The sequence below is a fragment of the Theropithecus gelada genome, chromosome 18 (assembly GCF_003255815.1).
Source record: "Theropithecus gelada isolate Dixy chromosome 18, Tgel_1.0, whole genome shotgun sequence".
Lineage (NCBI taxonomy): Eukaryota > Metazoa > Chordata > Mammalia > Primates > Cercopithecidae > Theropithecus > Theropithecus gelada.
In genome coordinates this window covers 682,110-928,533 of record NC_037686.1, presented here as the reverse complement: position 1 = coordinate 928,533, position 246,424 = coordinate 682,110, and the positions used below count along the sequence as shown (strand labels likewise).

At 43.3% G+C, this 246,424-nt stretch overlaps 3 protein-coding genes across 6 annotated transcripts; 2 read left to right on the top strand and 1 right to left on the bottom strand.

The window, feature by feature from the left end:
* The first annotated feature begins 52,822 nt into the window (after window positions 1-52,822).
* Window positions 52,823-91,952, top strand: SEH1L (SEH1 like nucleoporin). Of its 2 annotated transcripts, none has more exons than XM_025365486.1 (9): window positions 52,823-53,068; window positions 56,634-56,684; window positions 60,477-60,623; window positions 68,937-69,148; window positions 76,583-76,681; window positions 85,665-85,805; window positions 86,935-87,092; window positions 88,456-88,606; window positions 91,279-91,952. In XM_025365486.1, the coding sequence occupies exons 1-9, from the start codon at window positions 52,958-52,960 to the stop codon at window positions 91,472-91,474; spliced, it is 1,266 nt and encodes a 421-aa protein (XP_025221271.1). In that variant the 5' UTR covers window positions 52,823-52,957; the 3' UTR covers window positions 91,475-91,952. The 2 variants fall into 2 exon arrangements, with proteins under 2 accessions (XP_025221271.1, XP_025221272.1); XM_025365487.1 differs by having other exon boundaries at window positions 89,656-91,952.
* LOC112611550 (succinate dehydrogenase cytochrome b560 subunit, mitochondrial-like) lies at window positions 83,479-84,406 on the bottom strand. Of its 3 annotated transcripts, XM_025365491.1 has the most exons (3): window positions 84,330-84,406; window positions 83,854-83,913; window positions 83,479-83,689 (listed from the first exon to the last, which is right to left on the bottom strand). In XM_025365491.1, the coding sequence occupies exons 1-3, from the start codon at window positions 84,404-84,406 to the stop codon at window positions 83,479-83,481; spliced, it is 348 nt and encodes a 115-aa protein (XP_025221276.1). The 3 variants fall into 3 exon arrangements, with proteins under 3 accessions (XP_025221276.1, XP_025221274.1, XP_025221275.1); XM_025365489.1 differs by having other exon boundaries at window positions 83,559-83,913; XM_025365490.1 differs by having other exon boundaries at window positions 83,559-83,910.
* A 4,155-nt stretch (window positions 91,953-96,107) lies between the features above and the next one.
* CEP192 (centrosomal protein 192) lies at window positions 96,108-236,732 on the top strand. Its single transcript, XM_025365559.1, has 45 exons — window positions 96,108-96,209; window positions 101,564-101,731; window positions 103,522-103,647; window positions 111,011-111,186; window positions 116,443-116,495; window positions 118,836-118,956; window positions 120,679-120,827; window positions 121,962-122,097; window positions 129,057-129,181; window positions 141,057-141,396; window positions 141,858-142,001; window positions 148,257-148,321; window positions 149,386-149,595; window positions 152,229-152,355; window positions 153,601-153,731; window positions 159,421-160,246; window positions 160,330-160,456; window positions 163,839-164,007; window positions 166,692-167,610; window positions 168,503-168,651; window positions 170,093-170,323; window positions 179,204-179,329; window positions 179,467-179,610; window positions 179,733-179,796; window positions 180,234-180,373; window positions 180,471-180,563; window positions 181,126-181,244; window positions 182,708-182,881; window positions 184,468-184,558; window positions 184,717-184,893; window positions 200,080-200,340; window positions 200,596-200,711; window positions 202,517-202,626; window positions 206,041-206,191; window positions 209,350-209,528; window positions 210,030-210,153; window positions 211,692-211,797; window positions 212,858-213,065; window positions 216,070-216,149; window positions 217,549-217,644; window positions 225,121-225,240; window positions 225,672-225,793; window positions 227,913-228,039; window positions 228,817-228,875; window positions 236,316-236,732. Exons 2-45 carry the CDS (start codon window positions 101,568-101,570, stop codon window positions 236,452-236,454), a joined length of 7,614 nt encoding a protein of 2,537 aa, XP_025221344.1. The 5' UTR covers window positions 96,108-96,209; window positions 101,564-101,567; the 3' UTR covers window positions 236,455-236,732.
* The last annotated feature ends 9,692 nt before the right edge of the window (window positions 236,733-246,424 follow it).

Sequence of the window (246,424 nt, the reverse complement as noted above, 5' to 3'; positions counted from 1 at the left end):
AGTTGACTACGGAACTAGAAGAAATCGTAGTAACAAAACATTAAGCAGTCAGCAAGCTTTCTACTTACATAGTGTGATTTAGGAATACAGGAAAGCTTCTCCCGAAAGACCCCACAAAGTCTAATGGGCCTTGGTTTTGAAATTCTGTCGTTGAATCTGATTGTTTTGATTAAAGGCGTGGTATCTCACAGAATATCCTGTAACCGTTCGCATTAGTCTGCTCATCAGATTGCTTTCCAACCAAAGAATACTGTGTTCTACCCAGGGAGAGCAAGTCTCCCACCTAAAATCAAGGTTGGCAATGGTGGGGCTGTTTCCCTGAAAGGAGGGGCATCTTTGTCTCAAAGCAGCAGTTTGTATCGCCAAGTATTCAGCATCTCTTTGGAACTCACTTGTCAGCCTCTCTGGTTGGGGAGCTGTATTTGCCTATTTAGTTTGCTGAGTGCAGCAAAGAATCCAGAGCAGCGGTTCTCGCACCACCATCATTTGCATCTGCTGTGAGCTTCTTTGAAATGCAGATTTGAAGGCCTCACCCCAACCTACTGAGTCAGAATCTCTGGTGTTGGGGCCCGGGAGACTTGTTAAACAAGCTCTCCTGGGGATGCCTATCTCCCCGAAGTTTGAGAACGATTGCTCCAGAAGAATACCTATACAGGGCTGCATTGAAGCCCGGGGATAAAAAGAAAACAACAGAGACTAACTTGCTTTGAGATATCCTGCTGACAAGATATGACTTGGTCTCTCTGACATATGTGACCCCAGTCCAACGAGTTCCTAGCTTGCTGTTTCTGAAGGACCCCAAACCTAGACTTTTGCCCCCTTTGAAGTCAAGATCAGAGGTTCTCAGGATTTTAAAATGTCGAGCGTCCCTAGTGCCCCCAAATTGTTCAGATTCCTTTGATAGTAGGCATACTTTTATGTGCATACTCTTTATATGTTTGAGGAAATACATAATGAACAAAGTATGTTAATTTAAAAAATTACAAATTCATTTAAAAGAATTATGAAATTGGCCGGGCGCGGTGGCTCAAGCCTGTAATCCCAGCACTTTGGGAGGCCGAGATGGGCGGATCACGACGTCAGGAGATCGAGACCATCCTGGATAATCTGGTGAAACCCCGTCTCTACTAAAAAATACAAAAAAAAAAAAAATTATGAAATTAAGTAGTCGTGTATTTTTAAATAATAGTACATATATGTATGAGATACTCGTTTTACAGATAATGCTTGGTGGATTATATATTTGGATTCATAGCAATGTCTTCAGCTCACTCCTTGGCCCCTTCAATCCCTGTTTGGGAACCAGTGCTCTAGACCAGAGGAAATGAAGCATAGCAAGAGTTTGGAGTCCCTTCCTTCACTGGAACAAGGCCTGCCTTCTGCACTTTCGTATCCTGTTAAAGAGGCTCTCTCCCCTTGATGTATAATGTATACCCTTTCAGAGAAAACTCTACTTACTACCCACAGCCCCTCCTGTGGTTTGAATAATGGTGTCCCCTCCAAAATTCATGTTGAGACTTAATCCTCATGGTCGCAATAGTAAGAGGTGGGCATTTTGGGAAGAGATTAAGTTATGAGGGATCTGCTCTCATGAATTTGATTAGTGCCTCATAAAAGGACTGGAGGGAATTAGCTTAGGCCCTTTTTGCCCTTCTGTCCCACCGTGTGAAGACCCCTGGGTGGCACCATGAGGAATGGGCCTTCAGCAGACATCAAACCTGCTGGTGCCTTGACCTTGGATTTCCCAGCCTCCAGAACTGTGAAAAATAAATTTCTGTTGTTTGTAAATTACACAGTTGCAGAGATTTCATTATAGCAGCACAAACAGACTAGAACGGCCCTTATAGCTAGAACTTCAGAGGGACAAACATATCAAAATACAGCCCAAAAGCCTAGTGTCTACAAGAGCTGTACATTTATAGAGCTGGGCAGACATTTGTTATACAAATTCAGATTGTACAGATTGCAGTGAGAATGAACTTAGGTATATATAGTTTTTAATAAACTTTGAATTGAAATATACACAGAAATGCACACAAATCACAAGTGTATAGCTCAGCTATGTTTGCAGAGTGAACATAGCTATCCATCAATACTCAGGCCAAGAATAGGAAATTTATCTTGTCCTCCAGAAAGCCCCTGAAGCACCATCCTAAATCCTCCCCTCCCCCTTGAGTAACCAGCCCCATGCCCTCTAACACTGTAGATTAGTTTTGCCTTTTTTGAACTTTGTTTAATTATATAATATGTGCTTTTTAATGTCTGACTGCTTTTGCTCAACAAATTAGTGAGAGTCATCCATGTTGTAGGAATAGTTTGTTCATTCTTGCTGCTAAATAGCATGTGATTGTTTGAGTCTACTGCCATTTATTTGTTCTGAATTTGGTTGTTTCCAGTTTGGCGTTATGAAGAGAACCATTAAGGACATGTTTGTACTTGTCTTTTGGTAGACATACACTCATTTCTTGTGGGCATATATCTAGGAGTGGGATTGCTGGATTGCAGTGTATCTGTATGTTCAACATACACTGCTGAACAGTTTTCTGAGTGATTGCATCCCCTCTTGAGCTTGGACACAGGACAAGGATGGCCACTATCATCACTTCTGTTCTACACTGTATAGTCATAGCAACAAGTGAAGAAAATTAAGAAGTGGTATAATGATTGGAAAGGATGAAACAAAGTTGATGTTATAGCCAATATATTGTACACATAGAAAATCCAAAGTAATCTACAGGTAAACTATTAGATTAGTAAGTGAATGTAGGCTAGGTGCAGTGGCTCACACCTGTAATCCTAGCACTTTGGTAAGTCAAAGTGGGAGGATCACTTGACGCCAGTAGTTGGAAACCAGCCTGGGTAACACAGTGAGACTCCATCTCTAAAAATAAAAAAATAAAAAAATTAGAAAAAAAATTGAATTTAGCAATGTCTTTCAATACAAAGTCAATATAAGAAAAAGCAGTTGTGGCCGGGCGCGGTGGCTCAAGCCTGTAATCCCAGCACTTTGGGAGGCCGAGACGGGTGGATCACGAGGTCAGGAGATCAAGACCATCCTGGCGAACACGGTGAAACCCCGTCTCTACTAAAAAAAATACAAAAAAAAAACTAGCCGGGCGAGATGGCGGGCGCCTGTAGTCCCAGCTACTCGGGAGGCTGAGGCAGGAGAATGGCGTGAACCCGGGAGGCGGAGCTTGCAGTGAGCTGAGATCTGGCCACTGCACTCCAGCCTGGGCGGCAGAGCGAGACTCCCTCTCAAAAAAAAAAAAAAAAAAAAAAAAAAAGCAGTTGTATTTTATTTATTTATTTATTTATTTATTTATTTATTTATTTAGAGACGGACTCTTGCTGTGTCTCCCAGGCTGGGGTGCAGTGGAGCGATCTCGGCGCCACCACGCCCAGCTAATTTTTTATGGTTTTAGTAGAGACAGAGTTTCACCGTGTTAGCCAGGATGGTCTTGATCTCCTGACCTTGTGATCCACCCGCCTCAGCCTTCCGAAGTGCTTGGATTACAGGTGTGAGCCACCGCGTCTGGCAGAAAAAGCAGTTGTATTTCTACATAGCAGCACCAACTAGAAAATTTTTAAACATTGGAATATAAACTATTCAGAAAAGTTCTTAACAAAACATTAGCTAAACCTCTAGTCTGAAAACCACAATATATCACTCAGAGGAATGAAAGAAGAGCTAAATAAATGGAAGGATATATGATGTAATATATTGGAAACTTTAGTACTGTAAAGTTGCCAATACTTCTCAAAGTAATGTATGACTTCAGTGCAATCTCAATCAAAATCTCACCATATTTTTGTAGCGGAAATTGACAAACTGATGCTACCATTTACAAATAAAAATGCAAGGGGCCAAAAGTAGCCAAAATAATCTTAAGGAAGAAGAAAATGGAAGTTTTACCTCACCAGATAATAAGGTTTACTCTAAAGCTACAATAATTAAAACAGCGTGTTCTTAGTGTGAAGATAGACAAATAGAAGAATGGAACAGAACAGAGTCTAAAAATGAACTCAAGGGCCAGAAGTAGCCAAGAAGAACAGATCTGGAAGACATTATCCCTCCAGATATCAAGATCTCTTATAAAGATATGTGGTATTGATGCCACGAAAGGCAAGCTGACCAGTGGAACTAAACAAAGTCCAGAAACAGGTTCGTACATATTGCCATCTGGTGTGTCTTTGTGCCTGTGTATTTCACAAAGGCTAAAGTAATGTCTTTAATAAATGGTGCAGCATCCAAAAGAGCATAACTATATGTTTCCATTTTATATGAAGTTCAAAAATAGACAACAGAATAGTGTTACCTGGGGGATGCCTCTGGTAGGGTGGGGGTGTTGCCTGGGAAGGAGCATGAGAGAATCTTCAGGGGTCCTGGAAATATTCCATATCTTGATTTGGTTGGTGGTACACTGTTGTATATACTATACACATATTTGTATGTGTGTGTATAAAATGTCATTGAGCTCCACATTTAAGATATTTTGGGCCGGGCGCGGTGGCTCAAGCCTGTAATCCCAGCACTTTGGGAGGCCGAGGCGGGTGGATCACGAGGTCAGGAGATTGAGACCATCCTGGCTAACACGGTGAAACCCCGTCTCTACTAAAAATACAAAAAACTAGCCGGGCGTGGTGGCGGGCGCCTGTAGTCCCAGCTACTCGGAGGCTGAGGCAGGAGAATGGCGGGAACCCGGGAGGCGGAGCTTGCAGTGAGCCGAGATCGCGCCACTGCACTCCAGCCTGGGTGACACAGCGCGAGACTGCGTCTCAAAAAAAAAAAAAAAAAAAAAAAGATATTTTGGACTTTATTATATGTATACTAACCTCAATAAAACTAAAAAAATCCTCACTCAAGCTAAGAGTGAAAATTTTTTTAATTTAAATGAAAATAAATGGTGCTATTTCATTTAGAAACGGAAACCAGGCACATTATCTTACACAGTATTTCATAAACTACCATCACCTAGTGAATATAGCAAAAGACTGTATATGGCTTCAAAGCCACACAGTGCACCTAGATTCTCTAAAATTGCCAGCAATTACAAGGTGATAGATACGAGCCACATGGGATTAAGATGGGGATTCACTCATTCGATATTTTGGAGTCACAAAGTTGTATCTGCTGCCTAGGTTTGGACCAAATGCAATTAATGTATCTAACAAAAAATCCTAATATTTATTCAGCTTCATCCACAGCCTCCAAAAATGGTTTTAGTAAAAGACCAAATAAATTACTGTTAAAAAAAAAAAAATTTTGGGGGGCTGGTCGCGGTGGCTCACGCCTGTAATCCCAGCACTTTGGGAGGCCGAGGCGGGCGGATCACGAGGTCAGGAGATCGAGACCATCCTGGCGAACACGGTGAAACCCCGTCTCTACTAAAAATACAAAAAAAAAATTAGCCAGCCAATGTGGCGGCGCCTGTGGTCCCAGCTTCTGGGGAGGCTGAGGCAGGAGAACGGCGGGAACCCGGGGGGCGGAGCTTGCAGTGAGCCGAGATCGCGCCACTGGCTCCAGCCTGGGCCACAGAACGAGACTCCGTCTCAAAAAATAAAAATAAAAATAAAATAAATAAAATAAATAAACTTCCGGGCTGGGTGTGGTGGCTCACACCTATAATTGCAGAACTCAAGGTGAGTGAGTCAGCCTGGCCGACACCGTGAAACCCCGTCTCTACTAAAAATACAAAAAATTAGCCGGGCGAGGTGGCGGCGCCTGTGGTCCCAGCTACTCGGGAGGCTGCGGCAGGAGAATGGCGGGAACCCGGGGGCGGAGCTTGCAGGGAGCCAAGATGGCGCCGCTCACTCCAGCCTGGGCGACAGAGCGAGACTCCGTCTCAAAAAAAAAAAAGAATAAATAGCCGGGTGTGGTGGGTCATGCCCGTGATCTCAGCTACCCGGGAGGCTGAGGCAGGAGAATGGCTTGCACCCGGGAGGCGGAGGCTGCGGTGAACCCAGATGGCGCCGCTGCGCTCCAGCCTGAGTGACAGAGGGAGACTGTCTCCAAACAAAAACCTTCCAAAAAGAACTGCCTCACCCAGCCGCACAGATACGTGGCGGGCCTTCCAACGAACTCTCACAGTACTTAGTCAGTTATCAGTGTATTGACATTCAGCCCAAGGCTTCCTTTTTCACCCTCTCTCCGAGACTGGATCTGGGCCCTTTAGATAGTTTTCCTTTGCCAGCTGACACGTGTTAGGCTTCGTCTGCCCGGGAGTGGAGAGACGCTTAAGGAGAACGGGCCTCCCGGGAAGCGCACAGGGGAACAGATGCTGGGCTGACTCCAGTGACCAGCGGCGTCCCGCAGCACGTCTGTGGCAGAGAACCAGCCGTCAGACATCTCCCATACACCCAGAGGCAATAGAGTAGATTGAACGGCGGCCTCCCAAAAAATGTGTCTGCCTGGAACCCGTGAAAGTGACCTTCTATGAAAAAAGGGTATTTGCAGATTGAGCTACAGATCCTAAGATCAGATCATCCTGGATGATCAGGGTGAGCCCTGAATCCAATGACAACTGTCCTTCTAGGAGAAGGGCAGGGAGAGATTCGACACAGGAAAGGGCCACATGAAGAGGGAGGCAGAGGTTAGTCAGTCAGCCACGGGGACACCTGGAGCACCCAGCAGCTGGAAGAGGCAATGAAGGCTCGTCCCTGAACCCTTCCGAGGGAGCAGAGCCCTGCAGACACCTTGGTTTTGGACTTCGGGCCTCTAGAACTGACTGAGGATAAATGGTGTTTTAATCCACCAAGTCCATGGTCATTTGCTACGGCAGCCAGCTGTACAAGGTTTCCAGCTAGTTCCACAAATGCATCCCCACAGGGAGGTCTCCATGCAGTGGGCTAGAGGCATGCCTTCTCTAAGGAGGTCTAGGGCTCCTTAGAGCTTCATCCCTCAGCTTCTCAATGAAAAAAAATCCTTCGGCTTCTCAATGAAAAAACTTTTGAATTGAAGTACCTTAAAATTAAGGATTTCTGTTCAGCAAACGACAGCATTAACGGAAAGGGTGAACTGCGGAGTAGAAGTTTTGCAATGAATACATCCCAAAAAGACTCAGGCCCAAAACAAAGAATGCCTACAAGTCAGTATGAGAAAGATAGCTTAATAGGAAAATGGGCAAGATATTTTTGAGCAGGCATTTTGTGAAGAGGATATCTAAATGGCCAGTAAGCACGTGAACCCTACCCTCATTAGTCACTAGAGAATATGCCAGTTACACCTATAATGAGATATTACCTCACATCACCAGAGTGGCCGAAACGGGGAGCAGCTATAGGTCTTACACCCGCAGGGTGAATGAATGTTGACTGGAGGAGCGAGGAGTGTAACTGGGCCCTTTGAGATTTCAGCACCCTGCATTTTTAGTGGCTGAAACCATGAACATTCTGATCAGGCCCTTGCCTACTTGCACATGTTAACTGCCCGCTTTCTGCCAATATCTCTTGGTCCCTCAATATAATGATGAACTGCTGATGTGCTGTTTCTTCGTCAAGAGGAGGAGATAACTTCAAGGTCACAAAACATTTTTGCAGAGGGAATGGATGCCATTAAGGATGTCACAACCGGCTGCTGACGTCCAGAAGCACCAGTGTCTCAGTGTTTGGCCCCAGCTGTTCATGGGGTACACAGGTCTGAGTTTGGGGTTCTACAGTAGAAGTACAATCCTAGCAAATCAAGCCACACTAAACCATTCCAGAGGACAAAGGGTGGCATAAAAATCTGTTGGAAGGGAAGTTACCAGAGAGTGACAGATACACACTTTACCACATTGTTAAGATAAATATCACAATTTTGCCTTGATTAGTCTTGGAAGGAAGAATAAATAATGGATAAAGGAAGATGAAAACTAGGTGACTCTGCCATGCCAGACCCTAAAATGATTAGTTCTTGAGTACTTTGTTAGAACCATATTCCTTTGTGTGTGTTAGATGGTTCTCAAGTCTCCTTAGTTATTGAAATCTAGGGCTTTTTATTTATTTTGATAATTTTGAGTCTGCATCCGTCACTGTCCCAGAGGATGTACAGTTGTGAAACAGTTGGCACACTAAAAAAGGTAATTAGAGAGTTTAAGGACAGAACGATTCACAGAGTTGTGAACAACATTAGAATAAATCAGTAAAGCAGGACCAAACACTCAGGGTTAGCAACTGTCTGAAGGTGCAAGGGACAGCAGCAGTTACCAAAACCCAGAGAGAGGGCAGGAGAGGGCTGCCAGATGGGCACTGTGGCTTTCTTTGGAGGAGCACAGCCACAGCAGGCCCATGACTTCGGCAGGAACACACACTGTATTCCTTTCCTACTGCTGCTGTGACAAACGGCCACAAGGAGTCCAGGGGCCCTGGCTCATATTCAGCTAGTATGAGGGCTCAGAGAAGTGAAACAGTGTTGAAGCAATGAAAGCTTCTCCAGCTCAGCTTATCACATCTGAATTCAAGACCTTGTCTATAGGCCAGGCGCAGTGGCTCACGCCTGTAATCCCAGCACTTTGGGAGGCTGAGGCGAGTGGATAACCTGAGGTCAGGAATTTGAGACCAGCCTGGCCAACATGGTGAAATCCCATCCTACTAAAAATATAAAAATTAGTCGGGCTTGGTGACGCGCCCCTGTAATTCCAGCTACCCGGGAGGTTGAGGCAGGAGAATCGCATGAACCCGGGAGACGGAGGTCGCAGTGAGCCGAGATCATGCCACTGTACTCCAGCCTGGGCAACAAGAGCAAAACTCCATCTCAAAAAAAAAAAGACCTTTGTATAAAACTGTCTTCTTTCCCTGTTTTCCCTATCACAGCTAATGGCATCACTTATTCAACCAAGCTGCAAACCTGGAAGTCATCGTCAACGTCTCTCTATCCTTTATCTTCTGTATCTAATGGGTCGCTAGTTCTGTTGCGTCTTGCCTCCTAAATCTCTCAAATCAATGCTCTGCTCTCTGTCTCCCCCTGCTGCTGCCTTAGTAAAGATTTCCTCCTCTTCCTATCTCCTGCTGCATCCCGACGCGCGAACTTCCCTTGGGTACCACCGTTGGGTACCAGTGTGGTGCCTCAGTATGGTGCCTGATTATGATGATGGAAAGTCAATGTGATTGCAAGAATAACAGTGAATCTTTGTTGGACATTCTATTGTTTCCAAATTTCCTATTACATAAAAATATGTAATATCTTTTTCAGACATAACTCCTCCTTTCTTCTTTTTTTTTTTTTTAGATGGAGTTTCGCTCTTGTTGCCCAGGCTGGAGTGCAATGGTGCAATCTCGGCTCACTGCAACCCTCGTCTCCCGGGTTCAAGTGATTCTCCTGCTTCTGCCTCCTGAGTAGCTGGGGTTACAGGCACACGCCACCACGCCCGGCTAACTTTGTGTTTTTAGTAGAGACAGGGTTTCTCCATGTTGGTCAGCCTGGTCTCGAACTCCCGACCTCAGGTGATCCACCCGCCTCAGCCTCCCAAAGTGCTGGGACTACAGGTGTGAGCCACTGCGCCTGGCCCACCTCCCTTCTTTTTAAGAATTTTTCCTTTGGATAAACACCCAGAAGTGTAATTATTGGTCCAAAAGGTTATTATCTCCATTTGAGTTTGTCTAGAAGCAAACCCTGAGATGGAGATTTGAGCACGTGTCCTACATGGGAGGTGATGCCAGGAAACACTAGTAAGGGAGAGGGGAAGGGAAACAGGGAAAAGAAGAAAGCCAATGGCATGTTTATTAACAACCACTTAGCACTGTGGGCAACAGGAGGGCTTCCAGCATGCAGGGAAACTCTCGGGGGCAGTAAAGAACATATTGTCAAAGTTTCCAAACCAAAGGGCAAGGAAACTCAGTTTTAGCCACAAACTCCCCACCTGTCATGGTTTGAAGACTCTTTCTAGAGCTAATTAGCTCTCTGGCACTCCTACTTTGCCCTGTGTGTAAGCTGAGCTTGTTTCCATGGCCAGAAAAAAAATTAAAGCAGAAAATAGCCTCTGGGTATAGAAGTACGTGCTGAAGGTATGCGGGAAAGGTGCTTAAAGCACCCGCTGCTCTTTTTTTTTTTTTTTTTTTTGAGACAGGGTCTTGCTCTGTCACCTAGGCTGGAGTGCAGTGGTACAATCTCAACTCACTCTTGGGCTCAAGTAATCCTCCCACCTCAGCCCCCTGAGTAGCTGGAACCACAGGCGTGTGCCACCATGACCAGTTAATTTTTGTATTTTTTGTAGAGAGGGGGTCTTGCCATGTTGCCCAGGCTGTTCTTGAACTCCTGGACTCAAGTGATCCACCTGCCTTGACCTCCCACAGTGCTGGGACTACAGGTGTGAGCCACTGTGCCCAGCCAGATATTTTTATAGCTTTTGAAATCCACTGTTAAATTGCTGTATGAAAGAATAGAACCAACGTAATGCTATAGGCAGCAATTTAGAACTATATGTTTGCCCACATCCCTATTAACCCTGGTAGTTGCAATTTTCTTAACAGAATGTCAAATGTACTTCACTGTTTTTTTCTTTTGCTTTCTTTTTTAAAATAAAAAAAAGTAATAGAGTCCTACTATATTGCCCAGGCTGGTCTTGAATTCCTGGGCTCAAGCCACACTCCCACCTTGCCCTCCCCAAGTGCTGGCATTAAAGGCATGAGCCACTGCACTTGGCCTGGTTTCTTTTTATCCACAGCTACTTCCCACTTCTTACTATTTTATGCTTAAGTACATATCAGGCTGTTTCTAAAATGAAATACTATCGTGTTAATAAAAAACACAAAAGAATTGATGTTGTTGCAAAAACCTACTTTCTCCCGGGTGAAACAGAGTTCAGACAGTTTTAAGTAACATTTCTTTTTTTTTTTTTTTTTTTAAGTAACATTTCTTTGGCTAGAAAAATTTACATGAAGTATATTGTATATTCTTGTTATGAGGAGACACATTCAAATCCCTGAATCTTAATCAATTCACAGCCGTATGAATCATCATCTCTGAGCACCTTTCCCTTTCTGCTCTGGGGCTTCTCTGATGCTGTAACTTGCAACACCTAAACGAACACACCAGTCGTTCAAACATTCTTAACTCAGATGTGCACAGGAGTTAGCACCAGTGGTGTCTCACTCTTCACCGATGTGGATTTCCCCTTTCACACCCCAGGCAGGCAATTATTTGATGTTGTTCTGTTTTGCTTTTGTTTTGTTTTGTTTTGAAACAAGGTCTTGCTCTGTTGCCCAGGCTGGAGGGCAATGGTGTGATCATGGCTCACTGCAGCCTTGACCTTCCGGGCTCAAGTGATCCTCCCGCCTCAGCCTCCTGAGTAGCTGGGACTACAGGTGCATGCCAACATGTCCAGCTAATTTAATACAAGTTTTTTTGTAGAGATAAGGTCTCACTATGTTGCCCAGGCTGGTCTTGAAGTCATGAACTCAAGGGATCTTCCTGCCACGGCCTCCCAAAGTGCTGGGATTATAGATGTCAGCCACTGCACCGAGCCTCCAGGTGGCCGATTCTCAGCTGCATTTCTTAAGGCTCCTTAGAAAGTCCCAGTGGGGGCCGGGTGTGGTGACTCACGCCTGTAATCCCAGTACTTTGGGAGGTCAAGGCGGGTGGATCAGCTAAGGTCAGGAGTTAGAGGCCAGCTTGACCAACATGGTGAAATCCCGTCTCTACTAAAAATACAAAAATTAGCTGAGTGTGGTGGCAGGCACCTGTAATCCCAGCGACTTAGGAGGCTGAGGCAGGAGAATCGCTTGAACCCAGGAGGCGGAGGTTGCAGTGAGCCAAGATCGTGCCATTGCACTCTAGCCTGGGCAACAGATGAGACACTGTCTTAAAAAAAAAAGCAAAAAGAAAGAAAGTCCCGGTGTGAACAAGCATCATTTGTGCCTGGCAATGGACATGAGAAGGCTTTCTTATGTTTGCTTTTCCTCCTCACCTGTTCATCCCCCTTCCCTGCACTGCTGTGCTCTAGAAGCACTTTCCCAAATAAAGTCCTTGCATACAAGCCTTGCTCTCAGAGTCTGCTTTCAGGGAACTCAGGCTAAGGTAATTAGTCACAGACATGGGCCTAGGAAGCAGATTCTCAGGATGGGATTTTGGAGCTGGGAAACACAGAGCTAAGAAACACAAGACTGGAGTGAGTGGCATCTGGCAACATCACGATTGCTAAGGATCTCACCTTGGTGGCTTGGGATGAGGTGCAGGGGGAAGGTAAAGCATTGGGCTGTGTGGCAGCTCTGGCACCCAAGTGGTATTGGGGCGAGGGGAACTATAACGATTTTGGAGATTCCTGGTCTTTGTTAAATGCTCCAGAAGTCTTGAAGAAAAAAAAGTGAAACAGGTTTCCGCCCGCAACTGTCAGCTTGAGGCAGGTGTGGAAGCAAAGGGGCTCCATAACCACATTCAAGGAGACGCTCATCTTACTCATAGAGTGTGTGGATGAAAGTCAGGCACAGCACTGTGTTATTAGGAAAACAGAGATGAACGCACAGTCACAAGTGGTCTTGTCCTCAAATCATTGACTTGAGAAATACCTGGGTGGAATTAGACCAGCCTGAGAACCTTGCAACCCCAAGTTTTTTGGCTCCCCTGGGCCAGCGGATGCGCACCCCCATTCTTACTAGATTCACAGAAGCCCTCACATGAGAAAGCGTCTCAAACAATGCTGTGCTTCTCGAGAGCACCCCCTGCCACCACTTGTGACCTCTGTACTGAGAAGCAGGGTCTGATCCCGACACAGCTTGGGCAGGAAACACAGTCCAAACTCCAGGCAGAAATCCTATGTATCCAAAGAATTGTAAGACCTGGCTAATGTGGACCAACAGGAAGAAGAGGAAAATGGGCAATTATAAGGCTTAAGGTGTTGGGCCAAGAAAGAGGCAAATATAAGGATGAGTAGGGGAGGATTTATTGATATAGGAATATACTCCTTGCTTTGGGAGTCCCAGTGAGGGCATCTGAACCCACTTCTCATCCACTGCTCGGATAGTTTCCTGAAGCTTGGGCAGGATGATGCCCTACAATGAATGAGGTGAGGATGCTTTAGTTTCCTTGGCAGAATACTAGAAGGACTCAGGAAAATTAGACATTAGAATAGGCTGAGTGTGTGGGATCAGAGAACCCACTTCCTGGCTGTGCCCTTGGGGAAAAGTCAGAGGAGACTCCCTTCATGAAGTGCAAAGACCTACTGGAGAGGGAGGCCTGACCATCTTTGAGAAGCTTGGTAGGAAGTGTGCTTTGTAGGCCAGAGCCAGCCAGTGGAAGACGCTGCCAATGGATGCCAGGTATCAATGGGCATGATGGGATTCTGAAATCACAGAAGGGAGGCAACAGCAGAAGGGGAATGAAGTTACTGTCATGGGCAGCAAGGCCAGCATGGCAGTTAAGCTGCTGTGACCTGCTAGGATCTGTGGGCTCCGTTCCAGGGGCTGAGATGGGTGAACAACAATTAGGTTGTGACTTGACTTGGACAATTTGAAAAAAAAAAAAAAGAGGTGCTGGGAAGCTGAAGTTTGAAATTAGCCACTGCAATGGAAAATCACAATCCTTCGTTCAATTTCCAAAGCTAGATCTGTCCGTTCACAGATCTAATGCACACTGATTGAAGGGAAGCCTGCCAGTTCTCTGTAATGAAAGACTCTGCGCCACCACTAAAAGTACAGATGAAAAGTATTACCCTAGTCCTTCACCAATAGAACCTACAGCCGCCCAGCAGCCCAGTGGTGCCAAGGAAATGGACAGAAAATCCGAGTTGAAACTTCAGATACCATGGGACCTGAAATCCCATTTTGTTCCTCCAGTTATACTCAGGACTTTTGAAGGGCAGATGATACATGGAGTTCTGACCCAAGGATACCCTGCGGTGGGTTCACTGGGTCCAGGAACATAGCCTGTCATTATTTTCTCAGCTCCCACATGTATAATTAGGATAGATAGATACCTAGTAGTTGGCAGAAACCTTGCAATGATTTCTTGACATGTAGACATTGGGAGAAGACACAGGGGAGAAGTCCCTGAAAAATCAGAAGCAATGCTAGAAGGAATTGCAGAGATTAGCACCACCATAAGCAACTTCAAAGGTGGAGGGTGGCGGTCCCCTTCAATTTACCTAAGTGGTGCTTACAAAAATTACATGGATTGTGGCTGATACGGGTGGACTACTGTAACCCTAACTAAATGGAGCCCTGCTGGGCGCGGTGGCTCACACCTGTAATCCCAGCACTTTGGGAGGTTGAGGCGGGCAGATCATCTGAGGTCAGGAGTTTGAGACCAGCCTGGCCATCACGGTGAAACCCCGTCTCTACTAAAAATACAAAAATTAGCTGGGTGTGGTGGTGCGCACCTGTAGTCCCAGCTACTCTGAAGTTTGAGGTAGGAGAATTACTTGAACCTGGGAGACGGAGGTTGCAGTGAGCAGAGATCACGCCACTGCACTCCAGCCTGGGTGACAGACTGAGACTCTGTCTCAAAAATAAATAAATGAATGAATAAATAGGCTGGGCGCGGTGGCTCATGCCTGTAACCCCAGCACTTTGGGAGGCCGAGGCGGGTGGATCACGAGGTCAGGAGTTTGAGACCAGCCTGACCAACATAATGAAAACCCGTCTCTACTAAAAATACAAAAATTAGCCGGGCACGGTGGTGCACGCCTGTAGTCCCAGCTGCTCAGGAGGCTGAGGTAGGAGAATCACTTGAACCTGGGAGGCAGAGGTTGTGGTGAGCCGAGATCAAGCCACTGCACTCCAGCCTGGACAACAGAGCGAGACTCCATCTCAAAAAATATATAAATAAATAAATAAAGCCCCAATCATAGGTGGTATGGACTGTAGTATGGACTGAACATTGTGGTATGTGGTATGAACAATCAACATAGTTTCCAAAGCTTGTTGTGTTACGTGGCTACTGAACCATTAATATCATACTTCTCAATATCTGCCGATAAAGATCAAAATAGTTAGTTTTTACTTGGAATTAACAGCATTCATCACACTCACTGTCTTGCCCCAGAACCTCTACTTTCTGTCACAACATAGCCCACCCGGGTCTTGATCTTCTTGGAATCTGCAGAATGTCACATCAGCCCACTGTTTGAGGTTGTCATGTTAACTGGACCTGGTAAGCGGGAAGTCGCAAGTCCTCTGGTTGCCTTGGTAGGAAGTGTGCATCAGAGTGTAGGAGGTACACTGTAAATATTAAGACATCCAGGCCGGGCGCGGTGATTCACTCCTGTAATCCCAGTACTTTGGGAGGCCAAGGTGGGCAGATCACCTGAGGTCAGGAGTTCGCAACCAGCCTGACCAACATGGAGAAACCCCGTCTCTACTAAAATACAAAATTAGCCAGGCGTGGTGGTGCATGTGTATAATCTCAGCTACTTGGGAGGCTGAGGCAGGAGAATCGCTTGAACCCGGGAGGCGGAGGTTGCGGTGAGCTGAGATGGCGCCATTGCACTCTAGCCTGGGCAACAAAAGTGAAACTCTGTCTTAAAAAAGGAAAAGAAAAAGAAAAAAGAAATCCATCTAGTTGGGTGTTGTGGTGCACACATGTAATCTCAACTACTCAGGAGGTTGAAGCAGGAGGATCCCTTGAGCCTAGCAAATGGAGGCTGCAGTGTGCCATATTGTACCACTGCCCTCCATCCTGAATGACAGAGTGGGACCCTGTCTAAGAAAAGAAGAGAAGAGAGAAGAGAGAAGAGAGAAGAGAGAAAGAGAGAAAGAGAAAGAGAGAAAGAGAGAAGAGAGAAGAGAAGAGAAAAGAAAAGAAGGCCGGGCACAGTGGCTCAAGCCTGTAATCCCAGCACTTTGGGAGGCTGAGATGGGCGGATCACGAGGTCAGGAGATCGAGACCATCCTGGCTAACACGGTGAAACCCCATCTCTACTAAAAAGTACAAAAAACTAGCCGGGTGAGGTGGCGGATGCCTGTGGTCCCAGCTACTCGGGAGGCTGAGGCAGGAGAATGGCATAAATCTGGGAGGCGGAGCTTGTGGTGAGCTGAGATCTGGCCACTGCACTCCAGCCTGGGTGACAGAGTGAGACTCCGTCTCAAAAAAAAAAAAAAAAAAAAAAAATAGCCGGGCATGAGATTGTGCACCTATAGTCCCAGCCACTTGGGAGGCTGAGGCACGAGGGTTGCTTTAGCCCAGGAGGTTGAGTCTGCAGTGAGCCATGACCATGCCACTGTACACCAGCCTGGGCGACAAAGCGAGACTCTATATCTAAAAATTTAAATTTAAATTTAAAAGATGTTGTGATAAGCTAAGGTTAATTTATTATTGTTGTTGTTATTTTGAGACATGATCTCACTCTGGCACTTAGGCTGGAGTGCAGTGGCGCAATCACAGCTTACTGCAGCTTTGACCTCCCTGGTTTAAGATACCCTCCCTCCTCAACCTCCTGAGTGATTGAAGCTACAGGCATAGCTAATTTTTTAGGTTTTTTTTTTTTTTTTTTTTTTTTTTTTTTTGTAGAGACAGGGTCTCCCTATATCGCCCAGGCTGTGTTGAACTCTTGGCCTCAAGTAATCCTCTTGCCTCAGCCTCCCAAAGTGCTGGGATTATAGGTATAAGCCGCCACACATGGCCTAGGCTTGTGTTTTAGTAGTTTCATTTAAATGTCCTGCTGCAATGTATTTATTCAATCCCCTGTTGTTGGACATTTAGATTGTTTCCAACTTTTCACTATTAGAATAACAGTACAGGGCCAGGTGCTCACGCCTCTAATCCCAGCACTTTGAGAGGCCGAGGTGGGCAGATCACTTGAGACCAGGACTTGGAGACCAGCGTGGCCAAGATGGGGTAACTCTGTCTCTACTAAAAATATAAAAATCAGCCAGGTATGGTGGCATGGGCTTGTAATCCCAGCTACTGGGGAAGCTGGGGCTTGAGAATCGCTTGAACCCATGAGGTGGATGTTGCAGTGAGCTGAGATTGCACCACTGCACTCCAGCCTGAGCGACAGGCGAGACTCTGTCTCAAAAAATATACAAAACCACCCCCTCAAAAATAAATAAATAACAGTACAATTAAGAGCATTTGGATACCCGTTGTGCAGTTTCCTTACAGAGACACCGGACCCATCCCCTTCCAATCAGCAGTGTGCTCTGTGTGACTAGGGCAACCGAGTCTGGAAATACAAGTCAGCCTTGAACACCAGGGCTACTCCTGGTATGCAGCATCCTGGACAAATGCACACAGCTTGTTCTAATACAAATGTGTATACAACTTGTTTTTAAAATGTATTGCAATATTCATAGGCCCACATGATATATATAGATTTATTGATAAATTATGATGGATTCAGAATAATAGAGAGATAAGAGGGATTTCTGTATTTTACCATCCAGCCAATGCACATGAAGGTTCTCTGTAGTATCCAGGCACCATCGCTTCTTGCTCTTTTTTGTCAAGTGCCTCTCCCGGCTAAAGTCATATCTCCAGGAGGAAAAAGTAGCAAAGCTATCAGCACTGCCCATGCTGTGGCTCTCAGGAACTCGTCTGTGCTGAAGCAGTGTCGACCTGCCTGTCTCTGCAGCTGCCTGGGACTTATACCCCACTGGTGGTGTCGCCACTCATGAGGCTGCAGCATCGCTTGCTGCCGTGCATGCTGGCTTCTGCTGATGCTCTCAAAGCTGCTTCTGGGCTTCCTTGATGATCACCAATGCCAGTCCTACCGGTAGGATGCAGGAGAATACAAAGGCTGGTGCCTCTTCTGGTCATTGTAAATTCACTACTTGGGATTTCATAGCATGAAGGTAGAACAGAATCTTCCATCCATGTCTTTCCTTGAACTCTTTAGCATAATCACTGCAGTCTTAGAAGGTGATCTCTCTCCAGGTTGAGCCCAACCTGCTGTCCACACCCTGCCACCAGTGCAGTGGGGGGTAGCAAGGAGCCCACACCTTTCCAGCAAGCCAGAAACTCATCCTGAAGGACTTGAGCCTGACCAGGTAAAATGAGAGATGGTCACATTGACTGGAGGCAAGAGAGGACACCCGCAGGTCCCATTAGCAGTGCATAGCAAAGGTCACCATGTCCTCAGAGGACACAGCACGCGGCCTGCTGAGGGGCTGAAGGAACCCCTTTGGGTGCCAGAGGTGGGGCATAGGGTATAGGACACTGTGGCCCCCCCCGCTGCTCTCAGGTGCTGTGGCCCATTGGCAGCATCGCACCCAGATGAGCCACGCTGGTCCGCACACATGCCTGTCAGTAACTCAGTGCTCTGAGCTGGCCAGGAACCTGAGGCAATCAAGAGTCACCACAGCCAGTGTGTTGGCGACACTGTGGTGGCCCGGCCACTTGAGATTCAGGGGGAGAGGCAATGTGCCAGTAAGAGCTTGCATGGACTCACTGCCCTCTGGGAACAGGGAGTCTTCCCCAACCTCTTCCCACCCCTCCAGCCCTGGCCAGCACTTTGGGCTGTGGATCTACACTCAGGGTGGGAAGCAGAGGGTGAGAGTGTGCTCTGAAGGGAGAAATGGGTACAGAAACCCCGAGAGTCCTGGTCTGGGCCTGGGGTACCCACCCAGTCAGCCAGGCCCAGTGGGGGCTTGGAACATGTTACAAAGGTGGCACAAAGCAGGCTTCCGAGGCACAGCACCTGCGTCTAAAGGCTGAGTCCTACCTGCAGCAGTCGCTGAATGGTGACTTTTTCGGTCCATTCACCCCAGCGAGGCGTTGTTCTTATTACCACTGCTGGGGGAGGGAGCGAGTGTAGAAAGTCTTGTGCCTTCCAGCCAGGGGTGCCCCAGCACTCTGTTTAGCCAGACTGTTAGTAAATGTACAGTAGCTTATAGAATAAAGAAAGGGGAGTTCGGGAACACACCGTCCTCATCCACTAAAAATAACTTCGAATGCTTATTTTTTAGTAATACTCTTTTAGCTCTAGATTTGCTTCATAGGCTCTTGAATCCTTGACTCTCTCCGGCTAAGCTCTGAGACTAACTTTTAAAATGCTATTCTAAGGAAGGCTAATGTTTTTACAAGGTTTGCCAAAATAGATAGGGATGACTTTTTAAAATAACAGTTCCAGGAAATATGTAATGACTTTTTTTTTTTTTTTTTTTTTTTTGAGACGGAGTCTCGCTCTGTCACCCAGGCTGGAGTGCAGTGGCCGGATCTCAGCTCACTGCAAGCTCCGCCTCCCGGGTTCACGCCATTCTCCTGCCTCAGCCTCCCGAGTAGCTGGGACTACAGGCGCCCGCCGCCACGCCCGGCTAAGTTTTTGTATTTTTAGTAGAGACGGGGTTTCACCGTGTTAGCCAGGATGGTCTCGATCTCCTGACCTCGTGATCCGCCCGTCTCGGCCTCCCAAAGTGCTGGGATTACAGGCTTGAGCCACCGCGCCCGGCCCGTAATGACTTTTTTTAAACAAAGGATTCAGAATCTGGGTTGTGGAAAATGCTGTATTGATGCTTCCTACAACATTTTTGGGAATGTTTGAAAATGAAAGTAACGATTTAATTAACAAAAATATGTGGCTTAAGGGACTGCTTGCGAGCAGCTTGGGATTGTTTAAAGCTAATTTTTCGGCTGAGCGCGGTGGCTCACGCCTGTAATCCCAGCACTTTGGGAGGCCGAGACAGGCGGATCACCTGAGGTCAGGAGTTCGAGACCAGCCTGATCAATATGGTGAAACCCTGTCTCTACTAAAAATACAAATATTAGCCAGGCATGGCGGCAGGTGCTTGTAGTCCCAGATATTCAGGAGGCTGAGACTCGGAGGTGGAGGTTGCAGGGAGCTGAGATCGTGCCACTGTGCTCCAACCTGGGCGACAGAGCAAGATTCTGTCTCAAAAAATATAATAAAATAAATAAATAAACCTAATTTTTTAAATCTTTTACAAGTGGGAAAGAAATTTTCCATACATTATGAGAGTGAACAGTAATTGTTTCTTCGTTACATGGATTTTTAAAATCGCTCAAATTTTAAGTCTTTACCCATCCTGGGTTTTTAGACTCTAGGATCAGCTTTCAAATGAAAACTTTATGCAAGCAGGTTTGCCTTTCTAATGTTTTTCCAAGGAAGAAAAAAGAGGAGACAGGAAGGAAGGAAGGAAGGAAGGAAGGAAGGAAGGAAGGAAGGAAGGAAGGAAGGAAGGAAGGAAGGAGGGAGGGAGGGAGGGAGGGAAAGAGGGAGGAAAAGAGGGAGGGAGGGAAGTAAAGAAGGAGAGATGAAGGGAGAGAAAGAAAATATAAGCTTCTGGATTCATAATTACAGACCCCTAGCTAACCATATCCACTTTATGTCTGTGTTTAAAGGACAGGACAAACAGACAACGCTTTCAGCATGAATTCCCCGTGACACCGCCTTGCCAAGACGACTTGTATGTTACTCTCTGCTTTACATGGCTAGGTTGTTTGGGGGCAGGAGCTGGTGAGAACTAGTTTGGAAAACTGACTTCTCTCATTCAGACACAGCTTTTCTGGAGCAGAGTTTTCCAGAACATTTACTGGCAGCGTAACATAGATGATGTCACAGAAGTAATTCCCGCACTGCTGAGCTGCTTAATTCCCCTGTTAAACGCTGCCCTGATGTCAGCGGCCCACGCCAGGAAGACTGCCAGAGCTGTGCTGCATTCACAAAGACCCCTCACCACCCCCAGGAGCGCCACTTTTCAGTAACATTAATTTCAAATTATAAGTTATATTGTTCTAATCAAGACTTGATTTACTTGAGATTTGAAATTTTAACTAAAACTTTTAGAAGTTAATTCATTTCAAATGATAGAGCCTGATCTCATGACACCAATGTCATCTATAGTAGGGCTGGGAAAAGACATGCAGTTGTGGTTTTCATGTGTTTGTTTGCCACGTGCAACATATAAAAAGCAAGGTGGTACTGAAAAATACAGAAGAATCAAGAATGTTAGCATTTTTTTAGGAATGCATATTCCCTGCCCTCAGAAAGATGTTTTAAAAAGGTATGTAATTGGCCGGGCACGGTGGCTCAAGCCTGTAATCCCAGCACTTTGGGAGGCCGAGACGGGCGGATCACGAGGTCAGGAGATCAAGACCATCCTGGCTAACACGGTGAAACCCCGTCTCTACTGAAAAATACAAAAAACTAGCCGGGCGAGGTGGCGGGCGCCTGTAGTCCCAGCTACTCGGGAGGCTGAGGCAGGAGAATGGCATGAACCCAGGAGGCGGAGCTTGCAGTGAGCTGAGATGGCGCCACTGCACTCCAGCCTGGGTGACAGAGCGAGACTCTGTCTCAAAAAAAAAATAAATAAATAAATAAAATAAAATAAAATAAAAAGGTATGTAATTCCTTTTTATTTCTTTTTTGTTGTTGTTGTTTTGAGACAGAGTCTCACTCTGTCGCCCAGGCTGGAGTGCAGTGGCATGATCTTGGCTCACTGCAAGCCTCCCGGGTAGCTGGGACCACAGGGACCTGCCACCACGCCTGGCTAAATTATTGTATTTTTAGTAGAGACGGAGTTTCACTGTGTTAGCCAGGATGGTCTGGATCTCCTGACCTTGTGGTCCGTCCACCTAGGTCTCCTAAAGTGTTGGGATTACAGGCGTGAGCCACCATGCCCGGCTAATTCCTTTATATTTCTAGTCCTAATTTTCAACATGTTTTGGATATAAAACGGCATTTTGTTATACCTTAAAGGTCTTTTTATAGTTCTGTTATTCTAAGAATTCATTGCTTCATCAAAGGAGAGAATTGGACACAGGACTTTAGTGGCCAAGAAAGCCCTTCGCTATTAACACTCTTTTTTTTTTTTTTTTTTTTTTTTTTGAGACAGAGTCTCGCTTAGTCGCCCAGGCTGGAGTGCAGTGGCGCGATCTCGGCTCACTGCAAGCTCCGCCTCCCGGGTTCACGCCATTCTCCTGCCTCAGCCTCCCGAGTAGCTGGGACTACAGGCGCCCGCCGCTTCGCCCGGCTAATTTTTTGCATTTTTAGTAGAGACGGGGTTTCACCATGTTAGCCAGGATGGTCTCGATCTCCTGACCTCGTGATCCGCCCGCCTCGGCCTCCCAAAGTGCTGGGATTACAGGCGTGAGCCACCGCGCCCGGCCCCTAACACTCTTATTCACCTTACATTGCAGTACTGTGTGGGGATGAGTGAATATCTGGGCTTAGAAGGTACTCTGCTATTATAAGGATGAGGAGCACCAGTTCATTTTCAGTAAATCTACTGTCAGAAATCATTCTGTTCACATCTTTATCAAACATAAATCCAGCCAGGCGCGGTGGCTCACGCCTGTAATCCCAGCACTTTGGGATCCCGTCGCAGGTGGATCACAGGGTCAGGAGATCGAGACCATCCTGGCTAACACGGTGAAACCCCGTCTCTACTAAAAATACAAAAATTAGCCAGGCGTGGTGGCACGCCGCCTGTAGTTCCAGTTACTCAGGAGGCTGAGGCAGGAGAATAGCTTGCATCTGGGAGGCAGAAGTTGCAGTGAGCCATCTGGCCACTGCACTCCAGCAGCCTGGGCAACAGAGCAAGACTCCATGTCAAAAAAAAAAAAAGAAGAAGAAGAAGAAGAAAAGAAAAAGTCCCAGACACGAGTGCCTTCTGTTTTATGGGTTTTTTGTTTGTTTGTTTTTGTTTTGTTGAGACTCAGTCTCCCACTGTTACCCAGGCTGGGGTGCAGTGGTGCAATCTTGGCTCACTGAAACCTCTGCCTCCCGGATTCAAGCGATTCTCCTGCCTCAGCCTCCGAGTAACTGGGATTACAGGCGCCTGCCACCACGCCTGGCTAATTTTTGTATTTTTAGTAGAGATGGCTTTTGCCATGCTGGCCAGGTTGGTCTTGAACTCCTGACCTCAAGTGATTCACCTGCTTCAGCCTCCCAAAGTGCTGGGATTACAGGCGAGAGCCACCACACCCGGCCAATACTATTTTTAAATTCTAGCTAATATGTACAAATTTTATTGATCTAGATGTACTTTAGAATAAATTTTAAAAGTCCACCAAAATCTTGTTGGTCGAAACTCTTTTAAACATATAGATTAATTTGGGGGAAATTGCCTTTACAGTATTTAATCTTCCTTTCCATTTGTTCCAATCATCTGTGCAAAGTGCAGGGCTTATAGAACTCTCCTCACATGAATTCTATAGAATTTTTCTTAATAATAGCAGCCAATACGAATTCAACTCTTACTATGTCAGAAACTGTTTCAAGTACTTGAAGTGTATTAACATTTTAATCCACAACCCTATAGATAGTTGCATCGATTAATATTATTCCAGGGCCGGGCGCGGTGGCTCAAGCCTGTAATCCCAGCACTTTGGGAGGCCGAGACGGGCGGATCACGAGGTCAGGAGATCGAGACCATGGCTAGCACGGTGAAACCCCGTCTCTACTAAAAAATACAAAAAACTAGCCGGGCGAAGTGGCGGGCGCCTGTAGTCCCAGCTACTCGGGAGGCTGAGACAGGAGAATGGCGTAAACCTGGGAGGCGGAGCTTGCAGTGAGCTGAGATCCGGCCACTGCACTCCAGCCTGGGCGACAGAGCAAGACTCCGTCTCAAAAAAAAAAAAAAAAAAAAAAAAAAAAAAAAAAATTATTCCTACATAGGAGCCCGCTTCTTGGCAGACGGGGAGGCCCGGCGTCCCCAGGCGAACGGAGGCTGCAGGTTGGGGGAGGCCGGGTGCGGCCCCGCGAGTGGGCGGGGGCGGGAGCGGGCCCGCGCTGCCCTCCTGCCGGGTCTAGTCGCCTCCCAGGCTGCAGGCGCGGCGTGGCTCGCCCCCGGGGACTTGCCAGCCGCGAGTGGGGCCCGACTAGCTCTTCACCACGCTCCACTGCATCGGCACTGGCTGGTTCTGGGAGGGGCGCAAGGGCACCGACCCCCGCGCCAAGGAGGTGACGGCCGTTAGGGCAGTGGACCCGGAGGAGGCCGAGGACGCCCACAGGAGACCCCTGCGCTCAGCTGCGCTGCAGCCCCGAGTCCACGCTGCTCCTGCCGCCCGGTGTGGGTTTCCCGCCGAGGGCCAGAGCGGCGGCAGCGCGCAAGACTTGCAGAACTCGGTGCCCCCGGAGGAGACCTGCCCGCCACGGCCCTGGGGAGGTTCCGGGGGGCCTCTGTCGTCTGCGCTCCCAACGCAAGAAACTCCCGCGACGCGAAGCCGCCAGCGTGCTGCCTCAGAGCAGGGCGACGCGGAGCCGGCGGACCCCGGGGTGGCGGGGCAGCCCACAGACGCGCAGGCCGACTGGAGCAGCTCTCGGCAGCCCCTCCTGGAGCGCGTCGGAGGTCGCCGGCCGCGACCTGCGGCTACCAGGCAGGCTTCTGGCGCCTGGGGATCGCGGCCATCGGACTGGCCAAGGAGGAGCCCTCGCCCTCCGACCTGCCCGCGCGCGCGCCCCGTGCCTGATCTCCAACAACAGCCCGTCCGCGCCGGGGCACCGCGGCAAGCCCTTGGAGCAGCCGGCAGGCCTGGCCAGACGGGGACCCGCGTCCCGCCACCTATCGAGGAGCTCCGGGAGCGCAAGGCGACCGCGCGCTCCGCCGACACCCTTTCTTCCGGGGTTCACGGGCGCCGCCGGCGCTGGAAGTCCCAGGGGCACCGCGAGGAGCGCAGCTCCCAGGATCCCGACATCGCCAGTGCGCAGAGCACGCGGTCAGACCTCCCCTACCCCGGCGTCCCTCACAAACCGGCGGAGTCCACGCAGCAAGCTGCGCGGGAGGCCCCGTGTTCGTCCACGCCGGGCGGCTGGCCTTCCGGGAGCGCAGACAAAAGCGCAGGCAGAGCTACGGCCGCGAGGCCCGCCTCGGAGCTCCACGAGCCGGCGCTGCACACGGCGGAATCCCCGCGACGTGGGCCCGCGCGGCCGGGGACAGAGGGAGTCTGAGCTCCGGGACAGCGGTGCTGACCTGGAGGTGCCTCGTGCGCGTTGGGCCTGCAGGCCTCGTCTCCTCCCACCCCTGCACGCGGGGACGCGGGGCCCTGCGACCAGCTCCCCTCCCCTCCCGGCCCCGCTGCAGCCACACCAGGCAGCGGAGCCCGACCCGTCTGCGGACCCGCGCGGCCCGGTGACTGCTCAGACCAAGGAGCACAGCAACCATTGGGCAGCTCTGCCTCCTCCTTCCACGGGTCGTTGGGGAGGCGACAGGGCAGCCCCCAGAGGAGCGCCCTGGCCGGGCCTTCTTCCCCTGCCCCGGGCCGCGGTGCTCTCCGCCCGTGGTGGCCATAGATTTGCCTTGTGGTGTTGGCTCAGGAGCTGCGTCTGCTCATAAGTACTTGTGTCACCCAGAATGTTTTGTTTTTTAAGAAAATTGGTCTTTTCAGTTGGGTGCTGAATGGTTTTGCAAATCATGTCTCGGATTATAACAGAGAACATGGCGGCCCAGAGGGAAGAGACCCAGATGGTGTCATCTAGAGCAACTGGGATGAGATTGTTGATAACTTTGATGATATGAACGTAAAGGAGTCTCTTCTTCGGGGCATCTATGCTTATGGTTTTGAGAAGCCTTCAGCTATTCGACAGAGAGCTAGTATTTTCTGCATTAAAGATCCAAAAAGTAATTCCGGCACCGACTACATGGGAGCCTGCACTGTCTTGCTTGCACTGGTGGAACAAGTGTTCGAAATGAAAGGCAAAAACTGCAGGCTGAAGCATCACATACTGTTGTTGGTACACCAGGGAGAGGGTTTGCTTTGTTAAACAGAAGATATTTTCTCCAAAATGGATCAAAACCTGTGTTTTGGATGAAGCAGATGAAATGTTGAACCAAGGATTTAAGAATCAAATCAATGAGATTTTCCAAAAATTAAATACAAGTATTCAGGTTGTGTTGCTTTCTGCCACAGTGCCAACTGATATGGTGGACCTGACCAAAAAATTCATGAGAGATCCAATTTGAATTCTGGTGAAAAAGGAAGAATTGAACCTTGAAGGAATCCGTTTTATATTACTCTTGAGAGAGAGTAATGGAAGTTGGAGACACTCTGTGACTTGTACGAGACACTGACCATTACACGGGCTGTTATTTTTCTCAATACAAAGCACACTGTCAACCGGCTGACTGAGCAAATGCATGCCGCGGACTCACAGCTTCTGCTCTGCGCGGCGACATGGACGAGAAGGAGAGAGATGTCATCATGAAGGGATTCCAGTCAGGGTCAGACCATGTTCTGATCACTACTGATTTGTTGGCTTTTGGGATTGATGTGCAATAAGTGTCTTTGGTTATAAACTATGATCCATCTACCAACTGTGAAAACATTTGCAGAACTGGCAGAGGTGGTTGATTTAGGAAGAAAGGTGTGGCTATAAACTTTGTTACTGAAGAAGACAGGAGGATTCTTGGTGACACGGACACTTTCTATACAGTACTACAGTGGAGGAAATGCCCATGAATGTGGCTGGCCTTATTTAATTCCTGGCATGAGACAGTTTTGGATGCAGGGCTCAATGTTGTTGAATGGGCGATCACAACCTGCATTATGCCTCTTTCTCTGGGAATATTTGAATCTTGTCTCAATACTCATAATGGACCAGAAATACAGATTTTGATAGCAAAGTAGCATTAGTCATGAGGTCTTGTGAGGAAAGTCATTGGCTTTCTCCTCTTTAGATGGGTATAAAAGATGGGGTCTGTAAAATCTTTCTTCTTTAGAAATTTATTTCACAGTTCTGTAGAAATGGTTGTATTCAATGTTCTCTATCATTTAATAATATACTTGTGGACTAAAAGATACAAGTGCTGTATAAAATCAGCTAACTATGTTACATGACCATATCTGTCTTTACTGCGTTTGTCATTAGCCTGAGTAGAAAGGCCTTTCAAATTGTTTTTTAAGAAAGCATTTGAATGCATTTTGTTTGGTATTGTGTTTTTTGTTTTTTTGTTGTGAGACCGTGTCCCACTCTGTCACCCAGGCTGGAGTGCAGTGGTGCCATCTTGACTCACTGCGGCTTCGACCTCTTGGACTCAAGTGATCCTTCCACCTCAGCCTCCCCAGTAGCTGGGACTACAGGCACTGGCCACCACACATGGCTAAGTTTTGCATATATTGTAGATACAGGGTTTCACCATGTTTCCCAGGCTGGTCTTGAACTCCTGGACTCAAGGAGTCTGCCCACCTTGGCCTCCCAAAGTGCTGGGATTACAGGTGTGATTACTGGCACCCAGCCTTTGGTATTGTATTTATTCAATAAAGTATTTAATTAGTGCTAAAAGAAAAAAAAGACAATTGAATTTGTTTCCTTACATATTCTTAGGTTAAGATGTTTTCATAAAACATTGAGAGGCCTCTGCCAACTTCAATGAAGACTTGACTTGGAAAAAAAAAAATATACACACACACACACACACACACACATAATTCCTATATAATTTATATTTTTGTTGCCATGTTGAGTGGGATGATTCCCGTTTGCATTTTCTAGTTGAATAATGCTGATATAGGAAAGCTATTGATTTTTGAAAATATGTTTTGTAACCGGTGCGTATCTCTTTTTTGTTTTAACAAGTTGAAGAATCCTGGGCAACATGGCAAGATCCCACCTCTACAGGAAATTTAAAAAATTAGCCAGGCACAGTGGCATGGAGTGAAGTCCCAACTACTCCAGAGGCTCAGTGGGAAGATTGATTGAACCCAGGAGTTTGAGGTTGTACTGAGCTATGATAGCACCACTGCGCTCCAGCTTGGGTAATAGAGCAAGACCCTGTCTCAAGAAACAAACAAACAAAAAAACAACAAATAAGTTAAAGAAAGTACCAGCCTGTAATCCCAGCACTTTGGGAGGCCGAGGTGGGCGGATCACGAGATCAGGAGATCAAGACCATTATGGTTAACACAGTGAAACCCTGTCTCTACTAAAAATACAAAAAAATTAGCCGGGTGTGGTGGCAGGCGCCTGTAGTCCCAGCTACTCGGGAGGCTGAGGCAGGAGAACGGCGTGAACCCGGGAGGCGGAGCTTGCAGTGAGCTGAGATCCGGCCACTGCACTCCAGCCTGGGCGACAGAGCGAGACTCCGTCTCAAAAAAAAAATAAATAAATAAAATAAAAGACTGTAATTAGGCTTTGATAGTCTAAGATAAAGAGAAGTGAGGAAGACCCAACGTGGGTGAATTTCTGCAGTGCTGTGTTCTTAAAACCTGGGTTTTAGCATGCACGTCTTCCTCTCTATAATTTCACTATAGTTTGAGATAAGGAGGTGCGGTGTTGTTGTCTGAAGGTGGCTTCTGAGTCCATGAGTCTGTGAATTTCTTATCTGAGTCTCAAAAAGCTTTAAATTCTCAGTGTGTTGAGAAAAAAACTCAGAAAATTATATGGATCACTCCCCAGACTCAAAAGTATTAATATTTGCCTTTTCTTTTTCTTTTATTTTTGTCCCAGATGGAGTCTTGCTCTGCGCCCAGCCTGGAGGGCAGTGGCACAATCTTGGCTCACTGCAACTTCTGCCTCCTGGGTTCAAGCAATTCTCCTGCCTCAGCCTCCTGAGTAGCTGGGATTACAGGCGTGTGCCACCACGCCCAGCTAATTTTTGTATTTTTAGTAGAGACGGGGTATTTTTAGTAAAGACCATGTTGGCCAGGCTGGTCTCGAACTCCTGACCTCAGGTGACCCACCCACCTAGGCCTCCCAAAGTGCTGGGATTACAGGCGTGAGCCACTGTGCCCAGCCTGCCTTTTCTTTTAAAGTCTGTTTTAAGTTGTGCTAAGGCTTTATTTCAAGGTGTCTCATAAATGCTACCTTTCTCCTTAATATTTTCACTTTGTTTTTTGTTTGTTTGTTTGTTTTTTGAGACGGAGTCTCGCTCTGTCGCCCAGGCTAGAATGCAGTGGCCGGATCTCAGCTCACTGCAAGCTCCGCCTCCCAGGTTTACACCATTCTCCTGCCTCAGCCTCCTGAGTAGCTAGGAGTATAGGCGCCCGCCACCTCGCCCGGCTAGTTTTTGTATTTTTTAGTAGAGACGGGGTTTCACCGTGTTAGCCAGGATGGTCTCGATCTCCTGATCTCGTGATCCGCCCGTCTCAGCCTCCCAAAGTGCTGGGATTACAGGCTTGAGCCACCATGCCCGGCCAATATTTTCACTTTGTTAGCTACACTAGAATTAACTGAGACCTGTTAGCAATGAGACTATCATGTTCTTCCATTCTCCTGAAGTTGCCCATTCTCAGGCAGAGATTGTGACAGTGTTATGAGGTGGTGCCATTTCTGGTTTCATTTGTTTGTTTGTTTTGTTTTTTATGAGACAGAGTCTTGCTCTGTCACCCAGGCTGAAGTGCAGTGATGCGATCTTGGCTCACTGCAATCTCCACCTTCTAGGTTCAAGCGATTCTCTTGCCTCAGCCTCCCTAGTAACTGGGGATACAGGCATACACCACCACGCCCGGCTAATTTTTGTAATTTTAGTAGAGACGGGTTTCACCATATTGGCCAGGCTGGTCTTGAACTTCTGACCTTAAGTGATGCACCTGCCTCAGCCTCCCAAAGTGTTGGGATTACAGGCGTGAGCCACTGCACCCAGCCCATTTCTGGTACCTAAAGCTTTTGTGTTTCTTTCTCTCTCCTCCTAGTCTAACACTTTTAGAAATTTTATCATTTCTTTTTTCTTATAATGAAATACTGAACTCCAGCTTTTCATAACATGCCAGGCGTGTGACCAAAAAGGTGCTTTCTCCTTCTGCTCGGAAATTATAACCTTCCTTTCTTTAGGACAACTCTGTCTCACAGGCTTACGTTTACGATCTACAGATATAACCTTCCTTTCTTCAGGACAGCTCTGTCTCACAGGCTTATGTTTACGATCTACAAATCTTTATGGTAGTCTCAACTCAGAGTTGCCCTTAAAATAGGGTCTACCAGTCATGTAAGTTATTTGAGTTCACGTAGACACACAGGAAAGGTTGATTGTACTGAACTCAGGCAGGTCCATTTGTTGAACTGAAAGCCTGAATCTAGCCAGTGATATTTCCACCCCAATTCTGTTGAGAATTAGTTAATAACCTTCAGCTTGGTATACTGCTTGTAAAATTTATTAGATTTGAATAAATAAATTGGAGAGAACCCTGACTTGGAAATTCACACATACATATATGCTACTATGGGAGAGAAAGGTACAATGAACTGTGAGTTTGTAAAATGTCACATTAAAGAATCATTATTTTAAAACTTTAGTGACTTTAATAAAAGCTGCTAAAAATAAACTCAAGCTGGATCAAGGATTTAAATCTAAGACCTGAAACTATAAAACTTCTGGAAGATAACGTCAGAAAAACCCTTCTAGACATTGACTTAGGCAAAGATTTCATGACCAAGAACCCAAAAGCAAATGCAATAAAAGCAAAGATAAATTGCTGGGACTTAATTAAACTAAAGCGCTTTTGCACAGCAAAAGGAACAGTCAGCAGAGTAAACAGGCAATCCACAGAGTGGGAGAAAATCTTCACAAGCTATACATTTGCAAAGGACTATTATCCAGAATCTATAAAGAACTCAAACAAATTAGCAAGAAAAAAAAATCCCATCAAAAAGTGGGCTAAAGGACATGAATAGACAATTCTCAAAAGGAGATATACAAATGGCCAACAAACATGTGAAAAAATGCTTAACATCACTAATTATCAGGGAAATGCAAATCAAAACCACAATGCGATACCACAATCCTGCAAGAATGGCCATAACAATTGAAAAATAATAGATGTTGGTGTGGATGCGGTGAACGGGGAACATTTCTACACTGCTGGCAGGAATGTAAACTAGTACAGCCACTACAGAAAACAGTGTGGAGATTCCTTAAAGAACTAAAAGTGGAACTATCACCATTTGATCCAGCAATCCCACCACTGGGTATCTATCAGAGGAAAATAGTCATTATACAAAAAATGTATTTACACACACATGTTTATAGCAGTGCACAATTCACAATTGCAAAAATATGGAACCAAACCAAATGCCCATCAATCAACAAGTGGATAAAGAACTGTGATACACACACACACACAATGGAATACTACTCAGTCATAAAAAGGAAGGAATTAATGGCATTTGCAGCAACCTGGATGAGACTTGGAGGCTGTTATTCTAAGTGAAGTAACTCAGGAATGGAAAACCAAACATCATATGTTCTCACTCATAAGTGGGAGCTAAGCTATGAGGATGGAAAGGCGCAAGAATAATGCAATGGACTTTGGGGGCTCGGGGGAAAGGGTGGGAAGGGGATGAGGAATAAAACACTACAAATTAGACCAGGTGCGGTGGCTCATGCCTGTAATCCCAGCACTTTGGGAGGCTGAGGTGGGTGAATCACCTGAGATCAGGAGTTCAAGACTAGCCTGCCCAACATGGTGAAACCCCATCTCTACTAAAAATACAAAAATTAGCCAGGTGTGGTAGAAAGCACCTGTAATCCCAGCTACTTGGCAGGCTGAGGCAGGAGAATCGCTTGAACCTGGGAGACGGAGGTTGCAGTGAGCTGAGATAGTGCCACTGCACTCCAGCCTGGGTGACAGAGCCAGACTCAGTAAAAAATAAACAAACAAACCTACAAATTGGGTGCAGTGTATACTGCTCGGATGATAGGTGCACCCAAATCTCACAAATCACCCCTAAAGAACATATTCATGTAACCAGACACCACCTGTTTCCCAGTAACCTATGGAAATAAAAATTAAAAAATAAACAAATAAAAGCTGCTAAAACCACGCAGCCTCCTTCACAGTGAAAAAGGTGTTGTGTTTTCCACGCCCATTTGCAAACTTTGTGCCAAACTAAATGTTAACAAGAACTTTAAAGAAAAGTTTCACCTCCAAACCGCAGTGCTCTGAAAGTGCAAAAACAGCAAAAAGTCAAACACAAACAAGCCTAAAGCTTTGTGAGGTCAGAAGAAACCATAGGTCATAGAAAAATACACTTTCCCTTTCACACTCTCGGTGTCATACTTGGGGGCTGTCATGAGAGCGAGGGTGTCTGGGCTTAATACAGTCACCGTGCAGCACCTAAGCCATGATACCTCAGCCATCTGCGGGTAGCACAAGGAGGACGCTGAACAGGGACGGAGTGTGCACATCACTGAGAGCGTTTTTATGTTGACTTTCCTCTCTGCATCAGCACCAGAACGTCTTCCTGTTAGCTTCAGTGGTCTCTGTGTTGTCAAGGAAAATGACCCACAGTAACTGTCTACTCATCAGCTTTGCCTGAGTCACACTTATAAGGGTCTTGATGTGTAACAGGTTTATTAGTTTCCAAGCAGGCAGCATTGATTGGTAAAGGAGGAAATGACTCCATTTATACTATCAGGCAGCCTCTCTTACAGTAATCTTTTACGCATTTCAACAGCAAAGTAGGCAGGCGTTTACCAAAAAAGCTTTCATAAGCACATCAAAGTTCATGTTTTAGCTGCTTAAGAAAAAAAATTAACTATGGGACATTTCCATAAACAATAGAGCAGGCACGGTGGCTCATGCCTGTAATCCCAGCGCTTTGGGGGGCCGAGGCAGGTAGATCGTCTGAGGTCAGGAGTTCTAGGCCAGCCTGGCCAACATGGTGAAACTCTGTCTCTACCAAAAATACAAAACATTAGCTGGGCGTGGTGGTCCTCGCCTGTAATCCCAGCTACCTGGGAGCTGAGGCATGAGAATCACTTGAACTCGGGAGGTGGACGTTGCAGTGAGCTGAGATCACACCACTGCACTCCACCCTAGGCAACAAAGTGAGACTCCATCTCATAAATAAATAAGTAAATAAATAAATAAATATTTTGTCTTAATTACTAATTTGTAGAAGTCAATGTATCATTCAAGGCAATGAAGTTTAACATAATGCTCAAGAGCTCAAGATCATATACAAAGACCTGACCTCAAATTCCCCTCAAATGGAAAACAGTATGCCAGTAAGCTTGGTAAATAATTCATGGGAAAAAAAATACATTTCTAGAAAATGAAGTTTTTAAAAATTTTATTCATTAGATTGCACTGTTTATAATAGCAACAAATTGGATGCCAAGCAGTAGAAGACTGGTTAAAATACTGGCACATAGTAAATGCTCACTAAACACTTACTGAATGAATATATGGATGATAATAGTTTCCATTGCTTCCAAAGCTCCCTTGCTTCCCTCCTATTCTCTAGGTTCCTGCTGATTCTGTGAGCCCCAAAAACTCTCCAATAAATCTTGTCTCTGTTTATGATTGTAACCCAAAAAAGCTGATGGATATATAATATTAAATGCGGTAAAAAAAAATCACTTTATACCAATTCCATTCTACAAACAATATTACATTTCAGTTCAGTATAATTATAAAGGTATAGCTTTAGAATTAGTTTGGTTGTTTCCTGATATACCAAATCCCACTTCAACCCTTAAGAAGTTTAAAAATAAAGTGAGCTGTGATCACTTGACATATGTATCAGAATGGAACACTGGTAATTAGGAGGACTGCTCGGAGATCATAGGCTCCAATGGAGAGAAATGTCCCAGATAATCACAAGGTGAAAAAAGGCACACCAGTGACAATTAGGAAGACGCACAGGGTGGTGGTAGGCATACTGATTTAGTCGCAAGTAGAATCGGCCAAGTAGGACAGTGAAGAAGGATACTGAAGGATATTGAAAGGATACTGAAAAACAGGGCCAAGGAAAGCAGAAGGCACTCTTTACTGGAGGACTTAACACAAAATAGGTAGCAGGGAAATCCAAGATTATCCTAATTCAAAATACGGGACCTGAAGGAGAGAACTAGTAGGGGAAAGCAGTTCTACGCTGTAACTTTATACTCCACAAGTACTGCCATCCAAACGACCTGCATTTGGGCTGGGTTCTGTGACTCACACCTGTAGTCTCAGCGCTTTGGGAGGCCAAGCGGAAGAATCATTTGAAGCCAGGAGTTCGAGACCAGCTTGGGTAACAAAGTGAGAGCCGGTCTGTGCAAAATAAAAAGTTAGCTGGGGCCAGGCGCAGTGGCTCACACCTGTAATTCCAGCACTTTGGGAGACCGAGGTGGGTGGATCATCTGAGGTCAGGAGTTCGAGACCATCCTGGCCAACATGGTGAAACTCCATCTCTACTAAGAATATAAAAATTAGCCAGGCGTGGTGGTGGGGCCTGTAGTCCCAGCTACTCGGGAGGCCAAGACAGGAGAATCACTTGAAGCTTGAACCCGGGAGGCGGAGGCTGCAGCGAGCTGAGATTGTGCCATTGCACTCCAGCCTGGGTGACAGAGCGAGACTCCATCTCCAAAAAATAAAAAGGTAACTGGACGTGGGGGTGTGCCCCTGTAGGCCTAGCTACTTGGCGGGTTGAGGCAGGAGGATAGCTTGAGCCCAGGAGCTGGAGGCTGCCGTGAGCTGTGATCATACCATGCACTCTAGCCTGGGCAACAGAGTAAGACTCTGTGTCTAAAACAAACAAACAAACAAACTGTATTTAATCTTCAAAGTAACCTTATGAGGAAGGTATTATTATCCCCAATTTGAAAGTGGGAGACCCAGACCTTAAAGGTATGTATTTGTCTCAGCATGAGAGGCTCAGAGAGCAGAGACTGAGGCAAAGGCTCATGTGCTGTATGTTATCAAGGAGATGAAGCCCAGGGAGCAGGAGTAACAACCAAGGGAAATGAAAAAGGGAAGGAGGAGGAGTCCATTGGAGAGCATGGTGTGGGGGTCAGCCACCCTGGATCCCACTGCACAGAAGCTTACCCCACAGGGAGTTCATGCCCCACGTGCCTGGCCTGTGCATGCATGGGCGCTGAGAGGGCTACGACCATGCACCCCTGGCCTCATTGTCTACTGAGAACTCTGGGCAGAGGGCACTACGGGCAGGCAGGGTGGCGTGAGGTTACCTCTGTGTGAAGTCAGCTGGAGCCCTGCAGGGCTGATCACTGCAGAGGCAGCTGCATCTACAGAAGACCTAAGTGGTACCCAGGAGGTGCTAGACACCACGCTGTTCAGCAGGTCTGGGATTTGTTCTGAGTCTTCTAGTACATCTGGATACGGGATGAAGGGATAAAGGTAAAGGAAGTGGTGGTTGAGTTAAATTCCAGGCTGTAGACAGTCTGAGAGTCATGCAGTTTAGGAGAATCCCAAGAATGTTCTTAGTATGACACAGGACTTTCCACAGTCTTATGGTTTGTGCTTCACAGGTAGACACTATATAAACTGTTCACATACATGAGCACGATTTAAAACGTTAGGATAAAAGAATGTATGAGTTGGCTTTCATTCATTTATGATTTCAACAAATATATTTGCATTTGCCAAAATGTATTAGTCCCTTATTCTACCTTGAAAAAACCATGATCTGGGTACAATGAGGCATGAGAAACCTTGTTGGCAATTGCCTTCGTGCTGTCCAGAGGCAGAAACATCGTTTCTAGGTGGGAGCTCCTGATTCCAAACCTCTTACCTGGAAGCAACCTTGAGTGGATGATAAAATCTCCCTTCTCACCTCCATCTTTTACACTGGAAACACCCTTAATTTAAGTGAGAAATGGAATCAGTATAATGATGGATGAATCACACACGCACACACACACACGTGACCCTCTTGCTTCAGCCCCCCAAGTAGCTGGGATTACAGACGCCTGCCACCACACTTGTCCTGAAAATATAGACTAGGTTTGTTTTTTAATTTAATTTCATTAGCACTACAGATGACTCCATGAATGTTGAGTTATTATTAGCAAGTTCTATCAGTTGACTGGAAAACATCTATCATAAGGCAGGGCAGCCACTAATGGGCAGACACAGGCGCCGTGCACAAGAATCCATTACGTTGTCCTCCAGCGTCACTGAGAAAAATGACTGTCTGGTAATTCATTGTGAAGACCTGGACTCTGCAAGGACTTTATAAATACCAATGTCAGCATATCCATTAATCACATAGAGTGGCTAATATGTATTTTTCAGGCAACTTTCTAAGAATTAAAATGTATTCATATAGAAAAATATCTGTCATTTATTTTTGTTGGATTCTAATTTATAATCATGAAAATCAATAATCTAATTTGAATTTACTTGCTCTTCTTACCATCATCTAAATCATTATTAAATGAAGCCAAGTGATATGCTTCTCTTCATCTCTAAGTGGAAATGCACATCCAATTTATTTTAAAACATTTTGCAAAGCAACATCACTTTCGGAAAACACTTAATAATTGCCTGGCAAATTATTCTCTGTGGCCTGGTGCTATTCTTGTTGTATGCAAGAGCTCAGTGCAGGAAAACCTCAGGGGACTGAATAAGGAGCATCCTCCCGTTCTAAAGATGGGCCAAAGGGAAAGAAGCCCAGACTCCATAATCTTTCTCCCAAAACTTGGACGTTCAATTAGCTAAGTTTAGCTGTCCTGGCCCTTCTTGTGCTAATGGCTTGGTTTGTTCCCATCTCTGTGTTGCACTCAGAAGCTGAAGGTGCCCTTTTCCATGCAGCGCAGACAGAGCTGTGGAGGCACAGGGGAGACAGGGCACCCAGCTGCAGGAGAGTCCGAGGACTCAGTGTTTCCTCAAAGCCTGTGCTCAGCATGGCTCTTCCTCCTTCTGCACAGGAACTGCTTGCCCTCCTGTGTCCCCAGACCTAGAGGAGATATTCAAAATATGTAAGGGCCAGGACGGTGAGAGCACTGATGAATCAGAACAGATGCCCAACCAGTCACTGAACGGGGACTTCCCAGCTAATGGTCAGCCCTGTCCAGACCCCTAACCCCTAACCTGCCTCCTCAGCTCTCCATCCACTCAGCCCCTTCAGAGTGTTTCTAGATACCAAAGAGCAGCCAAATGTGTCAGGAAACACGGCCTAAGGCAAGACATGTGGGAGCAACATTCTGGTCTGGACCAATGACAAGGGAGGATGAGCCTCAAGGAGGACGGTAGGAGAGAGAGAAGTGCCAAAGAGAGTAGAATAAAAAAGAGACAGGCCGGGCGCGGTGGCTCACACCTGTAATCCCAGCACTTTGGCAGGCTGAGTGGGGGCGGATCACTTGAGGTCAGGAGTTCAAGACAAGCCTGATCAACATGCAGAAACCCCGTTTCTACTAAAAATACAAAAATTAGACGGTCCTGGTGGTGCACACCTATGATCCCAGCTACTTGGGAGACTAAGGTGGGAGAATTGCTTGAACCTGGGAGGCAGAGGCTCCAGTGAGCCAAGATCGTGCCACCGCACTCTAGCCTGGGCAACAGAGGGACACTCTGTCTTAAAAAGAAAAAAGAAAAGAAAAAGCAGCTAGACAGACAGACACACACCCCGCTGGTGGGATACACGCAGTTGGGCCAGGTCTGCAGGGACTCGGACGATCTGCTCTGGCGCTCGCCCAACAGCTTGGAGTGGTCCGACTCATCTGGCAGGCAGGGGGCAGTCAGAGGGTCTGCTGTTTTGCATGTTTGCACCTGGGGCATGGTCCTCAGAACAGGCAGGAGAGTAGAAGAGGGGGTAAAGCCCTTCAGGGTGCCGAAGGCTGTGTTCATATGCCTGACAGTATGTTCCTCTGCCAGGGAGACTGGCAGGTGCGCATGCCCGGGAGGATCTGGGGAACGCAGGGTCCTGCACGTCCAGCTGGAAATGCCATACTTCTTCCTCCTCTGTGTAGCCTTCTGTGTCTGCTGCCTTTAGAGAAACCTTGTGCCCTTTCACTGTGTGTGTTTTGTGACTCGCTGTCTATTGTGGCAGCAGCACACACATACATTTGCAGATAGATTCCAGAACAAGAGTGGTAATTGACTGTTCACAAAAGCACTCGGCTCCCAGGTTATAAGCCACATTTTCTATATTATTTCTCTTTCTTCCAGGACAGAACTCCTGTGAGGAAAAGTCTGGCTCACCACCATTTCTCCAATCACCTCCCTTGAAGAACATTAGGGTAGGAAGCTTCCTGGTGAAAGGACCTCTGTTCACCTGGATGCAGTCTTTGGCTCTGTCTCCCCTAGACATTCCTGGGAAAAGGGGAGCACATCTAAGGAAAACAAAGCCGCAGCTGGGCTCATCAGTGGGACTTACCCTTGGAAGGTGATATCTAGCTGAAAGGCAGCCTGGAAGTGGTTTTTGTCAGCAGTGTATAATGACAACTATTGAAGAACCAGGCATACGACTAGTTGATTGATAGAAATGGAGCATGGTGTAGTGCCTGGCCACTCACAATATGACCCATGGATCAGTATCAGCACTACCTGAAGCTTATCAGAAAAAGAAGCACTTGGCCCCATCCCAGAACTATCGTGTGAGAATCTGCATTTTAACAAGACCCCCAGGTGAGCTGTAGAAGTGAGCCACAGTTTGAGAAGCCCTGGTGTGGTGTGCAAAGGTGCTGGACTTGGAGTTGGAAGATCTGGCTCCTTGTGCCAGCTCTGAGCCTTACTAACCATGTGGCCTCGGAGCCTCAGCTTCTTTATCTGCAAAATTGAGATGATCCTAATAATCTCTTCCAATATTTCCTTACACAGTTGCTATAAATCAGCCTAAAATAAATACATGAAAGCATTCTATAAATGTACATCACTCTGATTAAAGCACTATGATAATAAGGTCACATATGTTTAGTGTGGATCGATTCCTGTGTTGATGTTACCTAAAGCTGTATGTTGTCGCTGGCTTAGACAGTTGCTTGCAGACATGAGCCTTGATTCTCAGAGAATCCAAGTAAGAGAGTGAACTGATTTAGGATTGCTGAATATGTGACATGTCTCGTGCCAATTTCAGCCTCGAAGGTTTGCATTTAGGATATCTGCAATGCCAGACTCCATGCTACTGCCAACCCTTGCTGCCTGCACTGTTTCTGTCCTCCATTCCTTTCTTTCACTTGAAGTACAAGGCATTAAAAAACAAATAAATACCCCATGGAGATATTATTTTGTACAATTTCCTCACGTATCTAAAGCGTTATAATAACCCCCACACTCCTAGTCTTTTATCTATGGCAAATATTGATGATCTGAAAATTTTGCCTAAAATAGAAGATATTCTCCGTTAACTATGAGAAATTTTAAGCTGAAACCTGATACTGTCCTGCAAATATCATAATCTGTGCATGTAGTGGCAGCAGGGACATCTGCTTACGATCACTTAATTATTAAAACAGTCTTTCTAGAGCCCGATTCTCAACTCCATCTTAGAGGTGAGAAAATGGAGGTAAGAAGTCATTTTAGGTCATTTTAAGTGACTTGCCCAGGGTCACGTGGTAGGCAAGTGTTGGAGCCAAGTTAAAGCCAGGCGATTTCATTCCCAAACTCCATACTGACCCCAGCTTTATCCTTCCAGGAAAAGGAGGAAAAAAGCACTAGGCCAATGGTCTCAACCTTGGCTACATGCTGGAGTCATCTGAGGAGCTTCGAAAACTACTAACGTCACATAGACTGGGAAAAAATATTCACAGCTCATTTATCTGACAAATGTCTTGTATATGGAATATATACAGAATTCCCACAAATGAACTAAAAAAAAGGGAAACAACACAGCGTTTAAAAATGGGCAAAAGACTTCAATACATGTTTCACAAAAGACAACACACGAATAGCCAATAAGCAAATGAAAAGATGCTCAACATCATTTGCAATCAAAGGACTGAAAATAAAATGACCATGAGACGTCCTTTCACACTCACTGGGAGGGTTAACATCGAAAAGATGATCACACCAATGCTGGCAAAGACGTGGGCAACGGAAGCTCTTGCACATGGCTGTGGGGAGTTTAAAATAGGACAGCCATGTGGGAGAACTAGAGCAAATCTTTATAACAACTTTAATCTTCACCCTAGAAATTCCTTCCTACATACATAATGGGGAGAGAAACGAATAGGTTCCCAAGAGACTCCTGCAAGAATGCTCATACAACATTGTTCCAGTTTATCCAGTGTGACTAGAAAAATCCCCCTACGTTGGTGAAATACAGCCAGCATTTTTCATGCCCATCAGTTCCGCCCGTGGTCAGGAACTGAGAAGGGGTATAGCAGAGCAGCTCGTCTGCCCCATGATTGCCAATGTCGGGCACAGCTTGTCCCCAATGGCTCTGCCACTCACGCGCCAGCACTGGGGCTGGGCGGCTGAATACTGGGCCAACCAGGACTCCCGTTTGGAGTGTCTGCAGTGGCCTCCCAGCATGGCGGGCTCAAGGCCCTAACGCCAGTGTTCCCAGAGAACTCCCAGCTCTGGGAAGCTGCCCAGCCTGTTTATTTGCATGGCCTTTTTAAACATAGCCTCAGAAGCAACATAGTGTCTGCAGTAGTCTACTCGGGCTGTCATAATAAAATGCCACACATGGTGGCTTAAACAACAGATATTTATTTTTTTCTCACAGTTTTGGAGGCCGGAAGTCCAAGATCAAGGTGCCAGCAGGGTCAGATCCTAGCTTGTGAACAGCCACTTTCTTGCTGTGTGCTCCCAGTTCCTTCCCTCTGCACCTGTGCAGGGAGGGAGAGAGACTGAGATCTGGTGTCTCCTCTTTTTCTTATGAGGACACGCCAGGCCTGTTGAATCAGGGCCCCACCCTTATAACCGCATTTAATTGTAATTGCCTCCCTAAAAGTTCTACCTGCAAATACAGCCACACTAGGGATTAGGACTCCGACATGTGAATTTTGAGGGACACAGTTCAATCTCTTACTAGTCTCTATTAGTTGAAGCAATTGCAAACCCGCCTGGCTCCAGTGGGAGGGGCTATAGAAACCATTTCTGATGAGAGTGTCAAGGACTGTGGCCCTGCTTCACAACCTCAGCCTCATTCATAATAGCCCAAAACTGTAAACAATTCAAAAATCAATCACCATCAAAATGGATAAGTACATCATCATATATTCATATAACCAAACGTTACTCAGCAATAAAAAGGAACATACAGCCACATGGGTGAATCTCAAAAACATTGTTTTGAGCAAAAGAAGCCAGACCTACCAAAAAAACAAGCCATGCGATTCCATTGAATAAGTCTAAGAAGAGATAAAACTCGTCTATTGTGATGGAAATCTGAAAGTGGTTGCCTCTCGGGGTTGGAGCTCATTGCAAGGGGCATTACAGACATAACTTTCAGTTGTGATGGGGATACTCTGTATGTCGTTTTGGATGGCGGTTACAGGGGTGTCTACAACTGTCAAGTGTCTTTGAAGTAAACATGTAATATATGTATATTTCCGTGTCATGTAGATCATTCTCTATTTACAAAAGGAATGATGATGACGATGCTGGGTCCTACTCCCAGAGATTCTCATTCAGTTAATCTGGGGCAGATCCTGGGCAAGAGGATCTTCAAAAGTTTTCCACGGGATTCCAAGGGAAAGTGAAGCTGAAGACCACCATGCCAGGCCAGCGCGGTTCTCAGCGGGAGGGGAGGCCGACAGAGCATCCTTCGTGAGAATCAATGCTTGCTGTGTAACAGATGGCCACACACTTCGCTTAAAACAACTCAAATTTGTTCTTACGGTTTTAAAGATCAGAAGTTTAACATTTGTCTTAAGGAGGCCCTGGAGAATATCCATTCTGCTTTAGTCTGTTTGGGCTACTATAACAAAATACCACAAATTGGGCGACTTCTAAGCAACAGGAATGTTTTGCTCGTAGTATGGAGGCTGGGAAGTGCAAGATCAAGATGGATTTGGTGTCTGGTGAGGGTTCATCTTCTCACTGGAAGGGGCACGCTAGCTCTCTCACAAGGATGCCAATTTCAATCGTGAGAGTCCACCATCGCGACCTAATCACCTCCTCAAGACCCCACCTCCCAATATCATCACTTGGGGATTAGAAGGAAACACATGAATTTGGGGAGACACAAACATTCAGACCATAGCGCCTGCCCTGCCCCTTCCAGCTTCCAGGGCTGTCTATTTGCTCTGGAAAGAGCTACCCTATCTTTCAAGCAACTGCGCTTTGTTGTAAGCAGTGAGAGCAAACTGCCTTTTGCTCTGGAGAAAGACACTGTTGTTTGTCTTCCACGGCTGTTCATTTCACCAACATTCTTGAAAAGGTAACCCAGAACAAAGGGAAGCCGGCGTCTCACCGCAAGACATGGCCGCATCACTCTAATCACAACACCTCCTCTGACACTGACCCTCCTGCGACCCCCTTACAAGGACTGTTCCGTCACATGGAGCCCACCCAAATAAGCCAGGACCATCTCCCCATCTCAAGGCTCTTAACTGGCTCACATCTTCAAAGGTCCTTTACCATGTAAAGTAACCTATTCACAGGTCCTGGGGAGTGGGACATGGGCATACTTGGGGGGCCATTATTCAGCCACCACACTGTGCCATTCAAAATGAACTTTGTTGAGATGTCGGAGCGAGGACTAAATCTCTACCTAGAATATTGGAACCCAAAGGGCTCAGAAAGTTTCCAGAGCCATCTCAAACTATTTCTTAAAAGTGACCTACAAAAAAATTTCCATGTCTCCCTAGACTATAGCATTACACAGCAGCTGTCCCAAATAAACAGGCCCTGGGGTAGTGGTCGCATTAACCGAAAACTCAATTTTCTTTCTCAGGTCCCAGGACAACAAGCCCCATTACAACATAAGAACTTGGGAACAGTAACTGCCCTTTGTGACAAGGGGAAGAGGACGTGCAAACGTTAGTTACAATAGCAGTGAGGAGTACTGGTGAAGGCATGCACTCCTATTTCTCTCTTTACAGAAAGATTGAAGTGGATCCCAGCTGATTCTTACAAGCATGTTGGTAGGACTGATCATGGAGCATTCTGTCTTCCTCCCTGTCTCTCTCCAAACATTTTTAAGAACTTACTGTATGCTGGGCAAAGAATGCTTGCGAAGACCCTGTGCTTCCTTCCCCACTCTCTCATTCTTCCAGTGTCTTCCAGAGGCAATTCCTGCAGTTCTTGCAGTGGTTGTCAGTTTCCCTGCTTATGGCCAATTGCTCTCCTCTGCTTACAGGATGAAGTCCAGAGCCTCCAGTCTGGCATCTGGGGTCCCGTCTTGTCTATGCAGTGTTCTCCCCCAGGACTCACAAAATGAATCTCACACCCCAACAAAGTCCATCTGAATAGGGACACCCAGCCATTTTTTATTGTGTTGCTTAAACACGAAATTCTTGACATAAAGCACCATAAAGTTTCCTTCCTGCAGTTTACAGTGGAGGACGCTGGAGCCGCTGGACACCACGGTGGTCGCCACGGTCACAACGGCCTGAGAACTTCTCTGGCCCTGCAGTTTACAGTGGAGGACGCTGGAGCCGCTGGACACCACGGTGGTCGCCACGGTCACAACGGCCTGAGAACTTCTCTGGCCCTGCAGTTTACAGTGGAGGACGCTGAAGCTGCTGGACACCACGGTGGTCGCCACGATCACAACGGCCTGAGAACTTCTCTGGCTCAAGGCCTGCTTCCTGATGCCAGCCACGTCTGACTCTGCCTGGCTACACTGACCTCTTCCTGCCCAAACTCCAGAGGCCCATCTGTTCTGCTACTTATCTGTCACCTAGGAACGGTCTGATCCCAGTCAACTGACAAACTTCTGGAAAGTCGAATGTGTCACACTAGAAGAAGGTTGGATCCCTGAAACCCATCCATGAAGGCCTGAGTAGTCCCAGGATCTCGGCTAAGAAACTACCGGACTAGGCCATCTCTGAGGTCCTTTCCTCCAGTGAAAGTCTGCAATTCTGTAATTTTACTCCAATTGTGTCCTTTCAATACATAATACAAATTATAGTGGGAAGAAAAGATCCCAGGGAAGTCATCAGGGAAGACCCGCCCTTCCCTAGTCCCAGCCACTGCAGGCGTCCCAGGCCTGCAACAGACACCCTTCTTGGCAAGGCAATCCAAAATGCTCTCTGACTCCTTCACAGGAAAGAGATTGAGCCCTTCATCCCTGCCCCAACTGTTGCTGCTTGTACACTAGGAGAGTGGCTAGAATAGCAAGGGTTTCCCTCAACAGAAAGACTGTTGACCTAAGGTAGAAAGGTGGCTCTCCTGAGCTCCTGCCACCTGGCTCTGCCCTTCTCAGCACTGCTACTGCCTCTGCAAGAGCCTCCTCTCGCCTCGGACCTCAATCAGAAAGGAAAACATGCACTCGGGGCTTCTTTTGGTTTAGAAAGTCTCTCCCCTCCAGAGCAGGCGTGAGGAGCAAAGGACGTCTGCATGACGTTGTCTGCAGTGCTTGCCAGGGGGAGACAAGAACACCACTGCCCAAAAGTTCCAGAGGGGAATATGCCACTCAAGGCCATGGGCCCAGGCAGCCCGTTACTGTGCAGATGGCAGCCTCCTGGTGCAGAGGACTGATGTGACTCCTCAGAAAGCCGAGAGGTGCCATTCTGCAGCCGCCTTCCCCATTCCAGCAGCACACTTTTCTCCCCCACCACACCTCCCAGGGGAAGAGGACCCTCCTTATCCTCTATACTCCGCTTGCCAGACGAGTCTCCCTGGGTGTTTCACATTTTTGCACGTCTTGCAGTCTTTGCATGTTTGCCTTCCCTTTGTTCTGAGTTACCTTTTCAACGATGTTGGCGAAATGAACAGCCTTGGAAGACAAACAATAGTGTCTTTCTCCAAAGCAATGGGCAGTTTGCTTGCACTGCTTACGGCAAAGGGAAGTTGCTTGGAAGATAGAAAAAGCGGCTCTTTCCAGAGCAAGTGGGTAGGCAGGCTTACTGCCCATTGTCAAACATTCAGGGCCCCCACGCTCAGAGATTGTCCTGAATTGCAAGCCACTGCCTGTGCAGGTGTCATCCGGCCCCACATGCTGGGACTCAGACAGGGCAAGGAAATGTGGGTACTATGGCTATAGTGATTGTTGCAAATAATAACACGGCTTCTAGCTGGGCACAGTGGTTCATGCCTGTAGTTCCAGAACTTTGGAGGTGCTGAGGCAGGAGGATCACTTAAGCCCAGGAATTTGAAGCTGCAGTGAGCAATGATTGCATCACTGTACTCCAGCTTGGACCACAGAGAGAGACCCTGTCTATAAAATAAAAATTAAAAAACAAAACACAGCTCCTGCCAGTATCCATATCCACGAGTCTGTGACAGCCCAGCGCATCAGCTGGCAAGGAAAGTCCCAGACCCTCCAGGGCGTTGACACTGCCTAGTGCTGGGCTCAGGGCTCATCAGCCCTCTCCTTTCTCCCGCCACAGTTTACTTCTGTGAAGGCCTTCCACGTCCTCAGCACTTCAATTTTATTTTATTATTATTTTATTATTATTATTATTGAGACAGAGTCTCACTCTGTCGCCTAGGCTGCAGTGCAGTGGCACGATCTTGGCTTACTGCAGCCATCACTTGCCGGGCTCAAGCAATTCTCCTGCCTCAGCCTCTGAATAGCTGGGATTACAGGCACCCACCACCACATCCAGCTAATTTTTGTATTTTTAGTAGAGATGGGGTCTCGCCATGTTGGCCAGGCTGGTCTCAAACTCCTGACCTCAAGTCATCTGCCTGCCTCGGCCTCCCAAAGTGCTGGGATTACAGGCGTGAGCCACCGCGCCTGGCCAAGTTTTATCGACTCAATTAACATCAAATTTAGAAATGTAAAGATGTTATTTCCAGTTTGACGATAAGCTGTCTGCCCTGTTACAGACCACTGAAAAATTCAGGAATCTGCAGTTACAGGACTTTTCCAAGTTCCATATGAGATGTCGTAGTGCCACCTGCTGGCTCCTGTCTCACAGGCACGCTACACATGCAGACGGTGGGTCTTACCCCACAGTGCACGCACAGTTCACGGATGAACCTGAGGAAAGTAGGGATGAAGCTCACAAATGTCGTGCAGAACAAAAGGAGATGGGTAGGAAAAGTGTAGATTGTGTAATTTCATGCACAGGTAATTTCATACAAAACAAGTGAAATGTCACAAAACAAGTGAAACTAACTGTACGAGTCAGGTTTTCACATATATTTTAAAGGAATTTATTTAAGGGAATTGGCTCATGTGATTGTGGGGCCTGGCTGGTCTATAATCTGTAGGGCAGGCCAGCAAAGCAGAAAGTCTGGCAGGATTTCTGTGTTACAGTCTTAAGGCAGAATTCCTTCTTCTTCCCTGGGAAACCTGTCTTTGCTCTCAAGTCCTTCAACTGAATGGGTGAGGCCTACTCTCATTATTGAGGGTAATCTCCTTAAAGTCAATGGATTATAGATATTAGTCACACTTACAAAATATCTTCACAGCAACTTCTAGACCTAGTGTTTGAGCAAACAACTGGGCACCATAGCTTAACCACAGTGGTGCATAAAAGTAACTGCTGCAGGCTGGGCGTGGAGGCTCATGCCTGTAATCCCAGCACTTTGGGAGGCTGAGGCAGGTGGATCATGAGGTCAAGAGATCAAGACCATCCTGGCTAACACAGTGAAACCCCGTCTCTACTAAAAATACAAAAATTAGTTGGGCGTGGTGGCGGGTGCCTGTAGTCCCAGCTACTCAGGAGGCTGAGGCAGGAGAATGGTGTGAACCTGGGAGGTGGAGCTTACAGTGAGCCAAGATCGTGCCACTGCACTCCAGCCTGGGCAACAGAGCAAGACTCCGTCTCAAAAAAAAAAAAAAAGATTCGGTTCTTCTAGAATCACTCTCAGTATAAAATCTGTATCAGTCAGGGTTCTCCAGAGAAACAAGACAATATTTACATCTTTCTGTCTTATTTCTAGGAATACAAAAGTGTTTTATTTTAAGCAATTGGCTCATGTGATTGTACAGGCTGTTAAGTCTAAAATTCTTAGGACAAATTGGTGGGCTGGATATGGGCTAGGAAATGATGTTGCAGTCTTGAGTCTCTAATCTGTAGGATAGATTAGGAACTCAGGAAGGATTTCTGTGTTACAGACTTGAGGCAGAATTCTTTTTTTCTTTAGGAAACCTGAGTCTTTTATCTTAAGGCCTTCAATTGGATAGATGAGGCCCAGCTACCTTATCAAGGTTAATCTCCTTTACTTAAAGGCAACTTGTAGGGACAAGAGTGACTTTTGTTTTTTTTGTTTTTTTTTTTCTGTTTTTTTTTTTTTTTTTGAGACGGAGTCTCGCTCTGTCGCCCAGGCTGGAGTGCAGTGGCCAGATCTCAGCTCACTGCAAGCTCCGCCTCCCAGGTTCACGCCATTCTCCTGCCTCAGCCTCCCGAGTAGCTGGGACTACAGGCGCCCGCCACCTCGCCCGGCTAGTTTTTTGTATTTTTTTAGTAGAGACGGGGTTTCACCGTGTCAGCCAGGATGGTCTCGATCTCCTGACCTTGTGATCCGCCCGTCTCGGCCTCCCAAAGTGCTGGGATTACAGGCTTGAGCCACCGCGCCCGGCCAAGAGTGACTTTTTCATTTTTTATTTTTTATTTTTTTTGAGATGGAGTCTTGCTCTGTCACCCAGACTGGAGTGCAGTGGTGTGATCTCAGCTCACTGCAATGTCCACCTCCCCAGTTCAAGTGATTCTTGTGGCTCAGCCTCCTGAGTAACTGAGATTACAGGCAGCCACCACCGCGCCCGCCTAATTTTTTTATTTTTAGTAGAGACAGGGTTCCACCCTGTTGGCCAGTCTGGTCTTTAACTCCTGACCTCAGGTGATCTGCCTGCCTCAGCCTCCCAAAGTGTTGAGATTATAGGCGTGAGTCACCACCCCTGGCCAATTTAAAATGCCAATCTACCATGTAAGTTCCCACTAACCCTGAGTTTGAGAACTCTTCCAAAATGTCTAGCTGATATATTACTCTTTGTGTAGGAACACCTATTTATTGTAAGTTGCCTCCAACACAAGCTTTGCTGTTGCAGAAATCACAGGCTGACACCACAGCCACCCGCCCATTCCTTCCAGAGCACATACACTTTTTTCCCAAGATGTAAGCTGTGTGTCTGGGGGGTTGTGGAGTGGAGATCTACCTGTCTTGCAGCCACCCAAGACTGCAAGACCCAAGACTTCTGTCTGTAAGTTCCCCTAGTAAGTCAATAAATACAATCCCCTAATAAATTCCCCAAAATAGAATGCTGTAATAAATCGCCCAAAACTGACAAACCGGATTTGTCTGCCTCTTTCTTTGGTTTCTCAGCTCCTTCAGCAGTTGGGGGTCGCTTCATATATATTAATATGACCCTTTCACGGAACACAACTGATTGCAGATATTAATCACATCTACAAAATACCTTTATAGCAACATCCAGACTAGCGTTTGAGCGAAGAACTGGGCTTCATAGCCTAACCATGGTGACACATAAAATTAATCATCACACCAACCTACGTCGTTAGGAAGGAAGTCGGTAGTTACTGCCTGGGGAGGGGTGTAAAGACCAGAAGGAACCACAGGAGAGCTTTAAGGGTGTGAGTCATGCTCCCTTTTTTGAGGTGGTGATGGCTGCATGAATGTGTTTAGTTTGCGAAAATCCAGTGAGCTGTACATTTATGATATGTGTACATTTTGGAATCTATATTATACTTCATTGAAAAGCAAAATGTTAAGAAAAAAGATAGTAAGACAAAAAGCAATGGAAACAAGAAAAAAAGCCTTACATCAGATACGGAGACTTTACAAATTGCAAGAAATTAACATATATAACTCTATATTAATAAGTTTAAATATTTTGGTGAAATGACTGATTATTTATTTATTTGAGACAGTGTCTCACTCTGTCGCCCAGGCTGGAGTGCAGTGGCACAATTTCAGCTCACTGCAACCTCTGCCTCCTGGGCTCAAGTGATCCTCTTCCTGCCTCAGCCTCTTGAGTAGCTGAAATACAGGCGTGCGCCACCACACCTGGCTAATTTTTTTTTTTGTAGAGATGAGGTCTCACTATGTTGCCCAGGCTGGTCTTGAACTCCTGAGCTCAAGCAATCCTTCTACTTCGGCCTCACAAAGTGCTGGGATTACAGGCATGAGCCACCATGCCCAGAACAAAATGGCCGATTTTTTAAAGGAAGATATAAATGATCAAAATTGTCTTGACAAAAGGTAAAAAATCCGAAGAGGCCATGAATAAAATAATTTTAAAAGGTAGTTAAAATTAACTATACTTATCATCACCAAAGGCATCAGGCTGATAAAATTTTGTGAATGTCATCTACAAAATTTTCATGGAATCTTCTACAAAATCTTCATAGGAATCTATTTAAAGTGGCCCAGAGCAGGAAAAAAATGTGAAAGCTTCTTAACTAATTGTAGGTTATTTATTTATTTATTTATTTATATTTTTGAGATGGAGTCTCACTCTGTTGCCCAGGCTGGAGGGCAGTGGCACAATCTCAGTTCACTGCAACCTCCACCTCCAGGGTTCCAGCGATTCTCCTGCCTCAGTCTCTCGAGTAGCTGAGATTACAGGCGCTCACCACCACACCCATCTAATTTTTGTATTTTTAGTAGAAACAGGGTTTCACCATCTTGGCCAGGCTGGTCTCAAACTCCTGACCTTAAGTGATCTGCCTGCCTCAGCCTCCCAAAATGTTGGGATTACAGGTGTGAACTGTCATGCCTAGCCTTCATTGTAGATCGCATTCTTTCCAGAGTACGAACTGGAAACCTCCAAATTTGCTTTCCCAGACTCTTATTAGCTCTCTATTTCTAGTTGGGTTCTGCCATTGAGAGACATAGGGGATTCAGATGTAGGAGGAAGAAGACCTTTTATCCAATTTGTGGAGGCAGCTCACACAGCTGAGTAGTGGTGGCAATGGGTGAGCCTGGCTTCCTGCTCAGAGGTGATTTGAACAGCAGCAGTAGCAGCAGCACTCAGCCCTAGCCCCAGCAGTAGTAGCAGAGGTTCCGGGAACCTCAGCTGTTCAGAGTTTGTGGGCTCCTATGGCTGCTGCTCTGTTGGATGCCTGCAGTGTAAGCTGGAGTACTGGCTCCTGGCTTTCTGCCTGTTGGTGGTAAAGGTGCCAAAGTCAGCAGCCTCAGAGAGTCAATCATGGTAGCTCTGGGTAAAACTATTTTCGCTTTCACACTTCCAGCCCAGAGTTTCCCGCAGTTACTAGTCCCTGGGTAATCTCACATGTTCCCTTTTTGCTCTTAATTAACCCCTCGGATATATTTGTAACCAGTTTCCCGTGTTAAATTCCTTTTTTTTTTTTTTTTGAGATAATGTCTCCCATTTTTTTTTTTTTTTTTGGAGATAATGTTGCCCAGGATGGAGTGCTGTGGCACAATCTCGGCTCCACCACCACTCCTGGAGCTATTTTTTTGTATTTTTATTTTGTATTTTTAGTAGAGACGGGGTCTCGCCACGTTGCCCAGGCTGGTCTTGAACTCCAGAGCTTAGATAATCTGTCCGCCTCGGCCTCCCAAAGTGCTGGATTATAGGGTAATTTAGCCACCAGGCCCAGCTGCACAACCACTGTGGAAGACAGTTTGTAAGTTTCTTATAAAACCAGGCCAGGCACAGTGGCTCATGCCTGTAATCCAAGCACTTTGGGAGGCCAAGGCAGGAGGATCGCTTGAGCCCAGGAGTTTGAGACCAGCCTGGTCGACATGGTGAAACCCCACCTTTACAAAAAATAGAAAAATTAGCTGGGTGCAGTGGCACTGTGCCTGCAGTCCCAGCTACTCGGGAGGCTGAGGTGGGAGGATCATCTGAACCCAGGGAATTTAAAGCTGCAGTGAGCCATGATTGTCTGCCATGACAGAGTGAGACCCTGTCTCAAAAAACACAACAAAACCCCCAAAAACAAAACTAAACTTACTCTTACTATATGATCCAGCAATCATGCTTCTTGGTATCCATCCAAAGGAGTTGCAAACATGTCCACACAAAAACCTGCACACAGATGTTTGTAGGAGCTTCACTGACAATTGCCTAAACACAGAAACCACCAGGATGCCCGTTAGTTGGTGAATGAATCAACATTGTTACAGCCTGACAATGGAATATTATTCAGCACTAAAAAGAAATGAACTATCAAGACAAGACATGGAGAAAGCTTAAATGCATGTTACTATAAAGAAAGAAGGCAATCTGAAAAGGCTGGTCACTTCCAGATTCCATTATATGCCATTCTGGAAAAGTCAAAACCATGCAGTCAGTGCACAGATCAGCGGTTGCCAGGTGTTGTCAGAAGAAAGGGATGAACAGGAGCACTAAGGATTTTCAGGGCAGTCAAACTATTCCGCATAATACTATAACGGTAGATCCACGTCATTATATCTTTGCCAAAACCCATAGAATAAAACACCAAGTGTTTTGAGATAATGTCTCCCTTTTTTTTTTTTTTTTTTTTTTTTTTGAGACAATGTTGACCAGGATGGAGTGCTGTGGCACAACCTCAGCTCCACCACCACTCCTGGGGATTTTTTTTTTTTTTTGTATTTTTATTTTGTATTTTTAGTAGAGACAGGGGTCTCGCCACGTTGCCCAGGCTGGTCTTGAACTCCAGAGCTCAGATAATCTGTCTGCCTCGGCCTCCCAAAGTGCTGGATTACAGGGTAATAGCCACTAGGCCTGAACTTTGGGTGATAATGACGTGTCAATGTAGGTTCACTGATCATAACAAAGGTACCACTTTGGTATGGGACGTTGACAGTGGAGGATGCTGTGCATGTGTGGCAGTACGGGTACATGCGGGAACTCTATTTTCTGCTCAATTTTGCTGTGAACCTGAAAGTATTCTAAAAACTAAAGTCTATTTTAAAAAATCCACTGTTTCACCTAATTCAACACTTCACTTCCACTCTGATAATGTCTGGCAACCACTGATCTGTTTACTGTCTTTATTTACATTGAATTAAAAGAATTTTTAAACTGTTTTGGTATTTTAATAATAATCAATATATTTTGATTGGACTTTTATAGTGAACACTTTCTTTGGATATGAGTGTCTTTGACCTTCAAAAAAGTTATAGTTGTTATCAGTTATCATAAGAGGTAGGGTCCACCTCTTAAAGTAGCAATACAATTTACGGTTGAAAAAGGTCATTTCGCCACTTCTCTTTGCAGGTTTCTGTGCAATCCGTCAGGGGACAGCTGGGACCAATCATTTAAAAACCTTTCCAGCCTGCTAATCTTACCATACCTCACATTCTTGTCATTCCTGGCCAAAATCCAAAGGGATTTCCTACAGCCTCATTTTTAGTTTTTTTTTCTTCTTCTTCTGTACTTTTGCTCCCCTGATGCAAGCTTCCACCGTCTCCATCCTAAAGTTTCCCACTACGCCCTCCAGAATGCCTTTTCCTATGAGCAAGCCCCGAGTCGCTGGCGTCTCGAAAGAGGCTCCTCCACTCTCCCGTTTTGGCGGAATCCGTGATCGGAGCCAGGCGTCCTCCCGGGGGTCTGGTCCTCTTCACCTCCTTTCCCCGAGGACTCCGGCTCCCGGCGAGCAGGCGGGCCACTTCCCCCAGCCGCTTCCTTCCCCCGGGATGACGTTTCTACCGGCGGGCTCTGGTAATTCCTACTGTTTCCCTATCCCGTGGTGGCTCCTGGAACCCCCGGGCCCGGTCTGCCGGTAAACGTTGACGCATTTAAACTACTACTTCCGATCCTCTCCTCCCCGTCCAGCCTGCGCTCTTCGGCGGCCGAGCCTGGACTGCCCGTCATGCCCTCAGGCGTCTCCCCGGCCCTCCCGGCTCCTCAGCGGTCCCTGCGGAGCGCGGCTCCTGACCACGCCACGGCTCGCCTCCTCCCCCCGCTCCGCGCGCCTCGCACGTGTCTGGGGGAAACACAGCCAAACGTCGACTTATGGATTCAGGGACGAGGACCGCGAGAGCAGTCTTCACCTTCTCATCCTTCTTCATTTCACTGTATACAAATGAGCTCTTACTGCTTCTCATCACCGGTAACTCGCCTTTTGCAGAGCAACCGCCGCCGCCGAACGCTCAGAGCCCGGAGGCACCCGCACCAGTCCCGCAGGACCCGCCGGGCCGAGGACAGGGCGGGGCTTGAGGGGGCGGGAGGGCGGGGCGAGGCATGACGGCCCGGGGAGTAGGCGGGGCTTGACGGGCCAGGGGGCGGGGCGAGGCTTGAGGGACCGAGGGGTGGGGCGAGTCATGATGAGCCAGGGCCTGGGCGGGGCTTGAGGGGCCAGGGGACGGTGTGGGGCTGGACGGGCCCGTGGGTGGGGCGGGGCTTGAGGGACCGGGGTGTGGGCGGGGCTTGATGGGCAGGGGCGGTGCGGGGGCGTGGGCAGCACGCGCCGTGCGCTCCCGGGGTGCGAGGTCGGGCGAGGCTGCGGGCCGCGCGCCGCCGCCGCTGCTGCCGCCACTGTCCTCTTCGGAGGCGCGGGCCCGACGGAAGCCATGTTTGTGGCTCGCAGCATCGCGGCGGACCACAAGGATCTCATCCACGATGTCTCTTTCGACTTCCACGGGCGGCGGATGGCGACCTGCTCCAGCGATCAGAGCGTGAAGGTGCGCGCGGCGCTTGCGGGCGGGGCCGAGCCCGGAAGGAGGGAGAGTGGGTGGGCGGTGCGGGGAACACGGCTGGGTCTGGGTTTCAGTGACGCCGCGGGAAGCTGTGGGGTGGCGGGCGAGCCCTGGCTGGACGGGGCGAAAGCGCTCCCCGCCCGCGTATTGTGGGGTCACGGCGGCCTCGCGGGCCGCGCTCCCGTGCGCCTGCGCAGCTGGTGCCGCGTGCGCGCTCCCGCCCGCAGGGGACGCCGGGCTTTCGCTCGGGCAGCGCTGCGGTGGCTGCGGGCGGGAACCCGGGGGCGGGAACCCGGGGGCGTCCCGCCGTCCGCCTGGGCGTGGCGTGTCTTGCCCGCACTGTTCACCCGAGGACCTGCAGTGGGACCTGGTGGGACACTCTGCCTGCCCGGCGCTGTGTCGAGTTCTCTGCCCCGCCGGTGTTCTCTTACTGGGGCACATGGTTTTCTCCCTGGGTTCAGAGCAGAAGCTCACTTTGTTACGCCAAGGAAGAAAAATACAAACCGTTTACATCCAATGACTTCTCTGCTTGCTGCGCGGGAATTGGAGGGTTTGTTTCTTTAAGTTCCTATAAAAGTCTGTGAACACTTCCGACAAGCAGAATTTCTTTCTTTCTTTCTTTTTTTTTTTGAGACAGAGTCACTGTCACCCAGGCTAGAGTGCAGGGGCACGATCTCGGCTCACTGCAACCTCCGCCTCCCGGGTTCAAGCGATTATCCTGCCTCAGCATCCCACGTAGCTGGGATTACAGGTGCGCGCACCACGCCCGGCTAATTTTTTGTTTGTATTTTTTAGCAGAGATGGTGTTTCACCATGTGGGCCAGGCTGGTCTTGAACTCCTGACCTCGTGATCCGCCTGCCTCGTCCTCCCAAAGTGCTGAGATTACAGGCGTGAGCCACCGGGCCCGGCCGACAAGCAGAATTTCTAATGTGGGGATGACATATGGGATTTAGGAACCTCCCAGATGTGTTGCAGGATGAATGAAAGCTGGAGTGCGGCTTATTTTGGTTCTCGACAACTCCAGAGTCACTGAAAATCTAAAGGACAGTTTTTCCTTTTTCACATTCGAGTTTGATACCAGTGATCTCTCAAAGATAAACTTTTTATAGGTAGTGTTGCAGTTCTTAAACGATGTAGTTTCTTTTTTTGAAACAAGTTTATTTTTGTTGTAATAAACTACGTTAACCGTTTTAAAGTGTAGAATTCAGTGACATTGAGCACAGCATTCACATTGCTGTGCAGCGTCACCACTGCTCATCTCCAGAACCTTTTCATCATCCTAAACTGAAACTCTGTACCCGAGAGCACCCTGTTGCCTCCAGCTCACCCTCTGGTAACCTCTTTTCTACGACTTTCTATTAATTTGCATATTCTAGGTACCTCAGATAAATAGAATCATAGAATATTCGCCCTTTTATATTTGGTTTATTTCACTTAATGTTTTTTTCTTTTTCCGTTTTTTTTTGAGACAAGGTCTGGCTCTGTCACCTAGACTGGAGTGCAGTGGTGCGATCTTGGCTTTTTGCAGCCTCAACATCCCAGGTTCAAGCGATCCTCCCACCTCAGCCTCCCCGGTAGCTGAGACTACAAATGCACGCCACCACGCCTGCCTACAAATTGTTTTTGTAGAGGCAGGGTCTTGCTGTGTTGTCCAGGCTAGTCTCGAACCCCTGGGCTCAAGTGATCCTCTCACCTCAGCCTCCCAGAGTGCTGGGATTACAGGTGCGAGTCACCTTGCCCAGCCCGCTTATGTCCATTTATTCCAGAGTACTTTTTTTTTTTAAGGGAGGAGCCATGTATTTATTTGTATATATTTTTAAATGAACAAGTAATATATTTTTCTTTTTAGAGAGTAAAAAAATTACAGGCTTATTGCTAATGTTTGTTAATATTTATTGATTTCCTCTGTTTTTCCTTTAACGTTTTAAATTGCCATGGTAGAGTGTGTGTATATATATACATGTCTTGTCAGAAATAGTGTTGTACTGAAAATTTTCATTAGTTTAGCATTTTATGTATTTTGAATGATTTTCTTAGGCTAATTCCAGAAGAGAAATTAGTGGATATTTTAAAAACTAGTGAAGAGAATTGGCAAATTGCTATTTTTCAGGTTATACCGTTTTTATACTGCCAGTGATAGTATTGATTTCATAGTGTTATTGCCCTCGTTACATTTTTAATAGGTGAAATTGGCACTTTCTTACTGTAATCTATATTTTTTCTGGGTAATAAGGTTCAATTTTTTTGTCTTGAGATGGAGTCTTGCCATGTTGCCCAGGCTGTAGTGCAGTGGCTATTCACGAGCGTGATCAAACTCCTGGGCTCAAGTAATCCCTCCTGCCTCAGCCTCTTGAGTAGCTTGGACTACAGGTGTGCACCACCATGCCTGGTTTCAATATTTTTGCTTTACCATTTGTTACATGTACAGTTGAGCCTATAGTTTGTAGATTCTGTATTTTTTTAATTTGTCTACTCTGAAATTTACTTGTATCCCAAAAGTCACACTGCTTTTGCAGTCATTTGTGCATGCGTGCGGAGTGGTGAAAAGTTTGAGTCTCAGGACAGACGTTTCCCATTGAGGTGAAACCAGGTGATACTCTATTTTGGCTCATACTGTAAGCAGGTGTTTTTTGTGATCTATTTAGTGCAATGATTTTTTCATTGTTTGTCCTTTCTATTGGTGATTTCGCTGTTTAAAATGGCCTGCAAGCCTAGTGCTGAAGTGCTGTCTGGTTCCTATACAGAAGGAGGCGATGTGCGTTAAAGCGATAGTACGTGCGTTAGAGAAGCTTCCTTCAGACATGAGTTATAGTGCTGTTGAGTGAGTTCAATATTGATGAATAAACAATATGTATTAAATAAGTTCTCTTTAAACAGAAACACACATTAAACGAGGTCATGTACTGACTGGTTGACAAAAATGTAGACCAGAGACTCACAGGAACCTAACCTAGTATTTCCCCTGGGAGCAATGTTTCTGTGGTGGAGGCGACACTGTAGAAAACAACTACTTTGAATAAGGAGATTTGACTGTAACTAATTATCTCTGTTATTTAGAGCTCAGCTTCCTGAATCCCTCAGTGCCTGGCCCAGTGCTTGACACATTCAAGGTTCTCTCTCTCTATATATATTTTTTGAGACAGGAGTCTCGCTCTGTTGCCCAGGCTGGAGTGCAGTATTGTGATCTCAGCTCACTGCAACCTCCGCCTCCGGGGTTCAAGCCTCAGTCTCTCTAGTAGCTGGGACAGGCATGGGGCTAATTTTTGTATTTTTAGTAGAGATGGGGTTTCACCACGTTGTCTAGGCTGGTCTTGGACTCCTGACTTCGTTTGCCTTGGCCTCCCAAAGTGGTGGGTTTACAGGCGTGAGCCATCGCACCCGGCCTCCCAATGAATATTTAATTGAATGAATGAATGTTTACTTGCTGGTTGTATTCTTTTGTGAATTATATGTTCATCCCTTTGCTTGTACACTGATTCAGTCTTACAGTTTTTCGTATCAATTTGTAGGAATTTTTGCATAAAATATCTGCCTTTTATTTTCTTGTAGGTCTGGGATAAAAGTGAAAGTGGTGATTGGCATTGTACTGCTAGCTGGAAGGTTAGTGTTTATTTTTACAGTTATTAAAAATACAGAAATATTTACTGTTCATTGCATAGTTATCAATGAATTGTTTTGAGAAAATGATAAAATTAATATAGTAGTTCTTTTCCTGGAGAGACATTTTACTGCTTTTCACTATTAAAGTAACAAGTGTGTTTCTCAGAATTTGAGAGTAAGAAAATCTGTAATTATGTAGAATTCTAACATAATTATCTTAGTAATTCAGAATATTCCTTTTTCCTTTACGTATTTTAATAGTTGTAATGTTACATACATAGTTTTCTCTTTAAAAAAAAAAAAAACCTTTACTCAAGTAGAAATTTTCTTCTTTTTTTTGGGGGGACAAAGTCTTACTCTGTTGCCCAGGTAGGAGTGCAGTGGTGTGATCTTGGCTCACTGCAACCTCTGCCTGTTGGGTTCAAGTGATTCTCCTGCCTCAGCCTCCTGAGTAGCTGGGACTATAGGCACGCACCACGATGCCCGGCTAATTTTTGTGTTTTCAGTAGAGATGGGGTTTTGCCATGTTGGCCAGGCTGGTCTCAAGCTCCTGACCTCAGGTGATCTGCCCTCAGCCTCCCACAGTGCTGAGATTACAGGCGTGAGCTACCGTGCCCGGCCAAGTAGAAATTTTCATACCTTAAAAGTCATCCATTTTGAATGTACAGTTCGGTGAGTTTTAGTCACACTGCGGTCCGGTTTTAGAACATTTCTCTCAAACTCAGACGTTTGCTTGTGGCCTCTTCCCACTCCAAGCCCCAGGCAACCACTGATCCATTTTCTGTCTCCATAGGTTCCTCTCCCCTACCCTCCTCTGCCCTTTTTTTTTTTTTTTTTTTGAGACGGAGTCTCGCTCTGTCACCCAGGCTGGAGTGCAGTGGCCGGATCTCAGCTCACTGCAAGCTCCGCCTCCCGGGTTCACGCCATTCTCCTGCCTCAGCCTCCCGAGTAGCTGGGACTACAGGCGCCCGCCACTCGCCCGGCTAGTTTTTTGTATTTTTTAGTAGAGACGGGGTTTCACCGTGTTCGCCAGGATGGTCTCGATCTCCTGACCTCGTGATCCGCCCGTCTCGGCCTCCCAAAGTGCTGGGATTACAGGCTTGAGCCACCGCGCCCGGCCTCCTCTGCCCTTTTCTTGAGCTGGAGTCTTGCTCTGTCGCCCAGGTCGAAGGGCAGTGACGTGATCTCGGCTCGCTGCAACCTCGGCCTCCTGGGTTCAAGCAATTCTCCTGCCTCAGCCTCCTGAATAGCTGGGAATACAGGCACCTGCCACCACGCTTGGCTAATTTTTGTGTTTTTAGTAGAGACAGGGTTTCACCATGTTGACCAGGCTGGTCTCAAATTCCTGACCTCAAGTGATCCGCCCGCCTTGGCCTCCCGAAGTGCTGGGATTACAGGCGTGAGCCACCGCGCCCGGCCTGGTTTATCCTTTCTAGAAATGTCATAGAAATGGAATTCTGAAATACATAGTCCTTTGTGTCTGGTCACTTTCCTTTTGCATGTTTTGAGGTTCATCCATATTGTGTCATGTGTCAGTTGGTTCCTTTGATACTGAGTAGTCAGTTGTATATATATTGCCACGTTTTGTTTGTCTGTTCACCAGTTGATGGACATTTGAGTTGTTTCTAGTTTTTGGCTATTACGAGTAATGCTAAGAACGTGCCATGTAAGTCTGTGGACATACATTTTCATTTCTTTTGGATAGATGCCGAGGAGTGGAATTGATGGGTTATGTATACTTAGCTTTCTAAGAAACTGCCAAACTCTTCCAAAGTGACTGTGCCCACCAGCCGTGTGTGAGGTTCCAGTTTCTCTGCAGCCTCACCTGCACTTGATGATACCTGTCTTTTTTATTATAGACGTTTTAGTTGTTGAGAAGTGACCACAAAATCATTGGATTTTATTTGTATTTCCTTAATACCTCATGTTGATTATTTTTTCATATGCTTATTTGCCATTCATGTATCTTCTTTTGTGAAAGTTCTATCCAAACTCCCCCCCTCCTTTGAGGTGAGATTTACATACCATAAAATTAATACTTTTAAAGTAAACAATTAATTGGCTTTTACTTAATTTACAGTGTTGTGCAGCTATCACCTCTTTCTAGTTCTAAAACATTTTTATCATTCCAAAAGGAAACCCCTATCTCTTGCTTTTAAGCCTAACATATTTCATATGTACTTTTCTATATCTTTAAAGGCTTTTTATTAACAGCCAATAAAAATACCATTTTACTTAACTAATGGATATTTAAGTTTCCATTTTATTGTTATGAGCATCTTTGTACAAACCTTATTCTTTAGTTAGATTGCATTTTACTGTAAATCTAATAAAACTTACCTGCCTTAGTGTGCATTTTTAACTTTATAGCCCTGTATAAGTAAGAATTAAAGATGGTACAGAAAACACTGGACAAAACAAGGTTAAAAAATAAGGGTGCAAAATGTACCTTTAGTTGGTGACATTACCATGTTGAAGTTATTGGTTAAACTATTTTTATGTTGTTGACTGTAAAAAATGTTAGCTATAGAGTGTGAAACACATTTTCTGCATGTTGTTTGTTATTATACAGTATTTTCCCTGAGAAGCACCTAGCAAATTCTTTTGATGGTGACATTCTTTAAGATCTTTATATCCCTTCTCCGATCCCCTCCACTCCCACCCCTTGGCCAACATGAGGGGTGTAAGGATTTGGGCTTCCCTGTATCTACTCTTCATACAGTAGTCTGTTATCAATAGACTATATTGTCAGTTAAAATCATTTAAGCATTTTATGGCTATAATCTCTATATATTATTAGACTTTTAAAGCAATTTTTTTTTTTTTTTGAGACAAGGTCTTGCTCTGTCACCCAGGCTGGAGTGCAGTGGCGCAATCTTGGCTCACTGCAGCCTCAACCTTCCAGGCTGAAGTGAGCCTCCCACCTCAGCCTCCCAAGCAGCTGGGACCACAAGTGCTGCACACCACCACGCCTGACTAATTTTTTGTAGAGATGGGGTTTTGCTGTATTGCCCAGACTGGTCTCGAACCCCTGAGATCAAGCAGTCTGCCCACCTCAACCCCTCAAAGTGCTGGGAATACAGGCGTGAGCCACTATGCCTGGTTGAAGCAAATTTTTTAAAAAACTATTTTTTTCATTGAGCTATAATTTACATATCATAATGTGCACCCATTTAAAGTGTACAATTTAGTGATTTTAAGTATATTCATTAAATTGGCGAACCACCACCACTTCTAATTTCAGAACATTGTTTGCCACCTCTAAAGGAAACCCAGCACTCATTTAGCCATCACTTCATGTTCACTCTGCTCCCATTCCCTGTGGATTCCATTCCGTCTCTGTGGATTTTGGAGCAAATAAATCTAATGTTATTTATTTTATTAGATGGGTATTTTCTGTAGAAAGAATTTACAAGTAAAATGGTGGACTTGTAGAATCTTTGTTTTAAAGGTTGGTTACGCTAAACTCTGAAGCAACTCTCCAACTATCAGCACTGGAAAGTAGTAAACTTTATCTGGCTAGATTTTTGTTTTATTAGTAAAATGTGAAAAGAACTGAATTCCAGAAGCGCTATAATCCTAAGTATAGAATGTCTTCTAAAGGTTAAAACATTCTGGATTTAACTTTTTATTTACATGTTATGTTGATCAGTTTTCTCCTCTTACAGAAGTAAAACTGTATTGTGTCCTTACATAAAACCAGTGTTTATGAAATATGAATAAACTAAGTTTTTAGGAAAAAAGGAGCCCTGGAATAACGAATATCTGTTCTTTTTCTTTTCGATTCCCCAGACACATAGTGGATCTGTATGGCGTGTGACATGGGCCCATCCTGAATTTGGACAGGTTTTGGCTTCCTGTTCTTTTGACCGAACAGCTGCTGTATGGGAAGAAATAGTAGGAGAATCAAATGATAAACTGCGAGGACAGAGCCACTGGGTGAGACATTTGTTGGTATTCTGGGGACTGGGAAGACATGAGCAGCCAAGGAGCACTAGTCCCAAGGCTACCTCAGATAATTGGTAAAATATCACCACTCCCCTCTATTTTTACCAGTTCTAAAGTTCTTCCTTCCATGTTTTTTTCTTTCTTGTTTATTTCATTTTAACGTGGGTCTGAAGCAATACTTAGGAGCATCATTGCATTGCTTATAACTTTTATGATGAATCCAGAATATTTGCATTGTATTTGATTTTACCTATTAATAGTCGTATATGATTTTTAAGTATTCTGGCTCACTGCAATCTCAAACTCCTGGCCCTACCTCAGTTTCCTGAGTTGCTGAGATTATAGACGTGAGCCACTGTGCCTAACTCTAAAATTCTTTTTGTTTTTTAACCTGAAACTCTTAAGGGTTAATACAATTTTTTTTTTTTTTTTTGAGACGCAGGCTCATTCTGTCGCCCAGGCTGGAGTGCAGTGGTGCGATCTTGGCTCATTGCCAGCTCTGGCTCCCGGGTTCACGCCATTCTCCTGCCTCAGCCTCCCGAGGAGCTGGGACTACAGGCGCCGCCACCGTGCCCGGCTAATTTTTTGTATTTTTAGTAGAGACGGGGTTTCACCGTGTTAGCCAGGATGGTCTTGATCAATCCTGACCTCATGATCTGCCCTCCTCGGCCTCCCAAAGTGCTGGGATTACAGGCATGAGCCACGGGTTATAGGCCAAGGGTTAATAAAATTATTTTAAAAATGTTTCTTCTGTTTTGTGGTTACTTTTGTTTTCTTAGAATATATACTCTCCTCGGCCGGGTGCAGTGGCTCACGCCTATAATCCCAGCACTTTTGGAGGTCGAGGTGGGCAGATCACCTGAGGTCAGGAGTTTGCGACCAGCCTGACCAACATGGAGAAACCCCGTCTCTACTAAAAATACAAAACTTAGCTGGGCATGGTGGCTCATGCCTGTAATTCCAGCTACTCAGGAGGCTGAGGCAGGAGAATCGCTTGAACCCAGTGGGCAGAGGTTGCCGTGAGCTGAGATCGTGCCATTGTACTCCAGCCTGGGTAATAAGAGTAAAACTCCGTCTCAAAAAAAAAAAAAAAAAAAAAAAAAGAAAATGTACTCTCCTTATGCCTGTAATCTCAGCACTTCGAGAGGCCAAGGCAAGTGGATCACCTGAGCTTGGGAGTTTGAGACCAGCCTGACCAACATGGTAAACCCTTTCTCTACTAAAAATATAAAAATTACAAAAATTAGCCAGGCATGGTAGCAGGTACCTGTAATCCCAGCTACTCTGGGGGCCGAGGCAGGAGAATCATTTGAACCCGGGAGGCAGAGGTTGCAGTGAGCCGAGATCGCTTCATTGCACTCCAGCCTGGGGGACAACAGCGAGACTTCATCTCAAAAAAAAAAAACCACACACTCTCCCTTATCTGCATCTGCTTTTATCGCTGTCTTTGCCTGACTGGATGTTTGAATTTGGGCAAGAACATAATATAATCTGTGTGCTGTTGAAGTTCCTCATCTATAAAGTGAAAACATTGAACTAGATTATATGTAAGACTCTTTCTAGCATTTTCATATGAAGGTATTATCATCTGCAGGCTTTTTTCCCCCCTTTTATGATTTGTTTTTTATAATACATAATCATGCACACGGTATAACTTTAAAAAAAAACAAAAGGAAGTATGTAGTGGGAGTGTCCTGCTATTACCCCTCACCTACCCTCCCTAATGCATGCTACTACATTAGAGCCAGTGGCAGCTCATTGCCGTCTCAACCTCCTGGGCCTAAGCGATCCTCCCACCTTCGCCCCCCAGGTAGCTGGGACCACAGGCGTGCACCACAGGCTAATTTTTTTATTTTGTAGAGATGGGGTTTCACCATGTTGCCCACGCTGGTCTTGAACTCCTGGACTCAAGCAGTCCTTCCTCCTAGGCCTCCCAAAGTGCTGTGATTATAGGCGTGAGCCACTATGCGGGCCATGATGCAGTTTTTTATTGTGGTAAAATATGTATAATGTGATATTCCTCATTTTAGCTGTTTGGTTTTTTTCCCCCCCCCCACACAGAGTGTTGCTCTGTTGCCCAGGCTGGAGTAAGGTGGTGGGATCCCGGCTCACTGCATCCCGCCTCTAGAGTTCAAGCGATTCTCCTACCTCAGTCTCCTGAGTAGCTGGGACTACAGGCATGTGCCACCATGCCCAGCTAATTTTTTTGTGTTTTTAGGAGAGACAGGGTTTCACCATGTTGGTCAGGCTGGTCACAAACTCCTGACCTCAAATGATCCGCCCGCCTTGGCCTCCCAAAGTGCTGGGATTACAGGCGTGAGCCATGGTGCCTGGTCCATTTTAACTATTTTTAAGTGGTATAATTCAGTAGAATTAATTACGTTCACAGTGCTGTGTACCCATCACTGTTATCTATACCCAAAACTGTTCATCATTGCCAGCGTAAACTCCGTATTGTTAAAGAATGCCTCCCCCTTCCTCCTCCCTCTACCCCCATTCAACTGTCTATCAATTTGACTAGGTACTGCATATAAGTGGAATCACAGTATTTGTCGATTTGTGACTGGCTTGTTTCACTAAGTAAAATGTTTTCAAGGTCTGTCCATATTGTAGCATATATTAACTTTATTCCTTTCTATGGGTGGGTAATATTCCATTGTGTGTGTATACCACATTTTGTTTATCCGTTCATTTGTAGACGGACCCTTGGGTTATTTCCGCTTCATGGCTGTCATGAATACTGTGAGCATTGTTGTACAGATAAACGTTTGAGACCGTGCTTTCCATTATTCTGGATATATACCTAGGAGTACAATTGCTGGCTCATATGGTAGTTCTATGTTTCACGTTTTTAGGAACTGTCCGACTTTTCCGTAGCAGCTACACCATTTTACATTCCTACCAGCAATGCTCAACGGTTCCAATTTTTCCAGATCTTCATTAGCACTTGTTATTGTGCTTTTTATTGTAGCCATCCTAGTGACTGTGTTGTGACGTGATATCTCCATTGTGGTTCTGATTTGCATTTCTCTAGGAATTACTGATGTTGACTATATTTTCATGTGCTCATTGACCAATTATATGTCTTCCTTGGGAAAATTTTTATCCATATCCTTTGCCCATTTTTTAAAATGGGTTTTTTGTTGTTGTAGGAGTTCTTTATATGTTCTAGATATTAATCCCTTATCTGGTATAGGTTGAGTATTCCTTATCCATAATGCTAGGATTCAGAAATGTTTTCCATTTCGGATTTTGGAATATTTGCATTTATACTTACCAGTTAAGCATTTGCCTACTTATTTATTCACTTAATAGAGTTGCCCAGGCTGGTCTTGAACTCCTGGGTTCAAGTGATCCTCCACCTTGGCCCCCCCCAGAGTGCTGGGATTACAGGTGTAAGCCACCATGCCCGACTCCAATTAAGCATTCTAAATCCAAAACTTTGAGATTCAGAATGCTTCAGTGAGCATTTTTTTTGAGCATCATGCCAGTGCTCAAAAAGTTTTGGGTTTTGGAGCATTTCAGATTTCAGATTTTTGGATTTCATATGCACAATCTGTAAATGATTTACAAATACTTTCTCCCATTCTGTGGGTTGCCTTTTTCACTCTTGATGATTTTCTTTGATGTACAAAATTTAAAAATTTTGAAGTCTAGTTTATCTATTTTTTTCTTTTGTTTCCCCTCCTTTTGGTGTTATATCCAGGAAAGCATTGCCAAATCCAGTGTCAAGAAGACTTTCCCCAGCGTTTTCTTCTAAGATTGTTATAGAATCCTCAATTCAGGCTTGTATCCCCAGTGCGGAGCTGAGATCAAATACTGAGTCATCGGTACTTGGAGATAGAGAAAGGTTTATTTGATTTGGCTAAAGCAAGAAGGTGGGAGGAAAAGATCTCTTAAATCCATCTAAACAAAAGGAAGCAGTGGGTAGTTTTTAATGTGACTAGAGAGTAAGGGATGGGGAGTTTCACAGAATCTAGTGGAAAAGTCTGTGTTTTTTTAGTCTCAGATAATGCCTTCAGCAACCAGACATCTGGTTGTTAGCAGCTGGTAACAGTGTCCCTAAAGCCATTCATTTCTTCTGGCAACAGTTTTCTTTACGTGACCCTGAAGTTATCTCTTTCTGCTTGACAAAGAAAAGCAGTACATCAACAGTTTATCATTATATTGTTTGCAACAAGGAATATTTAGCAAAAAGTGAGTGATTAACATGTGCAAGCAAGCAAGGGCCTGATAAAAATTATTTATTTCAGTCATTAAAAAATGCTAGGGTGCTGAAATCTAGTTTTCCCAGCACCATTTATTGAAAAGACCGTTCTTTCCCCTGTTGAATGGTCTTGACACCTTTGTTGAAAATTAATTGGCTATATATATGGAGGATTGCTTTCTGGGCTCTCTTGTGGACCACTGGTCTGTATGTCTCCTTGTCCTAATAGCGCACTGTTTTAATTCCGGTAACTTTGTAGCTTGAGTGGCTATTCAGACTGTTTTACAGCTCTTCTAGGGGGAGGAGTATGTCTGATTGCCTTTGCACTAGGGATTCCCTAAGCCAAACAGCTGCTTATGGGGAGGAGGGAATAGAAATTTATAGACTTATAAAGGATTTTTTGGCATTAAATCGGAGGTGTGTCAGTTCAGTATACTATAGGTTGGATTTGGGAGTGGTGGCATAAGAAGGACTTTTCTTCAAACTTCAAGATACTTATTTGTATTTAGTTTAGTCACCTTTCATTAATATATTAGCAGTGGCAAATCCATTTGTGTGTGCAGCAACCTTATTTCTTGCTTCCTCAGAAGAAAGAATTCCACCTAGGGGGGCATAAGGCAGAGTAAGAGACTAAGGTAAGTTTTAGAGCCAGAGTGGAAGTTTGTTAAAAAATTTTACAGCAGAAATGAAAGGAAGTAAAATACACTTGGAAGAGGACCAAGTGGGTGACTTGAGAGAGTCAAATGCATGGTTTGACCTGTTGTAACTGAGCGAGTTGTGGACAAACGCCACACTGTGAGACTAATTCAGGAGTCCTTTTATTGCCGGCCACCGAGAGACGGCTAGCGCTCAAAATTCTCTAGCCCCGAAGAAGGGGCTAGATTTCTGTTTATACCATGGTCTAAATAGGGGAGGGGGAGTTTAGCTGAAGCATTTTTTACAGAAGCAGAACAGGCAAAAAGTTAAAAAATCAATTGGTTACAGAAGCAGTTACAGAAAAATAAACAGTTCCAGGCGCGGGGACTCAGACTATCACAGAGAGATAAATGCAGGGGCTTTAGGTACCATCCAGCGAGCGCGTCCCCGGGAGCTGCTGATTGAACTTGCCTCAGTATCTTACCAGCAAGTGCGTTCCTGGAGTCAGCTTGCCCTCGCTACGCCTTTCACGGGGGGAGGTAAGGTGGGCTGCAAGTGAAGGCACTGAAATGGAGTCTGTCGGGCTCTCTCAGCTGAGAGAGGCAATCCGGTTAAAGCAGACCTTTGACTTGGGTGGTCAGACGTTGGCGTGCTTCCCGGGGTTGCGTCTCTTCTCCTCTGATTCCCCCCTGGGGTGGGCAGTCCGCGTGTGCGGTGGCCCGCTCGTGCTTGGGAGGGCTGCGTGTGCGGTGTGTCTACTGGAGTTGTGCATATGCTCGCTTGAGGCCTTCTTCCCTTACCAGAATGTTCCTAGAAGGTCGTACATCTGCTGGGTGCCGCCATTTTGCCTCTTAGTGCGCATGCGTGAGCCGCTTGTCCCCTCGTCCGCCTCCTGCGGTCTCCCCAGGCGCTGCCGGTCGCTGATGTCCGGGGTTTGTGTCTGTTCGCAGACTGCGTTCGCGGGCGTGGCTGCAGCCAGTGGTTGGTTCAGAGAGAGAGTTTAACCACGGCCTGCCCGTCACCGCATGGTTGCTTGGTGTTCCTGGTGGGGTGGGGTCCTCTGCTGCCCTGCTCCTGTCTGACGACCCACTGTAACACATGCGTTGATTTTCTCAGCATCTGTGTTTGTATTATTCAGTGGGGTCTGTAGACAAATGTTTGCTAAGGTGTTATCTTTGAAGTGTATGTAATATCATCCTTTTAATATTGAGACTCTTGTTTTTTGAGACGGAGTCTCGCTCTGTCGCCCCGGCTGGAGTGAGTGGCGCGATCTCAGCTCACTGCAAGCTCCACCCTCTGGGTTCCCGCCATTCTCCTGCCTCAGCCTCCCGAGGAGCTGGGACCACTGGAGCTCACCACCTCGCCTGGCTAATTTTTTTGTATTTTTTAGTAGAGACGGGGTTTCACAGTGTTGGCCAGGATGGTCTCGATCTTCTCACCTCATGATCAGCCCGCCTCAGCCTCCCAAAGTGCTGGGATTACAGGCGTGAGCCACCGCGCCTGGCCAATATTGAGACTCTTTAAGAGGCATTTTTGGCCGGGCGCGGTGGCTCAAGCCTGTAATCCCAGCACTTTGGGAGGCCGAGACGGGCGGATCATGAGGTCAGGAGATCGAGACCATCCTGGCTAACATGGTGAAACCCCGTCTCTACTAAAAATACAAAAACTTAGCCGGGCGCGGTGGCGGGCGCCTGTAGTCCCAGCTACTCGGGAGGCTGAGGCAGGAGAATGGCGTGAACCCGGGAGGCGGGGCTTGCAGTGAGCTGAGATCCGGCCACTGCACTCCAGCCTGGGCGACAGAGCGAGACTCCATCTCCAAAAAAAAAAAAAAAAGAGGCATTTTGGTAACCATAGACAGTAATCTGTTGATTTCTAAACTTTATTGACTTTTTTTTTTTGAGACAGAGTCTCGCTCTGTCACCCAGGCTGGTGAGTGACGTGATCTCAGCTCACTGCAGCCTCCGCCTACCACATTCAAGCTATTCTACTGCCTTAGCCTCCCTAGTAGCTGGGATTGCAGGCTCCTGCCATCACGTCTGGCTAATTTGTATATTTTTAGTAGAGGTGGGATTTCACCATGTTGGCCAGGCAGGTCTTGAGCTCCTGACCTCAAGTCATCACCCACCTTAGCCTCCCAAAGTGCTGGGATTATAGGCGTGAACCACCGCACCTGGGCTTATTGATGTTTTTAGTAAGGTTTTATCTTATTTGTGTGCCAGAAGGTAACTTTTAAATGTGATGTTGGAATTTTACAGTGATCACAGAGCTTGCTTTCTACCGTTCTTTTGGTCTCTGTTAAATGCCTTCACTTAAAAGTGCATGGTAGCTTCGTGCAGTGGCTCACACCTGTAATCCTAGCAACTCGGGATGCTGAGGTGGGAGGATCGTTTGAGGCCAGGAGTTGGAGACCCATCTGTGCAACATAGTGAGACCCCCATCTCTAAAAAAAAAAAAAGAAAAACTAGCTGGGCATGGTGGCAGGTGCCTGTCATCCCAGCTACTGGGAAAGCTGAGGCAAAAGGATCACTTGAGCCATGATCATGATACTGTATTCCAGCCTGGGTGACAGAGCAAGGCCCCGTCCCTAAGAAAAAAAAAAAGGAGAATAATAGTGGTCCAAATGGGATTAACAGAAAATTACTCTTGAGAGAAGAAATTGCATGCCTTCCTTAGTGTTTTTTTGTCTATTCTCCTCTGATTCCTCCCTTGGGGTGGGCAGTCCGCGTGTGCCCACTCGTTGTTGTTTTATTGGTTGGTTGGTTGGTTTGTTTTTTTGGGACAGGGTCTTGCTCTGTCACCCAGTCTGGAGTACAGTGGTGCGATCTTGGCTCATTGCACCTTCTGCCGCACTGGCTCAAGCAGTCCACCCACCTCAGCCTCCCGAATAGTTGGGGCCACAGGTGTGCACCACCACACCTGGCTTTTTTTTTTTTTTTTTTTTTTTTTAAATTTTTAGTAGAGATGGTGTCTTGCCATGTTGCCCAGGCTGGTCTTGAACTCCGGAGCTCAAGCAATCTGCCTGCCTCGGTTTCCCAAAGTTTTGGGATTACAGGTGTGAGCCATCATGCTCAACTAATTTACTGTTAAAGGATCTAATGCCTGCAGCATGCTTTGTATGTCAAAACTACTTGTCTAAAAATTCTAACATTTTCTGTTTTTTGTGACCAGTCTGCTTAAGAGAGATTACTTATATATAAAGGGAGGCTTTTGGAGGTAGACTTTTTTTTTTTATTAAAGGGAGTAATTAATTATAGCTAGCTAATTTGTTAGTGATTCCCAGCTATATATGTGGTATTTTGCCATGTACTTGTAGGAAATTGTGGCCCAGACACATATCCAAGCTCGTATACCTAGTGAATGACAGAGGAGTTTCTGTGTGATTCCAGAGTCTGTGTGTCTTTCCCATTCTACCATGCTTTCTTTTTGTATGGAATTTAAATTGTTAATTTTATTTTTTTTAGGTTAAAAGGACAACTCTGGTGGATAGCAGAACATCTGTTACTGATGTGAAGTTTGCTCCCAAGCACATGGGTCTTATGTTAGCAACCTGTTCGGCAGATGGTATAGTAAGAATATATGAGGCACCAGATGTTATGAATCTCAGCCAGTGGTCTTTGCAGCATGAGATCTCATGTAAGCTAAGCTGTAGTTGTATTTCTTGGAACCCTTCAAGGTAAGTTTACATGTTAAACCTCTGATAACATCCTAGTAAAATAAACTAGTAATTTTTTTTTTTTTTTTTTTTGTGAGACAGCTTCTCCCTCTGTCCCCCAGGCTGGAGTGCAGTGGCGCAGTCTCGGCTCACTGCAAGCTCCGCCTCCCGAGGTGTTGTCATTCTCCTACCTCAGCCTCCCGAGCAGCTGGGACTACAGGTGCTCGCCACCACACCCGGTTAATTTTTTGTATTTTTAGTAGAGAAGGGGTTTCACCCTGTTAGCCAGGATGATCTCTATCTCCTGACCTTGTGATCTGCCCGCCTCAGCCTCCCAAAGTGCTGTGATTACAGGCGTGAGCCACTGTGCCTGGCCCATAAACTAGTAATTTTTAAGGTAATAATTTGATAATTTATTCTCTCAAAACTGCTTTTTCTCAAGATATATAGATTATATGTTCTCCGTTTTTCACCCAGCATGTCACTTGTCCCCGTTTCCACTCAGCAGAGGGAACCAGCATTGTAAATATGTTCATGTGAACCTTTTGGTTGTTTTCTATGCATGTACAAATAACTGATGAAGTCATAAACAGACATATGCACACACGCCCAAATATTTACTAGCACAGGTAGACACAAAACACACAGATGTTGAAACCCATACATTTGATTGATTGATTGATTGGTTGGTTGAGACAGTGTTGCTCAGTTGCCCAGGCTGGAGTGCAGTGGCGCTGTCTTGGCTCACTGCAGCCTCCACCTCCTGAGTTCAAGCAATTCTCCTGCCTTAGCCTCCCAAGTAGCTAGAATTACAGGCATGCGCCACCACATCTGCCTAATTTTGCATTTTTAGTGGAGACCATGTTTCACCATGTTGGCCAGACTGATCACCTCAGATGATCTGCCTACCTCAGCCTCCAAGAGTGCTGGGATTACAGGCGTGAGCCACTGCACCCAGCCAGAAACCTTACATTTTCCTTCCTTGCAATTAGCTTTTTTCACTTAAAGATACATTGTGGGCATTTTTCCATATATTAATATATCTAGTTCTACCTCATTTCTTTTTAACTGCCATATAGAGCATGATTGCATGTATATTATCATAGTTGCTTTTTATTAAACTATTTTTAAACAATTACAAGAATCACTTGGTAAAGAAAAGAATTGAAATAATCTGTAAGAATACAGAAAGAAAGGTAAAGTTCTTTTACCCCCTAAAAACAAATGCTGTTATTAGTTCTGTTTTCAGACTTTAATTCTGGTAGTCACTAGTATATTTTTAAAGGATTTACTTATACCTCTGGTTCTTGCTATGTTATCTTTTTTTTTTTTTAATTTTTATTCTGCTATTTTTCCACATGTTCTTGCTATGTTATCATTAAACAATATCCAAACTGATAGGAAAGATGAATAGAGCACATTTATACAACTTTCCACATCCCAAGGTATGACTAGATAGATATCTTATTTGTGGTGATGTTGATAGTTGTTTGAGTTATGTTGGTAATTATTATAATTTCAAATAATATATATCTCTATACATATTAATCAGTTTTTAGACTATTTACTCCCCTCTCTTTTTTTTTCTTGAGATGGAGTCGTGCCTTGTTGCCCAGGCTGGAGTGCAGTGGCATGATCTCTGCTCACTGCAACCTCCACCTCCTGGGTTTAAGTGATTCTCCTGTGTCAGCCTCCCGAGTAGCTGGGATTACAGGCACCCGCCGCCACCACACCCGGCTAGTTTTTTTTGTATTTTTAGTAGAGACGAGGTTTCTCCATGTTAGTCAGGCGGGTCTTGAACTCCTGACCTCAGGTGATCTGCCCGCCTTGGCCTCCCAAAGTGCTGGGATTACAGGCGTGAGCCACTGTGCCTAGCTTCTGCGCTCTTAAGAAAGAGGAAATTAGTTTATTTTGCTTCCCCCTCATATTGCCTCTTCCATTTCCTCATTCTTTTTTTTTTTTTTTTTGAGGCAGAGTCTCGCTCTGTCACCCAGGCTGGAGTGCAATGGCGTGATCTCGGCTCACTGCAACCTCCGCCTCCCGGGTTCAAGTGATTCCCCTGCCTCAGCCTTCTGAGTAGCTGGGATTACAGGCACCTGCCGCCATGCACAGCTAACTTTTTGTATTTTTCGTAGAGAGCGGGTTTCACCGTATTAGCCAGGATGGTCTCGATCTCCTGACCTTGTGATCCGCCTGCCTGGGCCTCCCAAAGTGCTGGGATAACAGGCGTGAGCCACCCAGTCCATTTCCTAATTCTTGTATTGCTTGTATACTGGCAAGATTTATAATATTTACATTCTGTAAACATTTAACACATGTGTATTTTGTCTTTTGACTACAAATTGATTCTAAAAATCAAGCAGCAGCCAGCTTTACAATCTAGATTATGTAAGTATTCATTTGAGATGCCAGTATCTGTTTCATGAAAGCTTTGTTGTTCCTGTAGAATAAGCTGGTATTACCTTATGATGAGTGCTCTGTTTTCTTTCTTGATTTCTTTTACTTCTGGCTTATACTTAGCTGTCACAGATTTTCTGTCACATGTTGTCTTTAGATTTTTTTTTTTTTCATTCAAGCAGTCTTCTTGGCCTGGCCTCCCAAAGTGCTGAGATTACAGGCATGAGCCACTGCACTTGGCCAGTCCTACTCGACACTCAGTGGTCCCTTTAAAAATGAGTGTTCTTGTTTCAAATTGGGGATATCTTATGATCCTTTAATAATTTCTTTTTATTCTCTCGTCTCTATTCTGTCTTTCTGGCACTCCTATTTGATTATTCCAGGATTTACTCTCCATTTAAAAAAATTGTTTGGCGATTTAGTACTCCATCTCCCAGATCTCCACTTTGTTCTCCAGGTGTACTTTTTATCCCATCATTGAATTTTTGTGTGAATGGCAATCATTTTTAATTGTTCAGACTTTCTTTTTCTCTGATTATTTCTTTTTTATACCAGTCAGTTTTTGTTACATGCGTTACACTATTTCCCTGTGGTTCCTAGTTAAGAGTTTTTAAAATTTGCATTTGTTCGCTGAGCTATAATACTGGATACTAGCTCAATTATCATTTGCCCTGGCTATGTTCTATAAAGTTACCATGAACGCTGAATTAGCTAATACTGGATACTGAATTGCTCCTAGGGGAAATACAGGCTTTCCACAAGTCTCTCACTACATTTCTGTCAACTGATCAGTATATAACCTTTTTGTGTGTCTTTCTTTTTAAAGGTAACTTATATGTTGTTGATTCATTAACATCGAACTCACAGCCAACAACACAAACTACTCAGGCCTGAACAAGGCATTCTGAATACACAAATTTTCTCCGTAAAGCACATCCCGGCCTTCCTATGTTTAGGAACACTAGACAGCGCTTCAGCAGCATCCACGGGATTTTAAACTGTGAAATCACTTTTAAAAAGCACAAAAATGTGAAACACGTGAGGCGAACTGACTAGACTGTGAAAAGGACATTCGTTTACCAATGAGAGCCAAAGGAAGAAGGCATCTCTGCTGGGAAACTGTGCATCAGGCAACTGGATTTTTTTGTAGAGCTGCTTTGTACCTGCCAATCAATGACCATGAAAGCCTGGGCCGGGCACGGTGGCTCATGCCTGTAATCCCAGCACTTTGGGAGGCCGAGGTGGGCAGATCACTTCAAGTCAGGAGTTTGAGACCAGCCTGGCCAACATGGCAAAACACTTTCTACTAAAAATTCAAAAATTAGCTGGGCGTGGTGGTGTGTGCCGGTAATCCCAGCTACTCAGGAGGCTGAGGCAGGAGAATTGCTTGAACCCTGGAGGTGAAGGTTGCAATGAGATCATGCCACTGTACTCCAGCCTGGGCAACAGAGTGTGACTCTGTCTCAAAAAAGAGAAGAAAATAATAACAAAGAAAGCCTGAGAGAGTTGGGTTTTATGGTTACAAATAAATTTTAGGCCAGTTTTCAAATGCAGAATCTCTAAATACTGAGGATTGGCTATATGTGTTTTCTCAAAGATCAGTTCTTTTCATGTGCCTTGGTCTTTATCTTCTGCACTGCTTGTTTTTCTTTGGTGTCCGCTGGTCTTTGCTTATTTTTATTTGTGGGTGAGTGACTGTTACTGCTAGTAGAGAAAACTGGTATTGGCATTTTTTCTCCTGGGTGCTCTGTTGGGTTAACAACGTACTCTCTCCACTGGGGAGGCTGACTGCATTTTGTGGAGTGCGTGGAGTGGGTTGGCAGCATTTCCTAAGGATGTGTGAGCCAAGAGCAGGCTGGGGCACCCTCAGACTCACAAAGCAAGAAGGATTTTCAATTGAGCACGATGAACCATTTGAACGTATTTTCTTCCTCCCTGCCCCTTTCCCTGTTGGTTTTGGAGTACTCCTTTATTTCCAGCTCTTAACTTTTCTCTTTCAAGTTCTAATTGTCTCACTAAGACAGTGGTTTTTGACCAAATCACTCCATGATTGTCCATAACTAATTTCTATTCTTTGCAATTATTAATTGGAGGTTGGATCTTCTGGAATTTTCTTTTTTTTCTTCTCTTTTTTTTTTTTTTTGAGACGGAGTCTCGCACTGTCGCCCAGGCTGGAGTGCAGTGGTGCGATCTCAGCTCACTCCAAGCTCCGCCTCCTGGGTTCCCGCCATTCTCCTGCCTCAACCTCCCGAGTAGCTGGGACCACAGGTACCTGCCACCACGCCCAGCTAATTTTTTTGTATTTTTAGTAGAGATGGGGTTTCACCACGTTAACCAGGATGGTCTCGATCTCCTGACCTCATGATCCGCCCGCCTCGGCCTCCTAAAGTGCTGGGATTACAGGCGGGAGCCACCGCGCCCGGCCAACCTTCTGCAATTTTCTACTTACTGATGGTGATATGGGCTCTTTCTTCCTTTGTATTTTCTTTCTCACTCTGATCTGCTTCCTGACTTCCTGGAAACCCTCCAAGTTTCTTGATTTCGGATGGCACTCTTTCTAGATTTCTAGCCCAGTATGATGATATTATTTCATCATTTCAGTGGGGTTTGGGAGGGAGGCAGAGATCCAGGTGATCTGTCTACACTATTCAGTCAGAAAGCTGGATGGTTTTTCTCACTGTTTAGCTGTGAATCATACTTAGAAAGTGGTTTAAATGTGAATATCTTTTATCTGGTTGTACAGTTTAGGTAATCCTCAATTCAAGTTGCTGTCTGGACATTTCGTGACTGGATTTAAAAATATTTTTAAGGCCGGGCACAGTGGCTCACGCCTGTAATTCCAGCACTTTGGGAGGCTGAGGTGGGCAGATCACCTGAAGTTGGGAGTTGGAGACCAGTCTGTCCAACATGGAGAAAACCCCTCTTTACTAAAAATACAAAATTAGCTGGATTTGGTGGCACATACCTGTAATGCTAGCTACTCAGGAGGCTGAGGCAGGAGAATCATTGAACCTGGGAGGTGGAAGTTGCGAAATCGCAACATTGCACTCCAGCCTGGGCAACAAGAGCAAAACTCTGTACCCCCACCCCCTGCCCCCATGCCAAAAACAAACAAACAAATAATTTTTTAAATCTTATATTTTTTAACTGGGTGTGGTGGTGCACGCCTGTAGTCTCAGCTACTTGGGAGGAGGATTGCTTCAGCTCAGGAGTTCAAGTCCAGCCTGGGCAACATAGTGAGACTCCAATCTCAATTAAAAAAAAAATCTTGGCCGGGCGTGGTGGCTTACGCCTGTAATTCCAGCACTTTGGGAGGCCGAGGTGGGCAGATCACGAGGTCAGGAGATCGAGACCATCCTGGCCAGTGTGGTGAAACCCCATTTTTACTAAAAATACAAAAATTAGCTGGGTGTGGTGGCGCGTGCCTGTAATCCCAGCCACTTGGGAGGCCGAGGCACGAGAACCGCTTGAACCCAGGAGGCGGAGGAGGTTGCAGTGAACCGAGATCGCGCCACTGCACTCCAGCCTGGCTACAGAGTAAGACGCTGTCTCAAAAAAAAAAAAAAAAACCCACAAAACTGACGTTTTTAGTAATTTAGAATATGTTACTATAAGTGTACTTTTGGTCCTCATTCACACTATTAATGTTATAAAAACAAAACTAAATACTTGTAGAACACTGAAAAAGGAAGTTTGTGGCCGGGTGTGGTGGTTCATGCCTGTAATCCCAGCTACTCAGGAGGCTGAGGCAGGAGAATCACTTGAACCCAGGAGGTGGAGGTTGCAGTGATCAGAGATCTTGCCGCTGCACTCCAGCCTAGGTGACAGAGCGGTGCTCTGTCTCAAAAAAACAGGAAAAAAAAGCAAAAGGAAGTTTGTGAGATACAGAAATTTGCTGTGGAATTTACATCTATTTGAATAGCCAAAAATTACTATAAATAACTTATAATTTTATTTTATTACTGTAGCATTTTGTAGTTTGCCTGGTAATTTCCTTAATTAGATAATTTGATCTAATTACCTGAAGCTTTAGTAGTAAAGAACTAAAATTTTTTATCAGTTACCACATTTTGTTTTTAGCTGTAAGAGGTCAGTAGTTCACAATATTGAGGCTAAAGATTAAACAAGGGTGCCAGGTTCACAGAGATATTAATCTGGATGAGGGAGGCAAAGGAAATTATATTCATTAGGCATAGAAATTAAAAAGTCATTCAACTGTTAGTTCAGGAGAGCCATTCTTTCATTGCTTATCTTTTGCTCTTTCAAAATGAGGTTGACCACAAATGAGTCTGGGGGGGGAATGATGTGGGATCATGACTTCTGCAGGGGTAGGCTTTTCCGCTTTTCCTGTGTCCATCTGCTGTTTTTTTTTCTGAAAGAGGCTCTCGCTCTGTTGCCCAGGCTAGAGTGCAGTGACACGATCGTAGCTCACTGCAGCCTCCAACTCCCAGGCTCCAGCGATCCTCCTGCCTCAGCTCCTAAGTAGCTAAGACAAACGGCACACGCCACCACAACAGGCTAATTAAAAACTTTTTGTTTGTAGAGATAGGGTCTCATTATGTTGCCCAGGTTCTTCTTGAACTTCTGGCCTCAAATGATCCTCTCGTCGCAGCCTCTGAAATGCTGGGATCACCGGTGCAAGCCACCCTGCCTGCGTGTTTCTTCTTTTTGTCAAAGCACTTACAATCTTTTTGTCATGAAGTTAGTCACAGAAGGATTACTTTTTGTTTCATAGTTAATGACCGAAAATTTCAGGAGGAAAAATTACTAAGACCTCTTAAGTATTTTTTAGAAATATGTTGAATGCTTGAAAGCTTTCTTTCAGGCAGAGAGCTCCTTTCTATCTGAGCCGTAAGAACATGCTAAAACCAGTTCATAAGGATGGAATCCTCAGCTCCCATGTGTGGCATTCTCAGGTGCACACACTTGCAGTGTGGCCATGTCAGCAGTGTGGCAGAGACCTACATGTCACTAGTAGTGACAGGCTGACTGTAAGCTGGGTGTCTGCTTGCCTCCAGTGTGTTCATTCTCTGACGTGTGTATTTCTTTTGTTTCTAGCTCTCGAGCTCATTCCCCCATGATCGCTGTAGGAAGTGATGACAGTAGCCCCAACGCAATGGCCAAGGTTCAGATTTTTGAATATAATGAAAACACCAGGTCAGTCCTGCTTTGGTTTTAATAATTGTTCAGAATTGCATTTCAGTTTTTTAAAATGTTATTTCTTTATTCATTTATAGAATTATGTATCATTCATCATATGTTTGCTGATTTACTATAATATACCAAGTTCTGTGCTAGGCTGTGATGGTACAGGCATGAGTGATAAAGAGGAGAAGGTAGACCAGCCTGGCCAATATGGTGAAACCCCGTGTCTGCTAAAAATACAAAAAATTAGCCAGGTGTGGTGGCAGGTGCGTGTAATCCCAGCTACTCAGGAGACTGAGGCAGGAGAATCACTTGCACCTGGGAGGCGGAAGTTGCAGTGAGCTGAGATCGTGCTATTGCACTCCAGCCTGGGCAACAGGAGCAAAACTGCCTAAAAAAAAAAAAAAAAAAAAAGAGGGGAAGGTAATTGATCTCCCAGTACTTACCATCTTGCAGTGAAACAATCATAGTAAAAAACAGTGATGAATTTTATGAAGTGGGAGAATCAGGGTGCTAAAGAGCTTACACCTGGGGAACCTAATCTGGTTTAGGGACTAGGAAGGTTCACCTAGAAGATGACCTATAGGATGAGTAGAAGCTAGCCAGACAGAGGGCAGAAGCACTCCTGGTGGAGAAAATTGCATGTGGTAAGGGCCGTGAGCAACAGAGAGGGAGTATATTTATACTGTGATTGGAACATACTGGGCAAAAGTGAGTGTGGAGAGAAATAGGCAAGACTTGTATCTATAAGAAGTAGTGTCCAGTGTTTCAGTTTTATCTTACAGGTAATGTGAATAGGGAATAATGGGATCAGATGGATCTTCCATAGATGTGACAAGTGTGTTGGAGGGAAACATGGTGGGTTCAGGGCTTGGATGCTGTGAAGACAGTCCAGGTTGGGGAGTACGTGGCTTTGGGATAGTAGTAGCAGTGGCATGGAGGTAAGTGGACAACTTGAGAATAATTGAGAAGTGGAATCAATAGGATCTGGTGATTGACTAGATATGAGAATTGAAGGAGAAGGAAGCAAGTGTTAAAATGTTTATTTCTAAGGTTCTGGCCTAAGAGTTCAGTGTGTAATTTCATTGTGTGTAATTTCTTGAGATAAGGAACTCTGGGAACAAGGCAGATTTGGGTAGAGTGTAGCAGCATGTGAAGGTAAGTTAATTTTGGTCACACTGAGATACAAGTGTCTGCAAAGCTTCTGAGAGCCAAAAGCACTGTCTCAGAGGCACACTACTCAGTCTTACGGGAGAGGAGAGCACCTGTCACGTGATCAGATGGGTTTCACAGGTACTAGACAAAATTCTTGGGTCTAATAGTCAGATCTTAGGCAGGGCCAGCATTAGAGAAGGAACTAGTGTTACTCCCGTTGACTCTGCACTTCCAAATGTTACCATCTGAGTTGCCAATGAGATCTTATACCTTCTGCCTTCCTAGATTTTTGATGTCTGCAGAGAGGCTTGGTCTTCAACAGTGCTGTCCGGTAGAACATGCTGCTGTGATGGGAAATGGTCTTAGAGATTTTCATGGTTTTTTAAGCTGTGAAAGCTATGAGCCCTATTAATAGCACATTTTATAGAGGCTTCATGAAGTGTTGGGCTTGTTAAGTAAATTTCAACCTCAGCTGAGCAGAATGAATATGTAGACATAAGCCCGAAACTTAAAAGGTGTATCATTGGCCAGGGGAGGTGACTCATGCCTGCAGTCCCAGCACTTTGGGAGGCCGAGGTGGCTGGGTCGCTTGAGTCTAGGAATTGAAGACCAGCCTGGACAACATGGTGAAACCCTTTTGCTACAAAAAGTACAAAAACTAGCTGTGGGGATGGTGGCGTACGCCTGTAGTTCCAGCTACTTGGGAGGCTGAGGTGGGAGGATCACCTGAGCCTGGGAGGTCGAGGCTGCAGTAGGTCAAAATTGCACCACTTCACTCCAGCAGTGTCAAAAAAAAAAAATTCTAAAACATAGGAAAAGAAAATGTATTTCGTAAATAAGATTGGAGTAAAAAGATAAATAACTTGCAGTTAGTTCTGAAAGAAAATACAGGGAAATAGAAATTACCTAATTTTTTTTTTTTTTTTTTTTTTTTTTGAGGTAGAATCTCAGTCTGTCGCCCAGGCTGGAGTGCAGTGGCACAATCTTGGCTCACTGCAACCTCTGCCTCCTGGGTTCAAGTGATTCTCTGCCTCAGCCTCCCGAGTAGCTGGGACCACAGGCGCCCGCCACCACGCCCAGCTAATTTTTGTATTTTTAGTAGAGATGGGGTTTCACCATGTTGGCCAGGATGGTCTCGATCTCGTGACCTTGTGATCTGCCCACCTCAGCCTTCCAAAGTGCTGGGATTACAGGTGTGAGCCACCACGCCCGGCCTGTTTATCTTTTTCTGAGTAGTATCACCATTTAGTAGACAGGAGACATTTGCCAAATTAGCCAATGTTCGATATACTTATTTGTATTTGTGAGTGAAAATACTAAAACAGATCTAGCATTGATAGTGATAATAGAAGTGCCATGTGTTTTTATAGGTTACAGGGTATTTTTATATGTATTATGAAGTTTGAATCCTACCCACCACCTTGTAAGTAGGGGAGACAGATTTTCATTAACACTATTTTACAAATGAGGAAACCGAGACCAACAGAGTGAATGGCTAGTCTAAGGTCCAGAGTCAGGACCAGAAACAAAGTCTTTTTTGTTCATTCTTTCATATACACTCTCATTGAGGATCTTATTTGGCTCCTCCTGATAGGAGAAGCTTTAGATAACCTTAATTATTTTTATTTTTATTTTTTTTGAGGCGAAGTTTCGCTCTTGTTGCCCAGGCTGATCTTGGCTCACCGTAACCTCCGCCGCCCCAGTTCAAGCGATTCTCCTGCCTCAGCCTCCCGAGTAGTTGGGATCACAGGCGTGCGCCACCACACCCAGCTATTTTTGTATTTTTAGTAGAGACGCGGTTTCTCCGTGTTGGTCAGACTGGTCTTGAACTCCCGACCTCAGGTGATCCTCCTGCCTCTGTCTCCCAGAGTGTTGGGATTACAGGCATGAGCCGCTGTGCCCGGCCACCTTAATTAATTACAATATATAGCTTGCCTCAGGTAAGAAAAAAAAACTCACTTTTTCAACATTTCATAAGCAGCAGGCACTGTATTAAGAGCTGAAGGAGCTCACAGCAGCTAGGATATGGACGAGGATGGTGACCTGCTAGAGATGGCAGCACGTACCTGCCTGGCAGGGCAGGAAGTGTCAGGTGGGAGCTGGTGATGTTTGAGCATTAGTCGAGAGACAGAGCGTGTTCTGCAGGCAGAGAGGAGGCAGGAACAAAGACAAGGGCACGGGGTTGGGCCTGGTGAGGTGGTGGCGGGGGAGGCTAAGGCAGGGGAGAGGCAGGGGAGGGGCAGGGGAGGGGCGAGGAGGGGCAGGGGGAGAGGCAGGGGAGGGGCAAGGGAGGGGCGGGGAGGGGCAGGGGAGGGGCAGGCCAGCAGGGCAGGCAGATTTTGGAGAGTGCTGCTTGCCAATCTGGTCTCCATCATGGCAGCATTTGGACTTTCGCAGGGTCCAGTAGAGTTACCAGGTTGTATTTACCTTTTTTTTTTTTTTTTTTTTTTGAGACGGAGTCTCGCTCTGTCGCCCGGGCTGGAGTGCAGTGGCCGGATCTCAGCTCACTGCAAGCTCCGCCTCCAGGGTTCACGCCATTCTCCTGCCTCAGCCTCCCGAGTAGCTGGGACTACAGGCGGCGCCACCTCGCCCGGCTCATTTTTTGTATTTTTAGTAGAGACGGGGTTTCACCGTGTTAGCCAGGATGGTCTCCATCTCCTGACCTCGTGATCCACCCGTCTCGGCCTCCCAAAGTGCTGGGATTACAGGCTTGAGCCACCGCGCCCGGCCGTATTTACCTTTTAGGGAGATGACTTTGGCAGCTGTGTGGACGGGGAGCAGGGACTCGGTGGGGAGCAGGGACTCGGGGGAGCAGGGACTCAGGGGGAGCAGGGACTCAGGGGGAGCAGGGACTCAGGGGAGCCAGGGACTCAGGGAGGATCAGGGACTCAGCGGGGAGCAGGGACTCAGGGATGAACGCAGTAGCCCACGGTGGTGTGGAATGTGGACATGCACTGTCCGTGGGATGAAGAGGGACCAGGGAGACTTGTCTAGGAGGCACCAGCTGTAGGTCACGTGAGTCTTGGTTTCTGACCTGGCCGATGGTGGTACCACTCGTTGAGAAGGGGAGTGAATGTGGTCAGCACAGTTTATTTCAGACATACGTTTGAGGTGCTTTTGGAACATCCAGGTTGGAATGTGTAAAGGCGGATGGGTAGAATAGCTGAGATTAGTTGTCTGTTGCTGCACGACGGCATTATCACTCAGTGGCTGAAACAGTACAGATTCGGTATTTCAGTGTCTGTGGGTCGAGAGTCAGGCCAGACTGGGAAAGAGTCCACTTCGGCGCTCACCTGGTTGTTGGCAGCACTTGTATTCCTGCCACAGGACCCTCCCTGTGTCCTCACAGCGTGGCAGCGGCTTCTGCAAGGCCAGAAAGCGGGAGAGTCTTCTCATAAGGCAGGCGTCACAGGCTTGTGCCTTGCAGTCACACAAGTGTTGTCCCGCCACCTTGCCATGTTCCTTCCCCTGGGTAGAAAACAAACCGTGGGCCGCACTCACACTCATGGAGAGGAGCCTTTACAAGGGCGTGACCACCAGGAGGTGCAGGTCATGGGGACTCTTAGAATCTCTCTGCCACAGTACTGGTGTTACTCCCACTTTATGGAGAACTTCTTGCTGAAGGTCAAGTTACAGCCTGGATTCAAATACGTGTTGGCTGCAGCATGTGTGCTCTTAGCTCCCTCTGTCCTATTTCTGGCCTTTGGTAGAAGGTCCTGAATTGCAGGGGATAGATTTAGGAATTACTGGTTTATAGGTACTGAAACCATGAGTGTAGAAACTTCAGTGTCTGTGTGAATCATCTGGGGATCTTGTTAAAATGCATATTCTGGCCGGCCGCAGTGGCTCACGCCTGTAATCCCAGCACTTTGGGAGGCCGAGGCAGGTGGATCATGAGGTCAGGAGATCGAAACCTGGCTAACATGGTAAAACCCTGTCTCTACTAAAAAATACAAAAAAAAAAAAATTAGCCGGGTGTGGTTGCGGGCACCTGTAGTCCCAGATACTTGAGAGGCTGAGGCAGGAGAATAGCGTGGACCTGGGAGGTGGAGCTTGCAGTGAGCTGAGATCACACCACTGCACTCCAGCCTGGGCGACGGAGTGAGACTCCGTCTCAAAAAAGAAAAAAAAAATGCATGTTCTGCTTGTATAGGCCCCGGGAAGGGGCTGAGATTCTGGATTTCCCAGAAGTTTCCAGGCGATTGCAGACCACACAGTAGAAGCAAGGATGTGGATGAGATTGCTTAGGGTGATTGGATGGGTGAGAAAGGTCAAGAAGAGAACCTTGAGGTGTGTACCAGCTTGGTCGATATTTTAGGAAGAATGTTGGGGTGAGAAGAAGGTCAAGCACAAAACGCTGGAAGCACCACTATTTTAGAAGAAAGTAGTAGAAAGGTGGGATGGGGAGATCTTTCCACCCAGTCTCCTGCACTCAGGGTTTCGTGCTGCGGTTCTGTCTGGGATATTCAATCTTAGAAGAACCTAGTAGAAAACTCTGATCTACCACTGCCTTCATTATCTCTTATTCTGTGTTTATACGTAAAGAAATAGAATTGCAAAGATGAAATAGCCTTTGCATAGTTTCCTTTTATTATCACCTAACTCAATTCCTGCTGGGCGCAGTGGCTCACACCTGTAATCCCAGCACTTTGGGAGGCAGAGGCGGGTGGATCACCTGAGGTCAGGAGTTCGAGACCAGCCTGATCAACATGGTGAAACCCCGTCTCTACTAAAAATACAAAATTAGCCGGGCATAGTGGTGCACACGTGTAATCCCAGCTACTCAGGTGGCTGAGGCAGGAGAATCACTTGAACCCAGGAGGCGGAGGTTTCAGTGAGCCGAGATCGCACCATTGCACTCCAGCACAAGAGCGAAACTCTGTCTCAAAAAAAACGGAAAACCGAAAAAACCTCAATTCCTGTTACCAGCTTTACTTTTTTATTTACACTCAAATACTTAGGCAATGCGTTACTCTTTTCCTAAGAAAGGTGTCAGTGGCTAATAAATGAAGACCTTATTCCTTTTTTTTTTTAAATGAGTATTTTAATTCAGTTTCAAAAAATGGTACATGACTTTGATGAGAAAGTATAAAATTAAGAAGCTGTTCTGGAAATCCAAGAAAAAGAAATAACAATATGTTCAGTGATAATTTTCTGGATTTTCTTCTTGCGTCAAAAGCTATATATTTTCTCCTCACAAGCAGCTGCTCCAAGAACTAAGTAGCCCTCTTTATCTCCCTCTAGCTGGGACAGACTAATTCCCCTCCCACCACTTCTCTTCTTTCATTAACACTGCGTAGGTGTTAATGGCCTGGGCTCTCAGCAAAGAACAGAATTGTCCTTTAAGCCAGCAGCCCACAGGCAGTGGCACCCAAAGCCTCATCCCCCATCCCCAGGGCAGAAGCCACAGAGCTGGCATTGTTTCCACTGTTTCAGGAAGAAGGAGCCAAGAGCTGACCCTCAGCACAAATCAAAGCCCAGTATGGAGAGAGAATAACTGCTGCTAGGCCGAGAGTAGGCAAGCTGTGGGCAAAAAAGGGGAGTTTTTGCAGCTACCCCATTTTTAGAAACAAGGGGAAAACTAGACCCTTTTCCACGATTATAATCTACAAGGTAGTCTACTGCTCCGAGGGGATCTGAAAGTACAAAAGGATCTAAACAAATAAGGAGAACTTTTCCCAGGCTGGAGATAGGAATGACAAACAGAAAGATGGGTGAATGTAACGTGTAGGAAGATGATGCTGGGAACCTCCGTTCTTCACATGGCTGCCAGCCCCATAGAGGACAACACAGTAAGAACCAGGGCAGCCACTCCAGACTGGTATACGTGGGGAATCTTGAGGCCTTTTCCTAGGTCCCACATCAAGTGTCGGATCCCATTCCAGGTGTGATACGTGAGAGGGAAGACGAGTGCAGACTTAGCTGTGTGGATCAGTGCTGGCCCCAGACACAGGGACTTCACGAGTTCCAAATAAGACTCAAAGTTGCCGGGGAGTAACAGGGCCGACGTGCCAAAAAGAGAGACTCCTGCACTGAAAGCAATACCAGTGCCACGGCGGCCGATGGACATCACCACGGGAAGAGACCAGCTGTAGATAGTGATGTGGGGAGACACAGGATGGTTTGAACCTATATTCTTTTTTTTTTTTTTTTTTTGAGACAGAGTCTCGCTTAGTCGCCCAGGCTGGAGTGCAGTGGCGCGATCTCGGCTCACTGCAAGCTCCACCTCCCGGGTTCACGCCATTCTCCTGCCTCAGCCTCCCGAGTAGCTGGGACTACAGGCGCCCGCCGCCTCACCCGGCTAATTTTTTGCATTTTTAGTAGAGACGGGGTTTCACCATGTTAGCCAGGATGGTCTCGATCTCCTGACCTCGTGATCCGCCCGCCTCGGCCTCCCAAAGTGCTGGGATTACAGGCGTGAGCCACCGCGCCCGGCCTGAACCTATATTCTTATTCCAGAACCGCTCTTATCTCTTCTTTTGCCGTGGTTCCCAAGGGAACAGCATTTCTGATACAGAGCTGAGGGCCAAAGTGGGCTTGGAGGTAATGACAACGAACACGTCTCAGCAAGAGTGCAGCCATCTTGGGTTCCTTTTTTTTTTTGCAACAGAGCCTCACTCTGTTGCCCAGGCTGGAGTGCAGTGGTGTAATCTGTTGCCCAGGCTGGAGTGCGGTGGTGTAATCTCAGCTCACTGCAGTCTCTGCCTCCTGGGCTCAAGCCATCCTCCCACCTCAGCCTCCTAAGCAGCTGGGACTACAGGTGTGCACCACCACGCCCAGCTATTTTTGTGTTTTGTGTAGAGGTGGGGTCTTGCTGTGTTGCCCAGGCTGGTCTTGAACTACTGGGTTGAAGCATTTCTTCCACTTCAGCCTCCCAAAATGCTGGGATTACAGGCGTGAGCCACTGTGGCCAGCCAAGACCTTATTCTAGTTAAATTTTTATTAAACCATTTCAAGCTCAGTGTACATTATCAGAGGAGGAAACATGGGAGGTTGTATTAATTTCCTAGGGCTACCATAACAAATGACCACAAATCAGGTGTCTTCACACAGAATGTATTCCCTCAGTTCTGGAGGCCGGAAGTCTGAAATCGAGGTGTCGTCGGGGCTGTGCTTCCTCTGGAATCCTTCCTGGTCTAGTCCGGCTCCTGCTGGCTCCAGTTCTTTGCCTTGTGGCAGTATGACTCCAGTCTCTGCCTCTGTGTTCACATGGCTGCCTCCTCTGTGTCTCTATGTCTCTCCTCCTCTTTTTTTTGTTTTTTTTTTTTTTTTTTTTTTTTTTTTGAGACGGAGTCTCGCTCTGTCGCCCAGGCTGGAGTGCAGTGGCGCGATCTCGGCTCACTGCAAGCTCCGCCTCCCGGGCTTACGCCATTCTCCTGCCTCAGCCTCCCGAGTAGCTGGGACCACAGGCGCCCGCCACCTCGCCCGGCTAGTTTTTTGTATTTTTTAGTAGAGACGGGGTTTCACCGTGTTCGCCAGGATGGTCTCGATCTCCTGACCTCGTGATCCGCCCGTCTCGGCCTCCCAAAGTGCTGGGATTACAGGTTTGAGCCACCGCGCCCGGCCTCTCCTCCTCTTTTTTAAGGATACTTACTGCACATTGGATTTAGGACCCACCCTAAATCTAGGATGTCATTCTGAGGTCCTTAATTACATTTTCAAAGACCTTTTTTGAATAAGGTTACGTTCACAGGTTCTGGGGGTCAGGACCACTGTTGAGCCTACTACAGAGGTGAGCGCTACATGACTGTGAGCAGTATGAAAAAGGTGCGATGCAGTGATGTGTGCATCTTTGTACATTTTATTTCTAAAATGTTTAAATTGTTTGTTTTTCCATTAGGAAATATGCAAAAGCTGAAACTCTTATGACAGTCACTGATCCCGTTCATGATATTGCATTCGCTCCAAACTTGGGAAGATCTTTCCATATTCTAGCAATAGCAACCAAAGATGTGAGAATTTTTACATTAAAACCTGTGAGGTGAGTTTTCGAAGCATTTATGAATTTGAAAATACTCTTGCCTCCTGATTACCTTTGTTTGTGGAGGAGAGAGTAGAGGTAACTATGATTTGGTTTATATTTCTGCCCTGGAAGTTTTACTTAAAAATGTAAACTCTGAAATATTTTTTAAAAATGGTCTTTTACAATTACTTTTAAATTAATGTCATTTTTGAAGAATGGATTATTGAATGAACATTTTATATATAAATATATGTCTTTTTGGAAAGAGGAATTGAGTAAAGAGTAGATTTATATTCTCTTAATTGTGCTTTATTTAGGCTAATACTAACAATTCTCCGAATATAACTGATATTCTATAAATATTTAATGACAAGTGGCAGTCTAGGGAAAACTAAATTAGTATTGATATAGTCTTGTGAATAACATATTTAACTTTAATTTTGAATTGTGAATTCCAGTTCTTTTCTTTCTGTTCTTTCATTCTTTCCTACTTGCTGCCCTGCCTTTTTTTTTTTTTTTTTTTTTTGAGGCAAGGTCTCGCTTCATCGCCCAGGCTGGAGGGCAGTGACATGATCTTGGCTCACTGCAACCTCTACCTGCCAGGTTCAAGCAATTCTTATGCCTCAGCCTCCTGAGTAGCTGGGACTACAGGCGCCCGCCACCATGCCTGGCTAATTTTTTATTTTGTATTTTTAGTAGGGACGGGGTTTCGCCATCTTGGCCAGGCTGATCTTGAACTCCTGGCCTCAAGTGATCTGTCCATCTTGGCCTCCCAAAGTGCTGGGATTACAGGTGTGAGCCACTGCACTTGGCCTTGCCCTGCCTTTTTAAATTAATTATTGTCATCTGTTTTATTCCTCGGCCTTGTGTGGGAGAATAAAATCATTCTGTTTTGTTGTTTCTTTCTTCCATGAAACAGTCACTGAATATCATTTATGTGCTGGGATCACTCCAGGCCTTGGCGAGTTAAATGGAAATGACATTGGCCCAGCTCAAGGGCCAAGGGTGGGGTTTATGCAGATGAGTACATTATTATAAAGTGATGTGGTGGTGAGACCACTTGTACTAATTTAGAATTTTATATATGTGTGTGTGTGTATTTTAAAACTTTGCTTAGAATGCCTCAGAAAATGTTTTTTATTAACAGGAAAGAACTGACTTCCTCTGGTGGGCCAACAAAGTTTGAAATCCATATAGTGGCTCAGTTTGATAATCATAATTCTCAGGTCTGGCGAGTGAGTTGGAATATAACAGGAACAGTGCTAGCATCTTCAGGAGATGATGGCTGTGTAAGATTGTGGAAAGGTAAGATTTCAGTGGAGGGGTAATTGTTGGTTTATATTTCTGCTCTGGAGTTTTTACTTAAAAATGTAAACTCTGAAATATTTTTAAAAAATGGTCTTTTACGGTTACTTTTAATGTCATATTAATTTATGTTATTTTGAACATCAGTTTACCTAGTTCATAGCAGTTAATCACTGAATTGTTTTTCAAGTTATATGGAACAGAGCAACTTTTAAAACTAAAGTAATTACAACAGAATATGCAGTATCTCCAGTAAAAAGATACCAGTTGTCATATATGTACCTTACATGACTGCTCTACAGACTCAGGCTAGGACTATAGTCGCTCTTATTTTATCAAATAGATTACTTTAGACAATCAGTGCTTAATAGGAGAAAATCCAGTATCTTCCCTGCTTTGTGCAGCTTGCAAAAGTTAAGAGCCTTGGGGCCCTGATTGTAAGTTTTTTATAAGTGCCAGGCTGAGTGAGAAGGTCTGGACAGTTGACATTGACTGTGGTCTCTGTAGCGTGGTTCTGCACTGCTTTTTGGATGATTATCTGTTGGGCAGAGATTTCTGTGATTTGTGCACCACCATAATGAATGGTGTCCCATACTTAGCATTCAAAATTATAGCTGTCTTAGTTTATTTACTCTTTAGCAGTTACTGTTTCCCAACGTGCAGTTTGGGTAAGCTTGAGGGCCTCCCATGTTCGATTTTGGGCTTTGGCAAAACCAGCTCAGACCTTCCTTTCTTCAGTGTAATTTGATTTCAAGGGCTTTGCTGTCCTTTTCTGCCTCTGGGCTTTAGTCAGGACCACCTTGCCATGCTCCCCAGCAGGCTGCCTAACTTGATTTTCTTGGGCTCATTGTCTTCAGAGACCAATTTTGCATTCAAACTAATAAGGCCATTTTGGATAAGCCACTCAATCTCCAAAGGTTTTTTACCTACATCCATTTCAGAAGACATTAGGTACCCATATAACTTATACTTGCATAATTAAGAAAACAATTTCATTACCTTACATATATAAGTGAAATTCATTATAATGAAGACTTTAATATTATAATGGAGATTTTAATATTAATTTCATAATGTGATAATACGGTAGGTCAGAAAATTGTCTCTGCTATTATCTGTAACATGGGTGGTGAAAGCTTTATATTTCTAAAGTTATTGATACTTTGAAAACAACTAAAAATTTGTTAAAACTAAGACAATATGTCTTCCATTTAAAAAGTGTCTTTAATGTATATCCTGAAAGAAATGTAGCCCCTAGCCTCTCCCTCATTTCTTTAATTGTAGTTTAAGGACATGGGTACGGATTTGTGCCCTTAGGCATTGGTATTAATCACGTTAATGTATTTGATTATTTTCCTTTCAGCTAATTATATGGACAATTGGAAGTGTACTGGTATTTTGAAAGGTAATGGGAGCCCAGTCAATGGGAGTTCTCAGCAGGGAAACTCAAATCCTTCCCTAGGTTCAAATATTCCAAGTCTTCAGAATTCATTAAATGGATCTTCTGCTGGCAGGTAGGCTGTTCATGGGAAAACTGGAAATTCTCTTTGTTTTAAATCATTCTGGTAGCTCTACTTAAGGTGGATTATTTCCTGGATTATAAGATGGAGTGGAAATGTTCACATGTGATTATATTAGCATTTAAGAGTTCATTTCGTTACCTCTGTATTTGGCTTACTTGGTCATAACATTTGCAGGTAGGTTATGAGGTCATTACATTATATTCTGAAGCTTTAGTGGTCTATCGGTAGAAATGTTACAGGTTTAAGATTCAACTTCACTTCTGCAACAGTGAGAGGAAGGTTATCTGGTTTAATAGTGAGGGTTTTAGTCCAAATGAACATTAGTGTTTTTCACTGCTTGTAGTGTGGTCTTTGCATTAGGTCAAACTGCAATTTTAAATAAAATACATTTATTAAGGCTTTTTAGAAGAGAGTACATTAAATTATTTGGCTTTTGTGTTTAAAGTTTAATGGAAATAAGAGGAAATAATAAAACCTGAGATTGATTTTTAGAATAGTTAGCGTATGTTACATTCTTGTGTATCATAATAAGGAATATTTGATGTCATGTAAAGAGTCATCCTTTTGTTTTCATGTTCAAATTTTAAATATGTGAATTTGTAAGATAAAATTATTTTAATATGTCTTTGTGAATAATTTGGAATAGAATTCAAGAAACGTCAAAACACAGCCTAATGGACTGTCCTGTGGTTATCCTGTGGTTATCCTAAATAAAATAAGAAAATTGTATTTAAAATTTCAACTATTTTTATATTGTTATGTTTTTATAAAGAAGTCCTGCTTTTGATTTCGAGGTTTTAAGTATGTGCATCAAAACGATTTCAGGTTACCGTGGAAGATACCAGATTATAAAGATTATTTCATGAAACAAATAAGTAGAGTTGATTTTTTAAGGCTGGTTCTTGGTCACTGCCTGTACTGCGTATTTTCTTTTGTAAATAGCTTCTGTTTTTTGATCTGTATTCTTATTGTGCCGATAACCATCTGTGTTAGATCTGTGATGCATTTCCCTTTTCCATTTGTATTATGTCCTTTAACAGAAAGCACAGCTGAGTACAAGCTAACTGGAGTAACTTTGCTGTTTTGCTGCTTGTTGCATGCACACAGGAATGGAAAGCGAGCTCCTTTTCCCCTTCCCCAGCGCCGTTTGACCTCTCCCAAGATACACCAGCAGCCTGCTTACTACTAAACGCAATCCTAAAGGCCTTTAAAAATACAGTGTATATTTTTTTGTACTAGTCAGTTTATTGACACTATTTGAAACTTTTGAAATATAAATGGAGAGGCTTTCTGTTGAGACATTGTCACCAAAACAATTTTTTGAAATATTCCTGAAACTAATTTGGGTTTAAAGATTAAAAGGGTTGTTACCATTCTTATCTAAGTAGTTGGGAGGAGGGGAAATATCACTTTATTTCATTTGGAAAATATAGACATATTTCTTTTGCTTTCTTAAAACAGCTTAAAATGAACTTTTACAATTTTAATTTGAAGATTGAATAAATATTTTTTATAAAGATTGTTTTGAGTGATTTACTTTTTGTAGAATTGCTTTATACATGACATTCAGTACAACTCTGTCATTTCCTTGTAGTATTTAAAGAATATTAGTAAAGGAGTGAATTAGTAAAGTAGTAATAGTAAAATGAAGGAACTTGACTGTACAGTTGTAGCCAGGTTAAGCATTTGGTATTGTTTCATTTACAATTTGGAAGTAAGATGGAAACACTTTTTTATAAGTTTTTAATTCATAGTCACTAAAGAGATAAATGTTTCTTATATACATTTGTATATTTTTATGGTGTTATTTATTCCATGGGTTAGTTTCCTTCAAATCAAAATTTGGACACACACTATTAAGAGAAGCCATTAAAATTTTACTAAAATTGTGCATGTAAATTAATGTCAGCATTCCATGTCTCAAGATTTTCTTAATTTAGTTGGCTGTTTAAATTAGTTCATATCCTGTAAAGCTCTGACCTTGATAACAAAGCTATAAATATTTAAGCTTGCTAAAATGTGTAAGTGTTACGGGTAAGTTACAAAATGGAAGAAGAGTAACAGTAGGGCACGGTCATTCTGTGAGTCCTTTCACTTCTCAAAATTTGGTAGCTATCCTAAGGCTTTTGCAGAAAAATAAGTGTTCAGTGTTTGTAGTTGTTCAAACGCATGTTGCAGTAGCCAGCCATACTGTGTGTGTTCCCAGTATCCTGTATGCACTAAAAAAAACGTGTGCTTGCTGCTGTTGTGAGTGAGCCATTGCTTAAGAGAAAAAGCTTATTAGATTTGTAAATGTACAGAATAGCATCAGATGTTTCTGAGAGATTAGAAAGTGGTTTGAATTTATAAAATTAATGATTTTCTTTGTAACATTTATATTGATTTTTTTTGACATTTTAAGTTTAACAGATTGTATTCCTTTCAAGTTTCTATACTTGCTTAAGCAATCTTGATTTGAGTAAGGGTCTTGATTTGTGCTATTATGTTCTGTTAGTTTTGGCATGAATATACTAAAGCTTTTTTTTTTTTTTTTCTCTAGCATGTGTTTTCTCCTCTTTGGTTCTCTCTGTATTTACTACTTTTCTCTTTTTCTTGTGTTTTTTTTTTTTTTTTTCCCTGTTTTTGTTTTGTTTGGTGTTTTGTTCCTGTCTTCATTGTTTCAGGTATTTCTTTCCCCCTCTGGATTCCCCACGGGCTGGATCGAGATGGTCCAGTTATGCCCAGCTCCTTCCTCCTCCTCCTCCTCCTCTGGTAGAGCACTCTTGCGATGCTGACACTGCCAACCTCCAGTATCCTCACCCTCGCAGACGATATCTCTCTCGGCCTCTTAATCCCTTACCTGAGAATGAAGGGGTTTAAAACACTGATTTAACATTGAAAGGCCTTATTCAAGTGCTTGTAAATGCTTTCATTTCTGGCTGCTTTTTGTTTTTCTTCACTTTCTTTCAGAAGATTTTTCTAACTTAGGGTCTGTCTTGCATGTATTACAACTGGAATACGGTGTTTCGAACCTAAATCTGTTTGTGCGTCTCCATCAAAGGAACGTTGGCTTCACTGGGTGATAACCTTTGATGAAATGAGATATGTCCAAGTAACGTTAACTGTGAAGTTACACACAGTAGCTGACTTCAAAGTGCCTGTTTTGTAAATTTTATTTTGAACTGTTACCATAGTCTTAAGTTGTTTATGCTTTATCAGACTGGCTAATGTGAAAGCATATTCTTATGAAGCTGATTTTGTCTTTGAGACCTTAGAAAATGGATTTCATTTTACAGGCTAATGTTGCAACTGACTAGTATGTAAAATAAATCATTCCTGTGTATAAAGCAGCAAAACCCAATGTGGACTTTTTTTTTTTTTTTTTTTAAAAGGAAATTGCCTTTCACTACTTGGAATTACTCTTTAAATCTTTTGTAATTATTATCCAAGTAGGTTATGTAATAAAATATATTGTAAAATACACAAATCTCTTGCCTTATAAAAACAGAATGTATTTTATTTAAGATAGTTGCTAAGGCTTACTCTCCTTTCACTATCTCACAAAAAACCCAAACAAAAATTAGGAGATGTGAGCAAAAATATTACATTTATTTAAAAGGTAGAAAGTCAGTATGTAGACTAACATTTAGAATGCACAGATGTTGACTTTCAACCTAGTTAGTCAACATTAGAATATTTTCTAAAATATTTTAAGATGAGAATGTACTTGATAGAAATTGTGATAAAATGGTTAAAACTAGTAATATGCTTGTTGGTTCAGTTCTGTCAGGAATTGTCAAGGGTTTAACCTCTTATCAGGGCTAGAGAGACAGAGGTGCTCTGAACAGTATTTCATGTGTCTTATGAGGTAATCACATAGGTGACATAATTGTTATAACTATTCTAATTTTCAAAGACACCTTTCCTTGAATACTGTCATATCTCTAGTACTTCTTAATATGCAAAGGATTAAGAGCTATTCATTTTATTTATTTTTTTATTTTTATTTTTATTTATTTTTTTTTTTTTTGAGACGGAGTCTCGCTCTGTCACCCAGGCTGGAGTGCAGTGACCGGATCTCAGCTCACTGCAAGCTCCACCTCCCGGGTTTACGCCATTCTCCTGCCTCAGCCTCCCGAGTAGCCGGGACTACAGGCGCCTGCCACTTCGCCCGGCTAAGTTTTTGTATTTTTAGTAGAGACGGGGTTTCACTGTGTTAGCCAGGATGGTCTCGATCTCCTGACCTCGTGATCCGCCCGTCTCGGCCTCCCAAAGTGCTGGGATTACAGGCTTGAGCCACCGCGCCCGGCCTATTTTTTTATTTTTTAAGACAGGGTCTCACACTGTTGCCCAGGGTAGAGTGTAGTGGCATGATCATGGCTTACTGCAGCCTTGAACTCCCGGGCTCAGGCGATCCCCCGACCTCAGTCTCTTGAGTAGCTTGGACCGCAGGTGCACGCCACCATGGCCTGGCTATTTTTTTTTTTAATTTTTCGTAGTGAGGGGTCTCACTTTTTGCCCAGGCTGTCTCAAACTCCTAGGCTCAATCCGTCATCCCACCTTGGCCTCCCAAAGTGCTGGGATTATAGGCGTGAACCACCTCACCTAGCCTATTCATTTTAGTTTAAGGAACATTGGAGTTTTATTGTCTAATCATCAAAGTGTTTTGTCTCTAAGGTTAGCATTTCTATGTAAATATCTCTTTCAGATAATTCTCAAAGGTCTTCCTCTGGTTAATTGACTTGCTAGGCTTGTAGCCTTATGGAGGATCAAACAAGAAATCTTAATGCTGAATCTAACTCAGAATGAGAAGGCATGTCTTTGAGCTTTTAGTCATAGAGGTACCTGGGGTAAGAATGGGATAACGAAATTGAGACCATTCTCCAATTTAATGTAGTGAATCCTGAGCATCTACCATGTGCAAGATACTGTGCCAAACACTGGGGTATGTAAAAAAATAGAAAGGTAGTCTGCACACAAACTTACACTCGTGGGAGAAGGCATTTCTAGAATTTACCAAAGGTAATGGGTTCGGCTTTGTAATAATGGTAGAAATTGTATAGTAGGCATAAAAGAGAGAAGTTATTTGAGCTGGCAGAATTTGGAAGGGATGTCTGATTTCAATAGGTAAAAGAGGGTAGGGGTATGTTTACAGAACAGGATGTAAGTAACAGTCTGGTTCATTTAGGGAACTAGTGGGACGTTAATCTGGAATCATACCTTGTGGTTACATGGGAGAAGGTTTTGGGTATTGGTGGCTGAGGCATACCACTTTAAGCAGTTGGTAAAAGGGGAGCTGAGAGAGGTCAACTTAAAACTGGATAGGCCTCACTTCTAATTCCCTGGGAGGCACCCTGGTCATGGGGCCTCTGCAGGCTCTACTCAGCGTCTAAAGAGATTTGGAAATCACTGTGGGAGTTCTGTTCCTCCTCTCCAGTCAGCACTGAGGTGAGATCCTGAGGTATAAGATAATAGCTAATGTTTGCTGAGTGTTTCCATGAGCCAGTACTTCTCTAGATACCTTACAGGAGTAGCTTTAAATCCTCACAGTAAGCGTCTGAGGCAAACGCTTTATCCCCTTTTTACAGACAAGGATACCAGCAGGTTAAAGTTACTTGCCCAAGGCTGCACAGTTTGGAAGAGGGAGGGCCAGCCAGGATTCAGATCCAGGCAGCCTGGCGTCAGAGTCCAGGCTGTCTTGCTGCCGAGACTGAATCAGAGATCTCTGTCAATAGAGTCCTATCAGGTTGCTGAGTGTTGTGCGGAGTGCTTTGGTGACTTGAGGATATTTATGGAGGAAGGACATTTTTTAAGGATTTGGTGTGAGTGACAGTCTGGAACATGTAGACATATTTAAGCAGTTCACTTGCAATGTGTGACCGCTTTGTAGAAAGAGGTTAAGATACTCTGAGAAAGAAATGTGAAATGTGGCTGATTACACTCCAGTATACCCTTTCGGCTCTAGGGCTAACAAAGCATTTGGCTTACTTTTTTGGGATTCAGAAAATCTTGAGATTTTCTGCATTCATCTTTGCTCATTGAGTGTGGACAAAGGTAGAATAAAGTAATTACTCTTTGCAAATACCAAGGCTGCAGGGTTCCAAGAAGAGGTGTAAAGAACTGTGGAGATAATCACTGAGTTTGACAATTAGGAGTCTATTCCTGATAAATGTTAAAGTTTTCAGGACCCAGCTATAGACACCATGAAATGCGTCAAAATCAGGTGTAAAAAGTGGAAGCCTGGTTTCCTCTATGGAAAAAAAAGTGGAGACCACTAAGGGAAGGAGCCAAGAATGGTCATTAGGTGATGAAACAGAATCAAGGAAGGGGTGTGGTGTGTGGGTGATGTGTGTCTTGTGTGTGTGTGTGGGGGGGGGTGTACGTGGGTGTGTGTTGTGTATGGATGTGTGTATGCGTGTGTGGGGTTGTATGTGGGTGTGTGTGGCTGTGTGTGGTGTGTTTGATGTGAGTGGTGTGTGTGGCATGTGTGGTGAATGTGTTTGGATAGAGAGGTGCTGCATTTTTGTAGGCAGAGAGAAGGAAAACAATGGCGAGGATATACAAGAATGACAGCTGAGCCATGTTTGCAGGAGGTAGAAAGCGGTCAAGTAAACAGACGTCTTTCCCCACCGAGCTAACCTCAGGTCTAGGGACTTCTAAACTTTGCATTTTCCCTATTCTCTCCTCCAAAGTGCGCGGGGCATCTTTCAGTAACTTGAATGAAGTTAAGGGGTTAGCTTTGGAAAAGAGGGACTCTTTTCCTTCTGTGACTATATGGAATGAATTTTGAGATAAGGGACCTTACTGAAAAAGACTGAGATACATTTTGAGTGAAAGGCGTGGTCTCAGTGAAGCAGTGTAGTAGTTAAGGGCTTGTGCCGAGCAGATGGCGGGGATGGGATTTGTGGCCTAAGAAGGATGGACAAAAGTAGGAAGCTACTTAGGGACAAATTATGCCTCACCTCACTTTTTCCCAATCGAGACAAAGCCTACTGTGTGACAGAGAGGCGACTAGATGTGGCGAACTGTCATGAGACTTGGATCCCGAGGAATTAACTGAAGGTGAAACCCGACGCCTCTCAGGTCTACCAACAGGAAGGTCTGCATCTGCCCACGGAAGGACGAAACCTATCGGGGGGATTTGTTGGCGGGGAATACTTCTTTGCGCATAGAGTGACTGGCGGTGCCCTGGAGCCCCAAACTGAATAAAGTAAGCATTATTTTCAAATTCGCCAAGACCTTGAAGGCGGCGCCAACGGGAGCAGCCCCCGGGTCCCAGCCGGCGCAGAGCTCCAGCTCCTCCTCCGCCTCCTTCCCCGGACGCGCAGGGCGCGCGGCTTCCTCGCTTCAAATCCAGGAACGCGCGGTCCCCACCAATCACTGGGCTTCTCCCCGCCCCATTTCTTCCTGCTGTCCAATCAAAAGCCGGCTCAGTCTCCTCCCCTTGCCTGGTGCTGCGAACAGACGTAAACCAGAGGCGGGCGCGGTACGGCCGTTCGGGGCTGCAGCCGGGGCGGGGGCCGTGCGCACGCGCACTTGCAGCGCCCGGGACACCCCATCGCTGTGTGGACATTCCCGCTTCGCGCTGCCGTCCGCAGTCGGGGACGCGGGCTCGGTGAGAGGGACGCGGGCTCGGTGAGGAGGGCCGCCGGTGCTCGGTGAGGAGGGCCGCCGGTGCTCGGTGAGAGGGACGCGGGCTCGGTGAGGAGGGCCGCCGGTGCTCGGCCTGCGCCTGGGCGGGAGGCAGACGCATGCCCCTTTGGCCTGCGTTTCGGCTGCCGGACCGGCGGGACGGCGACGGTTGGGCCGGGCGGGGGCGCGGGCTGTGGGGCGGCGAGGCCGGCAGGGCGCGAGCGGGTTGACTGCAGCCCTGCCCGCGCCTCCACGCCTGGCCCGGCCTCCGGCCTCCGAGCCGAGCTCCGCCGGGTTGGGGTTAATTGCACGCCCGTGTGTCGCTGCGCTTTGGCCGGGCGTGATGAGAGGCTGTCAGGGGATCGCGTCTGTCTCTCCTCCCTCCTGTCTGGGGACTCCCACCTCTCGAGGGACCGGCCTTCTCCGTGCTTCCCTCTGAGCGTCTCGCCAGGTGCCTGTGCAGTGGCCGGGGGTGGTTGCTTTCTGTGCATGGTGATGGGCGGTTCTGTTTCTCTTTTTTGTTTAAAATTCTGACCCAGGAAGTAACTTTGTGAGCTTAATGCTGAATGCCCCTGTCTTCCGTGGACTCGCTTGCTTTGGTTTCTGCTAGGTTGCGTTCATTTCTTCCTAATAGTTTACCTGCATTCCTTGCCTATGATTTCATTATCAACAGAGCGTGGAAGGAGACGAATGTTAATACACTCTGCTTGTCCTTTGCTGTTCATTTCAGAGTTTGTTTAGTAAAACGTGAGGACCTCTTCAAGGCAGTCGTTTGGAGAACAGCTGTTCATATGACCGTATTCCCATTGGCTGTTAGTATTTTGAGGTCATTCGACTGGCGTTTTTACTGCTCCAAAATCAACTTTTTCTCCAAATTTCAGCTTTCTGGTCAAAACCGGTAAGCCTTGAACAACAATATACCAAATGCCTACCTAGTTTTAAAGTATATCTTAAAGTGCCAAGAGTAAATGATGAGTTTTGGGGAAGTTTGGCTCGGCTTTGGGTTCCACGGCACGTGCTTTTAAATGTGTTTAATCGTATACCTAGACCTATGATTACTGACTATAGTCATATGTACTATGGAATGTAATGTACCTAGGAATGTAATTAGTGAACCCAGATGTGAAATTTGAGGTCACTACTCTAAGGAAATAGCAAGAGAAATTGCAAATATAGCTACTCAGTTCAAATATAGAAGAAGAGATAACATATTGTCTTCACTTGAGATGATGGAGGAGGGGTGGGTAATGCAATAATGTGAGAAATTAAAGGAAATTTCCTTCAGGAATGTGTTACGTCCTTGAATGGTTTGCAAGTGTAATCTTTTCTGGAGAAGAGACTAGGTACTAGGTTACATCTTGAGGGATCTTCCCGTGGGTTTTGTTACCTTTGCACCCTTAGCAAAGGTCTGTTGAAGCACTTGCCACTATCGTCGTTGATAGGGATTGTCAGCTCCCTGAGGAGAGCTGCCTTACTTATTTTTGCATTCTTGGGGCCAAGTAGAGTGTTCTTCATGGTTTGTGTTTCGTAATGGTTGTTGCATGAATGATCTTCGCATAATTTCTGAGTTTTCTTTGGATTAGGCCCCTTCTAAATAGGAACAACTGTTGAAGTGTTTTGTATGCATTTTAATAGTTTACATGTCTGTATATGAATGAATAACTTAGTAATTACAAGGCTAGACTTGGGGAGGCTAGTTGGGAGACTTGTGTGATAGTTCAATATAAAAAGTGGTGGGCAGCCGGCATTAGGAATATAGAAGTGGGGCTCGGCTCCAGAGGTGTATTTGACGTTAGAAGCATTAGAGTTTGGTGAGAGAGCAGGAGGGATCAGAATGGTCCTCGGTGTCTGTCTTGTATTGCCAGTTAATAGGGATGGATTTGGGCGAAGACTGAAGATAACGGCAGGAAGGAATGGAGCAAAGGTAACAAGTTTGCTTTTGTATTTTGTATTGCACTGGGGGTAAGGTAGATGTCAGAGAGCCATTTGGAAGTGTGGTTGTTCCCTCAGGTTATCCATGGAATTGATTCCAGGACCTGCTCCTGCCCCAGGACACTGAAATCCTCTAGATGCTCAAGTTCCTTACATAGATCGGTGTAGTATTTGCATATAACTGATGCATATGCACCTGTATATTTATTTAAGACAGAGTCTCACTTTGTTGCCCAGGCTGGATTGCAGTGGCTATTCACATGCGTGATCATAGCTCGCTGCAGCCTCAAACTTTTGGGCTCAAGCTGCCTTCCATGGTGGCCTCCTGAGTAGCTGGGACTTCAGGCACCACCGGGAGGTGGAATTAGTGCAGAGGAAAGAATACCCTGCGGCCAGACTTGCCTGGGGGGAATCCTCTGGCCTCATTTGTGCTGTGTGGACTGGAAACATCTCAATTCTCTCAGCCTCATTTCCCTCAATAATAGGAATGATAGCTACCTTACAGATTTGACATGGGGATTAGAAAAATGTATGTGAAATAATTAGCACATGACTTGATAATAGACACTGAGTATCAGCAAACTAGGGGTTACAGATTCTTCCTTACAACTCGTTTTTTCAATTTGTATTTCCACTTCTCTGTCAGGTATTGGGAATATATGGATGAACAAGATAGACATTTCCCCAAGAAGCTGCTCTTCTAAATATATAGGGGTTAAAGTTAAAGTTGAGGTTACCCACTGCCTGAGAATGTTGTCATTCATTAGTTTCACAGATACTTACTGAGTACCTGCTGTGTGCTAAGCATTGTTCTAAGTGTTAAGGAAATAGTGATGGACAGATAGGCAAGGCCCCTGCTCTTAGGGAGAAATTATTTCACTGGAAGAAGACAGATAAATGCAAGAATAAATAGTGATAAAACTGGATGGTCAGTCATGATTCCTCTGGAAGCCTGTGATAAAGGGAGCATGGATAGGTGTGGTGGCAGTTCAGGGGATAATGAAGAGGAAGGCTTTTTTAAAAGGTGGGAGAAATAGCAGCATGCCCAGCATGGGAGGGCTTGCACAGACAGAAGACTCGATCACGTTAAGAAAGGGGGTCGGTTGGTAGAGTAGTTGTCAGTGGCGTGAGGGGTTGGGATCGAGTGCAGAGTGGAGAGGTGGGCTTCAGACAGGGGCATGGGCACTTCATAAACTGTTGTGGGATAATTTAGGAATCAGACTGAGGGATTGAGGAGGATTTATTATTTAGGTGCACCAGCCCAGTCAGATTAACATCCAAAAAGCCTGAGCCCTGGACAAGTCTGAGCGCTTCAAAGAGTTAAGCTACCTTTTAAGCATTTCGTGGGGTGGGCGGGGGGGATCTGTACAGGGAATAGCATACTACAGAAGCAAGAAACAAGAACAGTTATTCAATTAATTGAGACATGCGTTACATCATTTCTTACTCTCCAGGGAAAAACATGTTTTACGGCTTGAGTTTATCTGTCTAGTGACCTTGCAGCTGCACAGCCAGAGAAACAGGGGCTTCACAATGCCGTGGAAAGGAGGAGAGATAAGGCTCACTAGCCACAGAAAAACAGGCAGATAATTTTTGAAGGGCTCCAGCTGTTTCTCTTTCTTGGGGAAATTGGGTTTTCTTACATAGAACTGAGTTTCTGCTTACACATTCTTTAATTTGTTTTAATTCCTATTCCAAAACAAGTAAGTTCTTATTTTTGGTGGGAGATAGAGTCTCGCTCTGTCGCCCAGGCTGGAGTGCGGGGCTGCAATCTTGGCTCACTGCAACCTTTGCCTCGCAGATTCAGTTGATTCTCCTGCCTTAGCCTCCCAAGTAGCTGGGGTAACGGGTGCCCGCCATGACGCCCGGCTAGTTTTTGTATTTTTAGTAGAGATGAGGTTTCACCTCGTCTTTGGCCAGGCTGTTCTTGAACTCCTGACCTCAAGTGATTCGCCTGCCTCAGTCTCCCAAAATGCCGGGATTACAGACATGAGCCATCGCGCCTGCCCCATACTCTCTTCAGTGGTTGTGAAACCTTTTCTTTTTATATTTTGTAGAGTAGTTAGTCCATACTGTCTAAAATCTGTGCTTTAATCCAATTTGTCGTTGATCCTAGTACACTCCTGTGTTACTGAAGTAGCTCTTTGAATAGTCTTCCAGGTGTTTAAGTCCTCTCCCTTCCCATACTATAGATGGATTGTGCCAGTCCTTCGTTGGCTGCAGAATACAGTTCAAACTTTCCAATCCACCGTTTCAGACTTTGAGAATCTGGCTCCATTCTGGCATTCTAGCTTCGTTTACTGTGTTATTTTGTTCACCTGCTGCCAAAATACATTGGAGGATTTGCTGCTGCCAGCATAGACATAGCACTTAGGGTGGGTTTTCGAGTCAGACCTGGGTTTGAATCTTACGAATTACAACCTTGGGAAAATTGAGCTCATTTAGTCTCTCAGTTTGCTTCTTCATCTGTAAAATGGGGTAATACCTATATTGTAAGATTTTCTGTGGATTCAGTGAGTTAAGTTAGTAGATACGCAATAAAATTTAACTCTTTTCCTTTTTGGCTCATGTTTGTCATCCTAAATAAACTCTCTTATCCCATACTCTGCCTTTTAAAAGTTCTTCTCAGTCTTCAAGGCACATTGCCAATATCCTCTCTTTTTTTTAGCTTTTCCTGATTATTTATCTTTTAGTCCTCCTGTCATCATTTCCTTTACTGATTTCCATGCAGTGTGTATATGATAGGTACTCTGAAAAATTGTTGAGACTGGCTAACATCTTCAGAGTACCGTGGTCAAGTTCTCTAGTAATAGCGTCGGTTTTGTGCTGGTGTTTTCCAGATTTAGTCATTTGTGTGCCCCTGTTACCCCTTTTACCTTGTCCATGTGCCAACTATACTTTAACTGAAAATTTTTCTTTGAATGTGTTCACTTTTTAATTCGCTCTTAACGACACTCTGAGATCCAGGCTAGATTTTTGCTAGTTGTACTTTTTCTGTTCTGTATTAGAATGAGTACGTAACTACCAAACTTTTAAATATGCCCTAAAATCATTTGTATATACCATCAGTGTTCTGCCATCTTTGCTTTCTTTACTAGATAAGTTTGTAGTAATTCTTTTTCCTTGCTACATGAAGCAAAGAGCAAATTAAAATGTGTTGTATTGCGTTATTATGTTAATTATAAGAAGATAAGTTTAAGGTTTAAGGTTTCTATTCTCATCTATAAAGTAGCAGAGTATTCTGAGATTAATTTTACCTCAGACTATTTGCCTATTTCCCCCTTACTGATGCTACAAAAAGGATTTTTTTCCTAAGATTTATTAGTTTTCTAAGATGATGCTTTTAATCATTTAAAAACATCTTATAGTAACATGTGACCTATTGAAATACTTTTGTTATTGCAGTGAGATGGAAGATTTTCGAGGTATAGCAGAAGAATCATTTCCAAGCTTTCTCACCAATTCATTATTTGGTAACAGTGGGATTTTGGAAAATGTCACTCTTTCTTCAAATCTTGGCTTGCCGGTTGCTGTTTCCACACTTGCTAGGAATAGATCCAGCACTGATAACAGGTAAGATTTGTTTGAGCAGATTTTTTCCAGGTTCGTAAAGCCGACAGCATGCTGATACTTATGTTTCTCAGTCAGGCTTGAGCTTTTTGTTTTGTCTATGAGGGAGATGGCCAAATATGTGAAATGAATATGGAAAAGACATACTGCATTGCCTTTTCAGTGGGTAGGTTTGGGGTTTGAGCACCAATTACCTATTTTGGTCTTTTTTTTTTTTTTTTTTGTCTATAGTGTTTTGGATTTGTATTAGTTCAGTCATACTAATGGCTAGGAATGTAAAACAAGTTGTGTTAGCGAAGTTCAAAGGAAAATTAATCATAAGGTTATAGGAGTACCTCTTGTCGCAAGGGGAGGAGTGCAGAGCTTTGCTGCAAGAAGGGACAGCGATTGAGATTTGGGAAGCTATCAGGACTTGGGTTTTTGTCATCCCACCCTGTGTCTCTCTGTATAACTCATTCTCTTCTCTCTCTTTTTTTTTTTGCTAATTAAAAAAATTTTTTTGTAGAGATAGGGTCTTGCTGTGTTAGCTAAGCTGTTCTTGAACTCTTGGGCTCAAGTGATCCTCCTGCCTCAGCTTCCCAAAGCGTTGGGATTACTGGTGTGAGCTACCATACCCAGCCTCTTCTCTTTTTCAATACATTGGTTTTATTTGCTTTTCTGTTCATGTTACAGAATATGGCAACACAAATTCTCAAAAGACATCTATGAATTACATTTTTAGCTACACTGAACTGTCTCCTAATGTCTCATGAGTTTCTGGTCCATCTTAGGTTAGGTGTCTGTTCCAAATCCAGTCACCTGTGACTAGAGTTTTGGGTCATTGGATCTATTTAGAGGTCTGACAGAGTCTCACTTTTTAATTCATTTCAGCCAGGTTTACTCTTTACTGGATTTGTATGGCTGTCTTTCTCTTTCTCTTCCAGCTTTCAGTCTGTCCTAGGTTTGTGAAGTAACTCTTCAAGTAACTCTTGTCATTCTAGTAACTTTCATCTCCTGAAGTCAAGTTTCTCTTCCTTAGAAACTCAACCAGGCTGGGCGTCGTGGCTCATGCCTGTAGTCCCAGCACTTTGGGAGGCCAAGGCGGGCAGATTACTTGAGTTCAGGAGTTTGAGACCAGCCAGCGAAACCCTGTTTACTAAAAATACAAACATTAGCCAGGCGTGATGGCTCATGCCTCTAATCCCAGCTACTCAGGAGGCTGAGACAGGAGAATCGCTTGAACCCAGAAGGCGGAGGTTGCAGTGAGCTGAGATTGGGCCAGTGTACTCCAGCTGGACGACAGAGGGAGACTGTCTCAAAAAAACCCCCAAAACTCAACCAGCTTTTATTTTCTTTACTTTTAAAATTTCTGTTTTATTACCAGATTGATGTTTGGTTAAATACACCTTGTTTTGTATCTTCAACTGGCCTGTGTATAGTTTATACATCCATTACATGTAGGGTCTTGCGTAACGTATACAGTTTGCCTATGCTTAAACGTTCCCATCTTCTCTCAACCTAAACATTTAGTGAGGAGCATCATCTTGACTTTTGGGACGAAGGGGTTGTATTAACGCTGTCAGCTCTTATAGCTTTAAGATTTTTGTGACTGTATTGTTGAATACAGATAAACTCCCCATTGCTGAGCCACAGGTTTCCGTGCTTTGCACAGAGGATGATGGTTTGAAACACAGGGGCCCTGTTTGTTTTTGTCCCTGGTGGTTGGTTTTACTGTCATGCAGCCCTGTGTCATGATGACATTTAAATATGTGTAATTTAATTCTTAACAATTAAAACAAATTTTTTCTGTGTAGGTATCCTGACGTCCAGTCATCGTACTTAGTAGAAGAGAGATTTTCAGTTCCATCCGGGTCATCTCCCAGAAGCCAGAGTGATGCTGAACCAAGAGGGAGGTTACAGCTTAGCTTCCAGGATGGCGAGTAAGTTCATGCCTTCGTTTGCTTGTACTGTGTTAAAAGTAGGTCTTACGCAGTCGTGTGGAAAGTGACAATGTGATTGTGTCTCTAAGTAATTCTGATTAATTCTAAGAATCTTTAAGAGTTCTCTTTTCTTTTTTTTTGAGGCGGAGTTTCACTCATTCCATTGCCCAGGCTGTAGTGCAATGGTGTGATCTTGGCTCATTGTAACCTCTGCCTCCCAGGTTCAAGCAATTCTCCTGCCTCAGCCTCCTGAGTCGCTGGGATTACAGGCATGTGCCACCACACCCAGCTAATTGTTTTTGTATTTTTAGTAGAGATGGGGTTTCACCATGTTGGCCAGGCTAGTCTCAAACTCCTGACCTTGAGTGAACTGCCCGCCTTGGCCACCCAAAGTGCCGGGATTAGAATTACAGGTGTGAGCCACCGCACCCGGCCAAGAGTTTTCTTTGTGCTTTTTAATCACAGTTTTAGTCTTTCAAAACATTTTTTTTATTCTAAAATTAACGTGTGCTATTGAAAAAAACAGAGAATATAGAAAATTATTTGAAGACAGTAAAGGCCTATAATCCCACTAAATAGAGAACAGCCATTTAGTACATTTTTATTTATAGTCTTCCATACTACACATTTTTGTATGTGCATTTATGCCTTTAAATCTTCTTTTTACTCCTAATATGAAACTATAGAAAAAAAATGAAAATTTTTTTATTTTTTTAACAAAATAAGTTAAACTCTTATTCTGTTTATTACACAAAAAATTAAGATGCAGTATTATGTTCAGCTTTCAATTACTATTAATATGAATCTGTGTCATAATGTTAATGGACTGTATACTCAGATCTATGTTGGTCATTTAGATTATTCCAGTTTTGCTATTATAAATGTAATGAACTTCCCTATATGTACATTTATATATACATTTTTCACACCTAGGATATTATTAAGATTTCTAGGGTTTAAATTGCTGAGGTAAAAACAGTGTATTTTAAAGACCATGACAAATTGACACATTGCTCTTGAGAAAACTTGTGCCAGTTTCTTCTCCTAGTAGACGTATGATGAAAATGCCAGCTTCCCCCAGCCCTGCCCGACATTTGATGATGCTAGTTTTAATCTTTGATTTTTGGAGGGAAAAATAATTTATATAATACACATGTGTGTATGCATGGAAGAAAGTCTGGAAGTCTAAAAAACCAAAATGGTAATGGTGGTATTACAGACAATCTTGTTTTCTGTGTTTAAATTTGTATTTGAGTATTTATGGAATTGAACCTACTTTAATGTCTGTTCATTACTTATATTTATGTTGTGAATTGCCTCTTGATAGTCTTTATATATAAGTGCTTTCTTTGTATTAAAGATGTTAACCCTTGTGTATTCATTCCTTCGCTGCGCAGTTTTGACTGAGTACCTACTGTGTGCGCCACATACTTTTCCAGGTGGTTAGGAAATGCCAGTGATTACAACAGATGTTAAACAAGACACTAAAATATGCTAATTTTATAGTATATTAGAAGGGAAAAGTACTAGAAAAAAACAGAATATGATAAGGAGGGTTATTAGGAAGGCTGAAGGCAGTGTTCAGTATGGGTCTCATTGTGGACATAAGATATGAGCCAAGGGCACAATGGCTCATGCCTGTAATCCCAGCACTGTGGAAGGCTAAGGCAGGTAGATCACCTGAGGCCAGGAGTTTGAGACCAGCCTGGCCAACATGGTGAAATCCTATCTCTACCAAAAACACAAAAATTAGCCAAGTGTAATGGCATGTGGCTGTAATCCCAGCTACTTGGGAGGCCGAGGCAGGAGAATTGCTTGAACGTGGGAGGTGGAGGTTGCAGTGAGCCGAGATCACACCACTGCACTCCAGCCTGGGCAACAGAGTGAGACTCTCTGAAAAAAAAAGAAGAAAAAAGATTTGAGCCAAGACTTGAGGGAGGGAGTTAACTATGTGGACGCCCGGGGGAGCAGACTTCAGGCCAAAGGTGCAACCAGCCTGAAGGAACTAAGGCAGGAGCGTCGCCTGCGTGGTCCACAGAGCACAGGGAGGCTGGCGAGGTGGTGAGCAGGACCTTGACTCGTTGCCTGCGTGGTTCACAGAGCACAGGGAGGCTGGCGAGGTGGTGAGCAGGACCTTGACTCAGAGATACGGGAAGCCACTAAAGGGCTACATCTGAACTGTGTTTTAAAAGGCCCACTCTGAGGATCACTTGAGCCCAGGAGATCCAGGCTGCAGTGAGCCGTAATTGCACCACTGCACTCTAGCCTGGATAACAGAGTGAGACCCTGTCTCAAAAAAAGGCCCATTCTGGCTGTTATGTGGAAGAGACTGTAGGAGGCGAGAGGGAGCAGCATGGCACTGAGTCTTGACTGTCTGGAAGTGAGGCAGATGGAAGAGAGCAACCAGGCCTGGTCCTCAGGATGCTTCACGGTGAGAAGCTGGGGACAGGAGGAATCAACAGCGAGATTAAGAGTTAGTGATTAGAGGCAGGAGGAAAACAGAGCATCCTGGAAGCCATGTCAAGAGCATGTACAAAAGGAGAGTTACCCAACTATGTCAAATAAAATGAGGGCAAAGAATTGACCCTTGGAATTAGCATAGATTAGGTCATTCGGAACCCCAATAAGTAGTTTGGTGGAAGCAGGGACAGGCGCCGTGATGGCCTACTCAGAGTGGGTTTCAGAGAGAACGGGAGTTACTGTTAGAGGCAGTAGACAGCTTGTGGAGTTTTGCTGTGAAAGGGAGTAGAGAAACGAGGTTATGATAGCTGGATGGTTGTAGTGGGTGAAGAAAAGTTTCACTTTGTTTTTTCTTGTGGTGGGAGAAGTTGCTGCTTGTTTACGTGATAACAGGAGTAATCTCCTGGGAAGGGTAAAACTTGCTGATGTAGAAAGGGAAGAGAATTGCTGCAGTAACGTCTGTGTCAGTAAGAGAGGGTGGGCCACAATGTGCAGTGCGGGGAATGGCTTGAGCTGGGTAGGACTGCGGACAGTTCCTCTGCGGGAACAGGTGGGAGGCTGTCCTGGGTGGGTGCATGTAGTGGTAAGGATCTGTGGAAGTTACCTTTTCAGTGCTTCAGGCTAAAAGTAGGGTTAGTGAAGTAGGAAGTATAATCATCAAGTCAGAGTGAGGGTGGAGGAGGAGGAGTTTGGTGGTTTAAAAAAAAGATGTAAAATTATCACATGGGAGCATAGGAAAATGAATGGACAGGGTTGAAATGTTAGGATTCCTAGACGACATCAAGGGCCCAACTTGAGGGCCATGGGCATGACTGTTCAGGGTGATTGTGGTGTTTCTCCAGCCACATTGAGCTTAGGAGTGCCGGTGAAGAGGAGGCAGAGAATTGGATTTAACCAGGGTTGTAGTTTATAAAGGGAGTAAGGGACAAGGTTGCTGAGGATGTGATATTGGCCATGGGCTTTAGGTTAAGGAGGAGGAGAGGGTATGGACAGTGGGAGGGAGAGTGATGTGGTGGTACAGATGGGTTGCAGGTGCAGGTGGGGTCAGCATCATATAGTTGTGGTACTAGAGGCAAGAGGGGTAGTAGGTGATTCAGAGCTGTGAGGCTCTAGGGAGAGTGACCTGGAAGTGGCACTGAGGGCAAGAAGGGCGTATATATTCCATCTCCACACCGGGTGATGATGCCACGGCTGTGGGAGAGATGAGGGTCCCCTGTTGTCAGAGCTTGGGGGTAGTAATGTCCTCACAGGATATTCAGGCTTTCATTAAAGCAGTAAAAGGTGAAAGGAATGTTCAGAGAAGGGATTCAGGAATGGCAGATCTTGTCAACCCAGCTCTGTAAATTACAGAAGGCACAGTAGAAGGGTTTTGTTTGTTGGGGAGTAGAAGCGCTGGGCAGTCTTAAGGGGCTTGGCGTGCCAGCAGTGAGGCATCCTGGCTGGTTTTAGGAGCTGAAATTCGGTAGTTAAAGGGCCTTGGGAAGGTAGTCCCACTCACCTGTTGCTGTGAGGAAACCGCAAATGTCAGGGATGGGAGGGCATCTTGAGGGTATCCCCTTGACTCTTGCTGGAGGCAGGAGCTCTGGAAACTGGTCCTGTTGGTCCTTGTTGATGGAAGACGGGAGGCCTGGCGAGATGGAGTCTTAGACTCAGTGCCTGGGGAGAGGTAAGTGCTTGGAGCTAGCTCTTGAGGTTTGAACAGTCTGAAGCCCTGAGTTGTTGGTCTGAGTATAGGGCTTCCTTGGACGCTGTACTGGAGGGCCAGCAGCCGGGAGAGGCAAAGCCCCAGTCTCCTGGTGAGGGGTGACTTCTTTGACCCCTTCTTGGGGAGGAGGGAATTTGTGTTTCAAAATGTCTTTATTCTAATCTTGGAATAAATTAATATTTTAGCTGAGTACAGAATTTTAGGATGAAAATAAATTTTCACACAATTTTGAAGATATTGCTACATTGTACGTGAAGTCTGGTGTAATCGCAGTACTTGGTTTTTTATCTGAACTATGTTTTCTCTGGAAATTTTAGAATCCCGTCTGAGTCCCTTGTGGGTGGGGCTGTTTTCCCCCATTCACTAAATTCTTTTTTTTTTTTTTTTTTTTTTTGAGACGGAGTCTCGCTCTGTCGCCCAGGCTGGAGTGCAGTGGCCAGATCTCAGCTCACTGCAAGCTCCGCCTCCCGGGTTCACGCCATTCTTCTGCCTCAGCCTCCCGAGTAGCTGGGACTACAGGTGCCCGCCACCTTGCCCGGCTAGTTTTTTGTATTTGTTTTTTAGTGGAGACGGGGTTTCACCATGTTAGCCCATGTTGGGATGGTCTCGATCTCCTGACCTCGTGATCCGCCCGTCTTGGCCTCCCAAAGTGCTGGGATTACAGGCTTGAGCCACCGCGCCCGGCCCCATTCACTAAATTCTAATTGGCATCGATTTGGAGATCAGTTCTAGATAATTACGGCTTTTCTTCTAGTTTTTCCTTTTCTTTTTCCAGAGCTACTGTTTTGGATTGCCTGGGTTGTTCTATTTCTATTTTTTTCCCTTTTTTTCTGTTTTAGTGCAAAAAGACATTGTTCTAGGTAAGTTTCTTTTTTTCTCCCTGCTCATTAAATCATTTGGCAATCATAATTTTAATCATGAGAGCTCTTTTTTTGACCTTTTTTTAAAATGGGCCGTTTTTGTGGATGTACACTTGACCCTCCAACAACCCGAGTTTGAACTGTGTGGTTCCACTTACAAGCAGATTTCTTTCAACCAAACGTGGATGGAAAATACAGTATCTGTGGATGTGAAACCTGAATGTAGTCAGTGCTAACTGTGGGACTTGAATATTGCATATTTTGGTAGACCAGGGGTCCTGGAACCGGTCCCCCATGTATACCGAGGGTTGAGTGTAACAGCTACATGGATACTTCTGAAGATTCTAATTAGAAATTTTGAAAGTTCTGTAAACTGTTCCTTTTCCCCAGGGCTGCTTGTATAGTTTGTTCATTTTTATTTTTGTCTCTTGAACTGCTCCTGTTTTTCTTGTCTGATTTCTGGCTGGCTTCTAGGCTGCCTAGCGTGGGCATCGTTATCCGTTGTGTATGTAACTCTCGTTTCTCATTGACTTCCCCGCAAGAGGGACGTTGTTCCTGGCCGTTTACTGTAGAGCGCGCAGGCTGGAGTCTTAAATTTTATGCCAGATGTTTAATGCTTTCTTCTGGGCCATTGTTATTGCCGTGACTTCGTTCTCCACAGGCATTTTCTGTGCTTTGATTGCAGGCAAGCGCTTCCCTCCCCCTTGCCAGGTGTTCGCTGTCGTGTGTGCATGGCTGTTGTCTCTGGGGTGGGGCAGAAGGGTGGGCGCTCCTGCCACACTTCATGCCGGGCTTTCAGTCCCCCCTCTCCTGCCGTCCTGGCTCCCTCCTGCCCTCCTCCTGCCTGTAGCCACGGAACATTTTTGTGGTTCTTCCTGGCAGATTTGTTTCCTTCTCTGCTTCCGGGCCCTTCCGTTCTTGGATTGCGGCTTTCTTTCCGCTGCACACCCCGTCTTTCTTTCCCCTGCACACCCCGTCTTTCTTTCCCCTGCACACCCCGTCTTTCTTTCCCCTGCACACCCCGTCTGCTTTTCGGATTCCAGAATCTGGGGTAAGCATGGGTGAGGACTGGTAGTTCTTACCCAGATTGCCTCACTTTTATAGCTTTCCTTGCTGTCATTTTATTGAACACTTGGAAGTTGCTCTTTCCTGTTTAACTGGAAACTTGTGACTTAGTTTGAAAAGTTGTTTTGAGCTAGTAAAAATAGAGGATATCTGTAGTTTTGACGAAGTAGCTTTTTTAGAGGGATGGTGGTGAATGTGGAGTGCTCTGCTCTCCACTGACCCTGTCATTCTAAAGTTCTGGTGGTCATACTGCATGCTTTTCTCAGGGTGGGGCTTTAAAATATGGAATGGACCTAAATGTCCTGACTTGTTGTTTATTTATTTCCTGTCACCATCTTGCTCCCCCACCTCTTTTCCTTTCTGTCCTTGCTACCCCTTGACTTTGTAACTATGCGTAGTCTTTCCATCTATGCCTTTCCTTTCCTGTACTCAATGAAGTTTTCCTGTACCTACCCACGAGGGCACCTTTGGCTTAAGCTAGTGACTTTGTATGTACTACAGCTCCAGTAAAGAGATGGAGAAACTGGGAAGTAAATTGTAGTTAGGGTTGGAGTGTTGCCTCAGGCATGAAGGGTTGGGATTTGAGAAATACGGAAGGGCTTTTAAAAAAAAATTCATCCCGGCCAAATTTGAGTCTGGCTCTTGGTATCAGTATGTCATGTAATGAATTTGTTGCATTTAGAGGCTTTTTCCTGAAGTTCCATTCCCACTCCTCCTCTTTCTGTGGTGAGCTGCTCTAGACCCAAGAGTTTTTGGAGTAGGGTGGGAGGAAAATAGCCTGTAAGAAAAATACTTTCATCCACACAGAAAACAGCAGAGGCAGAAAGAAAGATAAGGACAAGAACCAGGACTAGGGATAAAAGTAAAAACAATTGAAACCTTTATTAATTCAGAGATTTGGCTATTTTGGCAAATATGCCAATATCCTTTAAGTCTGCAGATTTTAGAAAGCTGTATTATATAGCCTGGTTTCAAGGATACTTATTCTGGAAATAAAAAAACCACTTTTTGCTGCTTGAGAGAAAGAGCAGCTGTATGTCGTTCTCTTTGATTTTGGTAGACCGTATATCACTGGACCCAAAAGGTTGATTCGGTCCGCCGAATACCGTGCAGTGTTAGCAGTTGTACTTTTCTGGCTAGACTCAGATGTTTCTTTTTGTTGCTTCCATTTTTTCTTTTTAAGAGGTGAAACACATAACTGATTAATAGATATTTTGTAGATTTACCCAAGGTAACTAACATTTTATCATTCTTCTGTTTCCTAATAAAAAAGTTCTATCTCTAGGAAAAAGAGCTATGTGGAAAGTCAGCATTTGTCAAATGCTCTCAGCAAACAGTCAGCTTTCCAAATGGAGACAGCAGGACCAGAAGAGGAGCCAGCCGGAGCTACAGAATCCTTGCAGGACCAAGATCTTTTCAACAGGGCTTCACCACTGGAACGAGCACAAGGTACTGAACTATTGGAAATTATTTCTTAATGCATATGTTTTTATTTCCTTTTTCATTTCCCCAGCTTTGGAATTTTTTTTTTTTTTTTAAGGAAGAGTGTCACTCCTGTGGCCCAGGCTGGAGTGCAGTGGTGTGATCACAACTCACTGCAGCCTCAACTTCCTGGGCTGCTCAACCTCTCTTCCCACCTCAGCCTCCTTAGTAGCTGAATCTACAGGCACACACCACCATGCTGGGCTAACTTTTTGTGTTTTTAGTAGAGACAGGGTTTCGCCATGTTGCCCAGGCTGGGCTCGAACTCCTGGGCTCAAGAGATCTGCTGTGCCTTGGGCTGCCAAAATGCTGGGATTATGGGCATGAACCACTGTGCCTGGCCTTTTTTGTTTCCTTTTCCTTAATTTTGAGATGGATTCTAGCTGTGTTGCCCAGGCTGGTCATTAACTCCTGGGCTCAAGCAATACTCTCACCTCAGCCTCTCGAGCAGCTGGAACTGGATGCATGTATCGTCACTCCTGGCTTGGATGTATTCATTTTGTCGTATCATACCGTAAACTGAAAGTGCTTTGGTTTGCATTGTACCTGTTAATATCATGTTTACAGTACTTTTATAGGAAAAGGTCTCCTCTTAACCTTGTTGACTGATTTAAGCTGAAATTCTCTTTGCTTTGGAAACCATGCTGTCGGATGGCCACAGCATACTTTATATTCAAGATAAGCCTATTTTTAGTGCATCTTCCACTTTTCTTCCACTATTTAATTTATATTCTTATTGAGAGTCAATTTTGTTTCTAAGCTTATTTTTTTAAATAAAACTGGTGAATTATAAGTTCTAAAATAAATTATTGTTTCTAAGAAAACTAGGTTGAATGTATTGGAAATACTCAAGGGTAAGGCATTTGAAAAATTACCCTTGGGCCAGGCACGGTGGCTTACGCCTGTAACCTCAGCACTTTGGGAGGCCGAGGTGGGCAGATCACCTGAGGTCAGAAGTTCAAGACTAGCCTAGCCAACATGGCGAAACCCTGTCTCTCCTAAAAATACAAAAATTAGCCAGGCATGGTGGTGGCTCTCTGTAATCCCGGCTACTTGGGAGGCTGAGGCAGGAGAGTTGCGTGAACCCGGGAGGCGGAGGTTGCAGTGAGCCGAGGTTGTGCCACTGTACTCCAGCCTGGGTGACAGTGTGAGATTCTGTCTCAAAAAGAAAAATTGCTCTCCAATTAGATGTGGAGAAGAAACTACAAAAATATGGGGGTTCAGGCACAGTGGCTCACGCCTGTAATTCTAGCACTTTGGGAGATCGAGGTGGGTGAATGGCTTGAGCCCAGGAGTTCAAGATCAGCCTGGGCAACAAGGTGAAACTCTGTCTCTACAAAAAATACAAAAATTAGCAGGGCATAGTGCTGTGCGCCTTAAGTCCCAGCTACTTGGGAGGCTGAGTTGGGATTGCTTAAGCCCAGGAGGTCAAGGTGATCATGCCATTGCACTCTAGCCTGGGAGACAGACCCAGACCCTGTCTCAAAAATAAATAAATAAATAAAAATATAGGGAAAGTTGTTTTAAAAAATTATAGGTTTCTGCTGTCTGATTGCTCTTAAGTACTCTGCATTCACTTTCTTTCGTCAAAGAAATCAAAACTGGAAATTGAAAAGTTCATTTTATGTACTTACATAGCAGTGGTATTCTGTAACTCCAAAACTAGTTCAGTACTCAAAAGGACTTGCCTGATTGTATGTTGTAAGATTGATGAATGAGTGCACATTATATGTTAGAAAAATTTTAAGGGAGGTTTGTGTTTCTCTTGATGAAAAATGTTATATATGTGAAAGAAAAGAGGGATATTATAACTCAAATAAGCAATAAAAGAAAAAAATAGATGAATTGGACTTCAGAATTGAAAACTTTTGTGCTTCAAAAGACACTATCAAGAAAGGGAAAAGACTGGGCCAGGCGCAGTGGCTCACGTCTGGAATCCTAGGACTTTGGGAGGCCGAGGCGGGTGGATCACCTGAGGTCGGGAGATTGAGACCAGCCTGACCAACGTGGAGAAACCCCATCTCTACTAAAAATACAAAATTAGTTGGGCGTGGCGGCACATGCCTGTAATCCCAGCTACGTGGGAGGCTGAGGCAGGAGAACCGCTTGAACATGGTAGGCGGAGCTTGCGGTGAGCTGAGATCGCGCCATTGCACTCCAGCCTGGATAGTAAGAGTGAAACTCCGTCTCAAAAAAAAAGAAGTTGTACAAATGACCAGTAAACACATGAAAATATATGCAGTATCATTAGACATCCAGGAAATGCAATTCAGAACCACAGTGAGGCTGGACACAATGGTTCATGCCTGTAATCCCAGCACTTTGGGAGGCTGAGGTGAGTGGATCATTTGAGGTCAGGAGTTCAAGACCAGCTTGGCCAATATGGTGAAACTCCACCTCTACTAAAACTACAAAAATTAGCTGGGTGTAGTGGTGCACGCTTGTAGTCCCAGCTACTCGGGTGATTTTTCTGAGGCAGAGGGAGATTGCGCCACTGCATTCCAGCCTGGATGACAGAGAGAGACTGTCTCAAGAAAAAAAAACAAAAAAAAGTCCGGGCATGGTGGCTCAAGCCTGTAATCTCAGCACTTTGGGAGGCTGAGGCGGGTGGATCACAAGGTCAGGAGATCGAGACCATCCTGGCTAACATGGTGAAACCCCGTCTCTGCCGAAAATACAAAAATTACCCAGGTGTGGTGGCGGGTGCCTGTAGTCCCAGCTACTTGGGAGGTTGAGGCGGGAGAATAGCGTGAACCCAGGAGGCGGAGCTTGCAGTGAGCTGAGATTGCGCCACTGCACTCCAGCCTGGGCGACAGAGTGAGACTCCATCTCAAAAAAAAAAAAAAAAAAAAAAAAAAGAAACAGTAAAAACAAAACCACAGTGAGCTGCTGCTTCACACTTTATAGGCTAGGCTAACTATAATTTTAAAAAAAAATGGAAAATAACGTGTTTGTGAGGATGTGGAGAAACTGAAATCCTCCTACATTATTGGTAGAAATGTAAAGTGGCACAGCCACTTTGGAAAGCAGTTTGACAGTTCCTCAAAACGTTAACTGTTGTGTTACCATGTTACTTGGCATTTGCACTCCTAGGTATATACCCAAGAGAAAGGAAACCGTATGTCCACACAAAAACTTGTGGGTTTTTTTTGAGACAGAGTCTTGGTCTGTCCCCCAGGCTGAAGTGCGTGGTGTGATCTCGGCTCAGTGCAACCTTCGCCTCTTGAGATCTAGTGATTCTCCTGCCTCAGCCTCCCGAGTAGCTGGGATTGCAAGCGTGCACCACTACACCCAGCTAATTTCTGTAGTTTTAGTAGAGGCGGGGTTTCACCATATTGGCCAGGCTGGTCTCAAAGTCCTGACCTCAAGTAATCCACCCGCCTCAGCCTCCCAAAGTGCCGGGATTACAGGCGTGAGCCCCTGTGTCCGACCTCACACAAAACCTTGTATGTGAATATTCATAGCGCCATTACAACAGCCAAAAAGTGGAAGCAATTCAGGTGTTAATAAACTGATGAATGGACAAAGAAAATGTAGTATGGCCACATGAGTGGAGTATCACTCATCCACAAAAAGGAGCAAAGTACTGATACGTGCTTTAATACAGGTGAGCCTTGAAAACATGCCAAGTGAAAGAAGACAGACAGGAAGGCCACAAAGTGTATGACTCTGTTTATCCATAGGGAAATCTATAGATACAGAGTAGCAAATAACAGAAAGTAAATTCCTGGTTGTCAGAGGCTGGCAGGTAGCGGGAATGGGGAGTGACTGCTAATGCGTATAGTGTTTCATTTTGGAATAATGGAAATAGTGGTGATGGCTGCACAACCTAGTGAACGTACTAAAAGGCCCTGAATTGTATGCTTTAAAAGAATGAATTAATGATATGTGAATTGTATGTATCAATTAAAAAAACCTCCCATGTACTTATCCATTGGTATAGGATTTTGTCATACTTGCATCATCTCTCCTTTTTACTACTTTTTTCTGATATTTTATTTTATTTTATTTTATTTTTTTTTATTTTTTTTTTTTTTGAGACGGAGTCTTGCTCTGTAGCCCGGGCTGGAGTGCAGTGGCCGGATCTCAGCTCACTGCAAGCTCCGCCTCCCGGGTTTGCGCCATTCTCCTGCCTCAGCCTCCGGAGTAGCTCGGACTACAGGCGCCCGCCACCTCGCCCGGCTAGTTTTTTGTATTTTTAGTAGAGACGGGGTTTCACTGTGTTAGCCAGGATGGTCTCGATCTCCTGACCTCGTGATCCGCCCGTCTCGGCCTCCCAAAGTGCTGGGATTACAGGCTTGAGCCACCGCGCCCGGCCTATTTTATTTTTTTGAGACAGTCTCGCTCTGTCGCCCAGTCTGGAGTGCAGTGGCCGGATCTCAGCCCACTGCAAGCTCCGCCTCCCGGGTTTACGCCATTCTCCTGCCTCAGCCTCCCGAGTAGCTGGGACTACAGGCGCCTGCCACCTCGCCCGGCTAGTTTTTGTTTTGTATTTTTTAGTAGAGACAGGGTTTCACCGTGTTAGCCAGGATGGTCTCGATCTCCTGACCTCTTGATCCGCCCGTCTCAGCCTCCCAAAGTGCTGGGATTACAGGCTTGAGCCACCGCGCCCAACCTTTTTCTGATATTTTAAAATTTCTGTTGCCATTTGTGCATATTTCAGTATGCATCTCCTAAAGGGTGGATATTTTCTTATATAACCACAGTGCTATTAACACAGCTAACGAACTTAGTGCTTCTTTTTTTATCATCTGATAGAGTTGTTCGTATTGATTTGTGTGAATGGGGATCTGAGAGAGGTTTTGTTATGCTGCGCACCTTTGTTGCGTCTCATGTGTCAGTGCCTTGTTGAAATACTCTAGATCAGTCACAGTGCAGTTTGTCTCACTATTTGGGTTTGTCCCACTATTTGGGTTTGTCCCTTTGCTTAGTCATAAGGTGCCATTTCTCTTATTTCTCTCTGCACATCTCCTTCAAAGCAAACGTTAGCCGTAAAGTCTTGATTAGATACATATTCAAATTCTTTGGTACAGTTTTTTTTATGAATCCCCACCCTAACATTTAAAAACATTCAACCAACCTATGATGGACTCATATACATCATTTAAAAGTGCTTCTATTCTATTTCAAGAGAAAAATATTTCTTGTTATTTTTAGGTATCGTTGGGTATTTAGCTGATAAAATAACTTGGTCTCTCAGTTTGTTTTTGTTTTCTTATACAGACTCACCTATTGATTTTCATTTACAGTCATGGATGAATGATAAGGAACCCAAGGTAACTTTTTATGTATTTGTTATCATTTTCTGGAGGAGTATGGGGGAGTGAAAGTTCATATTTCACATATATAAGTGTTAATATGAGTTAGACGTCATCTACTTTTTTCTAGTAGAACTCTAACTTACCCAGCTTCAGTAAAAATGGGAGTTTCTCTCAAGTAATGAGAAGGTTCAGGGGTAGTGCTGGTGCCTGGGACTGTATTCTTGGGCTTGGTGATGTCGGAGCTGAGTCCATCTGTTTGCTCTGCTTCACTCTGTACTGGCCTCATCTAGAATGTTAGCTCCATGAGGGCAAGCATTTGTTTGTGTGTGTGTGTGTGTGTGTGTGTGTGTGTGTGTGTGTGTGTGCGCGCGCGCGCGCGTGCGCATTTCATTGTATCCTGAGTGCCTGAGTGTCTCGAATGGTTCTTGGCCCTTAGTTGTCACTTAATAATTTGTCAAATGATAAGCAATCTGTCTCATTTGTTGGCAACACAAGCCTATACTCTTAACACTTGTGTTCAGAAAAGAGGAAAAAGACAGATCTAACGAGCTCACTTGGCTCGTATGTCCTCCCCTCTGCATATCGCTGTGCCAAGGAGTGGGTTGGGATGAGCCTGGATCTAATGTCCAATTCTGTGCGTGTGCTTGTGTACGAGTGTGTATACGTGCACAGATAGAGGAATGCAAGTGACAGCCCTACTGGACCACGTGAAGTATAAAGGATGGTCTCTTCAGAAGAGAGATGCTGAGAAGATAAACAGTTTATGCCCAACATTACCACCAAACCTGAATTTCAGGCATGCAGTCATGAATTTATGAGACTTGCTTACAAAATATAAACTAAACACTGTTAAAACTGATAAAAAAGAGGTACACCTTTTGTTTTACTTTTGTAAGAGTTGTAAAGTTTATAGAATGATTGCAAAAGGGTCTAAAGTAAAAGTTATTTCCCTGTGCCAGTGATTGGCAAACCATAGTTTATGGCTTGCATCCAGTCTGCTGGCTGTTTTTGTGAAGTTTTATTGGAATACGGTTGTGCCCGTTTTGTATGTTTTGTTTATGGCTGTTATTTGTGCTACAATAGCAGAGTTGAGAAGTTGTGACAGAGATTGTACAGCTCATAAAGCCTGAAGTATTTATTATCTGGCCCTTACACAAAATGTTTGTTGGCCCTGCCCTATGTGCTCACCCTGTATGTGACCCCTAGTAAGTTTCAAGTGTGAGAGATGCTTTTTAAAGGAAGTGCAGGTGTAGTGAAGTTGAAATTAATGTTTGAAATTAATAATATAAGGGACAGTAAAACTGGAAAGCAACGGAAGTGTAGAAACATGAGATGCTTGATTAAAAAGAGGAAGAAATGAGAATAGGGGAAAATAAATGTGTTAGAAAGCAGACTGAAGGGAGCTGCTACCACATGTAGGTCTCGTCTCACCTGTGGAGCTGTGCCAATTTATCAGAATGGAGACATTTTCCAGGGACCAAGCCTGGCAGAGTACACGGCATTCTCAGTAGCCAGCGTGACCAAAAAGACAGGGACGTTTTACATATTGTTCTTTCCCATATAGGTTTTTTCCCCAATTTTTATATTATAAAAACTTTCGAAGCACAGAGCTTACATAAATTTGCCATATTCTAAGTGATCATCTATTTTAAATAACAGTTGATTATAGTAGTCTTTGATGCCCCTGGTGCTTAAATATTTGTGAGAATAGCTCAGCACTGTCCTCTCTAAATGTAAAACTGGATTAAGATTCCATGTTTCTGTCTTAAAAATTAGTATGCATTTTGCAATATAATTCCTATGCTGGTGTTATTTACATATATATATGTAGTATATATGACATATAATCACGTTATATTACATATAATTACATTTTCATTCTGGGCCTTGGGTATGCTTATTAAATGGCTGTGTGCCCTTTAGGGTTACATGTTCCCTGGTTGTGGAGCAGAGAAATTGATTATTCCAATGTAATGGTGCAGAGAGTTCCTTAGATACAGGCTGCCGGATCTAGCTTTGTTATCTTCACTTTCTTGGAAGCCTTGTGTTGCTGAAGTTCAGTTATGTATTTGTGTACTTACTATATTACAAGCCTCTCTGAGCATGTGCACAGTTTGAGAGAAGCCTTAAGTTTTAAGGATGCTCTATTGGGTAGGTCAGGTGAGGGAGGTAGCATGGGGGAAAGGAAAGTTATTAATACATGTACAATTGCTAGCCCTTTATTGCCTAAGCTGTGATTTACAGATAGTGAACACATTGGAAGTTGAGAACGTACTTGGTCCTTTTTGTAGCCTTGTACTGTGCTCTTCAGAGCCTTGAATGTGCTTCTCTTACTTACCATTTTGTTTCTTACAGATTGTTGTGCTTGATGCTGGAAAACATTTTGAAGACAAGACTCTAAACAGTGACCTAAGCCACACTAGCTTATTAGAAAATGAGAAACTTGTGTTACCAACAAGCTTGGAAGATTCTTCTGGTACTGCGAGTACCCTGTGTTTCCCTGCTCTTCACCTTGCCGCTGTACTTTATTCTGCTTTTTTGCAGTAGTTATGATGCCAACTTTTTGGGGTTTTTGTCCTTACTTTTTTTTCCTACCTGCCGGCACTCAAATGGCCACTTCTATTAAGTGATGGAATTCAAGAATTTATTTCTGTATATCTATCCTGATATGATTATACTCATCCTCAGTTTAACATTGTTAGGGTATAAAGTAGTCACCTGGAGGTGCCATTTGGTATATAGCACAGTGTTTAGAAATTGGGGGAACCATGAAATTGTTTTTTTTTTTGAGATGGAGTGTCGCTCTGTCACCCGGGCTGGAGTACAGTGGTATGATCTTGGCTCACCACAACCTCTGCCTCCCGGGTTCAAGTGATTCTCCTGCCTCAATCTCCTGAGTAGCTGGGATTACAGGTGCCCACCACCATGTCTGGCTAATTTTTGCATTTTTAGTAGAGACAGGTTTCACCATGTTGGCCAGGCTGGTCTGGAACTCCTGACTTAAAGTGATCTGCCTGCGTTGGCCTCCCAAAGTGCTGGAATTATAGGTGTGAGCCACTGCGCCCGGTCAGAACCATGAAATATTTGGCCTCTGCTCTCAGACACCTTAGGTGCAGAGAAGAGATGCAGAGCCAATTGTCAGATTGGGTTGCATAAACCCAACAGGCCCCAAATGTACCTGGGAATTATAGGGGGTGAGAAATTAACTCTGATTGAGGCAGGTACTGAAGCTTTCTAGAAAAAGGATGGAGCTTGTGCCAGGCCTTAGATATGGGAGGAGGAGGACATGTCAGGCAGCAGGAACAGCATCAGCAAAGGCCCTGCTGTAAGCACGCGGGTTGTGTTTTGGGGAACAGCCAGGGGTTTTGTGTGGCAAGTTTACAGCACCTGTAGAAGGCCACATTGGTAAATAAGCCCAGAAAAGTGTGAAATGGGGCCACATTATGCATGGCTTTGAAAGCCAGGCTGACGAGCTGAGTCCGCATCACGTCCGTGGAGAGCAGGTTTTGCCACCAAAGGAGTTTTCAGACGTTTTTGGATTTTGGAATAGTGGATAAATAATTACTGACTTGAATGTATCCACTCTTTGAGTGCTTTAGTGTGCTAGATTCTTGTAGACAGAATTGCTGAGACATAGGTGATGAGTGTTGTTGAGACTCTTAATGATTGCAAAATTGACCTCTAAAATGACATTGCCAACTTAGAAGACCAGGACTGATGGAGAGTTCATGTTTTATTTGGTGCTTGCTGAGCTGGGTGTTACAGCGTTGAAAACCCCTGCAGGGCCTTTCTCCTTCCCTCCCTCCTCCCTCTTTCCTCCCTTTTTTCCTTTTACTTCTCCTGTGATAGGCTCATCTATACTTTTTTGATAGAGGTAACCATTTGCCACACCATTTTCTGAAAAGTCTCCTCTCTTCTCATTGATTTGTGATGCCACATTTATTGTATCCTAACTTTTGATAACATGCCAGGGTCTGTTTCTGTCCTGTCTTCTCAAAGAAGTTAAATATTTATCTTGTATTAAAATGTTCATAATGATTTATAATTGACTAAAGTTACAATAGTTTTCTCATGTCAAAAAAACCCACCAAAATCTTAGTCCATTGACTCATTTATGTCTTATCAGCCTTTTTAATTACAAATTATTGCTTAGTCACCACTTTAAGCATATTCTATTTTTTCTCGATTTTATCAATAGATGATGATATTGATGATGAAATGTTTTATGATGATCATTTGGAGGCTTATTTTGAACAACTGGCAATTCCAGGAATGATATATGAAGACCTAGAAGGACCAGAACCTCCAGAAAAAGGTTTTAAGTTACCCACAAATGATCTCAGTCAGGTGTGTTCCAGTCTTTTTGATTTTTCAGAAATTTGACATTAGAAAATTACTGTTGGTCTCCTTGGATGTTCACATGAAATGTAAGCCTTTGGTTTTCTTTGGACTCTGTGTTTCCCAGGTATGAATTGATGAGATATGCCTACCCTTTCTTCCTTCTTGGTACCTTTCCCTCACTTTCAGAAAATTAAAGGAGTAACGCAGTGGACAGCTACACCATCTTCCTCCAGTTAACCAGTTGCTAAAGTTTGCCACTTTTGTGTTTTCTTTCTCTCTCCATAAATACTTTCTTCTCTGAATCATTTGAAAGTAAGTCACAGAGAGTATGACATTTCACTGGAATACTTCAGCATTTATCTTTTGTAGATAAGGACATTTTCCTGCATAACCACAATTCTGTTACCTAACTTTGATATAATAATTTAAATTACTGTACAGTCCATATTCACATTTACCCAATTGTTCCCAGAATGTCCTTTATTCTTACAATTTTTTGTCTACAATTTAATCAAAGATTAACCTTGGCTTTGGTTGTCCTGTCTCTTTATTCTCTTTTAATTTGGAGTAGTTCTTTCATGACGTGATCTATTTTGTAAAATCTAGGCCCTTTGTTTTGTAGAGTGAACCATAATCTAGTCAGGAGGGAAAAATAACCATAATCTGTTTTCCCTCCCGACTAGATTAGATTAAACATTTTGGCAAGAATACAGATTAAAAGTTTCTCATGAGTGGATTCATGGTAAACGAGGCAGTGTTGTGTACATTTCATTGCCCGACACCAGGAGACGTTTCTGTCTCCCACAATTGGCGATAACTGTTTTTGATAATTTTGGCTAAGCTGATGTCAGCTGTATGTCTCCTTGTGAAGGTAGCTTTTCCTGTTTGTTATTAATAAGTCATCTGTGGGATGAGATATCAGCCCTTTGATCATCTTATTCCCCGACAACCCTTCACTAGCTGGCTTCAGTGTCCTTGCTGACTCGTAGAAGTACTGATTGCTCTCGTGGTGACAATGGCAATTTTTCTAATTCCTTCTACATTTATTTTCTGGCATCCTTCAGTAAAGCCACATTTTCTCCCTCAAAATATTTCATTTTAATTTAAAAGATTAATACAGCTAAGATATTTTTTCAACAGGCAAATGAAAATGGTAGCTTAAACTGCAAGTTTCAATCAGAAAATAACAGCTCTCTGATTTCCCTTGACTCACACTCTTCTGAAACAACTCACAAAGAGTCTGAGGAAAGCCAACTTTTTTGTCTACCTGGGACTAGTAAGTATAGAAATATGATTCTTTTGTTCTTAAGTTCTAGTTTTGAATTTACCTTTTTTTTTTAATTTTTTTTTTTTAATTATACTTTAAGTTCAAGGGTACATGTGTATAACGTGCAGGTTTGTTACATATGTATACATGTGCCATGTTGGTGTGCTGCACCCATCAACTCGTCATTTACATTAGGTATATCTCCTAATGCTATCCCCCACCCAAGACAGGCCCCGGTGTTTGATGTTCCCCTTCCTGTGTCCAAGTGTTCTCATTGTTCAGTTCCCATCTATGAGTGAGAACATGCGGTGTTTGGTTTTTTGTCCCTGCGATAGTTTGCTGAGAATGATGGTTTCCAGCTTCATCCATGTTTCTACAAAGTACATGAACTCATCCTTTTTTGTGGCTGCATAGTTTTCCATGGTGTATATGTGCCACGTTTTCTTAATCCAGTCTATCATTGATGGACATTTGGGTTGGTTCCAAGTCTTTGCTATTGTGAATAGTGCCACAGTAAACATATGTGTGTATGTGTCTTTATAGCAGCATGATCTATAATCCTTTGGGTATATACCCGGTAATGGGATGACTGGGTCAAATGGTGTTTCTAGTTCTAGATCCTTGAGGAGTTGCCACACTGTCTTCCACAGTGGTTGAACCAGTTTATAGTCCCACCAACAGTGTAAAAATGTTCCTATTTCTCCACATCCTCTCCGGCACCTGTTGTTTCCTGACTTTTTAATGATCGCCATTCTAACTGGTGTGAGATGGTATCTCATTGTGGTTTTGATTTGCATTTCTCTGATGGCCAGTGATGATGAGCATTTTTTCATGTGTCTGTTGGCTGCATAAATGTCTTCTTTTGAGACGTGTCTGTTCATATCCTTCACACACTTTTTGATGGGGTTGTTTTTTTCTTGTAAATTTGTTTGAGTTCTTTGTAGATTCTGGATATTAGTCCTTTGTCAGATGAGTAGATTGCAAAATTTTTTTCCCATTCTGTAGGTTTTCTGTTCACTCTGATGGTAGTTTCTTTTGCTGTGCAGAAGCTCTTTAGTTTAATTAGATCCCATTTGTGAATTTTGACTTTTGTTGCCATTGCTTTTGGTGTTTTAGACATGAAGTCCTTGCCCATGCCTATGTCCTGATTGGTATTGCCTAGGTTTTTTTCTAGGGTTTTTATGATTTTAGGTCTAACATTTAAGTCTTTATTCCATCTTGAATTAATTTTTATGTAAGGTGTACGGAAGGGATCCAGTTTCAGCTTTCTATATATGGCTAGCTAGTTTTCCCAGCACCATTTATTAAATAGGGAATCCTTTTTTCAGGGATCTTTTGTCAGGTTTGTCAAAGATCAGATGACTGTAGATGTGTGGTGTTATTTCTGAGGGCTCTGTTCTGTTCCATTGGTCTATATCTCTGTTTTGGTACCAGTACCATGCTGTTTTGGTTACTGTAGCCTTGTGGTATAGTTTGAAGTCAGGTAGCGTGATGCCTCCAACTTTGTTCTTTTGGCTTAGGATTGTCTTGGCAATGCAGGCTCTTTTTTGGTTCCATATGAACTTTAAAGTAGTTTTTTCCATTCTGTGAAGAAAGTCATTGGTAGCTTGATGGGGATGGCATTGAATCTATAAATTACCTTGGGCAGTATGGCCATTTTCATGATATTGATTTTTCCTATCCATGAGCATGGAATGTTCTTCCATTTGTTTGTGTCCTCTTTTATTTTGTGGAGCAGTGGCTTATAGTTTTCCTTGAAGAGGTCCTTCATATCCCTTGTAAGTTGGATTCCTAGGTATTTTATTCTCTTTGAAGCAATTGTAAATGGGAGTTCACTCATGATTTGGCTCTCTGTCTGTTACTGGTGTATAGGAATGCTTGTGATTTTTGCACATTGATTTTGTATCCTGAGACTTTGCTGAAGTTGCTTATCAGCTTAAGGAGATTTTGGGCTGAGACAATGGGGTTTTCTAAACATACAATCATGTCACCTGCAAACAGGGACAATTTGACTTCCTCTTTTCGTAATCGAATACCCTTTATTTCTTTCTCCTGCCTGATTGCCCTGGCCAGAACTTCCAACACTATGTTGAATAGGAGTGGTGAGAGAGGGCATCCCTGTCTTGTGCCAGTTTTCAAAGGGAATGCTTCCCGTTTTTGCCCATTCAGTATGATATTGGCTGTGGGTTTGTCATAAATAGCTCTTACTGTTTTGAGATACGTCCCATCAATACCGAATTTATTGAGAGTTTTTAGCATGAAGGGCTGTTGAATTTTTTGTCGAAGGCCTTTTCTGTATCTATTGAGATAATCATATGGTTTTTGTCTTTGGTTCTGTTTATATGCTGGATTACATTTCTTGATTTGCGTATGTTGAACCGGCCTTGCATCCCAGGGATGAAGTCCACTTGATCATGGTGGATAAGCTTTTTGATGTGACGCTGGATTCAGTTTGCCAGTATTTTATTGAGGATTTTTGCATTGATGTTCATCAGGGATATTGATCTAAAATTCTCTTTTTTTGTTGTCTCTCTGCCAGGCTTTGGTATCAGGATGATGTTGGCCTCATAAAATGAGTTAGGGACAATTCCCTGTTTTTCTATGGATTGGAATAGTTTCAGAAGGAATGGTACCAGTTCTTCCTTATACCTCTGGTAGAATTCGACTGTGAATCCTTCTGGTCCTGGACTGTTTTTGGTTGGTAGGCTATTAATTATTGCCTCAATTTTAGAGCCTGTTATTGGTCTATTCAGGGATTCAACTTCTTCCTGGTTTAGTCTTGGGAGAGTGTATGTGTCCAGGAATTTATCCATTTCTTCTAGATTTTCTAGTTTATTTGTGTAGAGGTGTTTATAGTGTTCTCTGATGGTAGTTTGTATCTCTGTGGGTTGGATGGTGATATCCCCTTTATCATTTTTTATTGCATCTATTTGATTGTTCTCTCTTTTCTTCCTTATTAGTCTTGCCAGCGGTGTATCAATTTTGTTGATCTTTTCAAAAAACCAGTTCCTGGATTCATTGATTTTTTTTTTTTTTTTTTTGAGACAGAGTCTCGCTGTGTCTCCCAGACTGGAGTGCAGTGGCGCGATCTCGGCTCACTGCAAGCTCCACCTACCGGGTTCACGCCATTCTCCTGCCTCAGCCTCCCGAGTAGCTGGGACTACAGACGCCCGCCATCACGCCCGGTTAATTTTTTCTGTTTTTAGTAGAGACGGGGTTTCACCGTGTTCGCCAGAATGGTCTCCATCTCCTGACCTCGTGATCCGCCCGCCTCGGCCTCCCAAAGTGCTGGGATTACAGGCGTGAGCCACCACGTCCGGCTCATTGATTTTTTTTGAAGGGTTTTTTGCGTCTCTATCTCCTTCAGTTCTGCTCTGAACTTAGTTATTTCTTGCCTTCTGCTAGCTTTTGAATGTGTTTGCTCTTGCTTTTCTAGTTCTTTTAATTGTGATATTAGGGTGTCATTTTTAGATTTTTCCTGCTTTCTCTTGTGGGCATTTAGTGCTATAAATTTCCCTCTACACACTGCTTTAAATGTGTCCCAGAGATTCTGGTATGTTGTGTCCTTGTTCTCATTGGTTTCAAAGAACATCTTTATTTCTGCCTTCATTTCGTCATGTACCCAGTAGTCATTCAGGAGCAGGTTGTTCAGTTTCCATGTAGTTGAGCGGTTTTGAGTGAGTTTCTTATTCCCGAGTTCTAGTTTGATTGCACTGTGGTCTGAGAGATAGTTTGTTATAATTTCTGTTCTTTTACATTTGCTGAGGAGTGCTTTACTTCCGACTATGTGGTCAATTTTGGAATAAGTGCGATGTGATGCTGAGAAGAATGTATATTCTGTTGATTTGGGGTGGAGAGTTCTGTAGATGTCTATTGGGTCTGCTTGTTGCAGAGCTGAGTTCAGGTCCTGGATATCCTTGTTAACCTTCTGTCTCGTTGATCTGTCTAATATTGACAATGGGGTGTTAAAGTCTCCCATTATTATTGTGTGGGAGTCTAAGTCTCTTTGTAGGTCTCTAAGGACTTGCTTTATGAATCTGGGTGCTCCTATATTGGGTGCATATATATTTAGGATAGTTAGCTCTTCTTGTTGAATTGATCCCTTTACCATTATGTAATGGCCTTCTTTGTCTCTTTTGATCTTTGTTGGTTTAAAGTCTATTTTATCAGAGACTAGGATTGCAACCCCTGCCTTTTTTTGTTTACCATTTGCTTGGTAGATCTTCATCCATCCCTTTATTTTGAGCCTGTTTGTGTCTCTGCATGTGAGATGGGTCTCCGGAATACAGCAAACTGATGGGTCTTGACTCTATCCAATTTGCCAGTCTGTGTCTTTTAATTGGAGCATTTAGCCCATTTACATTTAAGGTTAATATTGTCATGTGTGTATTTGATCCTGTCATTTTGATGTTAGCTGGTTATTTTGCTCATTAGTTGATGCAGTTTCTTCCTAGCATCGATGGTCTTTACAATTTGGCATGTTTTTGCGTTAACTGGTACTGGTTGTTCCTTTCTATGTTTAGTGCTTCCTTCAGGAGCTCTTGTAGGGCAGGCCTGGCGGTGACAAAATGTCAGCATTTGCTTGTCTGAAAAGGATTTTATTTCTCATTCACTTATGAAGCTTAGTTTGGCTGGATATGAAATTCTGGGTTGAAAATTCTTTTCTTTAAGAATGTTGAATATTGGCCCCCATTCTCTTCTGGCTTGTAGAGTTTCTACTGGGAGATCCACTGTTAGTCTGATGGGCCTCCCTTTGTGGGTAACCCAAGCTTTCTCTCTGGCTGCCCTTAACATTTTTTCCTTCATTCCAACCTTGGTGAATCTGACAATTATGTGTCTTGGAGTTGCTCTTCTTGAGGAGTATCTTTGTGGCGCTCTCTGTATTTCCTGAATTTGAATGTTGGCCTGCCCTACTAGGTTGGGGAAGTTCTCCTGGATAATATCCTGTAGAGTGTTTTCCAACTTGGTTCCATTCTTCCCGTCACTTTCAGGTACACCAATCAGACGTAGATTTGGTCTTTTCACATAGTCCCATATTTCTTGGAGACTTTGTTCGTTTCTTTTTACTCTTTTTTCTCTAAACTTCTCTTCTTGCTCATTTCATTCATTTGATCTTCACTCACCAATACTCTTTCTTCCACTTGATCGAATCGGCTACTGAAGCTTGTGCGTGCGTCACGTAGTTCTCGTGCCATGGTTTTCAGCTCCGTCAGGTCATTTAAGGACTTCTCTACACTTGTTACTCTAGTTAGCCATTCGTCTAATCTTTTTTCAAGGTTTTTAGCTTCTTTGCGATGGGTTTGAACTTCCTCCTTTAGCTTGGAGAATTTTGATCATCTGAAGCCTTCTTGTCTCAACTCGTCAAAGTCATTCTCCATCTAGCATTGTTCCATTGCTGGCAAGGAGCTGTGTTCCTTTGGAGGGGGGAAAGGCGCTCTGATTTTTAGAATTTACAGCTTTTCTGCTCTGTTTTTTCCCCATCTTTGTGGTTTTATCTACCTCTGGTCTTTGATGATGGTGACATACAGATGGGGTTTTGGTGTGGATGTCCTTTCTGTTTGTTAGTTTTCCTTCTGACAGTCAGGACCCTCAGCTGCAGGTCCGTTGGAGTTTTCTGGATGTCCACTCCAGACCCTGTTTGCCGGGTATCCGCAGCGGAGGCTGCAGAACCGTGAATATTGCTGAACAGCAAAAGTTGCTGGAAGCTTCTCTGGAAGCTTCGTCTCAGAGGGAGACCCGTCCCTGTGAGGTGTCAGTCTGCCCCTACTCAGGGGGTGCCTCCCAGTTGGGCTGCTTGGGGGTCAGGGACCCACTTGAGGAGGCAGTCTGTCTGTTCTCAGTTCTCAAACTCCGTTCTGGGAGAACCACTACTCTCTTCAAAGCTGTCAGACAGGAACATTTAAGTCTGCAGAGGTTTCTGCTACCTTTTGTTCGGCTGTGTCCTCTTCCCAGAGGTAGTCTACAGAGACAGGCAGGTCTCCTTGAGCTGCAGTGGGCTCCACCCAGTTTGAGCTTCCCGGCCACTTTGTTTACCTACTCAAGCCTCAGCAATGGCGGGCCGCCCCTCCCTGAGCCTCAGTGCCGCCTTGCAGTTCGATCTCAGACTGCTGTGCTAGCAATGAGCAAGGCTCGGTGGGCGTGGGACCCTCTGAGCCAGGCGTGGGATATAATCTCCTGGTGTGCCATTTACTAAGACCCTTGGAAAAGCGCAGTATTAGGGTGGGAGTGACCTGATTTTCTAGGTGCCGTCTGTCACAGCTTCCTTTGTCTCGGAAAGGGAATTCCCTGACCCCTTGAGCTTCCCGGGTGAGGCGATGCCTCGCCCTGCTTCAGCTCACACTCGGTGGGCTGTACCCACTGTCCTGCACCCACTGTCTGACAAGCCCCAGTGAGATGAACCTGGTACCTCAGTTGGAAATGCAGAAATCACCCGTCTTCTGCATTGCTCACGCTGGGAGCTGTAGACTGGAGCTGTTCCTATTCAGCCATCTTGGACCCAACCGACTTTACCTTTTTCTGAAAAAAAAAAAATATATATATATGTGTGTATATATATATATATATATATATTTATTTCTCTGGTATGATTTAGCATATATTAACTCTTGTAGTCCCTCAGGTCTTTAGACAGTCTAAAACTTTTCAAAAGAACTTTTAATAATAGCTAAGTAAATTAATGTTACTAGAAGTACTGTAGTATATATTTCTTGGATTGAATATTACAAATAATTATATTCTATCCAGACATCATTAATTAAATATGAATTCTTTCTGTATAGTAGCAGTTTATCATGTTTATTATTGCCTCTTACTGTTGCTTATTTTCTCTCTATGAAAATGGCTAAATTTGTCATAGGAGTGCTAAGTATTAGGTTTACATAAAATAATTTGACTAGCAAGAAACAGTTATTATGTTAGATTACTCAGATTTGATGTGGCTCCGTTAACGTTTTTCTTTATTTTTTCAGGTAATTCTGTAGGTGCTGGAGGTAGTAGAAGGCACACAGGTGGTCTGTTACCATTTTCCTCTGGTACTTGGGGAATTGAGAAAGAAATAGAAAATGTGAAGGGTATCGTTCCAGATCTCAGCAGCGTAAGTTATGCATTTTTCTTACATTTCCTATGAAAAAAGGAACAAGATATCTTTTGTGTTTATATGATATGTTTTTTTTTAAAGTAACAGTTACTGTTGACTTCTGAAAAATACAGAAAAAGTAAAAAACTCACTACTGATAATTTGATATTGAAACATATGTTTGTAAGTATCTTTCATACAATTATACATTTTCTTGCATTTAAGTATTTAATGACTTGCATTTAGATTAGTCATTTGGAAAGTTCTTTAGCCCAGTGTCCAGTCATTAAATGAAAAAGCAAACGGATCTTTTACCTTGCTCAAACATACTTGTTTTTCATTGTTTCAGTTTTTTCTGTTTCTTAATAGTACCCCGTTTCTCCTGTGCCTGAAGCTTGGTAGTTATTTTGGACTCATATCTATTCATTATGCCCCTTTTTTAGTAATGTTATTACAGTTTTATAAACTGTGATTTGAATTTTGCATGTGAGTTAATATTTTCTGACTTAGACCCACTTGTCCAGTATTGATTAAAATAATGCTTGGTTTTTTGCTTTATTCTGTGCATCTCTGTTTTGTATGTTAAATATATTTTTAATTTAAATTTTAACTTGTAAAATACATATAACATAAAATTTACTATCTTAATCTTTTTTTTTTTTCTTTTTTTGAGACAGAGTGTCACTCTGTCGCTCAGGCTGGAGTGCAATGGTGCGATCTTAGCTCACTGCAACCTCTGCCTCCCAGGTTCAAGCAATTCTGTCTCAGCCTCCCGAGTAGCTGGGATTACAAGCGCACATCACCACCTGGTTAATTTTTGTATTTTTAGTAGAGATGGAGTTTCACCATGTTGGTCAGGCTGGTCTCAAACTCCTGGCCTCAAGTGATCTGCCTGCCTTGGCTTCCCAAAGTGCTGGGATTACAGGAGTGAGCCACCACACCTGGCCACTATCTTAATCATTTTTAAGTGTACAGTTCAATAATGTTAAAGTACATTTACATTGTACAGCCAATCTTCGGGACTCTTCATCTTGTAAAACTAAAACTTTGCCCATTAAACAACAAACCTCAATTCCCTCCTGCCTTCCAACTCATGGCAACTACTATTCTACTTTCTGTCTCTATGAATTTGCCCACTCTGGGTAAGCTCATATAAGTGGAATCATACAATATTTGGCCTTCTGTGTCTGTCTTATTTTATTAAGCATGAGGTTTTCAAGGTCTGTTCTTGTCATAGCATATATCAACATTTCATTCTTTCTTATGGCCGAATAATATTCTATTATATATACCACATTTTATTTATTCCCTCATCCTTCAGTGGACACTTGGGTGTTTCTGTCTTTTGGCTTTTGAGTGTAATGCTGCTGTGAACATCAGCGTACAAATACCTGTTCGAGTCCTAGCTTTCAGTTTGTTTGGGTATATATGTAGGAGTGAAATTGCTGGGTCGTATGGTAATTCTGTGTTTAATGTTTTGAGGAGTTGCCATAGTGTTTTTCATAGCAGCTGCACCAGTTTACATCCACCAGCAACACACTAGGATTCCGATTTTTCCACATCCTATTTAACACTCTTTACTTTTTTCCCTTTTTAAATTACAGTTATCCTATTGAGTATGAAGTAGTATCTCGTTGTGGTTTTGATTTGCATTGTCCTGAAGACAAGTGATACTGAACATCTTTTCATGTATGTCTTCCTTGGGGAAATGTTCGTTTAAGGCCTTTGCCCACTTTTTAATTGAGTTTTTTTGTTGTTGTTGAATTGTAGAGTTCTTTATGTCATCTGGATATTAATTCCTTACCAAATGTCTGAATTGTAAATTTTTCTCTCATTCTGTAGATTGTCTTTTACTTTCTTGATATTGTCCTTTAATGTGCAAAAATTTTAAATTATGATGTAATGTGATCTATTTTTATATTACTAGCTGTGCTTTTGTTTTTATGTCTGTGAAATTGTTGTCAAATTCAGTGTCATGAAGATTTTCCTGTTTTCTTCCAAGAGTTTTATAGAGTTAGCTCTTACATTTAGATTGTTGATCTGTGACTTTGTGAGAGAAAAAGAAAAAAGGGAAAAAGAGAAAACGATGGTTGAATTTTTTTATTTTTTATTTTTTATTTTTTTTTGGAGACAGAGTCTCTCTCTGTCGCTCAGGCTGGAGTGCAATGGCGCGATCTGGGTTCACTGCAAGCTCCACCTCCTGGGTTCATGCTGTTCTCCTGCCTCAGCCTCCCGAGTAACTGAGACTACAGGCGCCCGCCACTACACCCGGCTAATTTTTTTGTATTTTTAGTAGAGACGAGGTTTCACCGTGTTAGCCAGGATGGTCTCCATCTCCTGACCTCATGATCCACCCGTCTTGGCCTCCCAAAGTGCTAGGATTACAAGCGTGAGCCACCGCGCCCAGCCTGTTGATTTGTTTTGAGTTTATTTTTATATGTGATGTTAGGTAAGGGTCTGACTAACATCATTCTTTTGCATGTGGATATTAAATTTTCTCAGCACTATTTATTAAAAAGGCTGTTCTTTCTTCATTGAATGGTTTTGGCACTTTTATCAGAAATCAATTTATCATGTATGTGAGGGTTTATTTCTGGCTTCTCTGTTCTAGCCCATTGGTCTATTTGTCTGTCTTTTTGACAGCACCAGACTGCTTTAATCACTTGTCTTTGTAGGACGTTGGGAAGTGTTAGTCCTTCAGCTTAATTCTTCTCTTTCAAGATTTTTTTGTCTGAGGCCCTTGGCAATTCCATATGAATTTGAGGATCAGCTTTTCCATTTCTTTAGAAAAGGCTGTTGAAATTTTGAGAGGGATTTTGTTGAATCTGCAGGTCACTTTGGGTAGATTGATACCTTTGCAATGTTAAGTCTTCATATTCATGAAGACACAGGATGTCTGTCCATTCTTTTAGGTCTTTTGGTCTTCTTTCTTTCAACAGTGTTTTGTAGTTTTCAGTATGTCTTTCACTTCCTTGATTAGATTTATTCCCAAGTACTTTAGTCTTTTAGATGCTGTTGTGAATGGAATTGCTTTCTTAATTTACAGTTTGGATTGTTTATTGCTGGTGTTTAGAAACATCTGATTTTTTGTGTGCTGATCTTGTACCTTCTAGATTTTTCTCCAGTGTTATCTTCTAGGAGTTTTATAGCTTTGCATTTTACATTTAGGTCTGTGATCCATTTTCAGTTAATTTTTGTGAAAGGTATAATGTCTTTGTTGAGATTCATATTTTTGCATGTAAATATCCAATTGTTCCAGCACCATTTGTGAAAAGACTATCTTTGCTTCATCGTGATGCCATTGTTCCTTTGTCAAAGATTAGTTTGACTATATGTATGTGGGTCAGTTTTCCGAATCTCTGTTCTGCTGATCTGTTTGTCTGTTCTTTCACCAGTAATCACTGTCTTGGTGACTACTGCTTTATTAAGTAATGAAATTGGACAGTGCCTTCTCTCTTTATTCTTTTTTTTTTTTTGAGACGGAGTCTCGCTCTGCCGCCCAGGCTGGAGTGCAGTGGCCGGATCTCAGCTCATTGCAAGCTCCACCTCCCGGGTTCACGCCATTCTCCTGCCTCAGCCTCCCGAGTAGCTGGGACTACAGGCGCCCGCCACCTCGCCCGGCTAGTTTTCTGTATTTTTTAGTAGAGACGGGGTTTCACCGTGTCGGCAGGATGGTCTCGATCTCCTGACCTCGTGATCCGCCCGTCTCGGCCTCCCAAAGTGCTGGGATTACAGGCTTGAGCCACTGCGCCCGGCCTCTCTCTTTATTCTTATTTTTCAAGATTGAGTTGGTTGTTCTGGGTCTTTTGTCTCTTTGTGTAAACTTTATTTTTTTTTAAATTTATTATTATTTTTTTGTTTGAGACAGAGTCCCTCTCTGTCACCCAGGCTGGAGTGCAGTGGCATGATTTTGGCTCACTGCAACCCCTACCTCCCGGATTCAAGCGATTCTCTCTCCTCAGCCTCCAAGGTAGCTGGGATTACAAGTGTACGCCATTGTGCCCAGCTAATTTTTGTATTTTTAATAGAGATGAGGTTTCACCATGTTGGCCAGACTGGTCTGAAACGTCTAATTTCAAATGATCCACCTGCCTCTGCCTCCCAAAGTGCTGGGACTGCAGGCATGAGCCACCATGCCCAGCCTGTGTCATCTTTAAAATCAGTTTGTCAGTATCTAAATTAAGAACTTGGCTGGGATTTTGATTGGTATTAAATTGAATGTATAGGTGAAGTTGGGAAGAACTGACGTTTTGACAGTGTTGAGTCTTCCTATCCATGAACATTGAATATCTCTCTATTTATTTGATTTTCTTTTATTTCTTTCTCAGAGTTTTGTAGTTTTCTCGCATGTAGATGTTATATATATTTTGTTAGATTTATACCTAACTTATTTCATATATGGGGTGTTAATGTAGATAGTATTGTTTTAAATTTCAAATTCTACTAGTTCGTTGCTAATGTATAGGAAAGCAGTTAACATTTATGTAATAAATATGTATGCTGTCATCTTTTATTAGTTCCAGGAATTTTTTTGTCAGTTCTTTTGGATTTTCTGCATAGGTGATAATGTCATTCACAAACAAAAGACAGTTTTTATTTCCTCCCGATCTGTATACATTTTATTTCCTTTTCGTGTCTTAATTGCATTAGCTAGGACTCATAGTATGAAGTTGAAAAACAGTGGTGGGAGGAGACGTCCTTGCCTTATTCCTGGTCTTAGTGGAAAGGCTTCTGGCTTCTTACTATTAAGTATGATGTTAGCTAAGGTGTTTTTTAAGGTTTTTTTAACTTTTATTTTATTTTTATCAAGTTGAGAATGTTTCTCTCTAGTTTACTGGGAATTTTTATCATGAATGGGTGTTGGATTTTTGTGAGTTTTTTTTTTTTTGCATCTATTGATATGATCACTTTTTTTTTTTTTTTTTTGTAGTCTGTTGATGTAATAGATTACATTAATTGATTTTTGATTTTTTTTTTTTTTTTGAGACAGAGTCTCGCTCTGTCGCCCAGGCTGGAGTGCAGTGGCGCGATCTCGGCTCACTGCAAGTTCCGCCTCCCGGGTTCACGTCACTTTCCTGCCTCAGCCTCCCGAGTAGCTGGAACTATAGGTGCCCGCCACCTCACCCGGCTAATTTTTTTTGTGTGTTTTAGTAGAGACGGAGTTTCACTGTGTTAGCCAGGATGGTGTCGATCTCCTGACCTCGTGATCCGCCAGTCTCGGCCTCCCAAAGTGCTGGGATTACAGGTGTGAGCCACTGCGCCTGGCTGATTTTTGATTGTTGAACTAGGCTTGCATACCTGGGATCTCCTCAGTTATGATGTAGAATTCTTTTTATATATTATTTGATTTCCTAATGTTTTGTTGAGTTTTGAATCTGTGTTTATGGGAGAAATTTGTCACTCGTTTTATTTTTTTGTGATGTCTTTAGTTTGGGTATTAGGATGATGCTGACTTCATAGAATCGGTTAATAAGTATCCCCTCTGCTATTTTCTGAAAAAGGTTGTAGAGAGTTAGTATAATGTTTTCCTTAAATGTTTGGTGGAATTCACTGTTGAACCTATCTGGGCATGGTGTATTCTATTTTGGGAGGGTATTCATTATTGCCTTTATTTCTTTAACAGATAGGGGCCTACTCAAATTATGTTTCTATTGTGTGGGTTTTTTTCTGATAAGAAGAATGTGTATTCTGCTGTTTTTGCGTGAAGTATTCCGTAGACGTCTATTATATGTAGTTGATTGTTAGTGTGTTCAACTGTGTTCTTATTGAATTTCTTCTCGCTGGATCTGTTTCTGATAGAGGAGTGTTGAGGTCGTCAGTTATGATAGTTGGTTTATCTATTTCTCTTTGTAGTTCTGTTGGTTTTTACTACCTGTATGTTGATACTCTCTTGTAGGTGTATACACGTTAAGGATGGTTATGTCTTCCTAGAGAATTGATTCCTCTATATCATTATGTAGTACCCTGCCTCATCTCTGATAACTTTTCCTACTTTGAAGTCTGCTCTGTCTGAAAGCAATATAGCTATTCCTGCTTTCTTTTGATTAGTGTTTTAATGCCATATCTTTCTCCATCCATTTACTTTTAATCTACATATTGGTTTCTTGTAGACGTATATACTTAGGTCTTGTGTTTTGATTCTCCTCTGAGAATGTCTTCCAGTTGGTATGTTTGTTTGTTTATTTATTTATTTTTTTGAGGTGGAGTCTTGCTTTGTCGCCAGGCTGGAGTGCAGTGGCGTGATCTCGGCTCACTGCAACCTCCAACTCCCTGGTTCAAGTGTTTCTCTTGCCTCAGCCTCCCGAGTAGCTAGAATTACAGGCACGCACCACCACGCCCAGCTAATTTTTGTATCTTTAGTAGAGATGGGGATTTCACCATGTTGGCCAGGATGGTCTCGATCTCCTGACCTCGTGATCCACCCGCCTTGGCCTTGCAAAGTGCTGGGATTACAGGCGTGAGCCACCGTGCCCGGCCTGTTTATTTTTATTTGTTTATTTTTTTGAGACTGAGTCTCACTCTGTTGCCCAGGCTCTAGTACAGTGATGCGATCTCAGCTCTCTGCAACCTCCACCTCCTGAGTTCAAGCAAGTCTCCTGCCTCAGCCTCCCGAGTAGCTGGGATTACAAGTGTGTGCCGCCCCACCCAGCTATTTTTTTTGTATTTTTAGTAGAGATGGGGTTTCATCACGTTGGCCAGGATGGTCTCGAACTCCTGACCTCAAGTTATCCACCCGCCTTGACCTCCCAAAATGCCAGGATTACAGGGGTGACCCACTGCGCCCAGCCAGTTGGTGTATTTAGACTATTGACTTTGAAAGTGATTAATTGATGTAGTTGGATTAATGTCTATCATGTTGTTCTTGGTTTTTTTTTTTTCCTATTTTTTTCTTCCAGTCGTATTCTCTTTGTGGTTTTTTTTAAAAGAATATTATTATTATTATTATTTCTATTTTGAGACAGGGTCTCTATGTTGCTCAGACTGGAGTGCAGTGGTAGAATCATAGCTCACTACAGCCTCGAACTGCCAGGCTCAAGCGATCCTCCTGCCTCAGCCTTCTGAGTAGTTGGGACAACAGGCACATGTCACTACACCTGGCTAACTTTTAAATTTTTTGTAGAGCTAGGGTCTTACTATGTTGCCCAGTCTGGTCTTGAGCTTCTGGCCTCAAGGGATTCTCTCACCTTGGCCTCCTAAAGTATTGGGATTACAGAGGCCAGCCACTGTGCCTGGCCTCTTTGTGGTCTTAATTCAGCATTTTATATGATTGCATTTTCTCTTCATTAGCATATCAGATGTAATTCTTTTTCGTCCCACTGTTTTTAGTGGTTGCTCTAGAGTTTGCAATATATATTTACAATTAATCCATATTCACTTTCAGATAACATTATACTGCTTAACAGGCAGTTTGAGTATTGATAATAACAAAATATTCCTAATTCCTCCCTCCCATTCCTTGTATCATTGCTATCATTCATTTCACTTACATATAAGTATATATAAGCATATATGTGTGTCTATATATAGACACATATATATGCTTATACATACACGTAACCATACATAATTGAATATGTTATTGCCATTATTTTTCTGAACAATGTGTTATTAGACCAATTAAAAATTAGAAAAATAAAATTTTTGTTTTACCTTTACTTATTCTGTCTTTGATGCTCTTCCTTTCTTTGTAGATTCAAGATTCTGACCTGTGTATTTTTCTTCTCTCAAAATAACTTTTTAAAAAATTTCTTGCAAGGCAGGTCTACTGGCAATAAATACCTTCCATTTTTGCTTGTCTGAGAAAGTATTTCCCTTTCGTGTTTGAAGGATAATTTCTCAGGGTACAGAATTAGAGAATGATGGTTTCTTTCTTTCAACTCTTTAAAGTGGTTCACTTCACTGCCTTCTTGCTTGGTGGTTTCTGAGGAGACGCCACATGTCACTCTTTGTTTCTCTGTGCGTAAGGCGATTGTTTTCCTCTCTGGTTTTTCTTCAGGATTTTTTTCTTTATCTTTGATTTTCTGTAGTTTGAAAGTGATATGCTTAGGTGAAGTATTGGTTTTGGCTTTTATCTATTTTTTTCCAAGCACAGCCCCATTGCGGCAGGCCTTTATCTTACCTGGTGTTCTGTGAGCTTCCCGGATTTCTGGCTTGTCGTCTGAATTGATTTGGAGAAATTCTCATTCATTAGTGTTGCAGATATTCTGTTGCTTTCTGTTTGTCTTCTCTTTTCGATGTCTCTGTTATGCAGATGTTATACATTCTGTAGTTGTCCTGCAGTTTTTTGAGATCGTTTTTTCTTTTTTTTTTTTTTTTTTTGAGACGGAGTCTCGCTCTGTCCCCCAGGCTGGAGTGCAGTGGCGCGATCTCGGCTCACTGCAAGCTCCGCCCCCCGGGTTCACGCCATTCTCCCGCCTCAGCCTCCCGAGTAGCTGGGACTACAGGCGCCCGCTACCACGCCCGGCTAGGTTTTGGTATTTTTAGTAGAGACGGGGTTTCACCATGTTAGCCAGGATAGTCTCGATCTCCTGACCTTGTGATCCACCCGCCTCGGCCTCCCAAAGTGCTGGGATTACAGGCTTGAGCCACCGCGCCCGGCCGAGATCGTTTTTTCATTCTTTGTTGTCTTTGCATTCAGTTTTAGAAGTCCATCGGCATATCCTGGAGCTCAGAGTCTCTTTCCTGTGCTGTGTCCAGTCTACTAATGAGCCCAGCGTAGACATTCCTCACGTGTTACAGTTTTTGATCTCTGGCGTTTCTTTCTGATTCTTTCTCATAAGTTCCATTTCTCTGTTTACATTGCCACTCTGTTCTTGCATGGTGTCTGCTGTATCCATTAGAGCTCTTAGCATATTCATCATAATTGTTTTTGATTTCTGGCCTGAGTATGCCAACATCCCTGCCATATCTGGTTCTGTTGGTTCTGATGCTTGCCTTGTCTCTTCAAACTGTGTTTTTTTGCCGTTTAGTGTGCCTTTTAATTTTTTCTTGTTAGCTGGACGTGATGTACCAAGTAAAAGAACTGCTGTAAATAGGCCTTTCATTATGTTGTGGTAAGATGTTGGGGAGGGAAAGTATTCCGTAATTCTGTGGTTCGGTCTCAGTCTTTCAGTGAGCCTGTGCCTTTAGACTGTGCACTCCACAAGTGTTTCTCAGGTTTTTCCTCCCGTTAGGATGGACAGCGAGGCTAGAGGGAGCTGGAGTTGGGTATTTCCCTTTCCCCAGTCTACTTAGGCACTGATGAAACCCCAGCAGGGTTAGGTTTTCTTGAGGGCGGATCTAAGAACAAAGTGCCCTGTTGTATTTCAGAATGACCCCTTTCTCCTCCCCGTACTGGAAGCCCAAGGGGATTTTTCTCCATTATTTGCTGTGAGAACTTGGTGGTGCTGCAGGTAAAACTCACAAAAGCATGGGACCCACCTGTGACTGGATCCCCTGGAGTTTTTAACTCAGACTTTTCCACACTGAGCCCGCGGCAGCTCCTCAGTTATATGTTAGGTGTTCCTTTTCCCGCGGCAGCTCCTCAGTTACATGTTAGGTGTTCCTTCTCCCGCGGCAGCTCCTCAGTCACATGTTAGGTGTTCCTTCTCCCGCGGCAGCTCCTCAGTCACACGTTAGGTGTTCCTTCTCCCGCGGCAGCTCCTCAGTTACATGTTAGGTGTTCCTTTTCCTGCGGCAGCTCGTCAGTTACACGTTAGGTGTTCAGTCTCTGCTGCTTGCTGTGGAGGTTTCTGCTTGGGAGTGTATCCCCAGTAGATCAGGATTCTCTGTGTTTGCCTGTCTCTCCCGTGTTAGAGGCAGCAGTTTATCCTGTTACCTTCTCTTACGGATCTACGAAGAGTTGTTGATTTGTCAGTTAGTTCATCTTTTTACTTGTGGTCAGGATGGAGTGGCGACTTCCAAGCCCTTTACACGCAGAACTGGAAGCTAGAAGTTGTAACTGCCTTCTTTATTCAAGATTAAGTTGCTTTACGGATGAGACAGCCAGTTTTCCACATTATGTTTCTTTTTAATCTTTGGAAGTGTTGTATATGAAAAGCAGTTATCTCGCTTTAAGTGGCATTTGTCATTTTTTTTTCCTATTGGGGTATTTGTATTTTAACTTAATTTTATAAGGTTTTTATGTTATGGAAATATATTGATCTTTATATATGTTTTAGGCTTTAATGTGTGTATGAGCTTCCTAGGTTGCCAGAGCCAATTACCACAGGCATGCCTAAAACAACAGAAATTTATTTCCTCACAGTTACGGAGGCCAAAAGTCTGAAGTCAGGGTGTTAGCAGGATGGTTCTCCCTCCTAAGTCTCTTAGAGGATAATCCTTCCTGGTTCTCCCAGCTTCTGCCGGCTCCTGGTGTTCCGTGGCTTGTAGCAGCAGCACCACCCACATCTCTCTGTGTGTGTTCATGCGGCCTTGTCCTCTGTGTCTGTGTCTGAAATTTTCTTCTCTTGTCTCTGATGCAAACATTGGTCATTGTGACCAATCCAGTATGGTCTTGTCTCAAGATCTTTAAGTTAATTACATCTGTAAAGACTTTGTTTTAGAATAATATCACAATTTATAGTTACCAGGCTTAAGGGTTGGATATATCTTTTTGAGGGGACACAATTCAGGACATTAGAGTGTTATACTTAGAAGATGTTATTCACTGAAGAATAAAAGACAATCCATCTGTATTTTTTCCTAGTATTTTTATATCTAAGTCTTTAAGTCATCTGAAATTTGTTTTGATGTTTGTTTATTTATTTTATTTATTTATTTTTTGAGACAAAGTCTTGCTCTTGTCCCCCAGGCTGGAGTGCAGTGGCAGAATCTTGGCTCTCTGCAACCTCCGCCTCCCGTGTTCAAGTGATTCTCTTGCCTCAGCCTCCAGAGTAGCTGGGATTACAGGCGCCCGCCACCACGCCTGGCTAATTTTCGTATTTTTAGTAGAGACGGGGTTTCACCATGTTGGCCAGGCCGGTCTTGAACCCCTGATCTCAGGTGATCTGCCTGCCTTGGCCTCCCAAAGTGCTGGGATTACAGGTGTGAGCCACCACGCCTGGCCTTGATGTTTATTTTTATATAATAAGTTGGCAAAGCACCCAGTTAATAAATGGTGGCACTAGGATTTGAACCTATGTCTTTCTTATTCGAAAGTCATCATTTATTTAGAATGACCTCCTTTTAGTGTTGTAGCTTTCAGAAACTGTGCCTTATCAGGTTGTTCTTATTGCTTGTCTTATTATAGCAGAAAGGACTGCTGTTAATAAGTTTCACTGGCATGTGATACCATGGTGGCAGCCAAACGTCCACAAACAGTATTGAAGACACTTGAGCCCCTTTTCAGCAGTTGTTATTGTCGGAAAGAATAAGAAGTGCCGCTTGGAAAAATGTTTTGGAGAGCATAGTTTGAAGGCACTGGATAAATTTGCTCTGATACAAATTGTATTGGACTGGCCAGGGACATTTGTAGTATAAATTGCTTTACTTCTATTAAAAGATATTAATATCAGGGGCTGTTTATCCATATTAATTTTATGAGGTTAGTCACACTAATATAGGCTTACCATGTTTGTAGAGACTTTTATTGGTAATGACAAAAGTTGAGCTGACAACGTTTCTATCATCCTGTAATGTAATGCACACATAGAGCCCACTTTTGGTATGTAAATCTCTTGATGTGTTTCCGATGACCACATCACAAAGTCTGGTTTTGGTAAGTTTCTTATCAGTGGTTCATATATTCACATACAGTCTAGAATACAGTGAATACTGTGTGTTCTGTTCCTTCATATAATAAACATTTTGTATCAACTGTATAATTTTTCTCATAAATTTTAAAATAAGTTATAAAAAGCAAGACTTACTGTTGTTCTGTGAAGAAATCTGATTTTTTTTTTTTTTTTTAAAGGAAAGTACAAGTAAAGATGTTCTGGTGAAGACCCTCAGGGCTACTGACCTGAAACTTAACTCTGATAATTTTCATGATGCAAATGCCAGTAGAGGTGGTTTTGACCCGACTGACCCTGTAAAACAGGGGGTGGAGTGTCCTCATCAAAATAAGACAGTTTTGCACATGGATGGATGTTTAGACACTGAGACTCCTACAGTGTCCATTCAAGAAGATGTGGATGTAGCCTCTTTGAAGCCTATTAGTGACAGTGGAATTAATTTCAGTGATGCCCTTTGGTCACCAACTTGTGAAAGGCGAACATGTGAATGTCACGAGTCCATTGAAAAGAATAAAGACGGTAAGTGGACTTTTAAAAAAATAGAGTGAAAGAAATAAATGTTCGTACATCTTAATAGGATATATTTTCATGTGAAATGTGCCAGTCTTTCCTATTGAAATATTTTATTGTTTTATAGTTTAAACAAAATTTTAAGTCTACTAGTACAGGGAGGATTGCTCAGAAGCGGTATCTTTTCTCAGAGATCTGGTGAAAACATACCTTTCTAGCTAAGTCTCACATTCTTTTCCTTTATTCCTCATTCTCCATTATAGATTTTTTGTGAGTAAGGCTGGCTTGCCTTCCGTCAAAGAGATACTTTTCTTTTGGGGAAGTGGTTTTTCCTTTTTCTAACTAGCTTTGGCAGACTTCAGTACTGTTGGTAACTAAGGTAGTCATCTAAATTAAAAAAAAATTGAGAATGTTTTATCATTTTAGTTGTTACATGTGTCATTTGATATTTTGGGAATTTTATTTTTTAGAAACAGATCTCCCACAGAGTGTGGTCTATCAAAATGAAGAGGGTAGGTGGGTCACAGACCTTGCCTATTACACATCTTTTAATAGCAAACAAAATTTAAATATGTCTCTAAGTGATGAGATGAATGAAGACTTCAGATCTGGTTGTAAGTATATGGATAAACGTGTATTATAACATTTTCACTGTTTCTGATCTTTCTAAGATCACTCTCTGTATGTTGGTCAGTCACATCAGATCCCTTCTGGACTATCACTGTATTCTGGAAGCGCTTCACTTGTTTTTATAGGACCTCAGGTTTTAGCCAGTCTTAATCATTGTAGGATGAGCCGAGCCATTTCCTTAAGCAAAGCCAATGAGTGAGAATAGCATTTGTATACTGCTGTGTAGACACCTTAGTATTGCAGGGCTGGAAGGGACTTCAGGTTTTGCCTGTCCCTTTAAAATTTCTGACCCGAGCAAAGGAAATGTCCTGATAAATCAGCAGTTACAAAAACCAGTCCATGAAAGGTAGAAAGTGTGGTAGAAATGATGGAAGAAAAGTAACCAAAAAGATAATGAAATCTCAAGGGATAAAAGCGTTAACAGAAGCAGTTAGGTTGTTGATCAGCATCATCCCTGACAGTGAATATAGAAAGTGGTTTAGGTCTGCACGAGGCCAGGTCACGGGATTTGGAGCCGCAGCCTGTGAAGATATTGTGCCGCAGCCCTCAGGGCTGAGCTCTGCTGTAACTGGAAGGAGCCGCACTGCTCATGGGCCTGTCAAGCCTGGCCTTATTGTTCATAGGCTTGCGCCAGAGGAAGAAATTTTCCCACTTACTGCTTGTACTAAGCTTCTTTCAAAAAGTCTCCTGATGTGGAATTACAGCAATAAATGAGGTAGTATGCCAGTCCTTAACTGCTTATCAGCCCAGAATGATGAGACAGCAATGCAGTACACAGTCATCGGCATCGTGAGAAACTCAAACCAAAAGCAATGGAATTCAGAGAAGAAACAAACGTTGCGTGAGTAGGTAGCAAAAGAATAGGAAGCCACTTTTGAGGTAGAGTTTTCACAGGTAATCCTTTGGGGGCATGAGAAATTTCAAATGGAGAGAAAGCCCAGTTTGGAAGGGAATGAGTTGGTGAAGTGTGGGCATGTTTGAGAAGGTGCATGGTCCAGTGTGGCCAGCCTGTATGGCAGGATAAAGGGAGGGTGGCCAGAGGCTAGGAGGTGAAGCTGGAGAGGTCAGTGGGCCAGGAGTGGATTGAGTTTTGACGACCATGCCCAGGATTGAGGCTTCTCTGGAAAGCATCAGGACTCGTTGCTTGTGGAACTTGCTAGGTGAGTCTTCTTTTGGCAGTCAGGGTCATTTGGGGGAGTTCTTAGGATGTTGTCGAAATCTAGGTGTCCCAGTGAAAATGAAAAGAGTAGCTAATGAAAGACGCAGAAGTAAAATGGTTAGGATTTGATGGCTGGATCTCAGGGGATGGTAGAGAGGCAGGAAGAGAGGAGGGTCTGTGGTCTGAGTTAGCTGGGGCAATGGCGATACCGTTACCTGAGGCGGGGAGTCAGAAGAATGTGTAGATTTTGGGTGATTGTGGTTTGAGGCAGAAGTAGTCATTAGTGGAAATAGGGGTCAGAAGTGTGAAGCTGAGTTGCAGTTAGGACTTAATGATATCTTGATCTAAAAATGATGATGCAGACTGAATGGTGGATATTTATCACTTAAAAGATCGTGGAATTCTCATGTGTTGCTGGTGGGAGTGTAAATTGGTACAGCCATTTTGGAAACCTGTTTGGCAGTGTCTTGTAAAGGTGAACTTGATGAACTTCATACTTTATGACCTGATAATTCTATACCTGAGTACATACACAGCAGAATAGGGTGTACATATTCACCAAAAGACATACTAGAATGTTTATAGCAGCACTATTTGTATCAGCCCCTAATTCTCAAATTCGCATTAGCAGTGGAAGTTTCCAAGTCGCTGCGGAACCACCCTCCCCTCCCCCAGCCGTAGAATGGATTATGTTTATTCATACCCTGGAATATTAGGTTGCAGTGGGAATGAGATGTGAAGCTACATGCAACAGCATTGGATGAATTTCAGTAACGTGGAATGACGTGAAGCTGACTGAGAACGCAGACTCTGTAGTTCTATTTGTGTACAGCTCGGCACTGCAGTCCTACAGAGCCAGCTGCAGGGCAGTGGTTACGTGTGGATGGGGAGGTAGCATGGGAAGCTGGCTTGGGTGATTTGAGCACTGACAGTGTTATGCTTCTTAATCTGTGCTGTTGGCTATGCAGATGTGTTCAGATTGTGAAAATTCCTTGAGCTGTACACTTCACCTCTCTATCGTAAAAAGTTTTTAAAAATTAGCAAATTGAGAATAAAAAATTTGTAATTCATATTATAGGTTTAGAGCCCATTCTCCTAATATATAAACAGTTCTAATAAACAATAAGAAAAAGACCAACTACCTCAAAATTGGAAACAATTTATAGAAAAAGAAAAATGGTTGTTAAATGTACAACAAAAAATGTTCATTTTTACTCATGGAAAGAAATGCAGTGTAAATCCACCCAGTCATAGTATTTTTCAGTTACTTCCTTGGTAGTGATCCAAAAGTTTGGTAATAAAACTGTCTTAGCAAAGATGTGAGCGACACAGGTGTGCTAGTCCATTCTTGGCACAGCCTCTGGGTATGATGACATTGCAGCATCTAGCAAAGTTACACGTGTACCATCCTGTAACCGAGTAGTTCTGCTTCTGGGAATTTATTCTTCAGATACACTTGTACAAATGGTACATGATGTATGTGCAAGCTCATTACTTGCAGCATTGTCTGTAATAATAAGGTTGGAAGCAGTGTAAATGGACAAAATAGGGTATAAATTAAGGTGCAGCCATACAAGGAAGCACCCTGTGGCCATACAGAATGGTAAAGGAGCTCTTTGCTTACTGAAATGGAATGATCACCAAAATAAATTATGTAAAATCCACCTCCAAGCACATAAAGTATTGTAACATTTGTGTAGAAAGGTAGGAGAGGGGAGGATGTACATACAGACATTTGTGAAGACATACAATGGAAAGATAAAGCAAGATACTGACTACAGGAATCTCTAGCTACTTGAACTCAAAAATCAAAAATTCAGATAGACATTTCAGAAATATTTTAGCTATTGGTTGCATCTAAGGGCGTGGGAAACGAGGGTCAGGGATGGGGAGATAGTTTTCAGTGTATACCCTTGTAAGTCTTTGGTTAACTTTGAAAAGCTCTTTATTGTGGTATCATACATACACCTTTTAAATTTGAATTATTAGATGTATTACTATTAAAAAATAAAAAATGGTATTGGAAAGATTGAATGAAACCAACCTTGTGCTTAGGGAATGAGTGCTAGTCTGGTTGGAAAGGATGACTAGCGTGGGTGGGGAGGAAAGGGAGACAGGGAGATGGAAAGTTATTAAAAAGGTTGGTGGACAGAAAAAGCTGATGGGTGCTGGGAGGGATGGACTAGATCCAGGGAAATAGGGGTGGAGGTAGCATTAATGAAATGGGAGCCTTTGTACTGAAAAGGAGAAAGGAACTTTAACAATGTAATAGAAGGAGATACTCAGAAGAGGAAGGTTGGAAAAAGGTGTAATCTTATAATGTCCAAGTCATTTTAAATGAAAATTTGCCTACTTACAAACTTGATCCTGCCTCGGCTGGGCGCAGTGGCTCATGCCTGTAATCCCAGCACTTTGGGAGGCTTAGGTGGGTGGATCATGAGGTCAGGAGATCAAGACCATCCTGACTAACCCACGGTGAAACCCCGTCTCTACTAAAAAAAAAAAAAAATACAAAACATTAGCCTGGCGTGGTGGCGGGCGCCTGTAGTCCCAGCTACTCGGGGGTCGGTGGGGGGGCAGCGGTGGGCTGAGGCAGAATGGCATGAACCCGGGAGGCGGAGCTTGCGGTGAGCCGAGATCGCACCGCTGCACTCCAGCCTGGGTGACAGAGCAAAACTCCGTCTCAAAAAAAAAAAAGAGAGCCTACCGCCTCTTCTTCCCCGTGCCTGCCTTCCTCCTTGCTGATAGCTCAGCTCCGTCCATTCCAGGTGCTCCGTTGCTGCTGCTTGTGACCTGAGAGTTCAGCAGTGGGGGACACAAATGGGCTGCTTCCACGTTTGGTGTCGGAAGCATTCAGCACAAGAGGCTTGTTGTTTTAGGTGTGCCAAAGAATTGGCATAGATTCTCGTAAAATACGAAGTTCTGCTTTCTTACTGGCTGTGACTGATTTCTGATGAGTAGACAACATAGTGTTAATATAGATGTTTCTTCGAAGAATCCCTTACAGTTCAGGGATTAGAATAAATACTGTTTTGAGCTGCTCGGTTAATTATTTAAAAACCAGGTGATACTTAACTCCTCAAAGTACATTAAGTTTCTTTTGGGTTTTACCTTCCGTATTAGTTCGTTTTTATGCTGCTGATACAGACATAGCCGAACCTGGGAACAAAAAGAGGTTGACTTGGACTTGTAGTTCCACGTGGCTCAGAATCATGGTGGGAGGCAAAAGGCACTTCTTATGTGTCGGTGGCAAGAGAAAAAATGAGGAAGAAGCAAAAGTGGAAACCCCTGATAAACCCATCAGATCTCGTGAGACTTATTCACTATCATGAGAATAGCATGGGAAAGACCGGCCCCCGTGTTTCAGTTACCTCTGCCTGGGTCCCTCCCACAACATGTGAGAATTCTGGGAGATCAATTCAGGTTGAGATTTGGGTGGAGACACAGCCAAACCATATTACCCTCTTCGGGGCTGAGTTTCCTAATTCCCTTCTCTTGGCTGTCAGATTTGGTTGGTTGGTCCTTTCATCTTTTAGGGCAGTGGTTTTTAACTTAGCTTGCGTCATAGATTCCACAGTGAATCTTCATAGAAATATATTTTATGGAATGTATGATTTTGCATGTATTTTGAGGGCCTCATGGTTCTCCTGATGCTCATTCCTAGGTTCTATGCTGTAGGTTAAGAATGTGTTGTTTTTAGGCTGGGCATTTTGGCTTATGCCTGTAATCCTAGCCCTTTGAGAAGCCAAGGTGGGTGAATTGCTTGAGCCCAGGAGTTTGAGACCAGGCAGGGAAACATGGCAAAACCCCATCTCTACCAAAAAATACAAAAATTAGCTGAGGGTGGTGGCACATGCTTATAGGCCCAGCTATTGGGGAAGCTGAGGTGGGAGGATCGCTTGAGCTCAGGAGGTAGAGGTTGCAGTGAGCCAAGATTGTGCCACTGCACCCCAGCCTGTGAAACAGAGCCAGACCTTGACTCAAAAAAAAAAAAAAAAAAAAAAAGTTTTTTTTGTGTGTGTGTGATAAGAAATGGTCACTTAACAAGGTGAAGAACTAGCACTGTTCTGACAGGCAGGAAGCCTCAGCAGTCTTTGGTGCTTTTCCTGAACGGAAATATCCTGTGTCTGCTTTTCTTTTGTCTTAGTTTGTGAATGTGGGATACAGTCTAGGTTCCCAAAGGAGCAGTGTGGATCTGATTGGTCCCTCATGGACACATGATAGTGGGGAGCCTCCATCATGTTTGGGCCATGAGTGGACTGTGCCCTCTGGGTCACCATTCACTTTTCTCCTTTCTGCTCCAACCCTGCATTGCCAGGCAGAGGCCCAGAGTGCTGCAGCCAGGCAGTCTAGCATCTGGCTGGCAGACATTTCACCAACACATTTCAAGTTCTTGGCAATTCTGATGCCTCAAGCAGGGTCTTGGGCCTCCTAGTTTGCTACGAATCCACCACTCCCAGTTGTGTTTCTGGCCCTGGCCCTCTTTGCCCATTTGTCCCATCCCTCTGAGGCATTTCAGTGATGGTCTTCGGCCTGGGGTTGAGTGTGCTTAGGCTGGTGTTCCTTTCCCAGGGGGAACTGAGGTACTCGGCAGGAACCTTGAGGGCAGACATTAGGGGACTCCTAGTCTTTGTCCAGACCGGGGTTTCCTGGGATGGGTGGCAGGCGGGTCCTGGGGCACCCTTGCAGCCATCTTCATGACGAGCTTATAGAGGGCTTATCAGTCTGATGACTCCCGATGAAATTCCACCAGCATTCATGGACGAGTGCCTCAATGCAAGAGTGCCTAACTCTCCAAAGCAAAAATTAATTTTAGAAAGAAAAAGCTTTCATTGTAAAGCCCGTGAGTAAATTGGGGTAAGTTAGTGACACAATCAACTGCAGCAAGGTGTTCTTTAGCAAAAGTTTGACAACCGTAGACTTCAGCATTTAATACAGATGCATCAATCATGAGTGCAAGCTTTTACATACTTGTTACAACTTTATTTCCTTAGTATTTCATTTTCCTAACTTGTGTCTGTATGCTAGTGTTTGTTTAGGTATTAGTGTAATTTATTTATATAAACGTATTCTTTTTAAGCTGAAGCATTTGATTTGATTGCACAAGATGAAGAAGAATTTAATAAAGAGCATCAATTTATACAGGTTTGTAATTATTTGTTTTATCCAAAATTTAAAATTTTTCCTGTATTAATGTAAGTGTAGGCAAAATGTTCATTTCTTTCTGAATATACAGTTAGTATAGAATTTCATATTTTTCTTAGGGCTAGACAACTTCTGCTTTTTCCCTCATACTCTAAATTATTAATTGAAGATCATTGACATGCTGAAATATATCTTTAATTCACTTAAAATTGCTTTAATGGCATTAATGGATATTTCCATAGTTTATGTTTATTTTTTGAGACAAAGGCTTGCTGTGTCACCCAGGCTGGAGTGCAGTGGTGATCACAGTTCACTGCAGCCTCAAGCTTTTGGGCTCAAGTGATCCTCCTGCATCAGCCTCCTGTGTAGCTGGGATTGCAGGCATGTACTACCACACCTAGCTGTTTTTTTATTTTTTATTTTTCGTAGCAATGGAGTCTTGCTACGTTGCCTAGACGGGTCTCGAACTCCTGGGTTCAAGCAATCCTTCCATCTTGGCCTCCCAAAGTGCTAGGATTACAGGTGTGAGCCACTGTGCCGGGCTGTATTTCTATAGTTTTAAAAATACGTTTTAAAGTGAGGCAGTCCTACATCCTGTTTGTTTTTTATGAAGATTCTTATTTATGACAATCCTACTTCAGTCTTATTTTGAAGATTCAAAATTTATGACAGTGTTTGATGAAGCAATAGATGAAGATAACATTCTTATTATTTTTCAGATGGGGTCTCGTCATGTTGCTCAGGCTGGTCTTGAACTCCTGGGCTCACACCAGTCTCCCATCTTGGCCTCCCAGGTAGCTGGGATTACAGGAAAGTGCTGTCATGAGCAACTCAAGATCGTGTGTATTATAACTCAAGTGTTCAGAAATACTCATTTTCCTCTACTGGACTTCATTAGCTGTGGTAGCTGATTATGCTTCAGTTTGTCCAATTTTTTTTTTGTCTAGTTTTTAAAAAATTACTTTTTAAATTTTCTTGGTAAGCCTTTTTTAGTTTTTGTATATTAGGACAACAGAAAAGTGACTTGCTGGGGGAAAGAAACGAAACAATAACTTTCTCCCTAGGAAGAAAACATAGATGCTCGTAATGCTTCGGTCGCACTGGGCGATATGTCCTGGGGAGCTACAATTAATCACAGTCTGTTGAGGAAATCACATAGCACATCAGATTTGGATAAAGATGATGCCAGTTATTTACGTCTATCTTTAGGAGAGTTCTTTGCTCAAAGATCTGAAGCGCTTGGTTGCCTTGGTGGTGGTAACAATGTGAAAAGAGTAAGTATGGAATCTGCTGGGAGTACTCACAGTCACCAGATTTCAGATTTTGAGTATTATGATGGCAGAGTGACTTTAAAATGGAGATAGAACAGGATGGGACAGAAGAGTGGGAAAAAACTTAGGTTTCATCGTCAGTCAGCCCTTTACTGCAGTTCTAGCTCTGTCTTTTAGCTAGTTGTAGGACATTGAACAGTTTAACTCCTCTGTGCCTTAATTTCCCATTTCTTAATAGCACAGTTTTATCGGGCTTTGTAAGATTTAAATGTGATGGTTCATGTAAAGCATTTAGCGCTAAGCCAATGTGTGGTAAGTATTTAATAGTTGTTCATTGCTATTGTTATTGTTGGTTGGTGTGAAGAATTCTAAAATTGATTTTTAAAAACTATTGTCTAAAGAGATGTTTTGAAATATAGAAGTGTTTTGATGTAATTAAATGTAATGCATGTACAATTAAAAAGACACAAGTTATTCAGGTAGTGATAAGTCCTATAAAGCATGAGTGAGGAGAGGGAGTTACTTTAGCTGTGCTGGTCAGGTTGACGTTTGGGGGAGGACATTGAGTTGGCATCTTAGTGATGAAAAGGAGGCAGCAGGCCGGGTACACTGGCTCACGACTGTAATCCCAGCACTTTGGGAAGCTGAGGTGGGTGGATCACTTGAGGTCAGGAGTTTAAGACCAACCTGGCCAACATGGTGAAACCCGTCTCTACCAAAAATATAAAAAATTAGCCGGATGTGGTGGTGCGTGGCTGTAATCCCAGCTACTCGGGAGGCTGAGGTAGGAGAATCGCTTGAACCCGGGAGGTGGAGAGTTGCAGTGAGTCGAGATCACACCACTGCACTCCAGCCTGGGCAACAGAGTGAGACTCCATCTTAAAAAAAAAGTGTTTTTTTTGTAAGAAGAATTAAGACTTCTCCCTCCATTAGTGACCTGGCCTTTGTCTTTGTGCAGGCCTGGAGGCAGGAACCAGGGTGGCATATTGGAGGAATGGAAAGCAGGCAGGCAGAGCTGCTCTGAGGAGCAGGGTGGGAGGGTATGAAGGGAGAATGGCAGATGATTCCAAGGGCCAGATCATGAGGGCTCCTAGTAGGAGGGGGTTTTATCTCAGATGAACTAGGGGGAAGTGCTTAGAGGCCCAGGACAACTTCGTTGTGGTGCTGGCCCATCTCCAAGTGCAGCAGGCTGCCGCCATATGTCAGGTGCCCAGGTAGTGAGAGTCAGCAAAAGACAGAAGAGGGAAAGAAGCAGGCAAATGCTTAGGAAATGGGAGAGACGTGATGAAGGCTGGGGACAAGGATGACCTAGTAGAAGCAGAGAAAAGGGCAATAATTCAAGATTTATTCTGTAGAGTCAAAGAATTTGTTGATAAATTCCACAGAGGGAATTAGGGTTATTGGAGGGAGTGTTTATCAAAACTGGATTTCATTAAGAGTATGATTTTGAAATAATAGACGTAGTGTTAGAAGTCACAGCTGATTCATAGAACTTTGAAATTGAACTGTGGTCTTGCTCAGTGCAGTGAATTGAAAAATGAAAATAAATACTTTAGAAAGGTAGATTTTTCTGCTTGGATTGATTGTGACTTTGAGATTATGACAGAAGTTGAAGAGTAACTGAATTCCTTATTAATGGAATTATAGTAAGGAAAGGTAAGACGGACAGAGCACTGGATCATGAAAAACAGTTGGTCTGTTATTTGGAATTTTTGTTTTGGTATAAGTAATGAAGTTTTATTTGCATTCAAGTTACTGAATCAAGGGAAGAAATTCCCAAGTGGAGACCAGTAAAAAATTGAGTGCATTTACTGAGGTCACATTTTAGTTCTGTCGGGTGACTGCTGTATAAAAAGGTCGAGTGGAAACTGCCTGCTCTTCAGCAAGCTCCTTGAATGCAAACCTTCCAGAAACTTTCATGCAAGTTGGTAGGAGCGTCCCTAATCCTAACACACATTTTTCAAGGGTGTGTTTATTCTATAAAAGAAAGTACATTTGTTGTAATTTCCAGGAAGCAGGAGTTTTTATCTTTTTTCCATTAATGTGTCACTGATGATTAAACAGTGCCTAACACATAATAGGTGTTCAGTAATAATTATCGGAGGAATAAAGTATCATTTCTGTGTTGTTTTTTTGAGACAGAGTCTACTCTGTTGCCCAGGCTAGAGTGCAGTGGCTTGATCTCAGCTCACCACAACCTCTGGTGCCTCCGCCCCCTGAGTACCTGGGACTACAGGCGCGCACCACCATCCCTGGCCAGTCTTTATAGTTTTAATAGAGATCAAGTTTTGCCAAGTTGGCCAGGCTGGTCTTGAACTCCTGGCCTCCCAAAGTGCTAGGATTACAGGTGTGAGCCACTGTGCTCGGCCTCATTTCTGTGTTGTTTTAATTTGAATTTCTTAGTAAGGGCAATTTATTTGACAATATGAGTTCTAATGATTAAAAGGTAGCTAGTATTAAGGAAATGAAAGGTTCTACCTGGACCTTTGAAGGTCATCTCTAGTAATTTGAGGTTAAGTGGGAAGAACAGTTTTTTGATGTCATTTAGCTGTGTTACCACTATTAGATAAAGTAGTCTGGAATTTCTCAAAGCTGTTGAAAATCAAAGAAATAATTTACATTTAATTATTTTGTAGCCGTCATTTGGCTATTTTATTAGATCACCAGAGAAGACAGAACCTATTGCCTTAATAAGAAAATCCGATGTCTCGAGAGGTGATTTGGAAAAAGAAATGGCTCATCTTAACCATGATCTATATTCAGGTAAAGGATTCAAAGAAGGGGCTTTTAGGAATCTTTTTTTTCCTTAAATGTGTAACTTAGGGGTTAAATGTGTGACCATGTTCTTTATGAGTGAAAATGTATATAACACTTTGTAGTTTCTCAGTGTTAGTTATAGATTTGATTCATATGTAACCTCATATATCCTTTTAAATCTAAAGTGGAAACAAGTCAGCCAAAATCTACCTAAATTTGTAAAAACCACAGTAAATAAAATAATTTCAAATGGGCTAATGTTGGCTGTTGAATTATTGAGTTAGTTAATTGTAGATATATTTATTATTTAGGTTGACTTTTAAAGAGATGTTTTGAGATTTAGACTGTGATAATCTATGATAAATTTTTATGATGAATATCTATAATGTTTTTAATCAGATGTTCTTGGTCAACTTAGAATTATCAAGCAGCTACTTTTTGTTAGTACAATGTCTTGTGCTACATATCACATAAACTTGAATAAGATAAGCTCCATTCCTTAAAGAGCCTGTATTCCAGTAGGGAAGTTGGGATGCGGGGTCCGTGTATACAAAGTCAGCTCATTTTCCATTTCTCTAAAGATGCACTCACTTCTTTCTTTCTTTCTTTTCTTCTCTTTTTTTTTGAGACAGTCTGTCTTCTTTTTTTGGAGACAGAGTCTTTCTCTGTCACGCAGTGGTGTGATCTTGGCTCACTGCAATCTCCACCTCCTGGGTCAAGCGATTCTCCCACCTCAGCCTCCCGAGTAGCTGGGATCACAGGCTCACGCCACCACGCCCAGATAATTTTTTGTATTCTTGGTAGAGACAGGGTTTCACCATGGTGGCCAGGCTGGTCTCAAACTCCTCAAGTGATCTGCCCACCTCAGACTCCCAAAGTGCCGGGATCACAGGCTTGAGCAATTGCACCCGACCAAGTAGTGCTCAGTTTTAAATTCAACTTATTGTATGTTCGTGAAATGTTTAAAGCTGAAAAATATTAAATGAGTTTATATGTGCATTTGCAAGGGAAATATTAAAATCAACAATCCTCCTTCAAAGTTTGGACTCTGCAGCATTGAGCCAAATTAACTGTGGTGTTGTTCTCTGTCCAAGTGACTATACATTTAAACCGTTTTAGTGAAGGCAGCTGACATTTGGGGTACAAAGACATCTTCCTTGGTAATTAGTCATTTTGCCTGATCCTTATTCCACAGACTGTGTTTGCCAAATAGTGTATACTTGTAAGTTGAATATTATATATTTCCTGCAGGAGATTTAAATGAACAGTCCCAGGCACAGCTAAGTGAAGGATCAATTACACTTCAGGTTGAAGCAGTGGAGAGTACTTCACAAGTGGATGAAAATGATGTGACGTTAATGGCTGATAAAGGCAAAACAGAGGTAGCTTAAGCCTTTCGTAAGGAAATCTAAGATTGTCTTGTTGTAGTTCTTATATAGGATCAAGACGAGATCACCTGTGAAAAATATATGCAGTTTAGCATGTTTTCTTTCCTGGCTTCAAATTTCTTGCAAGTGTCCTTTAAATTTTTATTTTGAAGTTTTTGTTGTGATATACACACAGATGAGTTTATAAAACAGATTTGTAGTCAGTGAATGAATGATCACAAGGCATACACTTGTGTACACGTCAGATCAAGAAAGAACATTGCCAACAGCCCAGAAACAAGTTTTTTTGCCGCCTCCAGTTACCTGACCTTTAACCCTGTATTAATTTTATCTGATTCTGAACTTCACATAAAAGAAACCATGTGGCATGTGTTCCTTTTCTTTGACTTTTTTCACCTCACCTTACATTTGTTTAGATGAGTATAATAGAAACTTATTTTTATTACTGTATGGTATTCTGTTATATGAATATTCTGTTGCTTTTATATCCATTTGTGAACATTTGGGATATTTCCACTGCTGGACAATTATAAAACAATGCTCCATGAACAGCCTAGTACCTGGGAAGTGTGCACACATTCATGTGAGTTGTATGTGTATGTTGTAGGGTTTGCGTAACTTCACTTCAGTGGTTTTGACAGTTTTCCAGAGTGGTTGTACCATATAGATTTGTTCAAGAGTGTGTGCTTCCTGTCACTGCACATCCTCGCCAGCACCTGGCTTTACTCGTTATTCTGGTGGGTGCACAGTGGGGCCTTCTTGTCTTCATGTGCATTTCTCTGATTACTAAGAAAGCTGGTTCTTGCTCATGTTTGCTGGTCATTTGGAGGCTTATTTTGTGAAGTTCCTGTCCAAGTGTGTTGCCCATTTTTCCAATGGACAGTTTATTTGATTTATAGGTGTTCTTTACATTGGATAGGAGCCTTTTGTCAGTTATGAGTGTTCCATGTGTCTTCTCCCAGTCTGTGGCTTCCCTTTTCACGTTTTTAGTGGTATTTTTATTTGTTGATTAGTTCATGCTTTCATTATTTCTCTTACGTGTTAACTTTGTCATAAATCAAATTCTATGACATTGTCGGTATATTTCTAGAGTCTCTGTTGTGCTTCTTTGGTCTGTTTGTCTTGTGTCAAGATGACACTTGAATATTGTAACTTTATTATAATAAGTCTTGATATCTGGAAGGGTAAATACTCTCCTATTTTTCTTTAAAAGTATCTTGGCTATTCTTGGCCCTTTACATTTCCATGTGTGCTTTACAGTCACGTGGTCAGCTTCTACACACCAACCACTAACGACCAACAACCGTGTTGGACTTTTTTGGGGATTAAATTTAATTTATGGAACAGTAAAATTGACATCTTTATAATAATGAGTTTTCTAATCCATGAAACTTACATATTACTTCATTTATATGTTTTAATTTCCCTTTGTATTTTGTGAGTTTTGTGCAGATTTTTTCACGTCATCTTGTTAGATTTTTTCCCAAGTTGTTGAAACTTTTACTTTTAATTTTTGTAGGTACATAGTAGATGTATATATTTATGGGGCACACGAGATGTTTTGGTACAGGCATGCAATGCATAATAATCACATCGTGGTAAGTGGGTTATCCATCCCCTCGAGCATTTATCCTCTGTGTTATGAGCAATACAATTATATACTCTCAGTTATTTTTAAATGTACAATTATTTTGACCCTGTTGTGCTATCAAATGAAATATTATTTTAGTATTATGTTTCTTAACTTTATTTTCTGTTTGTTTTGGCTAAACAAATACACAATTGTATTTGTTTTTTAAATATACTCACCTTATATCCAGCACATTTACTTATTAACTCTAATTATCAACTCCTTGGATTTCCTACATACATAGTTTTTCATCTGAGAATAGAAGTTTTATTTCTTCATTTTTAATTTTTATACCTTTGTTTCTTTGTCTTGCCTTGCTTGGCTGGATGGACCTCAGAACAGTGTTGATGTCGTGATGTTGGGTGTCCCTGATTCAGTGGGAACTCTTTTTTTGGTATTTCATCTTTAAATTTGATGCATGCTGTAAGGTTTTTGTTTTGTTTTGTTTTAAATTACTGGATCAACAAAGTGGTCTTCTAATCTTTGTTCACTAGTTTTTTGTTCTGTTTTGGTGTCAGATGCTTTTCTGGATCTGTTAAGAAGAACTTGAGCTTGCTCTGTTTTGTTGATGTGATAAATTTTATCGAATGGTTTTTGAATATTAAACTATTCTTTTATACTTGGAATAAACCTCACTAGGGTTGTAATGTGTTATCTTTTGATATATCATTGGATTGGGTGTGCTAATAGTTTGCTTAGAATTTTGCATTTTTGTGAGTGAGATGAATGACTTTTCATATAATGTTCTTGTCTGGTTTTGGTATCAAGGTTTTACTGGTCTCATTTTTTCTGTTTTCAGGAAGAGTTTTTGTAAGGTTGGTGCTTTTTAAAAGATTTTGGTAGAATACATTAGTGAAATCACTTGAGTCTGGTATATTCTTTTTTATGTATTTTTATCTTTTTTTTTTTATTTTTTGAGATGGAGTCTTGCTGTGTCGCCCAGGCTGGAGTGCAGTGGTGCGATCTCGACTCACTGCAAGCTCCGCCTCCCAGGTTCATGCCATTCTCCTGCCTCAGCCTCCTGAGTAGCTGGGACTACGGGCACCCACCACCACGCCCGGCTAATTTTTTGTATTTTTAGTAGGACGGAGTTTCACCGTGTTAGCCAGGATTGTCTCCATCTGCTGAACTCGTGATCCACCCACCTTGGCCTCCCAAAGTGCTGGGATTACAGGCGTGAGCCACCATGCCCAGCCGAGTCTGGTATATTCTTTATCTAATGCCTTTAATTGCAGATTCAATTTTCTTTAATAGTTGTAGTACTATTCTGATGTTTTAATTTTTTTATGTCAGTTTTAGTAAATTGTAGTTTTCTAGAGATTATAATCTTCCTCTACACTTGAAAATTTATTTTACTATCATGCTGACCATAATATCCTCTTGTGATTAATATTTTAGGTTGTTAAACTATGTCTCTTTTGTTATTTCTATAATTGACTGTTTTGCCTCTCTTTTTCTTAGTCTTACCAGATACTTTCAGTTTTGTTAATTTGTCAATTTTATTTATTCTCAATTTTGTTTGTCTTTCTATTTCATATTTTCTGGTCTGCATTTATTTCCTTCTGCTTTCTATGGATTTAATGTGTTGTTGTTCTAACTTTTTGAGATGGATGCCTAGTGTGCTTATTTTTTTGCCTTCCTGCTTTTTCAGTGGTGTAAGTGCATCGGATGTGTGTAGATTTTCTAATTTTTGAAATAATTGATTTTAGGCCAAATGTACTGTAGTCAGAGAATGTTTAGTTTTAGACCTTTGAAATTTGTTTAAGTTTGATATACAGCTCAGCATTTGTTCAATTTTTGGAAGTATTTTCTGTATGCTTGTAGGGAATGTCTGTTATGTGACTTAATGTCTGTCTCACTTAGGTGAGATTGATTTAAATCGGGATGCTCAAGCTGCCTGCATTCTTAAAATTACTGTGCTATTCTTTTAAAATCTCCCACCATGATTGTGGGTTTGTTTATTAATCATTAGAGGTATATCAACATTTGCTTTAAACATTTGAAACTGTATTTTTAGGTGCATACAAATTGCGCATAAAATTTGTTGCATTAAATTCTTCATAAAATTGTTTTGGTGCATAAAAATTGTTGTTGCTGACAAATCAAATCCTTTATTGAGCATGTCTCCCTCAGTGTGTAGTAATGCTTGTTTCCTAAATCTAGTCTGAGATTAACAATGTCAATACCAGCTTTCTTTGGTTAGTGTTAGCATGTTATATTTTTTGCCATTATTTTACTTTTAATCTTTCTGTGTCCTTGTATTTCAGATGTTATAGGGACATACTGTTGGATTTTGTTTTTCAACCAGTCTGGCAGTCTGTATTAGGCTGTTACTTGCATTGCTATCAAGAAATACCTGAGACTGGGTAATTTATAAAGAAAAGAGATTTAACTGGCCCATCGTTCTGTGGGCTGTATAGGAAGTGTGGTGTGGGCATCTGCTTGGCTTCTGAGAACCTTATGAGAACCAGTCAGATGCTGATTTACCTTTACAGCTGGAGTGCATCTCTTTGTCGTCTCATCCCAAAGCATGGATGTTTTACTGTGGTATCTTTCTCTCTCAAACATATACACACATGCACCTTCTAATCCCCCAGTGGGGGGACTGGCAGACTCAGTTTTTTATACCTGCATTCCCACAAGAACAACTTTGCTTAGCCTTTCCTTGAAGCAGCAGATACGCTTAGGGAACAGCACCCCAGTGTGGGGCTTGCCTCTCTGGGTTGCTTTCTTCTCTTAGAGTTTGGCCCCATAAATTTACATGGCTTTTTAAGTTTGCTAGTCCTTTCAAAGATAAGTTTTTGCATATGCTATTCAGTTCTAATTGTTCCTAGCAGGAGGTTGGTTTGCTTTACTTAGTGTGCTATTACTGGAGGCAGAGGTCTTAACAATTATTTTTGTTGTTGTTGTTGTTAAATAGTTTATGTTTCTTAACTGTTGGGCCCATTTCAGTTTTTTTACTCAGGGTTCCTATTTATGTCTTGCTTATCAATAATTCTAACAGTTGAATGAAATTACCAAGAATTATACTTGTCGTCACAATGACTCAGTGGCTTTTCAATCTCAATATCTTAAGTTTTTGGTTTTAAATTATTATCTGATTCAATTTTACCATGTCTTTCATTCCTGATGATTTTTTAAAAACAAAGGTAATCAATTTGATAAATAACCTGGTACTATATAATTAAAGTTGATGGCAGCTGTCTTTTTCATTAGGATATTTAACTGGTATGCCCTTAATTTTTTTGTTGCCATTAAATCCTACATCGTGGTTATAAAGATCAAATTAGTACAGTAGCCCCCTCTTTTCCACAGTTTTGCCTTCTGCAGTTTTGGTTACCCGTGGTCAACTGTGGTGCAGAAATATTCAGTGGAAAAGTCCAGAAATAGTTCGTGAGTTTTGAATTATATGTCGTTCTTAGTAGCATGATGAGATCTTCCCACCAGCTTGCTCCATCCCGCTGGGATGTGAGTCTTTCTTTGGTCCAGCTTCTCCACCTGTATTCACTTGTTGCCTGTTAGTCACTTAGTAGTGTTTGGTGATCGGATCAACTCTAGTGATACTGCAGTGCTTGTGTTAAAGTCACTCTTATTTCATATGGCCCCAAAGTGCAAGAGTAGTGTTGCCTGCAATTTGGAAACACCAAAGAGAAGCTATCAGGTGCTTCCTTCAAGTGAAAAGGTGAAGGTTCTCGACTTAATAAGGAAAGAAAAAAAAATGCTGAAGTTGCTGAGACCTATGGTAAGAATGATCTTCTTTATGTGAAATTACAAAGAAGGATAGAGAAATTCATGCTTTGCACTCCAGACTTCAGACGTTCCAACCACAGTGAGTGATAAGTGCTTAGTTAAGATGGAAAAGGCATTACATTTGTGGGTGGAAGGTAGGAACAGAAACATGCTCTGATTTACGGCAGTTGGATCTGGTACTATCTGAGGTTTCAGGTATCCACTTGGAGGTCTTGAAATGGGTCTCCCAACGATAATGGGGGACTAATGAATGTTCATGAAACTGGGGTAAATTGATCTGATGTTTAATTTTCTCACTTCTAGGACACTTTCTTTATGAGCAACACACCCCAAAGATACAAAGACAAGCTACCAGACAGTGGCGATTCTGTGCTTAGGATCAGCACCATTGCGTCAGCCATTGCAGAGGCATCAGTTAATACTGATCCTTCCCAACTTGCTGCTATGATCAAGGCACTTTCAAATAAAACCAGAGACAAGACTTTTCAGGAAGATGAGAAACAGAAGGACTGTTCTCACGTGTGTCATTTCTTACCTTATGATTTAGAAAAAAGTAATGGATCCAATGTGTTTGATATGGAGAAGTACCTTAAAAAAACTGAAGTTAGTAGATATGAAAGTGCATTGGAAAACTTTTCAAGGACTGGTATGTCTGATACTTGGGATTTATCTTTGCCCAAAGAACAAATTACTCAAGACATTCATACAGTGGACTTAAGTGCTACTAGTGTAAGTGTGAGGGAACCAGAAGAAAACACAGCAGCTATTGTTTATGTTGAAAATGGAGGGAGTGAGAGTCAAGAGTCATCTAGAACCGTAAACTCTTCAAATTCAGTTACAAATGTGAGAGAGAATAGCAGTGCAGTAGTTGACGTGAAGACACGTTCCATTGACAACAAATTACAAGGGGTTGGTAACAATGAAAAAACTACCTCAGTTTCCACTCCATCTGATAGTTATTCATCAGTGAGGAACTCCAGAATAACATCCCTTTGTCTGTTAAAAGAGTGTGAAGAAATACGAGATAGTAGAGAAAATCAGAGGCAAAATGAGTGTGTCAGTGAAATAAGCAACAGTGAGAAGCATGTGACTTTTAAAAACCATTGCATAGTCTCACCTAAAAATAGTGGTAAGTGTCTGAGTTGTTGGTCACATTCATAAAATTACAAAGTTTATTTTCTCTTCTCACTGGAAAATACCCCTTTCTGATAGATTTGAAAAATCTCTCTCCTGAGCATGGTGGACGTGGCTCAGAGGATGAGCAGGAGAGCTTCAGACCTTCCACATCACCACTGAGTCATTCTTCTCCCAGCGAAATTTCTGGAACAAGTTCATCAGGGTGAGTGTGTACCTTCTTTTTAAAAAAATAAAAATAAAAATTTGTGCTGAGTACAGGAAATTGGGGAAAAAATGTGTAAAGAAGAAAAATTACTCATCTATGCATTCATCTCTCAAAGGTAACTCTTGTAAGCTGTGAATTTCTTTCTGGCTGTTTTTCTATGCAAATTTTTGTATACTGCTTTTTCTTTTACTCATTATAACAATCATTCTCTGAATTTAAAAGAAAACTAGTAATGTTACAGACTACCTAATGGATCTGTCGTGGTTCATTTGATGCTTCTGGTGAATACTTTATATCTTAACTTTTGCTGTCTAAATGATATTGCTATCTAAATGAATAACTTTGTTTATAAAATTTTAATTTTATGAACGTCTTTTGTGGCTTTATAAAAGATCTTTTATGTGTTTATTGAAAGAGTGTAATAAATGGAAAAATTTGCCTAACCAGCAAAATTATCAAATATGTTAAATATAGTTTTGATTTGTTTCAAAATATCGGATTTCAAAGATACCTATTAGCTGTTTCCCAAGGTGCCGTTAAAGTTTTTCATGTTCATCTGAAGCGACATGGTATGGTCCAGCTGGTGCTAAATGTCAGTGGAAAGCTGAGTTCTTTCTGTGACTCCTTATGGATGCCTCAGTTTGAAACACTTTCATATACACAGTCACTTCTTATTTAATAGTTGATTGCCTTTTTTTTTTTTTTTGAGATGGAGCCTCACTCTGTGGGCCAGGCTGGAGTACATTGGTACAATCTTGGCTCACTACAACCCCTGCCTCCCGGGTTCAAGCAATTCTCCTGCCTCGGTCTCCCGAGTAGCTGGAACCACAGGCACATGCCGCCTTGCCTGGCTAATTTTTATATTTTTAATAAGAGATGGGGTTTCACCATGTTGGCCAGGCTGATCTTGAACTCCTGACCTCAGGTAATCCACCTGCCTCAGCCTCCCAAAGTGCTGGGATTACAGGCATGAGCAACTGTGCTCGACCTGCATATTTTAACAGATGTATTACTAGTCATCCAGCCCAAAGCAAATTTGAAGATGATCTGGCTGTGATACGGTGTAGTATGTTTACAATCTTTGGCTTACACGTTCTTCCCTTATGTTTCTTACCGGTATTGCTTTACTCTCCCTATGGAAGACTAGAGGGATATCTGAGACTAGCCTGATTCTTTTTGGCTTTGAATTGACTTGATGTTTTTGCAAGTTTTTGCCAAAATTCTTTATTTTTCAAGTCTAATAATTGTATTAGGCTATATGTCTGTGTTGATTCTTCATTGTTACTTTGCTCTGTCATCATACAGTATACCCTTTCAGTATGTCTCCCCTTTTATTTTGCATGTGTTCTTGCAGTTCACTTTTCATTATTTTAGGTAATTTCACCTAAATGCATTTGTTCTTGTTAACCAAAGGAGTCAAATGAATACAACACATCATCCAGTGACTCAGAACATTTTCCGTGCTATATCATGCTGTGTGTATGTGTTTGTGTGTGTGTGCGTGCGTTTGTGCGGGTGTGCATGTGGATACAGAAACCCATGTAGGTGCATGTCATGGGGGAGCTAGAGAAGGCCTGAAGCAGTTTAGTAGGTAATACTTTGTTGCCATTGGTTAGAAACTTACTAACTGGTATTTTGACAATACCGTCTTGATTTGGGACTTTTTACTTTTATTTTTATTTTTATTTTTATTTTTATTTTTATGAGACAGAGTCTTGCTCTGTGCCCAGACTGGAGTGCAGTGGTGCAATCTTGGCTCACTGCCAGCTCTGCCTCCTGGTTCACGCCATTCTCCTGCCTCATCCTCCTGAGTAGCTGGGACTACAGGCGCCTGCCACCACGCCCGGGTAGTTACTTATTTATTTATTGTTATTATTTTTTTTGAGACAGAGTCTCACAGTCTCGCCCAGGCTGGAGTGCAGTAACGCGATCTCGGCTCACTGCAAGCTCCACCTCCTGGGTTCATACCGTTCTCCTGCCTCAGCCTCCCGAGAAGCTGGGATTACAGGCGCCCGCCACCAAGCCCAGCTAATTTTTTTGTATTTTTAGTAGAGATGGGTTTCACCATGTTAGCCAGGATAGTCTCAATCTCCTGACCTCGTGATCTGCTTGCCTTGGCCTCCCAAAGTGCTGGGATTACAGGCGTGAGCCACTGCGCCCAGCCCACACCTGGCTAATTTTTTGTATTTTTAGTACAGATGGGGTTTAACCATGTTAGATAGGACGGTCTCGATCTCCTGACCTCGTGATCCACCTGCCTCCGCCTCTCAAAGTGCTGGGATTACAGACATGAGCCATGATACCTGGCCAATTTGGAATTTTTTAAAAGTTCAGAATTCAAATTTGAATTTTCCATGTGCGTCCATTGCCTAGCTGAGTATTCTGAACTTTGTACAAAGAAGAAAGATGGTGGAATCCAGTCAAGTGAAGGGCTGAATTCAAGGTAACCAGCAGAGCATAGGTGTGGAGACTGTTTCCAAAGGTGGCTTGACGCTTATTTCCTATCCCCTGTGCTCTTTTGCACTGTGACTGTGCCGCTTTCCCTCAAGAGGTGCAGTCCGTTTCCCGCTCCTTGCGTCTCGGCTGGCAGCCCTGTGAAAGATGCTAATGGACAGAATAATGAGGAAGTGACCCTGGTGTGTTTGCAGATAGATGTGAGACTCTCTGTTGGTCGCTTTCTGATCTTTTCATTTCACGTTGTATAGCAGGGACATCTTTCTGAACCAAGGCTGGAACAGCTTTTGAATGGCTGCATAGTGTTGTATTGCATGTTTGTGCTCTAATTTCTGTAGCTCACTTCCTCCTGGGGAATCGGATCTAAGATTTCCCACTTATTGTCCACAGTGATGTGATGACATGTCCTTTTTGTGAAGTCTTTATATTTATCATTAATTTTTTTTCTCAGGATAAATTCCTAGATGTAGAATATCTTGAGTCAAGAGGCCTTTGATATATACTGCTTAATTGCTCAACTGAAAGTTGTACCACTTGATAGTCCCACAGTGGTGTGTGACTGTTCCCATTTCTTTGCATTTATCTGTGTGATTTTTTTTTTCCTCTTTGCTCGTTGAGGGTTGGAATTCTTCTGTCCATTTCTCTGTATGAGATACTTAGTAAATTTTTATAGAATGAATAGCTAACGTTGCTGTGTGTCTTTATATGGTATTTATTAATGAAAATGCCACAATACATTTTACAGTTGCTTAACAGAGGCTTCATTCAATGGGAATATTTTTTATAGTTTTAGATAATTAAGTGTAAACCTTGAATTCGAGGTAGAGTTATTTGCAAGATTAAAGGCTCATAGGAATGGTTTTTTGCTTATGTAGATAGTTGAAGGACTGGAGAACTGCAGGTGTGAGCTCCTCTTCTCTTTCAGGTGTGCGTTAGAGTCCTTTGGTTCAGCAGCTCAGCAGCAGCCTCCCTGTAAGCAGGAGTTGTCTCCCTTGGCCTGCTCGCCTGCTGGGGTGAGCAGGCTGACGTATGTGTCTGAACCAGAGAGCTCCTGTCCTGCCACAACCACAGATGATGCCCTGGAGGACCGCAAGGTGGGCAGCCACTTGGATTATTTGTTACTAAGGCTTTCAACTCTTAAAAGTGTTACAGATGTTTGATTCAGACAACAGTTCAAGCCTATATAACTTCTGTGTTGCTCTTTTACCTCTAAAATGATTTTTGTATTCGTGTGCACATATTAAATCCCTACTCATGCTAGTAGGCACAGAGGTACAAACATTTTAGGATCTGCCCTGGAAGAGCTCTGTCTGGTGAGGCACACTGTGTAATGAAGTGCGTCATGCTGCGCGTGTACTATGGGGACTCAGAAGGTGGTGGTTGGAAGTCTCACTGCCTTTGCTTCAGCAAAGGTTTCTGCAGGGATAAATACACTGAAGCCACACTTTGCCTGACTGCTAGGGGTTAGGCAACAGGGAAGCAGAGTTAACACATGGGGAGGTGGAGAGTTGTAAGATGCAGACTGATCTGAGGCACTCCGGGAAGTTTAGAACAGCCACAGGGAATCATGTCAATGGGGACAAGTGGATGAGGCTGGAAGAGGGGGGACCAGACTGGGAAGGGTGCTGGGTTTAAAACATGGGAGTTTGAAGGCTTTTAAGCAGGTCACTGTCATGATCTGGTTTGATTTCATTTTGTTTGTGTATTTTTTAGAGATGATCTCGCTCTGTCACCCAGGCTGGAGTATGGTGGCACGATCACAGCTCACTACAGCCTAGGGCTCCTGGTCTCAAGTGATCCTCCTGCCTCAGCCTCCCAAGTAGCTGGGACTACAGGTGTGCACTGCCACACCTGGCTAATTTTTCATTTTTTTTGTAGAGACAGTGTCTTGCCATGTTGCTCAGGCTGGTCTTGTACTCCTGGGCTCAGGTGTTCCTTCTGCCTTGACCTCTCAAGTAGCTGGGACTACAGGTGCCTACCACCACACCTGGCTAATTAAAAAAAATTTTTTTAGAGGTGGGGTCTTGCTGTGTTGCCAGAGCTGGTCTTGAACTCCTGGCCTCAAGCGGTCTTCCTGACTTGGCCTCCCAAAGTGGTGGGATTACAGGCATGAGCCACCAAGCCCAGGCTGGTTTGATGTTTTAAAAGCTCACTCCAACAGCCGTGAGGAAGGAGGGACCAGTAGGAGCAAAATTAAAATCGGAGATTTGACATGAGACCACTGTAGTGGTTTAGGCAAGAGACAGTGGATGCTTGGGCCAAGACAGTAACAGTGGGGATAGAATAGAAGAAGATCAGAGAGAGTTATGTGGGAGAAGCTAGTGTTACCTGTTTTTGTGTGTGGAAGTTGTGGATGTGACATTGTTCAGTTTTTTAATGAGCTGACTGACTGCTGTGGGTATGCTGCGTAGTCTTCCTCCACCAAGCTGCTGGAGAGTTACTGAATGCACAGCACAGTGTTAGGGCGTTACACCCCTTCCTTTGAAAGCTGTCTTTTTCATGTCGTTGTTAGATACTGAGTCTGCGTGTTCTTAGCGTAGTGGTTGAGAGCTGGGTTATGGTGTCAGATAACTTATCTTCTGCTGCCTCCTCAGACAGATTACTAAACCTCCCTCAACCTGTTTCTTCATCTGTAAGGAGGAATAGTATGTGAGGGCAGTGCTTGTCATCTAGTAAGTCACCACGGGATACGTATTATTTGTTACTATTACTTGGCAAATAATATAGTCTTTGTTTCTTAGTGTCTTTATTTCTGAAGCTTTGGCCAGGAGAAATTTATAAACCAAGTACCAGAGCAATCAGTGAAGGTTACGTCTGTCTAGTCTGTAAATTTCAGCTGGTCTATCCTGCAGAGCTGCAGATGTCACTCCTCAGATTATGCATTATGTACAAAGAAATGAGTGTGGACGTTTACCAGGACTGTTAACTTCATGCTTCATAGAGCCACACAAGTTTAGAAATGGGAGAGGACTTAGAACACATAAAAGTTAACATCTTTGGCCGGTCGTGGCGGCTCATACCTGTAATCCCAGCACTTTGGGAGGCTGAGGCAGGCAGATCACCTGAGGTCAGGAGTTCAAAACCAGCCTGGCCAACATGGTGAAACCCTGCCTCTACTAAAAATACAAAGAAATAGCTGGGTGTGGTGGCGGGCCCCTGTAATCCCAGCTACTTGGGAGGCTGAGGCAGGAAAATGGCTTGAACCCGGGAGGTGAAGGTTGCAGTGAGCTGAGATTGCGCCATTGTACTCCAACCTGGGCAACAAGAGGGAGACTCTGTCTCAAAAAAAAAAAAAAAAAAGTTAACATCTTTGAGTGTTCAAGCCCAGGCAGTAGCATGGACAGATGGTGGAGTGGGGCCCTGCCAGCCTCCTGAGCCGCCGCCTGACCTCAAAGTCATTATCATTTCAAGCTTGCTCGGCCCCCACTCCTTCGCTACGAATTTATTTAGATTTTTATTGTAAAGTTTATAGAAATCCCTTAAATCCTCAGAAAGTTACTAGACTCTAGTCCTTTATCTGTGCAAAATTTTCAGATATTCTTAGTGTATACCTATTTTCCTCATAGTATAATTCCTTTTACAAAACAACAAACACACATTTTCTAATGTAAGTCTGCATTTCACAACTGCAAGACTACTATTTTTGTGTAAAACAAATTTTTTTCAAAGAGAAACCTCATGCACATCTCTTTGTTACTTGAGCTTTTACCAGCATGGTTTCAATTTGTTGTATTAAGTTTATCTGTGGATTATTAAAAACAAATTTTCTTGCACTCAGAGTGATATCACCAGCGAGTTGAGTACCACAATTATTCAAGGCAGTCCAGCCGCATTGGAGGAACGGGCTATGGAAAAATTGAGAGAAAAAGTTCCATTTCAGAATAGAGGAAAAGGAACATTATCATCTATTATCCAGAATAACTCTGATACAAGAAAAGCAACTGAAACCACTTCTCTGAGTAGCAAGGCTGAATCTTTAAAACCTGACTTTAAATGGAGTAAAGATCCCTCCTCCAAAAGTGGAAATCTGTTGGAAACCAATGAGGTAGGTTTGACATCAAACCCTGAAGAAGTGGACCTGATCAGGCTGGCTCTCCTGGGCAAGTCAGGTCTGAGCTGTCAGGTGGGGTCAGCCACATCACGTCCTGTGTCCTGCCAGGAGCCTGTAGATGAAGATCAAAGAATAATTTCTAAAGATAAGTCAACTGCTGGCCGTGAGTTCGGGGGCCAGGTTTCTCATCAGACCACCTCTGAAAACCAGTGCACTCCTGTTGCCAGCAGCACAGTTCGCGGCTCTGTGGCTGACATGCAGAACGTGCCTGCTGCTGTGCACGCACTCTTGGCGCAGCCCTCTCTCAGCACAGCTCCCTTTGCTCAGCGGTATTTGGGAACGCTCCCTTCGGCTGGAAGCACCACCTTGCCTCAGTGTCATGCTGGCAGCGCCACAGTCTGTGGCTTCTCAGGAGGCCTCCCCTACCCAGCCGTCGCAGGAGAGCCTATGCAGAGCTCGCTGGCTGTGGGGATTTGTCTGGGGTCAAATATCGGCTCTGGATGGACGGGCTCCTCTTCCCTCTGTAACCCGTATTCTAATACCTTAAATCAGAACCTGCTAAGCACAACAAAACCTTTTCCTGTGCCGTCTGTTGGTACCAACTGTGGAATTGAACCATGGGATTCAGGAATGACATCAGGATTGGGTAAGATGCTCTTTCTCTGTTTTGTTGCTTGGTATTATTTTCTCAAATGACACCACAAAGCTGGTTTGTTCCAAGGAGTTACTGGTTAGCATTAATTCCTTGTAAGTTTTGTGCTTCTTCCTAAACTGAGAACACCATATATTTCTGTGCAAACGTCCCTGAAGTTGGCTTAGAAAAATGCTACACTTATGCAGGTGACAGGCTGCCTATGGCTCTGCCTTCCTCGTCTCTTTTTTGCTCTGCCGTTGCAGTTTTGTGATTATTTCACCTAGGAAATGTCCAGTTTAGAGTTGAATCCCAGAATGAGCGAGTGCCTCCACCTTGTGAGTTCTCTGGGTGGCTGTTGTGGGGAGAGGCAGCACTCTCAGGTGCATGTGTGGGGCAACTTCTCTCTGGGAGCTGTGCTTTTACTGACACGGTACACACGGCCACTGGGCTACTGTCTTCTCTGCCCTCCAGAACAACTGCATGAGGACGTTGGAAGATAGGTGGCAGCAGTAAAATCTGATCAGTGTCTACGTCTGGAAAGTTAGAGCCTCTGGAGTTCTTTGTTTTTGTTTTTTGTTTTGTTTTGTTTTAAGATAAGCAGTGACTTATAATTTATGAGAGGAAAGGAGATTACTTACAGGCAGTAACCTCAAAGAATTGATTAGCCGTAATTGTGAGTTGGATCCAGTTTTAATTTTCTTTTCCTGGGCTGGATGGAAGCAGGAAAAACTTGTAGGCAGGTGTCTGAGGCTCACGCAACATCAGGGACTCCCTCATCAGGAGCACTGTGACTCTAGCTCTTAAGTGTAAACGGCCGTCATGTAAACTCATTGCTGTTTAACAGGTTTGGCTTATAATTTGGGGTTTGCTGTAACGTGCATTTTTGTGCCTTCTTCTCACCCAGGGAGTGTCCGAGTGCCGGAGGAGTTGAAGCTTCCTCACGCTTGCTGTGTCGGGATCGCTTCCCAGACCCTCCTCAGTGTGCTCAATCCAACCGACCGCTGGCTGCAAGTCAGCATCGGGGTCCTCAGCATTAGTGTGAATGGTGAAAAGGTAGCTTTTTACGTCTTTCTCATTTAACTTAACAGTTGCATTGTGATTAGGTGCTTGGTTTCCCCCATCTGTAGTGCTAGGTTCTCCCTTCACCCCTTTATTAATGCACACAGTCATTGCCATGCTCTCTTTCTCTCAGACCCCTTTTGTTGTAGTGCTTGTAGAGTGTAAAGTGAAAGAGTGTTTTGCATTTTCCATCATTTATTGTTTATATTTTATTGTTATTTATTTGTAAAATCCTATAAATTTGCTTTTAGTGCTGCTATTTAAATCATCCAAAGCTCGGAGTTTCTCGTTGCTACTTGTCAGTTTTGTTAAAGGTGATTGAATATAAGTAACCATGACTTATCAAAAAAAAAAAAAAAAAAGAAAGCAGCTACTCTTGGAGCTTATGCTTTCATTGGCAAGGGAAGTCTTTTTGACTAATTTATCTGATGATTTTCTTACATGAGCTTTTGAAATACTTGGAAACGCAGTTTTAATATGAACTCCTAAGACAAGTGTCCCTTACATGATCAATTATAGTTCCTATAATTCTAGACTCTAAATCTCTCCTGGTTACAGTGACCATTTGAACGTCGGTGAGTGGGGAGCGGGGTGTATGGTCAGCAGCTGTTTTGAAATGTCCCAGTTTTATGACTGTTACTTGTGAGTCAGCACTGGTGCATGGGTTTCCTCTTCCCTCCTGCCTCTTAGTGGCCATTGTTTGCCTGGTAAAATAAGATCGCCTCCCCCCACGCCTTCTCGGCTTCTCCCCTCTACTTCCAGTCCTCAGGTTAAATGAAAAGCAGGTGGTTGAAGGAGAGGGTTGAGAGTGGAAGGTGGGCTGTGAAGACTTTTTAGGGGCATCCTGGAGTCTGTGAATGAAGCAGTGTTGTCTGTGGAAGTGGAGAGTGGAAAAGAAGATCCCATTGACAGTGAGGAGGGAGGGTGGCTGGAGTCTGTGAATGAAGCAGTGTTGTCTGTGGAAGTGGAGAGTGGAAAAGAAGATCCCCATTGACAGTGAGGAGGGAGGGTGGCTGGAGTTGTCACTGCGGTTGAAGCAGAGTCAGGGCTGTGGGACCTCAGTGGTTAGCCTGACTCTTCTTCCCCCAGCCCCCGCCCACCACTGTGTTGTGTGTCCTAGAGAGACTTACAGGGCTGTGAAAGAGTGACCCTTCTCAGTGTCCTTTTTAAGACAAGTGAGTGTACAGGTCAATGTGCTTGCTTGGAGATGGACTGGGGAGACAGCCCTGGTGCAGCAAGAACATTCAACTCATGAAGGATTTGACTCGTTGTACTTTAGAGACCATGAATGACAAGGCTTTGACATTTTTGAAGGATAATAAATGTCTTAATTTGGCAGTTTGAGTGATTGGGAAAAGGAATCTTAAACTAGGTGATTCTACTTGATTTTCATTGTGAAGTCATTAATAACGAACTTTGTGGCTCTTTTTTGAAGGTGGATCTTTCAACATATCGTTGTTTAGTTTTCAAGAATAAAGCCATCATAAGGCCTCATACCACAGAAGAGATAAAAGTGCTTTTTATCCCATCCAGTCCTGGGGTTTTCAGATGCACATTCAGTGTTGCTTCTTGGCCGTGTTCGACAGATGCTGAGACCATCGTACAGGCGGAAGCTTTGGCCAGCACCGTCACTCTCACTGCCATTGCCGAGAGTCCTGTTATCGAGGTACCCGTTTGTAAATGAATCTTTGTCATACCTGGTGTTTTAAAGAAGACTGTTTAACGTTAGAAGTAAAATTTGGGAAGAAGAAATTTGTGGACAAAGGAGCCACAAAATTAGTTTCAAGCTGAACTTTAGTTCTTAGTATCTTTTTATTTCAAAATTTGAAATTATTTTTAATTTTACAGAAACACAAGTATACAGAAACACAAGCTAAGATATCTATAAAGCAGAGTATAAGGTTAAGCAGTATTTTCCAACTGATTTCTATTGTATAATTCGATGTCCACTTAACAACGTGCCAGTGGTTCATATTCTTTTTATATTTCTGCACCTGGAGATTATTTGCCAGCTAGAAAAGTTTCCCTTCTCTAGTCACCTATTTTCTGGGAGCCAAAGAAATTAAGTCTGGCCAAGTTAGGATAATAAGTGGTTATTAGATTATGTGCTCATTTAGGATGATGACTCTCAACCGTGGCTGCACACTGGAATAACACTGGTGTCTCTTAAATGTACCCCAATACCTGAGTCCCACTTTGACTGAATCAGAATGAGGGAGGGTGTGGCTGCCTCTCGGTAATTTTTAAATCTTCCCAGATGATTATAATTCATAGCCTTAGTTAACAACCACTGCTTTATAGAGCTATCTCCTCTTAGTTATAGTGAAATCAGAACTAACATATTGAAAAAAATTAAGGAATGTGAGAGGGAGGGATGGGAGGGTGCAGAGCAGAGGAAAAGCAGAACAGGCCTTGATACAGTAATGAGTCGCTTAACAATAGGGGTATGCCCTGAGAAATGTGTCCTTAGGCAGTTTTGTCATTGTGTGAATATCGCAGAGTGTACTCAGACAAACCTAGACGGCACAGCCTTCTGCGCACGTAGGCCTTATGGGACAGTCCATTGTTCCTAGGCTAGCACCATTGTTCCCATACAGCTTGTTACTGTACTTAATACTGTAGGGCAGTTGTAACACCATGGTAAGTGTTTCTATAGCTAAACGTAGAAAAGGTACAGAAAAAATACATGATAAAAGATTAAAAAATGGTACGTTTTATAGGGCACTTACCAGAGGACTCAAAGTTGCTCTCTGTGAATCAGTGGTAAAGGCCTAGGATATTACTGTACACTCTTGTAGACGTTATAAACACTGCACATTTAGGCTATACCAAATTCATTTAAAAAAAGTTATACTATGATGTTATGATAGCTCTGACATCACAAGGTGTTAGGAATTTTCCATCTCCATTATAATCTTATGGGATCACTGGCCTGTATACAGTCCATCATTGACTAAAACATCATTATGTAGCATGTGACTTTAATTAAAAATTAGTTGATTTCAGCTGGGCACTGGCACACACCTGTAATCCCAGCACTTTGAGAGGTCAAGGTGGGTGGATTGCTTGAGCCCAGGAGTTCGAGACCAGCCTGGACAACGTAGTGAGACCCCCGTCTCTACACAAAATTTTAAAAATCAGCTGGCTCTGGTGGTGCATGCTTATGATCCCAACTACTCCAGAAGCTGAGGTGAGAGGTCACTTGAGCTCAGGAATTTGAGGCTACAGTGAGCTAATGATCACATCACTGTACTCCAGCCTGGGCAACAGAGCGAGACCCAGTCTCAAAAGAAAAAAAAAATTAATTTCCTAATATGTGAATTGAACTTAACATATTTAGCTAACCACACTTAACAGGTGTTACTGATATCCTCCTAAAGTTAATTAGTTGTTTCAGGCCAGGCGCGTGGCTCGTGCCTGTAATCCCAGCACTTTTGGAGGCCAAGGCGGGCGGATCACCTGAGGTCAGGAGTTTGAGACCAGACTGGCCAACATGGCGAAACCCTGTCTCTAGTAAAAATACAAAAATTAGCCAGATGTGGTGACGGGCGCCTGTAGTCCCAGCTACTCAGGAGGCTAAGGCAGGAGAATCGCTTGAACTCGAGAGGTGGAGGTTAGAGTGAGCTGAGATCACGCTATTGCACTCCAGCCTGGACGACAGAGCAAGACTCTGCCTCAAAAAAAAAAAAAAAAAAAGATAAAGTTAGTTTTTTCATTCTGCAAAGCTGTAATTGTGACTTGCAGTTTAGAAGTGGGTGTTGGGGATGAGACACAGGGTAGCCACTCTGGGAGACGGGTGAGAATCACCAGCGTTTTCCCCACAGTACACGTTCTTCAGGGGATGCTTAGTAACCTAGCTCAACAACTTTATTTTCTAGGGCATGGAGGAGGAAGTCGATTGGAAATGTTCTCATAGTTTTTTTTTCATGTTTTCATGTTCCTGTGTCCTTACGTTGATATCTGCACATACTATAAACTTTTAGTGATCTTTTTTCTTTTTGGCTAAGTGCCGTTTTATATACTTCTCAGTCAGCTCTGCTCTGCTTGCCTTTCTCTAGGTCAAGGTTTTTCAGCATTAACACTAGTGCCATTTTGGGCTAGAAGATTCTTTGAGGGTAGCGAGGGCTGTCTTGTGCAGTGTAGGATGTTTAGCAGTGGCCCTGGCCTCTACCCACTGGATGTCAGTAATACCTCTTTCCCCACTGTGGTAACCAGTAACGTCTCCAAACCTGGTCAAGCCACCCCCGATAGGAACCACTGAGAACCGGTGTTATTAACCTCCTGCATTTCAGTACATGTCACTAAACCAGCTGTTGAGCCTGCCTCTAAGCAGCTTACCTTTCTGTAGCAGACATGATAAATCACATTTATGCAATATTTGGCATTGCCGTGTCCCGAGCGGCTCACATATATCAGTGGTGTTTGGTAGTAGAAGGCAGTGATTCCCTACTGGTGTGCTCATTGGAACCACCTGATGAACTTCAAAAACTGCTGATGTCTGTGTCCGAGCTTTGAATCCAACAAACAGACAAGTTTGGGAACCACTGGTATAGGGAATGGTTCAGTATTAATCAAGCTAGTTGAAGCTGCCTTCTTGGAGGAGTGGAACCAGAGGAATTAGGCCCTGATGGCTCAGCAGGGTTTGCCTGGGGAACCACATTCCCTGTGAGAGAGCGTTCGGGAATTTTATACAGAGACCACATGCATAGAACTGTTAGATTACTTTCTCAGCGTGATAAAGGGTCTCCCAGGTACATAATGCAAATGTTACAGTGTAAAGTATGTGCACCTTTATTTTGGCTAGATATTGCCAATTTGCTGTCTAACTTACGTTCCCAGGAGAAATGTATGCAGGTTCCTGTTACTGCTAACCTTTGGTATTGTTAGATTTTATTTTATTTTTTTAATCATTCTGGAGTGGTATGGATTTTTTTTTAATTTTAAATTTTTCTTTTATTTAAAAATTTTTTTGTGGGTATCTAAATAGGTGTATGTATTTATGGGCTACATGAGATGTTTTGTTACAGACATGCAATGTGAAATAAGCACGTCATGGAGAATAGGTTATCCCCTCAAGCATTTATCCTTTGAGTTACAAATAATCCAGTTACATACTTTAAGTTATTTTAAAATACACAATTGTTGGCCAGGGACGGTGGCTCACACCTGTAATCCCAGCACTTTGGGAGGCTGAGGCGGGCGGATCCCGAGGTCAGGATATCGAGACCATCCTGGCTAACATGGTGAAACCTCGTCTTTACTAAAAATACAAAAAATCAGCCGGGCGTGGTGGCGGGCGCCTGTAGTCCCAGCTGCTCGGGAGCCTGAGGCAGGAGAATGGCGTGAACTCGGGAGGCGGAGCTTGCAGTGAGCCGAGATCACGCCACTGCACTTCAGCCTGGGCTACAGAGCGAGACTCCGTCTCAAAAAAAAAAATACACAACTATTATTGGCTATAGGCATCCTATTGTGCTGTCAAATAGTAGGTCTTAATTCATTCTTTCTATTTGTTTAGTACCCATTAACCATCCCCACCTCACCCCCAACCCCTACCCTTCTGAGCCTTTCATAACCATCTTTCTATTCTCTATGTTTGTAAGTTCAATTGATTTGGTTTTTAGAACCCACAAATAAGTGAGAACATGTGATGTTTGTCTTTCTGTGCCTGGTGTATTTCACTTAACATAATGGTCTCCAGTTCCATCCATGTTATTGCAAATGACTGGATCTCATTCTTCCTATGGCTGAATCGTACTCCATTGTGTGTATGTACCACATTGTCTTGATCCACTTATCCGTTGATGAGCACTTAGGTTGCTTCCAAATCTTAGTTATTGTAAACAGTGCTGCAACAAACATGTTTCTTTAATATACTGATTTCCTTTCTTTTGGGTATATACCCCGCAGTCGAATAGCTGGATCACATGGTAGCTCAATTTTTAGTTTTTTGAGGAATCTCCAAACTGTTCTTCATAGTGGTTGTACTAATTCACATTCTCACCAACAGTGTGTGCGAGGGTTCCCTTTTCCCTGCATCCTCACCAGCATTTGTTATTGCCCGTCTTTTAAATATAAGCCATTTTAACTGGGGTAAGATGATATTTCATTGTAGTTTGGATTTGCATTTCTCTGATGATCAGTGATGTCGAGCACCTTTTCATATGCCCGTTTGGCATTTGTGTGTCTTCCTTTGAGAAATGTCTATTCAAATATTTTGCCCAGTTTTTGATTGGGTTATTAGATTTTTTCCTGTAGAGTTGTTTGAGCCCCTTATATATTCTGGTTATTAATCCCTTGTCAGATGGGTAATTTGCAAATATTTTGTCTCATTCTGTGGGTTGTCTTTTCACTTTGTTGCTTGCATCCTTTGCTGTGTAGAAGCTTTTTAATTTAATCCCATTTGTCCATGTTTGTTTTGGTGCCTTTGCTTGTGGGGTATTGCTCAAAAGAAGTCTTTGCCCGGTCCAATGTCCTGGAGATTTTCCTGAAATTTTTATTTATTTATTTATTCATTCATTCTTTCATTCATTTAGAGATGGAGTCTCGCTTTGTCGCCCAGGCTGGATTGCAGTGGCACAATCTCGGCACACTGCAACCTCCACCTCCCGAGTTCAAGCTGTTCTCCTGCCTCAGCCTCTCTGGCAGCTGGGATTACAGGCACGCACCACCATGCCTGGCTAATTTTTGTATTTTTAGAAGAGATGAGGTTTCACCATATTGGCCAGGCTGGTCTTGATCTCCTGACCTTGTGATCTGCCCTCCTCAGCCTCCCAAAGTGCTGGGATTACAGGTGTGAGCCACTGTGCCTGGACCCAATGTTTTCTTGTAGTAGTTTCATAGTTGGAGCTCTTAGGTTTAAGTTTTTAATCCATTTTGATTTGATTTTTGTATATGGCAAGAGACACGGTCTAGTTTCACTCTTCTGCATATGGATATCCAATTTTCCCGGCACCATTTATTGAAGAGACAGTCTTTTCCCCAGTGTATGTTCTTGGCACCTTTGTCAAAAATGAGTTCACTGTAGGTGTGCGGATTTGTGTTTGGGTCCTCTATTCTGTTCCTTTAGTCTGTGTATCTGTTTTTATGCCAGTACCATGCTGTTTTGGTTACTGTGGCTCTGTAGTATAATTTGAAGTCAGGTAATGTGATTCCTCCAGTTTTATTCTTTTTGGTTGGGATAGCTTGTCTATTCCAGGTCTTTTGTGGTTCCATGTAAATTTTAGGATTTTGTTTTTCTATTTCTGTGAAGTAGTATGGACATTTTAACAATGTTGATTCTTCCAGTCTGTAAACACGGAATGTTTTTCTATTTTTTGGTGTCCTCTTCAATTTCCTTAATCAGTGTTTTATAGTTTTCATTATAGAGGTCTTTTACTTCTTTGACTAAGTTAATTCCTAGGTATTTAATTTTATGTGTGGCTATTGTAAATGGGATTACTTTTTAAATTTCTTTTTCACATAGTTCAGTGTTGGCGTATAGAAATGCTACTGACTTTTATATGTTAATTTTGTATCCTGTAACTTTACTGAAAGTTTTTAAATCAGTTCTAATAGTTTTTTTTTTTTTAAACATGGTCACTTACTTTAATAACAATACATATACCGTGTTATCACCATGGGATATAAATTCAGGTTAGACAAGATAATTTCCCAAGTGTAATAGCATTCTGTAGTATATAAAAGTTTGTGTATGCTCTCTGGCCAAACCAGCTTGCTCAGAAGACCTTCATCAGTTTCATTATAGGTAATTTGTTTAGTTTAATGTTTACAGTTCTTACGGAGAACATAACACACATTTAAAAAGCGTTCATTTTTTCCATGAGTGCTTAAAATACATATTTCTATTTCAAGGTGACATTTAAAAATTATTCTAATATAACAGCAGCAAAAATATAGTCTGTAGTTACAAAAGAAGTAAGCTAGAATCCGTAAGTTGTGCTCATGTTTACAATTGTGATTCTTTAATAAATACTATCACTATGCAGCTCTATTGTAAGCTTTCAAGATTTGGTTTAAACACACCCACATACATACTGCCAGTTGTGGGAGGCTTTACAAGTTATATTCCCTGCACTCTTTGGACAGAGTTCTAAAAGAGCCAGCCAGTCCACAAGACAGGCATTAACTGGGGCAAATAGGACTCTTGTATAACATCTAAAACATGAGATTCTGCAACAAACTGGGGGCACTACAGGGTTGGCCTGGTATCTTCTTTAGAACTAATTTCATCACACAGTTTAAGAAGGTGGACATTTCAACACCATCAAGTGCATTTAGGTGACATGTTTCTTTTACGTTAACTTGACTTCCTTGAATGGCCTAGTTTGTAAACTAGTCACTAGTAATTCGGTCACCAGGCAAATCAAGAAAGGAAGTCAGTATTCAAAATGCCATGTTACCATCTGAACTCACTCAAATAGTTCACTTTCAACGTTAATATGTAACTTCAATAATGAGATGTCTAACTAAAGCAAACTCCTCCAACAAGACGAAGACAGCATCTCATTTAAATGCTCATCTTTTCCTTCCGTATTACCTTTGACTAATGTTTTAGTTCTAAACAGTTTTTACAGTCCCAACATTAACATTGTAAACAGATTTATCAAGCTATTTATACATCTTTTTGCTCACCATTGCTTCATGAATCTCTTGCTTTTCCCTCTGTTACGGACTCTGTTATCTAAGTTTTTAAAATTTTTTTTTTGAGACAGAGTCTCGCTCTGTCACCCAGGCTGGAGTGCCGTGGCGCAATCTCAGCTCACTGCAAGCTCCGCCTCCCGGGCTCACGCCATTCTCCTGCTTTGGCCTCCCAATTAGCTGGGACCACCGGCACCCGCCACCACGCCCAGCTAATCTTTCTTTTTTTTGTGTGTGTGTGTTTTAGTAGAGATGGGGTTTCACCATGTTAGCCAGGATGGTCTCGATCTCCTGACCTTGTGATCCACCCGCCTCGGCCTCCCAAAGTGCTGAGATTACAGGCGTGAGCCACCACGCCCAGCCCTGTTATCTACATTTAAAGTGAATTTACTTCATAGTTTATTTCATGTTTCTAGTTCTTGGGTTACTAATGCTTCTACTAGTTACTTTTGCTGAGTCTTTCTGATTTTCTTCCAGTGGCTTCTAATTTTTTGATATTTAAAAAATTTTAATGTGAGCTCACATTCATTGAGGCTGCTTTTTGCTTTAGGAATCCCATGACGTGTCTTAGTCTTTGGAAGTGTCTCTAGAGAGTACTTTTGCAGAAATGTTGGAGGTGTTAAAAGCCTTTGTGATTTTTTTCAACTTGGGGATCCCCTGTCCCATGTGGCCTAGGCCTAGGCTTTCATGTTCTTGCAAATAATATTCTATGCCACCCATCTCTGGACAGGTTCCTTGCTGACTCCATAGACATGTGAACAGTTTTTGCAGTTCCCTTTTCATTTCATTCCTTTGAATTTCTGGGCTTTATGTGCAGATTTCAAATTCCATTCTAGCCTCGCCCTGCTCATAACAAGCTTGAAGTCACATCTTCTGTTCTCTGGAACGTATTAAAGCTCTACCACCTTGAGGGCAAGTCTGGAACCCAGACCTTCCTGGGCCACCATGGAAATCAGCTCCCACTTAGTGGTCTGCCTTTGATCTCCACTTATTTTGTGTTTGGGTAGCGCAAAACAAAATGGGTGCACGTGTGTGTGTGTGTGTGTACGTGTGTGTGTGTGTGTGTGTGTAAAATACAGTCTGTCCTCTGAATCTGTGGGTTTTGCATTCTTGTGTTTTACCAACCTTGGATCAGAAATACTCAGAATAAAAAAAGGGGTAGTTGCTTCTGTATTGCACATGTATAGACATTTTTTTCTTGTCATTATTTCATTATTCTCTAACAATAAAGTATAACAACTATTTACATAGCATTTACATTATATTAGGTACTGTCAGTAATCTAGAGATGGTTTGAAGTATACAGGAGGATGTGCCTAGGCTATATGCAAATACTGTGACATTTCCTGTCAGGGACATTCATGAATTTTGATATCCAGTGAGGGTTCCTGTAGTGTCAAACGTTTCCACATATGGGTGTGTGAGGGTCTGAGTTTGATTGGTTCCCGCATTTAGGGAAGTGAGTCTGTCATGATCATAGGCACTTGTTTTAAACTTTTGATATGTCTGTTTTGATACCATTTTAACATTTGCAGATTACATCTGAAAATGCCAAGATATTCATAGTATTTTTGAAAGGAATTGAGAAGTCATTATTCTAATAATAGAACTCATTGAAAAGGGGTCTATAATTTTATAAAATTATCAGTTCATCTTAAGATACAGTCTTTTCAAAGTAACAGCAGCTGAATTCTATAGTATATTTGGGTACATCGACTACCTCAAAAGAATAAATTAACATTTATTTTTGTAGAAAATAAGCAGTTGTTAAATAGCTTGGGAAAATGTAGTAAGTTTTACTTAATGCTAACTCATAATTTGTGGCTAGAAATGGCAGTCATATGAACATACATGTTGTGCTATTTATTAATATATTACTTTTCAATCATTCCCTTTTTTTGGTAATTAGGTAGAAACAGAAAAGAAAGATGTTCTTGATTTTGGTGACTTGACTTATGGAGGCTGGAAAGCTCTCCCACTAAAATTGATAAACCGAACGCATGCCACTGTGCCAATTAGACTGATTATTAATGCTGTAAGTACGAACATACAGTAAGAAACTGTTTACAGAATGCACTGATCTTATGAAAGTACATTTTTTTAAGGATTTTGTTAACAAGCTCAGCGTTACACTGTTGGCTTTACTGAACTGATTCTTGTATTTCTAAACAGAACGCCGTAGCCTGGCGCTGTTTCATGTTTTCCAAGGAACCCGTCCGAGCTCCTGTGGAAGCTGCTCCTTGCACCGATGTGGTCACCCGGCTAGCAGGCCCTTCTGTGGTCAACCACATGATGCCTGCTAGTTATGATGGACAGGTAGGAGAGAACTGGCTTAGAATTAAAGAGGAGATTAAGCTGCTAAACTGCTTTTCCTTCATTAAGATTTTAATCTTAATACCAGTTTACATTAAGTCAAATTTTTCTTTTAATTTTAATAGGATCCAGAATTTCTGATGATTTGGGTTCTTTTCCATAGTCCAAAGAAACAGATCAGCTCTTCAGGTATCATGTTTACATTGTGTGGGAACTGCTTTAATCTGTAGCTAAATAAACTACAAATTTGAGATGTATTTCCTTTGTCAGTAAGTGTCAGTACCTCGAAATTTGTCAAGTATTTTATGTTTTTTTGAAATTGAGGCAGATGGCGTGCTGTTTTGCGTCAATCCTGTGTAAGTGTGGGTAACTCCTGCAGGTAGCACTGAAAACCTTTTCAAATGTTTTCTATTAATTGATCTTATCACGTTTACCAGTTGAATGTTTTCTTTCTTTTTCCACCTTTCTCTTCACTCTTTCTATTCTTTTAACTCTTAAAAATCTTCTTGCCTAAATGTTCTTATTGCCCCTAAGGGCACTGTGTGGGACTGCTGATGGCATTTAGAATTAAATAACTCTCTGGTCTCTGAGCTAAAAGAATGTATTTTTTTTTTTTTTTTTTTTAGAGGTTCTGGATTCAGCAGAAGAATTCTTCGCAAAAGTTGATATAGAAGTAGACAGCCCAAACCCTACGCCAGTTCTTAGAAGTGTGAGTCTCCGAGCAAGAGCGGGAATAGCTAGGATCCACGCTCCCAGGGACTTGCAGGTAGCCTCCGTCCTCCTTTCTGCCATTACTGCTTTCATTCATGCTGATTTCACTTTGTGACAGTTCGTTGAAATGTCTATCTTGCCCCATCCTCCAGACGATGCATTTCTTGGCCAAAGTGGCTTCCTCAACAAAGCAGCACTTACCTTTGAAAAATGCTGGGAACATTGAAGTTTATTTGGATATCAAGGTATGCACTTCCATCAGAGTGCCATACGAGAGGCTTTCCTCAGACTGCGAGAGCTCCTTGTTTTCTGCAGGGCTCTTGTGCCCTTCCTGGCCCAACAGAGTGCCCTGAGCCTCAGATGAAAGAATCACTGAGAGTTTTTAAAAACTGGGTGTTATATAACGTCAAATGTCTGCTGTGGCGCTTTTAAGTTTGAAGTCCGGTGTCTTGAATATGAGAACCAAGTTCTTAGATTAGTTCCTGAAAAACATGCATGTCACCCTTTGGTTGGAGTTGGTGGAGAGAGATCCACACACATTGACATCATTTCTGAGATCTGAGGGTGAGTGAGAGGGGGTTAGTGATCCAAAACTGGGGGTGAGGTGGAAGATAAGGTTTGCTGTAGAAGAGAAAGAAATATCCTTTCCAAGAGAACAGGGCAAGTTGAGACCATGACAGATGAGAAGAGGACAGACAACCTGTCCTAGTAAGTGAGAAGGGCACGTACGGCAGGAGCCACTGAGCACTGAGTGAAAGCTGAGGTTTGTACGTTGGCATTCAGTTATGATTATGTAACTATATTTAGGTCCCAGAACAAGGAAGTCACTTTTCAGTGGATCCAAAGAATCTATTCCTTAAACCTGGAGAAGAACATGAGGTTATTGTTTCATTTACTCCAAAGGATCCTGAAGCCTGTGAGGAAAGGTAACACAAAAATGTTATAATGCGCCGGGCACAGTGGCTCACGCCTGTAATCCCAGCACTTTGGGAGGCCGAGGCGGGTGGATCACCTGAGGTCAGGACCAGCTTGGGCAACATGGCCAAACCCTGTCTCTACTAAAAATGCAAAAATTAGCAGGATGTGGTGGTGTGCACCTGTAGTTTCAGCTACTCGGGAGGCTGAGGCGGGAGAATCGCTTGAACCCAGGAGGCGGAGGTTGCAGTGAGCCGAGATCACACCTCTGTACTCTAGGCTGGGCGACAGAGCGAGAGTCCGTCTGAAAAAAAAAAGTTTTAATGACAGTTTTACTCGTCTCTCAAAACAGCCACTCACATGTGCTTCAAAATTTCACAGCCTGAATGACAAAGTCCATATATTTCTTACCTAACAGATGGTATGACTGTTTAATCTCCTTTCATTTAGCTTCAGATTGTCTTGTCTTTTTTTAACTAAAAATCTTCTTTTAAACCACCTGAATAGAAATGAAGAAATTATTATTTTCAAGTATATTCTGACAAAAGTAAGTAATAAAAGATCAATTTGTTGTTTCTCACTTTTTTTTTTTTTTGAGATGAAGTCTCGCTCTGTCGCCCAGTCTGGAGTGCAGTGGCCAGATCTCAGCTCATTGCAAGCTCCGCCTCCCAGGTTCCCGCCATTCTCCTGCCTCAGCCTCCCAAGTAGCTGGGACTACAGGCACCCGCCACCTCGCCTGGCTAGTTTTTTGTATTTTTTTAGTAGAGACGGGGTTTCACTGTGTTAGCCAGGCTGGTCTCGATCTCCTGACCTCGTGATCCGCCCGCCTCGGCCTCCCAAAGTGCTGGGATTACAGGCGTGAGCCACCGTGCCTGGCCTGATGTTTCTCACTTTTTCTCCTGAAAGTATTAGTTGACCGTGTCAGCTGTTAAGATCTTTCTCCATTTCTTCTCTAAGCCCATGACTTCTTGGCACCCAAATCATGAGTGAGTGTCCACTTAGAGTCAGAGCCCCACTGGCATGAGTACTGAGCTAGCTTGTGTTACCCTCTCCTCTGACACACACATGGCTTATCCCCCGCCTGGTTATAGAACACTTCACCGTGTGCTCAGGCTGTTCTTGTGACCTTACAGAAGAGAGAAGTCTGGTCTGCACCAGCGTGAATGCCTCTGCCTGGAATGCTTGCTCTCAACCTCCCTGGGCTGGCGCCTTCTGGGAGACTTTCCTCCACTGTTCCCAAATGTCTCATAAATAGCATTCCCAAAGCACGATGGCTTCTCACACCCCCCACGTGCAGGTGCCATTGTGATCGTCTCTCTCCTTGTCTGTATTCTTCTGTGCAGCACAAACTCTAAGGGTGGGAATAGCATCATATCCCCAGCACCTAGCTCAGTCTTTTGAACAATGGAAACATGTAGGAAATAGTTGGGAAAAGAATCAAATACAGGACCTTCAACTCAGAATTCTTTCTTAGGATGTTGAAAATACTTGTGCAGCCATTTGGACCTCAGTATGAAGTCATGTTAAAAGGTGAAGTCATTTCTTCAGGAAGTAAACCTCTGTCACCTGGACCTTGCTTAGATATTCCATCGATTTTGTCCAACAAACAATTTCTGGCTTGGGGAGGCGTCCCTCTTGGTAGAACACAGTAAGTGTCAAAGACTGACAAATAGTCCACTATTTATACATATTTTGGAGCAGACCACAAATTAATGTTTGCAGGAAAATTTTGTCATAATAGACACTCTTCAGGCTCAATTGTGCAGAACTGGAAAAACCTCCTAGATGGGCGCGTGTCCTGATTCAGCTTTTCTTTCACGTATATTCCAGTCCTGCAAAGAGCACCTGACACATGACCAACAGTACAGCTGCTGCTGAGGAGGGAGTATCCCCTTAAACTCACTGCCACTCTGTAGTTGTCAAAAGCCAGCTAAGAGACAGATTTATGGAGAGCTGCACAGAGAATATGCAGTATATCCATTCTGAATGATCTAAATTTCTCAGTCAGCAACCGCGTGGTTTTAGCAAAACCCATAGAAGTGTTTTTAATGCACCAGACTTGGGTGTCAAACTTCCCGACCACACTGAATGGAGCATGTAGGGGAGAGGGGTACCTTCGGAAATGGGAGGTAGTATTTACTGTAAAATTGTTTGGTGGGGGTTTTTTTTTTTTTGAGACTCCCTGTATTGTACAGGTTTATCTTTAAAAGGATCTCTGGAAGAAACGTCTCTGAGAAGCCTGTGGCAGAAACAATTACACGTCACTCGAGCAGTAACTGGCTTGTTCTTGACTTTCGAGTGCGTTTCACTGATGATGTGACTCTATGGAGACCTAACCTCTCCCATCCCGCCTGACAGCTCTATGGAGACCTAGCCTCTCCCATCCCGCCTGATAGCTCTGTACTTGAAAATGATAACCACAGACAGGGCTTTACAAGTTATAAAATAAATACATGAGAATGAAAACTTTACAAAATAATGTTTCTTTCAGGTAATTCTTCCCCAGTCATTGTCCCTGTGGAAGGCTTTTCCTGGAGGTGTCAATAGGCAAAGTTGTCTGCGTTTCTCTTAACACAAGGTAGATGAGACGTAGACCTCAGCTGCTGGTTTATTAGCTGCTGATCTTCTCCAACTTTGAGTAAAACAGAGATTTACTCATGTATTCTCTGTTCTCCAGTGAAGACAGGATTCACATAGTTTCCACAATTGAAGTGTTTTTATCAGTCAGGTGCTATTATATGTCCATTCTTTTGCATTGTAGCTTCTTTAAAAGTAGAGTTAATTCAATATACTGTTTAAAAGACTACTTTGTGCAAATGAGCCTCTTAGCCTAGGACCCCTTGTTTCCCTGAAAGCTCGCTTGGATGAGCTAGGTATTCCAGCTAAGGGGTGATACTGACTTAATGACTTGATGAATTTCTTCACCTGGATTTTCATTGATTGATGTTTTATATGACAGATAATACCTATACACGTAGTATAAATAATAAGGTCAGCTGCAGAGCTATATCTGGAGAGAGATTAAGCCAAAAAGCCTCTATAGGGTGAGTCTTGAGGCTACATTTTCAGAAACATAGAGTCTAGGACTGTGGGGAGACAATTGCAGGCTGCTGAAGTGGCTCGTGTAGGCAGTTCTTCTCTAGACATTGTGGTTGGTTTTAATTGGCTTTGTTCTTATAACGATAGCAATATCCGTGGAGAAAAACTATATTTAAAATGTGTAATTGTTTTTAGGCTTCAGAAACTAGCTTTGAGAAATAATTCTGCATCCACAACGCAACATTTACGACTGCTAGTTAGAGGACAAGATCAGGACTGCTTTCAGGTTCGTAGAGTACGCGGGTTCTTGTGCCTTCTGTCTGGGTCTGCAACACTTACCTATGCAGACCCTTTTGTGTTGTTACCTTTTAAGAATTGGTGTTAATGGTATGTTTTGTTTGTGCTACTGCTTTGTTTTATGCAGTTACTGTTTTTAAATTGTAGCTTCAGAACACTTTTGGTTCAGAACAGCGATTGACCAGTAACTGTGAGATCAGAATTCACCCAAAGGAAGACATTATCATCTCTGTATTATTTGCACCTACTCGATTATCTTGCATGTTGGCTAGACTAGAAATCAAACAACTTGGAAACCGATCACAACCAGGCGTAAAGTTCACAGTAAGATCATTTTATTGCTTTTCCCTTCCCCTGGAGTTTATGGCGTGTTATAACTATTGATTTAACGTTGTAAATTATATACTCTGCCTTTTATAAGTGAAAATATGTAATTATCTAGACTTACAAGCAAGTTAAGGAGTAATTTATATGCTTTGTAGAATTGGCAAGTTATAATAGCAGGCAACATAGTATTCTTACAGGTATTAGTCTTTCCAATGCTTTTAAGTTTCATTTTATTTTGTTGTATTTTTTTTTTATCCTGTATCTCCAGTGCTTCTGAGCATAATAATCAGTTTTACCCTATCGTCATCTTCTAAATTTCACTTGGTACCTCTTAAAGTAGGCCTTATTCTCAACAACTTTAACAAACCCCATCCTGTGGAACAGAGACTCGACAGAGACCTGCAGGCCCAGCAGCGCTCCTGGGTGTTTATTTATTTATTTATTTATTTTTTATTATACTTTAGGTTCTAGAGTACATGTACACAACAGCAGGTTTGTTACATATGTATACATGTGCCATGTTGGTGTGCTGCATCCATTAACTCGTTATTTACATTAGGTATATCTTAAGTTTCATTTTAATTTGGACATTTAAAAATATACCCAGAGTTTTAGGAACACATCTTTGGGTAAATCCACGTGGAGCTGTTTAAAATACTAACTTTCACGTTAAGTTTTATTTTATCAATTATCAGCACAAATACTGTCTTAGTCTGTTGAGTGGGCTATAGCTAAATACCACTGAGTAATTTATAATAAACAACAGAAATGTATTGCTCACAGTTCTGGAGGTTGGGAAGCCCAAGATCAAAGCACCAGCAGATGCGGCGTCTGGGGAGGGTTGCCCTCTGCCTTTTTGTGCCCACACACGGTGAGAAGGATGAGAGTGCTGCCTCCAGCCTCTTTTATAAGAGCACCAAGCCCATGCATGGGGCCGGAGCCCTCCTGGCTTAATCACTTCCCCAAAGGCCCCCCTCTTAGTACTGTCACGTTGGAGACTAGGTTTCAACATGTGAATTTGCTGGGGGACATCCCCATTTAGACCATACTAAATACCCATTGACTGAATTTGCTAGCCCCAAGACAAGAGTTTGTATGCTTTTTAATTGCCAGCATAATATGTAAAAAGGATTTGAAGCCATTTGTGTAGACACATTCAGAGCAATTAGAGATAAAAGTGATAAATCGTAGAGGAAAGAAGCAACGGCAAGGCAGTCGGAAGAAACTCCAGCTACATGGTTGTGCATGCCTTATAACTGCACAGGTGTTCGGCAGTGGGGCTGGAGCTCACATTTTGGTTGTATATCCTAGTGTTAAAGAGGGGATGTGATAAATTACAAGATTAACAATATCTAAAAGTTTTTAGAATTAGATATGTATGACAAATACAGCTTTATTTGACACTGGAGCTTGACCTCTGTTTTCTGTGGAGTCACTTGACTGGCCCCATGAGCTGCGGTGGACAAAGCTGTTTAAAGATGTTAGTGGTCATTTTTACAACTGTCGTCCTTCCACGTGCACCCAAGAGACACTCAGAGCCTTCAAGGTCTCTGACGATCTGATTTTGTGTAAGGATAAAACTTGGTTTGTGGAGAGGACTAAACGGACTGTATTTTTCAGGCTTCTTGAATATATTCTGATTTGTTTAGGTTTACTAGCCATGATTTTGAGGTTGTTCTCAAGGAAGAGTCTCTGATAAGTCTCTAGTGATTTAGGGCAGAACCATTTGATTTAATAATCAACCAAGCAGGGGTTTGGCATCCTTTGAAGACAACCCAGGGTCCTGGTGGGATTCCTACCTGCAAAGATGGCTGCCCTGACCTCTCACAGAGGTGGACTGCATGGGGTTTGCCTGTGGGATGAGTATGGCTATTATTTCACAAGAAGACTCAGAATTAACATTGCTGTGCCTTTGTAAAGATAAGGTAGCCTGGCAGAGTGGCGGAAGAGCTGTTAACATGGCAGGAGAATCCAGGGAGCCAGCCCTGTCTCTGTTACTTACACTGACCTTGGCATTTCGTCACTCGTCTCATCAGAAGCTGCTTGCTGTCCCAACTTGCCAGTTTGATTGTGACGAACAAATGAAATGATCTGTGTTTTGAATACCGTAAACATGATAGGACTGCAATAAAAATGTATTGATTGTTTCATATTGATTGTATTCCGGGCACTACCCTCAGTCACTGTGTGGATGCTGTAATCTGAATGTGTCTCCCAAATTTCTGTATTGGAAACTTACTCTGCAGTACCACAGTGTTGGGAGATGGATCCCTTTGGGAGGTGTTTAGCTCCTGAGGCTCTGCCCTCGGGAATGGATTAATGCTGTTACAAAAAGGCCTGAGAGAGGGAGTTGGGCCTTTTTGCCCTTCTGTCTTCTGCCATGCGAGGACACAGCATTTCTTCCCTCTGAAACATGCAGGATTCAAGGTGAGATCTTAGAAGCAGAGAGCAGCCCGGTCGGCTGCAATGGCTCACGCCTATAATCCCAGCACTTTGGGAGGTCAAGGTAGGTGGATCACAAGGTCAAGAGATAAGACTATCCTGACCAACATGGTGAAACCCCGTCTCTACTAAAAATACAAAAATCAGCTGGGCGTGGTGGTGGGCGCCTGTAGTCCCACCTACTCGGGAGGCTGAGGCAGTAAAATCGCTTGAACCCAGGAGGCAGAGGTTGCAGTGAGCTGAGATTGCGCCACTGCACTCCAGCCTGGCAACAGAGCGAGACTTTGTCTCAAACAAAAAGAAGCAGAGAGCAGCCCTCACCAGAAACCAGCACCTTGATCTTGGACTTCCAACCTCCAGAACTGTGAAGAGTAAATTTCTGTTCTTTATAAATTACCCGATCTATAGTATTCTGTGACAGCAACACAGACTAAGATGGTGGATTCTTATCCGATCTGTAGTATTCTGTGACAGCAACACAAACAGACTGAGATGGTGGGTTGTCACGTTTTTTTTTTTTTTGAGACGGAGTCTCGCTCTGTTGCCCAGGCTGGAGTGCAGTGGCCGGATCTCAGCTCACTGCAAGCTCCGCCTCCCGGGTTCACGCCGTTCTCCTGTCTCAGCCTCCCGAGTAGCTGGGACTACAGGCGCCCGCCACCTTGCCCGGCTAGTTTTTTGTATTTTTTAATAGAGACGGGGTTTCACCGGGTTAGCCAGGATGGTCTCGATCTCCTGACCTCGTGATCCGCGCATCTCGGACTCCCAAAGTGCTGGGATTACAGGCTTGAGCCACCGCGCCCAGCCGGGTTGTCACATTTTTATCTTCAAAACAACCATCCGAGATACGACCACTCTTGCCATTTTGCACTTGTGTAAACTGAGGCTGCGAGAGATGCGTGGCTGTGGTTTTGCATCTTGCTTGCTGGTCAGTGGTAGACACAAGGTTCAAATTCAATCTGGCTGAATGCAGAGCGCACGTTTATGTACCGTGCAGTCTCTAGGGTGCTAATAACAGCTTGGTGTATTGTCATCTGGAGCAGTGGTTCTTTTCCAGAGCTTGTGTTACCCGCAGGGGACATTGGCAGAGTCTGGAGTTACTCTGGTTTGTCGTAACTGGGGGCAGGACAGGAGTGCTACTGGCACCAGCTGGGTGAGGCCAGGGAGGCTGCCGAACATCTGAGGAAGCCCAGGATAGCTCCACCACAAAGAATCACACAGCTCAGCATTTCGGTAGTACTGAGGTTAGGAGCAATAGTGTTTCCTGTTTAGTCTGTGGATTTACGGTGTGAGTCAGATTTGTTTCATTTAATCATTCTTTTTTTGAGACGGAGTCTTGCTCCATCACCAGACTGGAGTGCAGTGGCATGATCTCAGCTCACTGCAACCTCTGCCTCCCAGGTTCAAGCAATTCTCTTGCCTCAGCCTCCCGAGTAACTGGGACCACAGGCGCGTGCCACCACGCCCAGCTGATTTTTGTATTTTTAGTAGAGATGGGGTTTCACCATGTTGGCCAGGATGGTCTTGATCTCATGATGTGCCTACCTCAGCCTCCCAAAGTGCTGGGATTACAGGTGTGAGCCACCGCAGCCAGCCAATCATTCTTTTTTCTTAACCTTGTTACTCAGTAGTAATTTGTGATTTCTTAGGCTTTGAAAATACAGGCAGAATACTTAAATAATGAGTATTTTCAAAGGTACCTTTTCCCTTGTTTTTTACTATTTAGTTTCATTGATAAAATTTACTTGTACATTTCTATGGATAAAGAAAAATTAGAAACATTTTTGCTATTGAAACTACCAGAGGTCACTGAGTGAGGGAGGATTTGTAGGGGCTTCCAATCTGAAACCCTTTTAAATGTTGTTTGTTTGTTTATTATGTAATTATTTATTTATTTTGAGACATCATCTCGCTCTGTCGCCCAGCCTGGAGTGCAGTGGCGTGATCTTGGCTCACTGCAACTTACACCTCCCATGTTCAAGCAATTCTCCTGTCTCAGCATCTCGAGTAGCTGGGATTACAGGCGCCCGTCACCACGCCTGGCTAATTTTTGTATTTTTAGTAGAGATGGGGTTTTGCCATGTTGGCCACGCGTGTCTCGAACTCCTGACCTCAAGTGATCCGCCTGCCTTGGCCTCCCAAAGTGCTGAAATTACAGGCGTGAACCACTGTGCCAAGCCTGAAATGCTGTTTATTTGCACTAAAAGTCAAGACAGTACAAACTGATGAAAAAAATTACTTTTTCAAAATGTTATTTTGGTTTAGTACATACCGACTCAGAATAAGTTATGATGGTTTCAAGTTTGCAAGGAAGTATTTGCAACCTGTTTTAGTACAACTTGAGTATCCCTCATCTGAAAATTCAAAATCCACAAGGCTCCAAAATCAGAAACTTTTATTTTTTTATTTTTTATTTTTTATTTTTTTTGGAAACGGAGTCTCGCTCTGTTGCCCAGGCTGGAGTGCAGTGGTGCATTCTTGGCTCACTGCAAGCTCCGCCTCGCGGATTCACGCCATTCTCCTGCCTCAGCCTCCTGAGTAGCTGGAACTACAGGTGCCCACCACCTCGCCTGGCTAATTTTTTTGTATTTTTAGTAGAGATGGGGTTTCACTGTGTTAGCCAGGCTGGTCTTGATCTCCTGACCTTGTGATCCGCCTGCCTCGGCCTCCCAAAGTGCTGGGATTACACGTGTGAGCCACCGCACCCGGCCCAAAATCAGAAACTTTGTGTGCCGACACGATGCTCAAAGGAAATGCTCTTTGGAGCATTTTGGATTTGGGTTTTTGAATTAGGGATGTTCAGCCAGTATAAAGCAGACATTCCCACATCTGGAACACCTCTGGTCCCAAGCACTTTGAATAAGGGATACTCAACCTGTAATTAGGAATGAAAGATAATTTTTGAAGGTGTGCATTTCAAAGAGTATGGAAAGTTTCCAGCAGGGTGAATGTTTTCCTTACATTCGAATTTATGGGATGTATTCTGTGAAGCCTTGCTCCCTGCAAGGATTGAGCCCTGTGGAAGCAGCAGCAGATGGATCCGCAAGCCTGACTCTAGTGTGCTGCTTCCCCCGTTGACAGTGTGTCTGTCTTTGAAAAGTTGTTTGAGTTCTTTAGCTTAGTCCCTTTTGCATGCTTTTCTCTGACACTGGCTAGACTGCACACTAAGAGGATTATAAATACAGTTTTCCCCAAAAACATTTTATTATGAAAAGGTTCAGAATTACTGAAAAGTTGAAAGGATTATACAGTAAACAGTCACATACTCTATCACTTAGATTCTATAGTTAACATTTTGCTGTATTTCTTCTCCCACATATCCATCCATCAGCTCATCTTTTTAAAATTTATTTGTTTATTTACTTATTTTTATTGTACTTCAAGTTCTGGGATACATGGGCAGAATGTGTAGGTTTGCTACACAGGTGTACACGTGCAGTGGTGGTTTGCTGCACACATCAACCTGTCATCTACATTAGGTATTTCTCCTAATGCTATTCCTTACCTAGTCTCTCACCCCCTGACAGGCCCCGGTGTGTGATGTTCCCCTCCCTGTGTCCATGTGTTCTCATTGTTCATCTCCCACTTATGAGTGAGAACATGCGGTGTTTGGTTTTCTGTTCCTGTGTTAGTTTGCTCAGAATGATTTCTAGCTTCTTCCATGTCCCTGCAAAGGACATGAACTCATCCTTTTTTTATGGCTGCATAGTATTCCATGGTGTATCTGTGCCACGTTTTCTTTATCCAGTCTATCATTGATGGGCATTTGGATTGGATCCAAGTCTTTGCTATTGTGAACAGTGCTGCAATAAACATGTGTGCATGTGTCTTTATAACAGAAGGGTTTATAATCCTTTGGGTATATACCAAGTGATGGGATTGCTGGGTCAAATGGTATTTCTACTTCTAGAATCTTGAGGAATTGCCACACTGTCTTCCACAATGGTTGAACTAATTTACATTCCCACCAACAGTGTAAAAGTGTTCCTGTTTCTCCACATCCTCTCCAGCACCTGTTGTTTCCTGACGTTTTAATGATCACCATTCTTTTTGTTGTTGTTGTTAGTTGTACTTTAAGTTCTAGGGTACATGTGCACAACGTGCAGGTTTGTTACATAGGTATACATGTGCCTTGTTGGTTTGCTGCACCCATTAACTCGTCATTTACATTAGGTATTTCTCCTAATGCTATCCCTCCCCCTACCCCCGACCCCACAACAGGCCCCCAAGTGTGATGTTTCTCATTGTTCAGTTCCCACCTATGAGTGAGAACATGCAGTGTTTGGTTTTCTGTCCTTGTGATAGTTTGCTCAGAATGATGGTTTCCAGCTTCATCCCTGTTCCTGCAAAGGACATGAACTCATCCTTTATTATGGCTGCATAGTATTCCATGGTGTATATGTGCCACATTTTCTTTCTTTCTTTCTTTTTTTTTTTTTTTGAGACGGAGTCTGGCTCTGTCGCCCAGGCTGGAGTGCAGTGGCTGGATCTCGGCTCACTGCAAGTTCCGCCTCCCAGGTTTACGCCATTCTCCTGCCTCAGCCTCCCGAGTAGCTGGGACTATAGGCGCCCGCCACCTCGCCTGGCTAGTTTTTTGTATTTTTTAGTAGAGACGGGGTTTCACCGTGTTAGCCAGGATGGTCTCGATCTCCTGACCTAGTGATCCACCCGTCTCGGCCTCCGAAAGTGCTGGGATTAACAGGCTTGAGCCACTGCGCCTGGCCGCCACATTTTCTTAATCCAGTCTATCATTCATGGACGTTTGGGTTGGTTCCAAGTTTTTGCTATTTTGAATAGTGCCACAGTAAACATATGTGTGCATGTGTCTTTATACTAGCATGAATTATAATCCTTTGGGTATATACCCAGTAATGGGATGGCTGGGCCAAATGGTATTTCTAGTTCTAGATCCTTGAGGAATCACCACACTGTCTTCCACAATGGTTGAACTAGTTTACAGTCCCACCAACAGTGTAAAAGTGTTCTTCTTTCTCCACATCGTCTCCAGCACCTGTTGTTTCCTGACTTTTTAATGATTGTCATTCTAACTGGTGTGAGATGGTATCTCATTGTGGTTTTGATTTGCATGTCTCTGATGGCCAGTGATGATGAGATTTTTTCATGTGTCTGTTGGCTGCATAAATTTCTTCTTTTGAGAAGTGTCTGTTCATATCCTTTGCCCACTTTTTGATGGGGTTTTTTTTTCTTGTAAATTTGTTTAAGTTCTTTGCAGATTCTGGATATTAGCCCTTTGTCAGATGGGTAGATTCAAAAATTTTCTCCCATTTTGTAGGTTACCTGTTATTCTGATGGTAGTTTCGTTTGCTGTGCAGAAGCTCTTTAGTTTAATTAGATCCCATTTGTGAATTTTGACTTTTGTTGCCGTTGCTTTTGGTGTTTTATTCATGAAGTCCTTGCCCATGTCTATGTGCTGAATGGTATTGCCTAGGTTTTCTTCTAGGGTTTTTATGATTTTAGGTCTAACATTTAAGTCTTTAAACATCTTGAATTAATTTTTGTATAAGTTGTAAGGAAGGGATCCAGTTTCAGCTTTCTACATATGGCTAGCTAGTTTTCCCAGCACCATTTATTAAATAGGGAATCCTTTCCCCATTTCTTGTTTTTGTTAGGTTTGTCAAAGATCAGATGGCTGTAGATGTGTGATGTTATTTCTGAGGCCTGTGTTCTGTTCCATTGACTATATCTCTGTTTTGGCACCAGTACCATGCTGTTTCAGTTACTGTAGCCTTGTAGTATAGTTTGAAGTCAGGTAGCATGATGCCTCCAACTTTGTTCTTTTGCCTTAGGATTGTCTTGCCAATGCGGGCTCTTTTTTGGTTCCATATGAAGTAGTTTTTTCCAATTCTGTGAAGAAAGTCATTGGTAGCTTCATGGGGATGACATTGAATCTATAAATTACCTTGGGCAGTATGGCCATTTTCACAATATTGTTTCTTCCAATTCATGAGCATGGAATGTTCTTCCATTTGTTTGTGTCCTCTTTTATTTTGTGGAGCAGTGGTTTGTAGTTCTCCTTGAAGGGGTCCTTTACATCCCTTGTAAGTTGGATTCCTAGGTATTTTATTCTCTTTGAAGCAATTGCGAATGGGAGTTCACTCATGGTTTGGCTGTCTTGTTTGTCTGTTATTGGTGTATAGGAATGCTTGTGATTTTTGCACATTGATTTTGTATCCTGAGACTTTGCTGAAGTTGCTTATCAACTTAAGGAGATTTTGGGCTGAGACAATGGGGTTTTCTAAATATACAATCATGTCATCTGCAAACAGGGACAATTTGACTTCCTCTTTTCCTAATTGAATACCCTTTATTTCTTTCTCCTGCCTGATTGCCCTGGCCAGAACTTCCAACACTATGTTGAATAGGAGTGGTGAGAGAGGGCATCCCTGTCTTGTGCCAGTTTTCAAAGGGAATGCTTCCAGTTTTTGCCCATTCAGTATGATATTGGCTGTGGGTTTGTCATAAATAACTCTTATTATTTTGAGATATGTTCCATCAGTACCTAGTTTATTGAGAGTTTTTAGCATGAAGGGCTGTTGAATTTTTTGTCGAAGGCCTTTTCTGCATTTATTGAGATAATTATGTGATTTTTGTCATTGGTTCTGTTTATGTGATGGATTACGTTTATTGATTTGTGTATGTTGAACCGGCCTTGCATCCCGGGGATGAAGCCCACTTGATCATGGTGGATAAGCTTTTTGATGTGTTGCTGGATTCAGTTTGCCAGTATTTTATTGAAGATTTTCCCATCGATGTTCATCAGGGATATTGGATTAAAATTCTGTTTTTTTGTTGTATCTCTGCCAGGCTTTGGTATCAGGATGATGCTGGCCTCATAAAATGAGTTAGGGAGGACTGCCTTTTTTTCTATTGATTGGAGTAGTTTCAGAAGGAATGGTACCAGCTCCTCTTTGTACCTCTGGTAGAATTCGGCTGTGAATCCATCTGATCCTGGACTTTTTTTGGTTACTGCCTCAATTTTAGAGCCTGTTATTGGTCTATTCAGAGATTCAACTTCTTCCTGGTTTAGTCTACAGAGGGTGTAGGTGTCCAGGAATTTATCCATTTCTTCTAGATTTTCTAGTTTATTCGCATAGAGGTGTTTATAGTATTCTCTGATGGTAGTTTGTGTTTCTGTGGGATCGGTGGTGATATCCCCTTTATCATTTTTTATTGCATCCATTTGATTCTTCTCTCTTTTCTTCCCTATTAGTCTTGCTAGCAGTCTATCAATTTTGTTGATCTTTTCAAAAAACCAGAATTCATTCATTTTTTTGAAGGGTTTTTTTGTGTCTTTGTCTCATTCTGCTCTGCTCTGATCTTAGTTATTTCTTGCCTTCTGCTAGTTTTTGAATGTGTTTGCTCTTGTTTCTCTAATTCTTTTAATTGTGATGTTAGGGTGTTGATTTTAGATCTTTCCTGCTTTCTCTTATGGGCATTTAGTGCTATAAATTTCCCTCTACACACTGCTTTAAATGTGTCCCAGAGATTCTGATATGTTGTGTCCTTGTTCTCATTGGTTTCAAAGAATATCTTTATTTCTGCCTTCATTCTGTTACTTATCCAGTAGTCATTCAGGAGCAGGTTGTTCAGTTTCCATGTAGTTGTGCGGTTTTGAGTGAGTCTTAATCCCGAGTTCTAATTTGATTGCACTGTGATCTGAGAGACAGTTTGTTGTGATTTCTGTTCTTGTACATTTGCTGAGGAGTGTTTTACTTCCAACTATGTGGTCAATTTTGGAATAAGTGCGATGTGGTGCTGAGAAGAATGTATGTTCTGTTGATTTGGGCTGGAGAGTTCTGTAGATGTCTATTAGGTCCACTTGGTGCAGAGCTGAGTTCAACTCCTGGATATCCTTGTTAACCTTCTGTCTCGTTGATCTGTCTAATGTTGACAGTGGGGTGTTAAAGTCTCCCATTATTATTGTGTGGGAGTCTAAGTCTCTTTGTAGGTCTCTAAGGACTTGCTTTATGAATCTGGGTGCTCCTGTATTAGGTGCATATATATTTAAGATAGTTAGCTCTTCTTGTTGAATTAATCTGTTTATCATTATGTAGTGGCTTTGTCTCTTTTGATCTTTGTTGGTTTAAAGTCTGTTTTATCAGAGACTAGGATTGCAACCCCTGCTTTTTTTGTTTTCCATTTGCTTGGTAGATCTTCCTCCATCCCTTTATTTTGAGCTTCTGTATGTCTCTGCATGTGAGATGGGTCTCCGGAATACAGCAAACTGATGGTTCTTGACTCTTTGTCCAATTTGCCAGTCTGTGTCTTTTAATTAGGGCATTTTGCCCATTTACATTTAAGGTTAATATTGTTATGTGTTAATTTGATCCTGTCATTATGATGTTAGCTGGTTATTTTGCTCATTAGTTGGTATAGTTTCTTCCTAGCATCGATGGTCTTTACAATTTGGCATGTTTTTGCAGTGGCTGGTACCAGTAGTTCCTTTCCATGTTTAATGCTTCCTTCAGGAGCTGTTGGAAGGCAGACCTGATGGTGACAAAATCTCTCAGCGTTTGCTTTTCTGTAAAGGATTTTATTTCTCCTTCACTTATGAAGCTTAGTTTGGCTGGATATGAAATTCTGGGTTGAAAATTCTTTTCTTTAAGAATGTTGAATATTGGCCCCCATTCTCTTCTGGCTTGTAGAGTTTCTACTGGGAGATCCACTGTTAGTCTGATGGGCCTCCCTTTGTGGGTAACCCAACCTTTCTCTCTGGCTGCCCTTAACATTTTTTCCTTCATTCCAACCTTGGTGAATCTGACAATTATGTGTCTTGGAGTTGCTCTTCTCAAGGAGTATCTTTTTGGCGTTCTCTATATTTCCTGAATTTGAATGTTGGCCTGCCTTGCTAGGTTGGGGAAGTTCTCCTGGATAATATCCTGAAGAGTGTTTTCCAACTTGGTTCCAATTCTCCCTGTCACTTTCAGGTTCACCAGTCAATGTAGATTTGGTCTTTTCACATAGTCCCATATTTCCTGGAGACTTTGTTCGTTTCTTTTTACTTTTTTCTCTAAACTTCTCATCTCACTTTATTTCATTAATTTGATCTTCAGTCACTGATACCCTCTCTTCCACTTGATCGAATCGGCTATTGAAGCTTGTGCATGTGTCACGTAGTTCATGTGCCATGGTTTTCAGCTCCATGAGGTCATTTAAGGTCTTCTGTACGTTGTTTATTCTAGTTAGCCATTCGTCTGATCTTTTTTCAAGGTTTTTAGCTTCCTTGCAATGGGTTCGAACATCCTCCTTTAGCTTGGAGAAGTTATTACCAAACTTCTGAAGCCTAATTCTGTCAGCTCATCAAAGTCATTCTCTGTCCAGCTTTGTTCCGTTGCTAGCGAGGAGCTGCGATCCTTTGGAGGAGAAGAGGTGCTCTAGTTTTTAGAATTTTCAGCTTTTCTGCTCTGGTTTCTCCCCATCTTTGTGGTTTTATCTACCTCTCGTCTTTGATGCTGATGACCTACAGATGGAGTTTTTGTGTGGATGTCCTTTTTGTTGTTGATGATGCTATTCCTTTCTGTTTGTTAGTTTTCCTTCTAAGAGTCAGGTCCCTCAGCTGCAGGTCTGTTGGAGTTTGCTGGAAGTCCACTGCAGACCCTGTTTTCCTGGGTATCACCAGCGGAGGCTGCAGAACAGCAAGTATTGCAGAACAGCAAATATTGCTGCCTGATCCTTCCTCTGGAAGCTTCATCCCAGGGGGACACCAGCCTGTATGAGGTGTCATGTGGCCCCTACTGGGAGGTGTCTCCCAGTTAGGCTGCACAGGGGTCAGGGACCCACTTGAGGAGGCAGTCTGTCCGTTCTCAGAGCTCAAACACGGTGCTGGGAGAACCACTACTCTTTTCAGAGCTGTCAGACAGGGACATTTAAGTCAGAAGAAATTTCTGCTGCCTTTTGTTCAGCTATGCCCTGCCCCCAGAGGTGGGCTCTATAGAGGCTATAGGCCTTGCAGTGGGCTCCACCCAGTTCAAGCTTCCCTGGCTGCTTTGTTTACCTTCCCAAGCCTCAGCAATGGCGGACGCCCCTCCCCGTGTCAGGCTGCTGCATTGCAGGTCAATCTCAGACTGCTGCGCTAGCAGTGAGCAAAGCTCTGTGGGCATGGGACCCGTGAAGCCATGTGTGGGATATAATCTCCTGGTGTGCCATTTGCTAAGAGCGTTGGAAAAGCTCAGTAGTTGGGCGAGATTTTCCCGATTTTCCAGGTGCAGTCTGTCACGGCTTCCCTTGGCTAGGAAGGGGAAATCCCCTGACCCCTTGTACTTCCCGGGTGAGGCAATGCCCCGCCCTGCTTTGACTCATCCTCCGTGGGCTGCACCCACTGTCCAACCAGTCCCAATGAGATGAACCAGGTACCTCCGTTGGAAATGCAGAAATCCCCATCTTCTGTGTCATTCATGCTGGGAGTTGCAGATCAGAGCTGTTCCTGTTCGGCCATCTTGGAACAGAATCTCTAATGATCGCCATTCTAACATGTGAGATGGTATCTCATTGTGGTTTTTATTTTATTTTTTATTTTTTATTTTTTTTGAGACAGAGACTTGCTCTGTTGCCCAGGCTGGAGTGGTGCAGTGGCATGATCTTGGCTCACTGCAATCTCCGTCTCCCAGGTTCAAGCGATTCTCCTGCCTCCGAGACTCCCAAGTAGCTGAGACTACAGGTGCATGCCACCACGCCCGACTAATTGTTTGTATTTTTTTCTTTTTAATAGTAAAGGGGTTTCACCTGTTAGCCAGGATGGTCTCGATCTCCTGATCTCACGATCTGCCCACTTCGCCCTCCCAGAGTGCTGGCATTACAGGTGTGAGCCACCATGCCTGGCTGATTTGCATTTCTCTAGTAACTAGTAACGATGAGCTTTTCTTTCACATGTTTGTTGGCTGCATAAATGTCTTCTTTTCAGAAGTGTCTGTTCATATCCTTTGCCCACTTTTTGATGGGGTTGTTTGTTTTTTTCTTATAAATTTGTTCAAGTTCTTCGTAGATTCTGGATATCAGCCCTCTGTCAGAAGGATAGATTGCAAAAATTTTCCCCCATTCTGTAGGTTGCCTGTTCACTCTGATGATAGTTTCTCTTGCTGTGCAGAAGCTCTTTAGTTTAATTAGATCCCATTTATGAATTTTGGCTTTTGTTGCCATTGCTTTTGGTGTTTTAGTGATGAAGTCTTTGTCCATGCCTATGTCCTGAATGGTAGTGCCTAGGTTTTCTTATAGGGTTTTTATGGTTTTATGTCTTACATTTAAGTCTTTAATCCATCTCGAGTTAATTTTTGTATAAGTTGTAAGGAAGGGATTCAGTTTCAGTTTTCTGCATATGGCTAGCCAGTTTTCCCAACACCATTTTAAAAATATGGAATCCTTTCCCCGTTTCTTGTTTTTGTCAGGTTTATCAAAGATCAGATGGTTGTAGATGTGTGGTGTTATTTCTGAGGCCTCTGTTCTGTTCCATTTGTCTGTCTTTCTGTTTTTGTAGCAGTACCATGCTGTTTTGGTTACTATAACCTTGTAGTATAGTTGGAAGTCAGGTTGTGTGATGCCTCCAGCTTTGTTCGTTTTGCATAGGATTGTCTTGCAATTATCTCTATGGGCTCTTTTTTGGTTCCATATGAACTTTAAAGTAGTTTTTTTTCTAATTCTATAAAGAAAGTCAATGGTAGCTTGATGGGAAGAGCATTGAATCTGTAACTTACTTTGGGCAGTATGGCCATTTTCACCATATTGATTCCTCCTATCCGTGACCATGGAATGTTCTTCCATTTCTTTGTGCCTTCTCTTATCCTTTGAGCAGTGGTTTGTAGTTCTCCTTGAAGAGGTCCTTCACATCCCTTGTAAGTTGTATTCCTAGGTATTTCATTCTCTTTGTAGCAATTGTGAATGGGAGTTCACTCATGATTTGACCCTGTTTGTCTATTATTGGTGTATAGGAATGCTTCTGATTTTCGCACATTGACTTTGTATCCTGAGACTTTGCTTATCAGATTAAGGAGATTTTGGACTGAGATGATGGGGTTTTCTAAATATACAATCGTGTCATTTGCAGACAGAGACAATTTGACTTCCTGTCTTCCTATGTGAATACCCTTTATTTCTTTGTCTTGTCTGATTGCCCTGGCCAAAACTTCCAATACTATATTGAATAGGAGTGGTGAGAGAGGGCATCCAACCCCTTGCGATTCCCAGGTAAGGCGACGCCCCACCCTGCTTCGGCTCACCCTCCATGGGCTGTACCCACTCTCTAACCAGTCCCAATGAGATGAGTCAGGTACCTCAGTTGGAAATGCAGAAATAACCCGCTTTCAGTGTTGATCTCACTAGGAGCTACAGATGGGAGCTGTTCCTTTTCGGCTACCTTGGCAGCCCCCAGTTCATCTTTTTAATGCATTTCAAAGTAAATTAAAAATATTAGTATATTTTACCCTATAAACTTCTTAAGCATATCTGTACTAATCTTTGTATTATTCCTCTGTCATCTAAGCTTGGCTTTTGAAATAGTTAATTCTTAGCATTTCAGAAGCCAGGTAATTTTGCTGCTCTTTTGTTTGTTTTTTCCTTAAAACAAAGTCTTTAATATACCGCTGAACTGGAAATGAGGAACTACTACTCAAAGTACACAAACATTAAAATTTTTAATTGTATTAAATCTTTCTGAATTTTCTTCTGACTGTAATTCAGTGTTTTGCTTTCTGCTTAACATTAAAATAATTTTGGATATGTATATTCTTTTAGATACCTTTGTCTGGATATGGAGGAACAAGCAATCTTATTTTGGAAGGCGTTAAAAAATTATCTGACAGTTACATGGTAACAGTGAATGGCTTAGTACCTGGCAAAGAAAGTAAAATTGTTTTTTCTGTCCGCAACACTGGCTCCCGAGCAGCTTTTGTTAAAGCAGTAGGTTTTAAGGATTCTCAGAAAAAAATTTTGCTGGATCCTAAAGTATTGAGGATTTTTCCGGATAAATTTGTACTCAAGGAAAGAACACAAGAAGTAAGTATAAAAGTTTCTGTGCTAACAACATCAACTCATTTTAAAATTAAGTTAATAATTATGTATTTTAAAGCCAAAAGCTAAAATAATATTTGAAAATAATGTAGGAGTGGACATACTTATGTGATGTTGGAAATGCCATGCACATGCACTTGTGTCTATGTCAGATATTTAGACTCATAAGATTGTTGAATCAGAATGAAATTACTTAAAAATACTTAATATTTACTCCTGATTTTTTTTTCTTGGCATCAGGATGTTACTTTAATATATAATCCATCAGACAGAGGAATCAATAATAAAACTGCAACAGAACTATCAACTGTATACTTATTTGGTGGAGATGAAATTTCAAGACAGCAGTATCGCAGGTAGATGACTTATCTTACACAATGCTGGGAACCATTCAGTAGAAATCATGAAGGCTTCTGTGGCTTGGGATGTGGAATTTTTAGAACATTTCACTATTAGTGAATTGGTAGATGAAAAATCATGGTAGAATTTATGCGGGTGATGAGCTACCACAATGTGAGGAAAAAATACCCGTAGGAAACTCATCTCCTATATTTCCTCAGAATGTGCCTTCTTTTCTAGATGAATGTATTGTGCCACTCTTCCCTTACTCATTAGCTGCATCATACTTCATAATAGGACCATTTTTATAATGTACTCTTGACGACATGTCAAGTGACCGTGTCAGTTTTATAAAAGATTAGAAACTACTGAATGATTATATTGTATAAACAGATGACTAGTTAGTAATATTTCTGGGAATGCTGTGAATTATTTGAAAGGATCAAGTCGAATTTTTGAAATGTATAAGATGTTTAACTTGCAGCTATTTAAAAAGTACAAACTACTGTAAAATCTGATCTATCTAATGTAAATATAGGGCAGGCTACGTGGCTCATGCCCAGCACTTTGGGAGGCTGAAGTGGGAGGATTGCTTGAGGCCAGGAATTCAAGACCAGCCTGGGCAACATAATGAGACCCTGTCTCTAGAAAAGAAATAGAAAATTCAGTTGGGTGTGGTGGTGTGCCCCTGTAGTCCTCACTGCTTTGGAGGCTGAGGTGGGAAAATCACAGTCCCAGGAGTTCAAGGCTGCAGTGAGCTATGATTGCACTCCAGCCTTGGCGACAGAGCCAGACCTCTTAAATAAATAAATAAATAGATAGATAATTTAAACATAGTTTGATATGCTGAACTGTTGGAAAATTTAGGATGTTGATTTAGGTTTAGGTGTGATTCAAAGATATGAATTCTCTCATTGTAAAGTGTAGTGTCCTAGACTAAAGGACCTAAACACAGGATGAGTGCAGCTCATGGTGTGTCACCTGCTAATAAAAAATCGTTAGAAAGGGGGTGTGGAGGAATATGCCTGTCTCATTCCAACCCTTTGTGCTTGGCTGTGTTTTATTCTGATACAGAATTTGGGAAATTGTTTTGTTTTTAATTTGTTGAGGGTCATTGGAATGTTTTACAAGAGGGAATTTAATGGCGGCTTGCTACATGATGTTAGAACAGACCAAATAAAAAGCTTGCCTTTGGACCTGATTTTGTTTCTTTTTTAAGTATTTTGGAAATAGAAACTGACATTTGGAGAAATCATATTATGAGGTATTCTGATGTTTTTCTTTTTCTCAATTGGGATATAGAAGTCAGCGTATTGTTTTCAAACTCCTCTTTGACATAAAATTATAGTAGTGAGATTTTCTTTGTGGACATCTGAGTATTATAGAGAAATTTACATTTCAGTTTTCTCACCTCAGATTCTCTGGAAGGAGCCAGATAAACATGGTTATATGGTAATTGAGATATTCCCCTTCAAATCTTCCCATTTTTTAGCATGTTCTTTTGTGATCTGAGACAAATTTCTAGCTATGACCACATTATCACAAATAATGAAAATGTAGGACCTGAAAAGAATCTAGTTTTACTCTTCTTTTAGGGAATTCTTGTTTGATGTTAATATTTAACTGAAACTGATAATTTTACTACCATGTGTAAATTTCGAGGGAACTTCCAAAACAGATTTTTCTTTTAGGTGTAAGGTCTGTGTACTGATATTTCAGTATTAGTGGGATTTGCCAAATGCATTAGTGAAAATCTAATTAAAGTTATTTTATATATAATGGAACTTTTAAATAATAATAATAAAAAAATCTCTCATGCCAGGGCCCTGTTACATAAACCAGAGATGATAAAAGAGATACTTCCAGAACACAGTGTGTTTCAAAACATTAATTTTGTTGAAGCATTTCAAGATGAGCTATTAGTAACTGAAGGTAAGAATTTCGGCGTGTCTTGATGTATTAAATCTTTTGGGTCGTTTATAGTATTATCTAGGTCCAATAATGTGATATAAGAAGGAAGTGTTAGTTTAGATACAGTGTCCGGCAAAGTTTGAGCCACAGCCCTGCTGTATGAGTTTGAACAAATTACATTATTGAATATCAGTTTCCTTATCTTGTAAATGGGAAGAGGAGCGACATCTAGTTTTTCATCCATACAAAGTTGTTAACAAGGATTCAGTGAAAGAGCTTTGCTGCTGTATAAATGTTACATGTTACTAATACCTTCTGCGGTTATTCTCTAGGCAACCTTGTAAACAGGAAGAAGAAAATGGTCATTATTAAATCAAATTAATTGCTACTTAGATTTGATTGTAAACTCGCACTCATTTTGAGGTTACTGTTCTATTGTGCCTATTGTAAGATTTATGGAAGATGTAGTGGTGGCAAAAAATCTTCAAAATAGGTAGTAATAAGGTGACACTAACCTAGATGGTTAGCCCTGTTTACACTAAACATTTCAAATATTTAACGCTATTTATTCCTACAAAATATAAATATATTGAGACATACAGACTGTGTAAAAATGTATATACGGATTTTCACCATAGTGTTGTTTATAATAGCAAGAAGCTAGACGTAACCTTAATGCCCAAGAATAGGGAGTCATTTAATTATGCAGTAGAATGGTTTTTTTTTTTTGAGATGGAGTCTTGCTCTGTCCCCCAGGCTGGAGCGCAGTGGCGCGATCTCTGCTCACTGCAAGCTCTGCCTCCCGGTTTCACGCCATTCTCCTGCCTCAGCCTCCCGAGTAGGTGGGACTACAGGCCACCAACACACCCAGCTAATTATTTTGTATTTTTTAGTAGAGACGGGGTTTCACCATGTTAGCCAGGATGGTCTCGATCTCCTGACTTCTTGATCCCCTCGCCTCTGCCTCCCAAAGTGCTGGGATTACAGGCGTGAGCCACCGCGCCCGGCCACAGTAGAGTATTTTGAAGCCATTAGAACAATAATGTGAATCTGTTCTGAATGACATGGAAAGCTCTTCATTTATCACAAAACCTTTCTGAAGTTTGCATAGTAAGATCTCATTTTGCTAAAAATTATTACATATATTTACATAAGTAAAATTACAGACATATACACACCAAAAGAATAAGTGGCTAGTTTTGGTGGTAAATTTCTGGTGGTAGCTTTTCCCTGTTTTTATTTTCTACTTTTTTAGTGATGGATTATATTTTGCTTCTGAAATATGAAGTGATGAAAGGACATTTATGCCTTGGTAGGGGTGATGTTGAATAGTCTGTGAACTTTTCAATAAGTGGGTGTCTAGATCATCTGCTCAAAGGGAAGGCAAGGATGAGTTAGTTAAAAATGACAAAAAGACTTGAAATGGACTTGTTAGGAGTGTGCTAGGGGACCAGAGCAAAGGAAAAAAGCCTTGGATTTGAAGTGGAAACTGAAGACCCATCCGTCCCACTGCAGCCCCAGCTCTTCCTCAGAGGAAGGATCCAAATACGAGATAAGCTGAACTGTGCTGTGGAGATGGAACACTAACACTTAGTAACATGGTGCAACTGTGGTGAAGACTGTAGGGAGCCAGAGTTTGCAGTGGTTCAGAAGGTGGCATAGCCCCACCATACAACGACAGTCCTCTCGTTGAATGGTGGATGCATCCTGAGAAGACAGAGTGCCAGTAGGTCTGTGGACACTGGATGCAGAGGTACTGGATGCAGTCCTTGTCCATGAGGGGCTTACAGACTCAGGGGAAGACAGATGACTCAGGTGTGATGTGAAAAGTGCTGTGATAGAGAGAGCTGTGTTTATAAATCTGGGAGGGCACCTCACTTAGAATGAGATGATTCTTGAGGTATACTTGAAGAAAAAGGAGGAGGTGGTAAGGCGAAGATGAGACCTGAATAAGGGCAAATGCTCCAGGTAGAGCTGCATGTCCAAAAATTAAGTACACATAATGTATTAAGAGTTGTGTTGACACAGCCAACCAAGAGCTCAAGTAGCTGTCAAGATCACCCATCTAGATGGGGTTGAGCTGGGACTCAGGCCAGGTCTTTGGGACACCAGAATTTCACCTCAAGGAATACTGTATTCCTTGTGATTATATATTTATTGTCCAGATGAACGGAGAAAACAGTTTCACTTTATTTGTTGGTTTGTACCATAGATCACCTGTGAGTACACTGCAGCTGAAGCTTTTATGTGATGAATTTCAGTAACATTTCTTTGAGCATGTTACTGTTCCAAAGATTTGTAACAATCTTGCTTTTACAAAATGTGTAATTTATGGCACATATTTTTGTAGTTGATTTAAACTTTTTCAGTCAAGAGTCTTGGTTAAGTTATAAATGTAAATTTATAGTTACTGTGTTCTTTTAAAATTTCCACGTCAAAATATATGATACTCAAAGACCATCTAATTTAACATTTCTTGTATATACAAATTTGGGTGGCCTAATCTAGAGATGTTAATCTTTTTTTTTTTTTTTTTTTTGAGATGGAGTCTGGCTCTGTAGCCCAGGCTGGAGTGCAGTGGCCGGATCTCAGCTCACTGCAAGCTCCACCTCCCGGGTTTATGCCATTCTCCTGCCTCAGCCTCCCGAGTAGCTGGGACTACAGGCGCCCGCCACCTCGCCCGGCTAGTTTTTTTGTATTTTTTAGTAGAGATGGGGTTTCACCGTGTTCGCCAGGATGGTCTCGATCTCCTGACCTCGTGATCCGCCCGTCTCGGCCTCCCAAAGTGCTGGGATTACAGGCTTGAGCCACCGCGCCCGGCCGAGATGTTAATCTTGAATACTATTTCACTAATCTAATTATATTAGTAGTGCTGGTTTCTAGATTTACTTTAAATTGAATGTCTGTGAGACTGCTACTTAAAAATCATGGACTCTTAACTTCTGTGCTTCAGATTCTTCCTCTTTGCAGTAGGGGTAACAGTACCTATCTCAAAGAATTGTTTTGAAAATTAACTAAATTAATATATATATAAAGGGATTAGAACAATGTCTACATTAAGCTTCATATAAATGTTTGTTGCCGAATATATCTGCAAAAGCATTCTTATTTTAATGCTCACAACCCCTGATACAGATCGTTACTCTGTGTTGTAGTTGAGGAAACTAAGTTCAGAGAGGTTAAGTAACTTGCCAAAAGTCACAAAGTAAATGAGTGGCAAAGGTAGTTCAAATTCAGGTTCCAAGTCTGAGCTGTCAGCCACTGGTGCTGAATTCACTGTAATTTTGTGCCAGGAGGTATACTACTAATCCTAATGTCACCTCCCCCAACCCAGGAAACTAATATTCTATAGCCGTAAATATACAAATGTATCTGTTACTTTGTGGTGTGCTTGTGTGAACATTAATGTATTTCAAACATTATTTTCTATTTCAGTATATGATCTTCCCCAACGGCCTAATGATGTTCAGCTCTTTTATGGAAGCATGTGTAAAATTATACTTTCAGTAATTGGAGAATTCAGAGATTGCATTTCTAGCAGAGAATTCCTTCAGCCTTCTTCCAAAGCTAGCTTGGAATGTACAAGGTAAAATAAATGACCTGATTTCAGGATGATTCGATTCATAGCAAAGCTGATCTTTTTTCCTGTACTTTACTATTATTATTATTTGGTCTCAAAATTTTTATTTCACCTTTATTTTAAAATTTAAGTTGAAATAATTTCAAACTTTCAGGAAAGTTTAGAAATAGTGCAGAGAACTCCCATATATGCTGCACTCAGACTCACGTTGTTTTACCACCTTTACCTTGTCATCCTCTATTTATATGGAGCATTTTTCTGAACCATCTAAGAGTAAGTTTCAGGCATGATAACCAATTAGCCCTAAATGTCCTAAAAACACTCTGCTATGGCCAGGCTTGGTGGCTCCCGCCTGTAATCCCAGCACTCTGGGAGGCCGAGGCCGGGCTTGGTGGCTCCTGCCTGTAATCCCAGCACTCTGGGAGGCCGAGGCCGGGCTTGGTGGCTCCTGCCTGTAATCCCAGCACTCTGGGAGGCCGAGGCCGGGCTTGGTGGCTCACGCCTGTAATCCCAGCACTCTGGGAGGCCGAGGCCGGGCTCGGTGGCTCACGCCTGTAATCCCAGCACTTTGGGAGGCCAACGCAGGCGGATCACAAGGTCAGATCGAGATCATCCTGGCTAACACGGTGAAACCCCGTCTCTACTGAAAAAGAAATACAAAAAGCTAGCCGGGCGAGGTGGCGGGCGCCTGTAGTCCCAGCTACAGGGGAGGCTGAGGCAGGAGAATGGTGTGAACCTGGGAGGCGGAGCTTGCAGTGAACCGAGATGAGGCCACTGCACTCCAGCCTGGCCGACAGAGCGAGACTCTGTCTCAAAAACAAAACGAAAAAAACAATCTCCTACATAGCCCTGGAAAACTCATCCAAATTAGGACTTTTAATAGCAATACACTACAATCATTTAGTCCACAGGTTCCATCCACACGTTATTGTTTGTTCCAATAATGTCCTTTATATTATAGTTAAATGACAAAACAACAACAAAAAATAACCTTCATCTTTGCCGCTTCCTCTCTGGTCCAGAATGTAATCTAACATCACGTGCTGCGTTTAGTTATGCTGTCTGCTTACTGTCTTTCAGAATAGAGTTCCTTAGCCTTTCCTTATCTTTCCTGACTGAGATAAATACAGAAGGTTCGATTATTGTATCAGATCCACGAAATCAAAGACTTCACCCAGAATTAAGCTTACTAGTAATTTTAGGTGAAGCCTGGAGAAGTCTGGGACTGGCGGTGGCACTTCCTAGGTCCTTTCGGCCGCATTAATACTTGAGCTCTTGTTCAGTTTTGACACCAGGTCTCTAAATTGTGCGTGTGCTACATGGCTTACCCGAAAGGAGGAGCTGTATTGAGCATGAAAGTTCTATTTTGCACTTTGATAAATTACATGACTTATGTGGTAATTTTTCAAATAATTGTATCCCATAAAATCAGAAGCTTCAGGTTTCTTTACCACAAATAATTCTAGACAGAGCAGATACATCTTGCAAAAAGCATTCCATAGATAAGGACATCAGTGTGTTTGCTAGGAGATCTGTCACTAGCAAGATCACTAGCAGATTTCACCAAATCACCTTTCTTTTTTATTGAGCATTCCTTGGTAAAAAGGAGAAAATAGATTGCAGGCCAACTGCTAACCCTTTCTTACCAATGACCTTGATGTTTTTTTGGAGTCCAGGCCAGTTACTTTGTAAAACATCCCACAATTTCAGTTTGCAGATTCAATTTTCACACTTTTGGCAGGAATGATGCTGTTTGTTTTCTCGGTGCATCTTCTCAGGCAGTGTACAATGCTAATTTGTGCTATCACTTAGTTAAAAATGGTGCCTGCCAGATTTCTCCACTGTAAAGCTGATGAATATCTTAGAGGGAGTTCCTCAAAGATCATGATTATCTGTTCCTTATCAAACTGTGAGCATCCATTGATGCTTGTTGCCTGAATTATTTTCATCATGGTTACCAAAGGGTGATTTCTAATTCCATCTTTCTACATGTATTAATTGGCTTTTTCCTATGAGGAAGAGATTTGCTTTTGGCCTTTTTGTGTAATGAGTCACTGATACTGGAGTGGGCTCGTGGGTGCAGGGTGCAGTGTGGTCCTTCACTGTCGTTATTTGGTCCTACATTGCATTCTGGCTTCCGGTCCTTTTGATGGGTCCCCCGTCCTTCTTTGAGCACTTTCTTACTCATTGGCACAGCAGGATGTTTAGGCTCATCCTATACTTTCCCTGCGCTCCCCACCCCGCCCCCCAGAATAACCATTTCTCTCAGAAGCTGAGAGTAGAGAATGAATGGTGTTAGAAACCAGGGTGCAGGCACTAGGTGTACTCATGCTGTTGAGATACCCTTGCTTCTAGGCTCTCCCTGTGGACAAACCCAGGAAATGTGGACTAATACACAAATCCACACACTTCTGTATTCACTTGTGTTTATAAATATGTTAGATGAGCTTCCTCTGAAGCCTCCAATTCTAGTCTAACACCACAGTGCCTTTCCACATTTATACCCTTTTCTCCAGTACTGAGAACCCTGGCCCCATTATCCTCAACATATTTATGTTTTTACTTAATCCTCCAATTTTTTAACTAATCTTTCCATTGCACGGCTGTCTCCCTGAGCTCAATGCCGCTGACCCAGACTGGCTAACTGTTCCCTGCAAGTCCCAGTGCAACCACCCACCCCTGTCACCCCTATACTTCATGTATTTTTTTAAAGACAGGGTTTTGCTGTGTAGCCCAGGTTGGACTCCTGGCCTCAAGTAATTCTTCTGCCTCGGCCTTCCTGGTAGCTGGTACTACAGACACCTGCCACCACTCCCAGCTAATTTTTCTTTTATCTTTTTGTAGAGGTGGTGTCTTGCTATGTTGCCTAGGCTGTTCTCAAACTCCTAGCCTCAAGCGATCCTCCCGCCTCGGCCTCCCAAAGTGCTGGGATTATAGGCATGAGCCACCACACCCAGCCTGTACACACTGTAAACTATATACAATATGAATAATTTTTATTCGCTAAAAAATACCTGATATATAATGCACTTTTAACTTTTAATGTTTTTAGATTTATGAAGAATTAGTATAAAAGTATGTGATACAATCTGGCCTTTTATCATTTTTAACTTCTGTCTCTGTCTCTTATTGTCTAACTTTTTCATTTTTAAATAATTTTTTAGCGACTTGGGAGCTTCTGGGAGACATGGTGGCAACATCTCTTTGGATGTTTTACCAGTCAAAGGTCCTCAAGGTTCTCCTCTTCTCTCACAGGCGGCTCGCCCGCCTCCGGATCAGCTGGCCTCCGAAGAGCCGTGGACTGTCCTGCCCGAGCACTTGATTCTAGTAGCTCCTTCTCCTTGTGAGTATGTCAGCTGTGACACCTCAGAGGTCTGTTCTGGCGTCTGGGCCTGTACTTCCTTTGTACCCATGGCCCATCCAAGACACACATGGGCTCTTGCACATTGAGCTGTGCCTTGCCCAGGTCCTGCTTCCACTGTTGGAGACCCCACTCAGACTTGCCTAGAGCAGAGTCCTTGTCCCAGGGCCACACTCCTCAACGAGGCTCCCAGTTCCCCAGTGGCAGAGCCACACCCCTGCCCACAGGGATACAGCATTGGTGCAGAGTAGAGTGAATCTGCTACGCAGGTGTGTGCTCAGGTTAAGACCAAGCAGTGACAATTTCCAGGTTTCCTTTTTCCTTTTGTTTACTACCAAGGATTGGAAATTTCTGTAATTGCGCAGTTGAGAAAGCAGTAGCATACTCATGTATCTATTTAGGGTTCTGGTTTATTAGTTGTTAACATTTGTCTTTTTCACTGTTGTTAAATGTAAGTAACATTTTATTTATCTGACAAAATAGGTGACATGGCAAAAACTGGATGTTTTCAGATTGTGAATAAGTCTGTGAGGTTATTGAGATTTGAGCTGTGCTGGCCAGCGCATTGCCTCACAGTCACACCGCAGCATGGATGTGTCGCCCCAGAGTAAGTCTGACTTCTGTGTTCTCTGCGTGTTACTTAGATGCTGGCTTGGTGACTTTCTAAAGGTCAAATAATATGTCATTGTAGTTTATCCAGTTAAATTTTGCACCGTGCTGACTCTGCACAAAGCGCGTGCATGGTTCTGCAGGTCAGCTGTGGGCTCAAGTGGCAGGCGGACTAGTGGAGCAGAGATCTGCACACGGCTGGTTATGTTGTCACCCAGGAGGGTAAAGGGACACACACATTTGAGGTGGAACAGAGTCCCTGGTGTGAAGACTTCAGAGCGTTTCCTTCTTAGGACTCTGCCCACAAAATGACAAAGCAAGGAATGCAGCTGGACATGGGATGAGGGGTCGCGATGTGTCCCGAGCCCAAACACTTCTGCCGCTTCTTATCTTGGTTTGGGTTGTGTGTTCTGTTTTTCTGACTGTTTTTCAGACAAAGCTTCCTCGCTTTTAGTATGTATGAGCCATAACCTTGCTGACCGTTTTCTACGTAGAGTATTCTAGGACAGAAGGACGTCTCTTGGGGCCAGCCATTTACACACGGCCACAGCCTGTCCACAGCCTGGTTGTTGATAGGTGGGAAAGCCACAGCTCTGCGGCGTTTCGGGACCTCACCTGGCCAGCGCGTGGCGCCCATGGCTGTGTGTTCCCTTCTATCTGGGATTAGCAGCTTTGCAGAGAGACCACATGAAGTTTATTTAGTTTTTGCAAAATGATATGCTGAAATTTTAGGAGAGTTTACTTGACTGAGACTTTGAGCTGAGGCATGGTTAGGGATACTCCAGAGAGACGGTGTGGGAACCAGAGCAGTCAATTCGGCATGCAGCAAGTGTTTCTCATGTGCCACACACCCTTTCAGCTAACGGTAGAGCAGGTTCCTCACAGGCCGCTTTTTCTGTAGCCTCGTGTGTTCGTCAGGGGAAGACAGTCTTGCCCTGTCAGTTTTGACATGTTGACGGAAATAGCTTTTCAGTCTGGTGATTTCTTTAAGAATCACAAGTCTGATCCCATTGTCCACTTTTAAACTCTTCTCTGGCATCCCCTGGCTCTTGAAGAGAATATTGAGCCCAGAAAATATAAGCAGCCGGGTCATATAGAAACACATTTTTTTCTTCATTTCTTCTCCGTCTCCCCCACCCTTTTTTCCAGTTTCCTCTGCAGCTGCTTCATTCTCTCCGTGCTGCACCTACATTCTTCTTTATTGTCACGTGGCTCAGAGCTTTTGTAGTCTTGGTCTTTTGCTCTAGAAATTTTTACCATGAGTTGCTTTTAAAATGATATTCCTAAGTCATGGTTTGTTTTCACATGAGTTTTGCCCTTGTGTCATGGGTTCGCACTGGCGAGTTCCTTGTTAGCCGTTGAGTCGGGTGGAGGTGGGCTGAGCACGTGGGAGCCGCGTGGAGTGAGCTCTGTTCTCTGCTCTGCCTGAGCAGTGAGGAAATGGCCATTGGCTGGTAGACAGTATTTATAACTCCTGTGATTACTGCTGTTAAAATGCAGGCTCTTTCTAATTTTCTTACTAATTTTTTTTTAAAGGAGTAAACTACAAATTCTTGTGAGTCCTAATTCCTCCTTATCCACAAAACAGTCAATGTTCCCGTGGAGTGGTTTGATCTATATACACTGTGATGCTGGACAGAAGGTACTTTTAAAAGTGGTTTGGTTTTTCTTTGAGTGACAGTTGTGTTAGTTTGTAGCTTCAGTTTCATAATCCTTATTAGCACTTAATTTCAGAAATCAAATGGAAGTATACTTGGCGCTTCATATTTGTGGGTTCCACATCCAAGGATTGAAATTATTCAACCACAGACTGAAATTATTTGGGGGAAAAATAATACAAATAAATACAGTATAACAAATGTTTGCATAGCATTTGCACTGTATTAGGTATTATAAGTACCCTAGAGGTGAACTAAAGTGTATGGGAGGATGTATGTGGGTTATGTGCAAATACTGTGTCACTTTATATACAGGACTTGAGCATTGAGGATTTTAGCATCCTCAGGGGATCCTGGAACTGATCTGCCGTGGATACCGAGGCATGATTATTTGTATTCTGAGGCCAACTAGTTAGAGCATTGGTATAGAATTTTTCCATAGTGGGCCGGGCGCGGTGGCTCAAGCCTGTAATCCTAGCACTTTGGGAGGCCGAGACGGGCGGATCACGAGGTCACAAGATCAAGACCATCCTGGCTAACACGGTGAAACCCCGTCTCTACTAAAAAAAAAATACAAAAACCTAGCCGGGCGAGGTGGCGGGCGCCTGTAGTCCCAGCTACTCGGGAGGCTGAGGCAGGAGAATGGTGTGAACCCAGGAGGCGGAGCTTGCAGTGAGCTGAGATCCGGCCACTGCACTCCAGCCTGGGCGACAGACTGAGACTCTGTCTCAAAAAAAAAAAAAAAAAAAAAAAATTTTTCCATAGTGATCAGAACAGTTATCTTGGGGAATGGGTGTAGAGAGTGGAGCCTAGAACTGATTACTAATTTTCGAAATTTGCTTTAAAAACAAAGGTAGTGGGAGAGAGGAGATAGAGTCACAGATTTACCTTGAGATCTAAATAAATAAACTTTAATTCCTAAATTTATTGATGTTTCATTTGTTTGGCATTTCTTTTCTCTACCATGATTTTAAAATGGAATTGTTTCGTTTAAAATGATAGGTACGTTTTTTGTAGCTTATCCCTGTCTTTGGCTCATTTCAGAAAATTGTGAAAGTTCAGATTCGAGAAGATTTAACTCAGGTGGAACTTTTAACTCGTTTGACCTCCAAACCATTTGGAATTCTTTCCCCAATATCTGAGCCTGCAGTCAGTCATTTGGTGAAACCAATGACAAAACCGCCTTCCACAAAAGTTGAAATAAGAAAGAAGAGTATTACTTTTTCTACAACAGAACCTGGTGAAACTTCAGGTATTGTATCACAAAATTATGTAATTCAAATGTCTGCTGATATATTGAGTCTATGCTTAATTCTTAGCCATAATAAGTTGGTGATAAATACAGATTTCCTCCTCCTTCAGGGGGAAAGTGGTCACTAGCAATCATTTCCATGATGGGCTGGATTTGGGATCTAAACAATCTTGAAATGTGAAATCTTGGCATTTACTAACTGTGTGTATTCCAGGAATCCTAGGTTTTATTTGATGGTCAGAATCTTTCCTGTGCAACTCTCACAAGATCCTTGACCACAGTTGTTAATAAGTTAGCAGATGAAGAAGGCAGGCCAGTGGTGGAGCCCGGCTTCATCACTGACTCACGTGACCTTGAGGCTCCAGACAGGTCCAGTAGACTTGCTCAGTTTCCCCGTTTGTAAAATGGCCTTTGGAATTAACTCCTTCCAGAGAAGGCTTCGAGGATAAATTCAGTAATTCCTATATGGGCAGACCCTGACTTACGGTGGCTCGATTTACCATTTTTTGACCTAGTGGTGGTGTGAAAGCCATGTGCATTCAATGAAAATTGCACTTTGATTTTTGACCTTGCCCTGGGTAGCGACACATGGTGCTGCACCCTCTTGTGATTCTGAGCGGCGGCAACCCTGAGCCAAAGCTTCTAGTCAGCCGCGATCACAAGGGTGAACAGCGGATACTGTATTCTGTAGTGCACTGTCTTCAGTAAGTGACATGAGATAGTCCACCCCGTGTTATCAAACGAACTTTGTGTTAGAGGATTTGCCCATCTGTGGGCTCAGGTAAGTGTTCTCAGCACGTTTCAGGCAGGCTCGGCTAAGCTATGATGTTGGGTAGGTTAGGGGGATTAAATGCGTTTTTCACTTAGGTTCATTGCAACTTAGGATGGGTTTATTGGGACGTGAGGAGCATTTGTGTTCAGTGGTACATGTACAGCAGTTAGCATGCTGTTTGTTGTCCGTCAGGCACTCTGTATTGCTGACATTCCTCAAGAGTCCTGAGATCATTTCTTTTTGTCCCTGTCTGTCTCTCTCACTGCTAGCTCAGGCTAAATGAGCAGTGTTGTCGGGGGACCTGTTAGAAATGATATGGGTGCATCTCTTGCCTGGCCCTCTAACTCCTTGCCTCTCCATTGATGTTGTCTACCCCCAGCCTCAGCCTCCTGCTTCCATGGTCTTCTTCCCATACCTTGTTGTTCAACTCTGGAGCTCCCCACTCTGAGCCTGGCACTTGCTGACTGTCACCCATCTCTTCAGCTCACTCACCCAGGGCTCACAGCAGTTCTCTGTCCTCCCTGAGACCCCCCCTGCCTGAGGGCCCTGCCTGTTTTGTGCTCTCTCCCAGCCTGCCCATGCCCCTCTCCTCTTGTCACTCCCTGGACTCCTGAGTCTGTCCTTATAGTTGCTGTTTCCCAGGCTTCCGTGACTGTGGGGTGCTCCTCTCCCTCTCTGTTCCTGCCTGGCAAGATCCCAACCCTGGCTTGTCCCAGGAGCCTGGCTCCTCCTGCCTCCACCCTTGCAGTGAAACCACGCTGGAGGGAGCTGCTCCGCCTTGCTGGGGGTTCCTGGTGCCCCTCCACCTGAGGCTTTGCTGCCTCTGCTCCTCTGTGTGTGTCCTGCAGCTCCCGCCACCCCCGCAACTGGGGGCCCTTCTCTCCTCTGGGAGCTTCTGCCCGCTCCCCTGCTCCTGCTGTCACTCTTCCTAACCCTTGACTTTGCCTCACACATGAAAAATAGAGAGGCCCTGAGACTCAGTGAACGGCTTCTGTTTCCGTCACAGATGAACCCTCTGCCTGGAACCGGGCCTGTCCCTTCTCACCTTTCGGGGGCTTCCTGTGGTCCCCTCTCTCTCCAGAGCCATCAGCTTCTCCCTCCTTGTTGATGCGTCTCCACCAGCACCCAGTATACTCCACCATTACCGGGTTAAGAAGCATCTTCCTTGGCCCCCACACCCTTTCCTTGTGGCTTCCCCCGTCTCAGCAGCCCCCTGCCCTCACTTCCTTAGGCTTTGGCTGCCGTCACCTCATGCCCAGAACCCCATCCTGTGGAGGTCACTTAAGAGCTCCATGTGCCAAATCCAGGGTCTGTTTTGTGTCTTGGTTGACTTGACCTCCCAGCACTGTCGACTGCTCCTCCACGTTGGAGGACTCCTCCGTGCAGCTGCTATGCCCTGGGGCTCAAGTTTTCCTGCCTCACCTGCTCCTGCTCTGATCCCTTGTTGACTCCTCTCCCCGATTTCTGAAGACTGGCAGGGTCCCGGCCCGGCCTCCCTGTGCGTTTCTCTCTCTGTGTTCCCCTGTGTGATGATGGCCTGTGGCCTGTGGCCTGTGGCTCTCATGACTTCCCATGTGCTGGGGCCCAGGCATCACACCCCGGTGCCTGCTTGGCTCCCACGTGTGGGCGTCTCATGGGCACATCAGGTGTGGTATGCCCAAGAGAAGCCCTACACCTCCTCCAGGCTCAACCATGGCAGTAGGTGGCACCACTGTCTGTTCATCGGTTGTTATTTCTGAGTTCTCTTCTTCCTCCCTCTTCCCACTCAGTCCATCAGCAAGTCCTGTGAAGCCTGTCTTCCAAGTAAAGGCCACACATGCCCATGTCTGTTTCTCCCCTTTGCCACTGTCCAAGCTGGAGGCAGTCACCCTGTGCGTCATCTCACAGCCAAACTGCTGCAGCCATGACTTACCTGGGCTTCCTTGTCCACTTCAATGCCTTGCAGTATCTTTTCTGCAGAGCAGTCTGTAACGCTTTAAAAATGTAAATCATCTCATTGCTCCTCTGCATAAGCCCCTTGGTATCTTTGCATTATACTTGTAATAAAACCTAAAACAGACTATCTAACATACCTGATTTTTTAAGAAAATACTGTGGTTCTTGTTGAACTCCTTTAGGGATCTAGTGATTGGGTTCTTTTAACCCCAGTATGAGGTAGTAAGGCCTGTCACAGTCATCTGCTTGTTCTCCAGTCTCTCTGGGTTTGGGTTATGATATATGTGTTCCTTTTAGAGAGCTGTCTGGAACTCGAGAATCACGGCACCACAGACGTGAAATGGCATCTGTCATCTTTAGCTCCACCTTATGTCAAGGTCAGTCATGACTGCCTCAGATATAATCGTTTTAATGTTTAAACTTTTTCCAGGACGTTCTAAAAACTGACTATGAGCATAGGTTGATATTATTGGTTATTTGCTTGTTTGTTTTCTGAGACAAAAGTCTTGCTCTGTCGCCCAGGCTGGAGTGCAGTGGTGTGAACACTGCTCACTGTAGCCTCAACCTCCCAGGCTCAAGTGATCCTCCAGCCTCAGCTTCCCGTGTGGCTGGGACCACAGGTGTGTACCACCACGTCCAGCTAACTTTTTGTTTTTTTGTAGAGATGGAGCCTCACTTCACTGCCCAGTCTGGTCTCGAACTCCTGACCTCAAGCGATCTTCCCACCTCAGCCTCCCAAAGTGTTGGGATTACAGGTGTGAGCTGCTGCACCTGGCCTTGCTGGTTATTTGTTCCACCAATTCATTTAGTTGGTTTTCTCTTTAGATGAGGATGAGATATGCCCAGTCTTTTTCACAAGATGGTTTTGAGAGTCAAATTAGAGAATATGTGTGGAAATACATGTTTGCTCCATTTAATGCTGTCTCCTAGCCCTAATTTTATCTGAAATAACTTTATTTTGAGAAATACATAAAAACCGTATTTCTGAGCATTGTATGTACACATGCATGGCTTTCCCCTCATGTTCTGAGTGCTGTCGTATGTTCCCAGCCAGTGGTGCAGGAAAGGGAGCTGAGCACTCTTTGCCAGTGAGTGGCAGCCTACTGTCTGTGGCAGTAGTCTCCACCAGGGCACCGCCTGAATTCAGTGGGTTTGTCATTGGTGGTGTTTAGAACAGGGCTGTGGTCTCTGCCATATATTTTGTGTGATAGTAACAGTTTTGAGCCATAATACTAACCAAATGTGTACAAAAAACAGTTTCTGGACCTACTGTGAAAAAATTAAAAACTACTTGGGAGGCTGAGGTGGGAGGATCGCTTGAGCCCAGGCTGTCGAGGCTGCAGTGAGCCATGATTGCGCCACTGCACGCCAGCCTAGGCAGCAGAGCAGGTATTACCCTGTCTTAAAAAAATAAGTAAATACAAATTAAAAACTGGTATTGCATAAGTTATTAAAATGCACTTTCAACAGGGTCTTCAGAGTCTTTGAGCAAAAGATAGTTGTTTGACATTGTGAGCCTCACCATAAAGATCACTATAGCCAGGGAACTGATAAAAGTCGCCTTGTGTGACCTCTCCTTTGGTGATGTGAGTCAGCATGATGGCCTTCTGCAGAGCTCAGTCAGGTAGCACTTCCATTTTGGGAATACCTTGCGTTCTCCTTTTCCACTGCTAAGTGTGGTGGTGTGTTCTCAGCAGCCGTAGAGGTAATAGTGTCTCTGTGGGATTGATCCGTTGGCTTTATGCTTTTTAATTTGTTTAAATGATTGCTTTGCAGGGAGTTGATGAAAGTGGAGACGTTTTTAGAGCCACCTATGCAGCATTCAGATGTTCTCCTATTTCTGGTCTACTGGAAAGCCATGGGATCCAAAAAGTAGGTTTCGATGTTTTTTCCATAGGCAGAAAGTTAGTAAGAACATCATGTAAATTGTCCAGGAAGTGCCTCATTTGATTCCACCCATGTAGCTTGTTTCACCCAGAGCAGTGTGCACCCAAGAGAAGAGCCTGCCTCGCTCACAGTGTGCTGTAGCAGGCAGTCTCAGTGTGAAGAGCAGTCCGCTAAACAAAGTGGCGCACTTAGCAGTAAAGACCACAGACTGCCGTGCTTACAGTCGTACTACACTGATGGAGATGAGAGTTTTGTCTATCAGCCGTAGCCAGAAAAACCTGCCATTACCCAAAAACAGTTCAGTGTTTGTGGCATAGTCAGCAGTGTATCTTCATGGGTGACAGATCCCTCCAGCTACTATGACCCTCTTAAATGTTAATTCATTTCTATACCTGACATATTCCCTTCAAATATCTCCTAATAACACTAATCCCCCACCTGGCCTCAGCAATATACTTTTTCATTCTAATTGCTGAAGCTCACTGGCTCATTTATTAGACATTCAGACTGAAAGTAAGTTATAGAATGTAGCTGTGACCTCAGAAATGACCGTAAAAGAATCTTGAAGCAGCTGTAGCAGTTGTTGCAAACTACACACTTTACTGGGTCTGTATAACAGCCTTTCAGAGGGTTTCTCACTTTTTTTGGAAAGACACACAGTTCTACACGTGTAGTTTAGTTCGTTTCCCAAACCACAACCGAAGCAAAGCAGAACGGGATAAACACACCACTCGAATAGAGTTCAGCGTACGAGGCGGGATAAACACACCGCTCGAATAGAGTTCAGCGTACGAGGCGGGATAAACACTGCTCGAATAGAGTTCAGCGTACGAGGCGGGATAAACACACCGCTCGAATAGAGTTCAGCATATGAGGAGGTATCACAAAAAGAAACCCAACAAGAAAGACATCCCGTGTCAGTCGATCAGAAGACTTAACCTTGTTAAGGCAGCAGCACTCCCTAAATTGGTCTACATGTTCAACACAGTCCCAGTCAAAACCCAAGCTGGGCCCAAAGCAGTCTACAGTTAATGCTGTTCCTATCAAACTACCAATGTCATTTTTCACAAAACTGGAAACAACTATGCTAAAATTCATACAAAGCCAAAAAAACAACCTGAATAACAAAAGCAGTCCTAAGCAAGAAGAACAAATCTGGAGGCATCGTGCTACCTGACTTAAAACTATACTATAAGGCTACAGTAACCGTAACAGCATGTTAGCAAAACAAAAACAGACATATAAACCAGTGGAACAGAATAGAGAACCCAGAAATAAAGCCACACACCTACACCTACAACCATCTGATCTTCAACAACTCAGCAAAAATAAGCAGTGGGGAAAGGACTCCCTATTCGATAAACAGTGCTGGAATAGCTGGCTCACCATATGGAGAGGAATGAAATTGGACCCCTGCCTTTCACCACGTACAAAGATTAACTCAAGGTGGATTAAATATTTGAACATAAGACCTCAAACTGTAAGAATCCTAGAAGAAAACTTAGGAAACACCATTCTGGACTTTGTTCTTGGGAAAGAATTTTTGACTAAATTCTCAAAAGCAACTGTAATAAAAAAAAAAAAAAATTGACAAATGGGACCTAATTAAAGAGCTTCTGCACAGCAAAAGAAACTATCAACAGAGTAAACAGACAACCTACAGAAGAGGAGAAAACATTCACAAACTGTACATCTGACAAAAGTCTAATACCCGGGATCTATAAGGAACTTAAAACAATTGAACAAGCCCAAAACAATTCACCCCATTAAAAATGAGCAGACGACATGAACAGACACTTCTCAGAAGAAGACATACAAGCAGCCAACAAACATGAAACAATGCTCCAATCACTTATCAACAAGAAATGCAAATCAAAACTACAATGAGATACCATCTCACAGCCGTCAGTATGGCCGTTATTAAAAAGTCAGCAGCCTGGGCAACATGGCGAAACTCTGTCTCTGCAAAAAATACAGAAATTAGCTGGGCATGGTGCCACGCACCTGTAGTCCTACCTGCTTGGGAGGCTGAGGTGGGAGGATTGCTTGAACCCAGGAGGCAGAGGTTGTAGTGAACCGAGATTGTACCACTGCACTCCAGCCTGTGTGACAGGGTGAGACTCTGTCTTCAAAAAAATAAAATAAAAAGTCAAAAAACAATAGATGCTAGCAAGTCTGCATCTTACATTCACTTAGTGTGAATGTAAATTAGTTCAGCCACCGTGGAGACCAGTTTGGAGATTTCTCAAATAACTTAGAACTGCCATTCAACCCAGCAATCCCACTACTGGATATATACCCAAAAGAAAGCAAATTGTTCTACTAAAAAGATACATGCACTTGCACCTTCATCACAGCACTATTCACAGTATCAGAGGCATGGATCAATCCACTGTTGATCACCCGTGGATTGGATAAAGAAATGGTAGATTGGTACATGTATATCATGGAATACTGTGCAGCCGTAGAATCAAATCACGTCCTTTGTAGCAACATGGATACAGCTGAAGGTGATTATCCTAAATGAATTAACACAGGAATAGAAAACCAAATGCCACATTTTCTCACTTACAAGTTGGAGCTAAATATTGGGTACTCATAGACATAAAGATGACAGCAATAGAAACTGGGGACTACTGGAAGGGGGAAAAGGGCTGAAAAATTAACGATTGGGTACCTGGGTGATGGGATCATTCATTCCTCACACCCGAGCATCGTGCAGTATACCCAGGTAACAGACCTGCACATGTACTCCCTGAATCTAAAGTAAAAGTTGGAAAAGAAAAAAGGAACAACAATGGGCCCATAGTGGTAAAGATATAGGTGTCATGCATCTATTTTAAAAAGAAAAAAAATTGAAATTAATGAGCTAAGCAGTGAGTTGAAGAATGGTGAAAATAATAAATCCAAAGAAAGAAAAAAAGTTCTAAAGCAAAACATAGTGAAATTAAAAACAAAGAAATGAGAGAAGATTAACATCTCCAAAGCTGCTTTTTTGGAAAAAATAATAATAATAGACAAACCTTTGGCAAAATTGACCACAGCAGGAAAGAGACAATTTTACATAAAAAGCATTTGTCACATGAGAATCTAGCAGAATGAGATTAATCAAAAATTCAAAAAAATTTTTAAAGAATTAAAGGTAAATAAATGTGTTAGAAAAAGAATGACTTAAATATCAAAGATTTTTTAAATGCCTCTTTCACAAACCCCTCAAATATGTTTTCCAAAATGGTCTTTACGGGTTGTCCTGTGAATTTATACACCTTATACCATTGTATAACTTTGTCCCCTGCCCTGCAAAAAAATTGCACCAAAATCTAAGCCCACTTTATTCTTTGTTCATTCTAAGATTGGAGCCCTCATGCATTGCTGGAGGGAATGTGAAATGGTAGTTGTAATTAATCTAAATTTAGTTAAATAAAACACAGAAAAACTAATTTAAAAATAAATTCATCTGACTTTTGTTTTAAAATTGAAAGACTGATTCTGAAATCTATATAGATATACAAGAGACCTAGAATAATCGGACAATCTTGAAATAGAACAAAGTTGGAGGATTTTACACTCCGTGTTTTCAAAACTTACTACAAAGCCACATTATACAAAACAGTGTGGTTTTGACGGTACCATAGAACTATGGAATAGGATTGAGAGTCCCAAAATAAACCCTAATATTTATAGTTAATTGATTTTTTTTTTTTTTTTTTTTTTTTAATAAGGGCACCAAGACAGTTCAATGGGGAAACAATATTTTTCAACAAATAGTGCCTGGGAGAACTGGATAGCCACATGCAAAAGAATTCGAGTAAACTGGCCGGCCCGGTGGCTCACGCCTGTAATCCCTGCACTTTGGGAGGCCGAGGCGGGTGGATCACAAGGTCAGGAGATTGAGACCATCCTGGTTAACCCAGTGAAACCCCGTCTCTACTAAAAAATACAAATAATTAGCCAGGCGTGGTGGCGGGCACCTGTAGTCCCAGCTACTCGGGAGGCTGAGGCAGGAGAATGGTGTGAACCCGGGAGGCGGAGCTTGCAGTGAGCCGAGATGGTGCCATCGCACTTCAGCCTGGGCGACAGAGAGAGACTCTGTCTCAAAAAAAAAAAAAAAAAGAATTAGGGTAGACTCTTACTGTATTAGGGTTCTCCAGAGGGACAGAACTAATAGGATATATGTATATACGAAAGGGAGGTTATTGGCCGGGCGCGGTGGCTCACGCCTGTAATCCCAGCACTTTGGGAGGCCAAGGCGGGCGGATCACGAGGTCAGGAGATCGAGACTATCCTGGCTAACACAGTGAAACCCCGTCTCTACTAAAAATACAAAAACTTAGCCGGTTGTGGTGGCGGCACCTGTGGTCCCAGCAACTTGGGAGGCTGAGGCAGGAGAATGGCGTGAACCTGGGAGGCGGAGCTTGCAGTGAGCCGAGATCGCGCCACTGCACTCCAGCCTGGACGACAGAGCTAGACTGTGTCTCAAAAAAAGAAAAAGAAAAGGAGGTTATTAGGGAGAACTGACTCACACGATCACAAGGCGAAGTCACACGATAGGCCATCTGCAAGCTGGGGAAGAGAGAAGCCCAGTAGCAGCTCAGTCTGAGTCTAAAAGCCTCAAGAGAGGGAAGCCAACAGTGCAGCCTTCAGTCTGTGGCCAAACTGTCAGAGGGCCCCTGGCCAAACACCAAGCACAAAGGCTGAAGAACTTGGAGTCTGATTTCCAAGGGCAGGAGGAACAGAAGGAAGCATCCAGCACGGGATAAAAACGAAAGCCAGGAGACTCAGCAAGCAAGGTTATCTCACGTTCTTCCGCCCGCCTCCTCCTAGCCTGCTGGCAGCTGATTGGATGCGCTCACCCACATTAGGGTGGGCGTTCCTCTCTCAATTCGCAGACTCAAGTGTCAGTCTCCTCTGGCAGCGCCCTCACAGACACACCCAGAAACAATACTTTAGCAGCCATCTAGGCCTGCTTCTATCCAATTGAGTTGACACCTAGTATTTGTGGGGTTTTGTTGTTGTTGTTGTTTTGAGATGGAGTCTCGCGCTGTTGCCCAGGCTGGAGTGCAGTGGTTCAATCTTGGCTCACTGCAACCTCTGCCTCCCGGGTTCAAGTGATTCTCCTGTCTCAGCCTCCAAGTAGCTGGGACTACAGGCGCCCACCACCACGCTCGGCTAATTTTTTGTATTTTTAGTAGAGACGGGGTTTCACCATGTTCGCCAGGATGGTCTCGATCTCCTGACCATGTGATCCGCCTGCCTTGGCCTCCCAAAGTGCAGGGATTACAGACATGAGCCGCCGCGCCCGGCCTGAGTTGACACCTAATATTAATCATCACACTTACCTAGTACCATGTACAGAGATTCACTGAAAATCGACCATAGACCATAAACATTAGACCTAAAGCTATAAAACCTCTAAAAAACAACATAGGAATAAATCTTCATGACCTTAGGTTAAGCACTGGTTTCTTAGATTTGACACCAGTAAAGCACAAGCCACAAAAGAGAAAATAGGTGAATTATCAAAACCAAAAACATTTGTGCTTCAAACAAAACCATCAAGAGAATGAAAGACACAGAATAGGGACAAAAATTTGCAAATGATATTTTTGACAAAGGACTTGTATCCAGAATACGTGAAGAACTCTTACAACCCAGTAAAAAGACAAATGGCCCAATTTTTTAAATGAGCAGAGGATTTGAATAGACATTTTCCCAAAGAAAACATACAAGTGATCAATAAACATGTGAGAAGATGCTTAGAATTCCTAGTCATTAGCAAAATGCAATCAAAACAAGAAATAAAGTATCACTTAACACCTACTAAGATGGCTGTGAGTTTTAGAAAAACAGAAAATAACAAGTGTTGGTGAGGATGTGGGGAAATTGGAGCCCTCATGCATTGCTGGAGGGAATGTGAAATGGTACAGCCGCTGTGGAAAATAATTGGGCAGTTTCTCAGTAAGCCAAACGTAGAATTACTGTATGACCCAGCAGTTCCACCTTTGGATATACACTAGAAAAGTTGAAGCAGATTTTCAAACAAAAACGTGTTCACAGCAGTGTTACTCATAGTAGACAAAAAAGTGGGAACCACCCAAATGTCTGATGGATTGATAAACAAAATCTGGTATATCTGTAAAATGAAACATTATTTGGCAGTGAAAAGGAATGGAGTTACTGGTACATGCTATATCCAGATGGATGAACCTTGAAAACATTGTGCTAAGTGAGAGAAGCCAGTCACAGAAGCCTACAGATGTGTGATTCTGTTTATGTGAAATGTCTAGGATATGCAGATCTACAGAGAGAAAGTGGAGTGTGCTTGCTAAGGGATTAGCTGAGATACTGAGTGTTAAGAGTTCCCAGTATGTGCCTAGGGTGTAACATGCAGTAATACTGGTTTTCCCCTCCTCTGTTCTCTTGTGTTTTTGGTATTTGAAGGGGTATAGTTAGGATTTTGTAGTCCCGTAGTGCCCAGTGGTGGTTTTTACCCTTTCCTTTGGTTTTACCCTTTCCTTCCTTCATCTTCTCAGAGTCCAGGTCCATAGTGGTGTAATTCTCTAGTCAGATACTCTCTTCTCCCTGACCAGTCCTACTTTTGCCTCCAGGCTCTCAAAAGCCTTGAGCTCAGGCTGACTGGGTTATTACGTTTAAGGTTCTGCGTGGGCAGAAATTAGGCCACTTACGTGTTTTAATGTTTAAGTCCAGACTCAGAAATACTGATTCATGGTTAACCTGATTCATTGTTAACTGATTGATTGTTAAGTGATCAGTATTATCAACACTAAATTATTTGATAAAGCTAAGGCTCTTAATATTGGTAACTGTTATAAAATGCTGTTTTTAAACATTACAATTGTCCCATGATTGAGCTTTTTACAGATTGTACACATGCAGGGTGTGTTTATCACTGAGCTATGTGCCCAGGGTCACTGGCTGTGACTGACATTTGGAAGCTAATCATAATGCGAGCTGCCACTGTGGAGTGTCTGATACTTGTCTTGTTCTGCCTCCTGTAGCCGCCGCCCCCCTCCCTGTTGTCCATCTTCCACAGCTCCTGGCCGCTGTGAGGCCTTTGTCCTGGTACTGCTTGGCCAGCAGAGGGTTCCATAAGCATTCGAGGGAAGACAATTGCGAGTCTGTGGTTGGACCTTCCTCGTGTAGGTGTTGTACTTGACAGCTTTAGTGCTTTCTGATAACATGTCCCCCCCACAGTAAAGCATTTATTGTACATTTTAAGGAATATGTCATATAAAGCCTTAAGCAAAAAGTGTTTTGGATCTGGTATAGTAACCTGTTAGAAATGAAATTGTCCAAATTCTTTCAATTAGTGGGAAAACTAGCCAGTGCAAAAGCATTTGTTCGTTTAATTTTTACATACCAAGTCTTCGAACTGGTAATCTAGCTGCCACTGTGTTGAATGATCAGTGTCTCAGTTTCTCTCCTGTGTGTATTTTGTAGGTCTCCATCACATTTTTGCCCAGAGGTAGAGGGGATTATGCCCAGTTTTGGGATGTTGAATGTCACCCTCTTAAGGAGCCTCACATGAAACACACTTTGAGATTCCAGCTCTCTGGACAGGTGAGTAGTACACTGAATTTAAGTAAATCATTGTGTGTATTTTAAAAACAGAAAGGAAATTAACAAGAAAAATTGGCCTGAAAATGCAGAATATAATCCCATAATCCTAATTTTCTTGTTTGTCTGTATTAATTGGCATGTTTGATGTCTGGGTTTGGCTGTATTGTTCATACAGCCCATGAAACCCATGTTTGACTTAATCATGTAAGAAACTCTGTGTGCGTGTGCATCATGCATGCATGTGGGCACATGAAAGAGAGAGAGAGGAACCAGGCAGTACAGAGTACAGAGCTTGCAATATAGGGGATTTAAAAATCTTAAATCTCCTTTTAAAAATTTTTAAAGGAAATGGTAGAGTTCAAATAAGTAAATGTCCATATAGTTTCTTAGTTTTTATTTCTTCTTCCTTATCCTGTGATTTTTCTGTACAGAGCATCGAAGCAGAAAATGAGCCTGAAAACGCACCCCTTTCCACGGATTCCCTCATTAAAATCAATCATTTAGTGAAGCCCCGAAGACAAGCTGTGTCAGAGGCTTCTGCTCGCATACCTGAGTATGTTGTTTTTGTCATTCTTACGAGTTTTTTTTTTACCAGTACTTTATTGAGGAGTAGAGTCAGTAAAATGCTTGATGACTTTACCTGAGTTCATATGCGTATTATCAGCACCCCAACCACGATACAGAATATTCCTCTCGCCCAAAAATTTCTTACCTGTCCCTTTGCAGTCAAGATTTGTCCTGTTCTGATTTCTGTCATCATAGATTCGTTTTGCTTGAACTTCACATATATACATATGTATGTATATATTCTTTGTGTCTGGCTTCTTTTTCTCCACATACTATTTTTAAGAATTCATTCATGTTATTGAATGTACCTATAGTTCATTTCTTTTTATTGTTTGGTATTCCATTAAATGAACATGTCACAATTTATTCATTTTCCTGTTGACTTTTGGATGTCTTATAATTTGGAACTCTTATGAATTAAGGTGCTTTGAACATTACTCTATGTGCATTTCTGAAGATGACATACATTTTCATTTCTTTTGAGTAAAAATACCTAATTTTACCCAAAATTGCCGGGTCACATGATAACCATGTGTTAAACTTTAAAATAAACTGCCAAATAGTTTTCCCTAAATAGTTGTACCATTTTATGTTCCCATAAACAGCATATGAAAGTAGATTCTTAAAAAGCTTTAAAATGTAAAACTTATACCAGCTGCATATATAGCTTTAATGAGAATATTATTTAGTATTATACCTAATGAAAATATTTCTTATAATCCTTAATTAGTAATTAGGTCTAATTAAGTTCTGGAGGAAGATGCCTGGAAAGACAATATGTGTAAAATATCTGCTGAATTTAATATAAATTTAGTCATTTATTTTTTGGGAGCCAATAATGCATTTGGAAGAAATTAGAGCCCTTTAAAGAATGCGTGTTCTTGGCACACTCCCTCTGGGCTGTTACGCCTCACTTCTCTCTCGCTCTCTGAGCCCCATGCCTCCACGTCTCCCTTCTGGAGACACAGCCTCGCCAACCCACAGCTCACACCGGCTGGGGGGGAAACAAACAAGAAACGGGGAGAAGTTACAGAGGCAACTTGGTCTGTGAAACCTGGGAAGGACTTGCCTGAAAGGGGACATTTAAGTTGAGGAGGATGAGTGGAAATGGCCTAGGTGAGGAGGGTGGGAGAAGTTCCCAGGAGAAGTTCAGTGTGAGAGGGGAGTCGGGGGGCAAAGCCAGAGCTGGGCCTAGGAGGTGGTTGCTCTTCTGGAGAGCTGGGAAGCCGGGAGTGACATGATCAGGTGTGCGTGTATAGGACAGTCCCCTGGCTGTGGTGTGACTGATAGGATGGAGGTAAGGAGGGGCTATTTTAAAGGAGTCCAGGAGTAAAATAGTGTCAAGGAATAGGAAGAGAACGGGCAGACTGGAGATAGGAGGGCCTCTGCGATGGACTGGATGAAGGGTGATGGCTGTGAGAAGGTCGGCTTCCGGATACCATTCAGCAAACACAAGTGGAGGATCAGGTTTGAGGACAAAAATCACAAGTTCATTTTTGTATTTGTGGAGACTGAAGGTGTTTGAGCTATCCTGAGGGACCATTGTGTATTGACTGAATAGATAGGGCTGCTGGGGGGTGCCCCTGTGAGGGGAAGGTCAGATGCACAGAGAGTTGGGGGTGGAGGGGAGCCTGCGGAGACCTGGGAGTGGCCGGAGAAAGGGGAGGCAGATGTGCAGGGTTCAGGAAGCCCAGGCAAGAGCCAGTGGCACCGCCAGCAAACATTGCCTGGAGGCCATACCTGCATCAGGCGCTTGGAGCAGCCTGTGTCCCGGTGATAGTGAAGTACAGTCGGTACTGCAGCGTGAGGGGCCAGGTGAAGTGAACTGAGGTAAAGGGCCACCTTCATACAAACTGGGCTTCTGGCCGGTAGAGACCCAGGCTGTGAGGAGAGGGAGGCCTACCCCGCACACTTCGTGAGAGGATTCCTGCTGTCATCTTCTTCACGTAAATTAGATAAGTTGTCATTACAAAACCTATATTTGAAAATAAATCGCCAGGAAAAACACAAATTAATGGCAATACTACATAATTTTAATATATAAAAATAGTTTTAAGTTACTGTAGATTTCAAATTCTTAACTTTTACATCAATTCCCAAAGCAGGCAGCTTGATGTGACTGCTCGTGGAGTTTATGCCCCAGAAGATGTGTACAGGTTCCTGCCGACTAGTGTAGGGGAATCACGGACACTCAAAGTCAATCTGCGAAATAATTCTTTTATTACACACTCGGTAAGTTGGAAATATTACTATGGGTTTTGGAAAAGTAAATGCATTCAACTCAGATAACAAACATTTTCCTGATGATTCTACAGACTATATTTAAGTTGTAGTAATGAGGTAATTTTTTAAAATGCAATATAAGGCCAGGTGCAGTGACTGACACCTGTAATTCAGGACTTTGGGAGGCCAAGGCAGGGGGATTGTTTGAGCCTGGGAGTTTGAGACCAACCTGGGCAATATAGTAAGACTCCATCTCTACCAAAAAAAAAAAAAAATTAGCAGGGCATGGTGGCACGTACCTGTAGTCCCAGCTACTTGGGTGGGGGCTGAGATGAGAGGATCGCTTTAGCCTGGGAGGGTGAGGCTGCAGTGAGCCATGATTGTGCCACTGCACTTCAGCCAGGGTGACAGAGCAAGACCCTGCTCCCATCCCCCCCAGAATTCCTTAATGTTGTATTTGAAAATAAACTCACTGGAAGTTTATAACCCTTTACTTGAAAATCAAAAATTTGTTTTTATATTTTAAATTTTAACTTTTTCTTTTTCTTCTGTACTGTTATACACACATATTTCTGGACAGCCTTTACTTTAGTTAAAACTAGATTAAATTCATGTTAAAATTTTCTAAATATGTTTTCATTGCATTAGCATTTGTTGTCCTACGTAATTTTGTGGCAATACCTAATTTTACGAAATGTATCTGTAATAAATAAATGCATGGTATGCTTATATATGCTAAAAGATCTAATTTTCATAACTTTATAAGTGTTTTCCATTAAATTCCAGCTGAAGTTTTTGAGTCCCAGAGAGCCATTCTATGTCAAACATTCCAAGTACTCTCTGAGGTAAGTATATCGCAGATCACAGGGTTCTCATCAGCGATGCAGGACTTTTGTTTCTTGGGAGTTGGGGCTTGTGAGGTCTCCTCTGCTGCAGGTCCTCCAGATTCCTCACCAGCACCGAACAGCGTTAATCAAATGAGTGTTCGCAAGTAGAAGCAGAGAAAAGGAGCCTGCAGGGGACAGCTCCGACCGTCCGTGGTGCACTTAGCAGTGCCGCAGGGCGCAGCATTTGGGCTGGTGTGACTCCTCCCACCCAGGATTTGCAGCCACGTAAATCTTAGAGCTGTAATCATCATAAGTTTGACTTTTAGAGTAATTCCTGTTTCAAATGTTATTTCACTGGTACGCTGAGAGTCAAGGACTTAGATTTTCATTAATTGGGACAAAAACCTTTCCAGGTTAATTGGGAAAACTTTTATTGTGTTTTTCAGTTGCCATTCTTCAGACACCGCTTACTATTCTTAATCAGGGCCTCATTTTCTTATCATCCTTGCTAATTTTCTTTTCTATATGATGCACGTTTAGGTTGAACTCTCGAACTGGGTTGTCATTGTTATTTAGAACTTAATAGTAGGGTTCTGTTGGACTTAATGCTGAAGAATTTTAATTTCATCTTTGAATCTTTTAAGTCATTTAATTATTGTAAAGTCTCTCATTTTAGCATTAGGAGACTATTCCAGAAACATGTTCTATTCTATGAAAATTTGGACCACTCTGCAAACATTCTAGGCCTGCCATTTATTCACTTACTAAGACCAGTGGTGCTCTACAATTGAAGCTCACTCACAGCCCTGGATACTGGAAAGATGGCTTGATTGAAGACTGTTCCTTCTACCTTACTCTTTCTTTTTATTCTTTTATCTCTCACACCACCTCTTTCTTCTATGGACTATAAAATATTTTAATATGCTTGAGGGCTAAACCCTTCCTTTCGCTCCCAGGAGACTGAAGGCACAAACTATAGATTTTAGTTCTGAAAATTCAACAATGAATACATCTAAAAATTATAAACTTGATAAACTCTTTGGCCTCAATTTCCTTATTTGTAAAATGGGGATGCCAATGCTAGCTACTGACAGCATAGAATTGTGAGGAATATAAGAGATGTGGTAATAATGCCCAGACATAGCAAGTGTCAGTGTCAATATCTTCATCATCATCATCATCATCATCATCATCATCAAATCTCCCCTGTAGGTGACCTTGGCTGGCAGGATGCATCAGCGCTCACTCTACAGATTTTGATAGAACCTCATTTTATTATCAGTGTGTCTTCATTTAATCCCTGTGACAACTACATAGAAGAGAAAGGCCCAAGTTTAAAAATCAGCCAAATTCAAGTTTTCCAACTTCTGTTCTCCAAGTTCTCCTCTCATAGTAGTCTGTGGATCTCTCCAGTTATTGTAGGCTGCCCCAATTGATTTGAGACTAGTGAGTGATGCTCTAGTGTGTGTAATAATAGGTTGGAACTACTAACATACATGGTAGCACGACTGCAGAGGCAATTAGTTTATTCAGAAAAAGATCATTTAAATTTCTAATTGTTGTAACTATTTTTAGTAACTGAGTACAAATAGATACTGAATAAATTATCCTGAACACTGTTATTATCTAAACTCAAATTTTATCATAACTGCATTATTCATTCTGCTTCCTCAGATTGGGTCACATCCCACATCTTCACCAGCAAAATGTTTTGCAGGGTATATTTTTGAACATGCAGTGGATCAATGGAATACTTCTGTAAAAACTGGCATACATCTGTCACAAATTGGAAGGACTTTAGATTTTTATTTCAAGGAGCTCTTCTTACCTTAAAAAATATTTTTTTAGGCCGGGTGCGGTTGCTCACACCTGTAATCCCAGCACTTTGGGAGGCCGAGGCAGGCGGGTCACGTGAGGTCAGGAGTTTGGACCAGCCTGGCCAACATAATGAAACCGCATCTCCACTAAAACTACAAAAATTAGCCACACATGGTGGCAGGCGCCTGTAATCCCAGCTACTTGGGAGGCTGAGGCGGGAGAATCGCTTGAACCTGGGAGGCGGTTGTTGTAGTGAGCTGAGATCACACCACTGTACTCCAGCCTGGGCAACAAGAGTGAAACTCTGTCTCAAAAATAAATAAATAAATAAATAAAATATTTTTCAAAGCTTCTAAACAAAGTTTCATTAAAAAAATTATCTTGAATAGTACCAACTTTAAAAAAAGAATATTTACATATACCCCATCCTCATCTGTAGTTTTGATAAAGCATCATTATTTAAAATAACTTGTTAAATTGCAGCTTTATGTCACTGTTCTCCATTTTATGGCTAGGTATGAGGCAGTCAAAACTTCCCGGCAGTCAAACATTCATTTTCCAACTTCCATTATTGAATACGTCGTCATTTCAGATTCTTTTTTGATGTTATATTCTTTGCTTAATTTGCCTTCACAGATTTTTTTTAAAGAATTGCTTTTCTGCCAAAATTTGTGGGCCAATTCAGATTTGACTCTTTGCAGAGAAAGAACCTAAACCTATTTCATCACAATAGTGCTACAGATGGCGGAGTCTATTTCTGACATGGAGTGTAGGGACAAGACCAGCCGAGTGGGAATCAGACAAGGGGATTTTTGAAAGATGCCTAGAACATTTTTAATGAGAAGCTCAAATTTATAAATGAGATGACATTTTGCTTAGCTTCAACTTGTTTTCTATAAACCACTTTTGAGAGATGAAATGTGTTTCTTGCTGGTCATGTAAAAGTAGACATTTTTGTGGACGTGAACTTGTAGACTTGCCGTTCCAGTGCTTGAAATTAAGAGTCACAGATTACAGCACTGCCTTCCTGTGCAGCCTGTGTCATGTTAATGGCATCAGAAGGAACTTAGAAACATGAGAAACTATTTTTAAATTAAGCAAAATTTGGACAGTTCAATTAAGTTAGCATTTAAAATAGTATCGCAAGGTGCATAGTTTGTACTCTGAACATATTTAAATCTTTTTAAACTTTGATGCTTTGAAGATAAATTTGAATGAAATAATTTTATACTTTATTAGTGGCAGACACTTAAGTTATTCCGATTATGGTGAGTTTCCAGAAAATCTTCACCGATACCATCAGTATGGGGCTAGAGGGTAAATGCATGATAGTATCGATTTCAGCAATAGCTTTAATAGCAGCAGCTCATTGTAAATTTGGTAAAGTATGAGTAAGAAAATTGTGTGTATGAAGTACTAATTCTGTGATCTGTTTAACCAAATGAACTAAACTCTGGGTTACAGGAAACTTTTTAAGTAAATTTTAGGCAAAGAAAGGTGGAAACACCGGCTCCTTTATAACAGAGAATGGCCTGTGTTGATCTTGGAGAAGCAGCAGGACAGTAGAGGCAGATGCCACAGGAACCCCAGTGACAGTTCTTACCACAGAACTGAAGTCATAGGCACTTACGGCATTGTGTGCTGTTGTATTTGTCCCAAACACGAGACACTGTGACTTTAGACAAAGGCTTACAAAACATAATTGCCAGATGAGAGCAACAGTTAGCTTGCCTTGGCAGTGGAACAAAATCTGTGTTCTTAAAGCCCTGAGAAGCAATTCCCAGCCTTTCGTTAATCACAGTTTTCATTTGTTAGATCACCCTGTGCTCTATGACACCATTAACTACACATTTCCAAAGTAATAATAGGAATATAGTCATCTGTAGGGTACAGGAGATACTTACTTACAAAGAAGCACTTTTTCCAAGGCCCCGGGAGCCGTGGGGCTGCTCTCTGTAAGCCCCGGCACTAGCCCGGGAAAGTGGCTGTTCCTCGTAGGCTGTCAACTGGTTCCAGCTGAAGGAGGCAGAAGAGTGCCCCCAGGAAGGCACAGGGGTTTTGCCCAGTGCGGAGGTCGGTAAGCACGAATGTATGATAGATTGTAAGTAAGGTGATAGGGAAAAGGAAACATTGCTAACAGGTTTTTTTGTAAGGGTTCTTTTTTGAGGGTTCTAAGTGATCTCTTTCTTATCTTTTTTGAAAGAATTTTTTTATGTTTCTACTTAGTCCCAAAAAGCATCTTTCTCTTAACCTATTTTTTCATGCACATCTAATCCCAGCTGAGGTGTGGTAGCTAATAGGTTTCACCTCAACTGTGCCCTCATGTCCTTGCACAGTGCAGGGTGCACAATCCTGGCAGACCTTGCCTGTCATTTGAGAGAGAAGGACAGTTCCTAGAAAAGTGACAAGCCAAGGAACAGAGTTATCATTGAGCTGCAGTGACTTCTCACCTATGTGTGGGAACAAATTTTATTACCTTTTTCAGTTTCTTTGATAATGGTGTTACCTTGCATGTGCTAATGTACTGGCTTTTTTTTTCTGTAGAAAGTGTTCCTTTAAAAAAATGTTTCGGGCCGGGCATGGTGGCTCACGCGTGTGATCCCAACATTTTCGGGGAGGCCAAGACGGGCGGCTCATCTGAGGTCAGGAGTTCAAGATCAGCTTGGCCAACATGTGAAACCCTGCCTCTACTAAAAATACAAAAAGTAGGCCAGATGCGGTGGCTCACGCCTGTAATCCCAGCACTTTGGGAGGTCAGGGAGGGCAGATCATGAGGTCAAGAGATCAAGACCATTCTGGCCAACATGGTGAAACCCTGTCTCTACTAAAAATACAAAAATTGGCTGGGCATGGCGGCAGGCGCCTGTAGTCCCAGCTACTCAGGAAGCTGAGGTAGAAGAATTGCTTGAACCCAGGAGGCAGAGGTTGCAGTGAGCCGAGATTGTGCCACTGCACTCCAGCCTGGCAACAGAGCGAGACTCCGTCTCAAAAAAAAAAAAAAAAAAGTAACCAGATCTGGTGACGTATGCCTGTAGTCCCAGCTACTCAGGAGGTTGAGTCAGGAGATTGGCTTGAACCAGGGAAACAGGTTGCAGTGAGCTGAGATTGCGCCACTGCACTCCAGCTTGGGCGACAGAGCAAGAATCCATCTGAAAAAAAAAATGTTTTGAAAGAAAAGAAAGAAGTGTAGTTGCTAGAATTTGTAGGTTCCACGTAGATGGGGCCTGCAGGGAGCTGGGGGCTGGGTGTGCACAGCCTGATGGCCTCTCTGCTCCCTAGATGTGTTTCTGTTCTGTGTGCCTTTGCAGGTAAATCCATCATAGCTAGAGAGAGGATCTGAACTAGACCTCCCCACTGGGTTCAGAGGACTTTCCCACTGCCTTTTCCCGTGTGTGTGTGTGTGTGTGTGTGTGTGTGTGTGTGTGTGTGTGTGTGGAGATTAAATTAGTTCTTAATAATAGTACTACAAAGTACTTTTTAAAGTATATCCATCTTGCTGGAAGTGTTCTATAGCTGTATTAAATGTTGTAGTTCTTTCTAAATTGCATTCCAGTTTATTCCGTGTATCTGTAACTCTAAAGCAGATGATATATTTTAATCCCAGTAGACTTAAATTTTCAGTTTAATATGGAACAGTTCTATATTCTGTGATGAAATTTGTTAATAATGAGTTCTTCCAGAGATTTGTTTTGGGATATTTTATTATTTTTAGTAATTCATACGTTATAATGCCTCTTAAATAGGCAAATGGTACTATATATATCCAAGTATTGACCGCCAACATGAAACAGAAAATTGTAGCTAATGCCATGGGCCAGATTAGATTTTTTTTAAAAAGTACGTTATCTTTGACATGGTAAAACAAGTGTAATGCATTTGGGAAAAATAACCCAGCCTTTAAATAAAAATATAGAGAGATATACATACACACCTTTGCGCTATATAGATATATTTAAGAACATACGTTATCTGTATTATCAGTTATATCCAGGAAAAGGCTTTGAAATACTGAAGCTGTTTTCTAAACCTCGTGCCCGGTGTACTCTTGTGCACCCAAGAGCCGACACTGCTGGGTTTTTCAGGACAGATGCTGGAAACCGAAACGTACATCACTTCTGGTTGCCAGGCTTTAAAACATACAGCTCTGAGATAAGACTAAGGGGTGAAGTTCCTTCCCCTGAGCTCAGAATGTCCACTTAAAAACGGCTAAGCTTTGAGGTTGATGACATCACATGGGCTGTGTGTCATACGTGTGTAGCCTCATTCACACTGTGAATAACTTGTTAAATTGCATATTTTGAGGTGTATTTTGAGACTCTTAGGACATAGTTTTAGGGACAAAAACAAACCTCCCAGAGTACTATTTTTAACCATAGGACACTGCCTCTATATACTGTATATATATACTGTATCTATATACTGTATATATATACTATATACTGTATATATATACAGTATCTATATACTGTATATATATAGTATATACTGTATATAGATACTGTATATATATACTGTATATATATACACTGCCTCTATATACTGTAATCTGAAAGTAAAGTTTCTAGAGTATTTTTGATGAAAGTTTCGAGCCTAGTGTGGTGGCTCACGCCTGTAATCCTAGCACTTTGGGAGACCAAGGCGGGCGGATCACTTTAGGCCAGGAGTTTGAGATCAGCCTGGCCGACATGGTGAAACCCCGCCTCTACTAAAAACACAAACGTTAGCTGGGCGCGGTGGCAGGCGCCTGTAATCCCAGCTACTCAGGAGGCTGAGGCAGGAGAATTGCTTGAACCCGGGAGGCCGAAGTGGGGTGCCATTGCACCCCAGCCTGGGCGTCAGGAGTGAAACTACGTCTCAAAAAAAAGTTTCATATGAATTTTAGAGCAAAACCTGCACAGCCCATTAATGATAGGGTTGGGACAAGTTGTTTTATTTATTTATTTTTTTTTTGAGACGGAGTCTCGCTCTGTCACCCAGGCTGGAGTGCAGTGGCCGGATCTCAGCTCACTGCAAGCTCCGCCTCCCGGGTTTACGCCATTCTCCTGCCTCAGCCTCCCGAGTAGCTGGGACTACAGGCGCCTGCCACCTCGCCCGGCTAAGTTTTTGTATTTTTAGTAGAGACGGGGTTTCACTGTGTTAGCCAGAATGGTCTCGATCTCCTGACCTCGTGATCCGCCCGTCTCGGCCTCCCAAAGTGCTGGGATTACAGGCTTGAGCCACCGCGCCCGGCCGGGACAAGTTGTTTTAATCTTTCCAGTACAATATGCTATCTGGACTGAGTAAAACGGGCAGTTAGGGTGTTCCCGAACCCTTTCTTAGGTAGATAGCTTTTGCAGGCAGAATATAAAACTGTATATATGATAGTTTAGACATCTTATTTTCCTTTTTGTATATTAATAGTTGCTGGATAGCCAGGAATATATATGTATGTAATACTGTTTTAATCCAATTTTAGATTTTTCTCTCCTTTGTGTCATTTTCTCGTTAAATAATAGCATCAAAGAAATTATAAATACATTTAAGCTGAATGTGGCTTGACCGAGCTCTTTCGTCAACACCTGAGCCAGGCGCTGTGCTGCCTGGGACAGGGTTGCAGGTACTGTCACGACATGCCGCTGTCATGTGCCTCTCTCTTTCCAGAGCCCAGCATTACATCAACATGCCCGTGCAGTTCAAACCGAAGTCCGCAGGCAAATTTGAAGCTTTGCTTGTCATTCAAACAGATGAAGGCAAGAGTATTGCTATTCGACTAATTGGTGAAGCTCTTGGAAAAAATTAACTAGAATACATTTTTGTGTAAAGTAAATTACATAAGTTGTATTTTGTTAACTTTATCTTTCTACACTACAATTATGCTTTTGTATATATATTTTGTATGATAAATTGGATATCTATAACTGTAGATTTTTTTTTACAAGCTAATACTGAAGACTTGACTGAAATATCATGTATCTAGCCTACAGTATTGTACTTAACTTTTACAGGTGAGAAGAGAGTTCTCTGTTTGCACTGATTATGATATTCTGAATAAATATGGAATATAATGTATATCCAGAAGTTTTTCAATAAGCTTGTCTTTTTCTATAATGTCATACAGAAATTAAATATCACTTTATTCTGTTAATTATTTTCAAGCTTCTGTGTGTGTTCTATGATTTTTATCCTCAATCGCACAGTTTCCTTTCTCCTAAGAAATTCCTTCTCTGTTCCACTTTTAGCCAGTTGCCCAAAGTAGAAAGGACAATTTGCTTTTCAAGCAACTGGTTATTTTACCGAGAGGGGAAGCCTTCGTAGTCTGTGCAAACACAGTGAAGAGGTTCCCATGTTAGTATCTTGAGTCTTTACATCTCCTCTGACCTCATATACTGTATGTAAAGCTAAACAGGACAACTGCTGCAGAAGCTGGTACAGATGGGGTAGGTTCCAGTGGGACGCAGGGAGGGAAACAGCAGGCCCCAAGAGCTGTCTATGGTAGGCTTGAGGTCGAGGCGGTGACACGGGTTTTTGTTTTTTGTTTTTTGAGACAGAGTCACGCTTTGTCCCCCAGGCTGGAGTGCAGTGACGCGATCTCAGCTCACTGCAAGCTCTGCCTCCCGGGTTCACGCCATTCTCCTGCCTTAGCCTCTGGAGTAGCTGAGACTACAGGTGCCCACCACCACGCCCGGCTAGTTTCTTGTATTTTTAGTAGAGACGGGGTTTCACCACGTTAGCCAGGATGGTCTCGATCTCCTGACCTCGGGATCCGCCCGTCCCGGCCTCCCAAAGTGCTGGGATTCCAGGCGTGAGCCGCCGCGCCCGGCCAGTGACACGGTTTTACCCAGGAGGGACGTAGTTATTAATTGCTCTTCTCACCGTTATTCGAGAGTCTCCTGATGAGGCTTTCTGAGCCCCAGCTCACTGCCTTTGACTGAAGCAACAAAATCCCGGATTTGTGTAGTTGCTCGGGGATGATCACAGTTGGATATTCTGTGGAGCAGAAAGACCTCGGGGCTTGTGGAACGCTGGCCGGAAGACTTAAACCAATTACAGTTTAAGAGCAATGACTGAGCTCGAGGAAAAAACAGATCCCTTTTTCCTTTTTCCACTTCACTTTACTTTTGCTGAGTAATTTTTGCTTAGAAATCAAATTTGCAAAAACATTTTTTTCACAAGTTAAACAGGTGGTACTTTTACTGATACTGCTTGACTTCTAGATTTTGTGCATCAAATATGGGATGACCTCATGCTTGAATTTGTGCTTATTGGACAACATTCAGCCTTAAAAGTTTGAAAACCGTGCTATTGCTTTTTAAGACTGTTTGCCATGGTCTTTTAAGTGTTTGCCAAGGTCAGTTCATAGCAGTCATAATAGTTTCAATTCTGTGCAACTGTTACTTTGCCTTTCAATTTATACTCAGAAGGTCAAAAAACAGGGTTAAACGACAAAACTATAAAGGTGACTCTTATTTATTTGTTTTAAGACAGAGTTTAGCTCTGTCGCCCAGGCTGAAGTGCAGTGGCACAATCTCGGCTCACTACGACCTCCATCTGGAGTTCAAATGATTCTCCTGTCTCAGCCTCCCGAGTAGCTGGGATTACAGGCGCCCACCACTATGCCAGCTAATTTTTGTGTTTTCAGTAGAGACAGGGTTTCACCATGTTGGCCAGGCTGGCCTCAAACTCCTGACCTCAGGTGATCTGCCCGCCTCTGCCTCCCAAAGTGCTGGGATTACAGGCGTGAGCCACTGTGCCTGGCCAAACGTGACTCTTCTTTAAAAGTGTCTTTTAGGGATCTGCAGTTTGTCCTATGCCTCCGTGATTTGGAAACATGATGCTTGGCGTTTGAAGAGCAGGTGGGTATGAACAAATGATTTGTGCAACCAGTCACCACTCCTAAAGCAAATGCAGACTACGCTGTCTTCAAGACAGCTGCCAGCGTGAGAACAGTGCCCGGGCAAGGTTGTTGCAGAAGCTTTAGCAATCTCCGTTCTTCCCCGTCCCTTCCCACACTGATGTCTTCAGTCTCCACCTCTCCTCAGCTCCGGACTCGTGGGTCCAGCCAGATGCTTCCATTTGGTTGTCACGTAGGCAGCTCAGACTTGTGATTCTCTCCCTGCCTCACGGGCTTCGCCTTGCTTTCCTCATTCTACCAACCCATTTCCTTACCCTCAAGCCCTCACATCGCTCCCTCTAAATGGTGCCTCTAACAAATCCTCATCCATCCATCTCAGCACTGGCCACAGCAGCCTCAGCTCAGTCATCTCTGAGGCCACTGCAGTCCTCTCCTCACCAGACCACCTGCTTGCTCTTAGCTCCAGATCCTTCTCTCCAGGGAAGACAGGGTTATCTTTTGAAAGAGGTAAACCAGAGCCTAGGTTCCCTGCTTATATGTGAGGCTAGTCACCTGCACATGGCATAAAGCCCAGATTCGTCCCTGTGGTCTGGAGGTCCTCACCCCCAGCCACTGCCATCCCCCCTGAGCTGCAGCTGAGTGGCCTCCCTGCTCTTCCAGCCAGCTCCGTGCTCATGTCTCAGGTTCTTCCCCAGGCTTTGGCCTGGCCAGCTCCGCTTCTCAGAGAGGCTCTCCTGCCCCATCCAAGGCAAGCTCCTCCTCCGCGCATCACACCGTCCGTTGTGGTGTGGCCTTCATGTCCGCCGCATGTGTTCCTACTTGTTTGCTCTCCCTCCTGTGGAATGTAAGGTCTGCATGACAGGACACCTGGCCGACCCTGCGCGCCTGCATCCTCAGCACCTGGACAGCCTCGCGTGGCCTGCAGGAGTGTGACCGCCGAGTGGCTCTGGTGCGTTTGCCACACTCTCCTGTTCTGGAAGGCTGTCTGCCCACCATCTGCCCTGCTGCAGATGCCCAGCTGTTTCTCCCCACTCCCAGTAAACACTCTTCTCGAGAGAGCCTCCACCTTTGCCCCAAGATTTCTTAGCGGTTTCTTATGTGTCTCCAGGACATATTTCCTAGTAGTAACAGCTAAATGTTTACTGGTGCTTCAGTGTGCCAAGCAGTGTCCTAGGTGCTCTGTGTCTGCTGTGGTACTTAATTCTCAACAGCTTTATGGAGAGAGGGCTTTTTATGGTGGAGGGACCTGAGAGTGGAGAGGAGGGACACAGCCCTTCCTCCTACGGTGGTCTGTCCACAGTGGCATCTGTGGACAGAGATGGATTTGTAGGAGGCTGGGGCTGGTCTGGCCCATGGAGTTGATACTTGTATTACGTAAAGAAAGTAAGGCTCAGAGGGGTTAAGTAATTCACCAGAAGTCACACGGTTAAAACGTTTGAGCTGGGATTCAAACCTTGTTTTTTTCTGACTTAGGTACCCAGTCACAGATGGTGAAAACTATTCTCAGCGTAGAAAACATGGAGCATTGGTGTACGGCTGCTTCTAAAAGTTTGTGTTTGGTTGTAAAGCAGACCTAAGATTGCAAATTAATGTGTCCTGCAGCTAAGATTACTGGAGTCCACAGGAGTGAGGATACTTCTCTTGTCAAGCAGGTAAGACATTCCGCAGGCAAAACTTAAAGTTCTGTACAGCTCAGTGATGATTAATGTGCATCATTACTGATTTAATGAGTCCAGAGACGAGACTGTGTAAGAGGGCAGCTGTTTTTAGTTTTCAGTAAAACTGAGGTTGGGATGATTCTTTATATGCAATACATAGATTTTATGGGACACAGATTTCTGGGCAGAATTACACTGGGCTGTTTCTCACAACTGTGAACTTGTTCTCTTAACTAACATTCCCCCTTTTCTTTTTTTTTTTCTTTTTTTTTTTTTTTTTTTGAGACTGAGTCTGGCTCTGTCGCCCAGGCTGGAGTGCGGTGGCCGGATCTCAGCTCACTGCAAGCTCCGCCTCCCGGGTTCACGCCATTCTCCTGCCTCAGCCTCCCGAGTAGCTGGGACCACAGGCGCCCGCCACTTCGCCCGGCTAGTTTTTTGTATTTTTTAGTAGAGACGGGGTTTCACCGTGTTAGCCAGGATGGTCTCGATCTCCTGACCTCGTGATCTGCCCGTCTCGGCCTCCCAAAGTGCTGGGATTACAGGCTTGAGCCACCGCGCCCGGCCCATTCCCCCTTTTCAATTCAGTATTAAGTTTTTAAATTTTGATACTTAACATGATAGATTATTTCATAGAAGATTGATGAAAGCCTTGCTCTAAAGTGAAAAACTGTTTTCCCAGCCTCTTCCTAAATTAGATCATTTTTTAATATGTCTTTTTCATTAATGAAAACCCACTTGTCAGTTCTCTTAAAGGTACATTTCCTGGCCACTGCACGCTTTTGATACCCAACTCGGTTAGGATGTGTGGGTTTCATATTGATGCTTCCTAAACTCTCAGAGCAGATTCACTTGGCATCTGATAAATTTTACTCACTGTTTAACTTTTATGCAAGTTTTTAGGTTTGCTAGTTGGCTTTTATTGAATTTCAAAATGCCACTTAGCGAACCCCACAAACACAGGCCCAGCTTCTTGTCAGTTCACCTGTCTGTGTCACAGCCATACACACTTAGGACTCCTTGCTCCACACCCCCTTCCAGGTCCAAAAATCCCACAGGACCACGTTAGGGGAAATGGTTTGATACGAATTTATTTTTAAGGATTAGTTTGTTGACTTGTTTTGTGTTTTTACACTATTTCCTGTATTACCTGAGCATGGATAGGAGAATGAACAGATAACTATGAAAATGTTCAGAGCAGTGCCATTCTAAAATAGTTCCTTTGCAAACAGGATTATTAGAGTAAGAAATAGGCAGATGCCCAGGTAGCTTCTAAGGGGGCCCACCATGGTCCCCACATGGCCTTGTGCAGTCCTTCCCTCCAGCCCCATGTTTCCAACCAATAGAAGGCCTCCACATTGAGGGAAATTTCACCTGCCTGATCCCATCACAAAGGATTCTGACTCTTGTCTGCCTACCAGACCCTCCCTTACTGGCCTCAGTAAAGCAAGCTGCCATCCCAGGGAGGGCCACATGGCAAGGAATCAAGTGAGGTTGGAATTGACTGGCAGCTGGCTGCGAACTGAGGCTCCCAGCCCAGCAGGCCAGAAGGAAGTGGATCCTGCTGGCACCAAGTGAAGGCACTTGGAAGTAGGTCCTTCCTCAGTCGGGCCTCAGATGAGACCCCATCTCGGGTGACACCACAACTGCAGCCTGACAGCCCACAGCAGAGGACCCAGCTAAGCTGTGCCCGGATTCCCCATCCCAGACGCTGGAAAATCGATGCTTGTTGTTTGAAGCCTTGGCACCTGTGTAAATTCATTCCACAGCATCAGATAACTAACACAGCGGGTGTTTAATTAAAGAGAAACATCACTGCAGATATAACCAGCTCTTTGAAATCGGCCACTTTGGTGGCAAATAGTTGCTTATAAAAGATTGAGACAAGCCAACAACTGTTGATGTTTTGTGATTAAAAACTCTTTTAACCTTTAACAAAAAACACACTCCCATCTTTTGTTTCACTTTCACTTTTTTTTTTTTTTTGAGACGGAGTTTTGCTTTTGTCACCCAGGCTGGAGTGCAGTGGTGGGATCTCGGCTCACTGCAATCTCCGCCTTCTGGTTTCAAGTGATTCTCCTGCCTCAGCTTCCCGAGTAGCCGGGATTACAGGTGCTTGCCACCATGTCCAGCTAATTTTTGTAGTTTTGGTAGAGACGGGGTTTCACCGTGTTGGCCAGGCTGGATCCTGACCTCGTGATCTGCCCACCTCAGCTGCCCAACGTGCTGGGATTACAGGCGTGAGCCATCGCGCCGGGCCACAGTTTTAATTTTATGCCTCGGTGTAAATGTAGGCACACTGATAAAAGATCCTGTAAGTTAAATTCATGCCAGTGTAAAGGACTAGAAGGATTCAGAACTTAGGGAACAGTAAGGGAGATTATGGAAATGAAAGAAAACGTGACCCATCTGGTCTTTAAGGGATTTGCTTGTCGAGATGGGAGGGGGGTGCAGTGAGGATGCTAGCACCCCTCAAAAGAGAGCCCAACTCTGCAGGCTGACAGCCAAGGCCTTGGGCTTTGGAGAGTGGCTCTGAGTGAAGGTAGAGTTGAGCAAGCACAGCCACAGTTGGAGCCAGAATCCCCCCTGGTGAGTCCTCATCCTGCTGTGTCCTGTGCCCACCCAGAAGATGCACAGGAGCACATGTCACTGGCGGGTAGGTTCTGTGAGCATGTTGGCATAGACAGCCAGGCCAGGCAGCCCTCTTCCCAGTATGACTTCAGAGGGGGAAGGACTCCGCCAGCCCCAACCCCACTGGGTGCAGCCAGATTCTGCTTACGTTTTGGTTGCCCCACGAAATCGCCCTTCTGTCAAATCTGTGAGGAGAGGCAGTCATTTATGCCTTGCTATGCACGAGACGCTGAGGCAGGGCAGGGCAGGGAAGGAACCCTCATCATCTGAGCAGACTCCCAGGGACGTCCTCAGGATGTGTCTAGCGTGGACTGAAAGGCTGCGGGGAGATCTGGGGAGGGTGCAGAGGCCAGGCCTTGCCATATCACAGTTTTGCAGAGGCCACCTCTGTGTCCGTGCGACGTGTACATTTTCAGTCTTGGAAGTTGCTGTTCAGCAGCCTCCCTGGCCCTGTCTTTATGGAAGCGTCTGGAGAGCTCCATGTGCTCTGCTGGTGGAGCCTGCTCGCCTTCGCCCATGTCTCTGCAGCCTCGTTTCCCCTCACTTGCTCCTCGTGTCACGTCCGCCCTCGTACGCCTGGAGTGGGGTAGCCTCTTCCCGACCTGGGCCCCAACACGTCCTGTCTTCCACCAGGACACCTTCCTCAGCAGGAGGATGTCTCCTTCCTGCCTGCCAGGTCCTCAGGGAAGATGGTCCACCCACTAGTGAGGAACTGCTGGGCCATTCTCTGTTGAGCATCTGTTCTGCTCATTAAACCTGAAGTACCGTGAGGTAGGGACCAGGGCTGTGGTCACCTCCGAAGCCTTGGTGCCCAGAGCAGAGCCAGCGTGTGGCAGGGCTCAGACCTTGTGAGAGAACAGACGCATCCAGGGAGGTCTGTGTCTTTAGGCAATGGAAATGTCAAGAGGATATGGACACTGGTTTAACGTAACAGTGCATTTATATCTCAAGCCAAAAGCACACCATGAGAGTGAAGAGAGGCGTAAAACTGCAGTCGGGAGCAGGCCAGGACACTGTTCACCACAGCCACATACCACATGACAGGAGGGGCCTCTGATGGCCACCTGGCCCTGAAGGACGGGAGGAGATGAGCTGCGTAAGGTCTGAAAAGGGAGGCCAGCACGTCATTCACAGCTTCCTTCATTGTTGATAGGGAATTCCAAGAGAATTCTTCCTGGAAATGATAAGCAGTAAGAGATGTGTACGTAGGAATGCGACGGTGCCAAATTGATATACACAAATCAATGGTCTTCCTCTACACAAGGAAATAATGGTCAGCCAGAAAACAGTGGAAGACAAAACAGCAGAAATAAGCTTAGAAATGTGTGAAGTGTATACAAAGGAAACTGTCAGGTCCCCTGGAGCACATCGGAGAATTGAGTTGGAGTGACTTGCCGGACTGCACCGGGGCCTTTTTCCATAGCATGAACAGCGCCCACAAGTGGGGATGGGGCTAGGGCCACAGCAGTCCAGGCAGCATTTCCCCCAGCGGAGGGGGAGCTCTGCAGGTGCCCAGCCTCCCACGCTGTTTCAGTAGCTTGTTAGGAACTCTCCAGACCTGGGTAGTGGCCCAGCCGCCCGTCCCTGCTGTCACTGGGTCTGAGCATCGCCTGTCCTTTGTTTAAATCCTACATTTAGCTGGCAGAGCTCACGCCTGTAATCCCAGCACTTTGGGAGGCCGAGGTGGGCGCATCACAAAGTCAGGAGATGGAGACCATCCTGGCTAACATGGTGAAACCCCGTGTCTAATAAAAATATAAAAACAAAATTAGCCGGGCGTGGTGGTGGGTGCCTCTAGTCCCAGCTACTTGGGAGGCTGAGGCGGGAGAATGGTGTGAACCCGGGAGGCGGAGCTTGCAATGAGCCCAGATCACGCCACTGCACTGGGCGACAGAGCAAGGCTCCATCTCAAAAAAAAAAAAAAAAAGAAATCCTACCTTTAGCATCTACATCTATCTATATTAGGATTTTACATGTCTTTTTAACTGTGCCAGAATTTTATGAGGGTTGTTATGGCAATTTTTTTTTGTTTTTTTTTTGTTTTTTTTTTGGAGAGACAGGGTCTCGCTCTGTGACCCAGGCCAGAGTGCAGTGGCACGATCATAGCTCACTGGGACCTTGAACTCCTGGCCTGAAGCGATCCTCCTTCCTCAGCCTCTCAAGTAGCTGGGACTACAGGGTGCACCACCACACCTGGCTGATTTTTGTATTTTTTGTAGAGAAGGGGTCTTGCTATGTTGCCCAGGCTGGTCTGAAACTCCTGGGCTCAAGGAATCCTTCCACCTTGGCCTCCCAAAGTGCTGGGATTACAGGCGTGAGCTACTGGTCTGGCCCAGTTCTTGGTGTTAGTTACAAAGTTGCATAGATTTTGAGTAGTCAGCCCCTAACTCTGCCCATTAGCCCGATTTTACCCTGGGAATGTGAAGCTTATCAGGAACGCGTATTTTGTGTTAAAGTAGAAGATAACAATAACTGAAGCTGTCAGTTCTCTCTAAACCAATTTCTACATTTAATGCCTTTCCAGTATTGATACCTACTAGGTGTTGATTCAAGTAGAAAAGTGGTTCTTAGGTTGGCATGGCAGTGCCGACAGGACAGCCAACAGGATGTGCTGCAGAGGGAGACTGATGGCGTCTGGTTCTCCCGGGCACACCACACAGGATGTCACTGTCAGCCTCCTGGTGCCGACATCAAGGTGAGGAAATGTGTGCTCCCTCTGAGAGATGGTGGCCTCCTGTTCCTAGGCTTTCTCTCTGGAAGGGACCAGTCCTCGGGACTCACAGGTGTCACCTTCTGCTGGTGGTCCATTTCTGCCATGCTTGGTGGTTGGGTTTAATGCAGGAGGGAAGCTATTAGGAAGAAACATAGCAACAACTAAGCCTGCATGTCAGCCTCTGCCTGCTGCAATCCCAGGTCTTCTCTCAGTGGAAACTCGTGGGGCCACATCCAATCCTAACAGTAACTAAAGCAGCCTGAGTGAGACTGGCTTATGAAAAGATCAGTGAAACAGAATGGAATCCAGAAAGACTCAGATACACACAGAAATTTAGCAGATGGTAAATGGCAACATTTCAGTGAGAAAGAGATGGGTTAGCCCAAAATCGCTTCCAGGTGAATCACATGTTAGAAATAAAACTAAGAGTCCCAGAAGAAAATATGAGAGAACAATTTCAGTTATTCATTTCCAATCAGAAACAAAACTAAAGTTTTCTCTCACCAGCGCAGCATGTGAGTTCTCAGAATTAACCAGGTGGCTTCACGCAGGAATGTTAGCTTTGCACATGAAGTGTGTTCTAATTTGGTGTACACCGTGAGGAAACGGAGGCTGAGCAAGCGAAGCGGTTTAGTTACCTTCTGGGCCGGTCACCCGGGAGGTCCTCTGTGGGAAAGAGATCTGGACAGGTTTCTCTGGTCCTTTTTAGCTCAGGACTGCTGTCCAGCACCCGCCCTTGCTAGGATACCTTCAGTGGTGTGGCTGCTGGTTGCTGTATTGCAGACAAATGTTTGTCTCTCCCTCTTTCTGTTAGTTTAATAGCAATCTTAAGCCACTTAAGAGGTTTTAAATGTTTCCAGTTATTTAAATCTTTAGACCATGAAGAAAGCCATTGTTTTCTAGGGTGCTAAGGAGGGTG

Bases quoted from the DNA above. Each gene is read 5' to 3' on its own strand.
- CEP192 (XM_025365559.1), top strand. From the start codon at position 101,568: ATGGAAGATTTTCGAGGTATAGCAGAAGAATCATTTCCAAGCTTTCTC. The intron at 148,322-149,385 runs GTTTGTAATTAT...CTTTCTCCCTAG, and splicing joins AAGAGCATCAATTTATACAG to GAAGAAAACATAGATGCTCG. The intron at 184,894-200,079 runs GTAAGATCATTT...ATATTCTTTTAG, and splicing joins AACCAGGCGTAAAGTTCACA to ATACCTTTGTCTGGATATGG.
- LOC112611550 (XM_025365489.1), bottom strand. From the start codon at position 84,406: ATGGCTGCACTCTTGCTGAGACGTGTTCGTTGTCATTACCTCCAAGCC. The intron at 83,914-84,329 runs TGCTGTTCCCTT...CACTATCTACAG, and splicing joins CCTCAGCTCTGTATCAGAAA to CTGGTCTCTTCCCGTGGTGA.
- SEH1L (XM_025365486.1), top strand. From the start codon at position 52,958: ATGTTTGTGGCTCGCAGCATCGCGGCGGACCACAAGGATCTCATCCAC. The intron at 56,685-60,476 runs GTTAGTGTTTAT...TCGATTCCCCAG, and splicing joins ATTGTACTGCTAGCTGGAAG to ACACATAGTGGATCTGTATG. The intron at 85,806-86,934 runs GTGAGTTTTCGA...TTTTATTAACAG, and splicing joins TTTACATTAAAACCTGTGAG to GAAAGAACTGACTTCCTCTG.